This window comes from Leptodactylus fuscus, chromosome 5 (assembly GCF_031893055.1).
Source record: "Leptodactylus fuscus isolate aLepFus1 chromosome 5, aLepFus1.hap2, whole genome shotgun sequence".
NCBI lineage: Eukaryota > Metazoa > Chordata > Amphibia > Anura > Leptodactylidae > Leptodactylus > Leptodactylus fuscus.
Genome location: NC_134269.1, coordinates 67,276,639 through 67,564,996, shown reverse-complemented (window position 1 = coordinate 67,564,996; position 288,358 = coordinate 67,276,639). Strand labels below are relative to the sequence as shown.

The 288,358-nt window shown below is 42.1% G+C and overlaps 1 protein-coding gene and 1 long non-coding RNA gene across 2 annotated transcripts; both read left to right on the top strand.

The window, feature by feature from the left end:
- Nucleotides 1-92,842: 92,842 nt before the first annotated feature.
- FURIN (furin, paired basic amino acid cleaving enzyme) lies at nt 92,843-247,873 on the top strand. The gene is made up of 16 exons (XM_075273383.1): nt 92,843-93,152; nt 112,775-113,192; nt 173,009-173,107; nt 193,032-193,127; nt 198,062-198,190; nt 200,093-200,169; nt 208,536-208,624; nt 210,949-211,121; nt 211,535-211,747; nt 214,100-214,200; nt 215,766-215,869; nt 217,399-217,516; nt 219,839-220,018; nt 221,652-221,776; nt 225,850-225,966; nt 245,329-247,873. The coding sequence occupies exons 2-16, from the start codon at nt 113,022-113,024 to the stop codon at nt 245,892-245,894; spliced, it is 2,358 nt and encodes a 785-aa protein (XP_075129484.1). The 5' UTR covers nt 92,843-93,152; nt 112,775-113,021; the 3' UTR covers nt 245,895-247,873.
- A 65-nt stretch (nt 247,874-247,938) lies between these two features.
- On the top strand, nt 247,939-253,123 carry LOC142203007 (uncharacterized). The gene is made up of 2 exons (XR_012716097.1): nt 247,939-249,219; nt 249,480-253,123. It is a non-coding gene; the product is annotated as an uncharacterized LOC142203007 (long non-coding RNA).
- Nucleotides 253,124-288,358: the final 35,235 nt, after the last annotated feature.

Here is a 288,358-nt window from a genome sequence, read left to right as displayed (position 1 = left end):
CCAGCTGCCCTTTTTAGGGGTTTACGGTTTTCCCCCACTGACTTGTTACTATAAGGCTAAGGCCCCACATTGCGGAAATGCAGCTTTTTTTGTTGCAGATTTTGTTGCAGTTTCTTGAGCCAAAGCCAGGTGTGGATTGAGCAGGTGGCAGAAGTATAAGAACTTCCTATATAGTTCCCTTTCCATTTGTAGCCATTGTTGGATTTGGCTCAAAAAAACGCTGCAAAATCTGCAACAAAAAAAGCTGCGTTTCCGCAACATGGGGCTTTAGCCTTAGTCTCACACCCTTCAATGATGCAGCTGGCTGCCTTGATCTAAATAATGGAGGACAGTTCTCATTGATGGAACGCTAGACCTAGAGGTTAACGTAGCGACCCAATGCTTTTTATGCAGTGTGTGGTTCATACAGGGTGCCATGATGTGCTCTGTCAATAGTGTATAACACTGACTGTTAGTTTACCGCATGTAACATCTGTGCCACATAATGAAATGCTACCTCCTAAGGCCACATTTGGATATTTTATCACAGATTTTCAGTGTGGACTCTTCACTGAAAATGTGAGACAAACAATGACACAACAGATGCAATAGTGATGTAAAATATACTTGTGTGAATTGCTGTCACACATTACAGTTGCTAACACTGCACTGAGCTGTATTCTGGATTCTCCACATCGCCATCTTCATCTCCTGATATAAGTTGCCTTCTCTGGTCCCCAGCTTATATAGAGCCAGAGGAATATACAGAGTAGTGATGTGATAATGGCCTCCTCTCACAAATGTGACACTCATGAAACAGAAACCATACCAATCACATATACATATATATCTGTATACTGTGTACTGAATGTTTGGCAGACACAGCCCTTTATGCGGTCATCTCCCTTGGCTGTTGAGGAGCCTCATTATGACACATGCAATATTCTGTCTGTGCAAAGACCCAATAAGCCTTTCACTGTCAGTAAATTTACATTTAGACTTAGACCAGACCACTTGCCCTTGTCAACAGCTGCCAAGTCTGGATGGCCTCTGGTATATGAGTGTCACGTCTGCTCAAGTTGAGGAAGCCATTATCACATCATTGCTGCATGTCACACTCACCGTGACTATCTAAATTAGGTAACAGGGTAACAACTGAAATCAGGAGAAGAGATAGAGATTGGAGAATCCAGGATACAGGTAAGGGCAGGTAGTCAACTGCAGAGGAGGCCAATATCATATCACTGCTGCATGTCACACTCACCAAACTAGGGGCAAAAGGTAACTACTCCGATTAGGCAACTGAGATGAATTTGTGGAAGGCTGGATGGTTTTAAGAATATATGGCTGCATACTTGATGTATAACTGATTGCGCAATTTAACTATGTCATGGCTGTCCCGCAAGGAGGAGCTTGTATTTGATATGCGCAGCGTTACATCTTTTGCAACACGTAATAGGACACATACAAGTATCATCTTGGTTTGCCAGATTTGAGGATCAACCAACAGAAAGAGAAAAGAAGATCCATGCTTACCAGAAATGTAGCTAGTGGAGGGGCACAGGGGGTGGTGGCCCTGGACCCCTCACCTTGGACAACAATACAGTTGAAATACGTGTTAGAGGAGGAAGCCACTTGCTCCTGTGTAGGGGGCAGTTTATCACCGTCTGGCCATGACACTAAGCTGTAAAGCTAACCCCTTTGACAGTGCAGGGATATCTCAGGCAGATAACAACAAAACTGACAGTGTGCTGAATTCAGGTCAAAGTCAGTTTTGCAGCGGTATACACCACTGCCAGTGTTAGAGGACATGAAAGGTCCTCTTTGAATTTATAAAAAAAGTTTATAACTTGAACATCAGTATTGGAGGAGAAGGCAAATACTGTAGTCAGGAGCAAGCCAGTGGTCAATGTACAAGAGGAGCGTCAGTATTGCAAGAGAAGGCAAATACCGTAGTCAGGAGCAAACCAGTGAGAGTACCGTATTTTTCGGACTATAAGACACACTTTTTTTCCCAAAAAATTTTTGGGGCAAAGAAGGGTGTGTCTTATAGTCCGAATGTGGCCGCCCGGCATCTGCTGTAATAGAGAGGCGGATGCCGGCGAGGGATAGACGCCGGCACAGGTGCCGGGGCCTGAGACATTGCTACGTTCCTGCCCTGCATGAAGCCAGCAGCGGCAGGAGTGATGCTGCTATTCCCGGCGGGGGGACGGAAGAGCGGAATGTCAGCATCGTTCCTGCCGCTGCTGGCTTCATGCAGGGCAGGAACAAACAAGTGATGTCTCAGGCCCCGTCTATCCCTCGCCGGCATCCGCCTCTCTATTACAGCGGATGCCGGGTGTGTATTGGCGGCCCCTTCTCCCCCGGGGCCGGTCCCCACCGGCCCCATACCTGTAAAGTTGCAGGCCGGCTCCTGCGTGGCGATATCGCAGGAGCCAACCTGTTCGGGTGACAGCCGGGAGCCTAATGAAGGCTCCCAGGCCTGTCACGGCTATATTAGTATTGTGGCTGGGTCTATGACCAGCCGTAATAGTAATATACAGAATGTCCCATAGACAGCAATACAGTTGTATTGCCCTCTATGGGACTTGCAATCGAATGACCGCAGGCTCAAGCCACCTGGGGGGGGGGGGGGGAATAGAATATTAAAAAAAAAAAAAAAAAAAAGGCTTTAAAAATATATAATAAAAAAATGAAATAAGTAAAAGTTCTAAATCACCTCCTTTCCCTAGAATATATATAAAAGTAGAAAATCATATGTGTCCCCGTACAGCTGCAGGGTCACCTGTCAATGTGGCCTTGCAGCTGTTGCATAACTATAATTCCCATATATTAAATATTTTACCATTTTTTGCTTCTAAATTTTTTTCCCCTATTTTCCTCCTCTAAAACCTAGGTGCGTCTTATAGTCCGAAAAATACAGTAGCTAGATTGCAGGCAGAGCACAATAATCTCACAAGGCAGGAAGTGCAAGGCTGGGTTTATATAGGAAGTTCAATCAGAGAACAGGATGGAGCAAACCAGAGAGGCGGGAACTGAAATTAGAGGCACAGGGAACTAGGCTCAGGTCAGCACAGGAGCTGTCTTGGAAGCTGAATAGGTCAGTAGGAAGAGCTGCAGCCTGGGACACTGAAGTTCCTGGGTTCAAGTTCTGACACTTAGATAACTTTTTGACACCAAGGATTCCCACAGCGGTAAGTCTCATGCAGCATTCCCGATTAACTAATGCTTTATTGTTATTGTCACTCATCACAGAAAACAAGGTGAGAAGCCATCTATATTGTTTTTCTGTTCTTTTTAAACACACAGTATCAGTCGTCTGATGTAGACCAGGTAACCTATCCTAGTTAACATCAGCCTTTTTCAGCCCACAATGGGGAGACATCAGCTGACAAAATGAAAATATATGAACCCACAATCCTGCTAAATCATGGATTTGCCATGGATATACAATGTGAATTTCAGCCTCTGCAATACAAATGTTGAAATATGTAAATGCTCAAAAAAATCAGCATGTAAAAGCAAAATTTATGAGAGATGTGAGCTTCCCCCACGCATACATACTGAACGATCATACATGTTATTTTTTCTAGCTTGGTCTTACTAAATGCGATTCCCTATGTAAAATAATGAAGAAAATGCAGGGTAATGGAGCAGTAATGCAAATGTGATGGGGGCACAACTGCTAATCCAGATGATAGATGGTATTTACTCGTATTGCCTCTTTCTGCACACTTATGAAAACATTAGGTTAGACTACCAAGCCAATGCTTTTTCCGATCATACATATTGTCTGATACTTTCAGACGCCCTCAATGATTAAACTAGTACGTCTTAGGGTGCGTTCATACGATGTAATGTGCCGCATGATGTGGCACGTATACGGCGTGTGAGAGCTTGCGCACCGTAAAAGCTCCCATTCATTTCAATGGGAGTTAGGATTGTATACGTCACAATACAAATAAAGAGTTCTAAAGTAGTTCTTGTTCCTAAACTTCTAACAGTATCAATAAGCCTTGCCATTGCAGGAGCTTCCTTTATACACAGTCCAGTCACATTAATGTGACCACCTGTCAAAATCCAGAATAACCACCTTTGGCAGAGCGGACCGCTGTGAGATGTGCAGGAAGAGATGGGATGTTGTGATGATGTTCACTGGGATGTTGAGCCATGCCGACTCCAGTGCCATGTCGATCTGCGCTAGGTTACGCGGTTGAGCATCCATGGCGCGAACAACCCAATCGAGGTGGTCCCACAGATTCTCCATTGGGTTCAAGTCTGGGGAATTTGCTGGCCAAGAGAGTATAGTAAACTCATCCTGGTGCTCCATAAAGCACGCATGTACACTGCGAGCTTTATGACACATCACATTGTCCTGCTGGTAGATGCCATCATCCTGAGGAAAAACATTTTGCATGTAGGGGTGAACATGGTCCGCAAGGATAGATGCATACTTGTGTTGATCCATCGTGCCTTCCACAATGATGAGTGCACCCAGATGGCTGATGACACGTGCCTTCTGCGATTGGTTATTTAACGTTGACGTTGAAGTCAGTCTTTGCTGTGACTTGAAAATCCACATCAAAATCTGCAACAAAAGCTTTTCCAGAACATATGGCCTCTGCCTTAAAATGAGTTATAGGAATGAATGGTGAAGCTGGCTTGTCTTTATAGTTCATGTTGTTGGATTCTGAAGACCACACTGGACATAAATAGGAGCAGAAAATACATGAAAATGCCGCTGGTAAGTTTTTTTGTGCTCACTACTGCGTGGTTGATTGACTTTAGTTGCTTGGACCTTGGATGTTGCTCACCCATATATTTCAATGTATAGGATCATGTATGAGATTTTTGGGATATAGTCAGTTTTCAACTGAGTATACTTTTATATCATGTCACATAGTTAGATGGATAGTCCTTCTCCATATCTCCACTTGTTTGCTTGAAGTTGACAATTAGTGCTAAAATTTGTGAAGGATATGTTCATCATCTTCAGTTTCAATGTTTCCTAGGATCATAATAGCATTATGGTGTATAAATAGGGTAGGAATATAACATAGAAGCATCATAACTATGTAACTGTGTCCTCTAATCTGTTCTGAACAGAGTTAGGTCATTTAAATATGGATGCTTTTACTATGTTTTAATAAAATAAATAATACATTATGCAGTAAATCAATTAAAAATACATATAATACAATTTATATCCTATACAATAACTTTAATAACAAATACTGTAGCTGCACATTGTACTAGATACCCTGGAGGATTCGTGCAATAAATTGTCTTGCTCCTATGAGACACAACTTTAACTTATACTTCACACTGCATGTCCAGACCATATATATATATATATATATATATATATATATATATATATATATATACTGATATACTTGTATTTTATAGCCATTAGTTCTTTTTTTAATACTGAACTTCTTTACTTCTGAAAATATGTAAATATAGGCTTCAGAGGTCTACAGGCTAGCAAATATATTCCATTAAAATACAGAGTGTCAGTAACTTGTGAATTGTCAAGAGATAAGAATAGAAACCGTCACTTTATATGTCACAGGACAATATTCACAGAAATCCAAGACTAATAAACTGAGACTGAGAAAGGACAGCTATGTGTGGTAATCTGAATGTCAAGAGATGGACTCAAGTTCATTGGAAATAATGCCAGCAAGGTTATTAAAATATACACTGTGTCTGTGTGGCACATCAAAGGCAAAACCTGAAGACATTGTTCTGCTCTCTTAGATTAAGTTCCGCCACAAGGGAGCTGGAGTGTGAGAAATTAATTTATTCACGAGCCCTTGGGTAGACATGATACATCTGGTCCTCCTCATTTATGCTCTCCTGCAGTGTAGGAACTAAAAAGAGAAGCACTGTGGGGACGCCGCGGTTTGTTAGCCGTGTGATATTATTATTATTTATATGTTGTGGATTTATTTCACAGATTTTCCATGAGGTGAAGGTAAAAAAATATTCTGAAAAGAAGAAATGTATATTTCAGCTTCAGAACCAGTCAGATAAATATTGATATTTCTCTTGACAATCACTTTCAACTTTTTATTTTGCAAATATTTTTTTTCTGGGCTTATTTCGGCTTATAGAAGAAAGAAGCAATAGCAATATTTTTGTTCCAGATAAATGTTTTATAATTATATATTGTAAAGTGTTGCGGAATGTGTTGGCGAAATATAAATAAACTTTATTATTATTATTTTTATTCATGCATATACAGTATATATATATACAGTCCTATGAAAAAGTTTGGGCACCCCTATTAATCTTAATCATTTTTAGTTCTAAATATTTTGGTGTTTGCAACAGCCATTTCAGTTTGATATATCTAATAACTGATGGACACAGTAATATTTCAGGATTGAAATGAGGTTTATTGTACTAACAGAAAATGCGCAATATGCATTAAACCAAAATTTGACTGGTGCAAAAATATGGGCACCTCAACAGAAAAGTGACATTAATATTTAGTACATCCTCCTTTTGCAAAGATAACAGCCTCTAGTCGCTTCCTGTAGCTTTTAATCAGTTCCTGGATCCTGGATGAAGGTATTTTGGATCATTTCTTTCTACAAAACAATTCAAGTTCAGTTAAGTTTGATGGTCGCCGAACATGGACAGCCCGCTCTCAAATGATCTGAAAACAAAGATTGTTCAACATAGTTGTTCAGGGGAAGGATACAAAACGTTGTCTCAGAGATTTAACCTGTCAGTTTCCACTGTGAGGAACATAGTAAGGAAATGGAAGACCACAGGGACAGTTCTTGTTAAGCCCAGAAGTGGCAGGCTAAGAAAAATATCAGAAAGGCAGAGAAGAAGAATGGTGAGAACAGTCAAGGACAATCCACAGACCACCTCCAAAGAGCTGCAGCATCATCTTGCTGCAGATGGTGTCACTGTGCATCGGTCAACTATACAGTGCACTTTGCACAAATAGAAGCTGTATGGGAGAGTGATGAGAAAGAAGCCGTTTCTGCACGTACGCCACAAATAGAGTTGCCTGAGGTATGAAAAAGCACATTTGGACAAGGCAGCTTCATTTTGGAAACAAAAATTGAGTTGTTTGGTTATAAAAAAAAGGCGTTATGCATGGCGTCCAAAAAGAAACAGCATTCCAAGAAAAACACATGCTACCCACTGTAAAATTTGGTGGAGGTTCCATCATGCTTTGGGGCTGTGTGGCTAATGCCGGCATCGGGAATCTTGTTAAAGTTGAGAGTCGCATGGATTCCACTCAGTATCAGCAGATTCTTGAGAATAATGTTCAAGAATCAGTGACGAAGTTGAAGTTACGCCGGGGATGGATATTTCAGCAAGACAATGATCCAAAACACCGCTCCAAATCCTCAGGCATTCATGCAGAGGAACAATTACAATGTTCTGGAATGGCCATCCCAGTCCCCAGACCTGAATATCATTGAACATCTGTGGGATGATTTGAAGCGGGCTGTCCATGCTCGGCGACCATCTAACTTAACTGAACTTGAATTGTTTGTCCAAAATACCTTTATCCAGGATCCAGGAACTGATTAAAAGCTACAGGAAGCGACTAGAGGCTGTTATCTTTGCAAAAGGAGGATCTACTAAATATTAATGTCACTTTTCTGTTGAGGTGCCCATACTTTTGCACCGGTCAAATTTTGGTTTAATGCATATTGCACATTTTCTGTTAGTACAATAAACCTCATTTCAATCCTGAAATATTACTGTGTCCATCAGTTATTAGATATATCAAACTGAAATGGCTGTTGCAAATACCAAAATATTTAGAACTAAAAATGATTAAGATTAATAGGGGTGCCCAAACTTTTTCATAGGACTGTATATATATATATATATATATATATATATATATATATATATATATATATATATATATATAGCCTCTCCTCCATACAAATTGATTTCCCCATAGCAAAATCAATACAAACATCTGTTTTTCCTCCCTTCATCAATCTTGACAGATCTAAGGCGTATATTTAGTGTTGCACAGTCACAATAGCAATGCATGTGCTGGGGCCAATATCCAAACTACCCATTGGTTTTAGCATCAGGACCTTGACAATGGAAGGAACCATAGCAATACCAAGTATGCCTACCCATGTGATATTTGGTAAAGCTGCACTGGCAGCAGTAAAATATGGAAGGTGTCTGATCTACCACCAAAGAGGAGTTCTGTGTATTACATATTTCACTTTGTTGATTTGGTTCTATGGAATCTTAATTACATTTTCAGCTATCCTTAGTTCATCTGTAGTGAATATTAGTCCACCAATGGTTATAGAGCACAGATTGTAAACTGTGTCCATCTGTTAGGGGTTGTCAAAGTTCCTCCGCATTTATTTACATTGGTAATTCATAGACTTAGCTGAAATTCAACTTCTTGCTCCTGTCAGACAACTGTAAAGCCGATACAAAGGGCACTGAGGAAGAAAAATACAAAATAACCTGGCCATACACATGAGATTAATGGATTCAGTTATCATAAGATGTGTCAGGGAGGTGATTCCAACACTCATATAACATCAGAAGCACAGTAGAACAATTCTAGGAAGAAAGAAGAACTGTTGGATGAATCAGCTATGGACAACCATTTTAGGCTAAGGGTCCATTCACACGGAGGAATTTGGCACTGATTCTGGTGCAGAATCTGTGTCAGAATCAGCGCTGAAAAAAAAGACTCCCATGGACCTCAATGGGTTCCGTTTTCCGCGCATAACCCATTGAAATCAATGGGGAAAAAAGTCTCCCGTTCATTTCAATGGGTTCTGTGCAGAAAATGGAACCCATTTAAGCCAATGGGAGTCTTTTTTTTTCAGCGCTGATTCTGACGTGGATTCCGTGCCAGAATCAGCGCCAAATTTCTCCATGTGAATGAACCCTTAGACTCCACGTTGCCAGTGTTCCAGTAGGTAAAGTTAACATGCTGCATTTGCAATGGTTTTAGAAATTGCACGTATTTTTCTGAAATGTGTGGATGGGATTCGCTAGACTATGCCACATGAAGCCCCATCCTTCAGTAAACTCCTACTTTTGACACAAAAACCAGCGGCAAAATCTGAAACAACAAAAAATGGCTGCATTTCTGCAATGTGTGGCCTTAGCCTTAAAACAATTCCGGATCATGGAAATTGCTGTCTAATCTGCAGACAGGTCTGCTTCACAGTCTTGTGCTGAGATGGGAAACCTAAGGAGACTTGATTGTTCACTTAAAAGCTTTACAGTTTTAAGCTGAAGCTCCATGTTGCAGAAACACAGGCTTTTTTTGTTGCAGTTTTTTGAGCCAATGGGAATGGGAATTATAGAGGAAGTTCTTCTACTTCTACCTTTTGCTAAGTTCGCATCAGGATTTGGCTCAAAAAAACACAACAGAATCTGCAACAAAAAAAGTTGAGTTTCTGCAACGTGGGGCCTTAGCCTTAATGAAAAAGATCAGTATAGTAAACTGTTATTAGTCCATTGAAATCTCTGTCTTTCTATTCCGAGAAGTCAAGAAGGTGGCCCTGGCAGTGACAGAGCTATCTTTGTATGTACAGTCATAGAGGGAGGTTGTTTGTCACTGATAGGGCCACCTGATTGACATCTCAACATAGAAAGCGTTCAATGAATAAATGACAGGTTATACTAAATCTAATATAATATAATCCCTCAACATGTATAATTGTATACTGTATATACGGTACATTGCCAATTACCAATTCTGTGTTACAGAAACCTATAGTGTGTGGAAGCTTTCACTGATGACACATTTCTATAGACTTAGGGGGCCATTCCTCACCACCCAGCGATAACATTGAGCTGTAAGGCCAGCCCCTCTGATAGTTTAGTGATATTGGTAGCTGTAACTAATGGAACACATACTGGGAAAGTGAATTCAGTGCACTGTCAGCTTTGCAGCCGTATATAACATGCTCTATCTCAGAAGACATGACAAGTTCTCTTTAATTTTCAATGTGACTATATAACTATACACACTCAGCAGTTGAGTTATTGCACCATTTATCATTTCACTACCCAGAATTCTTTGTGTCTGAAGGAGGACCTGAGTTATATATCCAACAGACTGGGATCTGAAGGTGATGGTCAGTGGGATAACCTAATGACTGGTTAGGTGGTAACATCTATCCCAGTGTAAAGCTGTCAAAGTAGACACCCAGTCTGGCCAGATGTGAGCAGGTCTTCCATGTAATAATAAAAAAGGAAAGCTACCATTAGCGGAGCTATAATTACAAAGCTGTGGGCAAGCTGAGCCTTTTTTAGTTAATTGAATCCTTGTGGCTACAAAAGTGCTTAGGCCAGGCTTTCCACTGTGCCTCTGCGAGCACACGGTATTTTATCATTTTATGGCAGAGTACACCTCATAGACAAGCACCGCGAACAAAGGATGAGGAAACGCGGATGAATCCAATGCTTGCTCTGCTATTTCACTCTGGTGAGAGAAGAAAAAGATTACTTGCATATCAATGTGCTAGGGGACTGTCTGCTGAAATACTTGGTGTTTCTCCCAGGCCTCATTACCTGTTCTACTGCATGTTCGATCAGATCACATAGGTCTCAGGGAAGACTACATGTATTTGTAAAAAGGAATTTACTTGTAATCTTATGATCACAGCAGTAAGCAACCTAAAGCTTGTTAATGCATCGTTTGTTGCAATTATATCATACGCCAGCTTTATTGACTGAAAACATGAGCCTTGCGTATAGCCCTACTTAATATACTGCAACTAGGAGAAATACAGAAACATTATTTTCATCAAATGACTTTCATGGAAACCCCACAGGCATCTGACCGATTAAGTCCCCACTGATCCCAAGAACGTGACTGTCCCGTCCCAATTCTCAGAAAAGAAATAGTCAAACCCAGAAAACAAACTTGGTATTTGCAGATATACTGGGCGACTATAGGGAATTTATATTCCCCAAAGCTTCCCTCTCTGTTATCATATCAGTGCTTCTTGTAGAGGGAGCAATGACTGAACTAGATTTCTAAAACTGCCTTGTATGAATATGTAGACTCAAAATCTTACATCAACACGTACTGTAACAAATATGATTAGATTTTACTATAGACTCTGTTCACATGGTACAAAATACATAAAAACCTGATGAGAATTTTGCTGGTGCTTTGTGCCACAGTTATTGCCACATTAATGGAGCTGATCGGCGTGTGGTGCTTGGCGCTCTTTCCAGTACTGAAACTGCAGCAAGATAAGCAGGACACTTCTTTTTTTTTTTTAAAGAGGACCTGTCATGTCCTCGAGCACATTCGGTTTTATATACCGCTAGAAAGCGGACAGATATCGGTGTTATTACTGATATATCTTCACTGTCATAAGGGCATCCCTGACAGTCTAGCTGGGCTGTGAGGAATGCCCCTCCTGACTGTACTGTCTATAGCTCTGTACTGTCAGAGGGGGCGTTCCTTACCACCCAGCAATGATGCTGAGCTGTGAGGAATGCCCCCCCAGGAGTAATCAATAGAAGAGTACAGCCAGAGGGGGTAAGGAATGACCTCTCTGACAGTACAGGGCCATGTAGCAGTACTGTCAGGAGAGGTGTTCCTCACAGCCCAGCCAAACTGTCAGGAATGTCCTTCTGACAGTGAAGGGATATCGGTAATGGAAGAAGACCGATGGATAGGAAGAACACTGCGCTACTCCACTGAAGTTAACATCACACACACTTTATTTCGTTTCCTTAAAACACACGACGCTATACACAGCGTTTCGGGGATTACCCCTTTTTCAAGTGTATAACGTACAGGAGTCAGGAGCAGGAGCCTCTCAGTAAAGGTAAGTGTTGTAAACCCCACGCTGTTGAACAACACTTACCTTTACTGAGAGGCTCCTGCTCCTGACTCCTGTACGTTATACACTTGAAAAAGGGGTAATCCCCGAAACGCTGTGTATACCGTCGTGTGTTTTAAGGAAACAAAATAAAGTGCGTGTGATGCTAACTTCAGTGGAGTAGCACAGTGTTCTTCCTATCCATCGGTCTTCTTCCAATACTATTGTTCCCCAAGGGGTTCGGATACAATCGCTGCTGCTGTGAATCTCCTATATTTCTCCGATCGCTTTTGAATGAAGCAATTTCACATTTAGATTGCTCGGTATATTATGGTTTTATTGAGATATCGGTAATGGCACCTATATCTCTTGCCCTGGGACATACAACGGGAAAGCTGATAGTGCACTGAATTCAGAGCACTGTTGGTTTTCTAGCTGTATATAAAACCGCATGTGCCCGAGGACATGAAAGGTCCTCTTTAAGTGCACTGAAAAAATAGGCTCCAGTGACTACCTCACCTTGAAAACAATGGGAGTCAGACTTGGTGAGTTTTTCCATACTGACTGTGAAACATTTTCCAAATTCGCATACCAGAACACCCTGTTGGGACTCTGAATTTTCTATATTTATTCCTTCCTCAATCGGAGCAGGTGGAAGCTTCTTCTAAATAGCAGATAAACAAAACACTTAGACGTGAACCTTGATGAAAGCTTTTATATGAGAAGGAGGTGGCGTGTTACATTGATTCATTGGCCAGTGGACTATACATGTGCATATATGAATATCTACATTTTACATTATGCTGTGCTCTGTATAAAATGATACTCCATTATACGCCCAACTAGAATAATCAGCTAATGCATCCTAGAAATTCTATTTAAACTCATTTTTAATACAGTGACTTGGATTAATGTGACATCCTATACAGTGTCCTTGTGAGGTTTATCCTTTCCTTCTAATAATCTTAAAATTTTTGAGAAATTGCCCATAATGATGCCATTCTCAAGATGGCTGGCCCTCCATTACTTATATGCCTAATGTCATTATGACATAATGTTATAGGTTGACTAGAAATATTAGGTAATGCCGTACTTTCACATCCTAGAGGAGCTGCACTAAAATATTTTAATGCCACTTTAATACGATGGCTGGAACAAATATGTCTTTAAAATAGAAAATGCCACCTGTACAGTGATTAAGCACTGGATTAAAGACTTCTTATGCTTTGCTATTTAAGGTCACTGAGTACAAACCCCTGCTGTTTCCTCATCACAGATTGTAATACAGGGAGACAGGTCTTGATTCACTTCTTTCCACAGCCGTGTGGTATTACCCAGAATTCCTGGCGATAACACTTTGCAGTCTGTTCCTCTTTTATCCTTATCAGCCACTGTAGAATCTTAAAATCTTGGAAATGGCATAAATATGTATTTGAGGTTTAGTGGAAAATGACAAATAGTACACAAGTAACTAAATGATAAAAAAAATAAGTAAAGTCGTAAAAGAAACAAAGAAATTAAAGAAACTTATTGAAGTTTACTCTATAACAGTACTGTCCTATATTCTTCTTCATATATATATATATATATATATATATATATATATATATATATATATATAAATTCCATGGTGCTGTACATTATTATATTCATTCCATGGTGATCTACATTATTATGTTAAAGGGGTTGTCCCATCACAAGGATCCTATCTATACTGCTTGTTAATGTGGAAGGACTTTTCCTAAATACACAGCTTCGGCAAAACTGCTTTGTTTGTCCACTATCTTACTTTATTCAATTCTTTGTGGCCACAGCCCTGACTTATCTGCTCAAAAGTCAAGTGATGTATCTGCTGTTCTCAGGGGGGAGGGAGGAGGGGCTAAGTGCAGGGAGCGAGCCTGTGTATCTAGCTATTCCTGTGTCTACACCATGTGACCTAGCTTCCTGTTAGCAGGTATAAGTACATAAAAAAGCAGCTTTCTTGGGTAGCTAAATTTGGTGAAATGGAAAATAAAGTGATTTAGAGGAAAATGACTAATATCCTTTGTGCAAGAATTACCGTCACTATGTCCCTTAGTGATACAACTACTCATACTTAACAAAAGATGGAAACATACCAAGAAATTCTAGTAACCCAGCATTCAATAGTCCATATTTGTTTACAACACAAAATAGTATGGACTCTCTTAGGATCAAACATCAAAGGGAGCATTCACACGGCGTAACGTCCCGCGAGATTTGGCACGTGTACGCCGCGTGACCCTTTGCGTGCCGTACACACTCCCATTCATTTCAATGGGAGCGGGGAGCGTATGCGCCGCGTTAGTTTGCGGCCGTGAATAAATGCACGGCCGCAAACTAGCGCGGCGCATACGCTCCCCGCTCCCATTGAAATGAATGGGAGCATGTACGGCACGCAAAGGGTCACGCGGCGTACACGTGCCAAATCTCGCGGGACGTTACGCCATGTGAATGCTCCCTAATACTGAGCAAAGATAACTAAATATGATGTATTAGATTTCCTTTTGGATTGTTTTAATTTTGGATTGTGCAACAGTATTCCCCTTAAAGTGAAATGTGTCAGAAGAAAATTATCAAGTTCTTCTGTTAAACATTACTTTAAAGCATTTTTGAACATTTTTTAACTTTTCCATGTCACTGTCTATATTTAATCAAGTACTTTTCCATATAATTTTCACTCTAGTCACTAAGCTTAATAGTCTAACACTTGCCAATTCTAGAGAGGTTTTCTTTTTTGGCATTTCATTTACATTGCAGACAGCATTACAATAGAAGATAACAACTCTACAGATAAACACATTGTCCTATCATTGCATTCATGACTGACAATAGATAAAGTCACAACTTATCTACTATCTACCCCCCTCCCTGCACAGAGCTTGCCTAGAAAACTATCCCATAGATCTCACTGAGTTGCCTTTAGTCTATTTCTGCTTGTGGCCATGACTATCATGTAAAGCATATCACTATCTGCCTGGTTCACATCTGCATTCGGTAATCTGTTCGGGGAATCCACATTGACAAACGGTGAACTTATGAAAGCACCGTGGGGTCCGTGTGCTTTCCGCGCGGTGTTTGCACGGAACATGCGGAGAGAAAAGTGCTTCATGATTTTCTTTCCTCTCTACATGACTTGAACAGGGAAAACCAAAATCTGTTGCTGCCGCCATTTTTACTGCAGTGATTTTTTTTTCCTGTAGCCCACTACATGGGGTCTTAGCCTAAGGGTCCGTTCACGCAGAAGAAAATGGTGAGGAATGACTGCTAGCAGAAGAAGGAAGCCATTGAAGTCAATGGGAGCCTTTTTTTTCAGCGCTGAAATTCCACACGAAATTCCTCACCATTTTCCTCCATGTGAATGGACCCTTACTCAGTCAGTGTAACTATGAGAAGGAACTTTAGAAAAGAAAAAAAAAACTCTGGCGCACACTGGCACTGGCTGGAGTCAAGATTTTGTTCTTGAGGAGAAAATGAGTAGAGAAAAAAATGGGATTATGGTGGAGCGCTACTGAGAAATAGCTAATTGATGAAGGAGCCCCCAGTTTCTCCCTACTTTATGAGACTCTTTACAAGACCCTGGATTAATAAGACTATATGTTTCTAATTCCTGCTATGCATAAGGGCCTCTTGTTGTTTTTTGAACTAGCTAACTCGTGGATGTACGCTAGCTCAGTAGCCTTATGTTCAGATAAGATAAACCATTTACGTACTAACAATTGCTAAGTAATCCTTGTTATTAGACACACTGTGAAGAACACAATATTGCATAACTCATTTAAAAGCATTTGAAAAGATATGTTAACCAATTGTATTTGTGGTTACATCTTGTTACACCCTGTCAGAAAGAGTATAAATAAACAAGGCATCCCACCCATCTTTGGGAATGCTGAGATACCCTGCATCTGCTTGTTGGCTTCTGTTATTCCCTCATTCACCTACAACATGTGACCTCATCCCCTGTGTGACAGACCACCTGTCCGGGTCTGCCACTACACTAACGTAGGCAAAATGGTGCAAATTAAAAATATTGGTTCCAAAGACAGAAAAATTCCTACGCGTTTCGACACCGTTCTGGCATCTTCCTCAGTCCACTCAAATGTACACAAGCATGAAGAACAGGGTATATCAAAGTAACTCATTTAAACAAATACCCACTGTAGATAATCAAATAATTGCATTTTCAAAAACCCAGAATGAGGGGTAAACGGAAAAAAGGGGTAGAAAATGCTAAATTTAAAACAGACAATTTTTCACTCAAAGCATAGGAATATTACCCCTAGATCATAGAATATTCCTATGCTTTAAGTGGCCTGAGGAAGACACCAGAACGGTGTCGAAATGCATAGCCATTTTTCTGTCTTTGGAACCAAGAAAATATTTTAATTTGCACTATATTGCCTACTTTGGCTATTTCTCAGTAGCGCTCCACCATTATCCCGTTTTTTTCTCTAGTCATTTACACTTTCACCACCTTTTAGGTGGGTGTCCGGGTAGGAGCCTCAACTGGTTTATCAAGACCTCTCTGAGGTCCTGCATATGGGGCCAGGTAACTTTTTTGCATTTCTGGAGGAGAGTCACATAAAACTAATAATATAAAAATGTATATCAGCCACACATATGTCAAAAGGGAATTTGTTTGGCATACACCTGTTCTATAAAGTCCCAGTATATATTGTGAAATTTTTCTGGAATGCCTGCTGTGTATACACACTGAACATAGTGTGAACAAAGCCTTGGAGCCATAGATTTATTGCCAAAAACAGAAGTCAACCACATCTGTGAGCAAAAGCCTCTCTAAGTATCACAGTATTGAAGTCCAAATGAATAACGTTGCTGTATAAGTTAGCTTAGAAAAACACACAGCTATAGTATATATAATGGTTTCTGCCTTAATGGAGGAATAGAGGTAGTTTTAATACATTGTATAGACAAAGAACAGGTTGGACTAGTATAATTAGCATAAACATGATTTGTGGCAAAGTTGTAAAATAGTTCTGGCACATGGCTATTGGATAAGAAACTGGAGAGAAGTCGCATCCCGTTAGGGCTGAGGGAGAATGTGAGCTCTCTATACAAAGAGGAGTGTGAAATGGATGCAGACATGGCACCACATGGCCCTGGAATCCAAAATTGAAGTTACACAAGCTGACATCCAATTCAGATATTGTTTGAGAAAAGAAAAAAGTCACAGAAATAACAGAGACTTACAATACAGCCGCCATATAATCATATAATGGCAGCTGCCTTTTAATTGATATTTGGTATTGTTCATTGCAATTTTCTCCAAGTTGTTTCATTTAAACTAGAATTACACAGACAATGTTAAAATGACAGCTACATTCATGAAAGTAAAATATAGCCTATTACTTAATATTACAATGAATTTATTTATAGCATGCAAGGCAAGTATTAAAATCATCATAGATATGGTCTATTCATAACCTTTGTGTCCAGCATAGGTAAAAGCTATTAAAAGCTGCCAAATTTCCTCATTTCCTCCCCATTGTAATTATGATTTGACTTTGTGACCACATATTTGCATTTTGCACTTTGTACTAATAAAAAGAGCAGACAACCTTTGTGCGCATTATTTTTACAATTATTTTACAAGGTGCAGTCGAAATTGTAATAATTGTGTCACTATAGATTTACAAATTTGCTGATTCTTTCATATTTTTTAGTAGTTGGGATATATTTCATTTGCCGCACTGTTTGGCTGGGCAGGAGTGAGTCTTATCGGGTTGATAGATGTGCAATACATTTGCATAAAGTTAATTGAATCCTACAAAAAAAATCTATATTATACAATGCATTAGAATATTTTGGTAAATGATGATGGGCATATCACAAAGCAGTCCAGACACATTGCTGGATTGGAAATTATCATATACAAAATGTATTGTAAATAAAGTCATCTCCGGGATGGAGATGATTTGATTGGAATGATATATTTGATGGATCATCTTAGATATATATATGCATGATATACTGAATTAAAATAAGGTCATTGACATTGGTAGATACCGCAGAATACTGATTGTTAGAGTCGCAAAAAAAATCATGGTAGAATGGTTTCAGGGTTATCAAAAGAACTGGCAGACAAAATAGCAGTTGGGCCTCAGATTCTGGAAAAACTATATTTGGAAAATTCCAATATCTAGGGGTCATTCACACTATGGCTGGTGACCATCAAGATTCTATCAACAGACACTAGCAGAACCGTCAAAAATCCGTTAAAAATTCCATTAATTTCAATAGGATATTATCTGGTGTCCGTTAGTGAGTGTTAGTGTCCGTTTACACCAAATCTGTCACATGTCCGTTATTTTTTGCGGACGAAAAATCCTACATGCAGGACTTGTGTCTGTGAAAAATAATGGTTTCATGATGAACGTCAAGAGTCTGTCCGTTTTATTTCTGTGCATGGTTAGAAATCAGAAACAAAAAAGAAGAAAAAAAAACTGGACAGTATAAAAATGGACACTAAGGGCGGGTTCACACGTGCACCTGGTCTCTGCTTTGTGGGTTTCCGTCTTCCAAGAGAAACTGGACAGGAGACAGAAACCCGGCAGTCAGTGTCCGCCTGTGAGCACCCGTGAGTGTCTTCTGGTCTCAAATGAATGGGTTTGAAAAGTGACTGCCGGTTTCCATCTCCTGTCCAGTTTCTCGGGTAGAAGACAGAAACCTGCAAAATGGAGACTGGGCAAAGGTGTGAACCCGCCCTAACTGATGCCAATGTATCCGGGGTTTTTTTGGTATTTTTTTTAACTGATCCATTAACTGGACCAGTTAAAAAAACGGACACATAACATCAGTCAGGGTGGGTTCACACTACCGTTGGATGTCCATTCTGATAATGTCCATTTAAAAAAAAATGGACACCTATCATAACAGACATTAACTAACTGTTGTTAATTCGTTAATGGACTCTTGTGGATCATCCAGCTAAGGAAAATATCCAAGGTCAGAGTATCAGTAATGCAGCAATGCAGGAAAAATCAGCAATATAGTATTAATTCATGATTAAATATGAGGTTAGCAAGACAATAGTTTGTGCAGTTCAACAAGACAATTGTGTCTTACTAATCATGAATTAAGGAGAGTCTGCCACCAGAACAGTCCATACTGAACTATAAGCACAGCCATATTGTTAGGAAATTGATTTGATGACAATTCCCCAGTAGCTGCTGGAAACCCTGGAAAAAGGGGCACAAGAGACAGTGAGCCCTAAGCTGAAGCCCCCCACTGTCTCTTCCTCTTGACGGTCCTATCCTAGGTAATAGGTGGCAACTTGGAGACGATCCCTTCCTATACATGTGAAACACAAAACGCAGACAAGACAAACAACAACAAAGGGAGGTCAGCTAGCCAAAGGTCAGGAAACAGTCGAGCAATGCAGTGCCAAATCAAAGTCCAAAAGAATAGTCAATAGGAAAAGCCAAGGTCAGGATTAAGAATACAAGTAACAAAACAGCAAGAGAAAACGCCAGCAAGCACAAGGCAATAACAGGCACCAGTGTGAATGTGAGCCAAGACTAAATAGGGGAGGATGAACCCGCCCTGGACCTGACAGGAAGGCAGGCTGTCAATTAAAGGGCAAGACCAAATTTAACTAGTTCATGGACAGAGGCAGACAAGGGCAGAAGACAGGTGTGGTGCAAATGCAATTAAAGAACTAGAGCCGTGTTCACACAGTGCAACCAAAACCTCTAAGCAAGAACTAAACTGCACACGCCTCCTGCACCGCCGCATGTGAGCAGGGGGTAGCGCAGTGACCTGAACAGGCAGAGATGTTACACATATAGCCGGGCTTCACAGCCCATACTAAACTATAGGCACAGCCATATAACACTTGTCTGCTTCCCGACTGGTGCTTCAATTTCTGAGATATTAGCTTTTTTCCTGATATGTTAATGAGCTGTTTGGTGCACCAGGACATCACTGAGGCACCAAATGCCTTCCAAAGCCCAGTCTCTCCATCTGCTATGATTGACACCTGCACTGTCTGGGCCTGTCACTCAAAGAAGGGAGGAAACTCTTTGGTGCAATGAGAACAATGGTGATGCTCAAAAGACCATCAGCAACAGAGGCACAGATCGGGAAGCAAGAAAAAAATGTTTTATTCATGTAAACCCTGACAATTTATCTATGCTTATAGTTCAATAGGGCCTGTTTTGGTGACAGACTCCCTTCCCTTTAATAAAGTATTGATGTGGTACTGAATTTCTAATAAAGTCTCCTTAGGAAAAGGCCTCCTAACTTTGGCTCTGACCTCTGATCTAATACTAATCTATGGTTATTTTTATGTTAGTTTTCTTTTTATATTTTTGATTGTTTTATTTTTATTAAAAAAAAATAGGTGAGCATACTGGATATACACAGGAAAAAGAGATTGCTTTGATATACCACTGTCCAAATACATTCTAGCACCATCAATACTTCCTACTACATTTACTGAATTAGGGAGATTGTCTGTAACTAGTGAAGCCTATTGCCGTTGAAGCTACAAATTTGGGTCACCAGACTTGTCCTTCTGTCGCCCATTATCAACTTGTATGAGTTAAGCATGTTAAAATACATAAAAACTGGGTCAAAGAAAGACCTATGGGCCTTCACTGCAAGCATTTGTAAGTAAATGTGCTGTATAAGCCCTAAAAAGTTCCTTTTTACAGGACAGTAGCAAGAGGTTTATTATGTGTAGCACTGCGACAAGCGGCGAGCTTCGCCATACTCACATTCAAGCAGCTGATGAGCTGAGAAGTGACCCTGTGAAAGCTACATTACATTTCTCCAGTCCATTCCCAGGATGGTGCTCTTGTGATATTATTTTATTTCTGCCAGCAGAGCACAGGCTCCATTGGATACAAGTAATGATATCGTTTTCTCAACCATAACCATCCTTCTAGAAACTCCTAGGTGCAATTCCCTGTACTGTGATCTGATTTTAACAGCCCTTGTATAGATTGAGAAATAAAGGAAGACATTGCTATGCTAAATGCAATATGCAAAAACATGTGGACATTAAGCAACTTTTATTTCTAGTACAAAGGGTTTAAGAGACATAACATGAAGCGTCTGTGTCTCAAAGCAAAATCTGGGCTATGTGCCTTTAGTAATGTGAAACTCTATGGGGCCCTTCAGTCTCCAGATACCCTAAAAGACGTATAGACAATACAAGAGTTCACTCAATCTGCGTCATTGAATCGTGACATCATATGGACGTGATGACATGGCAGTTGGGTTTATACAATGAAAAATGGCTCAGTAAGAACAACTTTAGCAAAATGTGAACAAAGCACATACTAAAAGTCAGAGATTTTTGCCCGAAAAAAGGAGAAGGTTTGCACAAAACTTTGCAACTTTTAAAGGAATTCTGTCAGCACAATTGAGATATAAACTAATCACAATACTTTGTAGGGCTGTTAGCACAGTTTACATGTTTATTTTCTTTATTCAGAACCGCTGCTCCATTCTTGTATAAAATCGTCCTTTTATTCCCTATGCAAATGAGCAGAAAATGGGCTTTAGGGTGTTGCTTTCCAACAATGGGCTACACTATCTGCTGCTGCTAACTGTTGCTCACTTCCGCCCACTTACTATACTGTGCTTGTCTGGTGATGACACACTGCAACGAGAAGGGAAGACGGCTTGCTCCAGACGGGGGAAGTGTGTCATCATCAGATATGCACACTGCAGTTAGCGGATGGAGCTGAGCATCAGTTAGCAACAGCAGATAGTGAAGCCCATTGATGGAAAGCAATGCCCCTCCAGCATGTCATGTGTCACATGCAACACCATAGAAATTAATAGCTTCTTTTTCAAGTGATTTTAGTATGATTTTAAGACGACTGATAAATGTTTCTGTGTAGCCCTAGCCTAAAAAGTGGTGGAAATAAATGAGTAAATTCTCCCAATTCTTTATAAATATTATTTTCTAACCATGTAAAGCTTTTTAATTATGATTTTCTATATTTTCGACTTTGATGCTACACTACTGCAAGTTAGAAATTCTGATGAATTCCTATTAGCATGAAGCAGTGCATTGTGGGAGCTCAGAAGGCAATTACACAGACTGAACTAAGCTGTTAGGTCATGTGACTGCGGCTTGCAAATAAACAAGATAGAACTAGCAGAATTTTACTTTGGGTGCAAATGAATAAGAAAATAACATATAACTCAAAAGATGAGCAAAGAGCTGTGAGATGTTTTGCAGACGCTGATTTTAAGCCTTATTTAAAGAAGAATAATTAACCCCTTTAACCCCTTTTACTGCCGGCCATCATTTTTTATATGTTCTGCCTGTTTGTGCTACACCGGACACAGGGCTAAAGAGCCAGAGATAAAATTGCTTTCTCCCGGTAGACAAGACTTCCATGTTGATGCAAGGGCTCAGCATAGTCATCTCACTGATATCTATTAAGCACTTCCCTACAGCTAGGAAAGAGGGGGAGGGTATTTCTGCAGCCCCAGAGGATCTGTCTCTGATTTTTAGATTTTGTCATCCTCTCATCTCTTTACAGGGGCTTAAAGCACAGCTTCATTGCTTTTAATTAACCGCATCAAAACTGCATTGAACAAAACATGTATTTTATTATTTTTTAATTTATATGTGAATTTTCTCCTGTGTGGTGTGTGATGCGTTTAAAACTGCATCATCTGAATGCACCCCAAATATCTAAAACTATGTGGACACTCCTTAATTATTAGGTTTAGGTGTTTTAGCCACACGCATTGCAAACAGGAGTATAAAATCAAGCACACAGCCATGCAATCTCTATAGACAAATATTCAGTTTGTGAAATTTTCACTACTCTGGTCAGCTGTTCCTTAGGACTAATAACTACCATTAGACAGCAGACCACACAAAGTCACAAAGTAAGACTGTCAAGTCCTGGAGCTCAAGGAGTGAAAGACTTTCTCATCTAACAATAGTGCTTGACCTCATTCTCTGATGGCTAAATAGGATCAAATTCCCACTCAATAAAGTAGAAAGTCTTTTTAGGAGAATATAGGTTGTTGTAACTCTTTTCCAACTCCATATATCCTGTTTGGGTGGCCACCCAGGGCACAAAGCTCAAATCACCCATGAACATTGATGGCTGCTCTTCTACAGTTAAGCCGGTTACAAGACCTACCCATTCACATGATCATATGAATGTTTTTTCCTGGATAGGACACTGACCCATTCATTTCTATGGGCCCATACACATCACTGAATTACATGGTCCCGTGTGTGGGCCAACAGTCCAGGCTGCAAAACATGGAACAAGTTCTACTCCTGTCTGATTTTGAGACTACGCTTTCACAGCTCCTATTCACTGAATGAAAGGGGACACAGAAGGATGGCTGATGCATGGACTGTGTATGATTGACATCCTAAGCGCTGCCCATACCGTTCACTCATAGCCACTGGTTCAGTGAGCAGCTCTACACCCCTACATTGAAGTTTACTTCCGATTCCTGCCAAAGCCATATGCAGGAGCCATTGAAGGACATTGACAAGTCTTCAAGCTGTTGTAAAACTCCACCAAAAACAAGACTGCCATATCACAGTACCTGCATTTTATCCCATGTATATGGGCACTGAACAGTACTACATATTATCTATGTATTTATTTAATTTACTTACTTACATAGCGCCAATTTATTCTGCAGCGCTTTACAGATTTTGTCATCATTCACTGTCACATTAGGGCTGACAATCCAAATTTCCTATCATTATAAATTTTAGGAGTATGGGAAACGTAGAGGAAAAACCAATCGCAGTGCAGAATTCATTTAGAATTCTGATCCAGAAAAATAAAAGCTGCATTGTGATTGGTTGTAATGGGCAACTAAGACTGTTCTTCTGTAGACAGTTTAATAAATGCCCCAGTACAGTACATTTGTGGTTGACATGCAGTGCAGGAATACAGAGATGGGTTTATCCAGCAGAATACAGATCATAAAGCGTAAGAATACATAAGTGATAAGAAGAGAAATACTGATATAAAAATGGATATAAAGTGCACATCATTGATATCTGAAGTTACATACAATAAGAACCACATATACAGCAGATTAAACAATAAAGAATGCTTAGTTAAATCTGTCACTTTTGACATATGAAACATAAAACATGGTATCATATTATGGATAGCAATCTAAAGTTCTTGGTGGTCTTGTCTATTACAGTGTATATCAGTATGAGGGAGAGCTGACAGGACTAGACAGAAATCCAAAACACATGCTCGAAACCATTATCATCATCATCCAAATCAAGCAGGCAATGAAAGTCAATGTCTGATCCTAGGAGTACTCTGCAAATAACAGATTATAGGTGGGAAGAACATATACAGTCCTATGAAAAAGTTTGGGCACCCCTATTAATCTTAATCATTTTTAGTTCTAAATATTTTGGTATTTGCAACAGCCATTTCAGTTTGATATATCTAATAACTGATGGACACAGTAATATTTCAGGATTGAAATGAGGTTTATTGTACTGAAAATGCGCAATATGCATTAAACCAAAATTTGACCGGTGCAAAAGTATGGGCACCTCAACAGAAAAGTGACATTAATATTTAGTACATCCTCCTTTTGCAAAGATAACAGCCTCTAGTCGCTTCCTGTAGCTTTTAATCAGTTCCTGGATCCTGGATAAAGGTATTTCGGACAAACAATTCAAGTTCAGTTAAGTTAGATGGTCGCCGAGCATGGACAGCCCGCTTCAAATCATCCCACAGATGTTCAATGATATTCAGGTCTGGGGACTGGGATGGCCATTCCAGAACATTGTAATTGTTCCTCTGCATGAATGCCTGAGGATTTGGAGCGGTGTTTTGGATCATTGTCTTGCTGAAATATCCATCCTCGGCGTAACTTCAACTTCGTCACTGATTCTTGAACATTATTCTCAATAATCTGCTGATACTGAGTGGAATCCATGCGACCCTCAACTTTAACAAGATTCCCGATGCCGGCATTGGCCACACAGCCCCAAAGCATGATGGAACCTCCACCAAATTTTACAGTGGGTAGCATGTGTTTTTCTTGGAATGCTGTTTCTTTTTGGACGCCATGCATAATGCCTTTTTTTTTATAACCAAACAACTCAATTTTTGTTTCCAAAATGAAGCTGCCTTGTCCAAATGTGCTTTTTCATACCTCAGGCAACTCTATTTGTGGCGTACGTGCAGAAACGGCTTCTTTCTCATCACTCTCCCATACAGCTTCTATTTGTGCAAAGTGCGCTGTATAGTTGACCGATGCACAGTGACACCATCTGCAGCAAGATGATGCTGCAGCTCTTTGGAGGTGGTCTGTGGATTGTCCTTGACTGTTCTCACCATTCTTCTTCTCTGCCTTTCTGATATTTTTCTTGGCCTGCCACTTCTGGGCTTAACAAGAACTGTCCCTGTGGTCTTCCATTTCCTTACTATGTTCCTCACAGTGGAAACTGACAGGTTAAATCTCTGAGACAGCTTTTTGTATCCTTCCGCTGAACAACTATGTTGAACAATCTTTGTTTTCAGATCATTTGAGAGTTGTTTTGAGTAGCCCATGATGCCACTCTTCAGAGGAGATTCAAATAGTAGAACAACTTGCAATTGGCCACCTTAAATACCTTTTCTCATGATTGGATACACCTGGCTATGAAGTTCAAAGCTCACTGAGGTTACAAAACCAATTTTGTGCTTCAGTAAGTCAGTAAAAAGTAGTTAGGAGTATTCAAATCAATAAAATGATAAGGGTGCCCATACTTTTGCACCGGTCAAATTTTGGTTTAATGCATATTGCGCATTTTCTGTTAGTACAATAAACCTCATTTCAATCCTGAAATATTACTGTGTCCATCAGTTATTAGATATATCAAACTGAAATGGCTGTTGCAAACACCAAAATATTTAGAACTAAAAATGATTAAGATTAATAGGGGTGCCCAAACTTTTTCATAGGACTGTAGGACTTCATACTGATATAAAAGAAAATGCTATCTAGAAAGTAGATCATTACCATGGAATGGCTTATCTGTGCTTGGTTGGAAGATAACTATAAGATAACTATACATTCTATTAGTTATGCTGTCCATACAAAGACTGGCAAACACATACACACATGTACACAAACATATTATGGCACCGAAGAACTCTTAGACTATAATTGTCTGTGGAGTCCTAATAATGGACCATAAAAAAACTCCCACAAAACCCCTCTAGGCTAAGTTCCCATGTTGAGAAGCACATCAGAAAAACAACACTTTGTTTCACAGTACCAGCAAAGGGAATGAGAGTCTAGCTAATCCCATCCACACACTGAAGAAATGAAAAAAACTGTGGTAAAGCAACGTTTTTCAAAAATACACCATATCAACTTGACCAGTGGAGATGCTGAAGTCATTAAATACACACAAAAAAAAAGGTTAAGACTGCACATCCCAGTGTACACTAGTGTACATCCCAGTGTATATTACCTCGCAGGTGTACACTGCGAGGTAATATACAGTATATAAAAAAAACAAACTGCAGGGTACTCCGCACACAGCACAAGGGCATATGAAAACCCTAAGGGGGAATTCACATGGAGTGATGCAGCACTGATTCTGGCACGATAACTCGCGTAAGAATCAGCGCTGCAAAACAGAATCCCTTTGACTTCAATGGGTTGCATTTAACGCACATAAGGGTCCATTCACACAGAAGAAAATGGTGTGGAATTTCAGCGCTGAATAAAAAGCCTCTCAGTGACTTCAATGGGTTCCTTTTTCTGCTAGCATTGAACCCATTGAAATCAATGGGAGGATTTTTTCAGCGCTGATATTCCACACCAAATTCCTCACCATTTTCCTCCATGAGAATGGACCCTGACACATTGAAATCAATGGGTTAAAAAGCCTCCCATTGATTTCAATGTGTTACGTTAAACGGAACCCATTGAAATCAATGGGATTCTGTTTTGCAGCCCTGATTCTTACGCGATTTATTGTGCCAGAATCAGCGCTGCGTTACTCCATGTGAATGCCCCCTAAAGGGCAATACTAATATAATAAAAACACCTAATATGCTATACAATTTAGAGGTTCTTTGTTATACATATTTGATCAAACAGTATGAAGCCAACGTGCCACAACAAGACGACCTCATTCAGATGGGAACCTACACTAAATAAACATACCTCTCTTGGACCTCTCTTGGATCAAGTCATTAAATAGCCACCCGGTCTCTAATGTATTATACAGACACTGATCGCAGGTTATTCCCTACTAATGCCTTGGTCAAATATGATCGAGGTGCCATTTTGGAATGGATAACCGACACCCTGAAGTGAGGTCCAGGGGTACAGTCCATTACTATGTTCCAGTACTGCTGCTCAGCTGCTATTGAAGTCAATGAGAGCTGAACAGCAGTAACAATGCCTAGCTACTATACATGTTTGGAGCCATCCATGCCAGTGACTGTGCACTTGAGGAAGGACTACTATATGTTCAAAACGCGTTGTGCTGTTCCATTTGCCATTAAAGAAGTTTATTCCATTTTCTGGGTGAGCACTGTTCTTCGGCCGATCACTGTATCAGGCCGGCCCAAGTATTTCTGTTGTACGTTCCTGTTTACCTAACGGTCCTGCAGCTGCTGCCCTTCACCTTTTTCTGCCTACCCTGGATTTGCTTGTTCTCAAGGCTATTGTGTTGTTGTGACCTCATCACAACCCATCCAGGTGAGCGAGCACTTGTCTTACTATCTAAACCACATTTTCCATGTAGTGGTAATACATGAGGATCGGCTCGGTGTTGTTTTGTTTTTGCCTTCTGGCTACTACTGGGCATGGAGCCAAACGCTTCAGGCCTCATGTTGTGTATAGTAGGGGTGCCCAAAGAGGTTTCATATGCAATTATTATGCAAGGACCTGTTATTGGCCCCCCTTTAAGCATGCCTGGGATAAACACCTGTCTATCCTAAGAAAAATAGAAATAATATAAAAAGGGCAGACTAGATGGATCATGTGGTCCTTGTCTGCTGTCAGTGTTTTATGTTTCTATCTTAGTCTTTGGGGACAACGAAACTTGAGCCCAAAATGCATAATATTACGATCACTGGGGCCAATATTTGCCTGTGATTTAATTGTTTGGGTAATGGGTTTCTAATGTGTATGGCAGTTCACTATTCCTATACACTTCTGTCATCTTGTCTGCATGCTTATTTCCAAATTCCTGCTTTTTCTTTACTAAATTGGATATTAAAACTGAGTTGTACTTAATCCTGCAGCTCCAACCCTCCAGATCACCAATTAGAGAATACTTACTGATAGAGTTTTCATGTTCCGTATGATAAATTGTTCCGTTAATGAGCGCTCTCTTTCCGAGTTCTGAGTATAGCCAACTACTTGGCTATGATTACAGAAAAGAAGAGAGTAAATGAATGTGGTGTTTCTTGAAATTGTTTTATAAGGAATAATCAGAGCATTTCAGATACTGTTTTATTAGCTGACTGATCTGCTTCCAATGCTCTTACATGTTTTTCTACAGACTTTACTTTGTGTCTCATAGAAAACGGTGTTATCACCATGTAAATTATAATTCTACATTAATTGTGTATATTAAAAGGTAATAAAATTCTCTTTTCAGCCTTCCTTGTGTAGCCTACCACAGTATGATGTTCTTTCTGCGGTTTAATTAAATGTGTAAATGTTTTCGGGAGGTTGCTGTCTTTCCTCTCACCATTATAAACGCTGCCCTAGAGAGCCTCAACAGCTCTTGGCAAAGTTATACTACGTAAACCAGCAAGGGCTGGCCTTGGGCCACTACTTGTCATCTAGTTGTATTGCCTTCGACATGGTTAGTTTACAGTCAGCTATTCTTATACTTGAATACCATTTATTGGCATGCAGCTGCCTACCAATTTATCCACTCCGAGGAGCCTATTCAAGGTTTAGAAATAATATATTATACACTATAAACTAAGGTTATTATGGCCATGTCGTGTTTGCTAATAATAGACGTAAATATGTAACAACCAATAACTATTTACCAGGTTATGGCCGAAGCACAAAATTACCAAGCAATGGGTCCACTTAATCCTATAATCCTAACCTTATATCATGTTGCCTGCCCATATAATTGACCTTTTTGGGGAAGATTTATGGAGTCTGGGGTTATTAATGCGAGTCTTCATATCTCCTGCACCATCAGAGGGTATGCCTCATTTATGATGGGCACATGCCTCCTCATTTTTTGGGCAGACTCTTTGGGGGGTAGCTCATAGCTCTCATGGTGAAACATGGTGTACAAGGCATTATAACTCTCCCCAATGTGTATGATCATCAAAGGGATACCTGTCCATTAATCTGAAATATTGTATCTCATATTTAAGTTTAGCTTGAATTTAAATAAGAGATTGCAAATTGCTATAGGGTCATGTGTTCAACACCAAATCAAGTAGCCATTCTGACTAGGAAATTCAATTTGACATAGTCAGCTGCACCAGTGCATGTATTGCTTCATAGGAAACCAGTACTTCTATCTCAACTGGAAGGTAAATGTCTCTAAAGTCATCTTACACCCAGGTGGGTTATAAGAATATTACAGATTTGAAAGCCCGCTTCCCTTTCGTTTTGGAATTTGTATCAGATACAAAAAAACAACAATATTTGGTTATGTCATTAGATTTATACTATATGTAATGTTGTCAAATTTGTGGCTCTTCAAGTATGCCAGGCAATATGGCACTCAAACCAAAAAAGCTTATAATAAGAGCAACCAAATCAAAATGTGATTGTGTTTACCATTTTTTCCTACCTTTAGTATATGGGTGTTTTATTAAACAGCCTTAGGCTAAGGCCCCACTAAAGTGCTGCGGAAAGAACCGCTGCGTGAATGCATTGCGGTTCTTTCCGCAGCACTTTTAAGAGAACGTTCACAGTTTTCCTCTGCGGACTTTCTCTTAACATTATATCTACGGGAAAGCCGCCGACGTTTCCGTAGATATAATTGACATGCTGCGATTTGCAAAGCCACAATGGCTTTGCAAATCGCAGTGTGTCTGCGCTGCTATCTTTTCCTCAAAGTGGGGATGGGATTCGCATGAATCCCATCCACTTTGCCTTCACTGTACAACTTGTGCTACTTGTTTTACTGGTCTCCGCTGCGGGCAAATCGCAGCATTTACGTCCTGTGGGGCCCCAGCCTTAAGCTAAGGCCCCATGTTGCAAAAACGCAACATTTTTTGTTGCAGATTTTGTTGTGGTTTTTTGAGCCAAAGCCAAGAATGGCTACAAAAGGAATGGGAAATCTCTAGGAAACTCTTAGGGTACATTCACATGGAGGAAAATGGCGCTGAATTTGGTGTGGAATTTTCATCAGTTTCAGTGCTGAAAAAAAGCCTCCCATTGACTTCAACAGGTTCCTTTTTCTGATGGGAGGCTTTTTTTTCCAGCGCTGAATCTGATGCGGATTTTCACAAATTCAACGCCATTTTCCTCCATGTGAATGCACCCTTATACCTCTCCCTCCTGCTCCATTCACTCCTGGCTGATTTAAAAATGCAACAAAGAAGCTGATTTTCTGCAACGTGAGGCCTCACCCTTAATATCTTTTCAACACTTCTATATATATATGTTCTATATATTAAAAAAATCTGAAAAAGGAGATGCTGTCAATTTTATGGTACGGCATTTAATATCTATAAATATAGTATTTCATGTTCTTTCTGTTTTTTGTAGTTTTGCTATAATTGCCAAACAATAAAAATAACAAAGGAGTTTACACTAAAAATATTTATATAGTAGAAAATAACATTTTTCCTTCTTTTCTTTGAAGTTAATTAAAATTTTGGATGTGAGAAATCAGGAAATTAGTTAAAAAGAAAACAGGAGACTGTTCCACACAGAAGGAGCAGAATCAATCAGGAAAGGACCTAAATTCATTTGTATATACCTACAGGAGACACATGTCTAAGGCAAATGCTTTGAAGTTAGGGCTGCAAGGCAAGTTAAATGCTGAATTTGTTTGCTCAACTTCCATGTAACTTGATATTAACTGTCAAAGTATTGACATTTTGGGCAAGCTAGAATAACACATAAGAAGCGCGAGCCTTTAATGGCACCATAGTTCTAATTAGCTGTGACGGCAATAAATTATCTTTGCTTGGCTATAAAGCAAACCGAATTATTGTGTTACAAAGCAGTGTGGCGACCATCAGATCGGCTTCTATTGGTGCCCGGTGGAATTTCAAGGAAAGCTGTTAGAGAGCTGAATATTCATTGCGCTCAGCAGGTTCTCTTGCTAGGCTGTTTATCAAATAAGAGGTGTTCTTGCATTGGGATTAATTGGCGCTGTGATTGAAAACAAATGCTGTTTTTTAAAAAATACTATAAAAATGTCGAGTATCAACAGGGAACATTACCGGTATGCAGAAGGATTCACAACGACACTAACATGTTGCCATCTGGGATTTTATAATTTGCAAACTGATAATCAAATGTTAATTTTCCTAGCGTCTGTCATCATATTATCATAAAACAATTCTCCTTTATTGAAAAGAGTTGGAGTCAGGGTGCAAATATGCTGTTGCGAGTCACAAATTATCTTGTGGGGTTGTGTTTATACACATCTGCAGAATTATGAGCTCTATTGTGAGGCAACTGCGGAAAATTAAAGAAGTTAACCTGAGCCAATATAGAACTAATTGCAATTGGATGCAGATGGCACTTGCACAAAATGGAAGCTACCATTTTGAAGACTGAACCGATGCTGCTGGGAGCCATGAATTAATTCAGACATAAAGAAACACTAATGTCAGTGAAATGTTGCGATATTGTTAACTAATGAATATATAGGAGAGTGAGAAGGCGTTCACACTTGGGCCTGGTGTCTGTTCGTCATGAATCCACCTTAAAGAGGACCTTTCATCAGTTGGGACACATGCGGTATTATATACCGCTAGAAAGCCGACAGTGCGCTGAATTCAGCGAACTGTCGGCTTTCACGATCGGTGCCGGTACCATAACTTTTCATCGTCAGAAGGGCGTTTCTGACAGTCAGTCAGGAACGCCCTTCCTCACAGCAGCGCCTATAGCGCTGTACTGTGAGAGTGGGGAGGAACGCCTTCCTCCCCTCCTGATAGTACTCGTCCATAGACCAATACGGGGGGGGGGCATTCCTCACCACTCACAGTACAGTGCAATAGACGCTGCTGTGAGGAAAAAGGCGATCCTGACTGACTGTCAGGAACGCCCTTCTGACGGTGAAGAGCTACAGTACCAGCACCGATAGCTCTTCACCTGGGCCACAGATCATGATAGCCGACAGTGTGCTGAATTCAACGCACTATCGGCTTTCTAGCGGTATATAAAACCGCATGTGCCCCAACTGATGACAGGTCTTCTTTAATATTAGAAAAACAGATTGGAAACAGTTTGCAAATGGTCCGTTTAACAACCCATTCACTTCAATGGATTTTTAAAACAATCTGCAGGTGTCCATTTGCAGCCTCTCTACCGTGAATCCGCTATTTTTCGATGGACACAAAGTCCTTCGTGTCCGACTTTGTGTCCGTCCAAAAAAGGCAGATTCATGGCGGAGAGGCTGCAAATGGACACCTGCGGATTGCCTTAAAACCCCATTGAAGTGAATCGGACCATTTGCAAACCATTCCCAATATGTTTTTCTGATATTAAGACAGATTCACAACGGACGGACACCAGGTCCAAGTGTGACCACCCCCTGACCAGTCAATGGCTGCCTTAAGGAAATGCATCATATATTGGTTTTTAGTTTCACTGGATGTATGTCTGTAAAAGAGAAAAATGTATTTGTTCTTCTTTTACTTGTTCTAGCTTTATATTTTTTACTTGTCAAAAGTCCCCTGGGGGAACTATATTGGAGACACAAACTTCCTTTCTGTATGATCTGCATAGACAGTATAACAGTGTGGGCTTTATGGCTGCTGAAATCAATAAGACTGTGAAAATTGTAATATAAACCACCAAAATGAAAAAAATAAAACATACTGTAAATTGCAGGTCATATTCTTCTGATTATACATTCCCTTTAACCAGGTAAAGGTTTAGATATTGAGGGAAGGATTTTCAGAGGCACGGATATTCCACTTAGAGTGATTGTAGTTTTGTATGATGCATATAATGGACATATATATGATTACCCTTGCCTAAATGCATCATAGCTTCTGATAATAAGTGTAAACTAAAGGGCTTGTGAACTATATTCAGATATAAAAACTACCAAAATGTGCAGTCAAGGCCATTGCCTACAACACCATTAAAACATGTCCTCTATTATTATTATACTGCCACAAATTGTATTACATGCCAGCCATTAAAAATGCCACTTCATAGGTGGCACGGTGGCTCAATGGTTAGCACTGCACCCTTACAGTACTGGGGTTCTTGGATTCAAATCCTGCCAAGGACAACATCTGCAAGGAGTTTGTATATTCTCCCCGTGTTTGCGTCAATGGGAGTCTTATTTTTACACGTGTATTCTTTACACGTGTATTTTGCCAAAGTGAGCACGCGTTTACTCTGTGTAAATGGACCCTAAGAGTTACTCATTCCTTTTGTATCCCATCCCATTTTCTCAACATGCAGATTCAGCCTAAGGGTATGTTCACACAGCGGAAAATGGTTTCTGCCGTGCAAACTCCTGTCGTGGCTAGCTATGACGGGATGCCAATGCAGTGCATCAGCATTCCGTTGTGGCATCCCGCACCTGTTTAGGCCCAAAGGAACAGGCCTAAACAGGAGCATGTATAGAGCTGCGGACGTCGTGCCTGAATCAGCTGCAGAATCTGCGGCAAGATAGGGCATGTCGCTTCTTTTTTCCGCTACTAGCTAGCGGAAAAAAAAGCGAGTGGCTCCTTTGAAGTCAAACAGAACCATTTTTGCTGACAGATTTTGAGGCGGATTTCGCGTCAAAATCCGCTGGAAAAAAAAACTCTGTGTAAACACACTCTTAGGCCGGGGCCCAACGGGACGTAAACGCCACCATTTGCCTGCAGCGAAGACGCTGCGGGAAAAATTGCGGCGTTTTACAGTGCAAGCAAAGGGGATGGGATTCATGCGAATCTCTTGCCCACTTTGCAGAAAAAACGCAGTGCGGACATGCTGTGATTTGCAAAGCTGTTGTGGCTTTGCAAATCACAGCATGTCAATTATATCTCGGAAACGCCGCGGCCAGCACACGGACCCCATTATATAGTCTATGGGGTCCTGTGTTTTTCCTGTACACCATTTGCAGTTGCATTTGGTATTCCGTTCGGGGGGGTCCCCATGCGGACTTCCCGAATGGAATACCGAACGCAGATGTGAATGAGGAGTAGTCAACATTTACTGCTTGTGTGATGTGAAATGACCAAATTCTACTGCTCCATACCAGGTCTCAGAGCAATGTGCAGAATATCTGCATTGTCTGCACTTTTTTGATATGATGTATGACATACACCATGCACTGTAGCTGTCAAAAACAAACTGATATATGGCCAGCTTACATACCGTAGTATACAGTATTGTTCATAGAGTAATGCTTTCTTCGGTACATGTGCGTGTATAAGAACACAAACCAAAGATTCTCCATATTATAAGAAAATGTATCACTCATTATCCTAATCTGCCAATTGTGTTTTATTCTATGCTAAAACACTTGCAAAAGTAGAAAAACACGAAACCAAGACAACTAATGGTTTGCAATCTGATTGCAATTGTTCATGAAATAATTGAATGTGATGTATTTGTCCCCATTAAGTGCTCATTCAGAAATGCAATTTCTCATTATAAAAACTGTGCTGCATGGTTCACATCCAACTCTGAAAAGAGAGAAGTTGGGGGGAAAAAAGTATTTTCTTTTAAAAAACAAAACTCCTTATCCTTACCTCCAGAGTCTAGAGCCACATGCAGAGTCTTATCTTGTTGCCTATTCACAAATGGATTCACAAAATAAACAAATGTTTTACAAGTCTCTGCCTCTAAGGTTGAATCCGCTGGCAGCTGTTATTTCCATTTATGCATATGTGAATGTGAATTACATTGTACGGCTGTTTTTTGTTTTCTTTTTGCACAAAATAATGAATAATGAATACTATAAAAACACACGCAAATGACGCTGACTATTTCTGTTCATTTCATCCAATGTCCAATAACGCTTTCGCTCATATATACATAATCATTGAGTTTGATCCAAATTTTGTGTGATCAGTTTAATGCAGAACGAAATGGACAGAAAGTAAAAACTCAGGAAATAGAAAACATTATAGTATTGTATTGTCAGAGCATCAAAAATGTCCTTTATAAGCACAGGGTTCAGTCTAAAGCTGGCCATAAACATTACACTGTATTAGCCAAACCCAACGATTTTACTAGAGGCGCTGAACTAGCTAATGTGTATGAGGTCCTAACTTTGCTGATGCAGGTTTTCGGGGAAGATAAGGATTGCAGACTGCCCAAACCTTTTGATCTCAGGGAGACAAGTCGAGAAGACTTGCAGCAGCATTCCCCTCTTTGTAAATTTAAATTTAATTCCTCACCATTTTCCTCTATGTGAATGGGCCCTAAGCATTGTTATTCTTTACATCCCTTCATGGTATTGGTATTCCCTAATGACAGTGGTTTCTTTTAGTAGGATAATGCCCCTGGCATACTACAAAAATTGCTCAGGACTGGTTTGAGGAACATGATAAGGAGTTCAAGGTGCTGGCTCGGTCTCCAAGTTGCCTAGATCTCATTCCGATCAAGTATCTGCGAAAAGTGCTGGAAAAACAAGCCTGATCCATGGAGGCCTCACCTCTCAACTTAGAGGAGAACTTTAGATAGTCTTTGTGCCAGATACCATAGGACAACTTTAGAGATCATGAGGAGTCCGGGACTTGATGTTTTGGAATGGGGATCTACATAATATTAGGCAGGTGGTCTTACTGGTGGTCTTACTGTTATAGGTGATTGGTATATGGTGGGATTGGCAGCTAGCATACATGGGGTATGCTCCCTCCCCATCCAAAATGGTACACAATTTCATAGTTAATGTATATTGTATTGCTTTATTTACCATGTTTGTATGAAATGTATGTGTGCTTGCTATTTGGATTTTACGTATTGTACCTTGCCCAGTAGATTGTGGTATCTATTACTATTTTATATTCTACCTCAGTTTCTATAATCCTCGCCCGTCTCCTGTCTAGAGATAAAGTTTGTTCTTATCAAAATTAGAAGTATAGTATATGTGATAAAGTGGTGATCATTGGTCCAGACATTTTTTTCGGGATTTCTATCTCTAATTCTCATTGAAATACACTAGTACTGCCATAACTGACTGCCTAGGCAATATTCACAGCACGTTTGGACATTTCAGTAGGTACATTGAACTGCACTATTGAGAAGATAGACTTTAGTATCTTAGAATATATACACCACAAATTTATATACTATATATTTCTGATTTTACTGAGAGCATTCAGTAAATACTGAATGAAGTTCAATACTGCAATAGAGTGGAGAAATATAGCAAAAGTTAAACACTCTATGGAGACATTGAAATTACAGCTCTAATGATGTATATAACAAGCTTTTATGTCCTCTATATTAACCAAAGATGTGATTTACTGACTGGGAGATAATATAAAATGTGGAAGCTGACCTCTGACTTGCAGGACATTTCCAATCTTGCTGGACAGCATGTTGGTTCAGTGGTCAGACCTGTTGGCCGACATTGACGTGGCTCCGGGTTCACATCCTCCCAAGATAGAATGGCGTTGGCACAAAAGATTTATTTAGCTTTCAATGAACTTCCCAATAGTAAGTGTGTGGGTGTATGATAGAGGGAAATCACTATATAGACCACAGTGAGCAGAGGATGGGTATGAATACATCTTGTCTGCAGAGAATATATTGGCACTGAATAAACAACATACAAGAAAAATCTGTAACATGGAAACTATATATAAAGCAAGAAACACTGGATCAGCCATTTGCCAGCTTATGACGCTTTGCTGTAAATGAGCAGATAGTAAGAATACAGACCAAGAACTGCATGGAAATAGAGATGAGCGAACAGTGTTCTATCGAACACATGTTCGATCGGATATCAGGGTGTTCGCCATGTTCGAATCGAATCGAACACCACGTGGTAAAGTGCGCCAAAATTCGATTCCCCTCCCACCTTCCCTGGCGCCTTTTTTGCACCAATAACAGCGCAGGGGAGGTGGGACAGGAACTACGACACTGGGGGCATTGAAAAAAATTGGAAAAAGTCATTGGCTGCCGAAATCAGGTGACCTCCATTTTAGACGAATAGTGGATTTCAAATCCGGGTCATATGAGAATGTGAACTTTGTGACTATGAGACAGGGATAGCTGTACAGGCAGGGATAGCTAGGGATAACCTTTATTTAGGGGGGAATGTTATTAAAAATAACTTTTTGGGGCTCTATCGGGTGTGTAATTGTGATTTTTGTGAGATAAACTTTTTCCCATAGGGATGCATTGGCCAGCGCTGATTGGCCGAATTCCGTACTCTGGCCAATCAGTGCTGGCCAATGCATTCTATTAGCTTGATGAAGCAGAGTGTGCACAAGGGTTCAAGCGCACCCTCGGCTCTGATGTAGCAGAGCCGAGGCTGCACAAGGGTTCAAGCGCACCCTCGGCTCTGATGTAGGAGAGCCGAGGGTGCACTTGAACCCTTGTGCACCCTCAGCTCTGCTACATCAGAGCCGAGGGTGCGCTTGAACCCTTGTGCACACTCTGCTTCATCAAGCTAATAGAATGCATTGGCCAGCGCTGATTGGCCAATGTATTCTATTAGCCTGATGAAGTAGAGCTGAATGTGTGTGCTAAGCACACACATTCAGCTCTACTTCATCGGGCTAATAGAATGCATTGGCCAGCGCTGATTGGCCAGAGTACGGAACTCGACCAATCAGCGCTGGCTCTGCTGGAGGAGGCGGAGTCTAAGATCGCTCCACACCAGTCTCCATTCAGGTCCGACCTTAGACTCCGCCTCCTCCGGCAGAGCCAGCGCTGATTGGCCGAAGGCTGGCCAATGCATTCCTATGCGAATGCAGAGACTTAGCAGTGCTGAGTCAGTTTTGCTCAACTACACATCTGATGCACACTCGGCACTGCTACATCAGATGTAGCAATCTGATGTAGCAGAGCCGAGGGTGCACTAGAACCCCTGTGCAAACTCAGTTCACGCTAATAGAATGCATTGGCCAGCGCTGATTGGCCAATGCATTCTATTAGCCCGATGAAGTAGAGCTGAATGTGTGTGCTAAGCACACACATTCAGCACTGCTTCATCACGCCAATACAATGCATTAGCCAGTGCTGATTGGCCAGAGTACGGAATTCGGCCAATCAGCGCTGGCTCTGCTGGAGGAGGCGGAGTCTAAGATCGCTCCACACCAGTCTCCATTCAGGTCCGACCTTAGACTCCGCCTCCTCCAGCAGAGCCAGCGCTGATTGGCCGAATTCCGTACTCTGGCCAATCAGCACTGGCTAATGCATTGTATTGGCTTGATGAAGCAGTGCTGAATGTGTGTGCTTAGCACACACATTCAGCTCTACTTCATCGGGCTAATAGAATGCATTGGCCAGCGCTGATTGGCCGAATTCCGTACTCTGGCCAATCAGCACTGGCTAATGCATTGTATTGGCTTGATGAAGCAGTGCTGAATGTGTGTGCTTAGCACACACATTCAGCTCTACTTCATCGGGCTAATAGAATGCATTGGCCAATCAGCGCTGGCCAATGCATTCTATTAGCGTGAACTGAGTTTGCACAGGGGTTCTAGTGCACCCTCGGCTCTGCTACATCAGATTGCTACATCTGATGTAGCAGTGCCGAGTGTGCATCAGATGTGTAGTTGAGCAAAACTGACTCAGCACTGCTAAGTCTGCATTCGCATAGGAATGCATTGGCCAGCCTTCGGCCAATCAGCGCTGGCTCTGCCGGAGGAGGCGGAGTCTAAGGTCGGACCTGAATGGAGACTGGTGTGGAGCTATCTTAGACTCCGCCTCCTCCAGCAGAGCCAGCGCTGATTGGTCGAGTTCCGTACTCTGGCCAATCAGCACTGGCCAATGCATTTCTATGGGGAAAAGTTAGCTTGCGAAAATCGCAAACTGACAGGGATTTCCATGAAATAAAGTGACTTTTATGCCCCCAGACATGCTTCCCCTGCTGTCCCAGTGTCATTCCAGGGTGTTGGTATCATTTCCTGGGGTGTCATAGTGGACTTGGTGACCCTCCAGACACGAATTTGGGTTTCCCCCTTAACGAGTTTATGTTCCCCATAGACTATAATGGGGTTCGAAACCCATTCGAACACTCGAACAGTGAGCGGCTGTTCGAATCGAATTTCGAACCTCGAACATTTTAGTGTTCGCTCATCTCTACATGGAAACCTTTTCGTAAGTGACTTCTGACCACCAGCCAAATATTGATTTGAATGGTCCAAAGGGCAAAAGACTGTGGTGTGCAACATGAAGCCATAGGATTATGTGCTAAATTGCATCAGTCCTACCTTTAAGTTGTTTGCCAACAATCTGGACAAGGAAGTTAGATACAGACAGATAGAGATGAGCGAACACCAAAATGTTCGAAGTTCGAAATCCGATTCGAACAGTCGCTCACTGTTCGACTGTTCGAACGGGTTTCGAACCCCATTATAGTCTATGGGGAACATATACTCGTTAAGGGGGAAACCCAAATCCGTCTCTGGAGGGTCACCAAGTCCACTATGACACCACAGGAAATGATGCCAACACCTCTGGAATGACACTGGGACAGCACGGGAAGCATGTCTGGGGGCATATAAGTCACTTTATTACATGGAAATCCCTGTCAGCTTGCGAGTTTCGCTAGCTAACTTTTTCCAATAGGAATGCATTGGCCAGTGCTGATTGGCCAGTTTACAGAATTCGGCCAATCAGCGATGGCTCTGCCGGAGGAGGCGGAGTCTAAGATCGCTCCACACCAGTCTCCATTCAGGTCCGACCTTAGACCGCCTCCTCCGACAGAGCCAGCGTTGATTGGCCGAATTCTGTAAACTGGCCAATCAGCGCTGGCCAATGCATTCTATTGGCGTGATGAAGCAGAGCTGAATGTGTGTGCTGAGCTCAATTACGCCGGTGGTGTAGCCGGGAGTTCAGTGCACGGCCAGCTCTGCTATGCCGGAGATTGAACTCTCAACTACACCGGTGGTGTAGCCAAGAGTTCAGTGCACGGCCAGCTCTGCTATGCCAGAGATTGAGCAGAGTTGGCCGTGCGCTCCGGTGGTGTAGCAGAGCCGAGGGTGCAGAAGGGTTCAAGTGCACCCTCGGCTCTGATGTAGCAGAGCTGAGTGTGCACAAGGGTTAGAGCGCACACTCCGTCCGGAGATGTAGCCGTGCTGATGCTGTCAACACTGCTACATCTGATATCGGAATACAATGGAGACTGCTGTGGACTCCACAGCAGTCTCCATTGTGGTCCGATCTGAGATGTAGCAGTGTTGACAGTATCAGCACGGCTACATCTCCGGATGGAGTGTGCGCTTGAACCCTTGTGCACACTCGGCTCTGCTATATCAGAGCAGAGTGTGCGCTTGAACCCTTCTGCACCCTCGGCTCTGCTACATCAGAGCCGAGGGTGCACTTGAACCCTTCTGCACCCTCGGCGCTGCTACATCAGAGCCGAGGGTGCACTTGAATCCTTCTGCACCCTCGGCTCTGCTACATCAGAGCCGAGGGTGCGCTTGAATCCTTCTGCACCCTCGGCTCTGCTACATCAGAGCCGAGGGTGCGCTTGAATCCTTCTGCACCCTCGGCGCTGCTACATCAGAGCCGAGGGTGCGCTTGAATCCTTCTGCACCCTCGGCTCTGCTACCTCAGAGCCGAGGGTGCGCTTGAATCCTTCTGCACCCTCGGCGCTGCTACATCAGAGCCGAGGGTGCGCTTGAATCCTTCTGCACCCTCGGCTCTGCTACATCAGAGCCGAGTGTGCGCTTGAATCCTTCTGCACACTCGGCTCTGCTACATAAGAGCCGAGGGTGCGCTTGAATCCTTCTGCACCCTCGGCTCTGCTACATCAGAGCCGAGGGTGCGCTTGAATCCTTCTGCACCCTTGGCTCTGCTACATCAGAGCTGAGGGTGCACTTGAATCCTTCAGCACCCTCGGCGCTGCAACATCAGAGCTGAGGGTGCACTTGAATCCTTCTGCACCCTCGGCTCTGCTACATCAGAGCCGAGTGTGCGCTTGAATCCTTCTGCACCCTCGGCTCTGCAACATCAGAGCCGAGGGTGCACTTGAACTCTTCTGCACCCTCGGCTCTGCTACACCACCGGAGCGCACGGCCAACTCTGCTCAATCTCCGGCATAGCAGAGTTGGCCGTGCTCTGAACTCTTGGCTACACCACCGGCGTAGTTGAGAGTTCAGTCTCCGGCATAACAGAGCTGGCTGTGCATAGTTGAGCTCAACACACACATTCAGCTCTGCTTCATCACGCCAATAGAATGCATTGGCCAGCGCTGATTGGCCAGAGTGCATAATTCGGCCAATCAGCGCTGGCTCTGCTGGAGGAGGCGGAGTCTAAGGTCGGACCAGAATGGAGACTAGTGTGGAGCGATCATAGACTCCGCCTCCTCCAGCAGAGCCAGCGCTGATTGGCTGAATTATGAACTCTGGCCAATCAGCGCTGGCCAATGCATTCCTATGGGAAAAAGTTTATCTCACAAAAAACACAATTAATACACCCGATAGAGCCCCAAAAAGTTATTTTTAATAACATTCCCACATAAATAAAGGTTATCCCTAGCTATCCCTGTCTCATAGTCACAAAGTTCACATTCTCATATGACCCGGATCTGAAATCCACTATTCGTCTAAAATGGGGGTCACCTGATTTCGGCAGCCAATGACTTTTTTCCGATTTTTTTCAATGCCTCCGGTGTCGTAGTTCCTGTCCCACCTCCCCTGCGCTGTTATTGGTGCAAAAAAAGCGCCAGGGAAGGTGGGAGGGGAATCAAATTTTTTTGGAGTTTGCCACGTGATGTTTGATTCGAATCGAACAGCCTGATATCCGATCGAACATGTGTTCGATAGAACACTGTTCGCTCATCTCTACAGACAGATAATGTTTGTCTAAAGGATCTGGATTTTTTTTTTCTGGATGAAAGATGCAGTTTGATACAAATACACATCCTGTGACATTTGCGGATTGAATATGAGATATTCCTAACAATTGAGTCAGCCAGAGACTTTGGATCTCTGTCATTTGTATCATTATTTTATTGTGAGGTATCAGGCCCAGTTTAGCAGAATATGCCAGTAGGGGAGGATTAGATCAATGGCTACCAAAACCCCCCAAAAAGCAAAATAGGGTAAAGGCCCTATTAGATGGGAGGATTTTCCAGGCAATTACCGAGAATAATAATACCAATTATCACCTGATGAATAAGCATTTGCTCATTCAGCCAGCTATCACTTGCTTTTAGCAGCACAAAAAATCTTTGCCTGCCAGCAACACATTTCCCTGTGTTATAAGAGCTGCGTTGCTGGCAAACAACGAAAGTACATGCCAGGGGAACAATTATGACAATGACAAATATTTGCAATGCACTTTTTTTATGGAGACTCAGAACACAGGGAACGTTGTGGAGTTAGTGGCTACTATACAGGAGCATCCCCAACAAGGGTCAGTTGTTTTAATACCTAGTATATTTTTAGCATGTGGGAGGAAATCTCTGCAAACCGGGGAGGACATACAAACACCATGCAAATTTTGCCTTTGGTTAGATTTAAGCTTAGGACCCGGCAGTGCAAACCACTGAGCCATCATGCTATGTCATTATTAAATGTTCCTCCTGCACATGCTCCACAGTGGCCTTGGCAAGTGCAGAATGAGTGTTAAGCCGTGCATTTTGTAAGTGATCAGCCATTGTTGGACAGGACAAATTTAACCAGTCCAAATTATACTTCCTCTTACACTGGATAATGGGTTAAGTACTGTCATGTTGCAAAACTGGAGTTTAATCTGACAAATGAACCTGCACAGAATATTCAATTTTTCTTCCACACTTCCTAAATTCATGTCATTTGGCTTCCCATATAATTGCTTTTCATTTTCATGTCCAAGATGTAAAATTAGTTAGTGAGCCCCATTGTGGATAGATGTAAGAGAACACATTTTATGGCGTATCATTGTAGTTACAACAGATTTATGGCATGATTGTAGTGGATCAAGGGTGCTAATACCCAAGGTTTATTTATAAACCCATGCAGTAGTGAAATTATAGAAGCCACTGCGATCTAAGGCCCATTGGGCCAATGCCAACTCATACCCTTCAGGTTAGATTCCCATGATGCTAGATGGTGAAAAGAGAGTTAAATATTATTGTCTAACTTAGGGGGTCTATTCACATCATATGCCTGGCCAGAAAACATAGTGCTGCAAGAAGTTTGTATTTTCTCGCCGTGTTTGCGTGGATTTCCTTCCATACTCCAAAGAAATACTAATAGGGAAAAATGTAGATTGTGATCCCTATAGGGAGCTCACAATCTACATTAAAAAAATAAAAATGATGTTGGGAACCTTCCACAATGGTACTGTATGATGCTTTGCTATGGTATCCTGTTACAGAGAGTAACTGCATAATCAGTTGATGATTTGACATTTGTCGGTCAAAACGTATAAGGATCAATAGTGGGGTGTAGCTTCTTATTGCAGATATTGAATGTGAATATGATCAGGTTGTGACTGGCAACTGACTGCAACCATGACACAATGGTTGCAAAAAATCCACCAGATTTGGATTTGTTGCCACCATCCTGTTGCAGCAACTTGTGACCATATTCACTACTTGTGATGAGAGCAGAACCACACTGTGATCTTTGCCACATGACATGTGTTATACTCATGTAACTCTAGCATAGATCCACTTTAAGAAAAAGAACACCTTTTCAATAGTTGCAATTGACCCCCTTTAAAAATCAGAAATGTCTAACTGGAAAAAAAACTTGTAAGGCAAGAAACATTTACAGACGAAGGCATTTTAAAAATGTTGACAGTGAGATTTTAAATACAGCACTTTACAGATTGAAGCATATTCTGGTATTGATTTTCAGACTATTATGTCAGCGGTTCTCCTGTCTCCCATCAAAAGCTTAATATCAAAAAAGAAAAAAAATGACTGCACAAATTCAGTGTCTGAGAATCTCCGGAACTTTAATACTAATAAATTACTTTCTGAAACTATAAGTCAGACAAAAAATAAGTCATTGCTTCTTGAAAATACAATTTGGGATTTTCTCAAAGACACTTGTTTCTTTATCAGCATCAGGTCGTAGCTGAAGTGAATGAAAATACACACCGTTCTATTAGGAGTATGTAATAGAAAATTAGTAACTAGCTATAGCTCATAAAACACCAGTGGGAATTCTAAAAGATATAACATTTCCATAAATCAGCAATAGATACCGAGCCGCCATCTGGTTCAAGAAATGACAAAGACAGCTGTGGAGGAAGTGAGACTTTTGTCAGTCGCCAAGTGATGGGGCTTATAGCATTAGACTAAAGGGCAAAAGGGAAAGTGTGCAGACATTTTAAGTTTTTAAAATCAACACAATTCGCAGGTGTACCACTTAGTCTAGGTTCACATCTGTGTCATCTCCTACAGAGACTCCCCACAGATTCCACCAAAAATCGACGAAGAGAAAAGGACTTTTCTCTCCGCCGCTTTTAGTATAAAAACAGTGGAAATCCAACAGACCCCAATATATACTATGGGATCTGTGAGGTTTCCATGGGTAACCACTGTAGGGAACAGGCAAGTGTGAACTTAGCCTTAAAGTATGGTCAGATTTTGCTTATTCCTTATCTAGGAACCATATATCAGCATTTAAGACAATGGGAGGAAGATAAAATGTCCTTGATACAAGGATGACCAAACAATGGACATTTTGGTGGACCAAAAAGATCACTTTCTGGTACTCATATGCACCTGTTACATAAAAGAGATTAATAGGCGATTTGTTGCTTAATAGAGATGAGCAAACAGTAAAATGTTCGAGGTTCGATATTCGTTTTCGAGTAGCCCCTCAATATTCGACTACTCGAATCGAATATCGAACCCTATTATAGTCTATGGGGGGAAAATGTTTGTTTCAAGGGTAGGCAACATTCGATCAAATTACACTTACCAAGTCCACGAGTGAGGGTCGGGCTGGATCCTCCGAGAAGTCTTCTCCTTGCAGCGTCCCCGTGGCATCTTCCGGCTCTGAATTCACTCTGCCTGGCATCGGGCCTGGGCAGAGCCGACTGCGCATGCCCGCACTACAAACAGACATGCGCAGTCGGCTCTGCCCAGGCCCGATGCCTGGCAGAGTGAATTCAGAGCCGGAAGACGCCGCGGGGAAGCTGCATGGAGAAGACTTCTAAAGGTAGGAGAACAACCAGCGTTGATTGGCCGACTGTATAGCATTCGGCCAATCAATGCTGGTTCTGCATCGAACTTTTACATTTGAATAGCGAGTGGTACTCGATCGACTACGAGTATTTCGAATACCGTAGTATTCGACTGAATACCTACTCGATCGAGTACTACTCGCTCATCTATATTGCTTAACTTATAGCATAGCTGTCCCAACTTCACAAGCAACAACCTTCACAAACCGACCATGAAGGATAGGTTATTTAGAGAACAACCATCTAAGGCCAGGGCTCCATGTGGTGTAGATACTGCAATTTGTCCATGGTGGAAATGCCGCAACAAAAGCCATGGCGTTTTACAGTCACTGCAAAAAATATGCACAGCGGACACAACGAGATTTTGAAAAACGTTTTTCCTGCAGTGCTTTTTTTTTTCAGCCGCCCGCCATGTGGGGTCTTAGCCTAAGGCTAAAGTCCCACAATGCAGAAATGCAGCTTTTTTTGTTGCAGATTTTGCTGCATTTTTTTTTTTAGCCAAAGCCAGGAGTGGATTGAGAAGAAGTGAGAAGTATAAGAACTTTCTATATATCTATCATTACTTGCGTGGGGCCTCAGCCTAAAAGAGTTATCACTGAAATGGCAATGCATGTTTTGCACATATTGAAAAATCTAACATATCCACAGTGATAGATGATATCACCAGTTGCCAGAAAGCGTTAGACTCTTTTGCAATGAAGACTCGGAGCACCGATTTAAAATATTCTTTAGACATTTGTTGAACAAAGGAATTAAACTAAACCCTAACGCTTCCAGCTTAATATTGACAGCAGGGATCCACCAACAGTAGCCATCATGGGAACTATTAGCTGTCATTATTGATTTAACCTTTGGAAATGTCAGTATACAGTGTGGAAGAGTAAATGATTTATGTATGATTTATATGGATACTGTATAATGGTCTAAACTTACTCATTTATAGAAATAAGACAGACATTTAGATTTATATGCTAAAAAATGTTTTTTAACTTAGAGATCCTGCTTAGCATATGCCGAGTAGAAGTAGCGCTGGGTTCACACCTGCATCCTGGTCTCCGTTCTCAGACAGAAGATGGAAACCTGACAGACCGTGTCCGGCCGTGAGCGCCAGTCAGCGTTTTGTGCTCTCTGCGGCGAAACCGGCATGTCCGACTTTGTGTCCAGTTAAAAAAAAAAACTGTTTTGCTGTGGAGAGCATAAAACGCTCAACGACGCTCACGGCCGGACACTTTCTAGCCCATTCATTTGAATGGGTTTGAAAAATGCCTGCAGGTTTTCGTTTCCTGCCCAGTTTCCTGCAGGAAACGGAAACCTCCATAACGGAGACCCTGGGCGCAGATGTGAACATGCCCTAAAAAGTACACATTTTTCAATGTTCATTAATCTGTCTGTTCACTGTATAGTAAAATTTTCCTGTTTTTTAATTTACAATCAGAGAGTATCTTTTTGACTGTGATATTCTTTTGTCTTCATGTTGAACCTTGGACGCCTCTCGTTCTCTCTCTCTCTATATATATATATATGCGCAAAGGAAATAAGTGTGTAGAGGTAATATATATATATATATATATATATATATATATATATATATATATATATATACTGTATATATTTAGTCATTTTTACGCATTTATTTCCTTTGCAGATATCATTTGTAAAATTGCTTTTGATTTACTGTCAGACTTAAGATCCCCATAGGCTTAGACTGGGCCCCACATTTTGAAAACATGTTGTCTTAGCCACATAGGTAATGCTGCAGTAAAAAAATAAATATCACAGTAACTTTATGGGATTCTGGCTAATCCTATACACGTATTGCAGAAAAAAATCTGCAGTGGAAATGCTGCGATTTAAAAAATGCTTGCTTTTTGTAAATTACAGAATGTCAATTATACTGTAGGAAACATGTTTTCCATATAGTTATAATAGAAGCAGAAAGTTTGTAGAGGAAAATTTAGTGTACTTTCCATGACGTTTTTCGGCAGCAGCTCGCTATGTGGGAGACTTAGCCTTAAAGGAGTTTTCTGCGCTACAAATATTGATATATTGATCTTTTCTAAAGATAGGTCATCATACCAGATCAATGAGGGTCCAACTCCTGGCACCCCCACTGATATGATATTCTCAGCAGCCATTATTCCAAGAATGGAGCATGAAGGAGAAAGCTCTGTAGTTTGTGCAGTGGTCAATCCAAGGTACCGCAATGACTTGGTTTGGTCACTACAATGAGAACAGAACTATATCATTCCTACTCCATTCTCTATGTATGAGCTATTGAGAACAGGTAGTTGGTGGGGGAAGCCTGGTGTTGGATCCCCACCAGTCTGACATAGTTGACCTAGATGTCCTTAGTATAGGTCATCAATATTATTAGCCTGGAAAACCTCATTTAAGATAGCTATTTCTACATACATCCCCATAAACTGGGACATATGCCTCAGCCAAGCATTCATATATTCGTTCCCTGGACATCTGTCATGGGGGGGCATCTAGTGACCATCATACATGACTGATCCCTCCAAATCAGGTCCTGAGATCTACATAATATGTATGGTACCTTTATTCTCTGATGAACATGGCAGCTCTCTTTTTAGCTACAGGAAATTCTGTAACCAGGCATTGTTAAATAAGCCAGTACAAAATTTATGTACAAGCTCTAAAAAAATCCTATTCTTTATTATTTCCGACAATATGAATATGATGAAGACGATAAGAATAAATAATGAGGCAGGGGTAGCTTTAGCTTTGCATAGCTAAATCTATATTAAATATCAGCAACATGGTTCCGTTACCCTCTTGGTGTATTCCATATTCAGATTGTTTAGTATAATAATATCCTATACTTGCCTCATGTCAGATAAAAATACTAAATTTCATTATTAATCGAAAATGTACATATAATCAGAAGTGACATAAGCCACCACAAAGAATAACCTAAAAAGAATTTTTAATACAAACTAAAGACTCCCATAGACAGAAGAAATTTTCTTTCACAGGCTTGACTTTAGCAGAAGGCTATGTTTGTAACATTATCCATAGAAAACATTTGCTGTTTGGCTCAGAATGAGCAGATTTATTCCAAACATGGCAGCAACCTTGTCACCCTTCCAAAATACATATTTAGATAAATGAAAATAGGGAGTAAAATCTCAGTTTCTGCACATAAAACACTACAACATGTGTTACTGGCTAACTGAAAGGGATTCTGCTGAGAAGGGTATGTGTGATATTTATACCAAAAGACTCCATACACTATAAAGTATCCATACATTTCTGATTTGTGGGGGTCCCAATGTTGGGATACCCACCAACCATGTTATTCTGCAATGCTGCCATTCTCTCTGGAACTTCATCGATCAAACAATTTCGCATTTTCCTCTGTGTTTTTCTTTCCATATTAAAACTATAGGGAAAATGCTCATGATTCCATAGCTAAAATTAAAGGGAATGAGAAGGTGACAGGCTGAGTGCTGGAGACCACATATATGAGCCCCAGGTTTCTGACATATGTGTGGTCCATGGCGAATCTGGAGTAGGCCTCAGTACAGATGTAGATCCTGGGCTCATTACTGGGCCAGAAAAAGGCTGCAGATCCTGCATTCCTGAGCAGTTCCATGGAGTGAAAGGAGGTTTATGGTTCTGTCCTGTAACCCTGAGTCAGGTGAGACAATATTGCGCTTGTTTTGTTTGGGTGGCTAGAAGTAAGTCACATGTATAGTTAGGTTATCAGTTCTGTTTAGTTAGTTGCTCAGACGAGCAGGTTTTTATTTTGTTTTTGCCTGAATTTAAGGTTGTATGTTGTTTTGCTCATTTTGTGCCTGAAGTCAAGGTTTATTTATTTTTCATTTTTATTTTTTCTAAATAAACCAGTTTGCTACATATTTTGTGTCCCTATCTTTCCTGTTTAGGTCGCACCACTGCTTCTATCGAGCTAACTTCCCCACAAGGGGTATTCCCATTTCAAAGATTATATACTGGCTTGTAGCTTAAGCTGATGTGTTTTTCCCAATACATTTTGCCAGATAAAGGTAAATTTCTCTCCTCGGTGTTTACCGCTGGTTGCAGACCTGCCAACAGTTTGGAATGATGACCCAGTCTCTGCTCTTGGCCCTCCATATCCTCTTCTCTCTTTTTCTGCATATAGATTTCAGTTTTTGAGCCCTGGGAAGTTCTAGTAAAGTTTCTTGGGCAATGATTCTGTTATGTGTGTATGGAAATCCATAGATATCTGCGCCATTTACAACAGGCAGGAGCTCCGTGCAAGAATGAGCTGAAATCCAAGAGACGGGATGGCAGCTAAAATTCTGAGAGGAGATCCCTTTAACATGCTGTGTTTTTGAAAAACACGGGTGTCTTTACAAACTACACTTTTCTGCAACTTTTTCCCTCACAATGTGTGGATGAGATTATCCAAAATGTCATTCACTTTGCTGGTACTGTAAAAGGCAATATTTTTTTTTTACCACTCTGATTCTGCAACAGACAAAATACTATGTTTCTGCAACGTGAAGCCTTAGACTTGAATTGAAATAAACTGTTTAACATCTTCACACTTTCTTTTACTTTATCCTTTTTTAAGACGAATATGGAACCTCAGCGTGATAAGTAGCATCATGTATAGAATTCACAATAGAGAACCAGCCTTACAAAGAAGCCTCTGAAAGGGCTATATTGTGCTTGCGGATAATAGCAAGGATTGAGAAGTAAGAAACCACTTTATATGGAGAAAGATAAAGGTGAAACCTGGACAGATTAGAATCTGTGCATGAAATTATTCAAAGGAAATTAACACCATATCTCATCATACCACTGAGAAAATAGAGTTAATACCGTGTTACAGGAAATAATGGCCAGTAACAAATCCTTAAATGGTTCCTTTCTAGTGAATGGCTACTTGTACTGTGATTACCAGTGGGTAGGGTATAAAGGGGTTGTCCAGGATAAATGTATATTTTACCTATGACCTTCTCCCTCTCCTCCTTGATCTCAACCCAATTGAACAGCATTTCACTTGTTGAGATAAGATAAGATAATCCTTTAATAGTTCCACAACGGGGAGATTTCAGTAATACAGTGTCATGGATGATACAGTAGTATATGGCAAGAGAGAACACATACAAGCTCATGGCCGATGGAGAGATACTAGGAATCATACCACCTAAAAAGAAAGAAACAAAGACACACTGCAGGATCATTTAGTTCTCTGTACAAAATGATATTGATAATACAGCCAACTGTGGTTGGAGAACACGAGGAGGGGAGTCACAGCATGTAGATATAACTGGCAGAAACAGTTTTTTTGCAGAGGTGGGGGACATATGCATCTATCACGTTAACATGTGGTAGTTCCTTTGGTAGGTGGTGAGATCTCCTGCTCACAGCTGATAGTTCGATATCTTGCATCAGCACTATCGTTCCTTAACCACAAAAAATGTCCCAAAAGAGTATCCCATCCCTCATCACAAGCCCTCCTCCTCCTTTCTTACCATTGTCTGAAAACTAAACTTCAGACAGAAAAGCCCACAAACACACAGAAACTGAAAACCGCTGCAGTAAAGTCCTGGCGGAGCATTAAAAAGGAGGAAACACAGCACTAACAAACATATTTTGAAAATTAATTTTGTGCCCTGAAGACCCCTTTAAGAACCACCATTATTTTATAGGAGTTATTGAAGTTGCCTAGTAGTATGCACATTTATAGACACTTATAGAATACTTCATGTGACTACCCCTAAGGCTAAACGCAACTTTTTATATTGCAGGTTTTGCTGCGTTTTTTGAGCCAAAGTCAGGAGTGGCTTGAAAAGGAATGGAACATATAAAAGAAGCTCATATACCTTTCTCTTCTGTTAAATCCACTCATGACTTTGGCTCAAAAAAGTATCAAAATCTTCAACTAAAAATGTTATGTTTCCGTAACATGTGGCCTTAACCTAAAGAAGACAAGTCGCAATCATTGGCTTCCTCCCCCATATGTAATTAATTGTGATAACCTTGACTTGGTATTGGAATGTTAATGGACCAGAGATGCTCAGTGTAAGTATATACAGACATTTGGAAAGGATGAATTCTGACTACTTACTATCCAGGACAAATGTAATAGCAATCTATTTAGTTCAGCCCATAGATTCTTGAGAAGGGGTTGAAGTAAAGTTCAGAATTACTGGAGAATGTCACAGGCATTTAGTAAGAGAAAAGTCTAGATTAAGCAAAAACAGAAAATAGCACCTTTACAGAATAGCAGAAACGATGTGGTTCATGTAATGTGAAAGGTTTTAATATTAGAAAAGTCATGAGATAAGTGGAAATTATTTTGCATGTGCTGGTATTTCAGGAAGGCAGATGCTATAGGGAACAGAAAGGAACATATCCTGCAGCAGCCAGAATCCTAGAATGTAACTTGGTACCTGAAATAGTATTCTATTTTTCCTCCAAGAAGTGGCAGGAAGTGGAAATGTTCAGGCAACAAGAACACAAAGGATATGGAGGTGTAAAAACACTAGTCAACATAAAAACCTGCTTGTCTGAGCAACTAACTAAACAGAACTGATAACCTAACTATACATGTGGCTTACTTCCAGCCACACGAACATGTATTGTTACAGACAGTGGAATAACTTAAATACAAAATCTGTAATGGGGTCCTTACCTACCTTGTACCATTAAAAATAGTGATATATTTTATGTGGCAGAGAGACTTTGGGGCTCCCTTAGGGTCTAGTGGCAACTGCTTATCCTGCACCCCCTACAGCCCTGGTTACAGATTCAGGAGTACAAAACAACATATAACGGAGCTTGAGGACATTCAAAGGGCTAACAAAAACTAACCAGAATTTAGGAAAACTATTGAATGAAATTAAAGACACCCTAATAGGGCATATAGATGTAATATTGGAGTTTACAACAAAGTTGCTGCAAGAAGTAATCCTCCCTCTGAATAATGCGTTGCACTGTTAGATTTTAGTGAGCACTGTGCAATGCTTTTAGACTAAAGTCGAGATTTTACTATACATAACCAATGTTTAGTTTACATACCTGGGTCCCCACTTTATGAAAGCTGTGGCAGCTGCCATTCCTTTATTCTAGAGACTTGTTTGCCTGTCATGGTCACTAAAGCCTCAACCCTATGCACAGACTACCAATGTCCACTCACGAGAAATATACAAGCAAAAGTGAATGCATCATCTCAATTTTCTGTTAGGTACATGTAACTGAGAAGCTAATAAATAATGATATTTGTTCAGTTCCACGTAAACCAGAAGTCTGACATTTAAAAGGAATGCACTGCCAAAAAGTTTATCTATTAAAACCAGATAGTGAAATATATCAGATTTTTCTTCTTTCATTATGGATTTTTTAAATTCTATTTTTGGTATATTATGGAGACTGCCATCTTGCTTCATCTACTCCTCTGCCTTGGTAACAGCATTTACTGAGATGCTCTACAGCATAGTCATGGCCATATGCAGCAGTAGTCTGGGGCCGAGTCACTGAGGGCTATGGGAGAGTTTTCTAGGCATGCCCTGTCCAATGAGGATAGTAGATCAGATGTAACATTACCGATCATTAGTGGCTATAAGGATAGTTCAGTGGTTTTAACTTCTATTGTAATTCTGTCTGTTTTGCCTGTGACGTAAATGGGGTGCAAAGACAACCCCTAAAAAATTGTCAAATACCAGTTTATTATACCTTGTTTCCCCGCTAGTAGGACACCCCCTGAAAGTACGGCATGGGCAGGAGGTTGTTGAATTGCCTAATATAAGGCACCCCCCGAAAATAAGGCATGATCAAAAACCATTGCAGCTGAACACTGTGCGATGTTCTCCGTGTGCACAGGATAGCCGGCTGCTGACGCTGCTGTTGTATCCACTGTTCTAGCTGCTGTAGGATGAGCTGGGAGATGACTGCTGTGCATATGCTGCGGGGAGTCGGCTCTCCCAGCTCATCCCAGAGGCAGAGGCAGCAGCCGGCATACAGCAGAGGCAGCAATGCCAGTGAAGTGAGGCTCTCCAGCGCAACCGCCAGAAGCCTCGCTTAGCCCTGCCCACCTCTTCCGCTGCCGCTGCCAGGACGTACAGCAGCACCAGCGCTGCTACGAAGATGGGAAAGGTAAGTAGGATACCTTCCCCACCCCCTACACTACCTACAACCGGCCGTCATGCTGGCGCTGCACTAAGGAAGTGCTGGCATGACTGCCGGTTGCCATAAGACGTCCCCCCGAAAATAAGACAGGTCCTATATTTAGGACGAAAATTTAATATAAGACACTGTCTTATTTTCGGGGAAACACGGTAAGGCTTAATGGCTAAAGCAAAAATTGCACAATTTATAACAAACTCTTTAAAAAGATAAGTTTATCATATAGAATTTTCTGGTCACACGTTTCCTTTAAGACATCTGAGACATGTTCGCCCCTGACCTTGATGATGTCAATGCTGTGTCTTCCCCTACAAGTCTCCTTTCATTGGTTCCATTGGTAGACTGAACGAATGCTTAACTTTCTAGTAGGTTAAATGAGGACTTGTTCTTCCCCAATTGTACCCCCTAATGTCAGCACATCGCCAGGAAACTTGTTACTTGAGAAGAGGATGTCCAAATCACACCATCATTTTAATACACATATTATTATACATTGTTTGTATTAAATTGCTTGAGATAAGTAAATGATCCAAGTATTTAGTTTTATAAATTTGAGAACACATTTTCGTCTTCCAATCTGCAGCAATAATACTTTAGGTTGAACTAGATGTCTTTTTCAATCTATGTTTTCGAGAAAGGTTATACTTAATATAATAGTTTAAAAAAAATATGCTGAGTAGATGCCAAGAACATGAATTATTTATGGTAATTTATTTATTTTGTACCATCGTAGTCTGCAGTGCTTTAGAAACATTAGCAATAGTATCCAATATGGGACGCACACTCTAAATTCCCTATCAGTATGTCTTTGGAGTGTGGGAAGAAAGCAAAGTATCCATGAAAAATGTACAAACTCCTTGCAGATCTTGTCCTTGGCTAGATATGAACCCAGTGGTGGAAGGCAACAGTGCTAACCACTGAGCCACCACTGGGGTTTTCCACTAATTAAATTTATCCCAGATTCACAGGTTAGGTCATCAATATTCAAGTCCCAAAAAATCCCCTTTGCGGCCATGATTGAAGAGCACAGACAGCACACAGATGTCATCCATGTGCCGCCCATTCCTGCTGTGCTTCCACAAAACTGTCCTGAGGTTTGCAGTATGGACTTTTGGTCTGCACACGAATTTGTGGAAATCATGTTCGTGTGCATGTGCTGATACAAATGTATGGTTCAGTGTGCTATCCAGAAAAAACTCAGATACCCCACTGTATTAGAACACAGTCGTGTACATGGGCCCTTACAAACAGGGATATTTTTTTCATGAGCAAAATCATAATATTTAGTTGCCTATGAAAAGTTGACTTGGTTTGTACTGTATGTGCTGGTTTACATAATGAGAATTTTTTGGCTTGTACAACAGTTATGAAGAACAGTTTTTGCTGACAAACAATAATACAGTCTTTCAGGGAATGCAAATTGTACAAAATATGAACTCTTAGGGCCCCTTCACATGGCTGATACACTGGCTGCTTTAGAACGTGTAAACGTTCCGTAGCAGTGGCGTCTAAAGCAGTTCCCATTGTTTTCTATGGGAGCCGGCATACGTGCGCTCCCCATAGAAATGAATGGAAAAAGCAGCCCATTCATTTCTATGGCGAGCGCGCGTCTGCCGGCTCCCATAGAAAACAATGCGATCTGCTTTAGACGCCGCTGCTACGGAACGTTTACACGTTCTAAAGCAGCCAGCGTATCAGCCATGTGAAGGGGCCCTTAGACCTGCAGAAGTTTGTTATTCAAACACTGTTTCTTACTCACTGGTAGTTTCTGCCTCATATTTCCATCATCTCAATAACTAATAAACAACCACTGAGATCTTGATTTACTAATATTTAGTATTATGTTGTACACAGATTTATCACAGTGTCTGATACTGGATGATAAATCTGGCATATCTTTAGACTGTTTAGTCTATTAGTTGACTCCGTTTCTGACAGAAAATGCACCAATACTTTGCTCTAATTATTATTGTTATGCAAGTCTATGGACAGGTACTGTCAGGAGGGGCGCACTTCACAGCCCTGCTAGACTGTCAGGAATGCCCTTCTGATAATGGGGAGAGATCGGTGCTGAAATTAATGGCACAGATATCTCCAGCCCGGGGGCACATAACAGGAAAGCCAAAAGTGTGAATTCAGTGCACTGTTGACTTTCTAGAGGTTTTCTAAAACCGCATGTACCCGAGGACATGAAAGGTCCTCCTTAAGCTTCATCCATGTTTTGGACAGATTCGATCCCTTTTCCCAAAGACCCACTTCTTCTTGGAGAAGGTACAGAAAGAATCTACAGCAATTAAAAAATTTGGTGTAAGACACATATGCCATTTGTGTGGTGGCAATTTCTGAAATTCTGCTCCATTTTCCCCTGGGGAAAAAAACTAACAAAGATCACAACAGGCACGCAGAAGTTAATCTATGGTAAATAATCGCACAGGTGGCAAAAAGGTGCATTTTTAGAAGAGGTTGGGAAAAGTGATAGCAGAGATGGGTGAACCTCACGAGATTCATTTTGATGAATATTCATGAGCACAAGCCAGAAGTGCTATTATTGTACTATGGGCACTGAGGAGACCCCAGGGTATAATAGTATTTCATGGGTAATGTACCTGTAAGGGAATTGCTAGTTAGGTAATTCCCTAGAGCTTCTACTAAAACAATGGAAGGGGGAGGACAGACAGTGAGCTCTAAACTTGACCCAGCCCCTGTCCCTACCTAATTGCCACAACTGTCCTAATGACAGGAGCAACTGGGAGGCAAAACCCTTCCTAGAAATAAGTGGCACACAGAACTCACAAATCTTAGTGCAAAAGAGTATGGAGACTTACAAAAGCCTTTTGTAAGTCTCCATACACGCCTGTGAAGGTGATCTCTCCTTAAGGAGTGATAATATCCCCAGAACCTGGTCTAGAAGTCTCTCATCTCTGCCAAATCAGTTTTCCCTACACTGTGCTGAGGATATCCAACAGATCGAAACAGAGCTGTCCACAGCCGGGATATTGATTTGGCTAAATCCCGCATCATAGCAGTAAAGGCTTGTTGAAAAAGTCGGATATGATGTTCAAGGGAGCTACCCCTAGAGTTTTTTTTTTCCCTGCAAAAGAGTAGTCACAGGGGAGGACAAAGGTCAGAAGTCAGTAATACAATAGAAAGAGCAAGTAGGAAGCTAGTGAGGACGAGGTCACAGGACAGAGTGAAAATAGCCAGAAAATCTGTATAGGCTGATGACCTGTATATAGGAAGTCCAAGACTTGACTGGTAGACAGGCTGCCCAAGACTTGACTGGTAGACAGGCTGTCAATCACACAGGCAAGGCTAAGATTAACTATTTTCAGCGCGAAACAAGGTGCAGGAGATGGGTGTGGTGAAAGTTCAATTACAGAGGCACGGTAGTGGAGCAGTGTTCATACAGAGCAAAAAAAACTCCAAGCAAGGAATCAAACTAAACCCGCCTCTGGCGCCGCAGAGTGTGAGCGAATGGTGGCGCAGAGACTCAAACACGTAGAGACGTTACTGTACCACAAAAGTTTCATATTTGGGTCAAGTTTAAACTGTTGGAATATTCGGGTCATATCCAGTTCAATCAGAATCAGTTCGCTTATCCCTAAGGGAGAATACATCCAGTCAGGAAATTACTTAATTGTGTTGCGGAAGAAAATGCCTATAATTGACCTTTTTTTGCAATAATTGCTGAAGGTGTTCTGTTGTTTACACCATTACAAAGTGGCAGTCAAAATCCATTGCATAAATTGACATATTGACATACTGTGGCTAAAAAACACGCCGAGCAGGTCAATATGCACTGCAGGATTCTGTACAACGCTTGGATTAAATCTCATCAGCGATGCTTTAACAGTACCTCACAGCGGATTATCTGCTGGCTGGTCCGAGGTGGCTAAGACTCTGAGAGTACATCCCATGTGGACATACCCTCAATGTCACATATGAGAATATAATAGGAGTAATACTTTCTTCTTTCTTTCTTCTGTTATTGAGCACTTACATTTATCCCACCACTTACAAAAGGGAAACAGAAAGCAAAACAGTTTTTTTTTGTTTTTATCTGTATATAGTTCCATTCAATGGGAATCAACACAATAAAAGTCTATTTTTAGAGGAGACTTCCTATGTGGAGGTTCCCTTTAAGAAAGCATACATAATGATACTTTATTCCATTAGTATTTTAGAAGACTCCAGAGGAGAATTCTACATCTGCAAATACAATCACTAGAGAAAAAAGAATGACCGTGTATTCTAGACATTATGGAGGAAAAAGGCAGGTAATAAGAGAGAGGTCAAGAAGTGGAGTCTTCAGAGAGGCAACCTGCAACCAAGAAAAGAGATTTCCTAAGCAACACAGTTTCTCCACTCTTCAGGTACATAAGATTCTTACCTTCACGCCCAGTAATATGGTTCAGTTTAGAACTATTTCACTTTAGAAATAATAGCTAAAAAAAATTCTACATTCCAAAAGTCTCCTGACCTTTATATAATTGGAGTCAGTCTATGGCTGCAATAGGGCACCTTGCATCTCTGATTCTGTCATTTCCTTTCGCTCAGATAGCTTTGCCATGGAACATATATATCTATATGTATGTATCTATCTATCTAATTAAACTTGAGGCTTGTGATTGTCGTGAAATGAATCTATGAGATGGGCCAAAAGCTCTATGAAATGACAAATTAATCATGTATTAATGGCAGCTGAAGAGGAACATAGTCACTGTGGTACATGGCTGAAAAGCAATACAGTGTATCTCAGGTGACAGGCAATGTAAACTGTATTTCCAATTAGGGATGTTATTTTTTTTCCAGAGACAAGATTAGGGTGTATCATGATGACAGCTCGAAGACATCATTATACTTCGGGATGTGGCAGAATAAGACTTTCATTAGAAACTATGCAGAGCAACCAGGATGCTTTAACAGAAATATCAGGAATATGTGATAATGATTTGTCTGCTCTTCTCGAATTCATTACTTATCTTACAGTGTGTGATAATTCGTTATGTTGTAAACAGATTTTCCCATAAGCAACAATATATTATGCTAATTCCTAAGCCGCTTTTGCGCATTTGTGAGTCAATTTTTTGCATCAATTAAAGTCGTTGATGTCGGTTAAAAGCTTCTCATTAAAATATATGTTAAAGAGAACCTGTTAAACAATTCCATGCTTCCTGTGGCTACCTCACTATGAACAACTACTATTTATCTTCTCGTCACCTCCGATTTTTGTTTTTGTCTCCCTGCCTCCCAAAACCGTTCACTCTTTAATTTTTCCATTAACAAAGCCGTGTGAGTGCTTAATTTTTGCAGGATAAATTGTACTTCATAATAGTACTTAATAGTATTTAATATTCTGTTCAATGTACTGTGAAGCTAGAAAACAATTCAGAATAGGGTGGAATTGGAGAAAAACGGCATTTGTGCAACTTTCTTACGGGCTTTGTTTTTACAGAGTTCACAGTGCAGCCAAAATGAAGCTGTATTCTATGAGTCAATACGATTCCAGGGATACCAAATTTATATAGTTTTATTTTAATATTTTAACCCCTTAAAGATAAAAAAAATTGTAGTCACCATATTCTGACAACCATGACTTTTTATATTTCCGTGTACGGGGTCTTTTTTGCAAGGCCAGATGGAACTTTCATTTATACCTTTTTGGGGAATGTCTAATGTTTTGATTGTTTTTTGTTCAAATTTTTATGATGTGAAACAGAGATAAACCGTCCTTTTCAGCTCTTTTGAGTATTTTTTCGCTACAGTGTTCACCGTATGGGAAAAATATTTTTTTAAATTTGTTGATTGGGTGTTTTCGGAAATAGGGATACCTAATGTCTATGTGATGAACTTTCTTTAAGTACTTTTATGTGTGTTCTAGGGAAAGGGGGTGATTTGTATATTTTGTTGTTTTTTAAACTTTTTCTTGAACCCCAATACACTGTAATGCTAAAAAGATCCAGACACGCAGAGATGTGTCCACTGGGAAGCCCCTATTCAGTTATATCTGCCAATGCATAATGATCACTGCCAAGATGAAGACTCCTAACCTCCGGATTACAAAATCCCAGTACCTTCCCTTGCACCGCACCATTACTTAATTATATAAGCCAAATGTCTACTGGACATCTATATGGAGGAGAAACAGAGTAGACGCTTAGAATGAGGATGAACTTTCATCATTATACAATAAAAAGAAAAGGACAGATCTACCTGTGCCAAAACATTTTGTAGCTCTGATCACATGAAGGACATAAAAATATTGGTTGCAAAATGAAACAACTTTTGATAGAGACAGGGGGATCTGGGAGTACAAACCCATGACAACTCATGAACAGAGATGAATGTGTCTCATGGATTTATTTCATTCTACATACATTAAGGAATGTGCCCTCAGACCTTGTGGGAGCAACACAACAATGGAGCAGATCTCAATCAGAGGAAAATAAGGCTTCTTTAGCTGTTTACATCTCTCCTTATAGAGATAGTTCTGCTTTACATCACTTGTCTCATTTACCACTATATCCCTATGTCCTTTTGTGTATAAATAGTTGACTCTTCAGATATGGTATTAAAACCGTAGGATAACTAGGAATAGCGGGGCCACAAGGCGAACATTTGACATTCCCCACCCCAACATGCTTTCCCTCTTCTTTTGTTTATATTTTCTCGGATATAAAAAAAATTAAAACACATGCAAAAATAAAAACAAATCTAAAAATAAAGCTCTATGTGTCACCGAAAAAGATGCAGAAATTAGTTGAATAAGTCAAATGATAAAAATGTTATAGTGCTTTGGTGGCGGAAGATTCCCCTACCTCCTCTAAGTTTGAGACCCTCTGGAGGCCATGGGTGGTGTTTCGAGAGTCAGCTGAGTTCTCTAACCTATTCTTATGACTCTCCCTGGTCCCCCTCCCCTCTGTCCTGGCGACCTCTGCCCTTTCCTCTCGTTTCCCCATTCGATATCTGTGTGTTCCCCGGCGTCTTCTCATCTCCCCCTTCCTTCTCTCTCTTAACCTTGTTTTTCTCCTCCCTTGTCTGTTTTGGACTTGTATGTCCATCAGCACACACGTTGTCATGATGTTCGCATTATTGATTCTATTCTGTTCTGTGCATTTACCCTGTTGTCTTATGAAAATTTTAATAAAAACTGATTACACCTAAAAATGTTATAGTCCTCAAAACGGAACATACTGTACAAAAAAACATGAAAATGTTTGACTGTATGGAGGGATCCTGAACCACAATTGGCACATAAATAGGGCTCTAAATCTTCTGAGGTCATTCAGATCAAAAAATCAGGAAGTTCTGTATATGTTGACAATGTCTAAGGGCTAGTTCACACGTGGGCAAAGGGGAGGTTTTTGACAGCGGAATTCGCTTCAAAAACCTCTCCTTTAACATGGTGGTCTATGTAGACCACTAGCTTTTTTTTTCCTCCTAGCGTTTTCCGCCTGAAGAAGCGACATGACCTTTCTTCAGGCGGAAAACGCCTGAAGAATTGCATAGAAGTGAATGGGAGGCAAAAACCGTTTTGCACACAAAACCGAGCGGTTTTCGCCTGCAGTTTCTATAGCACATATAGGGAAAAAAACCTAGCGAAAACCGCTAGCGAAAACCGCGTCAAAAACCTCGTCAAAAACCGCGTGGAATGCAAAAAACAGTGTCAAAAAAACTCCCCGAGGTTTTTTACCTCGCACAAATAAGCTAGGCGGTTTTCACGTGTGAACTGACCCTAAGATTGTAAAGCAAGTTCTAATTCATTTTCCATGACCATTCCGTTATTAGATAGGTTAGAAAGCTGTAGTTGGAGAGAGACTGGTGCATGATCAGGCAGACTGAAGTATCAATTTGTCCAGTGTTCACTTTCTATTAGAAATAAGGAAATGCTCTAAATGTTAGTGATGGACATGTCAGTGGAAAGAGAAATCTGAGAGTATTCCCAGATCCCAAATCAACAAACCTAGATGCAGCATTTAAAGGCCATGTACACCTTTGATCACATTTATTATTGCAGTGCATCAGTTATCACAGAGAAAAAAAATCCAATTAGTTTTCTAATGTACATACACTGCACAGCCACCTGTAGACTATCACTGACTAACAAGTCCATACCGACTGCCTGACTGCTCAGTTTCCAGTTCCTTTCTCTTCTCCTGATTGACCTTCTAAAATGACTTCTGATCAAATCAATAATTAGAGCAAATCAAAGCTCTGCTTGTGTATACAGCGGCTTAAGTGTCTCAGGAGACTCTCTTGGTTGCGTTTTTAGATTTGAAGTGATAATAAGGTAAAACAAAACAACAAAAACAGTCTAAGTAAAAGGATTAAAAATCAAACTCGCAATATGTAAGTATTACAAATAGCGCAGTAGTTTCACTGCTGTGTACAAACATGCTACTATATGTTCAGCATATAGTGCCCAAATATCAGAGCAATATGTTTTTCATAAAAAGTGTATAGTTATTGTATAACATAAATTTAGCCTAAAAAATATATATATACTGTCCAAATAAAAGTGCCAAGATAACAATTCCCATTTGCAAGATATTAAAGCTAAGCATCATGCCTAGGGCCATGGTGATTGTTGGGTAAAGCCCTATTTACATGATCCTATAATGGGGCCAAATATAGAGAAACAAGTGTTCATAGGAACTCAGTTCCCTATATTGATCCTTTAATGCTGTGTTTCCATGTTCAGATATTTACAAGCAGATTTTAAGCCAAAAAGGTTTGGACCATAGATAGAAGATGAAAGATTATGAAGGGCAAGTGCAATCTTTTTAACCCATTCCTGGTTTTGACTACAAAAACTGCATGCAAAAACTTGAATATGGAAACATAGCCTTGAAAGAGTATTCCAGTAATACCAAGGTACCCTCGAGAACTAGAGTGTTTTATACCCTAATTTGAATGGATTTGCAGGTCGTAGTGTGACCCAAGGCTACATTCAGTTCAATGGGAATCTCTAGAGACAGCGGAGCGATGTATTTCAGCTCCAGTGGTTTCCATCAAAACGATTAGTACTGTAGTGTGCATTTCCAACCCGACGCTCCAATGTTCACGATCACGGGGATCTCAGTGTTCGGACCCCATATCATAAGGTTTCCCCTATACTGAGGATAGGGGTTAACTTTAGAGATGAGCGAACACTAAAATGTTCGAGGTTCGAAATTCGATTCGAACAGCCGCTCAATGTTCGTGTGTTCGAACGGGTTTCGAACCCCATTATAGTCTATGGGGAACAGATACTCGTTAAGGGGGAAACCCAAATCCGTGTCTGGAGGGTCACCAAGTCCACTATGACACCCCAGGAAATGATGCCAACACCTCTGGAATGACACTGGGACAGCAGGGGAAGCATGTCTGGGGGCATCTAACACACCAAAGACCCTCTATTACCCCAACATCACAGCCTAACAACTACACACTTTACACACTCAATACCACCTCTCTGACAGTAGGAAAACACCTTGAAACATGTGTATTTGGCACTTGCAGTGAGGAGAGCTTGTCACCAGCAGTGAATTTGGCCCTTGTAGTAAGTTGAGGTTGGCACCAACATTTGTTTTGAAAATCAGGGTGGATTGAGCCTCTAACCAGCAGAGTTTGGGCAAATTCATGGTGGAGGGAGCCTCTAAAAACCCCAGTTTGGACCAATTCATGGTGGAGGGAGCCTCTAACCAGCCCAGTTTGGGCAAATTCATGGTGGAGGGAGCCTCTAAAAAACCCAGTTTGGACCAATTCATGGTGGAGGGAGCCTCTAACCAGCCCAGTTTGGGCAAATTCATGGTGGAGGGAGCCTCTAACCAGCCCAGTTTGGACCAATTAATGGTGGAGGGAGCCTCTAACCAGCCCAGTTTGGACCAATTAATGGTGGAGGGAGCCTCTAACCACCCCAGTTTGGACCAATTCATGGTGGAGGGAGCCTCTAAACAGCCCAGTTTGGGCAAATTCATGGTGGAGGGAGCCTCTAAAAAACCCAGTTTGGACCAATTCATGGTGGAGGGAGCCTCTAACCAGCCCAGTTTGGACCAATTAATGGTGGAGGGAGCCTCTAAACAGCCAAGTTTGGACCAATTCATGGTTGAGGGAGCCTCTAAAAACCCCAGTTTGGACCAATTCATGGTGGAGGGAGCCTCTAACCAGCCCAGTTTGGGCAAATTCATGGTGGAGGGAGCCTCTAAACAGCCCAGTTTGGGCAAATTCATGGTGGAGGGAGCCTCTAACCAGCCCAGTTTGGACCAATTAATGGTGGAGGGAGCCTCTAACCAGCCCAGTTTGGACCAATTAATGGTGGAGGGAGCCTCTAACCAGCCCAGTTTGGACCAATTAATGGTGGAGGGAGCCTCTAACCACCCCAGTTTGGACCAATTCATGGTGGAGGGAGCCTCTAACCAGCCCAGTTTGGACCAATTCATGGTGGAGGGAGCCTCTAAAAAACCCAGTTTGGACCAATTCATGGTGGAGGGAGCCTCTAAACAGCCCAGTTTGGGCAAATTCATGGTGGAGGGAGCCTCTAAAAAACCCAGTTTGGACCAATTCATGGTGGAGGGAGCCTCTAACCAGCCCAGTTTGGACCAATTAATGGTGGAGGGAGCCTCTAAACAGCCAAGTTTGGACCAATTCATGGTGGAGGGAGCCTCTAAAAACCCCAGTTTGGACCAATTCATGGTGGAGGGAGCCTCTAACCAGCCCAGTTTGGACCAATTAATGGTGGAGGGAGCCTCTAACCAGCCCAGTTTGGACCAATTAATGGTGGAGGGAGCCTCTAACCACCCCAGTTTGGACCAATTCATGGTGGAGGGAGCCTCTAAACAGCCAAGTTTGGACCAATTCATGGTGAAGGGAGCCTCTAAAAACCCGTTTGGACCAATTCATGGTGGAGGGAGCCTCTAACCAGCCCAGTTTGGGCAAATTCATGGTGGAGGGAGCCTCTAAACAGCCCAGTTTGGGCAAATTCATGGTGGAGGGAGCCTCTAACCAGCCCAGTTTGGACCAATTCATGGTGGAGGGAGCCTCTAAACAGCCCAGTTTGGGCAAATTCATGGTGGAGGGAGCCTCTAAAAAACCCAGTTTGGACCAATTCATGGTGGAGGGAGCCTCTAACCAGCCCAGTTTGGACCAATTAATGGTGGAAGGAGCCTCTAACCAGCCCAGTTTGGACCAATTAATGGTGGAGGGAGCCTCTAACCACCCCAGTTTGGACCAATTCATGGTGGAGGGAGCCTCTAAACAGCCAAGTTTGGACCAATTCATGGTGGAGGGAGCCTCTAAAAACCCCAGTTTGGACCAATTCATGGTGGAGGGAGCCTCTAACCAGCCCAGTTTGGGCAAATTCATGGTGGAGGGAGCCTCTAAACAGCCCAGTTTGGGCAAATTCATGGTGGAGGGAGCCTCTAAAAAACCCAGTTTGGACCAATTCATGGTGGAGGGAGCCTCTAAACAGCCAAGTTTGGACCAATTCATGGTGAAGGGAGCCTCTAAAAACCCGTTTGGACCAATTCATGGTGGAGGGAGCCTCTAACCAGCCCAGTTTGGGCAAATTCATGGTGGAGGGAGCCTCTAAACAGCCCAGTTTGGGCAAATTCATGGTGGAGGGAGCCTCTAACCAGCCCAGTTTGGACCAATTAATGGTGGAGGGAGCCTCTAACCAGCCCAGTTTGGACCAATTAATGGTGGAGGGAGCCTCTAACCACCCCAGTTTGGACCAATTCATGGTGGAGGGAGCCTCTAAACAGCCAAGTTTGGACCAATTCATGGTGGAGGGAGCCTCTAAAAACCCCAGTTTGGACCAATTCATGGTGGAGGGAGCCTCTAACCAGCCCAGTTTGGACCAATTAATGGTGGAGGGAGCCTCTAAACAGCCAAGTTTTGGGAAATTCATGGTGGAGGGAGCCTCTAACCAGCCCAGTTTGGACCAATTCATGGTGGAGGGAGCCTCTAAACAGCCCAGTTTGGGCAAATTCATGGTGGAGGGAGCCTCTAAAAAACCCAGTTTGGACCAATTCATGGTGGAGGGAGCCTCTAACCACCCCAGTTTGGACCAATTCATGGTGGAGGGAGCCTCTAACCAGCCCAGTTTGGACCAATTCATGGTGGAGGGAGCCTCTAAAAAACCCAGTTTGGACCAATTCATGGTGGAGGGAGCCTCTAAACAGCCCAGTTTGGGCAAATTCATGGTGGAGGGAGCCTCTAACCAGCCCAGTTTGGACCAATTAATGGTGGAGGGAGCCTCTAACCAGCCCAGTTTGGACCAATTAATGGTGGAGGGAGCCTCTAACCACCCCAGTTTGGACCAATTCATGGTGGAGGGAGCCTCTAACCAGCCCAGTTTGGACCAATTCATGGTGGAGGGAGCCTCTAAAAAACCCAGTTTGGACCAATTCATGGTGGAGGGAGCCTCTAAACAGCCCAGTTTGGGCAAATTCATGGTGGAGGGAGCCTCTAAACAGCCCAGTTTGGGCAAATTCATGGTGGAGGGAGCCTCTAACCAGCCCAGTTTGGACCAATTAATGGTGGAGGGAGCCTCTAACCAGCCCAGTTTGGACCAATTCATGGTGGAGGGAGCCTCTAAACAGCCCAGTTTGGGCAAATTCATGGTGGAAGGAGCCTCTAACCAGCAGAGTTGTGGGAAAGCAGGGTGGAGGGAGCCTCTAACCAGCAGAGTTGGTGGAAATCAGGGTGGAGGGAGCCTCTAACCAGCAGAGTTGGGGGAAATCATGTTGGAGGGAGCCTAGTATTAGCAGAATTGTGCAACGCTTATGGTGGATGAGTATGAGGATGCGGAGGAATTGGAGAGGTTGAGTACAGACATGGAGTTTCATGTTGGGGTGCTTTACACAGGTGGGCACAAAAATGAAGGCTCTATCCAGTGGTGGTTCATTTTTATCAAAGTGAGCCGGTCGGCACTCTCAGCTGACAGACGGGTGCGCTTGTCAGTGATGATGCCACCGGCTGCACTGAACACCCTCTCAGATAGGACGCTGGCGGCAGGACAGGACAGCACCTCCAAGGCATATAGGGCAAGTTCAAGCCACAGGTCCAACTTCGACACCCAATACGTGTAGGGCGCAGAGGGGTCGGAGAGGACAGGGCTGTGGTCGGAAAGGTATTCCCGCAACATGCGCCTATACTTCTCACGCCTGGTGACACTAGGACCCTCCGTGGCGGCACTTTGGCGAGGGGGTGCCATCAAGGTGTCCCAGACCTTAGACAGTGTGCCCCTCGTTTGTGTGGACCGGTGAGAACTTGGTTGCCTACTGGAGGAACTGCCCTCCCTGCCGCCAACGTCACATGCTGGAAACATCTCCATCATATTCTGCACCAATTGCCTGTGGCAAGCATTGATGCGATTGGCCCTCCCCTCTACCGGAATAAAAGACGAGATGTTGTTTTTATACCGGGGGTCAAGGATAGCAAAGATCCAGTACTGGTTGTCCTCCATGATTTTGACAATACGCTTGTCGGTTGTAAAGCACCCCAACATGAACTCAGCCATGTCTGCCACAGTGTTAGTTGGCATGACTCCTCTGGCCCCACCGGAAAGTTCAATCTCCATTTCCTCCTCATCCTCCATGTCTACCCATCCGCGCTGCAACAATGGGACGATTCGAAGTTGCCCGGAAGCCTCCTGTATCACCATCACATCATCGGACAACTCTTCTTCCTCCTCCTCCTCCTCCTCCTCCTCCATTAAACGCAGTGAAGCGGACAGATGTGTGGACCTACTCTCCAGCTGTGACGGATCGGATGCTATCCCTAACTCCTCTGTGTGATCTGAGTTATCCCTGATGTCAATCAGGGATTCTCTCAGAACACACAAGAGCGGGATTGTAAGGCTCACCATCGCATCCTCAGAGCTCACCCTCCTTGTGGACTCCTCAAAGACCCGTAGGATGTCACAAAGGTCTCTCATCCATGGCCACTCATGGATGTGAAACTGAGGCAGCTGACTTTGTGGCACCCTAGGGTTTTGTAGCTGGTATTCCATCAAAGGTCTCTGCTGCTCAACCACTCTATTCAACATCTGAAACGTTGAGTTCCAGCGTGTGGGGACGTCGCACAAAAGCCGGTGTTGTGGCACATGCAGGCGTTGCTGGAGAGATTTTAAGCTAGCAGCGGCTACTGTCGACTTGCGAAAGTGGGCGCACATGCGCCGCACTTTCACCAGTAGCTCTGGAACATTGGGGTAGCTCTTTAGGAAACGTTGCACCACTAGGTTGAAGACGTGGGCCAGGCATGGAACATGTTGGAGTCCGGCAAGCTCCAGAGCTGCTACCAGGTTCCGGCCGTTATCACAAACGACCATGCCTGGGCCCAGGTGCAGCGGCTCAAACCATATTGCCGTCTCATCGAGGAGGGCATCCCTCACCTCGGAGGCAGTGTGCTGTCTGTCCCCCAAGCTGATCAGCTTCAGCACAGCCTGCTGACGTCTACCAACGCCAGTGCTGCAACGTTTCCAACTCGTAGCTGGGGTCAATCTAACAGCGGAGGAGGAGGCGGTGGCGGAGGAGGAGGCGGTGGCGGAGGAGGAGGCGGTAGAGGAGGAGGAGGAGGGGGGTGTTCTTCTCGTGTCCCTGCCAGGAATGTTAGGCGGGGAGACGAGGTACACCGGGCCAGTTTGGGAAGCAGTCCCAGCCTCAACTACATTCACCCAGTGTGCCGTCAGTGAAATGTAGCGTCCCTGTCCGCATGCACTTGTCCACGCGTCGGTGGTCAAGTGGACCTTTGTGCAAAGCGCGGAACTAAGGGCCCGCCTGATGTTGAGTGACACGTGCTGGTGCAAGGCGGGGACGGCACACCGGGAGAAGTAGTGACGGCTAGGGACGGCATAGCGAGGTGCCGCAGTTGCCATCAGGTCCAGGAAGGCGGGAGTTTCAACAAGCCGGAACGCCAACATCTCCTGGGCCAGCAGTTTAGCGATGTTGGCGTTCAAGGCTTGCGCGTGTGGGTGGTTAGCAGTGTATTTCTGCCGCCGCTCCAATGTCTGAGAGATGGTGGGTTGTTGTAAAGAAACGCCTGATGGTGCCTTTGATGGTGCAGGAGAAGGAGATAAGACAGGACCAGGGGAGGATGAGGTAGAAGTCAACAAAGTGGCGGAGGCAGATGAAGTGGTGTCCTGGCTCGTCCTCTGGAGTGCATCGCCAGCACAGTCAGCAGTGGCAGTGGCAGAGGCAGAGGCAGTGGCAGAGGCAGTGGCAGTGGCGTGAACGGCAGGCGGCCTTTGTCCTGCCGTTGCTGCCTGCCACTGATTCCAGTGCTTGGATTCCAAATGACGGCGCATTGAAGTGGTGGACAGGTTGCTCTTCTCAGAGCCCCTAATCAATTTCGAGAGGCAAATTGTGCAGACAACACTATATCTGTCCTCGGCGCATTCCTTGAAAAAACTCCACACCTTCGAGAAACGTGCCCTCGAGGTGGGAGTTTTTCGGGGCTGGGTACGAACTGGAACATCTTGGGAGATTCCGGGTGTGGCCTGGCTTCGCCTAAGCTGCTGACCTCTGCCTCTGCCTCTAGCTACCCTTTTTGGTGCTGCACCTGCCTCAACATCCACACTACTTTCCCCGCTTGACATCCCCCCTGTCCAGGTCGGGTCAGTGTCCTCATCATCCACCACTTCCTCTTCCAACTCCTGTCTCATCTCCTCCTCCCGCACAATGCGCCGGTCAACTGGATGCCCTGACGGCAACTGCGTCACATCATCGTCGATGAGGGTGGGTTGCTGGTCATCCACCACCAAATCGAACGGAGATGGAGGAGACTCTAGTGTTTGAGCATCTGGACACAGATGCTCCTCTGTTAGGTTCGTGGAATCGTGACGTGGAGAGGCAGGTTGAGGGACAATGAAAGGAGCGGAGAACAGCTCTGGGGAGCAGGGACAGTTTGGGTTATTGTTCTGTAAAGCTTCGGAATTTTGGGAGGAAGGAAGACAAGACTGTTGGGTAATAGGAGGAGAGGAGGCAGAGTCTGACTGGCTGCTGGACAATGTGCTGTAAGCGTTCTCTGACAGCCATTGCAAGACCTGTTCCTGGTTCTCGGGCCTACTAAGGTTTGTACCCTGCAGTTTAGTTAATGTGGCAAGCAACCCTGGCACTGTGGAGTGGCGCAATGCTTGCTGCCCCACAGGAGTAGGCACGGGACGCCCTGTGGCTTCACTGCTACCTTGCTCCCCAGAACCATTCCCCCGACCTCGCCCACGGCCTCGTCCACGTCCCTTTCCGGGAGCCTTGCGCATTTTGAATTCCTAGTTAGAAATTGGCACTGTATACCAGTAGTAAAAATTGTGGGTGCACGTAACCCCAATATATTCTTTGAATTCCCAGTCAGACACTGGCACTATATGGCAGTAGCAAGAAATGAGGGTATTTGTATTCCCAATATACTCTTTGAATTCCCAGTCAGACAATGGCACTGTATACCAGTAGTAAAAATTGTGGGTGCACGTAACCCCAATATATTCTTTGAATTACCAGTCAGAAACTGGCACTATATGGCAGTAGCAAGAAATGAGGGTATTTATAACCCCAATATATTCTTTGAATTCCCAGTCAGACAATGGCACTGTATACCAGTAGTAAAAATTGTGGGTGCACGTAACCCCAATATATTCTTTGAATTCCCAGTCAGAAACTGGCACTATATGGCAGTAGCAAGAAATGAGGGTATTTGTATTCCCAATATACTCTTTGAATTCCCAGTCAGACAATGGCACTGTATACCAGTAGTAAAAATTGTGGGTGCACGTAACCCCAATATATTCTTTGAATTACCAGTCAGAAACTGGCACTATATGGCAGTAGCAAGAAATGAGGGTATTTATAACCCCAATATATTCTTTGAATTCCCAGTCAGACAATGGCACTGTATACCAGTAGTAAAAATTGTGGGTGCACGTAACCCCAATATATTCTTTGAATTACCAGTCAGAAACTGGCACTATATGGCAGTAGCAAGAAATGAGGGTATTTATAACCCCAATATATTCTTTGAATTCCCAGTCAGACAATGGCACTGTATACCAGTAGTAAAAATTGTGGGTGCACGTAACCCCAATATATTCTTTGAATTACCAGTCAGAAACTGGCACTATATGGCAGTAGCAAGAAATGAGGGTATTTATAACCCCAATATATTCTTTGAATTCCCAGTCAGACAATGGCACTGTATACCAGTAGTAAAAATTGTGGGTGCACGTAACCCCAATATATTCTTTGAATTCCCAGTCAGAAACTGGCACTATATGGCAGTAGCAAGAAATGAGGGTATTTGTATTCCCAATATACTCTTTGAATTCCCAGTCAGACAATGGCACTGTATACCAGTAGTAAAAATTGTGGGTGCACGTAACCCCAATATATTCTTTGAATTACCAGTCAGAAACTGGCACTATATGGCAGTAGCAAGAAATGAGGGTATTTATAACCCCAATATATTCTTTGAATTCCCAGTCAGACAATGGCACTGTATACCAGTAGTAAAAATTGTGGGTGCACGTAACCCCAATATATTCTTTGAATTACCAGTCAGAAACTGGCACTATATGGCAGTAGCAAGAAATGAGGGTATTTATAACCACAATATATTCTTTGAATTCCCAGTCAGACAATGGCACTGTATACCAGTAGTAAAAATTGTGGGTGCACGTAACCCCAATATATTCTTTGAATTACCAGTCAGAAACTGGCACTATATGGCAGTAGCAAGAAATGAGGGTATTTATAACCCCAATATATTCTTTGAATTCCCAGTCAGACAATGGCACTGTATACCAGTAGTAAAAATTGTGGGTGCACGTAACCCCAATATATTCTTTGAATTACCAGTCAGAAACTGGCACTATATGGCAGTAGCAAGAAATGAGGGTATTTATAACCCCAATATATTCTTTGAATTCCCAGTCAGACAATGGCACTGTATACCAGTAGTAAAAATTGTGGGTGCACGTAACCCCAATATATTCTTTGAATTCCCAGTCAGAAACTGGCACTATATGGCAGTAGCAAGAAATGAGGGTATTTGTATTCCCAATATACTCTTTGAATTCCCAGTCAGACAATGGCACTGTATACCAGTAGTAAAAATTGTGGGTGCACGTAACCCCAATATATTCTTTGAATTACCAGTCAGAAACTGGCACTATATGGCAGTAGCAAGAAATGAGGGTATTTATAACCCCAATATATTCTTTGAATTCCCAGTCAGACAATGGCACTGTATACCAGTAGTAAAAATTGTGGGTGCACGTAACCCCAATATATTCTTTGAATTCCCAGTCAGAAACTGGCACTATATGGCAGTAGCAAGAAATGAGGGTATTTGTATTCCCAATATACTCTTTGAATTCCCAGTCAAACAATGGCACTGTATACCAGTAGTAAAAATTGTGGGTGCACGTAACCCCAATATATTCTTTGAATTACCAGTCAGAAACTGGCACTATATGGCAGTAGCAAGAAATGAGGGTATTTATAACCCCAATATATTCTTTGAATTCCCAGTCAGACAATGGCACTGTATACCAGTAGTAAAAATTGTGGGTGCACGTAACCCCAATATATTCTTTGAATTACCAGTCAGAAACTGGCACTATATGGCAGTAGCAAGAAATGAGGGTATTTGTATTCCCAATATACTCTTTGAATTCCCAGTCAGACAATGGCACTGTATACCAGTAGTAAAAATTGTGGGTGCACGTAACCCCAATATATTCTTTGAATTACCAGTCAGAAACTGGCACTATATGGCAGTAGCAAGAAATGAGGGTATTTATAACCCCAATATATTCTTTGAATTCCCAGTCAGACAATGGCACTGTATACCAGTAGTAAAAATTGTGGGTGCACGTAACCCCAATATATTCTTTGAATTACCAGTCAGAAACTGGCACTATATGGCAGTAGCAAGAAATGAGGGTATTTGTATTCCCAATATACTCTTTGAATTCCCAGTCAGACAATGGCACTGTATACCAGTAGTAAAAATTGTGGGTGCACGTAACCCCAATATATTCTTTGAATTACCAGTCAGAAACTGGCACTATATGGCAGTAGCAAGAAATGAGGGTATTTATAACCCTAATATATTCTTTGAATTCCCAGTCAGACAATGGCACTGTATACCAGTAGTAAAAATTGTGGGTGCACGTAACCCCAATATATTCTTTGAATTCCCAGTCAGAAACTGGCACTATATGGCAGTAGCAAGAAATGAGGGTATTTGTATTCCCAATATACTCTTTGAATTCCCAGTCAAACAATGGCACTGTATACCAGTAGTAAAAATTGTGGGTGCACGTAACCCCAATATATTCTTTGAATTACCAGTCAGAAACTGGCACTATATGGCAGTAGCAAGAAATGAGGGTATTTATAACCCCAATATATTCTTTGAATTCCCAGTCAGACAATGGCACTGTATACCAGTAGTAAAAATTGTGGGTGCACGTAACCCCAATATATTCTTTGAATTACCAGTCAGAAACTGGCACTATATGGCAGTAGCAAGAAATGAGGGTATTTGTATTCCCAATATACTCTTTGAATTCCCAGTCAGACAATGGCACTGTATACCAGTAGTAAAAATTGTGGGTGCACGTAACCCCAATATATTCTTTGAATTACCAGTCAGAAACTGGCACTATATGGCAGTAGCAAGAAATGAGGGTATTTATAACCCCAATATATTCTTTGAATTCCCAGTCAGACAATGGCACTGTATACCAGTAGTAAAAATTGTGGGTGCACGTAACCCCAATATATTCTTTGAATTACCAGTCAGAAACTGGCACTATATGGCAGTAGCAAGAAATGAGGGTATTTATAACCCCAATATATTCTTTGAATTCCCAGTCAGACAATGGCACTGTATACCAGTAGTAAAAATTGTGGGTGCACGTAACCCCAATATATTCTTTGAATTACCAGTCAGAAACTGGCACTATATGGCAGTAGCAAGAAATGAGGGTATTTATAACCCCAATATATTCTTTGAATTCCCAGTCAGACAATGGCACTGTATACCAGTAGTAAAAATTGTGGGTGCACGTAACCCCAATATATTCTTTGAATTCCCAGTCAGACACTGGCACTATATGGCAGTAGCAAGAAATGAGGGTATTTGTATTCCCAATATATTCTTTGAATTCCCAGTCAGACAATGGCACTGTATACCAGTAGTAAAAATTGTGGGTGCACGTAACCCCAATATATTCTTTGAATTACCAGTCAGACACTGGCACTATATGGCAGTAGCAAGAAATGAGGGTATTTGTATTCCCAATATATTCTTTGAATTCCCAGTCAGACAATGGCACTGTATACCAGTAGTAAAAATTGTGGGTGCACGTAACCCCAATATATTCTTTGAATTCCCAGTCAGACACTGGCACTATATGGCAGTAGCAAGAAATGAGGGTATTTGTATTCCCAATATATTCTTTGAATTCCCAGTCAGACAATGGCACTGTATACCAGTAGTAAAAATTGTGGGTGCACGTAACCCCAATATATTCTTTGAATTCCCAGTCAGACACTGGCACTATATGGCAGTAGCAAGAAATGAGGGTATTTGTATTCCCAATATATTCTTTGAATTCCCAGTCAGACAATGGCACTGTATACCAGTAGTAAAAATTGTGGGTGCACGTAACCCCAATATATTCTTTGAATTACCAGTCAGAAACTGGCACTATATGGCAGTAGCAAGAAATGAGGGTATTTGTATTCCCAATATATTCTTTGAATTCCCAGTCAGACAATGGCACTGTATACCAGTAGTAAAAATTGTGGGTGTATATAGCCCCAATTCTATTGCTAGGGGACTTGCAGGGTATTTCTGGGGTGAAGGTGGGGGGGCACACCGTTGGAACGGGTATCGGGGTATATATCGGGTATACGGGAATACACTGACAGTGTATTCCATTCAGGATCCTGGGAAAGCTGGGTTGCGGCGATTGAGCCCGTCAGTGCCACGTTACACTGACAAGCTTCTCCCTGGAATTTAGCTCTTACAAGAGCTGTTGGTTGTCTTCTCCTTCCTATCCTAGCCTGTCCCTGCCTACCCAGAATCTAAGCCCTAGCTAGCTGGACGGAAACCTCCGTCCTCGGTGAATTGCAAGCTCAGAATGACGCGAAGCTGGGCGGCGCTGTTCTTTTAAATTAGAGGTCACATGTTTTCGGCAGCCAATGGGTTTTGCCTACTTTTTTCAACGTCACCGGTGTCGTAGTTCCTGTCCCACCTACCCTGCGCTGTTATTGGAGCAAAAAAGGCGCCAGGGAAGGTGGGAGGGGAATCGAGTAATGGCGCACTTTACCACGCGGTGTTCGATTCGATTCGAACATGCCGAACAGCCTAATATCCGATCGAACATGAGTTCGATAGAACACTGTTCGCTCATCTCTAGTTAACTTGTTAGCAGAATTTACCTTTAATCTCCGGCTAATCAGCCAACAATTGAGCAACTGGACATGTGTCAGCTGCTACAACATAAAAGATATAGGATTATTGGCAGCATCATTCTGGGTAAACAGGGAAGTCTGCTGATAGTCCAAATAACTGAACGGGAAAGAGATGATCACTATATGTTCTTTATACTGTCCTACTTAAGTGGCCAATGTAAACAAACACTAATGTAACAAAAAATCTCAGCTCTTCAGTCTGAGTTGGGCCATGTAAAAGGATATTTCTGAAACTAAATTGGGGTAACACTTGCAGGGTTTCCTAAGATTTACAAACTGCTGTTTATTTTTGCTTAACTTTATCTACACAAGGAGTAGGGGACACCATTGAGATCTGAGAAAACCACTGATCTAAATGACCACAGACCCCAAGTAACGAAAAACCCAAATGTGTGCAGAATTGTACTAAACCAGTTTATAGCAAATGTAATATGCCAAGTGTAACTGCAGTCTGCCCATTCAGTTCTTTTTATGACTCTGCAGTAGACTGCCAAGAGAGGTAGGAGGTGCGTTTCTAACTAAAACTACAGCAATGCACTAACTGTTTTATTCATACAGTCAGTCATGTCACAGCGGCACAGATAAATACTTACATTGTCATAGCACTACCTGGGTTGAATACAGTCCTCTGTATTCCTGGTTTTATGAGGTTAGCTACAGGTTCATCAAATTCCAAGCTTGTCTCTTACTTTGCCAAGTATATAAAATGATTATGTGGATGCCATTTTTTTTTTTACCTGTCACAGATCCCATTAGAAGACCATTGTTCAGTGCACATGAATGGGGGATATTCACATGACTGATATTTCAATGGTCCTCTTTTAGTCTGATTTACCGGATCCCTCCATACACTCAAACATATAAGGGATCCATGTAAACGGGTGTCCCCATAAGCAAGCCAGTTTTAGTCATATGAATGTAGCCTTGGATGCTTAGGTTATGTTCACACCATAATCTACATTCTATGAAGGATTTGAAAAACAGAAAGAGAAGTTTCTCTTACAACAGATATAAATAGAAGATTATACATCTGCATCAGTGTTTATTGACTGTATTAAAAAAAGAAACAGTGAACAGACATGGTCCTCTTGTCACTTTTCTTTTTTTAATTTGCATTCAGTTTGTATTTTTTCCTAAATATAGCACCCCGGATACCTGAAGTACAGGAGAACTTATGTTTAAAATGCCCACTGAAACCAGTGACTTTTTAGGAACAAAATCTGCAGTGCCAAATTTTAGTACTGTAAGCCACGACTCCATTGGGTAAAAAGCAGAGAGATAGAAAATCTCAAAACCATAAGGTAGGGGTTGGAGACAGAATATAACACATTTTGAGAATAAATTGGCTATTAGGCAGAATCCTATTTTCCATACCCTTAAAACATAGCTTTTATTGGTGAGAGGTTAAGAACACATCCATGGCTGGGGTTTGACAAATAATTTTAAAGCATGTTTCTCAATATCAATGCTACAATGAAGTTTCTGGATTCCTAGCAAGGAACTCCCCTTTCTTCAACCTAATGAGATACCAACCCTATGTGAATTATTTGATAGAGCAATTAAAGTAATTCAAAAGACTGACTAGTATTCATTTCCTCAGGGACCAACGGAAAGCTATGTGAATTCTAAGAAAGATATTCCAATAGAAGCCACAGAGATGAGATAGCAAATACCCTGTGTCTTAAGGTGTTAGGCAGTAGGGTTACATTAAATCTCTATCTCTAAAAAGCATTGCTACTAATTGGTATCTTATATGAATATAAGTGCATTAAGAAATGTTACCTAACATCTTCCTAGAAGTATTACTAACTCAGGGATAGAGCACTGAACTAAAAACTGCATAAAATAGCTACATGTCTTGTCCTCAGGGGTGCATGGTACTATAATGACACCACACTACACTGCTTAAAGCTAAATAGCCTCTGATATCATCCCACAAAATGTGATGTCCGGTTGCTGGCAAAACATGCCGGGCAAGGGAGGGTAGGGAATCTGTTTTTAGTTCAGTGCAGTGTCCCTGAGTTAGAAATACTTGTAAGAGGATAATACTGTAGGTACACAGGGTATTTGCTATCTCATCTCTTTAGGTTCTATTGGAATATCTCTTTTAGAATTCACATAGCGTTCCGTTGGTTTCGGCAGAAATTAATATGAGTCAGTCTCTTGAATTACTTTAATTGCGCTATGTAATAATTCACATAGGACTGATATCTCATTGGGTCAAGGACAGAGGAGTTCCTTGCTAGGAACCCAGCAACATCACTGTTAATTTTAAATGTTTTCCAAACATCAGCAATAGAGGTGTTCTTAACTTCTCACCAATAAAAGGTATATTTTAGGGGTATTGTAAATAAGATTCTGCCTAATATGCAATTTATTCTCAAACAGCAGAAAGCACACAGCAAAGGAAGACTGGAGAGTTGTCACACAAAAGCCCACAGTTCAAACACGATATTCAAAGGGGTTTATCAGCACATCTTCAGGCAAAATAAGTCTGGGGGCACTACGTAGCACTCCGACAAATGGAAAAATTATAATCACAAGTCTTTATTGGGTCAGCAAACAATTCTAAGTCTCTGATGTTTTTTCTTCAATGAAACCAGAACCTGGCCTCAGTCTCATGTCCTGTCACTTCTGTGACATGGTCACACACACAACAAGAACAACTCTAGATTCCTAGGTCAAGTCCTTATATTCCTAAATAGGGGGACAATTTGGATACTTTCTAATGCACCCATGAGAAGAAAAGAATACAAGCCCCATAGAGGGGTCTCCAACAAATGGACATCAGAAGAGTTAAAGACATGAAGACAAGAGGTGTTTAATCTACATCCTTGTTATGTTTGTGTCTATGCCCAGATCCAGAATCTGGACTGCAGACTGCACCGCTAAGGAAACAGGGGAAGGAGACTTTCCCTGATGCTACGGCGGCTAGCTAGGCCCTGCCTGCGGGTGGTGGTCATCTGTTCCCAAGCTAGCCTTGGCCCCAACAACTCCTGGCTCTCTAACACGAAGGCCTAGCCAACAGATAGGGTGAGAGCTACAAGAGAGCTAGGGGCTGGGGATACTAAGGTGGTCACCCCTACAGAAACCAAGGTGCAGCTGCAGACAAAACAGGATGGGATGTGCTGGACAACAGACACAAAGCACAACACAATACGCAACAAGAGAATGAGGAGAGGAACAGTGGAGAGGTGAGGAAAGGGTTAACAAAGGACTGGGGCAAAACAAACTGGAACCCAAACCTCACAAATAACCAGATAGTGCCAGGCAAACAGAACTGAAAGACAGGGTAGAGTAGAAGTGTGGAGGGACAAATCAGACTCACACCACTTCCTAGTCAGTTGTAATTCCACAAAACAATATTCCTCCCAGAGCCACAAATTCCAGTTGGTAACAACGAAAACCGGCAACTAGCGAAGCCAGCTAATAAAGGCCCCAGAATCGTTCCATAGGATAATGGTAACAACCAACACCTGAGGTTCGATCCAAAGAACCTCAAGTAAATTCTGAAGGCCGATACTCAATACACTAACAGACGGCCCAATGGCAAGGAAACCACCAGAAGACCACAGAACACCGGATCAATCCCCCTCCAAACCCCAGCAGAAAAAAACACAAATTATTAACAAATATTCAGGTCGTGACAATCCTCCAATCTTCCCCCTTATCATGGACCTCATAGTATAATGCCCCCTTAATATGGCTCCACAGTATAATTTCCCCCATAATATGGGCCCCATGGTATATTATTCCCTCCTGGTGCCCCCACACTATAATGCACCAAAAAACAAACAAACAAAAGAAACAGTAATACTCACCTCCCCTAGTCGTCTGGAGTCCTCTCCGGTCTCTGATTCCGGCACTTCGCATCAGCAGGTATGATGTATTGACGTCACTACATCTCCTCTCATTCAAAACTGCTGGGAGAAGAGGCAAGGGCCCTATTGTGAAATAGGGAGAGGACGGCTGCCGGACTTCACCATTGTACTCATCTGCATCCTCCAGACAACAGGTGGCGCTATTGTTTAATGTTGTAGAAAGTAACTGAATAAAATATGCAACAGTGGACAACTGTGTAACTGCTTTTTCAGGTTCCTGTTCACACAACAGGTGCCACATGTCAGGGCAGTTTTAATTAACACAGGCCATCATCTTTTGCAGTATGCCATGTGGCTACGCCATGTGACCACCCAGCCTTTTCCTGTACGGCCCTCATTTGCAGCCTTATTTACTTTTTACTCAAACTCTGATCTCCAGGGCCCCATTTGTGTCACTCCTGTTTAAGGACAATCCCATTCAGATGACCTCACAACTGAACCCACTAGGCCGCACTTCAGAAAACCAGTCAATATCTGAATCATAGCAACCTGTCTGATTTAAATCTATAAAATCTGTACATTTTCATCCTTATAAATGTCTTTCTTGCATGCATGTGTTTTTTTACCCGTATTTACTGGTTTTACCATTTTTTTTCCAGCATTTTTTTCCAGCAATGGATTCAATGATGCAACATGTAAGGGCCCCTTCACATGGAGGATACGCTGGCTGATTTTGAACGTGTAAACGTTCCGAATCAGCAGTGTTTAAAACAGGTCCCATTGCTTTCTATGGGAGCCGGCATACGGGCGCTTCCTATAGAAATAAATGGGAAAAAGCAGCCCATTTATTTCTCTGCAGTAAACTCTCCAGGCCTTGATGTCTCCCAGTTTTCACCCCATCAAAAACCCCTCTGTGTGCTATCCACTCTGGCCACGTAGCTATTGTGGCTCCTGATATCAAAGCCTAAAGCTTCCAGCACACCACAAACAGCCAGGGTGAAAGAGACCAATAGCAGCTTCTGTTGGTACTCGTTGCAGGCATTGACTGGCTGAGTGGACATTTCCAGCTGCTTTGTTTGTCGAGATTTGCAGGTATTCTGCCCCTGCACATTCTGCCCTTTTACAAAACATTTTATCCCACTGGATAACGCTGGTTTCACACCAGTAATTGTATTTTGTTCGGGGATTCCGTTCCCCTCTCTGCATGAAAAATGCGGAGAGAAAAGCGCTTAAAGCAATGCTTTTCTCTCTGCATTTTTTTTTTACCCTTTTCAAGCTGAAACCGAGTGGAAACCATGCAGAGCCCAGTATAGTCTATAGTTTCCTAAGGTCACCACTTTTTTATGTGGATTAGGTTTCCACTCAGGGGGTCCCCAAGAGGAACCCCTGAATGGAAACCTGAACGCAGATGTGAACCTAGCCTAAGTCCTTTAATTTAGAGCAGAAAATAAGGCAACACTGATGTTTTATATAAACAGCTATTGCAGTTTATTGAAATCAACTTTACGGGTCTTTAATGTGAATATTTTTCAACGACATATAAGACATGGTGAAAAACATTTTACACAAGCCACATTACAGCAATTGTTGTTCACCAGTTCCAATACAAACGTCTAAAGACAAGTCTGTGAGTAGCCCCAAGCAGGGTCCATTCCTGGTATTGATTAAGAGCAAATTGTGTAGTAAACTAATTAAAACCGCATTGTGAGAATCCAGCACAATAATCCTACTGGCAAGCATCCACAAATCCGTAGCATAGCTATTTACTAACACATGGTTTATAAAAGTAATTGTACAGCAACAAGTCACCGGACTTAAAAATGTGAACTTACAATGCATTTAGTTTGACAAAAAAGTCACCTTGGAATTGTGTTCCTTGATGTCAACCATGTTCTTCAGATTCTATTCTGAAGTCAAGGAGAAAATAAATTAGAATGAAATAATGTGTTTTTGATGTGGAAAAAGACAGAACAATAGCAGCAAGATAAGGTTATACAGCAGCTTCTCGAGCCTTGAATATGGTTTATAATGCACATTATACTTTGCTAACTGTTCTCCTGTACACTATATCTAAATATCTAGTATTCATAGTCAATTTATTAATATGACAAATGCACACTCACAGGCATAATAGGCTGTATCAAGCCTCTTGGGGACAAATGAGCAATGAAATGCAAAATTTAAGCATTGCTGGAGCACATTCAGCCCCGGGAGACCATTAATATTGTTTATTTGTAAAGCACCATGCTGTGGCACAACTATGGAAACTCTATGGTCAACACTCATACACATACATACAGAGGAAAAAAAATAAAACTGAAAACAGGAGACTGTTAAGTAGAGGAAGGGTGTGGAGACAAAAGAAAAACACATTTTACATCACATGTTTTGTATTCAGCTTGGATAACCATGCAACCAGAGGATCATGCGTCGTTCATTAAACCACTTAACAGTCACATTTTTGGGAAAAATCTGGATAAACATCATCATACACTTTATAACTATACCAACTAAGAGAAAAGGGCTTAAAGTTAAAATGTAATGTGTCCTACTTGTAACAAAGAACCACTACAGGACGACACTTTATGCACAATGTATGTTGGAGATAAGGTGAATTTCTGGTCTCTATTACCCATTTTCATCATTTGGTCATTCAGATCTGTTCATTGTATAATGTATTCGGTTGAAGGTTATGCTTTTATTGAAGTCGATATATAGCTTGTAATTGTATGTACTAGAGAATGACTCTTTGCATACATTACAGCCTTAGGGGACCCTGAAATTTGTTGCCACAAGGAAGCATGTGCCATACTTGCCAACTCTCCTGGAACGACCAAAAGGCTTCCAAAAAGACAGGTGACCTCCTAGACTTCTGCAGGTTTGGAGAAATCGCCCGGCCAAGCAGAATACTCCCACATAGGTAGGCAGGCTACTTATGATACATGAGACCTGGGAACTTTATATACCAGTCATGTCCTGAAAAGGGCATACGGCCAGTAAATTGCCTGATCACATCACAAAATGGGGCGTGAAGTAAAATTTGGTTTTAATATCACCAATATTTCTAATTTATTTTTTTTTTTTTGCAGAGACTACCTGTTGAGATGGCCTACAACTCTGCTGGCATAAAGGGGTTTCCCATCTCAGTATTTCCGCTGCTCCCTGGTTTTACGGATAACTTATTGGGTGGGCTTAGCTTGTATAATGGACAGCTCAGTTCAGCAGACCAACTACTTGGGATTTACGTAGAGAGATAATAGAGGATCTGACCAAGCACTGTTCTAGTCTTTATCAGGGCTCAACTTTGTAGAAATGACAGAACAATTCATTAGCTCTCAATCACAGTGAAAAAGAGAACAGAGGTAGCTGGGAACAGGGACTGTCGTCACCAGCCCAGCCATGCTGCTAGATAGCAAAGACCTGGACAATGCTGTAAACACATATTCAACTGTATCTGACAAATAGAAAATGTAATGTACTGGGTAAAAGATTTCAGTTAACTTAAGCTACAAATTTTCATATGATCCTGAAGATGGGAATACGCCTTTAAATACACTGCTCAAAAAAATAAAGGGAACACTCAAATAACACATCCTAGATCTGAATGAATGAAATATTGTCATTGAATACTTTGTTCTGTACAAAGTTGAATGTGATGACAACAAAATCACACAAAAATCATCAATGGAAATCAAATTTATTAACCAATGGAGGCCTGGATTTGGAGTTACTCCCAAAATTTAAGTGGAAAAACACTCTACAGGCTGATCCAACTTTGATGCAATGTCAAACACGTCAAAATGAGGCTCAGTAGTGCGTGTGGCCTCTACGTGCCTGTATGACCTCCCTACAATGCCTGGCCATGCTCCTGATGAGGTTGGGGATGGTCTCCTGAGGGATCTCCTCCCAGACTTGGACTAAACTTCCATCTGCCAACTCCTCGACAGTCTGTGGTGCAACGTGACGGTGGATGGAGCGAGACATGATGTCCCAGATGTGCTCAAACGGAGTCAGGTCTGGGGAACAGACGGGACAGTCCATTGCTTCAATGCCTTCATCTTGCAGGAACTGCTGGCACACTCCAGCCACATGAGGTCTGGCATTGTCCTGCATTAGGAGGAACCCAGGGCCAACTGCCCCAGCATATGATCTCACAAGGGGTTTGAGGATCTCTGGGTTGTTGCCCTCCTACGGCCCCCTCCACATCTCCTGGTGTACTGGCCTGTCTCCTGGTGTACTGGCCTGTCTCCTGGTAGCGCCTTCAGCCTCTGGACACTATGCTGACAGACACAGCAAACCTTCTTGCCACAGCTCGCATTGATGTGCCATCCTGGAACAGCTGCACTACCTGTGACAATTGTGTGGGTTGTAGAGTCCATCTCATGCTACCACGAGTGTGAAAGCACAACCAAAATTCAAAAGTGACCAAACCATCAGCCAGAAAGCATTGGTACTGAGGTGCGGTCTGAGGTCCCCACCTGCAGAACCATTCCTTTATTGAGTGTGTTTCGATAATTGCCAATAATTTCCACTTGTTGTCTATTCCATTTGCACAACACATGTGAAATTGATTGTCAATCAGTGTTGCTTGGAATTACATTGTGTTGCTTAAGTGTTCCCTTTATTTTTTTGAGCAGTATAGTTTATTTATTTTGCTTACTTATATAGCATCAACATATTCTTCAGCACACTTTACAGATATTGCCTCCATTATCCCAAGTAGGGCTCACAATCTAAATTCCCTTTCGGTATGTCTTTGGTCTGCCAGAGGAAATACATGCAAACACGGGGAGAACATACAAACTCCATGCAGATGTTCTCCTTGACCGGATTCGCACCTAGATCTCCAGCACTGTAGTGCTAACCACTGAGCCACTGTACAAGAAAGGTCATTGTTAAGGTATCCTCTGTGGGGAAGGTAAACCTGACATTTTATTCCCAGAAGAGGATCTTGAGTTTGAAACCAATTCATCTTGTTCTGGTTGGACAGAAATAGAGTAATCTTCACTAGAATCATTTGAGAGCCCTGTCCTCCCAGAGGCAGTACTGGAGGAATAAGAAGCCTGGCATGCAAGTCCAAATTAAAAAGCAGTGTGCTGTACCTTCTTTTACTTCTTCAAAGCTCTAGGAAACATTAAGTTATTTTTAAAAGTTTCTACTTCCTCTATAATCACACGTATAATAATATAGCATAGATCAGAGGTCAGCAAACTTCGGCACTCCAGCTGTTGTGAAACTACAACTCCCACTATGCTCTATTCACTTCCATGGGAGATCTGAGAACAGCACAGCAAGTATGCATGCTGGGAATTGTAGTTTTACAACAGCTGGAGCGTCAAAGGTTGCCTAACCCTGACATAGATGCTGAATCTCCCACCACAATTTTACCAGACGAGCACAAAGACTGTCATCTGTGCGGGTTTGTTCATTGTTCTGGTCCATTAGAGTACCAGAATAATGGACAGACGGAACACAAAAATACTGGTTATATACAGACCCCCACGGACCCCATTCACCAAAACAGGATCCATCAAGTGTACATAATTTTGAAACTGAAAGCAGCAGTCGAAAAAGTTGTACTGCAGAACTTTTTTTGTCTGCTGATTTCAAGTTGACACTGTTAGGGTCAGTTCACACGTGAACTGCCCGCGCGGGTTTTGACACCGAGAGAGCCGCGGCGAGCCGCGTCTCTCTCTTGTCAAAACCCGCCTGCCGTGACCATTGCGGTCGCGGCTTTCCCCTCCGCTGTTGGCTCAAATGAATGAGTCGACATAGGAGTGAGCTGCCGGGGGCGGAAGCCGCGCGGCTGAGCCTGCGCGGCTTCCGCCTGAAGATAGGGCAGGTCGCTTCTTTTCTCCGCTAGCGGCAGCCCGCCGCTAGCAGAAAAAAAAAGCCCGGTGGTCTGCATAGACCACCATTGTAAAGGGGCGGATTGTGAAGTGAAATCCGCTGTCAAAATCCGCCCCTTTGCCCACGTGTGAACTAGCCCTTATGGAGTCATCGACGTAATCCTAGAATTGGACTTCATGAGGTTTTATGACAAGTATCACATTCTTTACTTTGTTTTGCTTTTTTGAGACACATTTGTAGGATACTAAAAATAGAACAAACAAGATAAAAAAGAGCTCTGGTCCTACAATTAATGTAGTGAAAATAATAACCTGGAGCAACTGGAAGTGCTGGATGTATAAAAGATTAGCAGGTAATGTAACCATTACCTGCTACAGACATATAGGAGGAGGCACTGGTCTTTATATCAACTGCTTGTGTGATCCGCTCTGGGATGATTTATTATCCATTTTGAAGAAAAAAATCTTCTATTGCAGCAACCTCCCCTATTCTGAGTCAGCGCAGACACATCAGGGAGACTAGGAGTAAACCATGCTCCGCAGCATCTTCCCAATCCCCTGTTCTAGGTCGCCACGTGATCTTCATACGCAGCACAACAAATATATGAAAGAGTGTCCACACAGACTCATCCTGTGGCTCCTAACATGAAAAGGCACAGCTTTTCCTTCAAGAAACATTTCGGACAGAATTGTAGGAACGTAATGCAAGCTGTGTGAAACTTTTATTTGGTAGAATTCACTGCTACAGAAAATTGCATGGCAAACAATTTTACCAAAAAGGAAAACATTTTCTAAATGGAATTGCTCCTAAAAGCTAGTGCTGTGTATTTCATGTTACTAGTCCTCTGCGGACTTTCTGTCCCTATTATATCTATACAGAAGATGACAGTGTTTCTGTAGTTATAACTGACATGCTGCAATTCACAAAAACAAAAATTAGCTAGAATCCCATCCACTTTACAGGTAATATAAATCAATTGGCTCTGTACATTGTGTAGTGGCTGTGTGACGTTACTACAGCTCTGTTTCCACTGAAGTCAATGGGAGCCAAGTTGTAATAGTGTGACTAGGGCAGGGGTAGGGAATAGTGTTGAGCGAGTAGTATTTGATTGAATACCTCGCCGGCATAGGAATGCGTGTAATTGGCAGAACACCAAGGGGTTAAATACATTGAATATTCGAAGTGTTTAACTCCTTGGTGTTTGGCCGATGACACGCATTCCTATGCCGGCGAGGTATTCGATCGAATACTACTACGTCAACACTAGTAGGCAACCTTTTTTGTTCGGTGTGCCGATTTAAATGAAAAAATCACAGATGAGGTCCTTGGAGTGCCGGGCAATAATTGTAAGTCTGACACCCCTATACTACAGTCATATACCACAGATCATAACATAGAAGTGCTACCACCAAATGCTTAAGGACACGTGTTTACTGCTATTTCTTGGGACACAGCTCTACTTTTTCATTAAAAGCAATGAAAGTCCATGTACAGCCCCCAATTAGTGGTAAATGTAGGTGTCCAGGAGCACCGTATAGCAGCATTCTTATAGTGGAAATACACTATGTATCTGGATCCATAAACACACCTTTAAACAGAACAATGTTTCATAGCAGCCACTGCACACGGTATTATGTCCCACAGCAGTCCTGGACATAGTATTATGTCCCATAGTTTGCCCTGTACACAGTATTATACCCTCTTGGGGCCTCTCCGCATAGTATACTAATCAAACTTTAATAATATTCCAATTTTTGACATCCACTAGCTATTATTATACTCTGGGGTCTCTTCAGACCCCAAAGTATAATAAGTGGAGCCCCGGGAGAAGTGATGAAACATAAAAAAATAATATTACTCATCTTCCCTGCGCTCCGTTCTCTTCAGCACTTCTGCCTGAAGTAAGCAGCAGTTCCCAAGCACAGGGAAAAAGAGTAACATTATTTTTTATGTTTCATCACCTCCCCCAAGGCTCCGCTTATTATACTCTGGGGTCTGAAGAGACCCCACAGTATAGTTATAGCTGCTTCGTTTCGGTGGGGACTTGGGCTGCCCGTACCAAGGAAATAAGCCTTGGGTGCCACTCTTGGCACGCGTATCAGAGGTGCTGACCCCTGGCATAGGGTCATGTTCTTCTGGCTCTGTACACTATATAATACAGGGTGCAACAGCAGTTCCAAACAGCTGATCAGTACAACAACTACATATATGATGGCTTGTCCTATCATAAGGACAAAAGGATAAGGATAAAAAAAATAATAAAAAATCCAGAAACCCCCTTTAGGAGGCATGTGCAACAAAACTGCATGTGTGAATCCAGTCTTACTGGAATGTGGTTACAAGCCTAAACTACAGGAATTATTTTTCATCACTTTTAGGGTGCGTTCACACGATGTCACGTGTAGCGTGATCTGGCATGTATACGGCATGTCAGCGTTTGAGTGCTGACATGAGTGAATGGGAAGCGCTCGCGTGTACGGCTCACTCCGAGCCATACACACGAGCGCTTCCCATTCACTTCAATGGGAGCGCTCGTAGAGAAAAAAGCAGCCCATTCATTTCAATGGGGAGCGCTCGTATGCCGGCTCCCATTGAAATGAATTGGATCGGCTTTATACGCGCTGATTCTGAACGTGTTTTAACGTTCAGAATCAGTCACCGTATCCGTAGTGTGAATGCACCCTTTAGGCTGAGTTCACATGGGGTATTTTGGTCAGGATTTTGAGGGCGAATCCGCCTCAAAATCCTGACCAAACAAACGGCTCCCATTGAAATCAATGGGAGTCGGTCAGATCTTTTTCCCGGGAGCCGTTTGTTCCAGCTCCTGGAAAAAAGAAGCAACATGTTCATTCTTCACCTGAAGACACTCCCTCCTACCAACTAGGCCCATTCATTTGGGCCTAATCCGGAGCGGAGTGCGCATCTGGATGCCAGTGCAGTCCATTGGCATCCAGTTGCAGCTTCCTGTATTTTGGACCGGAACCTGAGGCGGCCTCCACGTCAAATTCTGGTCCAAAATGCCCTATGTGAACTCAGCCAAAGAGTTGTGTTTCTTTTAAGCTAAGACCTGACATTGTGGAGACAGCTTTTTTGTTGCATTTTTTTTTTTTTTTGAGTCAAAGCCAAGAATGGGAAATATAGATAGTACAGTACTTCTGCCTTCTGCTCAATCCACTACGGGCTTTGGCTCAAAAAACTGCAGCAAAATATGCAAAAAAAAGCTGTTTCCGCATCATGGGGCCTTAGCCTTAAACACAGGCTGTGCTGTAGTTGTGCTTTCATTTGTGTAATTTTAGTTTCATCACATTTGCAAGGGACAACAATTCCTGTTTCGAGGTCTGTGTAGAAGTATGCGCTTTTTTCAAGCTAAATGCAGAAGGGTGGTTTCGCACACAGCAGTTAAACGAAGGACTGACATATCCTTCCTGCTGCTTCCACTTCTGGCCTTGATTTTAAAAACTGCATCAAAAACTACAGTGGTAGTCAGTGAAGTCGCCATCATAAAGAAATGATTTATGTTTTTGTGAAGAAAAACAAATCCAAGCGGCATGGTCCTGCTCGGGTCAGGAGTTCCTAGTTTTAATTTGTACAAACTTGTTTTGAGAGTAACTGATGCATTATGTGTATAGATTGATTTTAAAATATTACTATATATGCTTGAGGTGTAATATATATATATATATATATATATATATATATATACTGTATATATATATATGACCAAATTTACAGGCAATGGCCATATGTTCATACCAGCAGTTTCAGCTTTTGTTGCTCTTGTACTTGTGCACACACCTTTATCTATTATTTCTACAGTATATTCTATATGTAAGTGTCTTATTGGATACAATTTTAATTGTTTACAGTTTGTCACAAAGGTGCATGAAGGTGATATGGTCTGTGAACAGCAACTTATATCAGAGTTACATTTACTGTATTGTTACTTCTATCAGGGTCACATGACAGCAATAGGTAAAGGAGGCATTTACAGCTAATCCATCTGTATCAGGGTCACATGCAGTGGTGTAACTAAAGTCTCGTTGGTCCCTGCCGCAATCTTTTGTCCGGGGCCCCCTACCTCATAACAACAGCAAATTCTTGATAGTAATGGTTACGGGTGCTAAGGAGTTTAGTCAGCCTTAGGGTGCATGCACACTACGTAACGCCGGGCGTGTATGAGAGCCGTACACGCCGGCGTTACAGCAGGGCTGCCGAACACTTCCCATTCACTTCAATGGGAGCGCTCGTAACAGCGGCGTTTACGAGCGCTCCCATTGAAGTGAATGGGAAGTGTTCGGCAGTCTGCCGTAATGCCGGCGTGTACGGCTCTCATACACGCCCGGCGTTACGTAGTGTGAATGCACCCTTAGTGTGGTTAGGGTAATCTGTGGGTCTTCTTGTCTTATCAGCCAGATGGAAGCTACAATCCCTATGCTGATGCCAGTGCTTATGGGCCCACTAAGACTCCTGGGCCTCGGTGTGACTGCACTCTCTTAAGATACGCCCCTGGTCACATGGCAGCAATAGGAAGTAATTATAGTTGAACTAGCGCTATCAGATTTAATTGGTTACAATGGTGGGGCACAGCGGGGACCAATTCCTTGGTCATTACCAGCCATGTAGCATGTCTTATTATTATACTGCGGCATTGTGCCCTTGTAATGAGTATCTCCACATCGTGTCTGGGTATGATGGTGGTGGCTCAAGTATGGTCCGGAAATAACTTCAGAAGAGATGGTAAACTAGTCAACACTGGGTGGACACTACTCCAGGTTTTCACTTTCTTACTCATAGCATCATCTAAGAACCAATCCTTGAAAACCAGACCATGCACAGATGCCATCTGATAATGTGTCCTTCTAGACGTGTGCGTGTCTTGGACACAAAACAGATCAAAGTATTATATCCTGCATGGACTGAAACAGATGTGTGATAGCCCCACTGGCTATAATAGCTCCACTATAGACATAGTCAGCACATGTACATAAAAAACAGCAGACAGAATACGCCCCAAGACCTCCGCCCTTTTAAAAGCAACAATTTGTGTCCAGTCACATTGAGAAAAGGAAAGGTGGAGCAGCGGCTGCAGATATGTTCAGTTTTCATTGTTATACTTCATTCAGCTAAACCTGTGGACTCCGTGTTCACATACACCCAGCCAGTTTGCATTGGCATACTTGTATTTTTATCTTTTTCCATACAAATACACTCAGAATAGGCTGTTTTTCTTTTTTTATGGTGAGGTCCTATGGGCAATATATTTTACTACCTCAAATGTCATATGAACAGAGACTTAGTGGAGATTTATCAAAACTTGAATAAAGGAAAAGCAGAGCAGTTGGTTATAACTTATTCTGCAGATTTTATTTAACCCCTTCCCGCCGATGGCATTTTTTGATTTTCGTTTTTGACTCCCCTCCTTCTAAACCCCATAACTTTTTTATTTCTCCGCTCCCAGAGTCATATGAGGTCTTAATTTTTGCGGGACAATTTTTTCTTCATGATGCCAACATTAATTATTCTATATAATGTACTGGGAAGCAGGAAAAAAATTCAGAATGGGGTGGATTTGAAGAAAAAATGCATTTCTGCGACTTTCTTACGGGCTTTGGTTTTACGGCGTTCACTGTGCAGCCAAAATGACATGTCCCCTATATTCTGTGTTTCGGTACGGTTCCAGGGATACCAAATTTATATGGTTTTATTTACATTTTGACCCCTAAAAAAAATTCCAAAACGGTGTTAAAAATTTTTTTTTCTAAAAGTCGCCATATTCCGACGGCCGTAACTTTTTTATACATAGGTGTACGGGGATGCATAGGGCGTCTTTTTTTGCGGGGCCGGGTGTACTTTTTAGTTCTACCATTTTCGGGAAATGTTATTGCTTTGATCACTTTTTATTCAAATTTTTATCAGAATTAAAACAGTGAAAAAACGGCGGTTTGGCACTTTTGACTATTTTTCCTGCTACGGCGTTTACCGAACAGGAAAAATATTTTTATAGATTTGTAGAGCGGGCGATTTCGGACGCGGGGATACCTAACATGTATATGTTTCACAGTTTTTAACTACTTTTATATTTGTTCTAGGGAAAGGGGGGTGATTTGAAGTTTTAATACTTTTTATATTTTTTAATATTTTTTTTAACTTTTTTTTTTATTTTTTTTTTGCATTTATTAGACCCCCTAGGGGTGTTGAACCCCAGGGGGTCTGATCACTAATGCAATGCATTACAATGCTAATGCATTGCAAAAAAGCATCATCTCTTTTGCAGGCTGTATACACCAGCCTGCAAAAGAGAGAATTTGCAGACCGGCTGGGAGCCTTTAACAAGGCTCCCGGCTGTCACTGCAACATGACGTCGGCCCTGGAGCATGCTCCAGGAGCCGGCGATCCTTGCCAAAATGGCGGCGCCCATGCGCCGCCGGGAAAATGGCGCCTCCGGCGCCTTTGACAGCAGCGCCGGAGGGGTTAATGCCTCCGATCGGTCCGGGGACCGATCGGAGGCATGAGAGCCGGTTATCTACTGCTTAAAGCAGTAGACACCCGGCGGCCATAGTTACAGACCCGACACGCGCCGTACTATTACGGCGCATGTCGGGAAGGGGTTAAAGGGGTCTTACCTCTGGGATTGTGAGACTGAAGTGGCAATATCCCTTTTATTGTTTTTCTCTACAAGAACAGCAAGTGGCTAGGATCACTGCTGTGCAGGGAAAAACGGATGGGGACGCCATGGCCCCTTCACTCATTCTTGTGATCAGTGGGTGTTACAGAGGTCAGAGTGATATAGCGATATGTCATCACGTTATGAGAAAAGAATAACCCTTTTGTGAGAGAATCCAGGGACTAAGTGCTATCAGTGTGGTCAGGAACTTTCCAGGCTGGTCTGACTCAGAGTCATATATTATCAGAACCAGGGCCTGGCACCAGGGTCAATTCACCTACTTTACTATTAGGGCTGGCACGAACTAGTCTGCCAACTGCTAATAGCACAGATAATACTATAATATGAACACACAAGAGGAAACGGATTGACTCAGGTGCTGGTTTCAGTCTCGTGACCCTGAATCGGCCTAGAAATGTGACCTACACAGCATGGAAACAACTCTGCAAGAAATGGATAAAATCTAGTCCCTGGATAACGCCTTGGAAGTACACGTTCAACATCCGCACGGGAAGCCACACCAATTGATATAGATTTTGGTTTGGATCGTATACGCCGCGTTATTTTGCAGCCGCAAAATAACGGGGCGTATATGATCCAGGCTCCCATTGAAATCAATGGGAGCGTATACGGTGCGCAAAGTCTCACACGCCATATACGTGCCACATCACGCGGCACGTTACTCTGTGTGAACTCCCCCTAAAAGTACTGTGGAGCACAATGCTACCTCCAATGCCACCCCTGCTACCTCTTGTGTCACCTCATAGATTGTAAGCTCCCGTGACCCTCACTCCCATTGTGTGAAGTATTTCTTTGTAATGTATCTCTTTGTCAGTACTTGAACCCTACAAATTGTACAGCGCTGCGGAATATGTTGGCGCTATATAAATAAAATGTATTATTATTTCTGTCCACATACATGCAGATTTTCTGCCTGTAAATCCTGCCCATGTGCACATACCCTTACCCTGATTAGTTTCTAGGGGCAGCTACCCAGCTTTTCCTTGGCACAAGTTCTGCTAAATATCCAGCAGTGTCAGCACATGTGCCAGGGTGCGGAGTGGATTCCCCATAGTAAGCAGGTAAGCCATGTGCAGTATAATAAGCGGCACAGTCAGCTCTGCTACATCTGGACATAACAATAACACTACGTGCTCTCTCAGAAGGACGAAGGTCCATGGTCAGCTCCATGAGTCTCTCCAGCAGCAGGTCCTTGCAGCCAATCCCGCCGCCGCCGCCGCCGGGGAGCCCCCAGCCCGTCACCCGCCCCGCTGCCCTGGCTGAGGTAACAAGAAGCTGACACAGCCCGGGCCGCGCATGCACGACGTGAGAGCAGCCCTGCGCGCCGCCTGGAAGAGGAGGAGGATTAAGAGGAAGACGAGCGCCGGTGCCCCCTCTTCCATGCTGCTAGCGCCGCCGTTGTTGTGTCAGTGACGCGGATTCCGGCTTGTCAGCTTCTCCTTTTCTTGTCTCGGTGGTCGGAGCGCACCCCCATAGAGCTGCCTGTGCCCGGCGAGTGGGTGATGGGGGGGAGGGAGGGTTTGGGGAGACTGCCGGGGACCTGCGTGCAGCATGTAGTGCCGCGTCACTTCTCTGCGCTCTAGCCTCTGCCTCACAGGTGAACGTTCACACTACAACAAGAGACCGCAGAGTGAAGTACCGGAACCGCACAAAGAAGCAGGTCGCGGCTGCTCCCCGAGTAATTACCAGTCTGGCACTTGTCCCCGCCCCCGGACGGGCTCTGGAAGGGGCGGGGGTTTGGAGACTGGACTTGTTTGACGGGGATGACGCTGCCCCCTGCGTCCCACATAAAGAAGAACGCAGGGAGGGAGGAAGAGGGGGAGCTGGACAGTCTGCAACTGGCAGGGGAAGGCAAAACTTCTGCACTCACACTTTGGGATCCCATACAATAATAAACAGAAGACCGGGACATCATGGCCTCACTGAGAAGTGCCAGCTGAAGGCAACCCTATCTGCCCGGGTAAGGCACTGCTGGGGGGTGCACTGACCATGGCCAGACGTATATGGTGTATCTGCCAGGGTAAGGCACTGCTGGGGGTACACTGACCATGGCCAGACTTATATATGGTATATGTGCCAGGGTAAGGCACTGCTGGGGGGGTACACTGACCATGGCCAGACTTATATATGGTATATGTGCCAGGGTAAGACACTGCTGGGGGGGTACACTGACCATGGCCAGACTTATATATGGTATATCTGCCAGGGTAAGGCACTGCTGGGGGGGTACACTGACCATGGCCAGACGTATATGGTGTATCTGCCAGGGTAAGGCACTGCTGGGGGGGTACACTGACCATGGCTAGACTTATATATGGTATATGTGCCAGGGTAAGGCACTGCTGGGGGGGTACACTGACCATGGCTAGACTTATATATGGTATATGTGCCAGGGTAAGACACTGCTGGGGGGGTACACTGACCATGGCCAGACTTATATATGGTATATCTGCCAGGGTAAGGCGCTGCTGGGGGCAATGCTGGGGGTACACCGACCATGGCTAGACTTATATATGGTGTATGTGCCAGGGTAAGGTGCTGCTGGGGGGTACACTGACCATGGCTAGACTTATATATGGTGTATGTGCCAGGGTAAGGTGCTGCTGGGGGGTACACTGACCATGGCTAGACTTATATATGGTATATGTGCCAGGGTAAGGCACTGCTGGGGGGTATACTGACCATGGCCAGACTTATATGGTGTATGTGCCAGGGTAAGGCGCTGCTGGGGGTACACTGACCATGGCCAGACTTATATATGGTATATGTGCCAGGGTAAGGCACTGCTGGGGGGTACACTGACCATGGCCAGACTTATATATGGTGTATGTGCCAGGGTAAGGTGCTGCTGGGGGGTACACTGACCATGGCTAGACTTATATATGGTGTATGTGCCAGGGTAAGGCGCTGCTGGGGGGTACACTGACCATGGCTAGACTTATATATGGTATATGTGCCAGGGTAAGGCACTGCTGGGGGGTATACTGACCATGGCCAGACTTATATGGTGTATGTGCCAGGGTAAGGCGCTGCTGGGGGGTACACTGACCATGGCCAGACTTATATATGGTATATGTGCCAGGGTAAGGCACTGCTGGGGGGGTACACTGACCATGGCCAGACTTATATATGGTGTATGTGCCAGGGTAAGGCACTGCTGGGGGGTACACTGACCATGGCCAGACTTATATATGGTGTATGTGCCAGGTGGCTCCGCTGATGGTCTATCACATAGAGCTGTGTAATGGGACTGAGGTGACTAATGGGTGTCATTGGGAGGCTAGCACATGTATTGTGGCTATCAGGCTTATTGCTGAGCTGGGGATAGTTCTCAGAGGTTACTTATTATTGTTGTAATGGAGATGTCACTTACAATGAACTCCCCAATAATATAACACACACACACGTATATGTATTTATACAGATTACCTCACCACCCATCCTCAATAACTGGGTCACATGGTGCCTTATTAGAAGGGCACTCTCTGGGGTTGTGACTGGCATTGTGCTGCCCTAGAGAGGATCCTATTACACCATATAGAGTTATTATTTGTGATGAGTTATGCTATAGCTTCTCGCTGAGTGGATATATGTATTAGGGCCATGCGACCACTAAGTAGTTCTTATCACAGGGGTCTGTAAATACTCTCCAGTGACATACTTTGCTCACGTACCCCACTGACGGTGAACCCCAAAGTAATATATCCCTTTTACTAACTGTATACGCTCCATCGTGACAGTAATACCAGCACTGCCCTCCAACTGAATGATGACCCCATATCATAATAAATGACTGCCATGTATGGAGGATATCATTAACCCATTACTCTAACAGTGGGATATTACTGGGTAGTGACTGTATATGCTAGGTTTGTAAGTGATGGCCAGCGCTGTGGCGTTACTGTCACTTATTGGGTGTCCTGTTGTATGATTTCCCCTCTGTTAGTCCATGATATATATGGGTTATTGTCCTTGGGCAAGTTCAGATAACCTCAAGTTGCTGATACTTTCTTACTTGCTGCTATGTAGCTGAAAAGGAAATGGGCATGAACTATGTAATGTTCTCCATGTACATGCCATACCACTGCTGAAGACTGTCTGGCAGGATGGCTGATGTGCCAAGTCCTCCTTACTGTTTAGGGGAACTTGTCCTGTCTAGTAGTATTTCTGTTTTGCTGGGGCGTTCTTCCTGAGAATCTGGCCCACTTACCTCCCTGTAAAGTTCCTAGCTTCCTATTACTGTCTTCTATGAATAGTCTCGCCTGTCTGCCTAGTCTTTATTGTGGAGATAAGGCTCCAGATCTAGTTGTGTAGTATTGCCTTGTGAGGATGGAATTGACTTCCTCTTGTCCTGTTTTCCCTGCCACATGTACAGCTTCTTTTCTCACGGTCTGTATTTTGGTAATCATCTGGAAAAATGAGCCGGTTAGTGATTGTATTACTTAGCCTTTAGTGGCCGTCCAAAGCCGCCTTCGCCTTATCTGCCCTGACAATCCTTCCTCGTATAGGCTTCTCTATTGCATGTGTTTATCCTGAGCCCTGTATGGGCAGTGCTTCTATGTAACTAAACAGGATCTGCCAGTAATCCACTTGTTTTATGTATTGTATCTGTTATTATGTATACTTAGCTACTCTGTATCTGTGTGCAGATGACGTTGTTATCTATTATGGGATGCCATACCAGTGAGGGGTACAGCTTGAGTGTGCTTTGCATCTAGTTACTTTACGTCAGGTGACATAGATGTGTGCTTTATATCCTACATCTCAACGTGCTGCAAGGTTGCAGAAATGTGCAGAACTTTTTCAGTTGTTTTAAATTGTCTGGCTCCTAAAAAAAGTAAAACAATTTTCTTGTTGAGAAAATGTTAATTTACATGTTCAGATATTTTCATATAAAAAAAACAGGTGTTGGCTTTTTGTGTGGAATTTTTTTAACCCCACATTCAGTGGTGTAGTCGCAAGTACCATTCAGGATAGCCTGTGGACTTCAACAACCTTTACTGGTATCTTAAATTGCTTTAGTTAGTAGGGGAAATGTAGTAAGTTCTACATATTGCTATCCAAATAAATGTCCGCCCATATACAGTAAAAACTGGAGCCTGCCAATTTGCACAGAAAAATGCTCTTTTATGGTGGTTCTCTCAATGAAAAATACAGAATGCTGACAATAAAAAGATCCCAAAATCATGTATTTTATGCTTGGCATCACATCAGTGTATCATTCATAACCAGGCCCAGGCTAGATTCTTGGTCCCCAGCATAGTACCCACTGTAATTCATGAATGGGATCTGCCCATCCGAATCTGAACAGCTGATAATCCCCTGACCCACATTTGGAATGGGGTTGTCTTGGTGAGATTACCCCTGTTTAATATTAACTTCACCATCTAAGGCTTGTTCTGCACTCACCGTAGTTGTTGGTCTTCCAGATGTTTTATTAAAATGCATGTTCATCTCTACTAACAACGCATAGGCTGAATTCAGGGGAGATTTTTCCTGACAAGCTCTGCTGGCACTGGATATAATGGGACATCAGGCTTGCAGTACAAGGATGTGTGCGACTCCTTTAGTACAAAGACTATAGACAAAGATCTTGTATCCAAAAAGTAATTATGTGGAATCTGACAGAGAGCCCTGACATATGGAGGTACAATAAGGGACTCCTGCATTTTTATGGAAGTCCTATTCCAAATGCATACATATCAGAGCACTAATGCAGCAATGTACATGAGCCCTGTGTCACTGTCTGCTTGTATCTTAGCAGAAAATCTCTGTATATGTCCAGCTTGAGTTTTGAGCTGCTAAGGGTCATCCAAGCAGACTGAATAAATAAGTATTCTTGACGATAAAAGCATGGTTGAACACTTGTTTGGCCGGCAGCCATGTCTAAATCGCCTTATACACGTGCACACTTGGTTCACTTGTTTTCTGAATGCTGCTCTTAGTCATCTACTGGTCACCAGTTATCCACTGGTCCCTTAAAGAGGACTTGACAACTGTAATGTCATTGTAAGTAATTTTATTTGTATTTTCCATGAAACATCAATTTTAATCTAATAGGTTAGTGTAATTCCACAGCTTTTCTTGCTGTGCTGTTCATCTGGTATTGCCCTTGTAAATGTGTATATTGGGGGTTACAATTCGACATGCCAGTAGTGGGTCCTGACAGTCCAACACTCTCTAGTCACTGCAGGGAGGTCTCCTGTTGACAAGGGGAATGTTAACTCCCAGATTTCTAGTTGAACATTTCTAGGAATGGTACATCACAATTCTTTCTATGGGAAAGGCAAGTATTTGCTAATATAGACATATTTGAAGACCTAATTGTACTTCTAACCACAATTGCCACAGGGATAGTGTCACGGGATGGTTAGAGTCTATACTATAGGCAATGTGTAATATATATTTCATGTGGAATGTATTCTCTAACCTGTTATATACATCAATGTGTAGTTGGCTGATTAGGGTCTAGTATGCAAATACCTCTAACTAGTGAGGACCAGTGAGGACAATGGGTGGAGATAATCTGATCAGTGTCTCCAAGAAGATGTTGGATGGTGCATTGTCCATAGTAGACAGGGAGTCTGCTCTCCTTGGTATAGGTGAGGGGGGAAGGATCTGTGACTCAGCCCTTCCCACCCACAGATATAGGTGTAACAGTCTTAGTAGATAGTTGTAGCTGGAGTTAGTATGTGTTAGCCGGCCTGTGCACAGCTCTGCAGAGAGCCAGGATTTAGTTACAGGACCAAGGAACCAAAGTTATCATTGGATTGTGACTTCTGTGGACTTATTGTTATTACGGTTGATGTGACCGCCGCCGGCTACTAACTTTGTGGATTACAATAAATTGCTGTTGTCTCCCGACCTCTTGCGTCCGTGTTGATTCAAAAGACCATCCGGAGGAAGACGTATACCTTTGCTCCGTGACAGATAGTCTTAGCAGGAACTGTCAGTCAGTCCCTCAGGTGGTGGCAGTGGTCTGCTGAGATCTTCTCCACACATTATTATGCACAGGAAAATCCAGTCCATAGGCTGTTATTATTTCCTGCCCGGGTTGATGTTGGGAGTTACTACCTGTTTGCGGCTTGACTGTCCCGTACTGTATACAGGACAGTAGTACAGTGGAAGATCAATATAATGCCAGGAATACAGGAAAACTGACCAATATGCAGGCTGGATTTTCTAGCCCAGATTCCCAGTATGCATTGGGCCCCAGAGACTAGAGTATTGGTGCACTGCAAAGACACAACGTAGCACTTTCTCCTATCTATCTACTAGATAGGTGATAAGTGTTAGATCATTGAAGGTGTTAACGATTAGGTAGTGCTAACATTTCACCATCTTTCCATATAAACCACAACTTGTTACGGTCATGCAGCTGGGAAGTACAGCAGAGTTCCACTTTCTTGAGATCTGTTGGTGTCCCGGTGACCCCACCTAATATAGTTTAGGTTGGAATTTTAGAAAAATCTAGTTTAATAGAATATTTGGGTTTCTGCTATAACTTGAATGGGCGGCACTTAAACAGTATATCATTGTCCCATAAAGCAGACAATGGCTTGTGACAATACAACTTATTTAGTAAAAGAATGAGAATAAATGGCAGCATGCTCAATGTGTCTTGGTGAGATAGTGCCACGAGCTCCAAATATGCTGAGCTGTTACACAATAGCTGACAAAGTGACGATAAAAATGCAAAGGCTTAGGATTGATTGTTACCTGTCTGGCCTGTGTTTCCGTGTGCGAGTATTGATACTGTTTTTATGAGTGACATTTATGGAAAACGGAACGCACCTTTTGTTCAGCTGTGCAGAATGACTCTGAGCTATTGAATTTGGTCCCTCCTTTGGCTTCATGAATAAACAATTCATTAACTATGTGGTCAGGAGCCAATTATTACACTTACAGTAGTTTTTGGTTGTGTAAATTGGACAACAGAAAAAGTTAGTGCTTTACAGTACCAGCGCATGTGAATGAGCCTTTGTTTAAAATCCTCCAGACATTGCAGACAAATGCTGCAGCTTCAGACAATGTGTTCGCTTTTGGAAAACGCAGCATGTTCAGTTTTACCTGCGGAAATTCAGTGTCTTCCTCACTGACTTATGTGGTGCGGAGTGCAAAAAGAAAAAAACTGAAGCGGTTTTGCAGCATTATTTTATTTCCTCTGCATTTCCAGTGCTATTTTTTTTTTTTTTTTCAGCAGTGTGTTGTGTTTTTTAAAGTTGTTTTGTTACGTCTGGCCTTAGCCTTACACTGGGTTATGTGCCGTCCCTCAGAGATATAAATCAGAAGCCTGGAGCCTTTCTGTTTCACATAGATAGCAATAAGGAATGACAAGTTGTGCTTTGGACAGGATAGCTGGAGCACTAGTGTTGTATTCAGCTGCAGTGTACTTGGCTGTGCACCACCTGTTTATTCTTCACATCCTTCTATGACCCCCCTCTTTCGTCTGCACAGGATCCCCATACTCTATAGGTTTTCCTTGGTCACAAGAGTCTCAGTATACTGTTAATACTGTGGCACAAGAAAACCCCAGGAGTATGGCCGCTTTTTTAATACTGGTTCTTTCCAGTCTAGCACTGATGGCTATTCCTTGTTCCAAGTCCATCAGATTGCTGAATGCAACCCCCATTCTGGATTTATACTGAAACTCATCCGTGAAAAAATTGATTTTATGCTACATTCATCACATGTCTTATTTCCATACAGGGAAGTTTCGATCTTGAAAGGATGTCTTTAATAGTGACAATTCAGTGTATACAAGCAGAAATGAGACCAAAAGGAGATTCTTTTGGTCTCTGCTGGATGGATGTTTGATGTGTGCTTTGGGAACGTTGTAGCCTGAGGCCAGGTGCACCTGGGGTGTTGCGGTCCAGAACATAGGTCTGTAGTATATAGGTCGTATTTCCCAGACTGCACTTTGTCTGAAGGCCTAGGCTCACATTATCAGTGATCTATTATGCTGTGGGTTACAGACTCACCACAGAACTGCTGTCCTGTTATAAATACAATATGAGACCGTAGTCCTGCAGTGACTCTCTGCGTTATAGATGACTGATACTGTGAGTCCAGGTATCCAGACAATATATATGGACCGTGTTTTCTGGATCTTAACTGCAGTTGACCTTCGGGAAACCTCAGATGGGTTTGTGTTTCGTCTAGATAACACGTGGCATGCCATGGCTGCATTGTCTATATAGACCAGAGTCACTACTTTAGTGAGACATGTGGCCATCACACAATCCGTATTACCCAGGCTACACACAAATGACTCAATTTGCCCCAACACATAAAGAGGTTCTCTCATCACAAACAACCATTGTTTTATATGGCAAGCGCTGGGGTATTTAGCTGTATATCTTGCTTGCAGTGGCTATTTTCAGGAAATGTACTATTATTGTATATGTATTATTCCGTGTAATGCTCAAGACCTTGAGAGCAAGAGCTGATTCTTTGTTTACATGGAAATACAGTATCACTTCACCAATACAGACGATGCTCAGCATAGTATCCCCTACAATGCGCTGTGCTGGAGTGACATCACGTTTCCTGGTGACCGCTTCCTTAAGGGCCTATTATTTCACAAGGTTATTAGGCCAGTTAATGTGGACAAGCAAGCATTCCTAGGAAGACTGCTTCCCAATAATCTGGCCTGTTCTGAATGCACCATGATGGTGGGGTTTTCACTTATTAGTTAATGCTTCACTTACTTATACTGAGTGATTTTCACTATGGACCACACTGTCAGAACAAAACCAGACGGCCAATAATGATAAATGACCTGCAATTGGTGTTTTACTTATAAGTGAAATCATTGGTGACCCCTTACTGAGTGCTGCTATGGCTGAATTGAGAACCTAGTATGGCAGCACATTTTATGTGAGCACATACTATGTGACACCACATTCTGTGTGATCTCCCTTAGGCTGCAAAAGGAGACACAATAAGGTTTTTGTTGAAGCCAAAACCGGGTGTGAAACATAAAGGGTAAGAATGATCTAAATGAAGCACAGATGGTTCATCTTCTCAGCTTTTTAATATTAATTTTTTTCATCCACTCCTGGTTTTGGCTTTAAAACCTGAGCATGTGTTCTTGCCCTTATTACGCTGCCATGAGCTGACAAATCTTTGAACTGTTGTTGGGATTGCATCGTGATTTTGGCCTTGACTCCTTTTGCGTGACCAAAGATCGCTAGGTCGCCCTGCGACTCCCACACTGCCCAACTGTGGCTCTAGTTGCAAAAAATTGGTCGCTGCTTAATCTTTTTGCAACTCTGTTTCATATTCGGCAGCGTTGGCCATTAGTGCATGTGTGACAATGGGACTTGGTGATGCCTGGTTGTATGACAGGAGTTTCAGCCATGATTGCTGTGTTGTACTAATCTTGGTGTCTCAACCCTTTGTACTCCACATACTGGTTTTGACTTTAAAATAAAAATGAAATTGGCAAAAGCCGACTGTACGTCCTTGATCTAAAAGACTCAAAATGATGGCAGCAGATCACTGGGAGTAAACCAGCCGCAGATAATCCAAGTAACTGAATGGGGAGGCACACTGTAGCAGCAGTCATTCTTCCCTCGGGTACTGTGCATAGACCAGAGTAATAAGCCAATGTAAATGAGGGCCAATTGATGCATTTATCGGCTCAAATACGGTTCATGCAAATAGCAGCTTATTCCCACTATTGAACACATGAAAACTTGGCAGTGGTCGCTGAGATGAGATTCGCGCATGTGTCTTCCTAAACGTTAATGTTGGACATTGGAGTGTACAGCTCACTGTAAGCCAAGTACTCAGGTTGCCATAGACAATCCAAACATTGGCTCTTGGGATTTGGCCAACTCTGTACTTTCATTAGATCTTGAGCTTTCTTTGTCACCTTCAGTATGTTTAGTTTGCTATGCCACCTGGGGTCATTCACAGGGGAAAATTTATTAAGACTAATATTACAGTCATAATTTATTCCCTGAGGTTTTCAAGACATGATAGATCACTTATAGTTCTTGTGCATGTGGGTGCGCCCGATCTCATAACTATACCAGTCTGGTAGACCAATGGTGAGCGGCATGTAGAAGCTGAAATGTGCAGTCCTGTCGCCCAAGTTGAATTGAACATTGATTTTAAAACTTCTGAACCAGTGTTGCGTGGGAGGAGGTGAAGCTCCCTAAATCTGGTTTACTGGTGTGTGTGTGGTGTTTTTTTTTTTTTTTTTTAAAGATCCATCTTACAACGTTATCCGCGCCACGTCTGGTGCTGAAACTATGACAAGTGACCACACACTGATCCGCCTCATTGAATGAGTGTAATAGGCATGAAGATCTGTGGTTGTGACTGTGGCAGAAGCCTGAGGCTTCACTAATACTGTCTACATGTTAGACTGTGCAAAAGTACGGTAACTAGACAATTTTTTTTTTTTTTTCAGTTTCTTATGCTGAATGATAAATCTAGTACATTGTTGGACTGCCTAGTTTAATGTCCTATTAGGCCAGTTTCACATCTGTGTTCGGGTTATTCTGTTCCCCTCATCGCATGAAAAATGCAAGCAGTACTTTTCTCTCTCTATTTTTCATGTGGAAACCACACAGATCCCAGTATAGTCTATGGGGTCTGCAAGTTTCCTAAGGTAAACGCTTTTTTTTTTTTTTTTTTTTTTTTTTAATGCGGATTAGGTTTCCATTCGGGGGGTCCCCAAGAGGACTCCCTGAAAGGAAACCCATGTGCATATGTGAACCGGGTCTTAATAAGTCTGTTCTAGTGTATATTAGGTGTATGTATATTGTGTTTGTATGTATATCACTTGCTTACATATGTAATGAGGGTTAGTCTACTTCCTTTGCCTGACCTGTATTACTAAGTATTTTTGGAGGGATAGGTAGTGACTACGTATATCTGGGCTAGAGATTTTCCTAATGTATAGGTTAAACAGTAACCAAGATGGTAATGTAAACCTAGCTAGATATTACTAAATGTATCTGTACAACAGGACAAGTTAAGCTTCTTATTACTATACCTTTCTATTCACTTTGGCCATATTGGAACTATTTAGGGACTATTTCCCTTGTGTATTTGTCCTAACTTGTTTTCTTGGAAGAATGTCCTGTTGTTTAAGGTCTTGAAAGTGGCAGAATGTCCGGTGCTTCTCTACTACGTCTCTGCAGTAATTGGAGAAGAAAACGCGCAGACCTTACTGTGTCTCAGGTTCTTTGTTGACCTTTTGTGTCTTGCAGCATATTTTCTGGGTTTCTTTCAGGTAATCTCCATGACAGCCCTGAAATAGTCCAATCGCAGACTTACTCTGTTCTGCACGGCCCTCTTTTTGTTGCAAAACAAATTTGACAGAAGTTCGGATTGTTCCAGCTTGTGTACTCTACTTATCTGTTATACCACTTCAGCAGGACAAAAGTTTCTCTGCTATCGCCATCTGCACACGTTCTTGCCCATTTTTATACATTTTCCATGCTGCCTATTGTTGGTAAATAAGACTTGCGTTTCATAAGTTAAGAAGGGGGGGAAAAACACCACGTCATCCCCAGGCACTAGATGATGAACTATAGATGGAAGTTGGTGTTTGGGCAAAAACATGCATATATATATATATATATATATATATATATATATATATATATATATATCTCTATTCCACTATATACTGCCTACAGAAGGACCAGGAAGAAGTGACCACTTAATCACTGTCTGAGGCGGTCACAAGTATGCCTTTAACTGGGGCATCATTTGTAAACAATAAGGTCAGGGTTAAAGGTTAACTGGTTACTTCCTCTTTTGTATACTTATCATGGATTGTGAGCCAAGGCTTTACCGTACAACATAAAAATATTAGATATAACTGCTGAGATTATTAGGCCCGATTCACATTTGCGTTCAGGTTTCCGTTCAGGGAGTTCATTTGGGGATCCCTTGAACAGAAACCTATCTGCATAAAAAGCGGTTACCTAAGGAAACCTGCGGACCCCATAGACTATAATGGGGTCCATGTGGTTTCCACTCTGTTTCCGCATAAAAAATGTATAGAGAACAGTGCTGCTTCCATCTCATGCGGATAAGCGAACAGAATGACCCGAATGCAGATGTAAAGCAGGCCTTAGTCTCAGCAAATGATCTACTTTCAGTATAGGAATGTGTCAGATCTGGTCTAAATAGAATCTATCTATCTATGAGTTTCTCATGATTATAAAGGTATTTTTGAGGATAAGTTTGTGAAATTCCTTAAAGGGATCCTATCAGTAGGACACCATTTTTTTTTCTAGGTACCATGTCGGAATAGCCTTAAGAAAGGAGAAGAATAGCCTATGTTTTGTCGTCTTCTCCACGCCGCCGTTTGCCTACAATCCCAGTTCTTGACGGTATGCAAATTAGCTCTCTCGCAGTACTGGGGGCGGGCCCCAGCATTCAAACAGCACTGGGGGCGTCCCCAATGCTGTGAGAGAGCTCTCTCCAGCGCCGCCTCCATCTTCGTCAGCAGCGTCATCTTCTGCCTCTTCTTCCGGTGGTGGCTTGTAACTTCTAGGCCTCGGGCCTTGGGCAGAGCAGATTGCGCATGCCCACAGGCCACGAGAAAATGGACGCTTGCACAGTATTGTAAGCGGCAGTCTGCTCTGCCCGAGGGCTAGAAGTTACAAAACACCACTGGAAGAAGAGGCGGAAGATGACAAAGATGGAGGCAGCCCTGGAGAGAGCTCTCTTGCAGCATTGGGGACGCCCCCAGTGCTGTTTGAGTGCTGGGGCCTGCCCCCAGTGCTGCGTGAGAGCTAATTTGCATACCGACAAGAACTGGGATTGTAGGCGAACGACAGCGCGGAGAAAACAACGAAAGGTAGGAGATGAGTAGCCTTTCTTAAGGCTATTCCGACGTGGTGCCTAGAAAAAATTGTCTGACTGATAGGATCCCTTTAAGTTTACACACTCATGTAATAGTTAAACTGTAATATTGTTAAGTTATGAGGTCCTCTCTGAAAAGGACACCTGGACATTTGGAAAATACCATGTATATTTCCCCTTCGTCTCTTGACTGTATTTTATTCATTTTATAGATTTTATTTTTTTAAATATAATTTTGTTCTATGGAAGCTTAGTAGTTGCGAGGCAATAAATTATACAATCCTGCTGGAAGACTGTCCCATTGTAATTAGAGGTACGCTTACACGCATCGATTATTTTCCTCTATAATTTAGAAAAAAAGATCAATCATGGCAATAATGTCTGAGATTCTGGATCGACAAAATGCTTTTCTCACAGAAAAGAAAATGTATCTGACCTACTTCTACCCAGAATCGCTGTTCCACTGCAGTTCAGGAGAGAACTTGGTTATTGGGAAAGGTCTTCAACATCTTAGTTACTGTACTTATAACTCATTACGTCTGTATAAGATGGCGCTATACAAGTAAGGAAAATAAATAATACATACTAAGTTCATTACTTTCTGTTCTCTTTCCATTTCTAGATTGTCATGCTCCAAATTGACTGCATTATTGTAACAAAAATTGGGACTTTAATTCCCAGTTTTTGTGGCCAAATAAAGGGGATTTCTCATAAACAAAAATATGCATCTCCAATCCACAGAATAAGGGGATAAACATTTGATAGCGGAGACCCCATCAGTGAATGAGTCCCTATGTCCCCTGTGTCATTGAAGCCATAATGCACATGAATGACCACTGCTGCATTCACTTTAATACTAATGGTGCTGAAATGTGAGTGAAGTACGCTTTGGCTCCATTCACATGGGGCTGTTTGGTTACTGATGAGGGACCCCTACTTATCAACTACCCTGTGAATGGGTGATAAATGTTAAGGCCTAATTGGCAGGGACTCCCAAGCCATGGCAAGATCGAGCAGGATGATGTGTTTTTTTTTGTTTTTTTTTTTTGTTTTTTTTAATTTATTTTTTTAAAACCATGGAAGGCAGATTCTGGCCGGAGTCCATGGCAGATTCCTCCATATGAACCTAGCCTAAAGCTGCAGGAGATTTATCAGCACAAGCTATTGTGAGAACTCTGGCACATTTGTCTAAGTTTACACTGCCTTACTATTAGTAAATGTGGGCCATTGTTTTCTGAATTCTGGGTTATTGCAAATATTTTCTTCATATCTACTTTTGCTGAAGGACAAGTATGCAAGTTATTCTAAAAGCGCTTATAAAATTGTTAATCCTGGCATGTCTGTGCATGGTAAATGTGCGAGCACGGACTGACTAATTGGGTAGTTAATAATGCTATTAGACTTCATGAGGTGAGGGGCCAGGGTCTCGCCTACACTGGAGGGATCAAAGCTGCAGTGCACCTCATTTCATTCTGAAATGTCCCATCCTTTAGTCATTTCCCTCCTGTCTAATGGCTGGTTAAGTATGACTAGTTGTGACAGTGCTAATCATGTTGTGATATGACGGGTTTATTTTTAGATATGGTGTATGGTTTCTGATTACATGTAGTCTATTAAGTCTCATCTCACATTTGGTGTGATCATTAGGTTTATATTAGAGAATAGCAAATGCATTTCCTGTATACACAATTCTCAGGACAGGCCCTCTCCCCTATGGCTATTGACAAATGTTACCTATATTCTCTCTTGGGGTACTGGCGAGAGAATTTGACTTCTCTATAACCAGAAGTTCATCCCCCATACCTTTATTGACTGGCTGTACAACTTTTGCAGAAATTACAACCAAATAATCTGTATAATTGTAATTCTGAAGTAGGCCCTATTCACACAAGGCTTTGTTACAGGAAAAAATACCCATAAAGGGAAGATTTCCACAGCCCAGTGAGACTCTAAGGGTAAGATCATACAGGGTTTTTTGGTCCGGAACCTGAGGCGGGTGACCGCGACCAAAAGCCAGTGCACTGCACCGGTATTCAGTCGCACACTCTGCTCCGGTTTAGGCCAAATGAATGGGCCTAGTCTGGAGAAGGGAGTGTCTTCAGGCCGAATCGCGAGGTGAAACAGCCTGAAAAATGAGCATCTCACGGCTCCCATTGATTTCAATGGGAACCGTCTTTTTGGTCAGGATTTTGAGATGGATACGGCCTCAAAATCCTGACCAAAAATCCCTGTGTGAACTTACCCTAATAACAGCAATTATTTTTGTTTAGTTAAAGCAGCCATACATGTTTAGACTTGGATTGGTTGTGACGCACCCCCCCAATCCCAGATAATAAGAGGCCATTGTATCATTGCCTCTGCGTGTACTATAGTGGCCCTTTGAAATAAAGATATTGTTAAAACTGTCTTTAATGTTTTCATCTTTTTTTTTTTTTTTTTTCTTATAATCCTCTTCCACTGGTGAGGGTGCTCTAAGAAGAACATCACTTCTAGTAAGGATGGACACATTTTGGATTGGCGTTCTCGTAACAGATAGAAAAGAGAACTGTTAGCCTAAGCCTTTGTTTCATCAACAGACATTGCTGACTACACACTTTATTCAGAGCTAAATAGAATGTAATGTTCTCATTTCTTAGTTTTCAGAATACATTGCTTCATTTAAAGTTAATGTGTTGTTTAAACTTGTATTTTTTATTTTTTGCTTGTGATTTTTCTTTTCTTTTTTGGCTTTAATAAAAGAGATGAGAAATACAGAATAAATTAGAACTGGGTGAGTATGGAGCTGTGCCACATGTGGATGGCAGTCTTTCTTCGCACACCATTTTTTTGTGGCCTGAAAGTAATTAGGGAAATTTATTATCCCAGTGACACAATTTTCTGGCATAGATGGGTAATAATGTGGTGCCAGATGTGTCTCATCCTCTATTCTGTGCCTCACTTGCCACTCTTTTGAAAGTGGCAGGGTACAAATTGGTCCAACATGGTGGTACCTGACTGCAGTGGGTTTCTCTTGTGGTGTATGTGTGCCTATTTATTTATCCATAGTGGTGGACCCCAAAAATTCACCAAGAAGTGAGGAAGGGGGGAAAAAATGGCAGAAAAACACACCTGGACAAATAAACTAACACTATATTTTAAACCGTGAAAAGCTAGGTTAGGCAGTCTTGAGCTGCACTACATTTTCCAAAGTGTCTAATGCTGTTTGAAAATCTGGTGTGATTTTGGCTGTCTAGTCTGACTATACACTGCTTCGTTTTTGACAAAACCTTGGTGTATTTTGTGGGGCATGGTTTTGCATATTAAACCTCGCCTCCCCAATAGGGGACTTTCCAATGCTGATTGGGCCCGGATGAATGGGCCTAATTGTCAGATTTCTGAGCTGTGGAATCCGTGGCGTGTGTGTGTGTGTGTGTGTGTGTGCGTGCGTGCGTGCGTGCGTGCGTGCGTGCCCGCGTGCCCGCGTCCAATCTCTGCCATGTAGGAGGTAGATTCGGAGTAAAATTTGCAAAGAAATCTGCCCCCAAATCCGCAGATTCCTATGTAAATGTACCCTTAGAAAGTGTCTGAACACATAGAAAAAGAGATGTAAAGCATGTACATATTAGTTACCTGTCCCAATGTTGGTGCATTTCATAATTCCTTATTGGCTTACATGGAACATCTGTGCTATGTTCCTCAAACATTAATTTTTTTTTTTTTTCATGTTTGTTGTGTCTCATGTTTTGTTGTAGTTTTTAAATTTTTCTTATGGCTTTTTAATTCTTCTACAGACTGTTTAATTAGTTCTTTGGGCTATATAAAGAATATTTCCCACATTCCAAGTTGGTAAACAGTATGTTATTTTACTTTTATGGGGGGTGGCATTATAGCCTTTTGCATTTTGCATAAAGTAGGTAACTTACATATTGAATGACTTTAATTGTTTTCCGAAATTAAAACTACTGAATAAGTTAAAAAAAATTATGTAATTATTCTATGAGATGTATTTTTATTTTTTTTGTTTTGCTCATTGTGTGTGTATTAAATATATATAATCTTTTTTTCTTATTGGGTTAGTTAAACCAGATCCTAAACCATATTGGTAAGCTTAATTTGCACGAAAATAACTGGAATACATTCTTTGCAGAACACTGCATATTTGCACCTCCCTGGGCAAAGGGATGAATTAGTGGGAGTGGTTTATTGTGAAGGGTTGTGGCCAACATGCATTACAATAGCAGCAGAATTTTGACACAAAGTATGTTAACCAGTAAGTCATTTACAGTTATTGTCTGAAGATGCACAACATTTATCGGCCAGCAAGAGTCAAGATATATAGATGACTTGGAGCATTAGTAGATTGCCTGGTGTAAATTGAGAATAGTTAATCTGCTCCTTCTAGCTACTGCACAAAGGTGAGTCATAGCGGCCATATGGAAATCGGTGTGAACTCTCCAGATACTAGTTTCCTATGGGGGAGTGCTGAGGGCATGCTCTGTTACTTGAGCAGAGATCATACAAGTAGGGCAGGGGGTGAACTACAACCATCTGCACCCAGCTTCCATTGTAATTGTTGAGAACTGTCTTATGTGCCATCATAAAAAAATATATCTTGTTTAGCTGGTGGCATTAAAAATGGATAAAGAATTCTCCAGAATTTGTGTGTTAAAAAACTTTATTTTAAACACTAGGCAACTTTTTAATAATACCTGGAAACAAAGAACAAAAACCCTGGGCTGTATTCTTTGTTTCCTCCTATGTCTGACCTCAGCTATCGTGGTCTGCCTACTCATTGTTTGCTTATATAGTGAGTAAAATTGGAAGGCTGAATCATGTTTGAGGTATGCTGAGCTATTTGTATGCTAATATATATTGTATGCTGGCCACAATTGAAGAGTCCTGTAGATGACCACTTAATTGTGGCTAATAGGTAGGATGCCTGGTGCTTGTCTCCATCTAGGCTTGTTTCTATGCAACAGCATTACTGTCTAGGCTTTGTTTTCCAGGCTTGGGAATGACTAGCACAGAAGAGGTTAACCTCTTCCAGACCTCGGCATGTCAATACCTGCATGAAGTAGAGACAGGCTGGCTGCGGTCAGTGCACTGTAGGAAGCTACTTCCCGCACATGCAGTGACCTAATGCCACGTGTCTGCTAGAAAAGCCAAGCAAATTATAGTGGGGATCTGAAAGCCCATCCCTGTGGTCAGCGGGGCACAGTTTTTTATATTCAAAGTTTGTTGAGGAGTTTACCAGGTCATCCATTTATGGAAGACTTGCAGATTGACTTAATGCTAAATGATTTTGCTATGGGCAGCGTTAGTCAGACCTCTATACCTATGACTTACCGTGATGGAACTCATCCCAGGGAGAGGAGCAGCTCTGACTTAAGACACATCAGCATAAAACAGTCTGCTGTGGTTTTAACACGGCGCAAAGAAAGTGCTGGTACTTGTATAAGGGCATGTTCACACAGGAGATTGGTTTCAGAAATGTCTGCGACTGAAAATCAATTTTACATCTTGGATTGCATTCACATTGCCATAATACTGTCGCATTTTATGATCAGAATTAGCAGCTGCCAATCCGATCACAAACACAGGTCTAATGACCCAACCTAGTGGCATCATCGCCATCTATGATTCTGTAAGTTCAGGTCATTAGACCTGAGGTTGGAACTAGATTTACAAGTGTAAAATGGTCTGGTTGCAGCCTTGGGGTATGTTCAGACGGCAGAAAATGAAGAGGCATTTCAGGCAGACATCCGCCTCAGATTCCTTTTTTATTTTCTAGCTTTCCACCACAACCTTTTAGGTTCCGATGAATGAGCCTAACCAGCAGGGTGTCTCGCGCCACACTATCTGCGAGAGGAGAGCGCTTATTTTTTTTCAGTGTCTTGCTTTGATCTGTCTACCATTGAAAACAATGGGAGGCAGAATGTGTGAGGAATAAGCCTCAAAATCAGTGCCACATTCTGCCCTGTGATGTTTCGGCAGCAGTTGAATGGGTTTCTGCAAACAGGATTCCGACGTATGAGTCAAGTCGCAGAAATTTCTTCATCTAATCTGCCACATGTGAACATGTCATACCCCAAGGTGTACGCAGTAATAAACTGTTTATCGGATAATTAACTTGCTGCCTTAGGCTCTGTTCACATCTGTGTTGGATGCTCTGTTAGAAACCTTCTTTTCAGAATCCATCAACTTTTTAAAAAAATGAATAACAGCATTACGTGCACACTACTTATCCTCAATCTGTATATGAGTCAATCGCTGCATTATAAAATATAGATCTCAATCAAAAAATATATATTCTATATATCATTACTTTTTTCAACTTTATTTTTTGTACATAATTGCGAGGGCTTCCATCTTGCCCGAGCTTCTTCTCTGCTCTTTTAACAGCATTTAGTAATATGCTTTACATTATGGTCATGGCCATATATAGTAATAGACTGGAGCCAACTCATCGAGGTCTATACGAAAGTTTTTCTAGACCTGCTCTGGGCTGAGCAGATAAGCCGTGACATAACGTATTGCCCCTAGTTGATGTACCAATGGGTGTTATCTTCTATTGTAATGGTTATATTGGTATTATCCTCTATTGTTATCCTGCATGTAATGTAAATGAGGTGAATGCTGCAAAGTAAAGGTATCTGGCTTCTAATGGGGTAAAAATCGCAGGATGTGATCTGAGAGAAACCAGCTATATCTTTCTAATCCTGGACGGCCCCTTTCATTAGTTTTTAGCAGGTCATGAGAGAGTTAAAAGAAAGACATAATGTGCAGTAAATGTCTGCTCTTGGTGATATCATAATGCGTCAGTTTATTGTTCTTTGTGTGAACTTCTATCCAATAATTGCTGGCCTTGAAGTGTTGGCGAGAAACCTTAGTCATCCGTAGTTGGAGAGAGAGAGACTATTGTTGATGTGGCTTTGGACGTGTCCCTAATTTCAGCAATTTTTTTTTGTGTATGTCTCCTTGGCAGTGAAGGGGAGGTTATGTTGTAGGTGTTACACGGTGACGCGGTCACATGCACATCCCTGTTTATTAATGGGATATTTCTACGAGTGCTGAACATGCCGATCCTCCTGTATAACCAATTAGACATGTGAGGCTGGATACAGACAGGCCCATTACACTGGCTAATTTACTATACGCTACCACAATAGCAAGTGGACAAGCTCTGGAGCCCGTTTTAATTGGAAGAAAGCTCACCACTGTGAAGAGCAGATTTTAGTTTTTTTTTTTTATTGTCCTTTTTAATGTTCCGGCCTGATAAGTTACATTTTATCTGCGCAAAGCTCTACTGACAGAGAAATACCGCAGAGAGTCTATTACAGGCTTACGATAAGCAACTGCACATGTGGAGTTCAATTTATTTCCATAGGAAAAGTGTGGTTAAGTCCTGTGAGTTTTCATAAATTCTACAGAATTTTTTTTTTTTTTGTTCTCATAATAAAATAGGGCCGCAAAGTGTCCAGCGATTCCAAAACACGAAGGCTGCCAGACAAATTATTGGCAGTATAATCAGCCCGCGATGCCTGCTACATGTTAATGTTCTCATCTGTTTATTTTTTTATGTTGTGAGGATCTAGAACTGCGTGAGTCTTGCTTTACCCAAAATTGCAGCATAACAATTTGCTTTAGATTTATATGTGTATTTTTTATATATATAATTTATTTCTGTAGAGGATTCTTCTTCCATTATTTATCACAGCAGTACTTTGCAAAAATATTCACTCTTTGTTTTTTCTTCCCTGCTTATAGAACCCACTTTGGACATTATTTCCAGTCTGGAGAGTCTTCCGCAACCTAAGGAGGATATATATATTTTTTTTTTTATTTTTTGTTACAATTCTGCTTAGCACTTTGAAAGTTTGTTTTTGGACCCCATGATCCCCAGGACTGAACGAAGTTCCTGCGCAGGGGAAGCGGATTGTGTGGCGTTGGGGATCTGATATCTGACTTCATTCGTGGACTGCTTTGCATTTATTCAGGAGCACAAAACTTTGTCATGGATCTGAGGCCTACTGTTTTCTTTCTATTCTGGACTTCCCTGTCATTACAATTGAAAGACTTGACTGGACATAAAGTATATACAAACACATGGGCAGTCCATATACCAGGTGGTCCTGCAGTGGCTGACCAAATATCCAAGAAATATGGCTTCATTAACCACGGCCAGGTGAGTGACTGGATGAAATTACATTTTTCCTTAATGTTCACAGAAAATGTCCTGTTCGTCTCAGACTTGAATTACGTTGCTGTGCGTTAGAGGTATACCGTATTTTCCGGACTATAAGGCGCACATAAAAACCTACGATTTCCTCAGAAATCGTAAGTGCGGCTTATAGTCCGGTGCGGCTTATATATGGATGGAAGCGGCGGCAAAGACTGCGTGCCGCTTCCATACATACATAAAAGGCACCGTAAGGGTGCATTCACACTACCGAACGCTGGCGTGTATCACAGCCGTACACGCCGGCGTTACAGCAGGGCTGCCGGACACTTCCTATTCATTTCTATGGGAGCAGGCATGCGAGCGCTCCTCATAGAAATGAATGGACAGACACTTCCCATTCATTTCTATGGGAGCCGGCATGCGAGCGCTCCCTATAGAAATGAATGGAAAAAAGCAGTCCATTCATTTCTATGGGGAGCGCTCGCATGTCGGCTCCCATAGAAATGAATGGGAAGTGTCCGGCAGCCCTGCTGTCACGCCGGCCTGAAACAGAACGTGAAACTTACCCAGCGGTGCAGGGCGGGCGGGCATTCAGGCCTCCTCTGCCTCCGATGTTCCGTCCTTCTCCTCCGGCGCTCGCTGATAATGGCCGGGGCGCATGCGCAATATCATAATGCTTCTACTGCGCATGTGCCCTGGCCATTATCAGCTTGCGAGCGCCGGAGGAGGACGGAACATCGGAGGAAGAGGAGGCCTGAATGCCCGCCCACCCTACACCGCTCGGTAAGTTTCACATTCTGTTTCAGGCTTTTATTTTAAAATGGGGGGGGGGGGGGGGTAGTTTAACCTAACGTTTACGGTTGGGCTCTATCAGCATGATTCTGCTGATAGAGCCCAATAGAAGCGGCTGGCACGCGGGGGGTTAAGCGGCCGCTGGCAAAGTCTGCCTGCCGCCGCTTTCAATAAGATATAATGCGCACCGGACTGCGGCTTATAGTCCGGTGCGCCTTATATATGAACCGAGACGGACTATAAGGCGCTCATGGGCAATGCGGCTTATAGTCCAGTGCGCCTTATAGTCCGTAAAATACGGTACAATGTCTAGCAAGGCTGAAGATAATCTCTGTATACTCCCTTCTTTGTTTGGCGGAGGATCTAGTGGGGAGTCTTCACTTGGGTACTTGAACATGCAGGCCAAAAGTTAGAAACCTTGAGGATTCAAATGGTGACTCTCCATTGGATCCCTGTCCGAACAGAGAGGTGTCTTAAAAGTGTTTATAATAAATATATATAATTGTTGTTGTTGGTTTTTACATCCCTTTTAAATGCATTGTTTTCTCTTAGGGCTAGTTCACACGGGGAAAAAGGGTTAGGATTTTGACATGGAATCCGCATCAAAATCCTGACGCCTCCCATTAAAAACAATGGAAGTTGGTCATTTCCTTTTTCCGTGAGCGGTTTGTTCCTGCTTGCGGAAAAAAGAAGCGAGCTGCCCTTTCTTCAGGCGGATTCCTCAACTGATTCAGTGGCGGCGGCTGCCTCGCGACTTCAACCTCCGGACTAGACCCATTCATTTGGGCCTAATCCAGAATGGAAAGCCGCAACGGAATGTGTTCACGTGGAACCCCGTGTGAACTAGCCTTTATGCCGCCAGTCTCTATTGACTTGTCTGTTTTAGTAAACACTTGTATTTCCCATGAAATAACAATTCTGAAGCCTCTTTTCTAGAATTCTGTTTCTCCCTAATGCCTCGTGGAAACATGACTAATTTGCCAACTGGGTGTGACTATTTGCCTTGACAAAAGAGTGTATATCTCTACATTCGGCATGGTTAATGTCAGTCCGTGTAGGACATAGCCACAACTTGTAACACCCAGGTGTCCATTTATTCATGGCTTTCCAGGACTGGATTTATATTATAGGGTATGATGGGAGTTATGATGGGCTCTCTGTAAGAACCTTGTTCAGTGGTACATTGTATTTAATGGAAAATTCTTAGTTGTCGTGTCATGGGAATACACATACTGCATGCGTGTTGTGTGACTCTGAAATGCTGCATGCCGTGTTTGTATGGAGCAGACACGCTCATGTAAGAGGAATTCAGCATTTTCTATTGTAGGGTATATTGTGTGACGGTAAACAAGTCCTCTGAAGGCCGCATCTCTGCAGAAACATGAGAATGTGCAGGTCTCCTATAGAGGATATATAGAGGCACGGCATTCGTATCACTGCAAGTTGTAACCAGAAATGTTCTCTTTTAACTGTGGCTTTCCTAAAATAATATGGTAGTGCTGCTGGGTGTTTTATAAATCTTCCCATGCTTGACCAGCAGGACCTGTCAGCAGTCTGGACTTTAAGTGGCATGTTGTTAAAAGGATGTGGTAACACACCCTGTACTTGCTGTTACTGTAGTCCTGCAATGTAAGCGGGTGGAGTTCGCTTGTTTCTGGAATGTTCCCATAGGGAACGTATCTTATACTGTTCTGGACTAATGCTCTAAAATACCTTTAAAATGATATGTCCAGCTTCAGGACAGTTTGGTAACGTTATGAATGCACGACATTACTTCTCTTGTGTAGGTTAGCGCTGTAGTCACAACTTTGCTGACTTCAGACCTGCAGTCTCCAAGAATTCTTTGCCGATTTGTGTCTGTTCAGCGCTTGGCCTGGCGATTTTGTTTTCTGAAATGTTCCATTTCTGCACCATATGGTCTATAATATAGCATTTTCTATGTCCATTCGATATAGACTCTGTATATTGTAAGAGCTAGCTTCGCATTAAGTGAGATTCTAGGACTGACCTCAAGCCTGGTGTCTGTTTCCAATGACCACCAGCAGAAGTTAATACCGCTTCAGGATATAATGCAGGCGGTAACTAGGGAGCAATACTGATTTAATAATACAATGTATTTATAAAGTTATTCCTTTTTTTTTTTTTAATGCAGATTTTTTAATAACTATATATACTTTTATATTTTAAGATGTTCTGTTTTGTTCATCTGTTGCTATAATCTATAACGCAGTGGAGGCGGTCAGTCACTGGATGGATGGATGTGTTTTCCTTTTTTTTTTTTTTTGGGGGGGGGGGGGGGTTGGGGTGTTTTTGTTTTTTCCCTTTTATGGCTCTATTGATGAATTTTACGTTTTTCTGAGTGCTTTTCTATAGTCTTTACTAAAGTCATTTCTTTGGAATCTGAGAAGAATGCAGTAGATTGTAATTTTTAGTGTCTTCTGCTGCAATAGATCCAGCTAGATATATATACGCTAGCCTCTGCCCGCGACTTCGTCTGCGGGTTCTTGGCGTCGATGATCCGCCTATATACAGCAAATTGCTGACATCGATGGCTTGCTTGCTCTGGCATTTCAGCAGCTCTCAAGCTGTCCTGCTGCTGACCTTGTTCCTCACACCGTGCCTGTGATTGTTCCGGCAGCTCGCTGGGACGCCACATAATGAGCGTGCTGTTGGTGTTAATGATCCGTCTGCTTCAGTGTTTCGACAGATGTCAAGCTGCCCTGCTGCTGAACTCGTGCCTCGCGCTGTGCCCATGATTGTTGCGGTATCTCAGCAGCTCCCTGGGACGCCATATAATGAACGTGTTGTTGGTGTTGATGATCCACATGCTCCGGCGTTTTGGCAGCTTTCAAGCTGGCCAGCCGCTGAACTCCTTCCTTGAGCTGTGCTTGTGATTGTTTCGGTATCTCAGCAGCTTGCTGGGACACCATATAATGAGCATTTTGTTGGCGCTGATGATCCCCGTAGGCTCCGCTTGAGGAGAACTCTGTGACTTCTGGCTCCTTCATAGCTCTCGTTGTTTGCGAGAAATTACATTTTCTTTTTCCTGGAATGTTGAAAATTGGCAAACTGCCAATTTGGATTGAAGGTGTTTGCCCATGTCAGTTTTTTAGCAGTGCCTGAAGCAGATCAGATAATATGCAAATGTGTGAACACTGAGATAAAAGCAGTGTAATATAGTATGTGAACAAAAATTCATAAGCGTCGTAAAGCCGTCATTTATAAAAAGTAGCCTATATTTTAATCGAGGTTACAATCTATCTATGTGCCGAATTTCATCCAAATCCGTTCAGCTGTTTTTGCGTGATTGAGGAACAAACATCCAAACACACAAACTTTCACATTATATTGGTAGGATTAGTAGGATATATTTGCCCCCTACTTTTACCTTGTAACCTTGTGTCCATGGTTCTGTCTCATTCTGTATTTTTGCAGAGGTGAACTTGTGCTGTTGTCCTCATGGTGCCAGCCTGCTCTATGGATCACTGCTTTGCTCAGTACATTGGTTTGTGTCCTTAAAGTCTCTCCTACAGAACCGCATTAATGTGCAGCCACTTAATGCTCCTGTTTTCCTGGCCAATATTCATTTACTGAGGATATAAGTATTGACTTGGTTATTGTACTTAAAGGTTTGTTAAACCTTTTATATTTATCTCTGTAAGTGGTGAAATTGTTTCTGTATAATAACCTATAGAAGTGGAAACGGTCTTGTGAGTACTGAGTCTTATGTATGATCCATGCTGCAATTCATGATCTATTCTTATTTACTGCTGACACTTCTTGCAACATGTTTTATGTAGTTTTCAAACTGACCGATGACCTACAAATATATCATGAGCAGCTTACTGTGCCACGCGTCCCACCATTAGTCACAGGACACTTTATTTTTATCAATCCATTTTTTTTTTTTTTTTTTTTTTTTTTTTTTCTGATGTTCTCTATTAAATGCTTTGTTTAAAGATGTGCTTCACCTACATCTTATTTTTGCAAATATATATATTTTGTAACCATTTTTTTTTATTCATCACGAATGGTGTACTTTTTAATACTTTTAGTCCCATCAAGTCTTCTTGTCTATCCTTTGGCCCTCAGTTTAAATGTGTTCTGGAGACCACCCCTTAATGAATGGTGTTCCACCTCTTGAGACTCAACTTCTTGAGCCAAAACTGAGAGCTGCTATGCAATACTACATTTCCTTCAGCCTGGCTATATTTTGATTGGAGATGTCACTTATGACTACAGGTTTGAGACGTGTTTCTGATGTTCAACTGAAGAAAGTGTCTGACAACCCCATGAGAAATAAAGTGGTGGCTAGGTCTTCTATCTGTAACAACCAGACTCTTATTCTTTTTGTTGGCTCACAATTAGATTGATGCACCGCGATGAAAAGGAAAAGCTGCTTTAAAGGGGCTCTATCAGCAAAATTATGCTGTATGAGCCCCACATATAACACCCCCCCTCCCCCCCCATTTTAAAATAAAACCTTAAAATCTTCAAATCCGGCACGTGCGCAGTATTGCTACTGCGCACGCTCTGGCGCCATTTTTCTCAGTGGCAGTACGCTTGTGGCCAGCGATACTGCGCATGCGCCGGATTTGAACCAATCCTGCTGGAAGAAGAGGGCAATCAAGCCGGGGAAGAGCCAGGACCGGAGGGCGTCGCTGAAAGAAGATGAAGGCATGCCAGAAGATGACTTTACCTGAGACAGCTCAAGGTCTTCTATTCACAGGGAATCCATTTTTATAAAGTGGAGATGCTCTTGGTATCTGTAAAGCACATCACTTGAAGTTACAGCATTTGTATATCTATGAAGGCAAAAAGCGTTTCATAGGGAAAGACTTCTTAATGGTCTAAGAATGAGTTCACATTTGTAGGAGGTGTACTCGCCTTTTTGGTCTTGAACTTGCTTCAGTACAATGAATGTGGAGAAAATTTTATAGGTATTTGAGTAATGTCTCCAATCCGTGTGCATGATTACCGTATGTCTCTGTCAGTGTATGTATGCGTGTGTGTGTGTACACATAATATATATATATGTATATTTCATTTAATGTGATCTCTAGGCTTCTAATATCTCATTTATATGAGAGAAACATGAGATCATTTATTTCCTTCATGGTTGATACCAGGGATTACCAGCCTTGGGCACGCCAGCTGTTGACACTACACTTCCCAGCATGCTCACTTGTTGGCTGTTCTCTGCTCCCACGGAAGTAACTGGAGCATAGTGGGAGTTGAAGTTTCGCAACAGCTGGAGTGCTGAAGGTTGCTGATCCTTGGTTTATTCTTCATCTCAAATACAGGTTAGGTAACTGAAAAGTTAGCCATTCCAAATAATTTGCTGAGACATCACCTGTTTTGTGATCCGTTGCTTTCACTTGTACATATCACTGGGTAGCTCATAGTGTTTCCAATGGCCATATACCTGAGGGTAACTATGAAGATGTTATGCTTTTTCCAGTATTGGGAATGACCATAAAATTGTTGCTGGTAAATGTCACCTCCATGTCTCACTGGAGAGTGTAGGCTCCGTGATACTACAGGCTCATAGATTGGGTCATTGTTGTGTGTCATTTGCAGGAACTTTTCCTTTCCCCTCTGTCACCACAGGGAGCAACTGAGGATTTATTATGCTGTGTCTTCTGAGATGAAAAATTGCTAGCATAGCGCCTGTATAACACTACCCTGCAGCAAAGCGCTGTGAAGTCTTCCTTGTGATCTTCTATGCTCTGCATTTGTAGTGCTGGGGAATAATTTTAAGAATTTAGAGCGTACCTCTGGTGTGGAGGTTGGACTGTAACAGATACTAAATAGTCATGGTCGACCACTGTATCTATCTATTTAGTGAGATACAATACAATGTAAAACACCTTGTTATATCTTTTTACTACCTTTAAAATAATAATATACAAATCAAATTGGTGAATGGTATTATGTCTTATATATCTGTGCACCAGGGCTGTGGGGTCTGAATTGGGACCAATTTTGTGTATAGTTACTGATTCTGCTTTACAATATTGATATAAATATAATATAACATATATATATATATATATATATATATATATATATTATTTATTAGCAATACCCGAGACTTCGGATGGTGGCCCCCTTACCCACCCCCCCACGCAAGACACCTGCAGTGCGGGTTGGGCTCCCCCCCCCCCCCCCCTTGCTCTGCGGCTGCCGCGTGCCCAGTCCCCCCTTGTGCCCCATAGGCGACCTGGAACCCGCTCCCCCCGCAGCCCTTCGCACCTTACTCGCCACCCCGACTTCCCTTATACCCCCCCCCCCCAAAAAAAATGGGGCTCTGCAACCCCAGCCTTCCCCCTCTGCCAGCCGTGGTCCCGGACCCCCCCCCCCCCTTCCCCCCCACGGGGTTAGGGTCCTGGCGGTTATAGGGTCTGGAGACTGTGCTGTGCAGCAGCTAAGGAGACGCATGTCGCTGGACGGATAGACGGTGGTTTGGGGAACTGTGCTCCACTCCCCCCTCGCAGCCGCGATCCCAGCCTTTCCCCCCCGGGTCTGCCTTGAGCCTAGTGAAGTTTTCTCCAGTGACCCCTTTCTCTTCCCACCCCTGGGGCCCCGGTGGACTCACCTCCAACGATGCCGGCATGTCTAGCACTCCGCCATTTTCCTCATCCCGCTCGGTGGCCGGTCTGCGAAGCGATAGACCCGCCCCCTGTCTCCTGCCGCTCCAAACAGAGGCCAGCGTGAAGGCTCTGTTGCCGGCTTCAGTCCGTACACCTCCGCCCCCCTTCCATCGCTTGCTCCAATCAGAGATCAGCACAATGACGTAATCTCAGGTCCTTCAGCCTCCGCCGACCGTGATTTCGGTGCACGCAGTTGGGCAAACTGGCAACCTACGGGGATGGTGAGGCGCCTATGTTTCCTTCTGGGCGCCATTCTAGGTATGTGCTAAATCTGACTGTAATCCGTTCGTCCGTTTCAGCTTGATTGAGGAACAAACATCCAAACACACAAACGTTCACTTTATAGTATTAAGTAAGGATAGCTTGTATTTTACCGTATATACTAGAGTATAAACTGACCTGAATATAAGCCGAGGCCCCTAATTTTACCACAAAAAACCTGGGAAAATGTATTGACTCGAGTATAAGCCGAGGGGGGGGGGGGGGGAGAGGAATGCAGCAGCTCCTGGAAAATTTCAAAAATTAAAATGGCTGGAGTTTTTGGGTGCAGTAGTTGCTGAGTGATGGGAAAGGGGAGGGGGTGTATTGGTTGTCTGTCTTCCCCCTCCCTGAGCTTGAGGACTGTTCCCCCCCCCCCCCCCCCTTGGAATTCAGCACTGCAGATACCCTATATTCAGTAGACCGGGCACTTTCAGACACAGGGATACCTAATGTGTTTGTGTTTCACAGTATTTTTCTACTTTTGTGTTTATGCTAGGGAAAGGAGTGATTTACAACTAATTATTTTTTTTCAAAAAGCTTCTCCCCCCCCCCCCCCCCCCCCCCCACTATTTTATGGGAGATTCTATACATTGATATTGCGGCTGGTCATAGTCGTCCGTCCCCCAACTCCCCCCCCCCCCCCCCCTTTAATTTTTTTTTTTTTTTTTTTTTTTTTGCTTGACGCGAGTATAAGCCAAGGGGGGCTTTTTCAGCACAAAAATTGTGCAGAAAAATTTGGTTTATACTCCTTTCAGAGGAATTCGGTCACTGGCTCTTTAATGAATTTACTGCTCCTGACTGGCTTCATAAATGGCTGACATCTGTGGTCAGAGTTGGGCTGTGTAGGAGTCTGGGTTGGCAGTTTAACCTACAGACTCCACAGCCATGATATACATAGAAGAAGATCCCTCTAGGAAAAAGTGTCTCTGTACAGGGCCTGAAGGAAATGTGAGTGATTTCTATCTCTTCTGTTCCGTTTAGTTGCAGCCCTTGTGTTCTCTCAGATGACTGTGATCTATTCTGTTAGTTTCTACCCAGAGAAGCCCCTCTACAGGTCTTACAGCCATAAACATGGCAGTGACTCTTACATCTATGTGATGTTGAAATGTAGATCTGGCAATGACGACATACTTGTTGTTATAGTCTGTGTTACAGGCTGCCAAGAACTCCTGCGGTGGGTTAAACCCACTCCTTGCATCAGTTTGGCCTGAGGAACTGAAGAGCTGCGCACGCCCAGTGATCCCTCATGTTGCTCCTACTCCCAGGCACAGCAGGCGGCTATGCAGATCAGCTGAACTCTCCGATATTCTGCTCTGAAAAAGACAGACGAGAGTCATTAGTATAATTCTGTGTTTGGGGTCCTCTCTCTACACATTACATCTGTACTGGCGCTCTTCAGAAACCTTAGAGCCAGTACTGGAAGTTTCTGAATTGTAAAGAGATCTAGTTTTGTTAGAAATCAGTGGTTGGCATCCTGCGGCTCTTCAGCTGCTGTAAAACTACAACCACCATCATTCCCGGGCTGCTCGCTATCAGAGCCACAGGTTAATCTGAACTGCACGAAAATCAGGAAGCGATGACTTGAGGCTTCTTTATTCCTTCTTTTATATAAATAAAATAAGACGGCCTGGTTTGGATTTTTATGTGAAGAACGCATTTATTACCACCCACGTGCTGTGGGGATGAGTGGATTTTGGCCGCAGTTCTCTAACCACAGGTTCTGGTTTCAACTGTGCAGATCATTTAAGGGTATAAAATCCAATTGGCAGCCGTAGTCACTTGTGTGGGGGGAATACAGGCCTGTGTTTGATTCATGAAAACAATACTCAGTGTAGATCAGTAGAAGCCATCTTAATTTTGCAGGAAGTTTGTTTGTGCGGGTCTCCAAAACTTCAGAGGCCCCATGTACACAGAAGAATGTGGACTGGAAAATCCAGTCTGTGTATCTGCCAGATCGGCCCAAACTGGGCTCATTGTATCATGGAGATCAATAATGCTAGAGTACCTGCTTTTAAACTTGGCTCCACTGTCCCACACTGTATATAGGACAGAACAGTAAAGGAGTCCTAGTGTCATAGATCACTATCATGCACAAATGGTGAACAGGTCACTATAGGTATTGGTTGGTTAGTGGCTATGCAGTAAGCTACAATGTGCTGCGTGGTCTGATACCTTTCTATCATAGACAGTAAGAACTTCAGCTATTTTTGTTACAGTAGTACTCCTGTGGGATTGGACTACCACAAAACATTATTGAGCCTTGGGTCCCCATGACTATTTGGTTCCTTGTGCCACTTTCATTTGGTATTCATTTCTATATACTTGGAGTTAACCACAAAGGTTGCAGTTTTGGAGTTGCTCTGACCCAGACATTTAGCCATTTGTCCCCGGGCAGTGCCACTCAGGAAAAATGTAGGGCAAGCGTAAGGATCTGTTTCAAACACATCAGCTTCAAGAACTGACTGTTCAGCTGATATCTTCCACCTCTTGACAAGAGCCATTGTCACCACATAATGAATGTCACTCAATTGGTCAGGTTGTACAGTATGTTCTAGGAAGCCAGTACCAAGAGTGGATTGATAGGAGGGCCCACTTATAATCCAATTCTAGTTGACTTTAAATGCTGCATCAAATACCTGAACGCGCAAGCACAACCTTAATATTACTGGTGCTCTATGCACATAGACATGTAGGCGCTGAGCTCAGAAATTGGCTTTCAGAAAATTGTACAGACTTAAGATGTCTAGCACCCGAGAGACCATGTAAACGATTACTAACATCTTGTTTTCTCTTCCTCCTGTGCCAATGTTAAAGGGTTTTATTCAGAATATACAATTTTCCACAAAAGGATAGGGTGCTGTCCCCGGTGCTCTGATGTCCCTAGCTACTGTCCAGTCCAGCAGCGCCCCAATGCTCTTCTGACGGAAGTCGTCACCTCACATCACCCTGAGGCCAATCAGTGACCTAAGGAACCAGGATGTCCCTTACATAAGTCACCTGTGAAGTCCCGTGTCCTTTCCTTAGGGCTAGTTCACACGTGAGTATAAGGGGAGGTTTTTGACAGCGGATTTCGCGTCCAAAACCTCCCCTTATAATGGTGGTCTATGGAGACCGCCGGGCTTCTTTTCTCCGCTAGCGGCGGGCTGCCGCTAGCGGAGAAAAGAAAGGACATGTCCTTTCTTCAGGCGGAAGCCGCGCAGGCTCAGCTGCGCGGCTTCCGCCCCCGGCAGCTCCCTCCTATGTCGGCTCATTCATTTGAGCCGACAGCAGAGGGTTAAGTCGCGACAGCGATGGTCGCGGCGGGCGGGTTTTGACAAGAGAGAGACGCGGCTCGCCGCGGCTCTCTCTGTGTCAAAACCCGCGCGGGCAGTTCACGTGTGAACTAGCCCTTAGGCTGCTGATTGGCCTCAGCTGAGGCGAGGATTTCTGCCAGAACATGACCCCTAGAGCAGCAGGACAGGACTGCAGTGGTTTACCCCAGACCACCGGGAACAGATGAGGTTGTATTTTATATATACCGTAATATTATTATTATTATTTATTATTATTATTATTACTTTTTAATCTTTCCTGGCCTACTTGTGAAAATCTAATATATATATATATATATATATATATATATATATATATATATATATATATATATCCTGGACAAACCTTTTAAGTATCCAAAACCATTGCTCCCCTCTACTGCCTGACAAAAGGGGAGATAAACCCCTCACTATAACCTCCTCCTATGGGAATAAAGTCTACAAGGGCATATACACAAAGACTTAAAAAGCATATTTGGGGACTTGTTCTATATTATGTATGTTTTTTTTTTTTTATTTTTTTTTTCTATGTAGGTTGTGAGCCCCATATAGGGATCACAATGTAATGTTTTATTTTTATTTTTTTCCTATCAGTATGTCTTTTGTAGTATGTGAGGAATTCCATGCAAACACGGGGAGAACATACAAACTCCTTGCAGATGTTGTTCCTGGCGGGATTCGAACCCAGAACTTCAGCGATGCAGTGCTAACCACTGAGCCATTTATTTTGCAAACTTATTTAACGTCCTCATATTCCGCAGCACTTTACAGATAGTGTGAACCTCCTCATGTAGTTCTCACAATGTAAATACCCTATCACCATGTCTTTAGAGAAACCAGAGGACGCATGGGGTGAACATACAAACTCCACACAGATGTTGTCCTTGTCTGGATTCCAACCTAGGACTACAGAGTTGCAAGACAACCCTGGATAACCATCATGTGTGACCCATGAATGGGATCAAGGGAAATACTTCAAACCCAATGTGTCTGCCTGGATGCACTCTCTTCCATAAGAATATATATAACCTTTCTAGCTGCATGTTACTTTGGTCATGATGTGGTTAATACATCAATGCATCTAATATGCACACAATGTTATAAGAGCTGTCATGGTTATATACTGTAGGCATAGGCTTCACTAGAGCGGCATTGTGTGGCTCATGGTGAACGTGATCTTGGTTTTGTGATATGGAGGCTGAAATCATTGTTACTTTAGTGTAGCACTGGATATTCTTGTAGTTTGTTTTTTTTCTTAGATGGCTATTGATTTTATGTCTGGACATACAGGTGTTTCTAACCAGAGCTCAATACGTGAGGACTGTGTCTTTGGCGGCACATTAAAAGCCTAATTTTCCTCTACAGATTCTAGAATCCGAGTATCTCTGTCTGACTTATGGATGCAGTTTCACAAGTATTTTGAGCAGTCTTATTATTGAGAAGTCAACTGCGTAAAGGATTGTGATAAGCAGATAATGTGTGTGCATTATAAACCTATCGCCATACCTCAGGACAGTGCAAGTGTTGGGATTTCACAGCTCTACTGGGTGCATGTACTGGTAATGAAAAGACTAAGAGGCCCATAAAGTTAATGGGGTGCATCCATTTTACTGCCATAAAGCTTCCACTAGCCGCTTGGCTGCAGAATTGCCTTTCTTTAGCAATTCTGGGTCATATTGGAGAACCCTGGAGCATGTCATGTGTGCCCATAATACTCTGTGCTGCACTTACAGAACAACTTTCCTGTTATTAAAAATATCTAGATGTTAAAAATGGCTAAATAGTAAATACTGTTGTACAGTAATGGGAAAAGCTCGGTGATAACAGGAGAGCCGAAGAATAGAGAGATGACTCCGCTGTGAACCTGTAGTGGAAATGAGTAAAATTGAGGAGACTTGCTAAGCCAAATGAGTCAATATTCTGACTCCGATGCCAGTGTGTTGCTGCAAACGATTGCTTGCGTCACTCTGTGTTTTGGAAAGTTTCGTTTTTTTAACTGCTAACAAACTGTAGCACAGATCCAGAAACCAAATTTTCCATACACGTCTTATTGTCTGTTATTCCAGAGACTATGAAGGATTTTCGTACTGTATCTGTGAGTGTAGACATCCCACTACTACTTGAAATGTGTGAAATGTGAGGAACATTTACTGACCTGTCGAGGTTCTCCATTGCCTTGTCAGAGTTTGACACTTTGCAAGTGTTTTGTTAAAGTGTTTGCAGCTCTGAGCCATTGTTGGAACTGGTCCAAGTCTTGGAGTTGTCAAGGACGTGACATAGAACATATAGTGACATTATCTGAAGCCATAGAAAGTTCTAAGCCTGTTCTCTGGATAATAAGGTAGAATGGTTTCCAGATAATGTATTTTCTTCGTCCATTCTATCCTAGGGTACCCCAGAGGAACTTCAGCTTTTACCTAGGATGTATGCACATTCATTGTTTATTTATTTTAATATTTATTATTGAGAATAATGATAATATTTAATATTTTAAATGCTCCGCTTTCTGGCAGTATCTTGTAGGCAGTGCGAGTCCTGACCAGGAACATGGGGCCTTAACCCAGTGCTTTTCTAAGGATATATACAATGCCCATAAGTTTTGACTATTGTGCACCTGTATGATGACCAGAAATGTCCACCTATAACAGTGTCAGATACTTGCCCATACCATTTGTCAGGTACTTGACCACCAAGTTCATTGTTACTTCGTTGTGTATTCACATAGTCATCTGGAATCAGCCCTGATGCACATTTTCCATTTTGTGTCCACCTGCTGTGTCTGTGTGTTCTTAAGGCTGAGGCTCCACGGTACGTCCCGCAGCAATAAAGCACTGCGGGAAAAACCGCGGTTTCAATGCATCGCGGTTCTTCCCGCAGTGCTTTAAACAGAAATCTCACTGAGTTTTCCTCCTCAGACTTTCTGTTATAATTATATCTATGGGGAAACGGACGCCATTTCCGTAGATATAATTGACATGCTGCGATTTCCATGCCACATGTCCTTGCTGCAGAAAGTGGGCATGGGATTCACTTGAATCCCATCCACTTTGCCTGTACTGTAAAACGCTTCGATTCTTCTCGCGTTGTTTCCGCCGTGGGCAAATTGTGACGTTTCTGGTCCATGGGGCCCCAGCCTAAAGGGGTTTTCTGGGCAAAAAAAAAGTTTTGTTTTTTTTTATATGTCCTATCATTCAGACATTTTTTTTTTCTAAGTACCACACTGGAATAGCCTTGAGAAAGGCTATTCTTCTCCTACCTTTCGTTGTCTTCTCCGCGCCACCGTTCGCCTACAATCCCGGTTCTTTTCAGTATGTAAATTAGCTCTCTTGCATCACTGGGGGTGTCCCCAATGCTGCAAGAGAACTCTCTCCAAGCTGCCTCCTCTTCTTCAGCAGCGTCATCTTCCGGCGGTGGCTTGTAACTTCTAAGGTCTCCGGCCTTGGGCAGAGCAGACCGCATGCCCATAGGCCATGAGAAAATGGCCGCTTGCATAGTATTGTAAGCGGCCATTTTTCTTGGGGCCTGTGGGCATGCGCAGTCTGCTCTGCCTGAGGCCTAGAAGTAAGAAGACTCCACCGGAAGAAGAGAATAAAGAGGCTGTTCCTGACGAAGATGGAGGCAGCGCTTGAGAGAGTTCTCTCGCAGCATTGGGGCCGCCTCCAGTGCTGTCTGAGCGATGGGGCCTGCCCCCAGTGCTGCGAGAGAGCTAATTTGCATACCGAGAGAAATCGGGATTGTAGGCGAACGGCGGCGTGGAGAAGACGACGAAAGGTAGAAGACTAATAGCCTTTCTTAAGGCTATTCTGACGTGGTACTTAGAAAAAAAGACGTCTGAATGTTAGGATCCCTTTAATGGGTTGATTAAATGCACCCATATATCTTTTTTTTTTTTTTTTAAGTATGTTTTGAGTGATTCCAGGGTGTCTCTGGGAGCTGTTGGTATCTCTGCTTTTGTTTTTTATGCTTCTGCTTCCTGCTATGTAATTTCCTCACTAACCCACTCTTTATTCCGCCCTTTCTGATCTATCTAACTATCCTGCCCTTCCATTCCTACTACAACCCTGGACCCATATTATATACTTGCCTTCCACGCTTCTTCTGGTGAGACAGATCCTCCCGTACTCCTCCTTCTCAGCAGCTATGATCCAGCTGTACTGCGCACGTGTAGAAGCGCAGTAGAGGTGAATTATCCGCGGCGCGCACAGTGTAGAAAAGCGTGTACAGCTATACTGTATTTCAATGATGTATAGTTGGGTTAATTGTCTAAACTTTAGACAATTAACCCAACTATACACCATTGGGGGTGTAGACTCTAAAGGCTTCCTTATAGGGAACCTCAAATGGGGATGACTGATGTAACGGATCTGGAGCCACTCTGCTTAGTAGCCCCTGCTCTAGCAAACCATGTCCAGCCATTTATTACATAGTCATAGCATTCATGTTACACTAAATTTCCCCTTCAGAGGCCCAGAACTCAGCTGATCAACATCTGTCTTTATAAAAGGTTTTCATACAACCAATTTTTCAGATCTGGGTCACCTTTTATATAGGTCACCTGTCTAATGTAGGTGATATTTAATTTACGGAACAACATAGGTAATGGAGAGCTGCTACACTTTCTTTTGTTATCTGTTGTGTTGTCTTAGCACGTTATGATGATCCGTGAATATTTTTAGAAAGGCAAAAAACTGACCTGACTGCTCTGAATTCTTGTCTAGTGCTTGATACAAATGCCAGAAAACAACATGCCGAACCTGTGTTTATAGCCCCCGCTTCTACCCTTAGTCCCCTATGTTGACATCTTACATAGAAACATCTGGCTTTGCTTAGTAAAATAGATTTTATTTCATTATTTCAATTTTTTTTTTGTTTGTATTTCTGTAAAGCCTCTTACAAAGTCCCATTATTCTCTGAACGCTCCAAAAGTCTTAAAAATGTGCAGATCCCTTGCCAATTCCCTGCAACATGTTAAAGCTAAGGAATCTTTGTGAAATCTAGTTTAATCCCCAGCTGTTCGTCGAAGGAACAGCTGTACCTGGTGTATACAGACCCACCAGTCATCCCGTCTTCAGCACCTCCACCCCCTCTAATATTTCAGAAACACAATTTACATTGCCCTCAAAAGTAGTGAAGGGGTGAGGAGATGGTGACCTGTGGTTTTCCAGTTGGAAAGGCTCACTTCTTAGATGTACACAGAACAATGAGTTGTTGGCAAATAATTTTCCGGTCAGTACAACAATCTATCATTATTAATATGTACCTATGATCTATAGCAAGTGCACCTAGCCATTGAATTGCTTGGCAGAGAAATAAAGTAAAGAATGAAGGGCAGCACCAGACCTGCCAAAATGTGGCATCCTTTATTTACCCGGCTGGCAAGAGTTTTAGTGGTATGTACTCTGCTTTTATCAAGAGAATGGTAACGCTGAAACCTAGCTGTCTGTCCTGGTACTAAAACGAAACATGAAAGTTCTAAGCAGAATTTTAGAAGTCGAGTGGCTCAGTGGTCTAAAAGGACTTGGGTCCAAGCTGAAAGAGGTAGAAAGGAAATCCAGTGTATGAATGAAGATCTGTCTTAGCCTGGGTTCAGACCAGTGTTGGCTGTCCGTACGGGGATTCTGTTCCCCTCACCACATTTGTCTCCCTTTTCGCATGGAACCTACGTGGACCTCATTATAGTCTATATTAGTGGGTAACTATTTTTAATGGTGAAAGCAAAAAAAAAAAAAAAAAAAGCAGAGTCCAATTTGGAGGTATCCTGTTATAAAGCAGGAAGAGCTCAGCAGGTTGATGTATAGTTAGTAAATCTTGGAACATACGCATTGCTATTGCAGCTCTTCCTATACTTGGGATTCCAGTGGATTCTCTTCTCTCAATTATTGAAAGTCTTCCCTGTGTGATTCTTCATATGATTGTCAATCATTGATTAGGACTAACCACTGGACTCCAAAGGAAAGAAAGAGACGAGATTTAAAGGGGGTCTATTAACTCCCCCCCCCCCCCCCCCCCCAAAGCATATTCACCTGCTTCCACTATGCTCCAAAGCACATTAGTGATAAACGTCACACATTTGTTATGTATGTGACCTTTTTGGAGATTTTTGAGAAAAATAAATAAGGTGGTTGGTGCAGCGGGTGTGGACCTTCAGCTCCATGGAGCACTCACTCTACCATCTCCTGTCTGCACTACCTTGTGCTGTCAGAGTTGATCCTTTCATGTCTATGACTTCACACATCCCACTGTGGCGGCAAGAGCAGTGCTCCCAGGGCTAAAGGTGCACCAAAGGCCTCATTTGCGTAACACCTCAAAGTTGTTTATCTACAAAAGTGACTTGCTTAACAAAGGTATGATGTTTTATAAATGTAATGTGTTCAGAAACTTGGTGGTAGCAGTTGAATATGCTTGGGGAAGGCGGTAGACTCCCTTTTGAGAGCATAAAATACACTTGTATTGGAATGCTTCCCTATAAATCTATATCTCATTCTATGTGGCCTCTTCTGTTACACCGCATGCTGCCCACAGGTAAGACTTGGGCTAGGGACTTTAAGATGCCACCCTGCCTAGTGAGGAAATATTGCTTGCATATGCAGGGGTGGGGATTGTATATTATGGCCTATTGATTGAAATCGGGTGTTACAAAGAATACCTTTCCCTTAGTGCACCGCTTTACTGTAGCTGCAAACATACCAGGTTGTGGTTGGTGCCAAAAGGGGATCCAGTGAAAAGCAGAGTGGATGCTGGGAATGTGGAGCTCTTCTTTCACAGCTCTCTAGGGGTTGTCATGTAATTTTTTTATAGCTATTTTCCAGCTGTTGACACTTGTGTTCCTTTTTGTATGATATAAAAGAGCCTGTGAGAAACCTGATCATCTGTGTCGCACAGAATTGTGTCCCCAATAATTGCAGGTGTAGTTTCAGGCTTGGCCATGTTGTCTCCCTTGGCAGAAATAAAGACTCTTCATGCTAGGGATCCTGCATTGATGAAAAGCCTCTATTTTCATCCTAAAAAACAGGTTTTTCTTTTCTTTCCGTGATGACTACAGTGACATGTTGCTGTCATCAGTTGCGCTCTCATATATATGAATACAATGCGAGCAGGAGGCAGGTGGGGGCCATGGTAATATGCAACCAGGGCTGTGTATAACAGGAAAAAAGGAAAGCCTTGAAATATAATAAGATTTCAACAGGATGCAGGGCTGGGCAGGCCATAAAATGTGTATCTCTGGAGAGTTGTATAACCAATGCGGATTACAATTCTTCCGTAAGGCATATTGTTTGTTTTGTGCCGGAACAATTGCACTTTCAGAACCTGTATTCTGATTTTTAAGTGGTAGCCTGTCTCTTTATAGGAACTCATTCAGACAGCGCTATTTTCAGTGTTCAGACATTTGATCATTGAATGATTCTTAGATGTAGTCTTTGTCTGTACGATCCTTTAATACTTTTTATTTTTCTTTTTTCAGGCTACTTTTATTTTGGGACATGATCATAAATGATAGCTTTCACTTTTTTTGGTGTTTGAGAGGGGGGCAATATAGTATGTAATTGTGGCTTAAAAAGTCCTGTTTGCACTTGGTAGAAATAAAACAAAGAAAAAATGTTTTCGGGTATAATGGGATTTCCAAACCTGCATTATTCTATAGATGTTGCAACCTGCACAGTGAAAGAAGCGGCACAGCTTCAATCCAAAACCACTTTCTATCCCCATAGGGTGCAACAGCAATGCTTCTCCTCAGTGCAGCCATTTTCAGGCTGGGCTTGACGTTGTAGTGTTGCTTCCTTCTCTGTGCTTGTTGGATTTCTTACAGGATTAAGTAAGTGTATTCCTGACTAAATCTTTGCAGTTGTCAGGGAAATGTTGGTCTTATTGCGTACCTTGCTGTTCATATAACTCTGGTACAGATTTGCTATAGTGCAATAGGTAACGTCTGTAGCAACATCCATATGTTAATTGTCTATGGTAAATTAAGACTTGCAAGAGGGTCCGCTGCAGAAATCAGAGGCTAACCCTTGAATTTCTACCATGGATGTGCCACAGATTCCCATGTGGATGAACTGGAATTATCTGTTTTGGTTTTTCAGAATTCACAGGGATATGTAGCCTGCTACTTAAAGGGGATTTTTGGGACTATGATACTTATTGCTTTGGGCTCTTCACTGTTTACTAAGCACAGTCCTGTACTTTGTATTGTGCTTTCTGCCCTATTCATTTGACTGGGAATGAGCTGCGGCACAGACATGTGACCAATGAATGTGATATCACTAGGCTGGGAAGAGTAAGTGGAATTCACGCAAGTGCTGCAAACTCTTCAAGCTGCTGACTTACATTGGTTCTAAGTATCACACATTACCTATCTAATGATAGGTCATCAATCTCCTGGTCCCAGAAAGTCCCTTTCGGGCTCGTTCACACGTAAACAAAGGGGCGGATTTTGACAGCGGATTTCGCTTCAAAATTCGCCCCTTTACAATGGTGGTCTATGCAGACCGCCGAGCTTCTTTTTTCCGCTAGCGGCGGGCTGCTGCTAGTGGAGAAAAGAAGCGACATGTCCTATCTTCAGGTAGAAACCGCAGCGCGGTGGACCGCGGCTTCCGCCTAGCGGCAGCACCCTCCTATGTCGGCTTATTCATTTGAGCCGACATAGAAGGGGAAAGCCGCGACCGCGATGGTCGCGGCAGGCGGGTTTTGACCAGAGAGAGATGCGGCTCGCCGCGTCTATCTCTGTGTCAGAACCCGCGCGGGAGATGCACATGTGAGCTGACCCTAAGACCCCACGTTGTGGAAATGCAGCAAGCAGAGATCTATAAATCCATGTGGAATTGATACAGAAGCAGGGGCATAAGTTGAGCGGGTGCAGAGGGTGCAGTCGCACTGGGGCCCAGGAGCCTTAGGGGGCCCATAAGCCAAGGATACCCACAGATTACACTAACCACATTAAGGGTGATCAAACCCCTTAGCACCTGTAACCATCACTATCAAGAATTGGCTGAAGGGCTGAGGTAGGGGGACCTCAGACAAAAGATTGGACCCGGGCTCACAAGAGACTTTAGTTACACCACTGTACAGAAAGTATTTTGGAATATTGTATAACTTTTCATTTGCTGACAACCCCATTTATCCCTTTTTCTATGGCACAATTGTCCATATTGATCATTTTTTATGTATGTTAGTGAATGGAGGGGAATTGGCATCAGATTTGAAGTCCTCAAAGGAAATTTCAATCCATATGTGAATTCTGACCTTGATATACAGTACTTTTAGTATATTTAGCGATGCTTCAGATTTGACTTCCTGCAAATCTACTACATCTGGCATGTATTTACAAGTTGTCATCTGTAGGAATATTTATTTCGGCTTTGTGATGTATCCGAACACTCCTCCGCTACAAAAGGCATAAGAGGATTGTACAAGAACCATGCTGCATGACAGTGAATGTGACACACTTTCAGCATCTGAATCTACATTAAGGCTGAGGTCCCACATTGTGGAAATGCAGATTTTTTTTTTTGTTGCGGTTTTTTGAGCCAAGGCCAAGAGTGGCTTCAAATGGAATTGGAAATGTATAGAAAGCTGTAACTTCTTTTCAATCCACTCCTGGCTTTGGCTCAAAAAAACACAACAAAATCTGCAACCAAAAAAGCTGTGTTTCCGCAATGTGGGGCCTCAGCCTAAAAAAAAAATCTCCCACACTTAAGTCCTGTTGATTCCATTGGAAGCCTACTGAAAAAAAAAGTGCTCTGCATCATCTTGCCACAGTTTCAGTGCAAGAAATTGCTCCAAACCCATAGCAAGTGGCGGCGCACAGATTAGTACCACATAATAGGGTTTCACAGCAACAAGTCATTATATATATATATATATATATATATATATATATATATATATATATATATATATATATATTAGAATTTTTTTTTTTTTTTGAGAAAACCATAAACAAAGTGATGTTTGCAAATAACACCTCCAATGTTTTACACATAGTTTTTGCACCTTTTTTAAGTTGCATGTGCTATTTTTTTGAGGTGCATAATCTACGATACAGATGAGAATGTGTTGGCATTGCTGTCAGATATTTCAGGGGTTTTTTTTGCACTGGTGTCACATGCTGTTTTTTCCTGTGTGAATAAGGCCTAAGAACGGCACAAGAGACTTGAGACATTTCCCCCCTACATTTAATGTCACATGAACACAAATTGACACCTACAACTACCCTAAAAGCTTGTCTCGGCCACATTAAGAGGACAACTGTGGTGCTGCCACTTGTATTTAAGCACATTGATTGGTTGTGCAGAAACCCAGCAGGTTTACACTTCTGTTGTGAGGCGACCTAAGGCTGTATTCAGACCTCTAATCTGTAATGTGTCGATATTTTACAATCTGCATTACGCCTGCAATACTTGACTGCTGGTCTAATGACCCAAACCATTGGCATCCTAGGGATCTGTGGTTCTGTACATATGGGTCATTAGATCTGGACAGGAGTACAGCCATAATGGACACTAAAATGCAGGTGTCTAGATGCGGACTACTCTGTAACTCAGTGTCTATCTTCTAAAGACCAGACATTTTACACCCCTGACTGCCTTCCATGGTACATTACAGCCAGACAACTAGACTAGACAGGCTTTTCTACAGTACTGCCCTGTTGGTGCGGCTGATGTAGACCGAATGATACAGTGGTGATTGAGCGATGGCTTCACATGGGTAAACTTTTACCTATAAAGATAAGTACTGTAATCTGACAACAGTGAAGGGCTCGATACAAGGGCTGGAAGAATGTATGTGGTGTATATAATTAGACATGGGAGACACATTGACCTAACGGGTCAGCCCGTCCTTTAGCACTTACTTAGGAAGACTTCCTTTAGTGTTCATTCTCCTAGAAGCATTTGTGTAGCCATCACGCTTTTACCACCACTTATCCGGATTCCAAAAGTGGGGCTGTTATAAAGAAGTCTATGGACCACATAATAAAATCCCAAGATACAAGTGAAAAGAGCCCTGGAAAGACAAGTCCAGAAATATCAGGCATGTGATTTTTATACAAAGGATGTTAAAATATATAGTGAACAACAGCTAAAACTACAGATTTTATCAGTACCCAACAGTCGTAAAAGTCCAAATCTGCTGGATTGTGGTTGCAAAGCTGCCATATAGCTATATCATTAGTGACTCTGGTCAGTGTCCATGCACAACATGGCTGCCTACATAGAAGTTAGTTCAAGTGGACAGTTTGAGTCTTCTTGCACAAAGGTTTATCAGGTGTGTGTGTGTGTGTGTGTGTGTGTGTGTGTGTGAGATGTCATACATGTATTAATTAAAATAAAATCCCCACATTTTTTGGTAAATGCCACAAACTTATCTGTAGCTCCATTCATCTGAGGGAGACCAAACATGTATCCTACACTAAATTCCACACAAAGATATACAATTAATAAATACTATATTTATGCTGTACACATTCATTAAATTGGGGGCCTATTGACAACGTGTTTCGGGATGCTGTTGGGGACACCTCCCAGCCTTCCATCGGAGTCTTACATTGATAGGTTTTCAGGACATTCGCCATGGGCAGAAGACTCTTCGCATGATGTGGGTCATAAACCAACCTATTGCTCTCCTAGAAGGTAAATCTGCCAGGCGGACACTTACGGACTAGACTACAGGCCGTCATCTGCGCACAAGTCGTACTTTACAGATGAGCTGTAGTTATGATGTTGGGCTAGTAGAAATACCTTCGGAGATAACCAATCCTCTTTTATTACTAGTAGTAAAATCTGGTTATGACAATGCTGTAAAGGTCAATTATATAAAGCTATTCTGCCATCCTTCTGATATATAACCATTTCTGCGCGCCTCTCCGGTTCTGGTCTATGCTCTGAGCGCTGACAAGCTGCAAACCTTAATTAAATCTAGAAGGGTATTGCGGGCGGCGGGGAGGTGATGGGTGAAGTGCGTTGTAACCTTACCTTTGTGTCTTACTTGTGGAGTTGTCTCATTTGTTAAGTCTTATGAAAGTTTTGTTGAAGTTGTTAGTTGTGATACGTTTCTCCTTCCCTTGACCTTACTGTTGTCTTGTCAGTGCTGAGGATTATATGTAAGGTATAATCGTCACGTGTGGCCTGGATGTGAAGAAGTATCATTCTTGGGTTTTATTCACATCACATTATGCCTGATTGCCATACAATATCTGTGGACAGTACGGCCCCATAATAAAATACAAATACTTTTGACTTATAACTTGTCGTTACGGCAGTCTCCTTCGAAGTTACTTCCTGGGCTATTTTGTGCTCCGCAGATGTATACCAGCCGGTTGAAGGCCAAAGAGACTCTTCTGGCAATATCCAGCTATGGTATCCCTATGGGCACATTCAGCATGAGTGTCAGGAGCTTTCTCAACATACTCGAAATGTACGTTGCAAATGCAATGTGAACATAGTCTTATTTTGGCTGAAGAATGTGCGTCTGAACGAATTTGTGAAGAATACTGGTGGGAAGGTAAAGGGTGTCTACCACCACCATCACTGTGTCTTTACCTTTGTAGGAGCAGATACTGACACATAGTGAACATGCTGTTTTTTTTTTTGTTTTGTTTTTTTTTTATGTCAAGGTGCAAACTTGCTGTCAAGTAAAGCAACTCTTAATTTGTATGCAAATAAGTGGTTTGGAGCTACAGGCACCAGGTCACATCTGCCGCAGCACCCGCTGTCACCTCTCTAAGCTGTCTAACGAAATCCTAAAGATTTCTACCATTTGTAAGGAAGGATAGCCACAAATTCCTTCATTGTCTGTCTGAAGCGAGGAGGTCACTGAAATACATAGGGCTGGTCAGTGCTTGCCCTGTGCCTAAGCTTTATAATACCATATATTCTCATTTTTAGAGGTTCTGCTGTCTTTTTAATGGTCTTTGGCATTGTGTGCCTCATCAATTGCTGATGTTGAAACCCTTGTGTCTTGCTGTGAGCGTTATTAAATAAATCTGTTCTTATGGACTTGGTGCCAGATTTTGTATTAAAACAGACCTTTCTAACTACAGTGATGCAAATGGATGCAAACCAGCAGCTATGACTACCTGGACCCCGTGGTCAAGCTTCTGGATCCCTCTCCTTCAGACTGTTCATTTTTGCTGATGTTGTACTCCAGGTCATTAGATTTCATTACAACCTACATCCCCTAGTACCGTCCCTGAAGCATTCATTTGCATTGTGTCTGGCACTTACTAAGTGAAATATGACTTCCTGCGCATTTAACTATTCAAATTAGTTGGCAAATAAAATATGGATGCCGGGAAGAATCGCCGCCTTTTTAACTCTTCCAATATTCTCAAGTCCTACCTAACTAGGACTTGAGAATATTGTAATAACTGGATGGCGGTTTCCTTTTCATACCTTTTTTTTTAAAGGAATTCCCCAGTACTGAATTATTGATGACCCATCTGATCGGTGGGGATCTAACATTCAGGACCCCTACAGATCAGATGTTTGAGGAAACCACAGCATTCAAGTGAGTGTTTCAGCTGCAGCTCTACCTTGTCATAAACGTGACGTCGTTGGCCTCTTCTAACACAGTTTTGTCCGTGTTTTACTTGCTTTTTCATGCAATTTATTGCTTGATTTTCTGGTTGTGATGTTTTTGTGTTTTATTGAAGAAAAATTTATACACTTGAGAAAGGGCTTCTTAGCCAGAAACGCGTTGTGTATCAATAAAGGAGTATTTATCATCATTGAGTGAGCGCTGTTCCTCATTTGGCCGAATCCTGCGGGCAGGCTGGTCCGTACTTTTTCTCTTTTGTCCAGAAGTCAATGTTTTTGTCAATATGCAAATAAGCTCTTCGGCACAACAAGGGTGTTGCCTCTTCGCTCATTGGAGTAGCAGCAATCCCTCTAGTACCATTCTGACCATGGCAGGTACTAGGAGCCCAGAGAGAGGGTCACGTCTGTAAGATGCTGAATATGTCATAAATGTCTAGTTTAGATTTCTCCATGAGTGATGTATACAGAATACATACTCAATTAGGTAAATTCTCAGAAATGTTTGGAATTTGACTTTTTAGTATGGTGTCTGCACCGGGTAAGAGCGGTATGTATGTGTCTGTTTAGAGGTGAACTCCCACCAGCTTATGTCCTGACGCCTTGTCTAGACTTAGTCTTGGTAAAACCAGTTCGTAGCTGGAAGAGTTATTGCCATTCTATACAGTTTATTTGCCGGATTCCTCTGTGTACTTGAAGGGTAAGGACAATGACATGGGCTGGTTCTACCACTTGACTACAATCCAGCAGATCCTTGTATTACCTCCTACATGTAGTCTAATTATCTTATTGGACTCTCATCTTATGAATGGAGAACTATTCTCTATTGTTTGTAAAGGAAGTTAATAATGTCTGAATTAAATTTATTCACTGAGATCAAGACCCTGGGGAATATACATGGAAACCGAAATCCGTCCCTCTTTACTGGGTTGATTTCCATAATTAGACATTTTACATGTTTACTAAGCGTATAAGGAGGATAATGTGTGATGCCGGCTGCCTCTCCAAGACGCTCATTAGTAGCCAACCTACAGAACGTACATGGTCATATTGGCCTTGGTGTGCTGCTAAGGCAACTCAGATTTGTCACGAGGCCAAGAGTATGGACCTCTAAGATAAAACCACAACTTTATGCGATAAGAGTGCTTAACTTTTTCTATTACTGTAAGCCATTGTTATTCATGGTAGACTGGGTTTCCAGGTATACAGGCATTGTACGATTGCTAGATAATAAAGACTTAATAAATTCTGTTGTAAACCTGTAACCTTTCTGTTCTAGGACTTGTATTGTGTTAAAGTTAATGGAATCTTGTGACCACATTTTAAGCACCAATCCATGGGTGATATGTTTTATACTGTAATTCTCAGAGTAGCATCTGTAGAAACCTAGAAGATGACATTATAAAATGGGGTATTTCATTTGTACCAGGTAAGAACCATATTGGTGATCCTGCTTCCTCAAGGAGTTATGCAGTCTTATGGCGTTTCTCTCTTTATGGATGTGCCACAGGCTGGATGTGTCATGGCCCCTGAGGAGTCATGCAGTCTTAAAAGGGTTATCCGGGATAATTTAAATCCCTACACTATTCTAAACACCCTCCCCACTCCTACTTTCTAAATAACATTATTAATTTAAAAAAATAAATAAAAATGTATATCTTCCCATATTCCTGGGACGGTCATGTGGCCGCTCCAGGGACACTTTCTGAATATCCGGTGACGATCTGTTTCCCCATTTCTGGAAATGGATCGTCACTATTACTCCCGCCTTCCCCCTTTCCCCATCCACTCCACTATACTTACCCTACAGGCTTCTTCCAGTAAGATGGCTCATTCTCTCCCTTGTCCATTATAAACTGGGCTGCTGCTGCTCTGCCCTGAGGACCTCTTCTTGGGGGCTGTATACCAACCATAATAGTTGACTAGAATTCTATTCTATCTATGTAATAAATGTATTTATTTAAAACAATTTGCCAATTTAGACTATAATATTATATAATACTCGTATATACTCGAGTATAAGCTGAATTTTTCAGCCCAGTTTTTGTGCTGAAAAAACCCCCCTCGGCTTATACTCGAGTCAGCAAAAAAAAAAAAAAAAAAAAAAAAAAAAAAAAATATATATATATATATATATATATATATTATTTATTTATATATATATATATATATTTTTTTTTTTTTAGGAGGGAGGGGGGTCTATGACCAACCACAATATCAATGTATAGAATCTCCTGTAAAATAGTGCAAAAAAAAAAGGAAGAAGATTTAAAAAAAAAAAAAAAAAAAAAAAAAAAAAAATTAAAAATAAAAGTTCTGAAACACTCCTAGAATACATACAAAAGTATAAAAATGACTGTGACACACATACACATTAGGTATCCCTGTGTCTGAAAGTACCCGGTCTACTGAATATAGGGGATCTGCAGTGCTCCTGTTCCGTCGGGAAGGGGTTAATAGGAGCACTGCAGATACCCTATATGCAGCCAGGCTGAATTCCAAGTGGGGAAGGGGGGAGTCCTCAAGCTTAGGGAAGGGGCAGACAGACGACCAAAACACCCCCTCCCCTTCCCCAGAGTCTACTGCACCCAAAAATTCTGGCCATTTTAATTTTTGAAATTTTCCAGTAGCTGCTGCTTTTCCCCCTAGGCATATACTCGAGTCAATAAGTTTTCCTAGTTTTTTGTGGTAAAATTAGGGGGTCGGCTTATACTCGAGTATATACGGTATGTTTTGGTGGTATTGTATTTTGTAGCAAATATACTTTACCGCCTGCTGGCTGTAACAATGATCACTATGATAACCAGTACAAATTGCTCATTGTATTCACTGCTTTCCTGACAATTTTTATTTTTCTTATTGCTGCTATGTGCATATGATTTTCTAGAAAGAGATAGATAGATAGATATTTTTTTTTTTTTGGTTCCTCTTTTTCTCTCTAGAAGTTCAGCAGAAATTCACAAGAAAGTCTCCTGCATTGTGCCAGGTAAATTCACAGGCTAATGGGTTTAGATTTGCAAACTATCTGACTGTATTGCTTCTCAAGAGAGATCGAAAAGTTACACAGAAATCTGTATGCAGCGGAGGTGTCCAGGTTTGATGGATCTTAGTTGGCAGCACAATGCGGCTCATCAAATAAACTTGTCTTAAGTGTCACTTCTGCATAATGGAAAGAGATGATTTAAAGGCAGGCCTCAAAAAAGTCGCCTACAGTTTTGACAAGCCAGAGCATAGAACTGCAATCTCCTTTGCTTATGTATAACTTCATCTGTCTTATGGCAACTGTGAGGATGTGCTCTGTTCTGCTTATGTTCTATAGAACGTCGCTGTGAATTGGCTTTATGCAGGTAACAGAGACTCGGGAAAGCAAAATGTGTCTTGCTGTGAGGAAATATGTACTATACATGGCTAGATCCACCAAAACCGTTCAGCTTGGATTTCATGGTGGGTCTGCCATTGTGAAATTACCTGGCTAAAAAGTCTATCCAATTCCTTGAAGGAAGTCTCTTATATATTTTGCTGCTGATGATATATATTTATTTTTTTCCTTGTTAGAAAAAAAAAAAAAAAAATCACCAGTTTGTAGTTTTGTTCTTTGTCTAAGTGCAGAGACATTTTGTCCCATAAGCAAAATATTCTGGCTCCATATTGTAAAAGGTCCATCCCGTTATAAGGTGGGAATAAACCTTCGTCCTTTAACACGTAATAATTACAATATAAAGGATAAGTAACCTGTAAGAAACTAAATGGGTTATCTACTTTTTACAAGTTTATGGCCTAGGATAGGTCTTCAGTTTTAGATTGGCAGCTACCTGTTGGGACCCTTACAGACCAGCAGCTGGTTGTCTTATTGCAAGGCTGTACCATAGATGTGAATAGGACACCGCTACATTATCCATAACAGCCCCTACTAATAGTAAGTTGAGCGAGCAGCACAGCACTAAGCATGTAATCAATTCCAGACATGGCTGATCTGTACGGGGCCTGACAGTAAGTGGACTATGCTTTTTAAAATGCGGTTAAACCCCCTTTTTAAGTGTTGTGTGGTTTGTTTTTGTTTTTTTAAATGCTGATTTTTGTATAAATGCCACTGATGTAATGAAAACTGTATTGTTACATGGAGCAATTGTAAAGAGAATTTTTTTTTCCCTTCTATGTGATTCCAGTGTTATCTCCCAGCTTTCCAAGCATCTTAATCAGCAAATGTGCCCAGTTATGCAGGGAGGGAATATTTCTGACTGTAAGCCTAGGCATATTAGTTAACATTTTCTCCTGCTTACATAGTGCCAACATATTCTGCAACACTTTCCAGTTGTTTTCAGCACTGACATTTCCCTGTAGAGCTCACGCTGTAAATTCCTTAAATTCAGTATATATATTTTGTTGTTATTATTATTATTACTCAGTATCCCAAAGATGCAAGGAAATGATGGCGAGTACGGAGTTACCTTGCTGCACTAGGAAACCTAAATGACAAACCCAATGTGGACTGTTATGGCTTTGACGTTAGTTGTCACCTAGAATTCACAGAAATGAATCCTACAATTTCATTGCTATAAAGTATTTTTAGCATCTTAAAGAGGACCTTTCATCACCTGGGGCACATGCGGTTTTATATACCGCTAGAAAGCCGACAGTGCATTGCATACCTATAGCGCTGTACTGTGAGAGCGGTGAGGAACCCACTTTCACAGTCCACTGCTATAGGCGCTGTTGTGAAGCAGGACGTACCTTACTGACTGTCAGGAGCACCCTTCTGACAGTGAAGAGCTATGGTACCGGGACCGATAACTCAGCACCTGGGGCACAGATCGTGAAAGCCAACAGTGCACTGAATTCAGCGCACTGTCAGCTTTCTAGCGGAATATAAAACTGCATGTGCCCCAGGTGGTGAAAGGTCCTCTTTAAGTGCAGGATATGAAAATTTTTATTTTTATTTTTTCCTCCTTGCAAAAACTTTGTCTAGCTTTGCAGTTCAGCGTCATTTACTTACACGGGGATAGGTTTCAATAATGCATAAAGCCCACGGACAAAAATAACGCTGATTCAGGAAAATGGACACTTTGTAGCAGGCGAGGACAAGTTAATGAGTGGATATTTTTGATGTATGGAGTAATACTAGTGTTACCATTTTTGGAGTGTTTTATGTAAGGAAACCTCTTCATGTATGTGGAGGTTTCTGGGTGTAGTTTATAAAGAATAAAAACTGTGTAGGCAATCCGATTATGTGTGAGTCCTTTGAGTCCAGAACCTAAGCTGAATTTTGGGAGTATAAGAGCAGGTAATTGTTCGTACCGCTGCATTGGAGGTAAGCTTACCTGCTTCATGTCCCTAATGAGGCAGCAAATGACATGAGTTATGAGATTATTTGGAAGGTGTAAATCTCATCAGAAGTTCTCCGGCATATTTCATGCAATCAGGCAATCCAGTTCCCTAATCCCTGCACGGTGCTGCCAGAACACTGCTCACGGAGGGGATTAGCATACCTGGAGCTGTAAATAAGCAAATGCATCAGCATGCAAATACGCTTCTCCTAATACAGTAGAACAAATGCGCTTAACACTTTACTTTCCACTTCTAACTTTTTATATTCACGGAGGATAGAATATTCTTAGGGTCAGTTCACACGTGAAAACCGCCTAGCTTATTTGTGCGAGGTAAAAAACCTCGGGGAGTTTTTTTGACGCTGTTTTTTGCATTCCACGCGGTTTTTGACGAGGTTTTTGACGAGGTTTTTGACGCGGTTTTCGCTAGCGGTTTTCGCTAGGGTTTTTTTTTCCTATATGTGCTATAGAAACTGCAGGCGAAAACCGCGCGGTTTTTTGCAAAAAACCGCGCGGTTTTCTGTGCAAAAAACCGCGCGGTTTTTTACCGCGCGGTTTTCGCCTCCCATTCACTTCTATGCAATTCTTCAGGCGTTTTCCGCCTGAAGAAAGGTCATGTCGCTTCTTCAGGCGGAAAACGCTAGGAGGAAAAAAAAAGCTAGTGGTTTACATAGACCACCATGTTAAAGGAGAGGTTTTTGAAGCGAATTCCGCTGTCAAAAACCTCCCCTTTGCCCACGTGTGAACTAGCCCTTAGGGTGGCAAACTTTCTTTCCATTGAATATTCATACATTTATGGTGTATATATCAAACAGATCTTTCTACTCTATGGTCCTCTTTTGTATGTTAAGAGTAACCCACAAATATTTGCTTTGTATAATTTGGACCTAGAAAAGCGTTGCTCTTGGCATTAGTAATATCTGTATAATGACAGTGTGGTCATGTGACAAGATTGAACTTCTTGAGCTGTGTGACTTGTGTTTTTTTAAGTTCTGTGTTGCAAGACCAGGAACAATAGTAGAACTTGACTTCTGGATTAATCAGGTTGATTCCTGTAGTCTAAAGGGTGTGCTCTGTCCTTGGTCTTTTACAATATAGTAGATCACTAGTCAAGGCCCTGACTTATCAAAACTGTGCTCACCTCTCCTTGATCCCCACAGTTATGACACTATCCAGCCCCTCTTGCATGGCACTGTGCGGCATACTCTGAAATGTGAAAAATACTGAGGATGTAACTGGCCGAGCAGGCATCGCCAAACATTTACTGTGTGCTGCTCTGGTGTCCAGCACAGGAATTGGAGCAGCTGGGGATCAGGAGAGGTGAGTATGGTTTTGTTATGATAGGGCTCCTATGTTTAGAGGTATTTTCTTTTCCTCTGAAAATCACGTTATTAAAGTGCACTATATTTCACTTCTATTGTCTTTGTGTTGAATTCTAGTCTATGGACGAAATGATAAAAAAATGAAATCCCTTTTCTTGTAGTTTTTAGCTATTAGGAGATGCTACCCTTTTGCACTCTTAATTCAGTGTCTTCTATCTACGGGAATATGGATTTTATTACTATATTTGTACTTTGGGGTCACATAGTACAGTAGTCTTTTTTTTCACACTTCATTAGTAGGTTCCTTTCATCTTTTGGATGACCCTTATGTTCTGTCTGTCTTTTGTATTTGCTTTATAAAGGTGAGGCATCTCATAAAAACTTTTCCAGATGCTCCTCGCTGCATTAAATAAACCATTGCTGACCTGCAGAGCGTCTGCTCTCCCTAGTTCTATGTGCCGGGTAGTGCTGGTCACCTAGAGTATAGTGCCAGGGGCGTCTCCACCTCAACCCAAAAGTTGAAAATGACTTTCTGACCGAGTTGTTACACTCCACAATAACCTAGTGTTATCCTCAGTAATACATCCTCATTGCACTAAATAGGAAAATTGCCGAAGATATGTTTTTTTTTTATTCTGTACATTATAGAAAAATGTAATAGAAGTTCTGAATATGTTGATCATTGCAGTTCAGACCCCTAGTTATTTGTGTCAGTGGTTGCAGCTGCAGAGAACATCTGAGTTTGTGATGGACAAGAAAGTATACAACAATACAACACCCTCCTTCAATTTCAACAGCCTGTGAGGTTCATTGTACTCCTATAAACTGTAAGGGTGTCTTTATATCACAATTTTCAGTGTGGAGTTGGCACATGGACTGAGACCTGCTGATATTCCTCTGACTGTCCTATACAGTAGCATCCAGTAAATAAATGTGTATAACGTAGTAAACATTGTATCATGATCACTATGGGCTACATATAGCACCGTATACCTACCTACCTACCTACAGTAGCGTAACTAAAATTCTTGTAGGCTTTGGTGCAATCTTTTGTCCGGGGCCCCCTACCTCATCCCTACAGTGAATTCTTGACAGTCATGGTTACGGGTGCTGAGGAGTTGAATCCACCTTAGTGTGGTTAGTGTAATCTGTGGGTCTCCTTGGCTTATGTGCCAGATGGAAGCTGCAGTCTCGATACTGATGCCAATGCTTATAGGCAGTCTGCACCCCCTCAAGTTACGCCCCTGCATACTTACACATATAAATATAATATTATAAAAACTAACACACAGTGGCTTATGTCGGTAAATCCCTCACCCCAAGACATCCATATTTCTTGAATTGCAACTCATTCTTATTCCCATGAATGCTGCAATACCAGACACAGCCCTCGGATATATGTGGTGCTGTTCCATACAAATGATCTCAAACAACCCCTTTGAAGTAATCTTTTTCTCAGAATGCTGTTTGTGAAGGGTTTACTTAGCGGCCATGTTTAAGTATTTACACATTATCCTGTAAAGTAATTTACATGCTAAAATGAGACTCAGAACTTCAATTTTAATAGGGATCAACAGAAACTAATGGCTTACCCCAGCAGGCATTGCTGTATTTTAGTAATCTGTTTGGAAAATTTCCAGATCACTTTTTTTTTTGTTCTTTGAATTTGATGCAAAACAGTTGCTTATCGAGGCTGCCCTGCTGTTTATTCAGCGCGCTCGACTTCCATTTCCTTCTGCACATCTGTGCCGGGGCCAGTTTCCAGAGACCTAGAATTGTATTTCACTTAATGCCTGCGCTCGGCTGAAGCTAACCCCGTGGACTGGCGGGCTGAGGAATGTGGCCTTGCCCTGGAATGTTAACCCTACAAATGAATTCTGCATGGGGGGATACCTGGGGATGAGAGTGTCCTTTTAAAAGATGGCGATTGTGTTGGCTGACACCGCCATGATCTTACATATATTTACATAACACCTTTTACTATAAGCAGATACTTTAATCTACTCCTTTTATGAAGGAATTTCCGTCTGGGGCAAATGTGAAGAACATTTCTACGTACGCCACAATCCATCACGTCCACACTGAATGTTTTGATGACTGGCCAAAAACTGGACCTGGTTAGCCGAGAACCCTGGAGCAGTGATGAAATGTTTTGGGTGTGGCTAGTATAAGTAATGTAAATGGCTCAATTCTCTTTGGCAGATGGCCAGACTCCTTTCAGCACACCCAAACATTGACAGTCACACATCTGTGAAGATATTTCAAATGTTACTTTTTATTTCTAAGTAACCCTTAGGGACAGTATTAAATCCTTTAACCTCTTCACTTCTGGCCTTTAGTCATGCATCAGTTCTTGGGAAGCAATGGGAGTGTGTATATATATATATATATATATATATATATATATATATATATATATATATATATATATATATATATATATATATTTTTCCGTTAATGTAGATTGTGAGCCCCACATAGAGCTCCCAATGTACATTTTTCCCTATCCATAAGTCTTTTTTTGGAATATGGGATGGAAATCCTTGCAAACACTGGGAGAACATACAAACTCCTTGCAGATGGTTTTATGCCCTTAGTGGGATTTGAACACCAGGACTCCAGCGCTGCAAGGCTGCAGTGCTAACCACTGAGCCACCGCGTGGCCCCCAAGGAATGGGAGTATTTGCCTCCTGACTGGATGTGGCTCAGGATGTCTGACTACATGAAGGCATGGGTCCATGCGCTATCGGAATTCTTTCTTCTGGAGATTAGCAGAAACAGTTGTTTGTGGTCAGTAACAAGGTAGGGTTAAATGTGATATAAATCTACAGCCCAAAATGATGACCTGAAAACCTCAGTATTTCCTAGGACCTCTAAATTGACAATTGCAATCACATTGTAAAAATTGTCTTAGAGATTTTTTTTTTTTTTCCCGGCTGCCCAACAGCATAGGTAGATGGGTGAAATAGTCCTTAAACCCATGTGTGGTAGGTTTAGGTCTGGCATGTAAACGTGAAACTACTGATCTAAGGATAAGCCATCAATATTTGAACAGCAGCAAATCCCTAAAAAACCAGAAGCATAGGGGTTCACTTGACTAAAACCCTTTTTTTTTCTGTTTCCTACTTGGAGAGATATTAGCTTTTTTCCTGAGCACCAGAGAGCTACATGTCAAACATAGGAGGGGTGAACGGATGGAGATACTGGGTCCTGGAAAGCAGAGCTTTGGGGCAATGGTGATTCCCTCAATGGAGCAGACTTATTATGCCTTTTAAACCAATTATCTAGGGTACAAGGCATAAAGAAATCACACACAATATGGAGAATATGGTGTAGGCATTGTGCTACATGTATTGTCATTTTCTATATGTTGTGGATAGCTGTGGAATAAATGATCACCTGTAGGGACTACAATTTAGCTAAATAAACCCCTCACTAAAGCTACTTTTGGGATTGCACCCCCACATGACATGCCTGGCTGACCTGATAGACCACTCGCTGCCCACCATGGCACGTGCACACTTCAGTACAGTGTATTATGTGACTTGGAGCTTACATTGTGGAGCAATAGTTTGCTGATCGTTATTTGCTTACTGTTGTAAAGGTTTGCACAGTGAAATGACCCCCCCTCCTACTCCTTCTTTCTCAGTTTTGATGAACTGTTATGTAATTTTGCAGAAAGTTTCCGCAGAATTTCTGTGCAGTCCTGTAGTGTTTTATCTTGTTTGTGTTGTTGACTTTCTTGTAAATAGTGATAGCTGGGTTAATGGTTAAGCTTCATGTCCTCTGACCTGATCTAGTTACCAGCTCACCCACTGGGTGTTGTGTTTGGATCCTTTTCACATCAGCTTAGACTTCCATTATGAAATGTACATATCGCGATTGCCTGATGTAGACCTTTTCTGGAAGACTGCAGTGTATACAGTGCTCATAGATGCCCATGGAAAGAGTGGTGAATGGAGCCCTAGGAATACGTTTGGTTAAACATAGGGCTTAATTTCATGTGAACAGGGCCAAGACACTTATTTTGGTGAAGGTGAAATCCTATTTAGGGCTGATGTGTAAGGAGGCACACAGATTTTGCACTCTTGCAGAAGAACTTCTGTATTCCTCCTTATGCCATCTTTACTTTATTTTAACATAATTTTGTGAATATTTGCGGTGTCTGAGCTTAATTGTTTGATGTTTAAGGCCGTGGTTTCTTGATGGATGGGGCGTCTCTGCGGGAGTTATTTCCACATCAAACTCCATTATTTTGTGTTTCTTCAACGTCTGCAAGCTTCATGCCTTTTGTTAGGGAATTTGAGGACGATGGTATAATGTTGATGTCCACTGCAGTGGAAAACAGATGATAGCTTGAGTCTGTACATAGCCTCTCCAAAGAAGAGAAATATGTCTGTCTATCCATACAACTGACTTTTATGGCACTATAAATCCACCGCTCCCATTAGTCTGTTTGTTCTTTGTCGTATCCCTGCTACTCTATGAAATTGCTGTTCCCCCTAAATGGTGCCCGAATGAGTTCTGTGGAGGTGTATAAGAGTTCAAGTTTGGCATCTCTGTGGATGGTACTAAAAAAAGAATGGCATAAATCAATAGGAAAAAAAAAATTAGCTGTTCCCTAGGACAGTGTTTCTTACCTGTAGTCAAGTGCCCCCCCTAGTATTAATCCTACTTTATAGAACCTCCATAGTATACACAGATGATAAATGTATTCCCAGTGCAACAGGAGTTGCTGCAGTTGTTCTCCCTGTGGCATATCTGTTACATCATGAGCCACCAGCTGAATGCTGTGTCATATAGATATAGATGTCATTATTCTGACGTAAGGCACCTTCTGTTTTTAGTTTAACATTGAGGCCAGATACAATCTGAAAACCTTGCATTTTCTGTCCATTGTTTTGTTTTGATCCTCTGACTGATCAGAACAACCAACCCACTACTGGCAGTGTGATCCTTACGTTACAATCACTTCTGTACTTCGATATCTGTTCTCCTCGCCTGTAGGAGGACCAGAAGAATGGAGAATAATGGATCCCAAAAATAACAGGATCAGAGCCCAAGGGACGCTATTAACTGTAATGGTGTCCTCTAAAACTCTTCCCAGCTTATTGGGGCGTTTCCATGATATGTTCTGTCTGGATCTTTGGGAATTCTCTCTTTTTTTCCTTTGGGTATTAAATGAATAGTGTTCTTACTCCTGGAGTGGCTTCAGGAGTTTCTACTCATCAGACGGATGGAGGCTCTCGTTGTGGAGCTATCCCCATATTCCTCCAATTTTGAGTTTCTCTGGCGGCCGTGGGTAGTGTTCCAGGAGTCATTTGAATTTTCAACCTTGTTTCCGCGACTCTGTTTCCCCTTTCCCTTCCCTTCTCCTCCGCTCCCCCTGTTGTGTATGAGTGTCCCTCTGTCTGCTCCCGTCTCATCCTCTTCTGTTCTCTTCTTTCTCCTACCTTTGTCGTGGCTCTGTCTCCTCGGACTTATTTTGGCATTGTTCATTTATTCGCACACATGCAGCTGCGTTTTTTTACTATGTCTTTATTTTGTTTTATGTTGAAAACTTAATAAAAATTGATTACACCTAATAGTGTTCTTACATGGAAGGTTGGGATCATGATCGGTGCTGCAAGGATATAGAGAAGTATAACTCTATTAGGACAACTTGTTTCAAGCCTAGAAAATGACTCTTCTCAAGGCCATACCATGTGGGTTTGATAGTCAAAGACGTTGCCCGAATAAAGTTCTTAACTATATCCAGCGTTAAATCTGGTTCCTGCAGTGCCAATCGACATCCCAATCTTCCTATTGAAAACTCTATTCTAAGGTTTCCCACAGAACGCTCAGAGCGTTCCTTGTCTTGAATAATATAAAGAACTATATTCTAAAGTTTTATCTTTCAGCCTAGTGTCCTATAGCTTATAGTTTCAGTAACTCTTGCCAAGTTTCCAACATACTGACTTTATAATCCATGGTTTGTTTTATTTTTAACTTTAATTCCTGTACCTTTCTATCTGCATAAGTAAAGGTAATCCTATATCTTGCGCTTCCGCAGTTTCCGGTTATACAGAAGATGTTAGGTGGCTGATACAAACGGCCTTATTTAACTAAAATCCATCAATGCGATCACATGCTGTGGCTAAGCTGTAAAGAAAATAAGCACTTCATTATGTCCCTTGCCCTCGTCTGCTTCAGATTAAGCCCGTCTACTTCTATTTCATTAGTTTGCTTCACTATGTATTTGGTTCTTTTTCTCTATAATTAATTTGAAATGTTTTTTAAAGAGTATAGTGATAGAGATACCGGGATCTCAATCCAGAGAAATACTGGAGAAATGCTTTATGTGAATGGGGTTTATAAACTGTTTATTCCCTATAAAAGCCTCTTCTGGCCTCTGCTCTTCTGTATCAGTAAAACAGCTCCACGTAAATACGCAGATGTCCAAATGCAAACTTCCTCCTTCCTCCATACGCATACATGCTTGGCTAAGACATTACCATACTCCTGGTGGCTGGTTCCATTCATGGATCTGCATCTGTTGTCAGAGGAAATTCCCATACATGTTGGATGCTTGGCAACTCCAACCAAAATCAGTGGATTTGGCCAACAGAAATCTAATTTGTATGGTCAGCGTTGGGCTGGATTCACATGGGAGATTCTAGTCTTCATCTTATCCAACTGAACGACTAGGCACATGAGTGTTCTACAATGGACATGTCCAAGGCAATGTGTTGGAAATCAAAATCAACATTTCCAATACACACATCTATCTGGGGTTCTGGTCTTACATATGAGGAATGACCTCTACATAGCATGGAGCCTGTACGATTTCCCTCTATTTGCTTGAATTTCTTTAAGGTGCTGTGGTTTTTTTTTTTTTTTTTTTTTTTTCCACACACCAAAGATGTAGTGATGAAAGCAAACTCCACGATTTTGCTGAGGTGGAAACGTTGCTGCAAAAACTGCTGCGTTTTACAGTACCTGTAAAATGGATGGGATTCTGGCTAATCCAATCCACACATTGCAGAAAAATATCTAAAGCGGAAATGCTGCGATTTCAAAAACTCTCCAGTTTTTGTAAATCACAGCATGTCCATTGTATTTACGGAAATGTCGGTGGTTTCCATATAGGTATAATTTAAGCATAAAGTATCCAGAGGCAAACTGTGGACTTTTTGTGAAAAGCACAGTGATGCGTTTCTGCCGCGGTTTTTCCGGCAGCACTTCTTGGCTGCGGTTTGCTACATTGGGCCTTAGTCTTACACTAGAAATATTTGGTCTTGTTAATAAACTAGTGACATTTTTAACTGCACTACAGAATCTAAATAAAAATGTAGAGGAAGCGTCAATCAGTACACACTGGATCCGGGGTTACCAATTATCTACAAAAATTACAAAAAGGGGTACCCCCACTAGAAAGGATAAAACATAACCTTTATTTGTTATGTTTAAAATTTAAAGGCCCCAAACAAAATTTCAGCCCCTATGATATTGACACAGGGCTTATGTGCAAGTGTGTATGTCCACCTTGCCAATTGTATGTTGTAAATTTATATTCATTCCATACAAGCAGAGTGTGTTTTGTTTTAGGATTCACACATCATTGTTTTCAGGAATGTAAATATAAATAGTACCCCTACCACAATAGACCATTCAGTCATGGGACGGGCAATTATAGTGCTTGAACACTGTTGAATAAGCCCCAATTTGCATTTACAAGTTGTTCTTTGAATAATATCAACTTCAGTGTTACAACTACAGCTAAATAGATAGCCTGAACACCCTTATTGTTTATGGGTATTTGTTACAGGTGCTGCATTACGTTTACACACAAGCTAGCTAAATAGCCCAAACGTTCCTATAAAATATAAAAATATCTAAAGCGGAAATGCTGCGATTTCAAAAACTCTCCAGTTTTTTGTAAATCACAGCATGTCCATTGTATTTACGGAAATGTCGGTGGTTTCCTTAACGGTATAATTAAAGCAAAAAGTCTCCAGAGGAAAACTGTGGACTTTCTGTGAAAAGCACAGTGATGCGTTTCTGCCGCGGTTTTTCCGGCAGCACTTCTTGGCTGCGGTTTGCTACATGGGGCCTTAGTCTTACACTAGAAATATTTGGTCTTAATAAACTAGTGACATTTTTAACTGCAGCTACAGAATCTAAATAAGCATGTAGAGGAAGCGTCAATCAGTCTATAAAGTGATGACGAACTGTCATTGAGGCGTCACAACTTTCAGCAGTCTGTGTCACTATCTATATACCGTATTTTTCGGACTATAAGACGCACTTTTTTCCCAAAAAATTTTGGGGGAAAAGAAGGGTGCGTCTTATAGTCTGAAGGTGGCGCCTGGTATCCGCTGTAATAGAGAGGCGGAAGCCGGCAAGTGATAGACGCCATTACAGGTGCCGGGGCCTGAGACATCGCTGCGCTCCTCTGCCCTACATGAAGCCAGCAGCGGCAGGGGCTCCTCCGTGCCCCCGCCGCTGGCTTCATGCAGGGCAGAGGATCGTAGCGATGTCTCAGGCCCCGGCGTCTATCCCTCCCCGGCATCCGCCTCTCTAGTACAGCGGATGCCGGGTCAGTATCCGTGGCCCCTTCTCCCCCAGGGCCGGTCCCCACCGACCCCGTACCTGTAAAGTTGCAGGCCGGCTCCTGCGCGGCGATGTCGCAGGAGCCGACCTGTTCGGGTGACAGCCGGGAGCCTAATGAGGCTCCCCGGCCTGTCACGGCTATATTAGTATTGCGGCTGGTCTCTATGACCAGCCGTAATACTAATAGACAGAATGTCCCATAGACGGCAATACACTTGTATTGCCGTCTATGGGACTTGCGATCAAGTGACCGCAGGTTCAAGCCCCCGGGGGGGAATAAAATGGTAAAAAAAAAAAAAAAAAAAAAAGCTTTAAAAATATGAAATAAATAAAAGTTCTAAATCACCTCCTGTTTTTTTTTTCAATACAAGGTGATCTAAGCAATAGATATCCCCCAAAATGGTATAACTAAAAAATACAGCTGGCCCCGCAAAAAAAACGCTCTATGCATCCCCGTACAGCTGCAGGGTCACCTGTCAATGTGGCCTTGCTGCTGTTGCAAAACTACAACTCCCATATATTAAATATTTTACCAGTTTTTGCTTCAAAATTTTTTTCCCCTATTTTCCTCCTCTAAAACCGTCTTATAGTCCAGTGCGTCTTATAGTCCGAAAAATACGGTATGTTTTTAGTTTTTTTTTTGTAGTGTTTTTTTTTTTTTGTGATCTTTTTCATACAGCCAAACAGTTGGTGAGCTCTGAGTTTGACAAACATTGCTAGCTTTATTGAAGAGACAAGCTTGGGCTCGTCTGTCATTTGTTACTTTATTATTTCCATTTCTGTTTATTCTCCGAATCCAGGCCTATTTATTATGCCGCTTCACTATGCGGCTGCTATACAATACCACACATCCTCTGGACACATTGTTTAAATGACTGTTTGCCGTTCTCCAAGCAAACAATTATTCAGAATTACAAACCTTCTGTATTCAAGGCAGCGCAATACATCATCTGCTTGAGGATTGAAATCGCAGATGGAAGAAAATCGTTGAAAGATCCAGTTTACATTGCCCGGCTTAAAATTGGTGTGGGCTTGGGAGATTTATGCTGGAGTTTTCTTATAATGATTGATCTAAAGAAAGTAATAACACGGATATCATTATCTGCTACAAGAAGCAAAGGTTTGATACATTATCAGCGGGACATGTATTCCATGCTAATTTTAGGTGGAATGGCTGTATATAGGGAAGCATGGATAGAAAATGTTACAGGTGGTTTGGCATTGTAAAACGGATTTGCTTTCTTCCAAAATGGCACCACACCTGTCCATAGCTTGTGCATGTTATTACAGCTCAACCCCATTCTCTCTTCACCCAATTTAGAGAGGTAGTACTAGTCCCAATCCAGCCATTTTTAGAACAAGGCAGCATTGTTTTTCTTAGGTGTTAAATCCCCCTTAAAGAGACTCTCTAAACTTTTTGTTCTTCTTTTAAAAGGGCTTTCAGCAAGGGAGTTTGCCACTTGAAGCCAGCAAATTAGCTATTTGGGGCAATGAGGGTGTTGTCACTTACCTCTGTGGGGCAATGAGGGTGTTTCTCCATAGAACTACTTTGCGTATAGACCAAAACCAAGAGATTTCTTTAACAAAGGCACCAATTCAGATGAAAAAACATACTGTTAGGTTAGGGTCACCTGAATCCATCTGTGGGGCTGGACTGACAAACACCCATTAAAGGGGTGGACAAAGACTGGATATTGATCGCCTATCCCTAGGATTAAAGGGTGTTCAACACTCTGCACCCCCCCCCCCTTCCCCTTCCCACTGTTAACTGTTGCAGAGTGTGCAGAGCTGGAAGTAGACGGCTCCGTACATTGTGTAGTGGTAGTGCCTAGTTATTCTAGCTTTGCTACTGGTATGGATCGCTATCATATGAGAGAATTCAGTTGTTCATCCACATACATTTGCCCACAGCACATTTGTTTGCATGGGCTGATGTCTGGCTGTCAATCTGTATCGCTTATGGAACATAAAAGATGCTAGGTCCCTACAATAAATTGTTTGGTTCCAGGTGATCCTTTGCCCAGTGAAATGGGGCAGTTATTGTGAGATAGTATTCCTTAGAGCACTTGTTCCCAATAATTGATTCGACAGTAGAGCCATGTTAAGGGGCCTGAAAGCTTGCCATACACACTTTTGTTGGCCCACTATCGGCAATGAAAACACAGTGAAAGTTCTTTCTGCCAAAAGATCAGCTGTGTTGGATATTTTTAGGCTGGCGCTTGGCTCATGAGTCTGCTCCAGTTGGCTTATGATTGGCTGTTTTTGGCTGGGAAGGTTGTTGGTGAGTGTATGGCCAACTTAATCTGATTGTACCCAGTTTTTACATAGCGCTTACATTTATTTTGGCTGTATATAATTGGTAATGTTTCCTATGTGGTGTGTTTTATTTATCCCTGTAAAATGCAATGACTCATTTCTGAGTATTAATCTTGAATGCAAATACATAGCAGGGTGTGTCATCTTATACTGCAAGGTCCATGATCTTGACAGGAAAACGTATGCTAACTGTTTTGTATATTACACTCTGATGAAAGATTTGTTATGTATTACACAGGTATCCAAGCTTCTCTCCTACAAATTTCTGCATGTTTTTGCATTAGGCCGGAGTCCCACGTGGTGCTAACACTGCAAGTAAAAATACACTGTTTTACAGTCACTGCAAAATCCCATCCACACGTTGTGGAAAAGTTTGCATAGCAATCAATCTGCAATATGCAAAACAGTCATGGTTGTGGAAAACGAAACATGTCAATTATACCTATTTAAGTGTCGGCGATATCCCTATAGGAATTATTGAAGCAGAAAGTCTGCAGAAGAAATGTCTGCAGACTTTCTGTGAAAAGTGCTGCGGGAAAAACCGGGATGTATTGTCGCCTTGGTTTTCCCCATAGCGCTTTTTTGCTGCGGCCCGCTACGTGGGGCCTTAGCCTTAGAGTCGCTATCTGGTAAGTAAAGTTCTTATTCGTCAAATTGATCCAGGGAGTGGTCATATACATTTCCCTTCACTTCTTTTTATGGATACCGACTGCTGTGAAGACTCATTCCTACACAAACCTCATCTTATTTCTGTCTGCTGTTTTTGACACTGACTTTTTATGCCAATCTTCCCCCTACAAAAATCCCTCCGTGAATCTATACTGCTGACAGACTAGTTTTTTTTTTTTTTTTCCCCTAAAAAGCCTTCCCACTGTCAGAAAGGAGTTTAAAAAAACAAAACAAGAAAACTATTTCTTAAATCGTCTTAATCTGTGCTCCTAAAATGATGATGCCTGCCCTCTGGTGAGCTAGAGGGTTATCAAATGAAGTTTGAAGGAAAGAGAACAAAGGTTTAACCAGCCCTAGTGTGTTGTGGATGGGCCCTGGGTTCTGGGCCTTGCCCCAGTTGCACAACTGTGAACTAAAGAGTTAGCCCAGTGGCTTTCTGGAGAAGTTCACTTTCTATGCCAGCCGCCTTCAAGTACATCACTGACAGAAGTGGCAGGAATCTATCTGCCTTGTCTGACCAGATACAGAAGTGGAGTCTCATGGGCCTAGAGGCCGGCATTGAAATCTGGATGTTGTGGTGGCTTTTATACATTTACTGTGTTTTGTTAATTTCAATTTTCAAGACCTCTAAACCATTTGATCTCAAATCTCTGTTCTACTTATCCTATTAAAACAATAACGCCGTATGAGAGTGGTCAGTATTGGTCTAGGTATTGGAAGAGGCAAGCAAGCTTATAAAATGAAAGGCCCGACCGTCTCCTGTGTGCGAAGTAGAGAGAGAGGTCTTGAAGTGGCAGCCCCTTATTAACAGAACCCTACAAGCTACAAAAGTGACGGAACTTGGCGTGAAGGAAAACAGTTCTACAAGGGGAGTTTGGACTCCCAAGGCAATTTGTAAATTGGCTTTCTGCTTAGCACATGTTAGAAGGGAGGGCAGGAACGCGAGCAGGGAATTGCTATTCCGGAGAGCGCTACAACACATCGCTCTGCCATGCAGGAAGGATTAAACTTCATTTTAACACCCAGACAGTTGCTAGGTTTCCAGCTGAAACTCTTCATTACAGTGTTTTTAGTGGGAGATTTCCCTCTTTTCACACAGGTTCTTGCCTAAATTACCCATCAGCTGCCGTGACTGTCAAGCGAGCAGGCCCACACCTCGAGACGATGATAAAATGTAATATCATTTATTTCTACTGCTCCTCAAAATCACTTTTTGTTACCATTATATGCCCACATGTGTGATTGGTTAGCGATATATTTTTGAGGATGACGACTATCTGTGCACTTTATAGCAGCAGATGTCCCCAGGCTTAGCATGAAATTGCATTAATAAGAAAATTGCATTTGGGACACAAGTCATTGTTGCTGGCTGGGTTGAGGTAATAACGGTGGAATGGTGAGGTAAGCTGGAGGTCAGGCAGATGCTTTGTCCGGTCTGAGGGAGATGGAGTGCGTTCTTGTCATCCATATTAAACTGCACTGCAGATTGTCGCCATCCAGCTTCACGCCACCCTATAAACGTAATATAAAATTTGGACGGTCTTCTCGATTTTCCTTGTAAGGTTCGTATGGAGGCATTGTATATAGAGTTTGATACGCCTATACAGATTTGACAACTGGCTTAAATCTGTTCACTCCAGTGACCTCCCATTCGATTTCTTATCAGCTTTTGCATGATTTCTGTCCCTAATCCGTCTCTCCATACTGAAAGGTGTGCCAACAGAGAGGGCACTTTGCCTCCAGACTCTGCTCATCAATCACGGCTTTAGAATTGCATTGTGTTTCAGGCTGCAGAGAGGTGAATAGGATTTTCTCGACTGCGAGATATATAATTTATTTTTTTTATGCCTTCCTTTTACGCATGTCCTTGAATTGTTCTTGCGTTCTTGCTGTCAGCGCTGGAGATTTTAATTGGTAAATAATTGTCGCTTTTAAATAGCAAGCACTGGTAATCATTTGTGCACCTTTGCCCTCCGCTGCTTCCCCCATTGCGCTCTGAAATGAGTTGGATAAATCCCGTGAAGGATGAAGAATTTGTACCATGCTATTAACTCTGCTTAATGCTAGATTTCATAGTGTAACATCTCAACCCGCATGTCACTGCACCGGGCTCGATAATCGAAGAGAAAGAGACGCCCTGGCTCAATTTGAACATCCAATCTTATCCTCATTTCAGACAGAATTACTCTCTGTTCTGCCTCACTGCTTTTTGCATCCTGAGGTAAATAAATAAAGATCTATATTTTTTTTTTTTCCTTATGCCCGCAAGAAAATATAAAGTCAGGATGCCCGAGCTGCTATAGCGAAGACCAGATTTAATTAAAATCTTTCGAAAACACAAAGCGTCTCCCTCGCTGTCCGTCAGACCGTGTTACTCCAGAGATGTCCAGCTGTTTACAATGTGAAATCTGTGCTTTGTTTTTAATTTACAATAGTGCTACTTCCACCGCCCCCCTCCGCAAAGTCCCTACCCTCTTTCTATAACCCACACACATACCTCACCACAGACTGAGTAATGTCATGAACCATTGAAATGAACATCTGCAGCTGTTTGAAGGCTGTAACCTTGTTTTCAGTGTTTACTAAAGACCCTTCAGTACTTAGCGAGCCACCAGGATTAGCAGGGCCATGTCCTCGTCTTCTCTTGCTTTATTTTTGTTGTTTGCCTTACGTGTAACCAAACCCTGACTGCCATTTTGAAGTCTGCACCTGGCTCTATTATCAGTGTGCTCAATGGGGTTGCGGCTTTATGCCCTCGGTCCACATTGAGTTTTCATAGGAATCCACATAAAGGGATCTCATTTAGAATATCCTTTTAAGGGATTTATGGCCTTCAACATTTTATGAGGCATACAAATTCATAATGGGCTTGTAAGATTCTTCAGCCTGGTGCATTTTTTTTTTTTTTTCCTTCTTTTTTTTTTTTTTTGTAAGTTGTGCAGTGTTTTAGTAGCCTCAGAGAACTGTCAAACTTTCCTGGCACGACATCAGGAGGGCGCTTAATTTACGCGGCATGACTAATGAGATGTTTTACATCTGAGAGCAGAAGATGATTTACTGCATATAAAATGATGTCCCATCTCCGTTCATAGTGCACATAGTAGTGCCTGACTAGAGTAGTTAATGTTCAAGGATTTTTACAAGGCGCTATTACACAGACTGAGTCTCATGCCAGTTATCAGGAATTGTGCTCTTGATCAATTGACTGAATGCCTCTGTTATGCAGAATAAAGTGTGCTCTGCAGGACATCACTTACATAAACGGAGATGTGCCACCAATTGATATGAGGACATAGAAGATGCTACTAATTATTGGGGCACATACAGTTCAGATAGCTGTCATGAGTTCAGGTTTTTGCATGCAGAGTGGTTCATAGAGAACGTGCAAGTGACAGACAGAACTTCTCCACTAGCTTGTCCTTATGTATTACTAGCTGGTACCCGCGACTTCGTCTGCGGTGATTGTAGAAGTGGGTAAATACAGGCGCGGGTAAGGTTTTCGTACTGTGTATAAGGTATGGGATATGAAATGTAACTGTGTATCTTGTTTTTGCTGTAATTATGAGAGCACATGAGACTTTTGTGTTGAATGTAATTTGTATTTCAGCTGCTATACGGTGTTGGTATAAACTGTACATAGTGTCTTTGGGACAGAGGTATTTCAGGTTAATATACTTCAATATACGACATTGTATGATATGTTATTTTCCGCCAGTACATGTACGTTTTGGGCACAGGATACTCTCGAGCAGCCACATAAAGTCTGGCCCTGTGCATGACAGTTTAGTAACTCCATGCGCCTCTTAGTAATAGCAATTAACCCCATCATGTCCCTCACATTAACCCTTATGTAAGAGTTACTGATATGTGAAAGACTTGGAGGTAATAATTAAGTATCTTCATTATTGAGGTTTTTTATTAGTACCTCCATATGTCTCACATATTAGTAACCCTTATATGGGGCCTACAGGGGTTAATATGAGGGACATGATGGGGTTTATTCCTATTAATATGAGGCACACGGGTTAATATGAGGGACATGATGGGGTTTATTCCTATCAATGTGAGGCACACAGGGGTTAATATGAGGGACATGATGGGGTTTATTCCTATTAATATGAGGCACACAGGGGTTAATATGAGGGACATGATGGGGTTTATTCCTATTAATGCGAGGCACATGGAGTTACTAAGACTAAACTAATAACCCCAAATGCCTGACATTAATGAGAACAGTAATCCTATGTACCTGTGTGTTTTTCAGTTTCACTTTGCTAGCAGCTTTCTCTCCTCCTTGGGGAATGATGGCAGGATGAAGACCACTATAGCAGGCACAGACCTGAGCGATTAAGCTCCACCCCCTGGGTTTCCTGCACCCCTCTCAAAGGGGAGTGTCCTTATGCTTGAGCTCTAGCAGAGCACTTAAGGGACTTCATTTAACTCTTGCAGGTCCTGTGCTGCTGGTGTGCCAGTGAAATATGGCAGGAGTGCTACTCTTGGCATGTGTGCCAGGGGTTGCTGACCTATGCTGTAGAGGGTAATATGAATTTTGTCGTTTGCTATGGTCCAAAGTGTGTGAGATTGCAGAAATAGTGATGTGAGTTTGGGTTTTGTGGGGGTCCTGGGAAAACGTATGTGCGCTATTGTGACGAAAAGTAGCCTATTGCACAATCGAGTGTAGTGACTATGTTTGTGGAAAATTTCAGCCAAATCGGTGGAGTGGGTTTTGCGTGATTGAGGAACAAACATCCAAACACACAAACCCACAAACATCCAAACTCACAAACTTTCACCTTTATAATATTAATAGGATTGGTTTAGTGTCCCAAACCTGCCTATGCAAAGTCTATCTATCCACCTATATAGCTTACACTGGATTCCTGTTTTGTGTTCAAGGGGCAAGTACCATTGTGTAGCTGCACATGCGCTGAATGTCGAGTGCATGCGTAGTGCATCTGAAATGTAGTGACCTCTGCTAGATCAGAGAACTATTCTTGTATCCCAGTAAATGTTAAGAGCAGGTTAGGACTTGCTGGTGGATTAGTGTCCCAATACTTCAGACTTTTTCCCCTTTTAGGAGTTGTCACCTTTTAAAATGTTGTTTTAGTCTAACTGCAGTGTGGTATAAAGCAGGAGTAGCTAAGTAGTTTTTCTGTATTTCTTGTAACCTATTTGATTGAAATCCTTTCTCAGTCTGGGGGTCGGTGGGGTACTCTGTGATTGACAGCCTTTCACTAGGTTCACACTAACGTTTGAGTCTACATGGGAACCTGAAAGTTGGCGAGCCTGTCCTCTAAATAAGCTGATACCTGTGGACCCTAATGGGGTCCGCTGGGTTTCAACCAAGTTTAGGCAGATTCTGCAGCAGATTCTCAGACTCAAACGCAGATATGTACCTAGCCTTTCCTGTATACCCATGTATACAAAAATGGCTGACAGTCACGGAGTTTAGCAACCTGCAGGACTCTTATGGCTAGAATGAACAGATATAAATGGATAACTGATATCCTATATTGTATTTTTTCCCACAAACCTACACTTCAGTCTGCTCAGCTCATCCTTTACTATAACATGCTGACTACAGATGGGACTGCAAGTACAATTTTACAGGTTCCCTTTAAAGCACTTCAGGATCATCTTATTAACTCTTTCAGCATGGACATTATAGCGCCATTCAGAAACCTTGACTAACTGAATAATGCCAGAGAGGAGAATAAACCCAATGGAAACGAAAATCAATTTTTGTGCAGGATCTAAATTGACTACGAAACAGCTGTATGTGGGCCAGTTAACCCCTACTGTAAGACCTTGTGGAGTCACACATAAAGTGCATGGCTGCTAACTAACACATTTAGATATAAATAAGTGCTGTGCTGTGTTCCCATGGAGCCGCTCAAGAAATGTGGATGCGTTTGGCATTAAGCTAAATTGTACTAACACAACCACAAATCTTCTTAAGCTGCAGAGCTGGAGATCTCTTGATTTGTTCCTCATTTCCGTCTTGCCTAATCACGAGCGGTGTAATTTCCAGGTTTGTCTTCTTTTTACGTGTGAGGTATGGCGACATGATTGTTGCTAATGGCCATTTGCTGTTGTGTAAGGCTCTCCCTGTGGTGCACTGTGTATGCCAAGTATAGATTTATCAGCATAAGCATAGTTTGGGTAAGCTGCTTTTCACTTTGGCAACCGCACTAATTTTCTGCAATGTAAAGCCTTAACTAATGTTACCTTCCTCCTTTATACTGCGAGTTGTTAATCTTTACTGGATATGCCTATGTGCGGGAACCCAGTCTTAGCTGACATGGTGCCGCCCTGTAATCTCTTCTGAAAATTGGTAGTTGCCCAAGCTCAAAGAGGTTCCTTAGGTTTAATAGGCCAGGTTATCGCATGTTGAACCAAGCTACAAATCTGCACCAAAATCCATGTTTAATACAGATTTCATTGTGCATATAGCCTATACAATTTCATACACTGCATTGAATGAAATCCATATTTTGTTCTATAGTAGATATCTGAAAGTAAGGACCATGCCTAAAATCCACTGCCATTGTACTTTACTTTGTAGCACACTTTTTTTTTTTTTTTTTTTTCACTCTGTGAAACCAGGCTATAGTGAATGACTAGCTGATATAATAACGACGGTGCAAGAAGATTTACTAGATGTGTTTTCCTGGGTCGCTTGTGTGTTCACTTCTTAGGAAATGAAACATTGGCTAATTTCAGCTTTATTATTATTGGCCACATGGCAACGGCAAAACTGCGGCCAGTAACGATTCAATAATCAGTATTTCACTTATTAAGAAGTGAAAGCAATGGTGGCCCAGGGGATCACTTCTAGTACATTTTGTGCCACCACCCTAAGGCTAAGGCCCCACAGTGCGGAAACGCAGCTTTTTTTGTTGCAGATTTTGTTGTGGTTTTTTGAGCCAAAGCCAAGAATGGCTACAAAAGGAGTGGGAAATATATAGGAAGTTCTTATGTCTCCCTTTTGCTTTATTCACTCCTGACTTTGGCTCAAAAACCCGTAGCAAAATCTCCAACAAAAAAATCTGCATTTCTGCACTCTGGGGCTGTAGCCTAATGTTGCGGAAGACCTGCAGTTTTTTTTTGTTGCAGATTTTGCTGTTTTTTGGGGGGGTTTTTAGCCAGACCTAGGAGTGGCTACAAAAGGAATAGGAAATATTTGTTTAGTGGCCACTGCAAGGTTTGGCTGCACCAATAAAAAAAAAAAAAGAAAAAAAACCCCGCACTGTGGGGCCTCAGGGTGTCTCAGCCGTATCCATCATTTCCAAATTATTACCAGGATGCTCATGTGCTGCAATGACTGTGTCTCTCCAGCCTACAAACTGAGCAATCTTGCATCAGATACCGCTTTTTACAATGCAGACAGTAAATCCATAGCACAACTGCGAGCTGTGAATTTTGATGTAAAATAAGCAGAGGTCATTTTTATTATTTTTAAACCCCTTTGACTAAGATTGGACTGTACTTTGCTGTGGCCTTTGTGGGGAATCTGCCCCCAACGTCAGTAACCAGTTCTCATCTGAACGTGACCTCCTACTTCCAATACACTATGTATGTATTCCTGCTTTTTGCTTTCTGTAGCAATCCTGTGTTCGTAGGTGACTTGTACCGTAGCTTTCAAATCAACACAATGTGTGATGATCATGACCATTTCTGTCAATGAGAAAAGGGCTATGGCTTGTACAAATGTGTGAAATGCTTTTCCATGGAGGGTGAAAAAGTAAAGTGTTCAGGTTTCTTGTTGTATTTTATAGACATCACTTACAGTCGTTGATGCAGAAGCTGAATTGATCTATTAAATGTACGCTAATGATTAATTATAAGCCATATAATATACACATAACATTCATATAGGCAGATCTCGTGACTGCAGACTGTGCTGTCATAAAGGCCAAGGTCAACTCTCCTCGTCCATTCATTCCATCATTGGTGTAATAATAAATTTTTTCATGTGGGCACCATGGAATGTAATTGCGTGACCACATAATTGGACCGTTCTGGCTTCTGCTACTATAGGATTTCCTTAATTATCCACATTATCCTCAGTGAATACATCCCTTTTATCCTTCAGAAGATGTGTCGAAAACCTAGATACTGTACAATCTGTACAAGATGCAATATAATTGTGTTTCTTTGACCCCTTTGAGAGCGACGTGAAATCTTGTTCTAGACCTCAGCCCTACTACTAAAGAACAAACACTACTGGTAACATAAAAGAAGATATAGAAACTGAATTGCTTCTTAAATTGCTCTGAAAGAGTGAACTAAAATACAAGAATCCAGCGATGTTAAACATTTGGGTCTCATAGGGTTGTATTTTTTTGTTTTGTTAAACCATTAAAGCATTTTTGCATTGAACATTAGAGCCAGTCAGATTTGAGTATTTCAGTTTTCTAAAGAAAGTTGGCAAAATAAAGGATGAGCCTGACTTTGTGGACAACAACATGACTTTGTCCTCATAGGTTTTTATGCAGGAGGTCTAATATGTTGGATATGGATAGAACAATAAGGACTTTAATCTTTCAGCAACAAGACCACCGTTCACTTATTCCCTATTGATTTGGTTAGAAGGAACCAACACAGATAAGCTGGATCTCCAATGGAAGGCTCATATATCAGTACGTATACATTAACCGAAGAGTTATGTTGGAGACTATATAAATCCTGTACCTAGTCCTTAAATAGATGATGTGAATCTAAGGCTGCGGTCACATCACAATTTTTGCATCCAACACAGAATGAAGTTTTTTGTTATTTGCTGTATGCAGATGTCTGCACTTTTCCATCGGGCAAAAAAAATGGGGGCTGGGGGGGGGGGGATAAACATGTGAACTGATAAACTGATTTGTGTTGTTTTTTTTGCTGGATGCAAGAAAAATTTAATTCTGTCTGATACAAAAATTGAGGTGACCCCTATCTTGCCCACCTCCCCATATACACTTGCATACTCTGGTGCTTATGTTTTCAACTAGGAGATGAGAAGAAACCACCATCAGGCTAAGGCCCCACGGGGCGTAAATGCCATGCAGCGGAAACGGCACGTGAAAAATTGCGGCATTTTACAGTCAGGGCAAAGTGGATAGGATTCTAGTGAATCCTATACCCCCTTTGCAATAAAAAATCACAGTCCTACGGAAACACCGGCGGTTTCCCCATAGGTATAATTGAAACATTCTGCAGAGGAAAACACTGCGAACTTTCTGCCTAAAGCGTTGCGGGAAGACTCGCGATGCGTTGTCACCATGGTTTTTCCCACAGCACTTTTTTTTTCTAGCAGGACGCCCCATAGGGCCTTAGACTGTTCTTGGCTCCAAGGGCAAAAAAGTAATCCAATTGCTTACCCCCAGTCACGGCTACCTGTATTTTGGTACGGAAACTAAGGCGGCCTCCACCTCAGTTTACAGACCAAACAACCCTGTGAGCACTCAGCCTAACACCTCCATCTTGGTGTTGATTGACTCAATGCTGGAGCTGTCAGTCAGCACTAAGGGGTAGACACTGTGGAGAGCGCTAGAGTACTTCCCTGCCCTCCCTTTGATGTGTACTTGCCAACTACTCTGTATTCAGAAGAAAATTTTTCGACTGAAAGCCTTAACTATATCAAAAGCCACAAGCCTTTACTTACACACATGCGAGGCACCTGGACTCAGGCCGATGCTCTATACCAGTAATGTCTCCAGTGTATGCATCCTGCCCAGGTATGCCTGTGCAATCTTCAGCAATACATCCCTTCTCTGCAGCACTTTTCCTCTTGCACTTTTCCCCCGGACTTACACAAGTTCCTCAGTAGGGTGCATCTGACGGAGACCACTTTTTTTTTTTTTTTGTTAACTTGACCTGTGAATGTGGAAGCAGATAAAAGCACAGAACTACTTAAAAGTCATACTCCAGGCAAGATCTGAAAATCTCTGTTCTATATTTCAGCATGCAAGTTTTTTCATGATCTCATGGAAACTTTCTGAGTAAGGGGGCCGTCATAGCCTGATAGGTATAACAGAGCACAATATATACAAGGCTTTCACATATTGGATGATTTAATGGATATGTTTACAGTGTGTGTATATATAAATGAATGGTATGTATATAATATATCACCATGTACATTTTGAGCTTCCTTCTTAGATCTGTGCACATCTGTTTATGTGGAAGTCAAGTTTCTATTTTTCTTCCTCTTTTCCTTTTCGATGTAATAACTTTTTTGGCAATAAAGTGTAAGGCTGTAATCTCTCTGCTCCTCTGAGTGCTGGGTGATTGAAAGTCAGCAGGCACAGCTGTGGGATATGCTGGGAAATAGGAAGTGGCTGATATTTCATAAGGGTTGACATTGTAATACACTTAGGGGTCATCCTATACGCAGCCGTGATTTGATACTGTCTGATACAAACTTTTTATTGAGGCTGCTGTACTTGGAGAGAGGTGATGGAGTTTCCAGGAGGTGCCTGGAAAGGGAGTTAACTCCTTGCCTGCCGTGCACTTTGCGGTTTCAAACTCCTTGGAGGTTGTTAGGTTGGAGGTCCAAACTTTGTTTCCTACAGGAATTCTATTGACTCCACAAATAGGGCTGTGGATTTGGGAGGGGGGAGAGGGAGCTGCAGCTTTAAGGTAAAATTATTAAATGTTATAAAATTTATTAATTTTGTATAATTTTGCCGCAGCACTTATTGCCTATTTTACTTTCTTAAGAATTCAGGAACTTTTAGAAATGTTATCGGAGAAATATATCCTGTTCTAGCAGTCTAGGCGGCTGTATAAGATTAGACAGCCAATTCCTTTTTTTTCCTTCCCATTTCTTGACTAGTTGTTGCAGAGTCATAAGGCGCTTCAATGTCTTCCTGCTCTGATTTTGTCTGGGTCATGACTGTTCCGTCTGAAGGGACATTGAAGCCTTTTTTTGTGGTCTGTTTCTCTTCTGATATCACATTCGTTGGCTTTCACTTCTGACCATGACTGTCAGCCAATTATGGAGAAGCAATGTGGCAGACGACCGTGCGCCAAAGATATGCCGCATTTTTGCCCATCTACACCAAAAAAACTTGTATAATTGGTTAGAAAATCTCTCCTATATACAATTGCAAAATATGAAGCTTTCTGTATTGAGGTTTTTCCACTTTAGCTGCTGTTTTTTCTTCCTAGTTTCTTGTATCACATGCTTTATCACATTTTTCTTTGATCGGTTCTGCCTATTCTTCAGCTGCCTGATTCTTCTCTGACCTTTAAAAGCGCATAAACCTTCCAATCTTTCTTTGACCAAGTAAAGGCAGTTTCTTCTTCCCTAGTGCCGGAGACATCAATAATCTGCTTATATACAGATGTAACATAGGCACACCTTTAATGGCGTTTCAACAAACCTTATTGCTTATTCCTTATCATACATTTGGTTAATCTAAAAAGTCCACTGCAATTATCTATATGGTATATCTGTATGGGAGATGTATCAACTGAACATGGCTGAAAGGCTTTTACGTGTGTGTTTTTTTTTTTTTTTTTTTTTTTTTCTTCTGCTGGGGGTTAAATGGGCGCAGGGCTACAGTACCCCATCATGGCCACTGCACGCTGTACAGTTGCTAAACCCCACATAGCTAACCTATTATCAATATCAATTCCTTTCTTGTGTGAACCCCTTTAGTGGCACATTGTAAATTAACTGAAATTCTACAGAATACCGTTCTATTAGTATAGGACTCTTTAGTGTAATGTGGCATTAAGATTGGAATCTGAGAAGGATACAAATGTAGAAACAGAACAGCAACTGATCAAAACTGAGCTTTACTTGTATACAAACGTGTTAACCACAACTCTTTATGCCCAAACCCGGCCATCTCCATTATGTCTATTAACCTGTATAGTAACTGTCCATGTAAAAAGTTGAGACGCTTCAGAAATCTCTGCATACATGTTGACTGGACCAGTAGGTGTCTGGTTTTGACTGTATGTTGTTGTCATTAGCTGTTTTTTCGCAACCCACCCACTGGTATTTTACTATGTCTTGAAAGAATGCAACGTGATATATTCAGAATGGATTAAATTTTATTGCCCTACACTGCGTGGGTTATAACCACTGTACAGGGACTTGTATACAGACTATGGCGCATTAATCTGTCCAATGAACGAAGGAAAAAGATTGTGTTCATGTTCCATCGAATGCCAATAAACATCTAGGCACCAGGATAATCCACAATTTTGGAGCAGCATTTCTTTGTTGTCGAAGGTGCTTATTTATTCATGAACTAAATAATATTACATATATAAAACTATTACTTGTATAAACTATGAAATATATAAAAATGTAAAACTATTACTTAAAGTATAAGAATTCATTGACAAGCTCATGCCACTTTCCAGTAGGCTATATGAAACGACTACCTATATCCTATTCAACTCTTGGGAACCACATTATAACCACGGAAGTGTTCAGATATTATACCCTTCCATATTTAGAACGTAAGCCTGCTCTGCATATCCTAGTGTATATGCTTATTGGGGTATAATGAGAAATAACTTGTCCTTGTGTATATGCCATGCTTAAGGGTGGATTCCCACATGACATATGTGCTGGAGGTTTTACCCTCAGGTTTACATATTTACCGGGATCCTATCAGACACAATTTTTTGTAGGTACCACGTCGAAATGGCCTTAACAAAGGCTATTCTTCTCCTACCTTTCGTCGTCTTTTCCATGACGCCGTTCGCCTACAATCCCGGTTTTTCTCTGCCTGCAAATTAGCTCTCTCGCAGCACTGGGGGCGATCCCCAGTGCTCTGACAGCACTGGAGGCGTCCCCAATGCTGCAAGAAAACTCTCTCCAGCGCCGCCTCCTCTTCTTCAGCAGCGTCATCTTCAGCTTCTTCTTCCGGCGGTGTCTTGTAACTTCTAAGGCCTTGCGCATAGCAGATTGCGCATGCCCACAGGCCACGAGAAAATGGCCGCTTGCACAGTATTGTAAGCGGCCATTTTCTCGTGGTCTGTGGGCATGCGCAGTCTGCTCTGCCCGAGGCCTTAGAAGTTACAAGCCACCGCTGGAAGAAGAGGCTGAAGATGATGCTGCTGCTGAAGAAGAGGAGCTGGCACTGGAGAGAGTTCTCTCGCAGCATTGGGGATGCTCCCAGTGCTGCAAGAGAGCTAATTTACATACCGAGAAAAACCGGGATTGTAGGCGAACGGCGGTACGGAGAAGACGACGAAAGTTAGGAGACAAATAGCCTTTCTTAAGGCTATTCCGACGTCGTACCTACAAATAATTGTCTGACTGATATCCATAATGGTGAACAGTACAAAACAAGTAGTGAGATTGTTCAGCTCTCATCTATATACTACTGACCTTTTGTGAAAAACAAATATACTGTGGACCACATTTCATTCTTTTGTGGAAATGAGACTTGCATTGTGGTTTTATCCACTTTCAGTGTAGCAGTCCTGAAATCTATGGTGTATCTGCAGCACAATTCACATTGAACATGTGCAGAATTTGCGGCAATTTGTGAGATATGTGGACTTGTTATAAGGGCGAGTTCACGCGGAGTTAAGGGGCGCACATTCTGGCACGTATACACGTGTCAGAATGTGAGCGCTCAAAACAGATCCCATTAATTTCAATGCATCGTTATGGGCGTATAACGTATAATAGTGCATTGCAAAACGTCATGAAAAGGGATCACTTGTCTAGTCTGCACATTTTCTAAGTCCCAAGTGGCCACAATGTGAGATCAACATGTTAAGTGTATATGAATCAAACCAAGAGGAAAATGACAATAAGAAAATGGATGAAAATCCTGCTTTGGACTCCAAGATGGTAATGCAGGAGCCGGTACTAAGGCTACAGAAATGATTTTCATGTCATAAGCCATCACACTTCCAATCCCGCTGGGAGGGTCATTGCTTTCATTCCAGAGCCAGTAGACTATACCTTTTAGAGTCTGTGCCTGAAAGGGGTTATGGCCTGAAAGTGTAAAAGCCGCTCTGATTAAAACTAAAAGGATAGTGGACATGCTAAAAATAAATATCAAGCTTTTCCTATTGTCTGGTATTCACAGCGAATTCTATTCAGTAGAAGCTGCTGGAGAGCGGAGTTTGGCATTCGCTGCCCTTTCAGAGGGCTTGTTTATCTGTAGGTACAGCCGTGTGTATGGAAAGCTTTGATCGGTAAACAGTTCTATACGTCCTAGACGCATTAACGTACAGTAGAACATCCACAGAATAGATAAGTACATTAGCCTTCACTATTCAAAGCCTGTATATCTCACAAAAGGACGGAATCATTTCTGCAGGCGTAATTGCTCTTGTCCTTGTTTTCAGCCTCCTCCTCCTCTTTCCTTTTATTATAAAACAAATATAATTCGGTGATCAGTAAGTAAATGTACCAGGCAGTCTTCCGAAACTTGCAAGTATTCTCTGCTGGTGTCAGCCAGGCCTGTGTCATCACCGTATTGTTGAGAGATGTACCCTTGTGGTGTTCTGATGTCGGTATAAAAAGAGTTCTGCATGTGGTCATAAATTTTCGCCACTGCTTTTCCCCTCTTTTAGTTAATATTTATTACCCCTGTCACTTTCGAGAAGCGCGCCACTGTAGGAGTAGAGACAGGCATGGCATGTGTCTGATCCCATGCAACGCAGAGCAGTCATTGCCACGGCCGCCTATTGTGTTTTACTGAAGTGTATTTTTTTTTTTTGACTGTTTTACAAAGTATGGTCGCCAGCTCAGTCATTGAGGGGATGGCAGAGTGAATTATACCATAAATTCACAGAACTTCTCCAAGTCTTCATATATCTGAAGCATAACCTAGGCGAGAGAGAGCAGAATTTTTCATGCTTGGTTTTCTTTGCTTATTTTTCGATTTTTCTGGGAGCGGTATAGATAACCACGATAACTATAAGCCTGCTGCTTGTATCTGGGGCATGAAGCACAGGTTATATATCTCTTCTATCTGTAGATATATCAGAGTGAAGCATTGCATCTGCATCTAGCACTGCTCTGCTAGTGGGCTGACACTTGTTCAAAGGTACATCATTCTAGTTTAACATGTGTTTGCTTCACACTATATATAGGTGCCAGTGGTGAAATGATGCCTTGGGCTTCATTCACATCTGCATTGTTAGGTGGTTGTTACAGAAGCCGAGCAACAAAAATAACAAGAACAGGATCTGTTGTAAGACGAACATGATCAAGTGCCCAGTGGACCTCAATGACTATAAAGCGCTCCATGGGGTTTCCATGATGACAGTGGCCCAGCATTTTATTAGATATGCTACATGTTGTTGTATTTTGTCTAGCATTTTTATAGCAGAGGGCTCTGACACAGATGTGAATGAAGCCTTACTTTTCCTGAAGTATAAAAGTATAAGATGCTTAGAAGTGTGTGCCTTCAGAATCCCTCCTGAATACTAGATCTGGCAGGTTTGCAGCTTGTAATACAGCGACCGCGCCGCTCCATCAGAACATGAGCCACTCGCACAGAGAAGTTCTCATGTCTCATGGAGAGGGATCTCCTCTATGATGTCCAGATCTCCTAGTCATCTTTGGGAGACAGTCACTTTAGGAGTTTTTTGTTCTGCTAATATTACTCCATATTGGTCACAGTTGGCTATATTGGACTCTGTGACACAGGTTTTGAATGAATACTGTCTTTTCTAAGAAATTGCAATCCAACACTTGTACTTTTCCATATCCTCGAGAGTTTTCTTGCATTTGAGATGAGCATTGTGGCTACTCTTGAATATCGCTTGTTTCCACCTTAGTACGCACCCATAAATCTTATTTGTGCCCAGTCTCTCTCATTGTAGAGTAATGAGCACTGGCCTACACTTGGTTTTGGATTTTATTCTGGGATGTTTGGGATTTCTTGGATAATGTGTTATTCAGCCTTGGAGTATTTCTTGGAAACCCAGCCATTTCTAATAAAGATTCATTACTTTTCCAAGTCTTCTCCATTTGGAGATAATGGCTCTGAATGTGAATGAATAGAGTCCCAGAACCTTCAGGTTTTGTAACCCTGTCCACTCTACTCATCTACGTATACACTTCTTGTTGAAGCTTATGGTGACTGCTCTCCCTAAAGGGGTTATCTAAGATGTTACCTAACTTTATGAAGCTGGATCAGGGATTGCCGGTCTGGTTTGGACCCTGGGTCAGCCAACCCCATAATACAGGTAACTATCTGTGAACCTGGGGGGGTGGTGTACCCACCTGGGGGAGGTTAGGAATGGTCTTGATCACGTGTTCTGAGGTCCAAACCAGCCTGGGACCCCCAACTCCAGCTTCATATATTTGCTGAAATAATTAAGGTAAATTTTAATTTAATAAACTTACTCGGCAACCATTTTAATAAAATTTATAGTTACATTTAGATTTATAGTTACATTTAGATTTACAACTTTACCATAAAACTATGTGTTATGTAGTAGACGTGCCTTTGTTTTCTTGGCATTTGGTCTTCTCTAAATGAGCTGCAAGTGGCCAGTGGGCAGTTTTCCGCCTGCTAAGTGCTCACACTCAATGTTGTAGACCCTGCCCTGCACCCCCGCCCCATATTGGGCACTTGCAGCCTTACTTGCACATTTAAGGCCATGGAGAGAGATCTAATTGCCATAAACAAATACTTTTTTCATCTGCTTCTCCTCACTAGTAGGCGCTGTAATGAGTTTAATGGTCAGAACCTGACACTCACTTTAATTGAACCTGACACTCACTTTAATTCCATAACTGTGTGTACTGAGCTCATTCATCTAATGTAACTGTATAAAGTATTTCACAACTCTATTTCTGGTTGGGTTTTTGGGCACATTATGCATCCTGGTTGGAGTATCAGCATACCATTAGAGTCTATTAAGCATGTGCAGTATGATATGTGCACTTTGTATTCTCACAAATGAGCTGGTTTATGCACAGTCATTGCATTGACTACTTATGTACCATCCATTTAGGTGTAATAGAATAGGATATTTGTGTGTCTGACACATGGGGATGTAGGTGGGCACTGTGCTCCATAGATCTGTACATGTGTGGTAACCATTTTCCTATCATCTCTCCTAGATTTTTGGGGATTATTATCATTTTCACCATCGGGCTGTGGTGAAGAGATCCTTAACACCTCAAAGAACAAGACATTTACTGCTAAGCAGAGATCCTCAGGTAAGACTTTGGAAGGAAGCCTTGTGTTTTCTCAAAGTATTTTTTGTTGCAGGATTTGGAGGAGATGATAGAATATAATTCTGGAAAGCTGAAGAATAATTATGTTAAATATGCCAAATGCTGTGTGACTGGAACCTACTTAAGCGGGAGAGAGATAGATATAGATTTTTTAAAGCTGGCACACATATATAGCGTACACGCCTGTGTATACCAAGATCCTCAGTATGATTGCTCAGAGTACTACAGTACTTGTTCTCTTCATTTCTTTACGCCAGTCTCATTCGCTGGATCCAGGGCTGTGAGCTGCTAGTTAATCTGACAATTTGTTTTCAGACTCTGAGATTAAATCCGTGTGAGAGGACCCGGGGAGAACATGCTGAGGTTACTCTGGTTGGATTCAGATTGATTAACCTCAGATCTCAGCATGCTGGATAAATTGTGGTGAACGTCATATAATCATTGGCAATTGCCGATGTCTATAAATACAGGCGTCCAGTCTCTACTCCTGCACATTTATCTTCTGACCTTATTAGCCTAGACTTGGGCTCTGTTTACATTAGTCATGACTTTTATTAACAGAGCGATGATGGCTTTTCAAATGGACCCTAGCAAAATCAGACAGTTCCCATAGAGTTGTAATGGATTCATCAGATTTCTGGGGACATTTGAAGCAAGAATAACTTTTTGCTGTCAGAGTCCTCATAACCTGACAGCATAGAGGCCAGCTAGTGCGAGTTATTTATGGAAAGTCTGTCTGCAGGATCACACTGAGTAAACTAAACGCACTACATTTTAGGGTACATTGAAATTTGTATCTTTTTTGTGCGTCTCCTGCTCCCTTGCAGAAAAATCCATACTTTTTAGAAATATGTTAATCCTCTCACAAGCGCTACCTTGCTCATAATTTTTCTTGCAGTTGCCCAAGCTTCACTGTTAGGTTTTCATCCATTTGATTTTGACTGGCCGCATCACAGTCTCCAAGACATTGGGACTCTATTGCCTGCACAGTGCATTTCAATCCTGGAGCAGGTGCAGTAGAGATCTAATATTCTGCAGCAGCACAGGCGAATTTACTGCTCATGAGCCAGAACTCCATTGCATGACGCAAGCACAAGATCTGGCATCAGCCTGGATGTTGGTCAGAATCAAATTGCTGCAAATTAGCATAGGGGGAGAGCCATGACATTGCAGGTGCATATGTATATTTATAAAAGGAGCAGTAGGTGCACATCGAAAAGGTACCATTTTAATAGGTGTACTTGATAGAGGAAAAACAGGGAGACTTGCGCTCCAACTGCTAGACTTCTCACTCGCACGAATAAGCCCCGGAATCGCCTCCAAAAATACGGGGAGAATTCACTTGTCCCAAATGGGATGCCGTATTCAGAATATATGGAGCCCCTTTAGGCAGGGGCTGCATACGTCCGGGACGTCCGGTCATCACGTAGACCGACCGTGTGAAGCAAGAACCAATTTGGAGCGTATAGCTCCTATGTCTCGGGTGGTGCGCTCCTCTTTAGAAACTTGATGTGACACGCCTTGAAGTAGTTTCAACAGGCTTCTATCCATATACAGCACGCGTTTAATGCGTATAATGGTTATTTTCTTTTTGTTTTTAATATTGTTTTATGTAGATCTGATGAAGGGGTGCATGTTGCATGCCTGCAATCATACCCTGAAACGCGTTATCTGTATATGAATGAAAGCCTGTTGAAACTACTTCAAGGCGTGTCACATCAAGTTTCTAAAGAGGAGCGCACCACCCGGCACATAGGAGCTATACGCTCCAAATTGGTTCTGTTTTAATAGGTGTGATGCGCCTTACAATGCTGTGTGGTTAGTTTACTCTTTTAAAACCATTTGTGAATATTTTAGTAATATACTTAACCTATCTAGCTTCCTTTTAATACAAAACAGGCTGTAAAACAATGTGCTAAACATTGCCAGGGAGAGTCTATACCGTACACCAGTACTAGTGCAGTATGTAGAGCTGTAGCATTTACTACTTTAAATGGATGTATCTCCTGTTTTATACAACTTACTTTTTGCTCAGGAATGGTGGGGCTAGAGAAGTTATTCCAACTGTGTCAAAATTAAGGGTGCAGAGCTTATGGAAGGATAAAAATGAAATACTTGTTAAAGGTGGTGAAAGGTCCCCTTTAAATAAGAACCCCACGCAGTGGCATAACTAGGAATGGTGGGGCCCCGTGGCGAACCTTTGATATGCCCCCCACCGACGCCGAAGACCCCGACCCCCCCCCCCCCCTGCATTCCTGTGCGCACTATTATGCCCCATAGTTGCTCCTGCACACAGCATTATACCCATAGTGGCCCCTTCACTCAGTATTATGCCCCATAGTGACCCCATCGCCCAGTATTATGCTCCATAGTTTCTCCTGCACACAGCATTATACCCATAGTGGCCCCTTCACTCAGTATTATGCCCCATAGTGGCCCCATCGCCCAGTATTATGCTCCATTGTGGACACTCATTAACAAGTGGCGTCACTTACCGATCCCGGCCCCTGCCAGGATTGGTAAGTAAGTAGCGCCCATTACCGGCTGGAGAAACTCCAGCTGGTAACGGCCTATTTTTTAAAAAAAAAAAAAAAAAAAAAAGCAGCAGTAGCAGCTGTGGTCGGGCCCCCTAATTTCCCGGGCCCTGTGGCAGCTGCCTCCGCTTTTCCCCGGTAGTTACGACACTGACCCTACGTCTCTTGTACTTTGTATGTTGGCTTGGGGAAATGACTAGTTGAGGCTTAAGGCTGCAGAGAATTTTGCAATACATTGCAGCTATAAGTCTGAAGTTGGATACGTTGCAAATCAGCATGTTGGGAACAGAATCTACTCCTCTGTGCTTGATGTAAAGGTGGTCATAACCTTGGATAGATTTTAGCTAAATACTTGTTCTGGCAATGGCTATTTCTTCCAGCCACTATATACATAGGTGCTCATTAAAGTGTGTGTGTTCCCAATGGAAGAGTGGATTAAGCCAGTGCTAGGCAACGCTGCTGACACTTTATCACTGATGAGAATTGCACTTGTTAGATTTCAACATCCTTCTTTTCTCTAATATCTGGCATGGAGGGAGGTTGGCAGGTTCAGCGACCATTCATCTAATGCATGTGGGCACCATAAGAGAACATGGAATTGCAATTCCAGCATACTATATAAAGGGCACACACGGGCTATAACTTTCCAGCATTTATAAGGCACATAAACCTCCAGTCGTTCCAAAAATAAGCGCTGTTACAATTGTGTTCCTCGTGTTAATAGATGCACGAATGCTCTTGTAAAACCAGAATGCTCTTGTGGGAACGTGGTACATCGGTGGAAGCCTGCCACACAGATGGCGTGAGCCTGCCTGACATGTGTAATGATCTGTTTTAAGGATATTGGGAGTGCTCTTATTTACACTCACCCACGCTTCTTTGTCATCATAATCCATGGAGAAGTCTCAGACTACATCACATTAACTCAGCTGTCACTTTCACACTCCATGCGAGGGGTCAGGAACATTGATTCAGTTTATTTTCTGTAACTCCGTTCTGTTTTTGTGCTCTGTAATCCGCCCCCCTCTTCCTCCACTCACAGCGCTTTGTGCCCCCATAGTCCTGGCCAGCGGTTGTGAGCAAACACACAGACACATCAGACAGACCTCAGCAAGCATCTGTATTTATTTATTTGTAGATACACGTGTACTGTAAGAATCTTTTCCATTAGGCTGCCAATTTGTGCTGACTGACCTCTTCCACGAGGTCTCCATTCATCTATTTATAATATCCTTTTTTTTTTTTTTTTTTTTTTTTTTTTTTGCTCTCGCCAAGGCCGTGTGACTGTAATAAGTAATTTTGCTGATTAAAACAGACAATTCCTATCAGTTCTTGTTACACGGGGAGATTTTGCTTTGAAAAGCGGTTAAGATTTTTCCTTTTCCTCTCCAGCGTTCTCATTGAGCTTTTATAAGGAATCGGCCCATATAAAGTAATGGGAGAAGGTTTTTAATCTTTGTAACACTGTATCCTACAGGGAGTAGATAAACCGCAGGTAATCGCTTTCCCGTTTTTAACCCTTCCTTCTGTCTTTTCTAATGGCCAAAGTAACATTTTGGATCAATTTTTTTTTATCAGCCTATCGATGTAATTGACTCTTAGAAAAATGCAATCATCTTAAAGTAAAGGTCTTATTGATTTAACCGTTGTAGTATGTTTAACCGAGAGCGTATGTGTTTAATCTGGGACAAGCAGTCCCACAGATACTCATGTTTTTATGTATGATATCATAATTGCCGAAAGAATCTGTGCTGGGAACTAGAACATACTTTTATCTCATTAGAAGATGATTTCGGGATTCTTCAGCGTATAGATGGTTGACCGGGAAACGTCTGCATAGATGGAGCTGACAGTGCATTGCATCAAGGGTAGTAGAGCACTAGCTTGCTGCGGTTCATTTTCCCCAGAGAAGATCCATTTTAGATCCTAAAAGTTAGGTGTTGTCTTGGATCAGAAAACAAGTCTGTCTAGACCACCCCCCGCCCCACTGCAAAAAGTGGCACAAATCTATGGGGGGAAAAAATGAGCAAGAATAGTGGTGGTAGTGTGTGGGAATAGGTCATAGGCCCTTTTTCTAATTTCTGATGGACCATTTAAAGCTTTAAGAAAAATAAATAAGAGCTTAGTTGCCCATATAACTGTTCCCATTTCAGTACATAGCTGAAAGAGCTGTTAAGATTAAGGTACCCAAACACATTTGATCAATATTATCTGAATCTGAAGATATTGCTACAGCCAGTTTATATTTTGATGTGTGGTGCGTTGTTCCAGTGATCAAACACTTTGCACCTATCCTGTGGAACTGTAGGAATGCATTAAAATGGGACAAATGCTGCCGAAAATGTGCTTTACCTGTTCAGCTTCTTCTCTACAATTCTCCTGGTCAGTACAGGCAGAAAAATAACAAGGGAGGAATGGTAAGGGCCAGGATTCAAGTATAAAATATTCAAGGTAAAACAAGGACTGTGCTTCCCTTAAATATATTTGCAGTCCTCTGAAATGTTAAAAGATTGTCCCGCTCGCCCGAGAGAAGCCCAATAGATTGATATAATGTCCTCTGAGTAAGAAACTTCCCAGCTCTGCGCCTGGCACAGTAAAGAATTTCCCACTTTGTAATAGAATGTGTTCCATAGCAGAAATACATAAATCCCTTGTTTGCAGCATTTGCTGTATTTCACATGGCGATCAGACTCTTGATAGTGAGGAAGTCCCGGCCAGTAATATATACAAAGAGCATGAACTGAAAACTCAGCTACAGTAGGAAGACCTCACCACTGTCTTGTATACTTGCTATGAAAAGCTGGACCTTATGTTTGGAGAATATTCTGTGCACCTAGACATACAGCCACTCGATAACAGGAAAAGCTTAGAATGGAGCATGAAGCGAAACTTGCCAAGAGTCTTGAAGAAAAAAAAAAAAAATATATATATATATATATATATATATATATATATTATTATATTATCCTGTAAGCCACTCACTCCAGTAAAAAGATATAATTTGTTCTATGGTGGTTCTTGTTTTTTATATGCAACATTAATCATACCTGAAATTTGGATATAAGATGTTAGAAGTTACCTGGGATTGGAAAAGGGTCTAAATTCCCTCTTCCCTTCAAAATTGTGTCACTTTTGTCCATGCGCTGTGTGATATTGCACGGTGTTTGGACCAAAACGGATGTGTTTTCATAATCCTATACCACCCCCCTGAACTTTTTTTTTCCCTCTAATGGAATTTTAATACCTTTTGTAAAGCCATAGGGCATTGTTATTTCCAGCTCCTCTGCAATCTGTTTCAGCAATTTGGAAATGTGGCCCAATACATTAGGGGAAAGTAATGTGCAAAACCTCAGATGTACAGAGTCATTTAACGTCTTCTGCAGCGCCATAATGTCATTTTTCTTCGTGCCTTAGTTACCATGCGCTACTGCTTCTTTTTATGTTACGCCAGAACATAAATTATGGAAAAATTATTTCCTGCTTGAAAGAGAAACGCCAAACACCCCTGTAGTGCTTCTGGTTCTCTGCCTTACCTGCCATGGGACTATGGCCAGAAATATTAGACTACATGACACAAGAAATGACATGGCGCCTTCCTATCTCCAGGCTTGTAGTTCTTTCATACCAGTAATTCTGTGTCATGTGGGTATAATAGTAGACCAGTTCCCTTTACAAAACAGACATTCAGCAGAGTACGCAAGATGGTAGATCAAAGGGCATCCCACAAAAGTCCTTTGTGCCTCTACTCATTAGATGTCCATGGATGAGACAAAATGTGACAGAAGTGCTGGTGGCTGCATCTCCGCCGCAGGCATTAGCGACATGTTGTAAAACTGCAGGTTTTAATGGGCTTCAGCATGTACTTCTAAAGCTGTGTGCCTCTCTTCAGACAGAAAAATCTTCTACTAAAGTGATGGTACTACAGGGGCTTGTATACTTTTAGAGCGCTTTATTAAGTGGCTTGTTATAACCATCTTCACCGATATAAATATGCACAATTGGCCAACCTTGTAAAATTACATATGCTGGAAGGTGACCCCTACTAAGGAGTTAGAACAATTGTTATATGGATGTGTGTCAGCATGAGACTACCTGTCATCTTCACGTACCATTAGTTACTGATCCACCTGTAATCCACGCACAAAGTATAATGCCCCCATTAGGGACAGCACTGGGGGCGTCCCTAATGCTGCGAGAGAACTCTCTCCAGCGCCGCCTCCATCTTCTTCAGCAGCGTTCTCTTCAGCCTCTTCTTCCGGCAATAACTTCTAGGCCTCGGGCAGAGCAGACTGCGCATGCCCACAGGCCATGAGAAAATGGCCGCTTGCACAGTATTGCTTCCTTGTGGTCCCTACACATTATATCCCTCTCAGTGTCTCCACATGGTAAAATGCACAAAAATACTTGCCTCACCTGGTTCCTATGGAGCTGTTTATGGGTCCACTCCTGTGATTGCGGTCAACTGTATTGAGGCGCAATGTCATCATTACTTCACACCTGCCTGAGTCCAAGATGCCGACTTTGTCAACATGTTCATGTCTTCAGGACACAGAAATAGTTTGAGTTGAAGCCGCGATACACAGACCACCTCCTGTGACCTCATTGGAAATCCAGGACCTGAAGCAGAGAGTATTTGGTAGTATCTGCCAATCTAAAGCCATACGTTGGCCATTGGCCCCAATATAGGCTAGAACAGTACTCTATATGGCACATACCACCCAAGTGTGTGTGCTTGTGGCCTCTGTTGGTGGCCTCTGTTGGATGATCCTGGACCTATAACAATGTCCAGTAAACTCTACGTATGTAAATATGTGTCCCTCTTCTCTACCTGGAATTGCTGATAAAAGGAAGACCATACAATGTAGCTGAGTTACGTAATGTGGATACAAAATAGTTTTGTCGCTTAATTGAACTTAAAATCTTTACATTGACTAAATGGACACTAAAACATAAAAAATATAGCCAAACAAAATAGTACACAAATCCTACCATTACTAATGTTGTAATAAGATCGCAGTAGTAAAGCAGTGCTGTCCTTTTATATGAAATAATAAAAACCTAGTTAAATGCCATTATACTGCTACTTAGTGAGTCTGGATTTTTTTTATTTTTCATCCAATTGCTCTTTAGCCCAGCATATTGGTTGAGTTGCTGTTAATAGTAGCCTCCATGCAGTGCAGCTTCTCTTCTACAAGTAAGTCTCCATCCCTTCCCGGCGCATCCAGCTAGCTGCAATCATTTCATACATCGTTGCCGCTCCCATGACTGTATCCAACAATAAGCAGAACTGTTCTGCCTGACTTGCTGGCACTAGGAAATAAAAGATGTGCACGGCACAGTAATGTGGATGTAATGGCACAACACTGAATCCTCAGCTCAGTTCCCAATGGGAAAAGTAGCTTACAGTCTCTTCTGGAACATGCATCTACTTCACAGCATTAATATTAGACTGTGGCGCTGAAAGGTGAGGATTTCATCGACTCGTGTATAAAGGGTCTAATGGAAAATTCTCCTTTAAAAGAAGTGTATATAATAAAATATAGATGTACATTGCATTCCTTGTACCCAGTTAAGATGCTTGTTTATATGGTTTTTATAAAAAAAAATTAAAAAAAAAATTTGCATGTGAAGTTTCTCATCCCCAAAAACGGTGAGTCCCTACCCATTCACTTTGGAGGTATTGTAAAAAAGCAGCATTTGGTTTTTTTTTCCACATTTGTTTCTACATCAGTATAAAAATGCTGAGTTTTCAGAACGTGGGGCTTCAGTTTAAAGGGGTTTTCTGGGGGGAAAAAAAGTTTTTTTTTTTTTGTTTTTTTTTTGTTTTTTTTAAACGGCCTGTTAGATCTATTAATGAGTTAATAAATGCACCCATATACCTCTTTCAGTGTTTTGAGTGACTTCTGGGTGTCTCTGGGAGCTCCTGTTATCTTCTGCGTTTGTTTATAGGGTTCAGCCTCCTGCTATGTAACTTCCACACTACCTCCCTCTCGCATCACCCCCCCCCCTTCTCCCTCCCATATATACCCTCACTGTCTTTCTAGCTATCCCGCCCACTACTAGCCCTTCCCACCTATGCAGCCTAACCCCTGACCCCAATATATATCTCCTTCCTTCCTTCCTTCCTTCCTTCCCTCCCATCTTCCTCCTGCAGGACGGCCCCTCCTTCTTATCTGACTGCTGGTGCGCACTCTTGTCCCAGTGCTGCAGCGACAATCCACCTCTACTGCTCATGCGTGGGAGCTGCGCAATAGAGGTGAATTATCGGCAGCAGAGTGCAGTGCGGTGCTGGGAGAAGCAGCGGCAAACAGAAAAGAAGGAGGAGCCGTCCTTCCCGCAGAAAGAAGTCTGGACGATAGGTATGATGGAGTGGATGGAGGAAAGGTGTGTGTGTGTGTGTGGGGGGGGGGGGGGGGTGGAGTTGTGACATACCGTTTTCGGAAACTGAGAAACTTATCATCACTGGCTAACCAGCAAATGTCCCTGAGGTAGTCACATGACTGCAGCAAGCATATGGGTAAATATGCATTTTTGATTTGTTATTTAGAAAGTAGGATGGGGGAGGAGGGTTAGATTAGTGTAGGGCTTTCCACTTATCCAGGACAATCCCATTACGGTTAGGGCCACATGTGTAAACACAGCAAGCAATCTACCGTTTCAGTGTAGTGGATGGGATTTAAATGAATCCCATTCACACACAGATTTAAAAAAAATAGTGTTGTGGTGCAGGTTTTGTCACTATTTTCAGCCTCTGCAGTGCAAAGCGTGAAAACCCACAGTGAATCTAATTGATTCCAGCTGCTTTTTGCTCCACTGTGAGAAGAGATTTGCAGCAATCCCACCGTGTGTCTATAACACGTAATAAATGTGGAGGTGCAGAGCATGTTGGTCAGTTCTGCCTCCTACATTTGGCTTTGGAAATTTGCCAACGTTTTTGCGGCTGCTTATATAGTGCCAAAACGTTCAGTAGCACTGTAGAGAGATTACCACTCACATCATCCTTTCACCATACCCCCTCCCCCATATGAGGCACATTTTCTAATTCCTTATTTCAAGCACCCCAGAACACAGATACCTAGCTAGATATTATATAATGCACCACTGAATTTTGGTTTGTTTCATCATTCGTCAATCCTGTTTGGACAGCGTACAGTTACAATAGCAGAATGAGACAGGATGGCATTAAGACAAAATCTACGATATGTGATAAAGTTCACTTCCACTGAGCTGGCTTTCAATGTCTGTTACTTTACAATGTATTGCCCATCTCCACCACAGTAAATGCCTACAACCTCCATTCAGATGTTACCTTTGGTCAGAAATGAACCTACAAACCCACTGCTACAAGGTGCCCAGGGTGTTGCCCCTTTTGGTGATCTTCGTTTGGCATGGTTGAGAATGATGGAGGATGGACCTTACAAGTGTTTATTGGGGGGATACTGGCTTTGGCTTTAGTTAATTGCAATGTTAATTTAGTTAATGGAAATGTTCAATGGAGAAAAATGAAAATGGAGCCTGAGCAAAGAAACAGAAGGTTAAAGATGATGAAACACAAAATCCTGATGAAGACTTGAATTGCACAATTTGACACGGACTCTGACCCAAAACTAGACACCAGTCCTGGGAAAAGGACTTCTGAATATTCTATGGACGTGCATTCCAGTTAACTTTTACACTACATCCAGAAGTGTTTGTGTGCGGAGGTTGTGATGTCAAAAGTTGATGACCCACAACCTAAAATTACCCTTGTTAGTGGAAATGTTGCCTGTGACGTAAGTGATCATAAGAGGCTCTTAGCATGTCTTCTAAGACCCATTGTTGACGAACTATTCTTAGCTCTATCACAATGGTAAACTGTTATTCCCAAGATGTTCCACTTGGTGTAGGGCCATTTGTAGAGACTTCTGCTAGCCCCTGGCAAAAGGTCGTGTGTAAAAGGCAAGTATCAGTCCTGTCAGGATGAATGTGGACTTGTTGTCCCACATACTTGTTCCTAGTTTCTGAGCCTTTGGCCAACATTCTTCAGACTCTTCCCTAACCACATAAAAGATCCCAGCGGTCCCCATCCTACTGCTAGCACGCAGTGGTCTTGCTTTAGGTTACATAGCTAATCGGATGTAAAAGTTCTCGTACTCCATTTTGTTTGGTGATCCTTTCACTGCAGTGCATTTGGTAAAATTCCTCTAAGTGACCAGTATATATTCAGTTTCTGATAATTCACTTTGTATACCGCAGACTTTATTTATCGCTAGGGTGACAGAACTTTAGTAATGTAGCAATGCTTTTGCAGGCTTGCAGAAAACACTCTCTAGTAATAGATTGCATTCATATGCAAAGAATGTGTACATTCACTGAAGTATGGGGGAACGATTTTCCTCTCTCGCTAATGTAGCGCCACAATGTCATTTATTTTACGTTGTTCGCATTTCTTGTATTTCCCTTGTTAAACAAGTTGTTTAAGTGGTCACAACATGTAAAACGCCAGCTTTTTATACAATGTATGGCTCAATGGCTCTTTGCTAGAACTTGCATGTAATACATCTGGCAATAAAGGAACATTAAAAATATTGATGGGAATATTATTAAACCATATTCAAAGTGGTTGTCTTTTCTAACGTCAGCGATGAAATTTCTGTTGGTTTAACCTAATCCTCCTAGACTGATTTTGTGTGTGTGTGTGTGTGTGTGTGTGTGTGTGTGTGTGTGTGTGTGGCAAAGACTAAATAGAAGTCAATATATAAAGAACTCTAGATGTATCCCATGAAATTAGCGGTTTTCCCCTTCCTACTCCCAATCCGGGACAGGTGTGCCCTGAGGTCTGTGAGGCAGCTGGCTGCAGCATAAGCCCTACCCCACTGTTCTGTCAGCCAAAAACAGGACTGTGAGTTTGGTTTCTTATTGCAAGGCCCTGTGCTTTCAGTCATTTGTCAGTCAAAATGAAAAGTGCAGTGACCAAATGTACAAGTCTTGCAGATGGGTGTACAGCTGCCCAGCACTTTGGGTTTTTTCCTACTCTCTTATTTAATTGCTGGAATTTATCAGTAAAGTCCTGTCAATGGCAACAAACCTTTAGATTTGATTTCCAATTTTCACTTTTTGAGCATGAACATGTGCTTTGTGAGTGTGCTAGCTGTGTTTTATATAGCTGTCAGACCCGTGAGGTTGCCCAGGCTCATTGCATTAGGTCCATGGAAGCTTGGTCGGCAGTCGCCATTTTCCTACGGACTCATTGCTTCACGTATTTATGCACATTTAGCCTTGTTCTGTGAATGCAGATCATAACTATAGCTTATTTTGCGGCCTTCGCCTCCTCAGCTTTCCTACTTTTTAGTAACTTTAAAAGTTACTGTAATAGATTGTATGTATATTTTTGCTTTCCGTTAAAGTTATATGGTTCATGGCAATAAATGGCCAGATTATCCCGCCAAGGGCAAAAAACCATCTGCAAGGAGTTTGTATGTTCTCCCCGTGTTTGTGTGGATTTCCATCCCATATTCCAAAAAAGACATACTGATAGGGGGGAAAAATGTACATTGTGAGCTCTATGTGGGGCTCCCAATCTACATTAAAATAAATAAATAAATAAATGGCCAGATTAGATGGGTTATGTAGAATTTGGGTCTTTATTGTCCACTAAAAGTACCACCAGTGATTTCAGAAGAGCCATCAGTATCTGCAGCAGATGTATTGATGTCATTAGGGTATGAATGGGATTTCCCACTAACTCTGATCTCTTATGTAAGTATTTCACCACTCAGAAGGTCCTTGAGAGTCCTTGAGCCCTGTGTGGATGGATTAGGATTCATGCACAACCACTTCTATTGATCTACTGACCAATTTCTTTGACCCCTCATAAAATCACATTTTCTTATTCTAGTTATATTAACCCTATTCATCTTTTGTTTAATAGCCTAATGGTCTTTTGCCCTCCACCAACACAGCCATCTTACCAGAGAAACCTTTGGATGCCTTTAGCAGTCCCAGATCTACTTAAACACGCTCACACATATAGAGTTGATATAGTGCGAGGACACATTAATATGTTAAAGTAGATCTTTTCCTAGGGGACGAACATACTGTGATTAAAATTACCAGAATAATGCATTTTAATATTCAGCTATAATTTATAGTCCTGGCAATACATTACCATAATATCCAAGCAGACTAGTTTTGCTCTTGTCTGTTTAAACCTTTGGGGTTTTATGTGTGTTAAGACATAAACTGCTCTGTGTTTCAAGTGCCGGGCCAGTCATCTGGGGGTTTGAGCGCTTCCTTTTTATTAGTATGTGAAGGAGATTGGAGTGTCATCTGTCACTTTAGTGTCTATAAAGCAAATGACTCTTCCTTCCAACAAACGTACTTTGTCTGATACCCTCACGCACTCTTGAGTCATTGCGCGTCTGATGAAAACTTAATGGCCTTTCAAATGTGGCTTTAATTTTGGAAGTTTATCATGGTCTGTTTTGCTGAGCTCGGCAATGAAAAGCTCATCTGATCATCACAAGTCTGAGTTAGCCTGCGGGAGGTTGTCTGAGTGGGCAGCTTCTGTCTCAAGGAACGCCAGGCTCACTGAAGGGCCCTATCCATAAAGTTCTGGTGTAAAATGAAGCTTTGTTAGCAGGGTCTCCTCACTCTTGTACTTCACTTGTTTGGAGGTTAATTGTTAGTAAAAAGGAAGAGTCTGGTGAAATAGACAAGAATTTGTAAGATTGTGTACCAACAGTAATATGTGCAGTATTAGAAGTGTGGATCAGTATTTCCACAATCTAAAACCTAAGGCCTCATGCACATGATCAGATGTCTATGGGAACCTTAGGAATGTTTGGAATATAACATCTAGTCCTAGATCCAGAGCTGTAGAGTAGAGGTTGGAGTCAGAGGTGGTGGAGAGTAGACGTTGATCATTTTATTCTGAAGCCAGATTCACTAACTTCTTCTGTTTGTGGGGTCTGCTTGTTCAGCGTACATGTTAATTCCAAATGTGAATGTGTTGTCAGTACAGAAAGGGGAATAAGCTGTTGTCAAACTCCTTTAAAGGCTGAGGTACGGCCAATCTGACATGCAGATGGACATGGGTAGATGGCAAAACCAGATCAGCCTTATTGGATATTTTAATTGTTAATCTTGATGGTGGGATTGTTCACACGATCAATCCCATAAGCAATCAGATGGCAACATGATTTCTATCCAAAATCTAATGTGTATGGTTGGCTTCAGTATAATATGCATGGCCTCCTTTTTACTACGATGTGCAAGTATGTTTAACATCTTCAGCTTGTCTTGATGCAGAATTTCTGTTTTGGTGTTTTGGATGCTAAGGGTTAAGGCTAGTTTCCTAGAATACTCAGCCACATGATCACCTCTAAAGTCTGGTTTTGTTTTACCAATAATTTCCCGAGAGATTTGCTGCTTGGAGATCATCATCATCCTCCGGGAAGCTCCTGGATGAAGGGACTGCAGCGTGCTGGAATTTATTAACAATCTGTTATTTTGCCCTTCTTTACTGTGGGCGTTGTGTGTTTTTGTCCCCCCCCCCCCCCCCTACCAATTTGCTTTGGAATAAAGGGATACAATCTGTGAGTTTGTGTGCTATATATATATATATATATATATATATATATATATATATATATATATATATATATATATATACATATATATATAATATATTTAATATAATATTCTATCTATTTATATTCATGGCTAATTGAAGTGTGTTTGTCACGTGTATATATAATCTATAGCACATATGTACATACACGATTTGTGTGTTTGTGTTGGCAAACAAATGGTGGAATGCAATGTTAGCTATGGGCTGGAAATGTGAAGGTCTTCTTTTGAAATGAAGAGGTTTCATGCATTTTACTCATTGTTTCCATGGTAATGAAAATGTTCCATTTTGATCTATAAATCACTATTCATCTTAAGACCTGAATATTCTTTATTTTGTGTGTGTGTTTCCTTTTAACTATGTTATATCAGAATGGATGTTGATATTGCCTTAGCTGAGCATCAAAGTATGAAGTTAGAGATGCTACGCTTGGGAATACATCATTTACTCTCATTAGATTTGGTGTTTTCAGATCAAAATTGGCTTAAAATGTATCTTTTGTATTCTAAAACTTCATACATGATTGTAACATGTCTGACATTTTGATCAGTGACGGTCCAGGTGGTTGGTCCACCCTAATCTATCACTGAAATGAAAGGGCAGTAGCAGACGTTGTGGCCTTTTTGGATGTGATTGGCTTTAGACTACATGCACATGATAGAGTGCGGGGGGAGTTGGGGTGATTTTATAGTGGAATGCGCTCAGGTGACATCACATTGTTACCGGAGTGCTCGCTGTTCCTCATTAATTTCTATGGGCTGAGGGGGTTCCATGCCGATGCCAAAGAGCAGGATGAGACCTCCTCTGGGGCACAGTGCTCACTTGAGTGTTTCTGCTCTTGTGCTTGATGTTGGCTCCACATCTGCCCTCTCCGGACTAAAAATTCTGACCAAACATATTTTCATTTGTTTCGTGACCACCTATTTTATGTTTAAAAATTATTTTTTAGTAGCCCTTACGTGGTGCCGTGCCAAGTAACAATCTGGTGGTGCGGATAAGTGCAAATTGTATAGGGACTTATAATTTTAACAATTGTTTGTCCCCATAAAGCCCAATGGTTGCTAGATATAACAAGTGTTATCAGGTTCATGTCAGTATATGATTTATTGCAAGAGATATTTGTGTATCTGCAGCCGATTTGTTGACCTCAATGGGCTTTTAAAGAGTTTTCCCACTAAAAAGAAGCATTTATTGACTTACAGAGAATCAGCCCATAAGTAGGAGACTTGTCTATTAAATGTTCCCATTCCTTATAGAGAAAGCGTGAGTCTTGCTCTCCCTACCGCCATAGATGGATCAGCAGTACGTGTATATTAACTTACCTGTATGGGTTGCACGCTGGATTTACAGGCTTTTTCTAGAAGACTTGGCATTATTTGTACCTGAAAGCATTGCCTTCTTCTTAAACTACGGTATATACCTTTTATCCTGTGCTGCTCATATAGGGTTGTATGGGAGACCTAACCAAGCAGGTTTAACAGTACGCACTTTTGGGTATTCTATTAAATGGCCATTGAGAACATAAATAGTTGTGCTGTTTTATATTCCCGCTCCCTGTTTAGCCCTCCGTTGTGATTTGGTTTGGCTCACGCCTGCAGTCGAGCTTCTTACCACATAACACAGGATACACTTGATAAATTCTCATCAAAGTTCTCCGACTCCAGCGTGCAGAGAAATTTACTGACCAGGCTGTCAGACACAGATGAGCTGGTATAGTTAGTGCCTTCATTTCTCTTCTTCATTGCCGTTTCTTTCATTCAAATGACTCTATAAATGGAAGTAGTTTATCTGCAGCCCTCACAAAGAACAGCTCTTTTTATCTCCATGCAAGTGGATGGTATGCTTTCCTCCACCTTGCACCATTGGGGAGACAAATAAGTGAAGTATTGTCCTGGAACCGTGCAACATGAATTAAAGATTTGCCTTGCTGCTATGACCTCACATGACCATCATTTGTGTAGAAGGACACATTCATTGTCCTCCATCCTTCTCCAAACCTTGGTATAGTCCTGCTCTTCTATAGCTTTTCATTGGAATAACCGACAAGTCCATCAATTCATAAGATCCAGATTTCTCTTACTGAAGTAACAGACATTATAATGGGGATGATTACCTCTACTTCAGATGTCAATGCCAAAGCTGCATAAACACTTACTACTATTATATAAGGCCGCTACTATACAAATTCCTTCCCCACAAGTACACTGTCTACTTATGAAACAAGAGCTGTAGCTTTTATCTCGGATACGAGCATTACTGTCAGAAGATTCTTTTTTTTCCAAGCTAGTAGAATACAGAGTTTGTAAAGGATGAAAAAACACAAGGTCTCGTGTGGAACAACTTGACCGACCTGCAGAGCCCTGACGTCATCTCCATGAAATATTTTTGAAATGAAAAATCTTGACACAAATGGTAAGCTAGGACAGCTTGCCCTGCAGAAGTATGCAACCTCACAAATGCTGTTGTGGGTGGATAGGCATGAATCCCTGTGGCACTTTCATAAATCCTATTGAAATCCTTCCCAACAAGAAGGTAAAGCTTCTCCGTATCATCATTGTTAGAGCGCCAAACTTCAGGGAAACCTTCAAATGCACTCAGAAGGGGAAAAATAATCTTTTCTGGATAAAAGTAGAGGTGAGTTGTGCCTCTAGTTGATAAGTCAAATCTATAGCAATCATTCAAACAAACCTATCGAGCTCCTTATAGTGATAAATAACATTAACCTACAAATATGACATACAGAACACTAGTCTTATGAAAATGGAACAGTTGGTGCACTGGAATGAGCCTCACCCGGGAGCCATATGCATGCTGCTCAAGTAGACTGGTACATATCCTAAAAGGGGAGTATCAACTATTTGTGCATGGAGTGGCCCAGGCGGACGATGGTAGGGGTCTTAGAGGCAAGAGGCCCCTCCTGTAGTGCACAAACTGCCCTGTAAACCTAACATTTCTACGTTTTATTTTGATTTTTAAAATCTCCAAAAGTGAACTACATAACAAAGCTAACTATTAAAAGGAATCCATTGAAGAACGTTTGTTTATTGCACGTATGCTGTATTTGGGATAGTACTCTGTTCTAGCATATCTCATGCAAAGCAAATGTAGCAATGGCATCCAGTTCAAGCAAATGTTTATTGATGAACTGTCTCTAATCTAACAAGTTATCACCTTTGCAGTAGCTGAAACTTTCACAAGTTTGGCCCCTTGATTGAGAGAGTCCCAACTATTCAACAGGGTGAAAACTTTGGTTTGAATGATCACTTACATTTCAAAAAAATTACTAATTTAATAGAACATGTGGTTCTTGACCAATCCGTTTAATAAAAATGTTGCTGTTTTCGGTCTGAAAACCTCTCAAGTTCCTGCCACTAAGTTTCTCCCATTTTCCTAATTTGTTGTTCAGTTCCTGTTACTAGGGAAGAACAGTATGCGGAGGCGCAGATCTCTCTTCAATCCCTGCATGCTTACGCAGCGATCTGCTGCTCCGTGCTCCTTGTCTGTACGCTGCTCAAAGAGGAGAAGAGAGACTTTCTACTTCTGACTAGCTGCTTGTGTTATTGCTGATGGTTTATTGATTACATACAGTAAACCACTTTCATAGCCTAGATTTGTAGTCTAGCATCCCTGCATCTTCTATATACGGTACTTTGGGCTTTTCCCATGTTTCATTGCCATTTTACATTTACTAAGAATTTAATGTAAAGAATCCATTATTGATAATGGGTAGGTTGCAGACCGCTCTATAATGTACACACAACCTGTCTGAAAGACAAATGGAGAATGTGGTGCAGGCATGATGAGGATATTTGCAGCAAACTGATAGGACTTCTTGTGTGAAGTCTTATACAGCAAGGAAAGAGAATGTCCAGCAAACCCTAAAAATATTTCAACTTTTGATAAAAACTCGTGTTTTTTTATTTCACCATGACAATGTTTTTTTTGAGGCAACATTTCTCAGAATGCTGCTTCAAAAGTTGAAAGCCCATATCTCTGTAAAACATCACTGTTAGTCAAAACTATGGTCATGTGCATGGGGCCAGTGTGCCCCGAGTTATTACAGATCTGTAATAATGGGTAGCATATGGACCCATTCATTTCTATGTCCTTGTGCATACGGCCATGTGGGGGCTGGAGGACTAAGCTGCGAAACATGGAACTGGTCCTATTGTCTGGTTTTGTGGCTTAGTCGGTCTGTTCCATTGATGGAGTGCATGGATCCTCACATGATTATGGTCATGTGCATGGGAGCTATGCGTGATTATGAATTTATATCCACTAGAACAAAGGGCTCGTCCATGAAATATATATCTTCAGACCAACCATCCAATCCTATTCCAGCCGATGGTGATCAAATATGATCCCTTGTTCCTGGCCCTAATGGCAGTGTACTTGTAAGCACCTCTGGCTGATACTTAAAGGTATAGTGGTCACAAGTTGTTTAAGACTCTTAGTGGAGACTTCAGGGATTGTGTTTTCATAGCCTATCAGCTAAACCAAATTATAATCCTTTTGGTTATGACTTGGCTCCCTCGGTTAGAATATAGACAAGTCTTTCTTACTTGTGGTATTGTTAAGAGAAGCTCAGTGCCAGGGCATACACTTGATAAGCCGACCTGTGGTGGAATCCTTGCAGTTTGCTGTTTTATACAGTACTGAATGTACTTTCTTTACAATTGTAAGAGTTCCAAAAACTTTCAGGACCGCAGGGACTTCAAATTCCCCTTCCTCGCCCTAGTTTTATGTCAGCAAACTACAGACTGCTTATTGACTAGCCGGTGTTTGCTGAGGGGGTCTTTGTAGAGGATATAAATTCTCTGGAGCTTCCCCGCTATTTTAACGGAACCTTTTTTTTTTTTTTTTTTTTGCTACTGAAGAGTAATTCTGGAAATCTGTATAAATCAATAAATTGCTATATTTGTGTAGGTTGAACAAAGCCCTTAAACTATAAAGGAATTTAGTTTTAGTTTGTGCTGAGCCGAGTTATTGAATTTTTGCAGGGCACTTCTTTCTGATGACTATATTGCACTTTTGAGATGCATCTCTTTAGTTTTTATTGAGAGCGCTGCTTTTTCTTTCTGGTATTCTTCTGTTTTACCAAGGCATTGTGTGTTGAGGATTATTTTATGTCTAGTGCTTAATATCTTTTATAGACAACAAAAAAATCAGGCACTAAAAAGGGTTGGCCCAAGCTTTAATGTTATTCCCTATTCACAGGATAGCATTGCTTTGACCCCCCCCATCACAGAGATCATGAGAACAGAATAGGCACAGCTATTCCAACTGGCTCCCCCAGATGGGGAAATGGGACCCTGTTCTCATGATTGGCTGGGGCCCTCAGCATGTTATAGCCTATCCTGTGGATGACGAAGTAACATAAGCCTTTGGGCCCTTTAAGATAAGCTTGCCTAAAGGTGCAAATAGCAATTTTGGAGCATATACTTTGTGCCATTCCCCTGTCAATTCTTTATAGACTGCCACAGGGGTGTATCCCCAGTTTCCTATTGCCAGCACTGATTAGACAGTGTTAGGTACACCCCTAACTGGTAACGCCTCCCCCTCCCCCTCCCCCCCCTCCCAAACTTTAGTAGTAATAAAGGGGGAACAGAAAAACCTAAAGTTATATGAAACGTGCTTTATGGGGAATAACGTATTCACTAAAGTACTATAGACACTATATCTATATTAGACTCTGCCTTCAATGATTACAAATGAAACCCCAAAATCCACCCTCAATAAATGTGATTTATTTTCTCTTTAGGTACACTGGGCAGAACAGCAGGTGGCAAAGAAAAGAAGGAAGCGAGATATTTTTACAGAACCCACAGACCCCAAGTTTCCCCTGCAGTGGTATTTGGTAAGTGTTTTACTATCCGATCATATTTTATGGCTTGAAAGGCTAATTTCACAGTGTGAATATTATTTAACCTGAGCATACATTACTTTCTGCAGCGAGGAATGGCGTGCTATGCTTTCTAGTAATGATGGCATGATAATTGCTTTCTCCTGAATTGTCTCTTGTCTTGTTCAGCACGTACACATGCATGCACACATGTGAGATATACTTATTTCTTGTGCCCTCACTGTAGAGTGGTTTTAGCTGTTTCTGTATCCGACAGGGGAAAATAAGTTGTCACCTGTCATATATTCTTTTCCCTGACTAGCAAAGTAGTGGGTGGTGAGTGCAGCGTAAAATATGGTTCCTGGTACTGTCAAAGGGAAAAATCTCATTGATGGCAAAGACAAAATTAAGTCCCCAGTACTTGATACCCTTTTAAGGGCTATAAAGCGGAGTTTGCACACACAGATTTTGGACCATCCAGAGGGATTAGATAGAGTTGCTTATTTTCTCATCTTCTGTCATGACTGTCCTAAAGGGAAAGCTTTGTGTTCCCTATAACAGAGTTATCTTTCAGTTATCTTATTCCGATGAAAGAGTTTGTAAGAACGCTTGTCCCTGACCCTGCGCCAGTATAAAAGGCCCTGAGATCAGCTGACAGGCAAACGTTCATTTTCCATCTGATCACATGTTGAAATGTACTGTTTTGGAGATCTATAATGGGCATTATATCACACAGTTAGTTACTATTATTTTGTGAGGGCCAAACCACCATCTACTACTCTTCCATTTTTCAACTGTGTGACTCGACACTCTTTCACAAATGGCCGACAGCCATGGTCAGTCAGGAGCAGTAAAGCTCCTGTTAGGCCTGGTTCACATCTGCGTATGGGTTTCCATTCAGGGAGTCCGCTTGGGGACCCCCCCCAATGGAAACCTATATGCATAAAAAAGCCGTAACCTAGGAAACCCTTGGACTCCATAGACTAAAATGGGGTCTGTGTGGTTTCCGCATGTTTCATGCAGAAACCATATGGACTCTATTATAGTCTATGGGGTTCTTCTTCGAACACAGCCCAAAATTGGTCCACACTCTCTCCTCGACTGAAAGCACAAATGGACTTGGTGGGTCTAAATCCCATGAGTACAATTTGGATTTTGTGGGTAGCAGTTTTGAGTAACACATAGGGCAGTATAGGCAGCCTTGCATTTTACAGAATAGTACAGCATAGCATCCAGTGCTATTTTCTGCAGATTTATGTATTTGTAAGAAGGGGTTGTGGCCTGAAAAATAAAATAATTTTGTGTGGTACTGGCACTTTGTACATTAAAAAAATGTTTCCAAAAGTTAGATGTGCCCGTAAAAAAAAAAAAAAAAAAGTGCCCATCGACTTATTATATCAGCACTTGTTCTCGTCATAAATCCCATATAACAGAAATTGGTCAGATGTTTGTGTGAATCCATCCTTATTACTGAAGAGATAGTGACTAGGTCTATGATGGCGCTTGTACTGTTGTGAGATATGGGTATTGCTATTTGCACATTCAGTGGAATAGATGGATTTAATATTTGTCTGGTATAATCACTATCTTATTGTGGCACGATATTACATTTTAGTGGGTCTGTTATGTAGAATATATAAGTTAATAAGACGCACCAGTCTGTTGTGTAACATTTGTCGCCTCTGCCAGACGAGGTTGAGTTATACGCCCTGACCTACAATTTCTAACAAAGTAGTAGGCATTTACCTCACAAAGGTTGAACTTCTCCAAACCACTGACTTTGCACTTGTGCTGCCAAAATTATTGCTTATGAGAAATATGCTTATCCCCCTCGGAGACGACAAAGCCATTGAATATATGGATTTTTTTCTTAAAGTTTTTTCCCATTAAAATGAAATTGCGCTTTGTGCCTTATCCTTGGTGATTACTATGCCAACATTGTAAGCTGTCCTAGGAGAACTGAAAACATCTGGCTTGCAGAGACGTCAGGTTAAATTAGGTTAAAGAAATGCAAGTTTTATGTAAAGCAGTGGGGAGAAAAAAAATCTGCTACTAGACGTACAAGTGTATATTCCCACTTCTAGGCTGTGTTTTTGGTAGGTTTTCGTGCAGTTTTTGAGCCAAACCAGAAGTGGATTGAAAAGTATTGGGAAATATAAAGGAAGGATTTATACTTCTGTCAATTTCTGTCTTTGGCTACAGTAACTGCCTAAAAAATTTTCTAGGGAAAAAAAGTGTTGTGTGTAAAACTACCCTTAGACTAAAGCCTCTTGTACTGTGCCACAGTAAAAAGTGCTGCAGAAAAGAACGTGGCGGGAAACGCATTGTGTTTTTTAGGGGGGGGGGGGGGTTTCCACTAGTTATTGACATGCTCAAATTTACAAAAATATAACCATTTTTTACATCCTTGTATTTCCACTTTCGATTTTTTTTTTTCTTCTGCAATGTTTTTACTATACCAACCCAGCATCTTAGGCCTGGTTCACACCTGTATTCAGTAATCCATTTGGGGAGTCAACATGGGGACCGCCCAAACGGACTACCGAACGCATTGGCAAGCGGTGTGAAGTGAAAGCACGTGGACCCCATAGACTATAAGGGTCAGTGCACACAGAGTTATTTGAAGGCTGATTTTGAGGCAGATTCAGCATCAAAATCAGTGCCTAAAACTCCATGTACACTGACCCTAATGGGGTCCGTGTGCTCTCCACATGCTGTCCACATGTCTTGTGCAGAGACCGCGAGGAAAGCACATGGACCCCATTATAGTCATCACTGCACACCGTTTGTCAGTGCGTTCGGTAGTCCGTTTGGGCAGTCCCCATGCAGACTTCTCGAACGGATTACCAAACGCAGATGTGAGCGAGGCCTTAGATAGGGTAGGGTCATCTAAATTAAACAACAATTTCACCCTTCTGTACGGGTGCCTCCATTGCCCTCAATATGTAGATTAGCTATTTGGAGAAATTAGAAATGCGGGCAATGTTATCACTTGATAGAAATAATCCTCCCTACACTGCCACCATCTGCACTGCCCTCCTTCCTTATCATGGTACATATTTGTTGCCAGCCTGATGTTTTCTATGAAAAGTTACTGGTATTCCTGACGAACAAATCTCTTACAAAACTTTTTTTGTTTTACTTTTTAAAGTATGCATGCTTCTAAAACGTCATAAATCCACAATATGTGAGGTCCCTGGCTCAAGGGGACATGGTGTCGGGCTCTAAAGTGCATTGTTCGAGTTCACGCTTCATAAATTGGGGTATGAATTTTTAGGTTGCTTGCTCAGCAGCTTTCTCCTATCAATACCTATACATTCATATTAAAAATACTATTAACTTAATGTTCACAATGACTCCCTCCAGCAGTAATGGGATTATGAGATGATCTGTCCCTGTGATGAGTATGGCATGTTTTAATCGATCAGATGGTGAAATTTCCCCTGAAATCCTTCTCTAACCTTGGAAATCAGAAGAAAATATTTCACTGCAGCATTGCTATATTTATGGTGTCTAATCACAAACCTTTTAGCGAATATTTCACCTTGGTTCCACTTCTAAAGACAATTTGTTTTTCGTATTTAATCTTTAAATTAAACCTGCAGCCAAAGTATAGAGCACTTATGTGTGCAGAGAAGTGCCGTCACGTTTCTGAGATCCTGCTTTGAAGGGACTCTGTCAGCCGGATTGACCATTTTAGGTGACCATTTCATATGCAGTAGCCCAGGCTCTTCGCACGAAATTCTGCACAGCCCCTCCCCTCTGCTTTGACTAGCAACTCTAACCACTGGTGATCTTCTGATTGGGTGCTCGAAGGAGGGAGGAGCTAAGGAGCATTTGTAGCAGAGGCCCCTGGGTACTACACATAAAAGGGTCCCTGTATAGGCATTTGGGATTTCTCTGTCATGTAATCTATATTACTGCTTCTCTCCTTATCCAGTATTTAGTGTTGTCAACAGTTTTAGGCTACTTGCAAATGAATGTGTGTATGTTAGACCTGGTACACATCTGCGTTCGGATTTCCATTCGGGGAGTCCACTTGGGGGTCCCCCCAAACGGAAACCTATATGCATAAAAGAACGGTTATCTAGGGAAACCCGCAGACCCCATAGACTATAATGGGGCCCGTGTGGTTTCCGTTAAGTTTCTGCACGAAACATGCAAAGAGAAAAGTACTGCTTGCTGTGACTCCCGACTTGAGTTGTATTGTGATTGCGACTTAGTCGGACATCGCTTGATTATTTTTGCAACAACGTTAAGTCTGGATCGTGGCATTCGCAGTCGAAATGCAACTCTATGTACTAGCCTTTGTAAAGAATTGATCTTTGGTCATGCCGCAGACGTCACAGGCAAAATGATATGTCACTACCTGTACGCTGTCCAGTCAGGGTTGCTGATATGTGAATAACGCAAAATAAACTCTGTGGCATGTAAAAGAAGAGTGCCCTAAAATAATCATTCATTATGCAAAGTAAAGTGTTCAATTCATTGTTACCTTTATTTAGGTCATAATCGTCCAACCTTAATGTATGGGTCAATGAGAAAACCTGGATGTGATCTGTGTGTCCGCCAGGGCTCATTTGTTTCAATGAATGAGTTCAAACTGCAAAATATACAGGAACCGGATGGCGATCGTATACATGTCGTGTGTATGGGATCTTAAGAAAAGAATGGATCAGGGAAAACAGATGTCACACTGACAAAGCACATGGTTGTGTCCTTGTAGCCGTCACACTCCCTTTAAATGTCTAATACTCCAACACGTTCACGACCATTAGAATTGGCAGACACTTCTACGTTTTTAAAGCTTTTATAGGCCTAAATCTAATGTTAAGGCTTTCATAAAGTACTGGGTCATAATGTTATTTTACTATCCTAAGCCCTTCCATTTCATTCATCCATTTTCCAAGCTTATACAGGAGTTTAATAATATAATTTTTCTGTTTCAGTATGATGCCGGCCGTCATGATTTACATGTGAAAGAAGCTTGGGCTCAAGGTTATACTGGTAAAGGCATTGTGGTCTCCATCCTGGATGATGGCATTGAAAAGAACCACCCAGATTTGCAAGGGAATTATGTAAGTGTATATCTAATTGATGATGATTTCCTAAGAAGGCGTAATAATCACATTATTATATAATGCCATTACACGCAGCATTTCAGGTATCCAAGGCAACAGAATATAGACTAGATAGTTTCCTGCACCATGCTCCCAGACCACATAGACTTGTCTACAGTGATCAGTACTGCAGGACTTGATATGTTTTAATTGTTTATATTCCTATGAAGTATGCAGAATGTGCCGGATGGAGCATTTATTTCCAAACTTAGAAAGAGAAAAGCTCTGCAACAAGTTGTACCGTGCATAGCAGAACCTTTTGTTTTCCATGTCTTCTGTGACTAATTGATACGTCTACGATGACATTGCAGCAGCGCAGACATATTAGTGAAGAGGTTGAAATAATCTCATGGTCCAGGTTTAGATTCTGGCAGAAGAGAATTGTTCCCCTCATTAGACACATTATGAAAATCATCAGTCAGAATGATAAACTGCAATCGTTTAGTAATAATGGGTAAATGCTGCAGAGACCGTCATTTATCATTTGGTGATTTATAAGGAACAGCCTATGGTTCTGATCAATTTGGTGTCCAGTATGTGCCGCACTGCACCTTGAAACAGGTAGGGTTATCTCTTCATGACTCTTTATATATGGTCGGTGGTGATTGTGAATATCCGTAAATTGGTCTACTGTCATGGAAAAGGAGAATGGGAAGGAAAACTTAAAAAAATATATATTTATCTACATCCGTGTTAACATAATTGAAGTAGAAGAATCCTAGAATCCTGCCCCCACCCCAATGAAGAAGGTAGCGTGTTACCCCACCAGTCACACAACAGAGTCTCAACCCTGTTATCTAGAATTACCAGTCTACACCTTATGGGAGAAGGACTCCTAACCTTATAGTTGCTATGCTGCTATCCCTGTCTTCCAGCACCATACTGTCCCATACCAATGACAGTACATCTAGCTTTAGACCTTTATTTTAGGCGGCATAGCTTAATGGAGTTGTCCTGTCCAGTATACCTCGTTGAACCTGAGCACCATCTTTGGGTGGACAACCATTTTTAAAATGATAAATTGGTTTCATATGAAGAAGCGGTAGTCCTAAGTTTAGCACTTCCTTATTTTTACTTCTCAATATACCAGTATTGGTGGCCATATTGTGGTGCTTTTGAACAGATTCTACAAATACTGAGCAGACATTCTTTATTTCAGCATAATTTTTACGATTTTGGCTGACTAATCTGAAAGTGACCGACAAAGGAATGCTGCATGGTGCACACGGTCTATGTATCTATAAATAATTCTACTAAATTGCCACAGAATCTATCACTTGATAATGTAACTTCACCCGGGAAACTATTGTAGAGACTGTGTAATTGTAATCCATCTTTGAGTGGAAGAGTTGGTAAGAACTTAGCATAGCAGTATGAAAATGCCGATGTTTAGCAAGTGCAAGGGTTTTTTTTCCTGCACAGACCAGACTGTGAAATTGGTTTTATTGTTCCTTTGACCTATGGTAGTAAATAGACATTTACAAGACATTTTATTGTAATTTATTTTCTCGGCATGTGTGTTTAATGAAGAGTTGAATAATGCATGGTTAAACATTCATCTGCTTGGTAAGGAAAGGGAACCGGAAAAAAAAGAAAGGATTGATTATTGATCTTGGTGAACTATTCTATGGAGGCATTTGCCGCAGTGCACTTGAAATTTATTAGGAAGGAGCCATTAGGTTGATGAAAAACTGAATGCACTTGGATATCTTGATTCTCTTAGAGCAGTCGGCTGAAAGAAGAAACAAATGATGTGGTGGAGAGCTGATAAGAGGAAGTGATGTATTTGCCTGTTACTTTAATTGACAATGCTTCTATTGTATGTGTTTGTTTTATCTTTTACAATTGTCTTTATTCCAGGATCCAGCTGCTAGCTATGATGTCAATGACCAAGATCCGGATCCACAGCCTCGATATACACAGCTGAATGATAACAGGTAGGCCTGTTTGTGGCAGTAAAAATTAGTCCTCCGAAAGAAAACCTGCATGCAAAGGCACTCCAGCTTTTTTTTTTTTTTTCTTTTCAAGATTGACTTTGCAGCAAAAAGTTCAATTTGTTAAATAGGACTTTTCTCTCTGCCTATTTTAAGCAGAATTTGGGACAAAATGAACCTAGTACTAGTATTGGTGCCCGATGTGCTATTTATGCCGTGTACTGTCAGAAGGGTAGTGTCAGGCGGGGGTGAGAATCAAAGGCAGCCAGTATCAGAGCCCAGAGTCACACTCCTTGTCTACACCTGCCTGACACCGCGCTCCTGATAGCACAGGGACTAAATAGCATATCAGGCACCAAAACTAACAGCATTGATTGCTCGGTGGAATGTTAAGGCTAGAGAATAAAAATTCCAACTGTTCCAGTATCCGAGCAGCAGCACCTATTAAATAATGTAAAGAGCTGAACTTGCTGGCGGTGGCGAAGAGTCCTCTGAGTTTTGGATACAAATTGCTTAAAAATATCCCATCTGTGTGTTTTGTTTTTTTTTGTTTTTGCTCACATATGTATTACTGTTTCAAAAATAACAGGTTGGCAGAATTTGTTAATTGTGTTCAGGTCTAAGCCTTGTAGGCCTAGGTCCAGAGTCCTTCAAACCAGACAAAAAGAAGCCAGCGCAGCACTCCAGTTAATACACACATTCATTCATCTAGCCTTTCTCAGCTGAACTGCAATGTTGCATGGGTGAAAACATCACGTGCTGCTTAAAGTGAAAGGTTTTCTAAGTTACAAATGATCAAAAGATTAAGAAGTTCCCTTCTTACACACTGGCCAAATGCCATACAATCTACGGCCAAGCACATGCTCATACCCAAAGGGTTATACAGTTGGCTCCGGGAGACTCGTGAGCTACAAAAACTTCATAAAGCCAGTGGAAGGCCACAAATAATGGTACTTGCTTAAGCTTTGGCCAGCAGGTAGGGGAGGGGGCTATGTCAGTGAATGAGGGGACTATGACCAAGAGGTCAGTCATGTTCAGGAGAAGTAATTACCAAGCTGATGGAATGACTAGACTGTAGTGACTCTCGGCCCCCTTACTAGTTAGGTTAATTTACATATGATATACTTACATATTAAAGTTTTATAAGTGTTTAAAAACATAACCTTTGCTGCAACAGAAAGATCATGGCGGTGTACCATTGTAAAGGTTATGACTTGATTCTACACTTGATTGGCCAATTTAGGGTATACAAACCCCTGACAAGTTCTCATTGCAATGCTTTCCAAATTGTATTTGCCTGCATTATGTTTTCTGTCAAAAAAGGGAAACCATATTGCAGTAGCCGATCTGTTGGTCAATTGAACCCAGTGATAATAATTAGAGATGAGCGAGTAGTATACAATCGAATACCTCGCTCCCATAGGAATGCGTGTCAGTGGCGGAACACCAAGGGGTTAAGCGCATCAAAAATTCACTGCACTTAACCCCTTGGTGTTCGGCAACTTACACACATTCCTATGGGAGCGAGGTATTCGATCGAATACTACTTGCTCATCTGTAATAATAATCTGTCTGTTTTTGCCATGGTGTTCATCATCTTAACTAGAGTAATAGCATTACATATCAAACTATTCTGCCCATCAAATATGTCCGAATCTGCAACAGAGGACCCTATGTAGATGTGAGCGGAGACTAAAAGCATGTTTACTTATTCCATGACTTTTCACGCATATCTCTCCCAGCTCTTCTTGTTCTGAGATTGTTGCTATGCATCTAGGTTACAATTCAGCTAGAACAAATCTGCATAATAACTAAATACTGTACATTAATTAAAATAAAATCTGCCAATATGTTTATCTGGAATAGTCTCCGATACAAATCTGATCTGCTTTATTTTATTTAGAAGATTAACCTGCACAACCATTTTACATTTTGCCAATGCATACAGGAGATGACTAGATTTCTCCTATTACTCTGCCAGCCTTTTATATGTAAATGGGCACATCTACCTTTTCTATAGAAATAGAAGAGAATCTACTGATCCCTTTATACTATCTCATAATGGTAATATCCTCTTGTATTGTTCTGGCATGTAACTATTTCACGTAATTAAAAAGAAGTTGATGAGATCTGAGAATGGTTTGCTGTGGGTGGAATTTTTAGTCCACCCACTCCTCAAATATTCTCCTTCCCACGGACCTCTCCTCCTGACGGGGCACAGTGCCTATTTATGGTTTCTTTCTAGCTAGAGTCGGATACTTTTACATTATCAAGCCACTATGAAGAAGCCCCAAATCACAGCAGTGTGATCCTTATGGATTTCAGATCAAGATGGGTTCAAGAACGTCAAAGCTATACAAGAATAGTAAAGATGGTTTTCATTACTTTACCCACATAATTTTTCAAATTTTGTAAGAATCTTCAAAAGAGGGCCTGATTTTTTTTTATTTATTTCCCATATTTTGCTACTTAATGTTGTATTTTAGCTAGACCCATGGCTTTACTGAAAATAATTACTTCCCTGGTATGGTGCAGCGCATAAAAAAGATAATTTTGATATTTTTTTTCTGTTCTATATTGCCTAACATCTTCCACTGAAGAGAGCGTTTGATAATCTGTGTAGAAATACAGGTTTCATCAAGTCTCATCACATCATTTGTTTTAAGGCAGATCTAAGACTGCCCTGGAACAAATATCTCAACAACTTTGTGAATGTGCTTTTATGTTGTGCATGGAATGATAAAGCCGACGTTGCTCTAACCCTTTATATTCAATGTGCATACCCTACCTGCTCTCAGAACTCTCTCCAGGCAATTGCTGGTGTCTTAAATCAAAAGGAAACAAAAATTAATTCTGCTGAACTTCGGGCAGACATCTCAGATAATTTATCGCTTAGAGTAAATAAAGATTGTGCACGTCAATTCTGCTGTACCTGACCAGACCACAATGTTGACAGTGTGACACTTTCTCCTAAGTGCCTTGTAATGTGCGAGCACACATTAAACTGAAATTACCATTCCGGTAAGCTTTTATTCACAATCCGTAAATGGAACTTTTTTTTTTTTTTTTTTTTCACATGCCATTACCAAGGAAGTAAAATGGGTTTAACATGGCTATGCACACAGCTATTATTCCTAACTTCCCCAACACCTGAACACTCGGCTAAGGGTACACGTATTTGCAATGAGGACGGGAAAGTAAGGGCCTTGTGAACCAACGATCATTCATAATCATTATTTAGTGTAATCCTGGACTGCGACCTAACAAGAAGTGATCATTTGCTTGTTGGCCATTGAACATGTTTTATGGAAACCTAAAAATCATTGCGTAAAATCCTCTTGTGTAAGTAGGCCATTATTGTGTAGTATAAATGGAAGTAAAATATTGCCAATCTGTGCTAATCATATCCACATTGTTTGCCCATTTACAAGGATCTCGAGTAGCTGCTGAATTCCTCTGGTGGCATGCTTCTATTTTCTGAGAGATCAAAATCTTGGTGAGTCTAAGGCCCCACGAGATGTCCCACAGCAATAAAGTGCTGCGGAAAAACTGCAGCAGGAACACATCACAGTTCTTCCCACCGCGTTTTAAACTGAAAGTTTGCAGAGTTTTCCTCCGCAGACTTTGTTACAATTATACCTATGGGGAAACCACTGGCATTTCCGTAGGTATAATTGACATGTTGCAATTTCCAAAACCACGGCGTTTCCACACAGCATTTTTTTTCCCCGTGCGGCCCCAGCCTAAAAATAGGATTCACTGTGCCTGAGCCTTCCCTCCCCTGACATATTCTTTTGGGGATAGTCAGAAGGCTAAATTTACGCAACATAGTCCCACCAAAATCATGAGGTTTGGCTGACTTTTCTCTTTTGTGTAGGAGAGCCTGTGAACAGGCAGATAACACAGGATTCATCTCTGACATGTCATTCTCCCATAGAAGTCAATGAGTCCTCTCCAGACATAAGTTTCCCATAACCTTAAACAAATGTTTTCAGAGCAGGACAAGATGGCAGATCACACTATCCTGTACAAAAAAATCCACAAGATCCTGGGAAAAAAAATCATATTTGAAGAAAAGAGTACACGGCTTTAATAGTTGATATATTCCCTTTAAAGAAAACTTTACACAATGAAGAGTGATCTATTAAAGATATGCCTGAGAGCTAATGTCCTTGCAAGACTGTCAAGACCACTTAAAGCCCTGCAAATTGTATGGTTGGTGTGATGCTTATAGAACTGAGAAATTAACTGGCCTCTTCTGGTGAAGAATTTAGCATTTTTGTAACTTTATACCAAGTATAGTTGAATAAAGTTTTATTCTAATAGGAATGTATTGCAAGAAGCTGGATGAAAGAAATCCAGAACATTCCTTTACTGTCTTGAGACAGGAGAGCTGGTGAGCGAACAGATAAAAGTAGGTTTACATGAACATTTTGGTTTCTATAAATTCAGCACGCTTTTGCCGTCCTGGTCAGATTCCAGACTCCACATCATTAATAGATTATTAAAGGAAAGAACAAAAAGATTAAAAGCAATTCAAGGTCTGGCCTGCTATTTTTTAATTGGATAAGAATGGACAGTACATTTATATGTAGAATGCGTGCCTTCGTTTTTCTTTCCTTCCATGCCAGAATCTGCCTATACTTCTGGCAGAATAAAAAAATATATATATACATTTTTTTTTTGTTTCAAATATCATTTTGCTGCCATCTGAAATATGTAATAAGCTTCCAGACTAGACATAAATATGAAATTGGATGGGGAATTCATATTAGTCTGGGGAAGCAATGTTCCCTTGCACGCTTCACTTCCTGTAAAGGCCCCTGGTCAGAAAGCACTTAAGAAGTTGAAGTAGGAATTGACAGAAAATTACTTTCCATAACTTTATAGTGACATTTGCAGATATTGTGGGGTTTCTCTGCATAACTATAGTGTTCCCCTGGAAGACGTTCACATTTCTTCAAAGGCAGTCTTAAGTGTACAGCATCCAATGAGTATTGTACATGGGTTCAGTTAATTAGAATACGAGCCATGCAGTGTACTCGCCAGACTTGGGCTTAGGAATTATGCTGTGGATTTGAGGCAGGTTTCGCCCTCAAGTCCGGGGCACATCCCACTCTGAATCAGCCTGCCATTGTTTTCAATGGGAGGCAGAGATCGCAGCAGGACACGGAAAAAAGAAGTGTCCTACCTGATCTTGCTATGGACACAGCGGTCTGCGGTTCTAGACTCCCTGCAGATTAGGCCCATTCATCCGAGCCTGATCAGCAGTGGGGTGCACTGACGGAATGCTGCATAAACATCAGATTGCAGCTAGACCGCACCGAAATGCCGGTGGTGGAAAAGGAAGAGGAATTCCTCTCCATCTACCGCCGTGTGAATGTACCATTAAGGTTGTACAGCTGCTATTGAATGTTCAACATGGATGTGGACAGAGCTATGTAAAAAATAAAGGCTGTAACACATCTGAGGTGTCTTAAAAATTTTTTTTAAAAAACAACTGTTCAGCAAGGGTACCAAGATTCTGGTTTTTGCTGTGTGTTTTTTTTATCTTGTTTTTTCCCCTATTAAGACTATAGGGAAAATGCGAACGTTTCCACAGGTGAAATTGACATTCTGCGTTTTTTTGAAAAAGCAGGTTTTCCGCAGTGTTTTTTCCCGCATTGTGTGGGATGGGATTATCCAGAATCTTTCACCTTTCTGGTACAGTTATCACATAGCCTGTGAGCTGCTTAGTAGCCAGTCAAGTGAATGGCGCTGGAAGAAGAGCCCATTACCCAAATGATGTGATCTCTTCAAACAGCTGATTGGTGGAGGTTTCGGGTGTTGGACCTCCTCTACCTGAAGCTGATGATCTATTCTAAGGATAGGTTTTTAATATTGTAATCCTGGAAAGCCTTTTAAGAGAGAATATCCCCTTGACAAGGAGAATTGCTCTATATGGGATAAAGCACTCAAACATTACCCCTCTTTAGCTAATGTTTCCAAAATAACCTCCCATCCCTTTGAGGAAATGAGTTGTCTGTCCTGCTATTTGAATAAGACATTCTTTCACTGTACCTAGTTTTGTTTCTTTAAGATTAGTCCTACTCCTACTGTAGATCTACATCAGTCTGAAAGACCAAACCTTGTCTTCATTTTATCCAATATTACTGTGGCCTATTCATCACTGCAGAACTTTGTGTGATTCTGCGTTCTGTGATATTCGACAAGGCCTTGCAAAAATATCTCCCACACCCCAAACCGCCCTTACACTCTTCCTCCCCTTCTTCCCTTCTTACAAACCTTTTACATGTCATAAGTAAGCTATCAAGCCATTACAATTGTGACTCATTCCTCGCTATATTACATTGTACCATGTATTAATTTGTAGAACCCTAAATAATAAAAAGATTTGACTCAAAAGGCCGTGGAAATAGAGAAGCTTCCTAGCGTGTGCTAACCAGGAAGGAGTTGCTTTTTTCTATAAATCTCTTGGGAAGCCGCGTGCTGAAGCGGGGTTCCCATGGGCCAGGCTCCCTGCTGATTTACCATCAGCCCAATTCTTGTTCCTTCATTTTTGGTCCAAGAGACAACTGCATAAGTTTGTTGATAGCTGAACCATGGCTGTCTCTACAGTAGAAGGTTACAGGTCCAGTAGGCTATCCTTTTATTAAAAAGAAAATAAAAATAACTAGTACTGTATATTGAAGAGGCAATCCTAAAGAGCAGTACATCTGACAGCTAAGTTATATCCACCTTATTAGCAGGCAAAATTTGTGGCATCTGACATTTACCTGAGGGTATGGAAGACCTTTAACAGCTTTGCAGGGTTAGAGCCGTATCCCTTAGGTAAGCCCAACATTGCTGTGATTCTGGATTTCCTCCAGGCAGGGTTTGACAAGAATCTTGAAGGTGCAGATATCAGCACTAAGAGCTTTTTTCTAATACGTTGGTATATCATCAGAATTGTTGATATTCATTGTTGGGGTTAATAGGGTATTCTGATTTTAGCAAGTATGTTTATTAATTGCATAATGTATACAGTTTTATCATTTCTGATATGTTTTATGTATCAATTCTTCCATTTTTGTTTTGACCTCCTTTTTCATTTGCTTTTGCTGTAGGTCTGCTCCCTTGCTAGCTAACTAGTGTGGGATCTAACATAGCCTTCAGTGCGCATGTTTTTTTTCATGGTCCAGTAAACCTGCTGCTTTAAGGGTTGATTTATAAGCTTTTCCCGAACACTGTCTACTTGTAAAATTTGTAGGACTATAACCATCCAGGAATTTTGCAGCTACAAATGATACTCTGGAGAACTGCAAGCGAGAAGAAACCTGCGCTGTGCAGTTTTATGTGGGGTAGGCAGCATTCTTGTTATGTTTGTGGCCCCTTAGGATATGCCGTTCACAGTACTTGACTTTTTATGCTATGGCTTAAAAGTGCTGACTACTTGTGTCATATTTAAGTGATGGCAGTTTTGTATATTTTATAGCTTACGGTTTTGTGACTTTGTTTTACTTTACTTTGATCAGGGGTTAAAAGCAAATGCCCTTCTTTAATGCATTTTTATTATTAATGTACGTTCTTTTAGTTTGTTTTTTGACCTAATATTCTGAAATATCCATTATTCAGTGTGGCGGCAGCCTTATGGAGAATATTGTTAGAGCAGTTATATCTTCTAATATGAAACTTTAGTGTGTGTATATAATATATATGCATGAGAACACTATATATAATAACCCGCAAGTGACTCTCTTGCAGGTTATCACCTTCATAGGAGCATGATCTGTGAAGGGTTAAACAGGCGGATGGTCCTTGGGCACACCAAAGATGCTTCTGCCAAACTCATGTACTTCTTAGTGTTTGCCTTTCAGAACTGTGGATCCTGCCTGTGGTAGGAGATGTAGAAGACAAATAAGATTAATGTCCTGTCTACACAATGCTCCACTTCATTCACCTCTGAAGAATCTGTTCTAGTCTCAGTTTGGTGTGAAAGACGAGCCCTAATATAGTGGCAAGAACTTACGTCCTGTCTCTGTGGAGCTGGATGGGAACTGACGCAGACTGTGAGAGAGTCTCTATAAACTCCTTGCATTTGTAAATAGGCGACTATAAAGGGGAACACATCCTACAACATATAGGCTTTTTCAATGACTGCAATACTAGAACATAAGCCTTTCAGAAAAAAAATAACGCCATATATACTAACATCCTGTGTCTACACCATGCTCAGGAGGCATTGGCATCTATAATGATATATCTCGCCTTGTCTTATTTACGGGATTAGGCTCAAATGTAAAAGTAAAGAAATACTGCTCAAGGAATTAACCATTTCACTTTGGCAATATAAATGAACTATTCAATGAAATGATGTGTTTTATTCCTAGGCATGGAACACGCTGTGCAGGAGAAGTGGCTGCGGTGGCAAATAATGGGATCTGTGGCGTTGGAATAGCTTATAATGCCAAGATTGGAGGTAAAGAAATACATGACTATTTTGATTGATTGTAAATTACTGGTTGCAGGTAATTTTCATACATACAGGTACATATAAATGTTTCTTAGTGGAATAGTTTTCATCGCTATAATTTTTTTTCCTATTATAGCACCAACATGTTCTGCTGCATTGTATATGGATTGTAATTGCTCATATTAGGCTCTGTGCCCTGTGGCTGCATTTGTCTGTGTATGTTTATAGGCTCATATGTTACCGAGCCACGTGGTCAGACAGTGGCCCAATAAGTCTCTCTTCACATCTCATTTAAGGCCTTCTTTTAACTTCTACACTAGAATATTAAACAGATGCCTGTGATGTCTACCATCCAGTGGGCCCTAATGTATATCGCAATTACGGTATTTTACTTTACTGGGTACTGTTGTATTGAGTAGCGGCAAGACTGAGGCGGAGTAAAGACCTTCCAATGGCCGCCTTCTGGCTGAGGACATGCTATGTACATCACAAAGTTGTGTGCATAGCCTAAGCTCTTGCTCAAAGCAGTCAGGATTCCTTCTATCTATAACTTGACTACTTATATACACAAGGATCAACAAGTGGCTTTTTGTCGGCATGTTTTGGGTTTTTTTGCCACCAAAAGCAAAGCTATTATATTCATGATCTAAAATCCATTGCAGTCTTTAGTAAGGTTCAATGCTTTTGTGCTCCTTTGCAAAAAAGATAAGATGATCAATATAACACCATTATGACAGAATTGCCTCCTGTTTTAGTAATGTAATGACATTTCTTTCACGTCTCTCTCTCATTATCTGCCTTCTAAACAATGCGATCGCTATCCCCGGGAATGTGTAATGTAGCAAATGCACAAAAGCTTCCAGCAGTTATTTCTTTAATGTCCTGTTCTGTCTCCTGTAGCAGTCTAAACTGGAATATACAATTATATATGTAAGCCCTCCTGTTGAGGGGCAGGGTTCAACTTAAAGGGGTTTTCCAGGTTGAAAATACTGATGACCTTCATCTGAATGGGAGCTATGCTATGAATGCTATGCTATGAATGGGAGTTTGGCCACTACACAGAGAACAGCGCTGTCTACCTCCTGCTCCATTCTCTTTGTATCAGTTGCTCGGTCTCTGACACCTACCGATCTAATATTCATATGTCAGCAATATAAGTAACCCAGAAAATCTCCCTTAAGTCTGTCTCTGGCTTTAAAAGGGTTTTCAGTGCATAAAAATGATATGCATGGGGCCACAAGAAATGCAGCAGCCTTGGCAGCAGAGGATGGCGGAAAGGGAAGTCAATTTTTACTATGTTAGGCTGAGGCCCCATGTTGTGGAAACGCAACTTTTTTTTGTTGCGGTTTTTTGAGCCAAAGATAAGAATGGCTGCAAAAGGAATGGAGAACATATAGGAAGTTCTTATACTTCTACCTTCTGCTCAATCCACTCCTAGCTTTGCCTAAAAAAAAAAAACTACCTTACTGTAATGTGGAGCTTTAGCATTAATGCGCCTATATGTAGTTTTAATTCCCCCAAAATGTAATTTTTAAGCACTGGAATTTCTTTAGGCTGCCTGATAAAGCAGAATCCTTCCCACATTACTCTAAATAGTAGACTAGGATTAACCCCGTGATAGTTTGTAGATTTAGCGTCTGTTTTATGCAAGATTTCTGGAAACCTGTTTAAGGAACATGCAGGAAATCTTACAAACAATGTTTCACTGCTGGCAGTGTGCCAGAATCTAATCATAAAATGGTGTCATTTGGGGCCAGAAATGCACCTTTTTGTATGGTGTGCTTATCTCCCGATTTTGGTAAAAAGTGGGAGAAACGCGAGAAGGGCCATAAACTACAGTTGAAATCCAAGTACATAACTCAGGCACAAGATACTCCACAATTGAGAAACAGCTTATAACCGTACCGTCTGATAACCATACAGCGGCGTACACCACGTCCGTCTTATAAACATGAGGCCTTGAGGTCTAGAGCTGAAACCAAAGCCCAGGCAAACTAAGGCATGCTTCTTGTGTACTTTTCTCTTTTTTGCATATGAGTAAATCAAGGATTTTCATGAAAATGGAGCTCCAAAGTGAAAAACAGCCATATTTGGTCATTGTAGTATAGCCTCTATAAACCAGTTTACTGCTGACAGACTCCCTTTTACTAAATCTACCCCAAATGTGTAAAATTGTTATGGCGAGGTTTGTTCCTTGACTTTGCTGGGGACTGATTTCATATATGCTACACAAGCTGATGTGATAATGTGTAGACTCTTACGTGTGAAGGTTCATAAGTGTGGATAATAGTTTTACACAATGACACTATTTTTTTTTTTTTGTACTGTAGGTGTTCGGATGTTGGATGGTGAAGTTACTGATGCAGTTGAAGCCAGATCTCTAGGGCTAAACCCCAACCACGTTCACATCTACAGTGCCAGTTGGGGACCAGAAGATGATGGCAAAACTGTGGATGGTCCGGCTCATCTTGCCGAAGAAGCCTTCTTTCGAGGTGTGAACCAGGTATGTATTATCTTAATGTTTAAACTTTTCATGTTCCTTTTTATACACCGAAATACTGAACAAGTCAATAACTTATCAATAGTGGATCTCCTCCATATTTATAACAGAAGTGTTGTATTTTCTTGTTCAGATTTGTTCTTGTTCTTGTAACTGTCAGATATTCAGAGCTTGACGTGTTGCCTTTTATTGTTATCTTGCCTTTGACAATAATGATCTTCATTAAAATGACTCAGGAAAAACATGGTTTAGGATCTGTTAAAGAAAAATTGTGAAACTTGTGTTCCAGTTATACCTGATGACTAATGATTCTACCTGCATTTGTATCATCAGAATTGGCAATGATTTTAGTTCTTCAGCAGTAAGTTAGCAACGTCTTTTACTAGCATTATAAATTTCTTCTTATTTTCTTGCAGGGGCGTAATGGTTTGGGCTCTATATATGTATGGGCATCTGGGAATGGTGGGAAAGAACAAGACAGCTGCAATTGTGATGGATACACAAACAGCATCTATACGTTGTCTATTAGCAGCACCACCCAGCTTGGCAATGTACCGTGGTACAGTGAGGCTTGCTCCTCTACGCTGGCAACCACATACAGCAGTGGCAACCAGAATGAAAAGCAGATTGTGAGTATTGTATTGTGTCATTTCTCAATTTACAGTGCAATGACAGTAACTCTTTCCTTCTTCTCTTCTGGCTTATCTTAGATTTATGCTGCTTGTAATGTCATTAGCTGGGGTCACTGTTATTAATTGATCTTCAAAGCTGACCTCGATTCTATTAAGTCAAATGTGAATCCGGTTATATGATAACTGTTTATAAAAATCATAATGATCCTAGGTCTTGTGAAATGAAAGTCATAAAGCCAGTGTTAACCGAGCCATATCCTCATGTAAAAAATGAGACTAACCTCTCAAAGTATTGGTGACTCTTAAAAATTCCATATGTCCTTTTAGGAATAGCATATAAGGTTTGGATTAATGGGGTTTTCCAGGCTAAACTGTATGACCTATCCTAAGAATAGGTAATAAACATCAGATTGGGGGTTAAGGGGCTGACACCCTCACCGATCAGCTACAGCAAACATCTACCAAGCAAGCGCCTAGTTCAGGTTCCTGCGTATCAGCTCTCAGTCAGTGGGAAGTGATCTGCCATAACCTGGTTTGGCCTCGCCACCGAGAACAGTGGTCTGCTTCCTACTACATTCTCTGTGTATCCGCTGCTGAGATCAAGCTGATCGGTGGGTGTTCTGGATGTCAGGCCGATCTGATATTGAGTACCTGTTCTTCACGTAGGCCCTTTAATATATGAAGGTACCTCTGACCAGAGGACTTGCAGTGCCGCAGAGAATTTGAACATTTGCATAACAGCTGAATGCCAAGGATTCATTAAAGAAATTACATAATATCAGGCTGCTTAGTTTAGGATTGTTACTTATAATAATTGTTATCCTTATAATAAAAAGACGCTTGCATGTACTTGCACAACATAGATGATGTGGGCTGGATAGTCCTGGACCATATCCATTCCCTGGCTGTTACAAAGTGTGTTCCTTTCTGTTTGCCTTTTGGCTTACATTGCTTTTTTAACGTTACAACATATAGCTTGAACAAAGAGTGTTTGTTTTCTCTCTGGCCCCATGCCATGACATTTCGGGAAAAGCTAAGGGTGGTCAGTGTAATATTTTTTTAACACGTGTTTGAAGTTGATAACTGGTTTTGAGGACATTAGGCACGAGGAAGTTGTGTACATGTTGGTTTGCTTGATCCAATCTTATTTTCTGACCATTTTTATACAGGGTTTAAAGGGGTTTTGTAATGTTTTTAGAGCTCATCACTTATCCAAAGAATAGGTGATAAGTGTCTGACTGGAGAGCTGACCTGTGGGGTCCCCCACTTTTCGGAACTGGGTCCCTTATACCCCCATGTGATACCCCCATGTGATACCCTCATGGATAGTGTCAAAATCGGGACCAAAATATGCCTATCGCGACTGTCAGTCGTGGCTTCCCGCTCCAGAGTAGGCCCAAAATGAATGAGCCTAGTCCGGAGGGTGGGCCACAGCCAAACCACAGCGTTTACGCCACATGAGACTTTAGCCTTAAGCAACTTTGTTTTCCGCAACCATGAAGATACATTCTCTCAAACAATCCCTGCATAAAGCGGTCAAGCACTCCCCCCAACCCCTTCTCAAAAAGACTTTTTTAATAAAGATATTTTTGCTGTGATGATTTTTAATTTTAGATACATTTGGGAAATAAAACAATGGAGTCACTGAATATCAATGAATTGCTCTTCTTGGTGTTTGGAGAGATTCAATGGTGATGACTGCATGTAAAAACCGCTATATTGTAATTCAAGGCAGTCTGCAAATTTCCAGTAGGTTTCTGACTTCACACTTTTGTGAATTGGGACATGGAGAGGTACAGCATGGTTTATAGATTCCACATGTGGTCACGTGATGACTTTAGCTGCCATTGCTCCTATGACACCCAAAGCAATTGTAATTATATATGTAACTCTCCAAGCTCAGCATCACATTAAACTAGATTCATTTAATTTTTTGTAGCCATTTGTACTTATTTTTTTATTAATATATCAGAGCATTTCTGTCTTGTTTGTTGGTTCTGCTGTTTCCATTTTGCACTACTCAGAAGCAACTTATCCAGACAAGTGATAGTCTATCCGGTGGTGTTATATACATATAATAATGTCACAGACCACATAATACAAATAATACATCACAATATATAGCTGCTATTGACATGCCAGTGATTAATGATTGACATTAGTTGTAGTATTGTAGATATCAGGATGGAGAAAAACAAATTCATCAATCCTGGAGGGAAACCCATAGCCTTGCATTTAGCTAGATCACTTGATGCCTGGAGATGGCACTTTTAGTCTGTAGGCCAGCAGCTGTTGATCGTGCTGTGATCTTGAACAATGTTTTCTCATTCAGATTTCTTATTCCTTCAGGTAACAACTGATTTAAGACAGAAATGTACAGACACTCACACTGGGACATCTGCTTCAGCACCCCTGGCTGCAGGAATCATTGCTCTTGCGCTGGAGGCAAAGTACGTATTAGTTTGGGACCATTTTGTATAGGCGGCCATAGCATGTTGCAACCTTACCATTTGTTTCACAGTTGGGTTTTCAGGATATAACAAAGCACGTAGTCATACACCGACAGTAAAGTTCTAAATTCAGAGCAACCTCTCTAACACTTACCTTTTTGAGAAAACCACCCATTTAACAACACCATTAGTCTCCCTATGCTTTATAGATATCAGCCACTTCTTCGACAAGACCATTTCTCTGGAAGACCAATTTTCAATGCGGTTTTTGGCTGAGGCCTCGTGCAGATTTTGCTGTATTTTTTGTTGCAGGTTTTACTTTTAGTTTTCTGAGCCAAAGTCACATGTGAAATAATTTGTGAGTGTAAGTCCTTCCTTTATATTTCCCCTTCCTCTCTGAGGCCAATATTGGCTTTGGCTCAAAAAACTACAGAAAACCTGTAATAAAAAAAATACAGCTGTTCTGCAACATGTGGGCTCTGCCCTGGGCGGTAATCTCCGAGGTTTCACTGTATAAGCCGAACAAAGGTGACAACAAATGGAGGTGGTGAGGATGAGCAAAAACAAAATGGTACCTTTCCAAAATGTTGTAATAACCAAGCATAGTGTCTGGTACTCCTGCTGGGTTTGATTTCATACAAAAAAAACTGTTATTGCTTTTTGCATCAGTTTAGCTTCCTTATACTATATTCACCTCTCCAATTTTGTTTCTCTATTCTGATACAGTGCCCAAAAAGAAAGCAAGTGCAGCGTCAGGTTGTCAGGTGCTGTACACCAACAGCAATGAACCACATTGAGTCTAATGCTGTTTGTTGGGTTTCTATTACCGTGTGCTTCCCTCATTACCCAACAAAATAGCATTCTCTACTCTTTTTATTATTATTTTTTTCCCTGCAGTTTTTTTTTTTGACTGAATATGCGATGTAGCCCCTAACAAACTGATGCAGGTGTAAACCTAAACCTTGCATCCAACTGAACAGCTATCCTGTGGCGTATACTAGCTTTATTCTTTAAAAAAAAAAAAAAAAGTTTTCCACTTATATTTTTTCCTAAATTTATCCACCTGCCAGCAACAATTGTTTGTTTGTACTTCCGGGCTCCGATGATCCTTCTCGTTGTTCTATATTTTTGCACTCTGTAACGACATTGACGTATTTGGGAGAACTTGATGGGTGTTAATTTATGGTTGCTGATACCAGCTTTCCGTGTACGGCGATGATCACATCAGGTTTTTCACTCTTAGATTTAGTAATATAGTTAGAAAATGTATTTTGGAGTCCTTTGGGAATAAGAGGTTAAATATTTTAAGTGTCTGTCAGGCGTCCTGACTATTATAAATCTGACAGATAAAGAGCGGCTTATTATACAGAGAGCACCACTGTTTCCATGGCAACACAATGATTACTGTCACTTACAAAATATGGAGTTGCAAACAAGTTTCACACATACAAGTGGCTGTCCAGGGGAGCGGCTTTAGTCGTGTGTGGCTATCTAAAGGCCAATGATCCAGCAGCATTGTTCTGTTCTGGTTGTCTATGTAATGATCTTTTTCCATCTATTCGCAGTAACAATCTCACGTGGAGAGATATGCAACATCTAGTGGTTCGGACATCAAACCCAGCACATCTTAATGCCAACGACTGGATCACAAATGGAGTTGGAAGGAAAGGTAACCCAAGAAGCCTCAACTGTCGTATTGTACTATTCCTGTCAGGCCTGATTCAGCAGTCTCTATTTCAGATGTAACAACCTAATGTAGGGGTCCTCAAACTTTTAAAACAGGGGGGTCAGTTCACTGTCCCTCAGATCATTAGAGGGCCGAAATATAGTTTAAAAAATTAGGATTAGACGTTCCACAGTAGCTCCGCCACACACACATACACACAGTATTATATGCTCCTCAGTATGCTCCCCCACAGTATTATCTGCTCAGTACGCCCCACACACAGTATCATATGCTCCTCAGTACAACCCCCACTGTATTATATGCTCCTCAGTACACACCCCACCCCCACACACACACACAGTATTATATGCTCCTCAGTACACCCCACACACAGTATTATCTGCTCCTCAGTACGCACCTCCCTCCCTCTTCTGACTGCAGGAGCTGATTACTTACGTGGCCTACACTGACTGCTTTTGGCTCTGTGCATTTGCACATAGAGCTGAAAGCAGAAATCACTCACTAACTGGGAAACCTGTACTGGATTCCCCATTAGTGAGCAATAGGTGCGCCCCTGCCAGCGGGCCGCAAAAATTTCCTTGGCCCGCGGGCCGTAGTTTGAGCACCCCTGGCCTAATGCTTAGTTGTTCAGTTTAATAGAACTGCAGTGGGACTTGCATCTGGAACAAGGATTGTAAAGCCAAAGTACAATACAGTAATGTGAATGAGGCTTAAGATAATAATGATAAACATTTATCACCTATTCACTGGAAAGGTGTAAGTTACTGGCACTGTTCTACCTCTCCTGAGAAGTAGGGTTGCGTGTCTGATGTCCTCTTGAATGCATCTCCTGCAGTGAGGAGTGACAGTCTACCATGAGTCCTGTGACACCATTGTCCGTCCCATAGACTTTTAAATGGAATGTGCATGTTAAACTGTGCTCCATACAATCTATTCCTATGGCCTGCTTCACATCTGTGTTCGGTATTCGTTCAAGGAGTCTGCTGAGGCCTCACAAAAGTTGTACATCCAGGAGTCACTGTGGCTCTAGAGCCGTAGGTCCCTCACCTATTGAGTAAAGCTTCAAGTTCCTGTAATGCACCAATATATTGAGGTGTAATATTGCAGAGTTGTCCTTTATTAGGAGAAGTAGAAATTTTTAGCAGAAAGAAGCCCTCCAAATTTCTAAGGCCATTGTTTTACCTTATTGAACTAGCAGCTGATGCATAAAATGTCCGGAGTGATTGACAAGCTATTTTTTACAGTGTCCTTTTTTGTTAACAAATGTGTTTGAATATGTTCTCATAGGGTGTAATGTGTTTATCTGCTCTTTTCTGTATTCATGCAGCATGAAATTATTACCTGAGCCCTGTGCGCTGGTGCAGTCACCTCAGGATAATGTACATGCTAGAACTAGTTTTGTAAGACTTACTATTACACAGTGCTGGGCATTTTCACAGACGCTGCTTGTTTTCTTGTCTCACTTTTCAGCATATTTGCTTTTTAACATTTGATGTGTTTCTGTGTTACAGTCAGCCATTCTTTCGGCTACGGACTGCTAGATGCCGGTGCTATGGTTGCTTTGGCTAAAAACTGGACCACCGTTGGACCCCAGAGAAAATGTGTCATTAACATTCTGACAGAACCCAAGTGAGTAATGCAGATTTCAATCCTGTTTCTTTCGTGCCATCTGGACATACAGAAGGAATGGTTAGCTGTAATGGCATTGTTACAGAATTGAAATGTGTATACTGAATAATGCTCGTACTGCTTGTTCGCATGCTGTGGATGACTCAGGAGGAGATTTGCAATTATATAAAATAATTCTATCAGTAATTTCCTACACTTCAGATGACTGGGGAAGCCCTGATGGAAAATTCTTATCTTGGAGGATCCCTACAACTGCTGCAGTTGCTTTCTTCAAGGCACTACTTAAGCATGTTCCAAGTAATTCCTAAGTGCCTTGGAACTTTAATGGGAAGTAATATAAGTCCTCTTCCCTGGGTCTGCTCGCCATCCATTTTATTAATGCAGTTTGGACACTGCACGCCTCCTCCCCAAAAACAGCTCTTGTCACTTTAAAATTTTAGTAATGTGCCGCAGCATAAAAATTGGCATTAAAACAATGCAGCGCTTTTAAGCATAGCTGTATTAATTTATGGTGTGTTTCAAAAGATAAATTATCCAGTGAATAAAATGAGTTTATTGTGAGCCATGGAACCGTGCCTGCAACCACAACGATTTATGACCTAAATTTGTTGTCTTCTGCATCTCGGGACTCCAGCACATTTTGTGTCGGCCTGTACAACTGCGTTCCAAATTGCACAGGAGTCTTGTTCATGCACACTGGCCCCTGTTTTATGAGGTCAGCATAATCTCCTTGCGATGGCGTGTGAGTCATTTTCCGCATGCGGCGCTGCAGACTATACCTTAATTACTGCAGCCACGACTAGAGCCAGTGTATGGGGCGCAGGGTGGAAGTGTCACCACTGGTCGTCTGATTGTGCGTATTGTGTTCCGCTCTCAGATCGTCGTGCCAATTAGAAGTAAACTGCGAGACATCAATTAAAATAAATGGTCTGCAAGCTGTACTATTGCTCTCAAGTACTTGGCTGGAGTGTAGCTGGGAATTAAAGGAAGGCTATTACCATTAATGTTACTAAATCATATTCTTTAGAGAACTATTGAACTGATCAGAATAGCATCTTCAGTCTTTATCTAGTTTACGAGATGATAAAAAGGTATCCTGTGGTTACATCATCAGGTGCCGGAATCTGACTTTTTTTTTTCTTTAGAGATCAAAAGCAATGAATAAAATAAAATGTGCCACTACCATCTCCCACAAGCCCTGCTTAGATGGCAATACTGGGAAGATCTGACCTTTTAGATGATGAAGTTCTGATGTACCTACTCTTTACTGCAATGAGTTCATCAAGTGAACAAGACTCTCATTCTTTGGCATTTCCCAGAAAGGAGAATATATCATTTTGTAGTTTCTGTGAAGAACACATGTAAATGGATACAGCTCCTGCTGTTATTGCTAACACTACTCTTCACTAAGATATAAATGCTCAGTCAGTCCTGGGAACAGACTGCGTATTACCTGGATTTGGCTCTTTGGGGGATTTAGACACACAAACTATTCACACCTCACTGGGTCAAAGCCAGGGGCTCAATGAGGCTTCTGTGCAACTGAGCATGAATGAAGCCTTGCAGGGGGAAACAGCTGCCGCACTATCTCCTGCACTGCTTGTGCTTAGGGTTAAGTTGACTGATTCCAATAACCTTTTTAGTTTTTCTCCCATCTGTTCCTGGACATATCCGCAACAGATATATGTTTCCTCCAGGGCCACAGGAATGTTCCCTTTGTTCCCTGAAACCTGGTACCTTTGCATATTTACTTCTGAACTGCTTTGTAATACAGGAGAATATATTGCTTTCTATCTTTGCCCATAGCCATGTATTTTTTTATTGTAAAAGATAGATGTTGCGCTATTATCTGAAACAATGAACAGTGGGATGTGGTTGGAACACCTGGTTCATTGGCAGGTATTCTGTTCTGCTGTCTGTGCCCCAACCACATTCTGGCAAAGTAGGGAAGGCATTGGCACCAGCGGCGCCTACATTGGCAAATCAGTAGTGTGCTGTATCATTCTGTCCGCTATTGTATGTTGTGTGTATTGATTGGTCTCTTTGTCTGGAGATGAATTGGTACCCAGAAGGGAGGATAGACCTCTGACATGTAATTGTAATTATACATTTTTCTCATGTGTGCTTGCTCATTCAGCCGAGTATTTTTTTTAACATCTTACTATGTTCCAAAGCCATATTGCAATTGTTTTAAGATCCATTGTTTAAGGCTCCCAGTTAATGAGCGACTGTGATGGCAAGTGACCTAAATAATTCACATTCTTATTCGTTTGCCAAACATGATCGCTAATTGGCATAACTAAACGTTGTTCTGATTCCTAGGGACATAGGGAAGCGATTGGAAGTCAGGCGAAAAGTGGAGCCCTGCAACGGGATGTCCAATTACATCAGCACTTTAGAGCATGTTCAAGCCAGGCTAACCATGTCCTACAATCGAAGAGGAGACCTCGCCATGTATCTGACAAGTCCTATGGGCACCCGCTCCTGTCTGCTGGCGCCTAGGTAACCACATTGTGGAAGCAAGATATTGTTATCTGACAGGCTGCATTTCTCAACATATTGAAAAACTGAATTCTTCTTTTATATTTATCTTCTATTGACACTGACCTGTCTTATGTGATTCACACTAACTGATTTTTCTGCCAGATTACAAGTTTGTAACTATTGAAATTTATATAAAGCTTTGTGTTTGTCAGTTTTGTTCAGACACTTGTAGAAGGGATCGGTCACTTCGATATTACATATTAACTAGGAAAGCCCAGTGTTAAAATGCATAAAACCGTGGAAGGTGTAATCATATTTTTTTGTTAAATGGGTTGACCAACAATCAGATTTGCAAAATCAAAGCCAAAAACAAGTAAATTCCCTGAAATACTTAGTTGCCTATGCAAGTAATTTTTTACTTGCCAAGGCATGTTTTTTTATTTTATATATCATTGAATAAGGTCCAGACCCACTATACCTTTTTCAAGGTTTGAGACAGGTCTACAACCTACCAACCCTAGCAGGCTCCTATATAGGACTGTTGTCTGTATCAATAAAAAAGACTTGAGTTCATGCTGCTGAACCTATTATTCTGGAGTACTGATCCGTAAGAAGGTAAATAGCCAATGGCCATCAGGCAAAAGCCAATTTTTCTCATCTTAGTGGAATTCAATTTCTTCCAAATTCCAAATAGGTCATTGAGCCATATGTTTATTGAGTGGCATATCTCCAGTAATCCTATATTATTGTTATACTCAAGAAATACTTCCAAGCTCTTCCACCATCACATTATAGTCCATAGTGAGAGCAGAGACAATGTGACTGTGAAGGGCTGGAACTCACACTCTTTTCTGTACCCACTCCAGTTTACATGAGACTTTGTTGATCACAAAACGGCAAAAATAATACTTGGTCTTTAGAAAATAAAAAGCATATTACTAAGTAATAAAAAAAAAAAAAAAAAAAAAAAAAAAATCAGTGCTTATTAGTTTTTTTTTTTTTTCCCCCAAAGTAGTTAATCCATCTATTGTATACACGTGATTATTCGAGTTATACACTGTGAATTTTGCATAAGAGGTAAAACAAAGGTTGTGGGTTTCTGGCAAGCAGGGGAAGTGTAGGTTCTATAGATATTTCCTTAGATTAGTAGATGTCATTGTGAAGCTGAGAAACATGACAGTTCATAAAAATACCTAACTAGTTTAATGTCCTGTTCTAGGTAAATTTCCCTCTTCTCAATTTGGTTTGGTAATATCTGCTGGGATAACAGTGTGGTTGGCGGGTCTTGTAGTCCTGAACCATTTTAGGTGGCGTTGGAAAAAAGTTTCCGACTCCAGCTTCAAAATAATACTAGGAGCTTTACTGTTTCTGACTGACCATAGCTGTCAGCCATTTATCAAGAAGTTGGAGCAGGAATTGGAGTTGGGCTGTGGTAAAATAGGAGTTGGTGTTTTGACCGACCAGAGCCCTGGTGGTTAGTATGTCCTATCGCTCCCTTGGGAACATAGTCCATAGCTCATGGGCAAATTCTTAGAACTGGGGCTTTCAGTGATATCATGGTTTCTATATTGCCTTGTGAGAATTATATAATTATAATTTTGTGTCCGGGGTAAAGACATTGATTTGTTGATCTTTGGTATTCCTACATCAGGCCTCCCGATTTCTCTGGTGATGGTTTCAATGACTGGGCTTTCATGACCACACATTCTTGGGATGAGGACCCTGCAGGAGAGTGGGTACTGGAGATTGAAAATGCAAGTGGCAACAATAACTATGGTAAGTGTTTCCACTAAAAAAAAAAACCTGTGTTTTTCCCCTCAACCACTTGCTTTGACCTTAATGAGTAAGGACAGTATTGAGCCATCTTTGTGCCAGTTTTGTGAATATCTATAACATACAGTCCAGTAAAGAAGGTTTTTAGGCACAAACCTTCAGCATGTAGCAGTGGGGACTGTAGCAGAAAATGGAAAGAGACCACTAAAACTTTTTGTATACCCTCCTACTTTTGGCCTCTCACACCTTGTGTCCCACGTCATGTTATGCTTAATAAAAATATATAAATAAAATTAAAAAACTCTTTGAACCTGTGCTCTTTTCCAGAGGGTTAATATGTTTCACACCCTTTGCACTATCAGCATGCATGGAACAAATTTCCTAAAGGTTTTATTCTGAACTTGAAATATCCTTAATATTAATGTTTCAGCTTCTTGATGATTCTAGGGCAGTGCCCCCTGCTCAAAAACATAAAGCAAATGTTTCCAAAAAAATGACATCCCTTTGGTAAGTACATGGCAGGTTGTCAGCGCTTCTCAGTGCGATTACATGCACGCACCAGAGATAAACTGTCAGCTTTAGCCATTTGCATAGAATGAAATTTTGTAGGCTGCAGATCTTAAACTGTTGATGCACAGATGATAGATTTTCTAGGAATATGAAAAAATTGAGGCTGATGGTTCAAATATGAATCTTTCCAGATGTCACTTACAGATGTTTTACATAACCTTTATTCAAAGAGGATTTCCAGCTAAAATGTATTTATACAGGTTCAATCTACATCCTGATATAAATACAGCATTAGTGGTGAAAGCTAGAAACATCAGATCAAGGGGATAGAGGCTTAAAGAGAGTCAATGGCAGGCTTGCATTTGATGTGACTGTCTAGTAGGCTTACATTATATTAGAAAGTGAAAATTTAAATTATATCAGACTTCTCTTGTGGTTACCATTGTCTTCTGGAACGCCATCCTTCATTCCATTTGCCACGTTCCAGACCTATAAATGCTAACTGGAATCTTGCAGTACTTCTCTCAACAAATACAGAAACTGGTCTAGAGAGTCCTTCGCTAGGTACTCAAACACCAACTCCACCTGATACGCCCAGCCCACCTTCATCTTCCATCTACTGCCTATTTTTATTCATTGTAAGCATGTATGAATAGAGTTTATACCTAAAAGATCTTATTACTGTTTCACTTGTCATAACAAATACTAAATACAGTGTCGTACAACACCCAATGTTATGCTATGTGAAGCACTACCGAAGTTGATGCCACTATTTAAGTAAATATTAAATGGTTGCTCGGTATATTATTCAACTTCTAATGGCTCAGAATGGGAATCATAACATAGAAAAGGCACTGACTTGTCTTAGCCAGTGATTGAGGTAGTCTAAGACACGCCTCCTGGTTCCTGATTGGTCCAGGTTGCTGCTTCCTGTCTCCCTCTGCCTCTTCCTATTGGATGTTGTACATAACAGGTGTCTTTGACAAGCTCACTGGGATGTTACAAAATGGAGTGCATAGTTAATAAACTATTGAGAATATTATCCAAGCTATTGCTGCACATACAGTATACTACTGAGGAAAAGGAGTCTTAGAAAGGGGGATCCTGGGCAGTCTCTTTAATTGATATTCTTTTCTTCAGTCCTTGGTTGACTTGAAGTATTCTCTCTAGATACCCTACATTAAATGCAGTCCTATTAGTTGGATCTCTTAATAAAAAATTTACTTCATTGTAAAGATGCGCTCTGTCGTCATATGACGGTATGTTAATTTTGAATACACTGTAGGGTATATTTTATATGCATCTGTGTTTTTGCCTGCCTACTATCTCCAGTCTAATTGATCCTGGCATTTGGCAATGCAGTTAATTTACCTTATCAACGCTCAGCGCTGAATTTCAGTGACGTAGGCCTGTCTCTCTCCCTCTGTGTGCTGTGTTTGTGTATTCACGGTGCGTTGGCAAGATAAGAAAAAATAGGTTATTTATTTACTACATTTTGTCAGTCGTATGATGGATTGAAACCACTCGATTTGACTTGTTACATTAGGCAACCCAGCACGTGGAACCAAGTGTGGAGAGGGGGAACGTGAGCGTGGGGATCGGCAAGTTGTTATCACACAGACACAGATGGGTTACCTAGTACACAGCTCCAGTTAGCTGCTTAATATTCACATGCAGAGTCCTGTCTGCTCACCAGACTCTTCCCTACACCTGAATAAGAGGATTGTTAGTGACAGGAGCTGTGGTTCTGCCTCTATACCCAGCAGAATACAGACATGCCAGTGTGCTGTGAGCTGTCATCCCACTCTCCATAAAATATCATCTAGTTTACTGCTTACTCTGTGACTCATCACTGCCCTGCCGGAGACTGGAGCTGCCAATCAGCGGCCCACAAGAAATATCAGCGATCACTGTACTTTCCCGTCTAGGAACAGGCAGTATTGTATTTGTGCCAATTGTCTTTTACCCGCTCTACAGATTTTGTCATTCCTGTCATTTTAATACAGTATGTAAGTTTGGACCGAAACATTTGGAAGGAAAGGGGGAAAATCTCAAAATACTGTCATAGCTCTGTAACTTTATTTTACTTTTAGTTGTTAAATATTGTTGTTCTACCATTTCTAATTTATACCTTGGCAAATGGGTGCACCTTTGCAACCCCTCATAGGGGCTGTAACCCTAGCCAGCTCTCCCAGACTACTGAAATCTGGTTAACCATACTTGTACAGCATATGCTATCCAAGGGATAAAATCAGTGGCATACCCACAGAGATTAAAGCGTACCTCCAGTCATACACATGTTTCTATAAATGATTAATACAAGTAAAATTAGAAACTTTGTAATATATCCTATTAAAGAAATCTGTTTTCTTCTTCACTTTCATATTAGTCTATGAAGAGAGGATGGAGATAGAAAAGACACTCAAATAATTGCTGTTATTCCTTGTTTTATTTAACACTTCTAAGTTGTAGATAACAGGCTATGAGAGCACTAAGTAAACAATAAATTAATGAACCAGAGGGTAGGAGAATCTCCACCCACCCACCAGAGATTTGGATGTGTGAGGATGAATACAGTAGACAGATATAATGGAAACAAGCAGTCAGACTGAAGATAAGGAGCAGGAGAACAGCTTAGTAAGTAATGTAAGGAAAAGAACTCTTTAAAAGATATTACAATATCTTTTCTCCTGTATTATTCATCCATGAAAAGTTGTTTATAGCTGGAAGTACAATTTAACCTTTCAATTCTGTTAATAAAAAAAAAAAAACTGCATTTAGGGCGTCTCTTGCTATGACAGTATTGTAAAATCAACAGCAGACCCGTCGCTGATGGCACATGTAACTAATGGACCTGTGCTCCACAATTGTATTCAGCTTGATCTGTGCCCTAAGGACAGAGTTAAAATCAGGACCTGCCACGTGCAACAGTCGCACAGAACCTGAAATCCAGGATTCAGAAATCCAGGCTGCTTGATTCAGATTGGCTGAGGGGGCCCCCGCTACTGTAAGGCCCAGTAGAGGTGTGCAGTTTCTTATGGTTAATATGATACTGAACATATGTCTTTTTGCAGGCCCTATTCAAAGAAATGAAGTGGTTGCAGAAATAGTGAATTATCTCTTGTTTCTGGTAGCCAGATAATATGGAATTCTATTACTGTGAGTTTAGTATGGACTTACATGTGTGAAGTCCCTCAGTATTATACGGTCTACAATAGGGTGGAAAGTATCCTGAAGCCTTTGTTACACTAATAATGAACTTGCGTCAGCAAAAATATCATTGATGTCTTATTATGACAAGTCACGGTAGGAATCCTCGATTTACATAGATAATCCGATACTGCAATAAAGGTGTACTGTATTCACAACCGTCACTTACTGAATGTCAGGTATATCCTGGATTTCACGGGTCGCTGCTCTAATGTCAAGCACTATGAAATAATTAAAGGCTTGTTCCATAATGGATGTGGATTGAGCAGCTTTTGTTTCATATTATGAGATAAATGTGTGATTGTCTGAGGTTATAATTATTATAAGATTTAATCCTGGCTTTTCATTTTTCTTAGGAACACTGACGCAGTTTGTCCTGGTATTGTATGGTACAGCCTCCAATCCTCCAAGTATTTCCAACCAGGTTGATGGTGGTGGGTGTAGAACCGTTGCATCAGGCCAGTCCTGTGTTGGTAGGTATTTGATCGGGATTTGTGCAGGGCAGAGAGAACTAGATACAGTAAACTATGCTGTATGTTCACAATAAAGTTAAAGTACTTGACAGCTTCTGTCTAAAATGTGGGACTTAGAAAGACAACTTTTGGATTTTCTGCTATTTGTGACATTAATGCATTTTTGTAATATACTTCATTAACAGACTTCCTATGGAATCCTGCACTGAAATTTACTACTTTCCCTTCTGTATTTCCCTTTCCTCTCTCTTCTGATCTGAAATCTGTAGAGTGTTTGCAGATGGCATGCTCTTATATAATGCAGGAAGCTGAGGCTGGAGGGGGCACTTCAAACTGTTATATTTCTGGAAATGGTCATCTTGGTGTCATATGACAGAACTTTTATGATGTTTGAGATATAACGGTCTTAAGTTGCCCATTTACCAAAGTTGTGTTTAATGTTTTTCTTTTTCCTCTGTATTCTACAATCGTGGGCATTTCAGTGGAATACAGATGGAATATTTTCTCATGCTGAAAATTCCTGACCAATCCCTTTAACTATTTAATTCAACAGGATGGCTCCACTCTCCATGACAAGGACTTAGTATGGTTCTAAGTTTTTTCTTTTCATTATCTCTAATTTACTTCCCTGGTAGGAGGAACATAGTCTAATTCCTAATCTCTAAGTCTTCTATTTTACAATAACATTATTATTCTCTAAATTATAATGGTAAGTCCAATGGAAAGTCCACTTATAGCATAGAGAACGGATAGCATTAAGGAGAAATTGTCGTCTTACATACAGTTGTAAATATGTTGATTAAATTCATATTCTTGGGAATGCCACTTTAGTGTGTGTGTGGGGGGAGGGGGGGAGGTGTTGTTATGTTTCCAAGTAGAGTTGTACGTTGTACAAGGTATTGGGCATAGCTGGACTATGGCATTATTATTTCTTATTTTATTCTCACCACTGACTTAGCCATACTGTCTGCCATGTTCACTGCACCGATCGGTTTATTTCTCATCTGTAAAAGCAACAATTTGCCAGGTGAAATTATCCGGTTATTGCTCTGCATAATGATAGATATTAAGATCACACAGATGCAGTCTGTTTCATCAGTGTACTGGATGAGCAGAGGGTTAACCCCTCTGAAGGTGGGACTTCACGTCTCTGACATTTAGTGTTTAAGGTCTCTAGCAGGTCTGTGTATACTTAACCAGTAGAGATGAGCGAACACTAAAATGTTCGAGGTTCGAAATTCGATTCGAACAGCCGCTCAATGTTCGTGTGTTCGAACGGGTTTCGAACCCCATTATAGTCTATGGGGAACAGATACTCGTTAAGGGGGAAACCCAAATCCGTGTCTGGAGGGTCACCAAGTCCACTATGACACCCCAGGAAATGATGCCAACACCTCTGGAATGACACTGGGACAGCAGGGGAAGCATGTCTGGGGGCATCTAACACACCAAAGACCCTCTATTACCCCAACATCACAGCCTAACAACTACACACTTTACACACTCAATACCACCTCTCTGACAGTAGGAAAACACCTTGAAACATGTGTATTTGGCACTTGCAGTGAGGAGAGCTTGTCACCAGCAGTGAATTTGGCCCTTGTAGTAAGTTGAGGTTGGCACCAACATTTGTTTTGAAAATCAGGGTGGATTGAGCCTCTAACCAGCAGAGTTTGGGCAAATTCATGGTGGAGGGAGCCTCTAAAAACCCCAGTTTGGACCAATTCATGGTGGAGGGAGACTCTAAAAACCCCAGTTTGGACCAATTCATGGTGGAGGGAGACTCTAAAAACCCCAGTTTGGACCAATTCATGGTGGAGGGAGCCTCTAAAAACCCCAGTTTGGACCAATTCATGGTGGAGGGAGCCTCTAACCAGCCCAGTTTGGACCAATTAATGGTGGAGGGAGCCTCTAAACAGCCAAGTTTTGGGAAATTCATGGTGGAGGGAGCCTCTAACCAGCCCAGTTTGGACCAATTCATGGTGGAGGGAGCCTCTAAACAGCCCAGTTTGGGCAAATTCATGGTGGAGGGAGCCTCTAACCAGCCCAGTTTGGACCAATTAATGGTGGAGGGAGCCTCTAACCAGCCCAGTTTGGACCAATTAATGGTGGAGGGAGCCTCTAACCACCCCAGTTTGGGCAAATTCATGGTGGAGGGAGCCTCTAACCAGCCCAGTTTGGACCAATTAATGGTGGAGGGAGCCTCTAAACAGCCCAGTTTGGGCAAATTCATGGTGGAGGGAGCCTCTAAACAGCCAAGTTTGGACCAATTAATGGTGGAGGGAGCCTCTAAACAGCCCAGTTTGGGCAAATTCATGGTGGAGGGAGCCTCTAACCAGCCCAGTTTGGACCAATTAATGGTGGAGGGAGCCTCTAAACAGCCAAGTTTTGGGAAATTCATGGTGGAGGGAGCCTCTAACCAGCCCAGTTTGGACCAATTAATGGTGGAGGGAGCCTCTAAAAAACCCAGTTTGGACCAATTCATGGTGGAGGGAGCCTCTAATTAGCCCAGTTTGGACCAATTAATTGTGGAGGGAGCCTCTAACCAGCCCAGTTTGGACCAATTAATGGTGGAGGGAGCCTCTAACCACCCCAGTTTGGACCAATTCATGGTGGAGGGAGCCTCTAACCACCCCAGTTTGGACCAATTCATGGTGGAGGGAGCCTCTAAACAGCCCAGTTTGGGCAAATTCATGGTGGAGGGAGCCTCTAACCAGCCCAGTTTGGACCAATTAATGGTGGAGGGAGCCTCTAAACAGCCCAGTTTGGGCAAATTCATGGTGGAGGGAGCCTCTAACCAGCCCAGTTTGGACCAATTAATGGTGGAGGGAGCCTCTAAACAGCCAAGTTTTGGGAAATTCATGGTGGAGGGAGCCTCTAACCAGCCCAGTTTGGACCAATTAATGGTGGAGGGAGCCTCTAACCACCCCAGTTTGGGCAAATTCATGGTGGAGGGAGCCTCTAACCAGCCCAGTTTGGACCAATTAATGGTGGAGGGAGCCTCTAAACAGCCCAGTTTGGGCAAATTCATGGTGGAGGGAGCCTCTAAACAGCCAAGTTTTGGGAAATTCATGGTGGAGGGAGCCTCTAACCAGCCCAGTTTGGACCAATTCATGGTGGAGGGAGCCTCTAAACAGCCCAGTTTGGGCAAATTCATGGTGGAGGGAGCCTCTAAAAAACCCAGTTTGGACCAATTCATGGTGGAGGGAGCCTCTAATTAGCCCAGTTTGGACCAATTAATTGTGGAGGGAGCCTCTAACCAGCCCAGTTTGGACCAATTAATGGTGGAGGGAGCCTCTAACCACCCCAGTTTGGGCAAATTCATGGTGGAGGGAGCCTCTAACCAGCCCAGTTTGGACCAATTAATGGTGGAGGGAGCCTCTAACCAGCCCAGTTTGGACCAATTAATGGTGGAGGGAGCCTCTAACCACCCCAGTTTGGACCAATTCATGGTGGAGGGAGCCTCTAACCAGCCCAGTTTGGACCAATTCATGGTGGAGGGAGCCTCTAAACAGCCCAGTTTGGGCAAATTCATGGTGGAGGGAGCCTCTAAAAAACCCAGTTTGGACCAATTCATGGTGGAGGGAGCCTCTAATTAGCCCAGTTTGGACCAATTAATTGTGGAGGGAGCCTCTAACCAGCCCAGTTTGGACCAATTAATGGTGGAGGGAGCCTCTAAAAAACCCAGTTTGGACCAATTCATGGTGGAGGGAGCCTCTAAACAGCCCAGTTTGGGCAAATTCATGGTGGAGGGAGCCTCTAACCAGCCCAGTTTGGACCAATTAATGGTGGAGGGAGCCTCTAACCAGCCCAGTTTGGACCAATTAATGGTGGAGGGAGCCTCTAACCACCCCAGTTTGGACCAATTCATGGTGGAGGGAGCCTCTAACCAGCCCAGTTTGGACCAATTCATGGTGGAGGGAGCCTCTAAACAGCCCAGTTTGGGCAAATTCATGGTGGAGGGAGCCTCTAAAAAACCCAGTTTGGACCAATTCATGGTGGAGGGAGCCTCTAATTAGCCCAGTTTGGACCAATTAATTGTGGAGGGAGCCTCTAACCAGCCCAGTTTGGACCAATTAATGGTGGAGGGAGCCTCTAAAAAACCCAGTTTGGACCAATTCATGGTGGAGGGAGCCTCTAAACAGCCCAGTTTGGGCAAATTCATGGTGGAGGGAGCCTCTAACCAGCCCAGTTTGGACCAATTAATGGTGGAGGGAGCCTCTAAACAGCCAAGTTTTGGGAAATTCATGGTGGAGGGAGCCTCTAACCAGCCCAGTTTGGACCAATTAATGGTGGAGGGAGCCTCTAACCAGCCCAGTTTGGACCAATTAATGGTGGAGGGAGCCTCTAACCAGCCCAGTTTGGACCAATTAATGGTGGAGGGAGCCTCTAAACAGCCAAGTTTTGGGAAATTCATGGTGGAGGGAGCCTCTAACCAGCCCAGTTTGGACCAATTCATGGTGGAGGGAGCCTCTAAACAGCCCAGTTTGGGCAAATTCATGGTGGAGGGAGCCTCTAAAAAACCCAGTTTGGACCAATTCATGGTGGAGGGAGCCTCTAATTAGCCCAGTTTGGACCAATTAATTGTGGAGGGAGCCTCTAACCAGCCCAGTTTGGACCAATTAATGGTGGAGGGAGCCTCTAAAAAACCCAGTTTGGACCAATTCATGGTGGAGGGAGCCTCTAAACAGCCCAGTTTGGGCAAATTCATGGTGGAGGGAGCCTCTAACCAGCCCAGTTTGGACCAATTCATGGTGGAGGGAGCCTCTAACCAGCCCAGTTTGGACCAATTAATGGTGGAGGGAGCCTCTAACCACCCCAGTTTGGACCAATTCATGGTGGAGGGAGCCTCTAACCACCCCAGTTTGGACCAATTCATGGTGGAGGGAGCCTCTAAACAGCCCAGTTTGGGCAAATTCATGGTGGAGGGAGCCTCTAACCAGCCCAGTTTGGACCAATTAATGGTGGAGGGAGCCTCTAAACAGCCCAGTTTGGGCAAATTCATGGTGGAGGGAGCCTCTAACCAGCCCAGTTTGGACCAATTAATGGTGGAGGGAGCCTCTAAACAGCCAAGTTTTGGGAAATTCATGGTGGAGGGAGCCTCTAACCAGCCCAGTTTGGACCAATTAATGGTGGAGGGAGCCTCTAACCACCCCAGTTTGGGCAAATTCATGGTGGAGGGAGCCTCTAACCAGCCCAGTTTGGGCAAATTCATGGTGGAGGGAGCCTCTAACCAGCAGAGTTGGGGGAAATCAGGGTGGAGGGAGCCTAGTATTAGCAGAATTGTGCAACGCTTATGGTGGATGAGTATGAGGATGCGGAGGAATTGGAGAGGTTGAGTACAGACATGGAGTTTCATGTTGGGGTGCTTTACACAGGTGGGCACAAAAATGACGGCTCTACCCAGTGGTGGTTCATTTTTATCAAAGTGAGCCGGTCGGCACTCTCAGCTGACAGACGGGTGCGCTTGTCAGTGATGATGCCACCGGCTGCACTGAACACCCTCTCAGATAGGACGCTGGCGGCAGGACAGGACAGCACCTCCAAGGCATATAGGGCAAGTTCAAGCCACAGGTCCAACTTCGACACCCAATACGTGTAGGGCGCAGAGGGGTCGGAGAGGACAGGGCTGTGGTCGGAAAGGTATTCCCGCAACATGCGCCTATACTTCTCACGCCTGGTGACACTAGGACCCTCCGTGGCGGCACTTTGGCGAGGGGGTGCCATCAAGGTGTCCCAGACCTTAGACAGTGTGCCCCTCGTTTGTGTGGACCGGTGAGAACTTGGTTGCCTACTGGAGGAACTGCCCTCCCTGCCGCCAACGTCACATGCTGGAAACATCTCCATCATATTCTGCACCAATTGCCTGTGGCAAGCATTGATGCGATTGGCCCTCCCCTCTACCGGAATAAAAGACGAGATGTTGTTTTTATACCGGGGGTCAAGGATAGCAAAGATCCAGTACTGGTTGTCCTCCATGATTTTGACAATACGCTTGTCGGTTGTAAAGCACCCCAACATGAACTCAGCCATGTCTGCCACAGTGTTAGTTGGCATGACTCCTCTGGCCCCACCGGAAAGTTCAATCTCCATTTCCTCCTCATCCTCCATGTCTACCCATCCGCGCTGCAACAATGGGACGATTCGAAGTTGCCCGGAAGCCTCCTGTATCACCATCACATCATCGGACAACTCTTCTTCCTCCTCCTCCTCCTCCTCCTCCTCCATTAAACGCAGTGAAGCGGACAGATGTGTGGACCTACTCTCCAGCTGTGACGGATCGGATGCTATCCCTAACTCCTCTGTGTGATCTGAGTTATCCCTGATGTCAATCAGGGATTCTCTCAGAACACACAAGAGCGGGATTGTAAGGCTCACCATCGCATCCTCAGAGCTCACCCTCCTTGTGGACTCCTCAAAGACCCGTAGGATGTCACAAAGGTCTCTCATCCATGGCCACTCATGGATGTGAAACTGAGGCAGCTGACTTTGTGGCACCCTAGGGTTTTGTAGCTGGTATTCCATCAAAGGTCTCTGCTGCTCAACCACTCTATTCAACATCTGAAACGTTGAGTTCCAGCGTGTGGGGACGTCGCACAAAAGCCGGTGTTGTGGCACATGCAGGCGTTGCTGGAGAGATTTTAAGCTAGCAGCGGCTACTGTCGACTTGCGAAAGTGGGCGCACATGCGCCGCACTTTCACCAGTAGCTCTGGAACATTGGGGTAGCTCTTTAGGAAACGTTGCACCACTAGGTTGAAGACGTGGGCCAGGCATGGAACATGTTGGAGTCCGGCAAGCTCCAGAGCTGCTACCAGGTTCCGGCCGTTATCACAAACGACCATGCCTGGGCCCAGGTGCAGCGGCTCAAACCATATTGCCGTCTCATCGAGGAGGGCATCCCTCACCTCGGAGGCAGTGTGCTGTCTGTCCCCCAAGCTGATCAGCTTCAGCACAGCCTGCTGACGTCTACCAACGCCAGTGCTGCAACGTTTCCAACTCGTAGCTGGGGTCAATCTAACAGCGGAGGAGGAGGCGGTGGCGGAGGAGGAGGCGGTAGAGGAGGAGGAGGAGGAGGGGGGTGTTCTTCTCGTGTCCCTGCCAGGAATGTTAGGCGGGGAGACGAGGTACACCGGGCCAGTTTGGGAAGCAGTCCCAGCCTCAACTACATTCACCCAGTGTGCCGTCAGTGAAATGTAGCGTCCCTGTCCGCATGCACTTGTCCACGCGTCGGTGGTCAAGTGGACCTTTGTGCAAAGCGCGGAACTAAGGGCCCGCCTGATGTTGAGTGACACGTGCTGGTGCAAGGCGGGGACGGCACACCGGGAGAAGTAGTGACGGCTAGGGACGGCATAGCGAGGTGCCGCAGTTGCCATCAGGTCCAGGAAGGCGGGAGTTTCAACAAGCCGGAACGCCAACATCTCCTGGGCCAGCAGTTTAGCGATGTTGGCGTTCAAGGCTTGCGCGTGTGGGTGGTTAGCAGTGTATTTCTGCCGCCGCTCCAATGTCTGAGAGATGGTGGGTTGTTGTAAAGAAACGCCTGATGGTGCCTTTGATGGTGCAGGAGAAGGAGATAAGACAGGACCAGGGGAGGATGAGGTAGAAGTCAACAAAGTGGCGGAGGCAGATGAAGTGGTGTCCTGGCTCGTCCTCTGGAGTGCATCGCCAGCACAGTCAGCAGTGGCAGTGGCAGAGGCAGAGGCAGAGGCAGTGGCAGTGGCGTGAACGGCAGTCGGCCTTTGTCCTGCCGTTGCTGCCTGCCACTGATTCCAGTGCTTGGATTCCAAATGACGGCGCATTGAAGTGGTGGACAGGTTGCTCTTCTCAGAGCCCCTAATCAATTTCGAGAGGCAAATTGTGCAGACAACACTATATCTGTCCTCGGCGCATTCCTTGAAAAAACTCCACACCTTCGAGAAACGTGCCCTCGAGGTGGGAGTTTTTCGGGGCTGGGTACGAACTGGAACATCTTGGGAGATTCCGGGTGTGGCCTGGCTTCGCCTAAGCTGCTGACCTCTGCCTCTGCCTCTAGCTACCCTTTTTGGTGCTGCACCTGCCTCAACATCCACACTACTTTCCCCGCTTGACATCCCCCCTGTCCAGGTCGGGTCAGTGTCCTCATCATCCACCACTTCCTCTTCCAACTCCTGTCTCATCTCCTCCTCCCGCACAATGCGCCGGTCAACTGGATGCCCTGACGGCAACTGCGTCACATCATCGTCGATGAGGGTGGGTTGCTGGTCATCCACCACCAAATCGAACGGAGATGGAGGAGACTCTAGTGTTTGAGCATCTGGATACAGATGCTCCTCTGTTAGGTTCGTGGAATCGTGACGTGGAGAGGCAGGTTGAGGGACAATGAAAGGAGCGGAGAACAGCTCTGGGGAGCAGGGACAGTTTGGGTTATTGTTCTGTAAAGCTTCGGAATTTTGGGAGGAAGGAAGACAAGACTGTTGGGTAATAGGAGGAGAGGAGGCAGAGTCTGACTGGCTGCTGGACAATGTGCTGTAAGCGTTCTCTGACAGCCATTGCAAGACCTGTTCCTGGTTCTCGGGCCTACTAAGGTTTGTACCCTGCAGTTTAGTTAATGTGGCAAGCAACCCTGGCACTGTGGAGTGGCGCAATGCTTGCTGCCCCACAGGAGTAGGCACGGGACGCCCTGTGGCTTCACTGCTACCTTGCTCCCCAGAACCATTCCCCCGACCTCGCCCACGGCCTCGTCCACGTCCCTTTCCGGGAGCCTTGCGCATTTTGAATTCCTAGTTAGAAATTGGCACTGTATACCAGTAGTAAAAATTGTGGGTGCACGTAACCCCAATATATTCTTTGAATTCCCAGTCAGACACTGGCACTATATGGCAGTAGCAAGAAATGAGGGTATTTGTATTCCCAATATACTCTTTGAATTCCCAGTCAGACAATGGCACTGTATACCAGTAGTAAAAATTGTGGGTGCACGTAACCCCAATATATTCTTTGAATTCCCAGTCAGAAACTGGCACTATATGGCAGTAGCAAGAAATGAGGGTATTTGTATTCCCAATATACTCTTTGAATTCCCAGTCAGACAATGGCACTGTATACCAGTAGTAAAAATTGTGGGTGCACGTAACCCCAATATATTCTTTGAATTCCCAGTCAGACACTGGCACTATATGGCAGTAGCAAGAAATGAGGGTATTTGTATTCCCAATATACTCTTTGAATTCCCAGTCAGACAATGGCACTGTATACCAGTAGTAAAAATTGTGGGTGCACGTAACCCCAATATATTCTTTGAATTACCAGTCAGAAACTGGCACTATATGGCAGTAGCAAGAAATGAGGGTATTTATAACCCCAATATATTCTTTGAATTCCCAGTCAGACAATGGCACTGTATACCAGTAGTAAAAATTGTGGGTGCACGTAACCCCAATATATTCTTTGAATTCCCAGTCAGAAACTGGCACTATATGGCAGTAGCAAGAAATGAGGGTATTTGTATTCCCAATATACTCTTTGAATTCCCAGTCAGACAATGGCACTGTATACCAGTAGTAAAAATTGTGGGTGCACGTAACCCCAATATATTCTTTGAATTCCCAGTCAGAAACTGGCACTATATGGCAGTAGCAAGAAATGAGGGTATTTGTATTCCCAATATACTCTTTGAATTCCCAGTCAGACAATGGCACTGTATACCAGTAGTAAAAATTGTGGGTGCACGTAACCCCAATATATTCTTTGAATTCCCAGTCAGAAACTGGCACTATATGGCAGTAGCAAGAAATGAGGGTATTTATAACCCCAATATATTCTTTGAATTCCCAGTCAGACAATGGCACTGTATACCAGTAGTAAAAATTGTGGGTGCACGTAACCCCAATATATTCTTTGAATTCCCAGTCAGAAACTGGCACTATATGGCAGTAGCAAGAAATGAGGGTATTTGTATTCCCAATATACTCTTTGAATTCCCAGTCAGACAATGGCACTGTATACCAGTAGTAAAAATTGTGGGTGCACGTAACCCCAATATATTCTTTGAATTCCCAGTCAGACACTGGCACTATATGGCAGTAGCAAGAAATGAGGGTATTTGTATTCCCAATATACTCTTTGAATTCCCAGTCAGACAATGGCACTGTATACCAGTAGTAAAAATTGTGGGTGCACGTAACCCCAATATATTCTTTGAATTACCAGTCAGAAACTGGCACTATATGGCAGTAGCAAGAAATGAGGGTATTTATAACCCCAATATATTCTTTGAATTCCCAGTCAGACAATGGCACTGTATACCAGTAGTAAAAATTGTGGGTGCACGTAACCCCAATATATTCTTTGAATTCCCAGTCAGAAACTGGCACTATATGGCAGTAGCAAGAAATGAGGGTATTTATAACCCCAATATATTCTTTGAATTCCCAGTCAGACAATGGCACTGTATACCAGTAGTAAAAATTGTGGGTGCACGTAACCCCAATATATTCTTTGAATTCCCAGTCAGAAACTGGCACTATATGGCAGTAGCAAGAAATGAGGGTATTTGTATTCCCAATATACTCTTTGAATTCCCAGTCAGACAATGGCACTGTATACCAGTAGTAAAAATTGTGGGTGCACGTAACCCCAATATATTCTTTGAATTCCCAGTCAGAAACTGGCACTATATGGCAGTAGCAAGAAATGAGGGTATTTGTATTCCCAATATACTCTTTGAATTCCCAGTCAGACAATGGCACTGTATACCAGTAGTAAAAATTGTGGGTGCACGTAACCCCAATATATTCTTTGAATTACCAGTCAGAAACTGGCACTATATGGCAGTAGCAAGAAATGAGGGTATTTATAACCCCAATATATTCTTTGAATTCCCAGTCAGACAATGGCACTGTATACCAGTAGTAAAAATTGTGGGTGCACGTAACCCCAATATATTCTTTGAATTCCCAGTCAGAAACTGGCACTATATGGCAGTAGCAAGAAATGAGGGTATTTATAACCCCAATATATTCTTTGAATTCCCAGTCAGACAATGGCACTGTATACCAGTAGTAAAAATTGTGGGTGCACGTAACCCCAATATATTCTTTGAATTCCCAGTCAGAAACTGGCACTATATGGCAGTAGCAAGAAATGAGGGTATTTGTATTCCCAATATACTCTTTGAATTCCCAGTCAGACAATGGCACTGTATACCAGTAGTAAAAATTGTGGGTGCACGTAACCCCAATATATTCTTTGAATTCCCAGTCAGAAACTGGCACTATATGGCAGTAGCAAGAAATGAGGGTATTTGTATTCCCAATATACTCTTTGAATTCCCAGTCAGACAATGGCACTGTATACCAGTAGTAAAAATTGTGGGTGCACGTAACCCCAATATATTCTTTGAATTCCCAGTCAGACACTGGCACTATATGGCAGTAGCAAGAAATGAGGGTATTTGTATTCCCAATATACTCTTTGAATTCCCAGTCAGACAATGGCACTGTATACCAGTAGTAAAAATTGTGGGTGCACGTAACCCCAATATATTCTTTGAATTACCAGTCAGAAACTGGCACTATATGGCAGTAGCAAGAAATGAGGGTATTTATAACCCCAATATATTCTTTGAATTCCCAGTCAGACAATGGCACTGTATACCAGTAGTAAAAATTGTGGGTGCACGTAACCCCAATATATTCTTTGAATTCCCAGTCAGAAACTGGCACTATATGGCAGTAGCAAGAAATGAGGGTATTTATAACCCCAATATATTCTTTGAATTCCCAGTCAGACAATGGCACTGTATACCAGTAGTAAAAATTGTGGGTGCACGTAACCCCAATATATTCTTTGAATTACCAGTCAGAAACTGGCACTATATGGCAGTAGCAAGAAATGAGGGTATTTATAACCCCAATATATTCTTTGAATTCCCAGTCAGACAATGGCACTGTATACCAGTAGTAAAAATTGTGGGTGCACGTAACCCCAATATATTCTTTGAATTCCCAGTCAGAAACTGGCACTATATGGCAGTAGCAAGAAATGAGGGTATTTATAACCCCAATATATTCTTTGAATTCCCAGTCAGACAATGGCACTGTATACCAGTAGTAAAAATTGTGGGTGCACGTAACCCCAATATATTCTTTGAATTCCCAGTCAGAAACTGGCACTATATGGCAGTAGCAAGAAATGAGGGTATTTGTATTCCCAATATACTCTTTGAATTCCCAGTCAGACAATGGCACTGTATACCAGTAGTAAAAATTGTGGGTGCACGTAACCCCAATATATTCTTTGAATTCCCAGTCAGAAACTGGCACTATATGGCAGTAGCAAGAAATGAGGGTATTTGTATTCCCAATATACTCTTTGAATTCCCAGTCAGACAATGGCACTGTATACCAGTAGTAAAAATTGTGGGTGCACGTAACCCCAATATATTCTTTGAATTCCCAGTCAGAAACTGGCACTATATGGCAGTAGCAAGAAATGAGGGTATTTATAACCCCAATATATTCTTTGAATTCCCAGTCAGACAATGGCACTGTATACCAGTAGTAAAAATTGTGGGTGCACGTAACCCCAATATATTCTTTGAATTCCCAGTCAGAAACTGGCACTATATGGCAGTAGCAAGAAATGAGGGTATTTGTATTCCCAATATACTCTTTGAATTCCCAGTCAGACAATGGCACTGTATACCAGTAGTAAAAATTGTGGGTGCACGTAACCCCAATATATTCTTTGAATTCCCAGTCAGACACTGGCACTATATGGCAGTAGCAAGAAATGAGGGTATTTGTATTCCCAATATATTCTTTGAATTCCCAGTCAGACAATGGCACTGTATACCAGTAGTAAAAATTGTGGGTGCACGTAACCCCAATATATTCTTTGAATTACCAGTCAGAAACTGGCACTATATGGCAGTAGCAAGAAATGAGGGTATTTGTATTCCCAATATATTCTTTGAATTCCCAGTCAGACAATGGCACTGTATACCAGTAGTAAAAATTGTGGGTGTATATAGCCCCAATTCTATTGCTAGGGGACTTGCAGGGTATTTCTGGGGTGAAGGTGGGGGGGCACACCGTTGGAACGGGTATCGGGGTATATATCGGGTATACGGGAATACACTGACAGTGTATTCCATTCAGGATCCTGGGAAAGCTGGGTTGCGGCGATTGAGCCCGTCAGTGCCACGTTACACTGACAAGCTTCTCCCTGGAATTTAGCTCTTACAAGAGCTGTTGGTTGTCTTCTCCTTCCTATCCTAGCCTGTCCCTGCCTACCCAGAATCTAAGCCCTAGCTAGCTGGACGGAAACCTCCGTCCTCGGTGAATTGCAAGCTCAGAATGACGCGAAGCTGGGCGTCGCTGTTCTTTTAAATTAGAGGTCACATGTTTTCGGCAGCCAATGGGTTTTGCCTACTTTTTTCAACGTCACCGGTGTCGTAGTTCCTGTCCCACCTACCCAGCGCTGTTATTGGAGCAAAAAAGGCGCCAGGGAAGGTGGGAGGGGAATCGAGTAATGGCGCACTTTACCACGCGGTGTTCGATTCGATTCGAACATGCCGAACAGCCTAATATCCGATCGAACATGAGTTCGATAGAACACTGTTCGCTCATCTCTATTAACCAGGAGTGTGTAATCTGCTGCAAATGTCATCGGGTTGTCCAAAACCAAACCTCTTGTGTGTGTTCTAGAACATTTTGTAGAAATTATTCCTTTAACCTATCCTCTTGCAAAGGCTATTACCCATCCGCATGAAAGCATATTATAGCCATTTCTCCAGAGAAAATCCATAATAGATTCCTTCCAAGTGAAGAGCTTTCACATCACCGGTGAGGACCCATCTCCTCCGTGCTAATGAGATGCTCCAGTCTAATTACAGAGTAAATGAGGGCTCCATTTCCACTAATTAAACAGTTTTTTTGTAGAATGGGTCAGGTAAAGTGACTATACACCACATGTTGGTATACAGATTAATGTAGTGTTTGGCAGGTATTTCCTTGTTTATGTCTATCTAAGAGACTTCATGAGCCCTGATCCTACTCACTGGCTCTAAGAAACTATTGTAACTTTCCTCATTGCATCCTGTCCAGTGCCTGCTGGTAAGAATCGGTCTTACGTTCTCAAGTGGACTGCACTAAATCCTTTGCTAAGTGCCACTGTGGAAATATCCAAAAGGCTTTTAAGCATTGATAGCAGATGGCCTGCATATCAAATAGTTGCAAGTCCTGTTAACTTTAGATCATTCAGCTCAACTTCATTGTTAAATTTTGTATAAAGCATGGTGTTTAGAGATGAGCGAACAGTGTTCTATCGAACACATGTTCGATCGGATATCAGGGTGTTCGCCATGTTCGAATCGAATCGAACACCACGTGGTAAAGTGCGCCAAAATTCGATTCCCCTCCCACCTTCCCTGGCGCCTTTTTTGCACCAATAACAGCGCAGGGGAGGTGGGACAGGAACTACGACACTGGGGGCATTGAAAAAAATTGGAAAAAGTCATTGGCTGCCGAAATCAGGTGACCTCCATTTTAGACGAATAGTGGATTTCAAATCCGGGTCATATGAGAATGTGAACTTTGTGACTATGAGACAGGGATAGCTGTACAGGCAGGGATAGCTAGGGATAACCTTTATTTAGGGGGGAATGTTATTAAAAATAACTTTTTGGGGCTCTATCGGGTGTGTAATTGTGATTTTTGTGAGATAAACTTTTTCCCATAGGGATGCATTGGCCAGCGCTGATTGGCCGAATTCCGTACTCTGGCCAATCAGTGCTGGCCAATGCATTCTATTAGCTTGATGAAGCAGAGTGTGCACAAGGGTTCAAGCGCACCCTCGGCTCTGATGTAGCAGAGCCGAGGCTGCACAAGGGTTCAAGCGCACCCTCGGCTCTGATGTAGGAGAGCCGAGGGTGCACTTGAACCCTTGTGCACCCTCAGCTCTGCTACATCAGAGCCGAGGGTGCGCTTGAACCCTTGTGCACACTCTGCTTCATCAAGCTAATAGAATGCATTGGCCAGCGCTGATTGGCCAATGTATTCTATTAGCCTGATGAAGTAGAGCTGAATGTGTGTGCTAAGCACACACATTCAGCTCTACTTCATCGGGCTAATAGAATGCATTGGCCAGCGCTGATTGGCCAGAGTACGGAACTCGACCAATCAGCGCTGGCTCTGCTGGAGGAGGCGGAGTCTAAGATCGCTCCACACCAGTCTCCATTCAGGTCCGACCTTAGACTCCGCCTCCTCCGGCAGAGCCAGCGCTGATTGGCCGAATTCCGTACTCTGGCCAATCAGCACTGGCTAATGCATTGTATTGGCTTGATGAAGCAGTGCTGAATGTGTGTGCTTAGCACACACATTCAGCTCTACTTCATCGGGCTAATAGAATGCATTGGCCAGCGCTGATTGGCCGAATTCCGTACTCTGGCCAATCAGCACTGGCTAATGCATTGTATTGGCTTGATGAAGCAGTGCTGAATGTGTGTGCTTAGCACACACATTCAGCTCTACTTCATCGGGCTAATAGAATGCATTGGCCAGCGCTGATTGGCCAGAGTACGGAACTCGACCAATCAGCGCTGGCTCTGCTGGAGGAGGCGGAGTCTAAGATCGCTCCACACCAGTCTCCATTCAGGTCCGACCTTAGACTCCGCCTCCTCCAGCAGAGCCAGCGCTGATTGGCCGAATTCCGTACTCTGGCCAATCAGCACTAGCTAATGCATTGTATTGGCGTGATGAAGCAGTGCTGAATGTGTGTGCTTAGCACACACATTCAGCTCTACTTCATCGGGCTAATAGAATGCATTGGCCAATCAGCGCTGGCCAATGCATTCTATTAGCGTGAACTGAGTTTGCACAGGGGTTCTAGTGCACCCTCGGCTCTGCTACATCAGATTGCTACATCTGATGTAGCAGTGCCGAGTGTGCATCAGATGTGTAGTTGAGCAAAACTGACTCAGCACTGCTAAGTCTGCATTCGCATAGGAATGCATTGGCCAGCCTTCGGCCAATCAGCGCTGGCTCTGCCGGAGGAGGCGGAGTCTAAGGTCGGACCTGAATGGAGACTGGTGTGGAGCGATCTTAGACTCCGCCTCCTCCAGCAGAGCCAGCGCTGATTGGCCGAATTCCGTACTCTGGCCAATCAGCACTGGCTAATGCATTGTATTGGCTTGATGAAGCAGTGCTGAATGTGTGTGCTTAGCACACACATTCAGCTCTACTTCATCGGGCTAATAGAATGCATTGGCCAATCAGCGCTGGCCAATGCATTCTATTAGCGTGAACTGAGTTTGCACAGGGGTTCTAGTGCACCCTCGGCTCTGCTACATCAGATTGCTACATCTGATGTAGCAGTGCCGAGTGTGCATCAGATGTGTAGTTGAGCAAAACTGACTCAGCACTGCTAAGTCTGCATTCGCATAGGAATGCATTGGCCAGCCTTCGGCCAATCAGCGCTGGCTCTGCCGGAGGAGGCGGAGTCTAAGGTCGGACCTGAATGGAGACTGGTGTGGAGCTATCTTAGACTCCGCCTCCTCCAGCAGAGCCAGCGCTGATTGGTCGAGTTCCGTACTCTGGCCAATCAGCACTGGCCAATGCATTTCTATGGGGAAAAGTTAGCTTGCGAAAATCGCAAACTGACAGGGATTTCCATGAAATAAAGTGACTTTTATGCCCCCAGACATGCTTCCGCTGCTGTCCCAGTGTCATTCCAGGGTGTTGGTATCATTTCCTGGGGTGTCATAGTGGACTTGGTGACCCTCCAGACACGAATTTGGGTTTCCCCCTTAACGAGTTTATGTTCCCCATAGACTATAATGGGGTTCGAAACCCATTCGAACACTCGAACAGTGAGCGGCTGTTCGAATCGAATTTCGAACCTCGAACATTTTAGTGTTCGCTCATCTCTAATGGTGTTTATACGGTTGTCTTTTTTTTTCTTTCCTTTACAAATTACATAGATATTTGGTTATACAGACTTTCTAGGTCCTGTTTTATGCACTTTTCTTCTAATCTTATATATGTAGCTATTTCATATTTTTGCATATCACAATGTGGTTATATGTATTCCGGGCTAATGACTTATGTAGTAAGTGTCAAATCGTTGGGGGTTCTACTGTTGGTACTCCCAGTGAAAAGAATGAAGGACAGCGAGTCACCCTGCATGCTCTCTGTGAAAGCACCAGGGTACTTGTATGAGCAGTACTCCATTTACTCCACTGGAGCTTTCAAAGACTGTAGTGATTGCTGGTGATTTAGCTCACTGGTGCTTCATTCACATGAGGAGTTAGGTGGGGTGGACCCCCAGTGATATGACACTTTAAGTGTTTGGGGAAACCCCTTCAACTATATATGTAGAGGTGTCCAAACACCTTTAGTAGTTATCACTCGATTGCTGATGGTGGCTCGATTCCACTGAGAATAAATGGGAACAGCATGTTTAATTTACTTAATATTTCTGTCTCCCAACATCTGCCATCTTGGAGAATCTGGAGGCTGTTGTACAAATTGGATGAATGACTGGTCACACCAGTAAATGGTGTATAGCCAAATTAACCTGCTGTGTTTACTTTGAGAACAAAAGGATGGAGCATTGAAATTTTAAAGTGCTCAATCTCTTATTCCCCTGTACCATCTATCAGAGTAGTCGGTGAGGCCCTCATACACATGTGTTGTCCAAAATCAGTGGATTTGGTTGACTTTTCTCTTTTGGGTCTGGTATAGAAGTCTTAAAGTCCCATCATTAAAACTTATTTTTTCTCCCTAACATGTTGGAATAGCCTTAACAAAGGCTATTCTTCTCCTACCTTTCGATGCCGCCGTTCACTTGAAATCCCGTTTTTTGTCGGTATGCAAATTAGTTCTCTCGCAGCACTGGGGGCAGGCCCCAGCACTCAAACAGCACTGGGGGTGTCCCCAATACTGCAAGAGAACTCTCTCCAGCGCCACCTCCATCTTCTTCAGCAACAGCCTCTTCATGCGTCTTCTTCCAGCGTGCGGGGAGTCAGAATTCAACAAATGCGCAAGTCAGCTCTGTCAGCGGGCCTTGGGCAGAGCCGACTAAACATGCGGGCGGCCAATGTTCTGGTTTGACTTTAATTCCAGACAGTGTCTCTAGGTTTCATAGAAACCCAAGCATTGATTTTCCTAAAGATGGCACTAGAGTGGGTTTTCCTTTTTTCATCAAGGAGAGCATGTATGATCTGTTAGACTCTACACACTGGAAGGTGGCCTGTAAGAGGTACTTCTTCCGACTGACCTCAACGACCTCTCCAGCCAAACTAGTACCCTGCTTTGCACTGAAGAGGGGCAATAACCTTGTAACAGTTGTCTGTGGATGGATCTCTTTTCCCTTTTGGAATAGATGTCCTGGGTTTGCCTTTTATCCCAGAGCAGGTGTTTTATAGAACACCCGTCATTGATCTGTAGAGATCTACCTACCAAAAGCAGCCACCAGAGTGAGTTTTCTTGTTTCCATCAAGGAAAACGTATATAAGTATTCCATTCCTTGTAGCACAATGTAATACACTGCAGTTGGTGAGAAAGAGACTTATCTGTGTATTAATACCTTTTTTCCTTCTAGAACTGACCTTTTTGGTCATTATTCAGAATAATGGAAGGTAAAATTACCAAGAAAAGACTATGAAATTTAAGTTGGTTATTATTTGATCGGCACCTGACTACTCTGATAGCAGCCAGATAGGATTTACAGCCGTACGCTTTCCTTTGTCCCAGAGTAATATACAGGTTTCATATTATGGATAATTTTATGCTTTTGTCCCTTACGTGGCTCATAGAATATTTTTCTTCCAGACTTAATGTCCTGGTCACTGTGCTGTATCCAAGTCTCCTATTCTATTTATTTGTCTTCTGGTCTTTTGCTCTGACCATTCTTGGCATCATTTGGAGGAGGGCAGTCATTTGGAGCAGCCACATATGACAGATTTGCATAAGGGCAAAATCGTGATTTCATCTGCCAGTAGCTTCTGTGTCAGATTTTGCTGAGCATCTCATAAAAGACTGGACATGTGGCGTTCATACATAAAATAGTCTTGGATAGCTGCTAGATCTTATTACTGGCTGTAGAATTTAGGAAAATGGAATGGTGTGTGTGTGACCCAACTGTGTACGAGGAGCGGTGCTCTGCTCCACACGACATCCATAAGATTTTAGAAAACATGTCATCTGCCTTTTTTTCTCTAGCTGTGTGTCTACAAAAATACTTGTACTATAAAAATATACTAACCTATTGTAACTCCATATATCTGTAAGTAAGTGGAAAATGTTGTTTTTGCTGTGAACGGATCATTAGCAAATATGTACTTTTATTAGCTCTTGTTTTGATACCTTTCTGTTTTTGTGCAGTTTGTGAAGAAGGCTTCTTCCTACATCAGAAGAACTGTGTGAAGTCTTGCCCACCTGGTTTCACAGCAAGCGTCCAAAGTATCCAATACACACTGGAGAACAGCATAGAGCCATTACTGGCCAATGTTTGCGTAGCATGCCATCCATCATGTTCTACCTGCAAGGGTACAAGTGCAAATGACTGTCTTAGTTGCCCTGCACACTCACACTACAATGAGTTGGACTTCTCGTGTTCACACCAGGTTCAGATTAGCAGAGAATCGCCACCATTGAAAGAGTTGGTTGAAGAAACAGCTGCTGTGACCTCCAACTTACCAATAATCGTGGCCAGCCTCAGTTGTGCCACGATTGTTGTTGTCTTTGTCTCAGTCTTTTTGTTCCTTCAAGTGCGCTCTGGGGTTATGTTGGGCAAGAAGAAATTATACATGTTGGACAGTGGGATCATCTCTTATAAAGGGATCCCGTCAGACATGTGGCATGAAGAAGGATTCTCAGAGTCTGAAACAGAGGAGTTTGATCCTCGCAATGAGAGAACTGCTTTTATAAAGCAACAGAGTGCCCTTTGATGACCGTTCTGACATCAGCCCAAAACGTCATACCATGATACAGACTCCATTTAGGTTTCCTTTCAACACTGGACAAGTCTGTGTAGATACTGAGGTAAACATCAGAATTTTGATGACTATTCCATCCAGTGCTCTGGCTAAAGCCCAGGAAACACCTAAAAGGTTTTTTGTTTTTTTTTGTTTTTTTCATGTATGGTCTTTTTTGTTTTTTTTTCTTCCTCATTTTTTTCCTCCATTTCATCCATCATCTCTTTTCTGACTTATTTCTGTGTGGGTTTGTATTATTCTAAAGCATTGCTTTCTTCCCAGGTTTATTTTTCACACGTACAGTGCCTATGAAATATCCATACTGATATAGATACGAAATGTAAAATTTAGTTCTTCCTTGCCTGCTTGGCTTTAGAGCAGGTGCCATGAACCCTTTCAGTGTCAGAATGAAGGGTATATTCTTAAAGAACGTGCTGATGGTTATGAATTTTGCCAGCAAGTACAATGTGAGAGGTATTTTAGAAGCCTAGAAAATAAATAACCTCGCAGACAGGAAACTCCTTGTAGGTTGTAAAGCATTCTACAATAATTCAGCGGAAGACAGTACATCAACGTCTCAGCCCTGGATTGGTAATCTATGTAGAGGTCACATCTCATACACTAATAACATCGTCTGCCTCGGCTTGGCAGGGGGATATCCCAGTCAATACCGTGCTTCAGCAGGTTGTACGACACATACACGGGTAGTCACACTTTAGGGGAGCACACAGTTATAGGTAAATCTTCACCATTAAAAATATCTGGTCCCCCTCCCCATTGGGCTTTGGGCAAAGCCGGCTGCACAGTTCAGTACTGTCTACCATGGGAGATATATCAGATGCTGTGTTTTTCTCAGTTCTTCACCTTCACAGGGGTTTTGGGTAGACTTTCTACAATTTAGTGAGGATTTGCTTTTACTGCCCACCCCTCTATGCACTACTGAATTTAATCACAGACTGAGGGGGGACCACACATCACAGTTATGTAGATACATAATAGGATCTGGTCTATATGGTATTTTCCAAAAACTTCTTATAAATGGCAAAAGGAAGACTATTGCTGCTGTTTATGATCACCAAATGACTTCTCAGTTGCGAGAAATGCTGCTATATCTTTCAAGGAGGTGGAGAATAGCGGGGTTAATTCTTTAACTGCGTCTTGGTTAGAAAATCCGACCTCCATAATGTCCTGACTCCCATGTATAGAGGATACTATATATAATCTTTTTTATTGCTGTAGGATGATTAAAATGTAACAAATTTGATTGTCAATAATTTTCTCAAATTAATGTAAATGGAGGTGAATAATGTCAAGGCTCTTCAGTCTTCAGTTTTGGGAATTAGATGCTTTTTTGACCTCTAATGTCTGGTTAATATCACAACTACACATTCCAACAAGTTATGTCTTGTGAATATACCATGGTTAACAAGGGCTCGAGTAATCCATTAGCCTCATCATAAACCACTTACAATAACGGATTTTTATCTTTGTTTTTAGGATTGTAGTTTTTAGTTTAGGCTTATGCAGACGTCATTGTAGAGTTAGACCATTGGAACGTTTACTCACCCAAAGGTGAAGCACGTTCTTTGTAGATTAAAGAATTAGGACTAAGTTTTTCTATACCTGAAATGCAGGTGCTGTATAGTAGCGGCATTAACACAGTTATGCTATTTCACACTTAGTATTTGATGGGGATTTAGATTCCACACCTAAATCCTTCGGATCCATTGACATTGTGCACGTGAGTAGGATGTTTCATAACCTATTTATACATTCTGGAAATAATCCCCATAGGTTTATGTCCACGTAGCAGAAAGTTATCCACGAAAAGGTGCTAGTATTTGCATATAGTTTGCTGAATACAACAGAGTAATAAGCTCCATCTTTGGAGCCACTTCTTTATTTTTCAGAGGGGCCACAGCCCCATAGCCCATCAGGTTAATGATGGCAGACCCCCCCTCCCCCCCCCCTGCGGGTAAAGGGATACATAAATAGAATTCTAGAAAATTAAGATCTATGTAATTACTTATTGTAATGTTTAAGGAAGAATTTGTAAAATGCAGTCAAATTACATAGCCGAGATACATTATAAAAAACCACCTTGCTACTATGCCATATCATGAATATTTGACAACACAGGCTAGATGCTTGGAACTCCCTTGCCTGGGGGTCCCAATGATAATACATAAGAACATTGTACTGATGCAAAATCATATCTACATCAGTGTGCACATCAACATCGCCACTGATGTGGGCAGTGATTTTGGGGCCACACAATATCCCCAGCGTGTGTCTTGGCCTGGTTTGTCATAGAAAGTACAAGTGTTAGGATTATAACTTCAAGCATAGATAATACAGTAAAAAAAAATGAATTATTAAAATGCCAGAAGTCTTTATTAGCTGTGGGTGTAATACTCACTGGCAGGCAGGTGTTCCTCCTGATGTTCCCACACACGTGCACACTAGTTTTTGTGTTTCTAGTGAGGGGAGAAAGTAAGCTTCTACCAGATACCCCTAAATGCAGCTTATAGATCCTAAAGACAAAATTTTGTGTTTTTTTTTTTTTTTTGTTCTTTTGCCTATTGCTGGCTTACCTTTTTCCTGAAGTCTTGTCCTTATACTTTGCATGCAAATGTTAATATCTCTTTCTCTCTCCCTCGCTCTCCTTTTAGTGAGCTAATTTTTCCAATGTACCTTATGTATCAATTCTGTAGAACTTCCAAGCCCTCTGCTTGCAGCGCTTTTTAATGGAACCTCCGTTGGCTCCATCTAGTAGATCTATGGTAGTTGTGTGATGCTCACACAGATGCTTGACCTTATCACAAGCTCATGTGAACAGGACCAGTTTCTATATTTGCAGGGGTAACCAGTGATGGATCCTATTAAATCGTAGCTCCTGAAAACTGTGGAATTTATGTAAGAAATATTTGTGGGTAATTGGAGGACTTTTCATTTATACAAGGAATAATGTTCATCTGCTGAAACCAGAATTCTCGCTTTTTCGAGATGTCTGATGTTTTTGTGTCAAGATGATCAGTCTACGTGAAGGGAGAACAAAGTGACAAAATGTACAAATGTCAATGACTTTGAACTTTGCTCCAAACTGAATACAAGCAGACTTTGATCATCCAAGTTAATAATTTCCGTGTGCTAGAACACACTGTACTAGGCTTATAAAGCACTGTACAGAGGCCTGTCTCATGTCACTTCTAGATGCCTGCACGTATCTAGCGTCCAGTCTCTATTACTGCAGCAAATAGATGTACTAGAGCTAAATTTATTGTACTTCTTAGGATATGTTCACATGGAGGAAAAGATCGCGGAAACCTTTTCCGCCATGTGACCAATGATCGCCGATGCAGTATCTGCATTCTGTCACTGCATCCCGCTCCTGTGTAGACCAGAATGAATGGGCCTACACTGGCATGTGTCTCGAGCCGTGCAATCCGAGGCAGGATAGGGTGTGTTTCTTTTTTTCTGCTACTAGCTAGCGGAAAAAAGAAGCGAGCGGCTCGCATTGAAGCCAAAAAACTCAGAGTGAACATACCCGTAGAGGAGCTGTCACCTCTTCTGATAGGTCTGTGTTAGGAAATACCTGCATTCCTCTTAATATAACCATTCTGGAGTATCTCTTCTTCTTATTCTGTATGTATGCTGTTCCTCTGTTATTCCTACTAGTAATATATGAATAATTCGGCATCTGGGCGTAACCAGTTGGGGGCGCCCCCCTGCATTCTCACACTATCCTATCAGAGCTGACGGTGTTAGACAGTGCATGGTGACAAAGGGAACGGTAACACCTAGTCATAACTTTATTTACATGTCTAGGCGGAGTTACAGTTCCGGTACAATTCGGGCTGTGGTGTGGGAAGAAAAACTTCAGCTACAAAATACAATGATTTTTAATATTATGCAATTGATATATTACAATTAGTTACATAGAGTAATATTACTTTGTCACATATTTACTTTGATAGGAATTCAATCTCTAGCGTATCTCGCTGACTTAGATGATCTGACCATGGCTGTCAGACATTTCTAAAGTCGGAGTCTGGCTGCGGAAAACAAGTCTTTGCCCAGGGCTTTGGTCTCAGCCCTGGGCACAATACAGAGTTTTAGATAGAATCTCCATAAAAAGTTGTTTTATGGGAAATGCCCGGCATTTACTGAAACAGACAAAACACTGTATGCTCTGAACTTTACAAATGTGAAAGAAACTTCTTACTGCCAAGAACATGTGTATTTATGTACTTTATTGCCTCTGTTCACATTACTATGACATCTGCTCATATTATATAGCCATGACCAGATCAGTGAATCCTGACAGACACATCTGACTTAGTTTCCATCTGTATCCTAGTGTTTTATTACATCCATGAATAGTGCTGACCACACTGCAGACTTACTGAACCCCAGTGGACGTGAACCCAAAGTGTGAACAGAGCATTACCTGCCTTAGGCTACATTTGCATGGGCAAATCATCTAGCCTTCTAGTTTCCTGAAGATTAGGAACTTGTCCTCATAATTTCCCTCATGTTCATAAGAAAATAACATCAATTTCAGGAGCTTTTGCTTTTCTTCCATTGTTGGTGGCAGAAATATAGCTGTACTTTCACTGTCCGCATTCTCCCCAGTCCACTCTTGCTAGACAGGAAACACCTGGTGTGTATTATACTCCAGAATAGGAACCGAAATATCCTGTTAGAGGGGCAGAAAACAATTTCAGATTCTCAACATTTATGAGCTTTTCCTGTAACCCTAGTAGCGTATAACATAGCCGGTAACCATTGTAGTCGCAGCAGAATCTTATTCTGTTCACAAGGACTTCTCATAGGTTTGCGAACACAAATAAAAAAATAAAATTAAAAAAAGTACAAAAGGCAATCCCCCAAAAATAGCTGTTTTCTACAGTGGATTTTGGCTTTTTACCATAATTTGGGGATGAGATTAATTAAAATCTTGTTCACTTTGTTGCAGCTGTAAACACCGCAGTCATTTTCACAGTCTTCACAGCAGCCAAAAACTCTGTGTAACAAGTGGTCTTACCCCTCAGGATTGTTCAGCCATAGTATTTAATGATGTCATATAGGATGTTTTACATTCAGGGCTGTGGCGTCGGAGTTGCAACCAATTTTGGGTGGAGTCAGGTGGAAAAAAGTTACTCTGCCTTTGAAATAAAGTAATATTGTATAGTGTTACACCTTTACTTTCATAGGAACTCGGTCACTTGGAGGAGCTTTACTGCTTCTGACTGACCATGACGGTTAGCCATTTATGTAGGAGTCTGAGTGGGGCCACGGCCCTGTTTTACCTTTTCAGGTCTATATCTCACCTATCATAAGACAGTTGTCTCGAGGGCATGAAGTGCAAAGTTTTTCTAGTTTTTAGTTTTATTGGCTTATATTCCTCCCCCCCAGCATCAGATGTGTCTAGCAGCGGTTTCCACTTCTTTCCCATTCAGTAGACGTGCGTTGCTTAGCCAAGTTTGCATGTGTATGGAGAGGGAGACTTGACAAAATAGCTGTTGCCAAAACCATAAGTAGCAAAGTCAATAAAGATCCTTTGGAGCACTGTGGGTGTTCTATTAAAGCTCTGTGTGAGACAATGCCGTTTCTACAGGATCACGCCATTTCTGTCTTTAGTATCTTTAGATCCTTCAAGACACCGGATCTCAGTGGACTATCTGACTTGCATTCTTTTGCATTTGGTCCCACCATGAACGGCCAGTCGGTGCAGTCTGGTGATACATACCTATGTGTTCATGGAGGAAATCTTTAGGCAAAAGCTCTTTTGGCTGTTTAAACTCCAGTCGCCATTGAACATCTGGTTATTTTCATATATTCAACACAAGTCTAGCAGCAGGCTCCGAGCCATATATTAGTGGATGATTATTAACTCCGAGTGGGCTCATTATTTGTGAAGTGTCTGCTCATTATGTTAGTTGTCACTACAGTGGTGACATTACAGGAATGGTGCAGTGCAGCATAGGAAGAGAAATCCAACCCGGCAGTCTGTCACTGAAGGGGTTACTCTGAAACCAAATGTAAAATTGGAACTGAATTAGGAGCAGGCGCTGAAGACACAAACTGGCCCAGATTTACTAATAGACAGTGCAGTCTTAAGCAGTCTGAAAATGCACCAGTTTTATCACAGTGCTGGATGATAAATCTGGAGTATCTTTACACTGTTCATACCACCTTTTTGTTGGTTCCTTTGTCATAATTACGACTTGGTTTTTGGCCACATTGCTCCAAAGATAAACCACATTTACGCCAGTGTCTGTCGTATCCACTTAGTAAATCTGGGCCATTGTGTTTATTAACTTATATTGTAGGCACTATTTGCAAATGGCAAGTAGTGATCCTGTCTAAAACATCTCATTTGTCCTCACTGTTTTGGTGTGATTTTGTTTATGGCATGCTGTTTGACATGTAGTTTAGAGGTTTGTGTGTTTTTTGTTTTTTGGGTTTTTTTTTTCGTTTTTTTTTTTTTTTTAAATCTTCATCCTGTCAGAAAAGCACCGATTTTAAGGAATCGTAAATTACTTGCGTGCCTTCTCCCCATTTCTGTTTAAGATTTATTAAAAAAAAAAAAATCTCGCTGCTTGTCTGAAAATTTCAGCACAAATCTGTCAATGGTCTGAGGACAACATCATCACAAAATGCCGCTAAATGAGCAATAAAATGGTGTTCTCTGCTGTGACAGCTGGGTGCTGAGGGCATGCCTTGTCTAAGGATACCCTAAGAATGTCATTTTACATGTGTTGTATAGGGACTTATTGACCAAGGTCTGGAGACATCCTTCAAAAGTATTTTTCTAGAGTAATTTGACCCAATTTCCAGGGCAATCTGCTTGTTCTGAAATGAAGTCAGTTACGCTGAAGTTCAGCAGAAATGCTGCCACATAAGACTATATTTATACAACCCTCTCCTGCAAAATAGAAGACTTTCCGGTTTCTATATGGATTGTAAACCTTTGCTTAGAAATTGGAATCGCTTGTGTGTGCAAATGGACAATTTATGGCGTGAGGAGAGAAAATCAAATGGAAAACTATTTTTGTATATTTTTTGTGCACAGTAAATTTTCTTGTAATTTAAACAATACAAATTGCTTCTGACAATTTTTTTATTTAATGGATGTTGATATAATGTTGACTAGAAAGATTTAAAGTTATTAAATATTCAGAAACTATGCAACTTGATAGACGTGTCTGTGTATTATTTACCAGAAGTCTCCTACATCTATATAGGCATTCCTAATCATTCAACAAACTTTGTATAAATCGGTGAATAACACGACTTCTGACCATTATATGACTTGGACTTTGCATTAGTTAGCAATGTTCCCTTCTGCAGGCTATATCTGCAGTTTGCATTCCTCTCTGAGCTGGGAGGTGGACACTTGCTGCCATACATTGCAGACAGCAAGGAATCTGCTACATGGCCGCCTCTTTCACACGCTCAGCCCCAGGACCATGCAGAAGATTTACTGAGAAGTAATTGTACTGATATGAGTAAAGTGCTATGTATGTGATAGAAAGCTCCTAGTTAGCACCAGCATCAAACTAAGCCAGTCATCTTTTATCTCTTGCATTCACCGCTCTCTCCCCTCGCCATAGTCTTCTGTACAATCTGAGTTCTATCTCAAGACTGATGTAGCAGAGATTTTGAGAAATATTTTAGCAGACAGGCAGGAAACAAGAGAAGAAAAGGTCATTTTCTTCTGATAAGCTATATTAAGTTTCTTATCTCCTGTACTAGTGATTCATGCAAAGTTTATAGCCACTTAAATCCAGTATATCCGCAGCACAAGTCTTTCCATTCATGATGGTTTGTTGCAATGTTTCACTGTAGGTTACAGATGAGCTAACAGCTCAGCTTTTCTAGCTCTTGGAGAATGGCCTAGATTGGATTTATTTACTTATTTTTGTTAGTTGTATCCTACCAACATATTCCACCCTGCTTTACCTATCTAGCTAACACACACCCGTGAGAATATTTAGGTTTTATAGTCTTTCGGCTTCTGGATGTAAACAATTCACTAAGCCTTCCTGCACACAGCTATCTGTGAAAAAACAAATATGGATGCCATCTATGTTTTCATGGTCCCATTCTCTGTCATGGGGGAGTCTGGTCCGCTTTCCTGGATCAAAATAAAATTCTTCTAAAATTCTTTTTGCCCTACAAAATACATTAGTTTGACACCAATTTTTCTTCTCACAGACTCCCTTTAAGCATAAAAAACATTGTATGCATGAGTCTTAATAGAAAGTAGAGATGTTGAACATGGTAGAGGATTAAAAGTACAATTTTATTAAGCCCCATTCACATGACTGAGTGTGCTGTCTAATCAGGGCTCCAATGCTCTCTTCTAATCCAATAGTTATAGATCAGGCCGTATTCTGCTACATGATATCAGATTGGGACAGCAATCCTCCATAGAAAGCAACCAAATGTCATTGGGGTGTGATCCAAGTACCTTCCGTAAAAATTAAAAAAATGGCACCCACTTGGCCATGTCGTGTGCATGAACCTTAGAAACTCATACAGCACATCCTATTAAGCAATGATGACAAACTTTTATTTACATAAAACAATTAGAAAACCCTCTGACTAAAATGTGAGCTTGAAGAGTTAAAGTATCCATAGGGAGATACTCCTTACTTCACAAGAAGTGACCCCAATAGTACAGCATTTTGCAGCAGAATGACGCAACCGTCACTTAGCAGCATCGTTCAGTACTATGGAGACATAAACAGGCTGATGGTTGGGGGAGGTAGAGATCTGGATCATGGGCCACATGTTATGGACCTCTGCTATAATAAAGCATTGCTATCTGTATTCTCAAGATAAACTGAGTTTTAATTCACTGGTTGTGGTTTTTGCAAAAAAAAAAAAAAAAAAAGTGTGACTATACTTTGTTTCCCACACTATGATAAATGCATCACTGTAATAATAATAATAATAATAATAATACATTTTATTTCTATAGCGCCAACATATTCCGCAGCACTGTACAGTTTATAGGGTTCAGATACAGACAGACATACATAACAAAGAACGTCATTTCACACAATGGGACTGAGGGCCCTGCTCAAAAGAGCTTACAATCTATGAGGTAGAGGGGGTGACACAAGAGGTAGCAGGGGCGGCATTGCTTATACAGTGTTCAGACAATTTTGTGCATTAGGAATTGTGATAGGCTAGTCTGAAAAGATGTGTCTTTAGTTTGCGTTTGAAACTGTAGAAGTTGGGAGTTAATCTGATTGTCCGGGGTAGAGCATTCCAGAGAAGTGGTGCAGCTCGGGAGAAGTCTTGTATACGAGCGTGGGAGGTTCTGATAATAGAGGATGTAAGTGTTAGATCATTGAGTGAGCGGAGAACACGGGTTGGGCGGTAGACAGAGATGAGGGAAGAAATGTAGGGAGGTGCGGCTTTATGGAGAGCCTTGTGGATGAGAGTAATAACTTTATATTTTATTCTATAATGAATAGGCAGCCAGTGTAGTGACTGGCACAGACCAGAGGCATCGCTGTAGCGTCTAGCCTGATAGATGAGCCTGGCCGCTGCATTCAGAATAGATTGTAGAGGGGAGGGTTTAGTGAGGGGAAGACCGATTAGTAAGGAGTTACAGTAGTCAAGGCGAGAATGAATCAGAGAGACAGTAAGTGTCTTTAGTGTATCTCTGGTAAGGAAAGGGCGTATTCTGGAGATGTTTTTGAGGTGGAGGTGACATGAACGTGCGAGTGATTCAATATGAGGGGTGAAGGAAAGGTCTGCGTCAAATATGACCCCGAGGCAGCGGGCATGCTGCCTAGGAGTTATAGTAAGGCCTGAGACTGCAATGGATATATCAGGGACAGATCTGTTAGATGGTGGAAACAGTAGTAGTTCAGTCTTAGAGAGATTTAGTTTCAGATAGAGCGAGGACATGATATTAGAGACAGCAGAGAGACAGTCACTGGTGTTCTGTATGAGTGCAGGGGTGATGTCACGGGAAGATGTGTATAATTGGGTGTCATCAGCATAAAGATGGTACCTGAAGCCAAATCTGGCGATTGTTTGTCCAATGGGGGCTGTGTAGAGAGAAAAGAGCAGGGGGCCTAGGACTGAGCCCTGAGGAACCCCAACAGCAAGGGAAAGAGGGGAGGAAACAGAGCCCGCGAATGATACACTGAAAATGCGGTCTGAGAGATAAGAGGAGAACCAGGAGAGCGCAGTGTCATTGAGGCCGACTGAGCGGAGCATAGTGAGGAGAAGTTGATGGTCAACAGTGTCAAAAGCTGCAGAGAGGTCCAGAAGAATAAGAAGAGAGAAGTCACCATTGGATTTAGCCTTTAGTAGATCATTAGAGACTTTTGTGAGAGCTGTTTCAGTAGAGTGCAGAGTGCGAAAACCAGATTGTAAGGGGTCAAGCAGAGAGTTAGCAGAGAGATAACGGATTAACCGAGAATAAACCAGGCGTTCCAAAAGTTTAGAGATGAAGGGGAGGTTAGAGACGGGTCGATAGTTAGCAGCACAGGATGGGTCCAGGGAGGGTTTTTTCAGTAGCGGGGTTATAACAGCATGCTTGAAGGAGGATGGGAAGATTCCAGAAGAGAGAGAAAGGTTAAATATTTTAGTAAGGTAAGTAGTGACAGCAGGGGACAGAGATTGGAGAAGGTGTGAGGGGAAAGGGTCACTACTGCAGGTTGTGGGGCGAGATGAAGAAAGTAGCTGGGAGACTTCCTCTTCTGTAACAGGTTCAAAAGATGAGAATGGACAGTCTGAAGTGCGGCTGTTGAGGGGATCAGTACTATCGTAGGTGTGGGAGTCAATGCCACCTGGGGCTTGGGCAGTAATTTCCTGACGGATCTTATCAATTTTATCATGGAAATACATGGCCAGGTCATCAGCACTAAGGTCTGTGAATGGCGTCTGTTCCTTTGGTGTGAGTAAGGAGTGAAAGGTTTCAAAAAGCCTTTTAGGGTTGCTGGAGAGAGAACAGATGAGGGCGGTGAAATAGTCTTGTTTGGCGAGGTAAAGGGCAGAGCTATATGTTTTAAGCATAAACTTGAAGTGGAGGAAATCTGCAGGTGAGCGTGATTTTCGCCAGAGACGTTCGGCACACCTAGAGCACCGCTGAAGAAATCGTGTCTGTGGCGTGTGCCAGGGCTGCTGCCTCCTACGTGGGACTTTACGAGTGGAGGGGGGAGCAACCTCATCCAATGCATTTTTGAGGGTTTCATTATAGTGACTAATAATAAGCCTCCTCTATAAGGGTGCATTCACATGTGCAGTTTCTGCAGCTAGTTTGGATTGGATTGTAATGGGAGAGGCTGGAAAAGATGAAAAGTATAAACTTTACTAACAAGATACTACTAAAAAGGTAAGCTTTACTAACAATGCACTGTAGATCTGCGTCTTTGGAACCAGCATTGGTCACCACAGGGACATAAAGTCACTGCAGGTCACTATACTAGTTTTGTTTTCTGAAATGTAATTAAAGGGACACACGACGTGAATGATAGATTGTGAGCTTTGGAGATGGCTGATCTCCTGGGGCACAGAAAATTCTTTATACTTTTCTCACAGTTTTGATTATAACACAAGGCAAATAATCAAGGCTGATTATTTCTCTTCAAACCCCAGAGTATAATACACAGAGGCCCAGGGAATGTGCGTAAACCTAATAAACAGTTATTCACCTCTCCTGGGCTCTGGCGCTTTTCTTCATCTTTTCCAGGCTTCTGACTAAGAACAGGGACTGCTGAGGCTTGTGATTTGGCCTCAGTGGTCACATGGCTTTGTGACACAAGCGTGACTACATCTATCACATTTGCAACTTTGCATGACATGCTACGTACTGCTGGGCCAAATTGCAGGCCTCAGCGGTCTCAAACATCATTCAGCAGGCTTAAAGAGGACCAGGAGCAATGACCGAGCCCAGGGGAGGACCTCTGCCAATTATATTCTGGGGTCTGAGATGGCTGTTTAAACTTTCATACGTGGTGCCCTGTGAGGTTTTTCTGCTGCTAATAATCAAATTATGGCTGATTCAAAGTGTACATTTCTGTCTGAGGCTGTGGACGTATACAATAAGGATGAGTGAGCACCCCTTCCCCTATCCATTGCTGATAATGTTCTGCCATGAGTAACCATACAGTTGCAAATACCCGAGAAAAGCCCAAGTGACCATAACATAGGAGACCCAGGAACACTTAATGGCAACTACTGTATATAAAACATAAGAAAAAGAAAAGCAATCTATGAGCACAGTCAGGAAAGCTGCTGTCTCTGCTTTCTACGAGTAATAACTCTGCACACAGTGTGTATACATATGGCACTCATAAACTAGATAGATATATATACACTGAGTGGCCAAAAGTCATGTTAAGGTACTGTACCCGCCGTTAATAGTCGGTCACCCCTCCGTGAGCCTTGATAACTTCAGCAAGACGACAAGGCATGGCCTCCACGAGGTGTTGGAAGAGTTCTGGAGGGATATTGATCCTGCAGTCTGCGCTGCAGCCCACAATTGGTCCTGTGTTGTTGGCGCTGGGTCCATGGAGCAGACACTGGTATCCACAGCATGCCATAAATGCTCTATAGGGTTGAGGTCGGGCGAGCGGGCAGGCCAATCGAGGGTCGTGAGGTCACTGTTGTGTTGATTAAGCCGTACCCGTGCCACCAACGAGCAATGATATGTTGCATTCTCCTGTTGGTACACAGCATCCCCATCAGGGAACTCCAACACCAGAAAGGGATGCAGAGTGAGAGAGTGGAATAGGCTGCCACGGGAGGTGGTGGGCGCTCCATCAATGGAAATCTTCAAGCGGAATCTGGATAAACATATAGCTGGAATGATTTAGGAAAACCTGCACTCGCAGGGGGTTGGACCCGATGGCCCTTGAGGTCCCTTCCAACTCTACCATAAGAATAAAGAATAAAACCCCATCTTTAATCCAGGGGCGAACCTGCCCCTTTCGCTGCCCGAGGCGAACTACAGAAAGCCTCCCCCCCCTGCCGGGAGGAGGGGGCATGGCAAAGTGCAGGGGGCGGGGCTTAGCACCGTTCGCCGGCAGAGAGCAGGCACAGAGACGACCTGCTCTCTGCCTGAGCGTGAGAGGAGGCTGCTGGAGCAGCGCTGCTCCAGTGGCCTCCCCAAACCACCGCTCGGTGCTAAGCCAGTCCAGGACAGCTTGTCCTGGACTGGCTTAGGTAACCAAATATGCCGCCCTCCCTGAGGCCCTGGCATAGCGCCGCCTGAAGCGGTCGCTTCAGGTCGCCTCATGGGAGGTGCGGCGCTGCTTTAATCACACAAGCAGTGCATAGTACATAGAAGACTTTTCTTACATTGTAAGCTATGAGATTTACTGAATGATCAGTCTTTTGCACACAACAGCAGTTGTCAGACATGTCTGTGCAGGCTGTAAGGACAATCAACTTCTCCATTCACAGTGTGAAGAGGGAAAATGATGGCCCCCTACACTCAATGAGATCAGCAAAGATTGAACAGTAAAGAGCGACTCATAGTGGCAAGAACTATGGAGGGATTTTCATGCAAGCAAACAGATTTTTAATTAGTCTATTACATTTTGGTCCAGAATTACATGCACTCTATGAAGTGAGAATTCATTGTCTGAAAAGTTAGTAACCATTTAATATTGCTAAACTCTCCTTAAAATAGTTTCCAGTATCAGATTGGTGGAGGTCCAAGTCCCAGAACCCTCCAGTACTCTGCTAATGGAAGGACTGTGGCACTCCAGAAGCATGTATAGCTCCCTGCATTGTGTATTGGCTCTGCATGGTTACTGTAGCTCAGTCCCATTCAAATTAAGGCAACTGAGCTGTAGTTTACAGCCAATATACAATGGGGGAATTTATCAAACAGCAATGGAATCACATTTTCCTCTTGAGATAACTTTGCACAAGATTTATTAGATTTGATGTGCCTTATTTTGCATATTAGATACGTAGAACATCTCAAAAAGTCACACAAATCGAAAGGCACAAAGATGTAAATAGTCAATTTCTCCCTTATGTGTGTGCACCTTCTTCGTGAGCAGTATGGTCTCCTGATGGCCTGGGCAGATGAAGTATTTCCTAGTTTATGAATTGCCCTTATATGTTTGACTTCTAGAAACCATAAAAGGAGGCAGCAACAAACCGGGCCCTGTGAATAATGAATGCAAATATGTAAAACCAAACTCTAAATAACCTAAAAATACATAAATTGATATCTACCTTGTGAACCCAGCAAGGCATGTGTAGTTTATGACAACAATGATGGGCGTAAGTGTGCAGACTATATACAGCCCCAAGCGTTAGACCAGATATAGTCAACTTACCTTGGCCTGCAATCGGGGGTCAGCCCAAAGTGAACAGAAATAGTGTAGATGTTGCTATGCTAATGTTTTGCATGACCAGATTTTTCCAAAATGTATTAGTGGAAATTTTAGACCAAACCTGTACTAGTTAAGACTTGGTATATTGGATCCCACTGGTATTTCCTTTCCTGACAGACTTGTTGTCATAGATGTATTAGAGGAGACACTACCCTCCTGAAATGCATCTATAATGGTAGGTTGGCAGGTTCTGGATTGCTATTTCCTGAGTAGGTAAGCCTTCCAGTGTTGGCCAACATAAGAACTTAGAAGGACTAAGAACCTCAATGTCTTTTGGCCTTCTCATGATAAAGTTTATGGACTGTTGCACTTTTAAGAATGACAAGCAATCCAACCTCTCGTATAATGAAGCATGCCCTGACTATTAGGAAGATGATGGAAGAACTCCTACATTGCCATGCGGCTACCATCAGGATTGGCCAAAGCATAGGACATAGCGGGCATAGAAGGGATCTCCTGCTAGTACCTTCTCTTTCATCACATGGAGTCAAATCTTAGGACTGGCATTTGCACTGGTAGCCTTGGCCCCAAGTATTGCAGGGCTTCCTATAGTTTTAAATTGTTGCAATACCAAAACATACCCTGCAGTTATAGCTATCCAGAAGATGTCTAAAAGGTTTGACCACCTAGGGTATATCATACCAAATTTTATGTTTACACGGCGGAAACCAAATTCCACTGTGTGAACTTCCGAGCTGCTAGCCGCGTTGCGACATCCTGCTCTTGATTAGGCCCGAATGAACAGGCCTAAACAGGAGCGTGTCTTGAGCCGGGTGAACCATATAAACCAATCACACAGTTACATAGAACAAGCTCACCTCAATGTCTTTTTTTTCTCAAGAAAATTTGCTCCTGAGTTGCCTAGATATTCATTTATTTCACATTTACTTATTTCTGTTACTTGTATAGCATCAACATATTTCACAGCACTGTACAGACAGTGTCCCGATCAGTAGGTCTTTGGAGTGTGAGAAGACCACTTTTGTTCCTAACTGCTACGCCCCACATTGATCCAATATGCCCGGCTTCCCTCCTCCCTTCTGTGAGTAACAGGACAAGGGCACTATTCTGAAATCCCTGTGTTGTCGCAGTGTATTAGAGCAGTATGGGGCATAGCAGTTTGGAGCCACTGAACTGTCTTTGGTGGTCCAGACTGCTCATTTGCTTATTGTGAAACAAATTAATTTCTCATCAACGGAGTTGAACAAGTTGGGTCTTGTATAGCTCTTTGTTTACAATGAGTCTAAAAGTCTCCTCCTAGCACAGGCTGAGGCCTGGTTCACATCTGCATTCAGTATTCCATTTGGGGAGTCTGCATGGGGACCCCCTGAACAGAATACGGAACACATTGACAAGCGGTGAGCTTATGAAAGCACACGGACCCCATAGACTATAATGGGGTCCGTGTGTATTCCACGCAGTGTCCGCACGAGGCATGCGGAGAGGAAAGTACTTTCATGCGCATACCGTGCGGAATACACACGGACCCCATTATAGTCTATGAGGTCCATATGCTTTCATTGTTCACTGCTTGACAATGCATTTGGTATTCCGTATGGAGTGTCCCCATGCAGACTCCCCAAATGGAATACTGAACGCAGATGTGAACCAGGCCTTAGTATGCTGCTCTGCCTTGTACTTTACATTGCTACAATGCTTATGCCAGTTGGCATCCAAAGGGGCATCTTGAAGCCCAAGGACTTCAATGCAAAATCTGTATCAAATCACTGGACTATGTGTTGATAGAACATGTATTCTTATATAAGGATCTTTTGGGATTTATGTGTGAATGTAAACTCTGCATCTCCTACGTCCTTGGCTGAAGCTCTATTACAAGTACAGCAGGAAGCCCGCGCACTTCAACTGATTTTTATTACGGAATGGAGAGTTTAATTGTAATCTACAATTCATTGATCACACCAGTAAAGAGATTATTATGTTTTATGTAAGACACATGAATCTCAGTATAGGCAGGTCAAGAAGATCCACTGTAACAAGAGAATTATCTTTAAGAATTTCATTCATATGACCTTACTTGTGCACATCAAAGTAATTTTATATAGTAATAATTATATAGGTGAGTTGGCATTTTTACATTATTTTACATTATTACATATATAGGAATAGCAGAATTGATGTACTAATCCTGTGGTGCCCTCTGGTGCTAAGTGATAAGTATGTCATGCAGACATGTAATTAATATTGTTGGAATTCATTGTAATCTTCAAATGCAAAGAAGTTTTTTGTTACTTAGTATTTTCTTAGATTTTTTTAGGACCCTAAAACTTTAAATTCCCTGGTACCCTTAGAAACCTAAATAGCAACAAATGGCTAAACATTGCTGTTCCAGATTTACAGGCTTGGGTCACTTTTATTGTGGTCAATATGTGTTTTTTTCAGTATTTGTAAACCAAAACAAAGATTGGGAGCCAGTAGTGTACTCACCATGTAGACCAGGGGTCCTCAAACTTTTTAAACAGTGGGCTGAAGGCAGAGCAGGTCGCACAGACATCGGGAGCGGTGCCCTCCAATCGGTAAAGTGAAGTGTGCTCCATGGCCTGGCCCGAGCTCCCCAGGAGCTTCATTATAAATGCACGCCTGCCGGCGTTGTCGGCGGGGCTGGACAGAAGTGCTTGGCGGGCCGCATGTGGCCCACGGGCCACAGTTTCAGGACCCCTGATGTAGACAGACCATGTGACCGCTATGAGTGCCCAGTAGAGATGAGCGAACACTGTTCGGATCAGCCGTTCCGAACAGCATGCTCCCATAGAAATGAATGGAAGCAGCTGGAACATACACTTTGCCGGCGGCCGGTTGCTTAACCCCCCGCGTGCCAGCTACGTCTATTCATTTCTATGGGAGCGTGCTGTTCGGAATGGCTGTTCCGAACAGTGTTCGCTCATCTCTAGTGCCCAGTACTGAACGCCTTCTCCGTCTTCTTGGCATACACTTTGGAGAACAGTATTGGACCTAAATTCTTGAAAAGGACTTTTTAACATAGTCCTGCTTAGTCCTGCACTTTAATTATGTATTAGTCTCTGCTCCACTGATGTGGGTAACGTTTGAATAGTTTCTGTAGCCCCCACCATATCCAAGCAATCAGTGCAGTTAGTTTTGGTGCCTCATAGACTGCAGAAGCAGACAAGGGGTGTGATTCTGAGCTCTGACACTGGCTGCTTCTGATTGGAGCTCTGAATCACACCCCTTGTCTGACACTGCCCACCTGACATTACAGAGATTAAATAGCACATCTGGTACCAAAACTAACAGCACTTGTTGCTCGGGAATACTGGGGGCTAGAGAAAAAAATTCCAGTAGTGCTGGAATCAGTGGAGCAGCAACTATTAACAGATGCTAAGAACTGGAATTAGTGGAGGTGAAGAAAGGTCCTCTTTATTTATTACATTCAGGTTTCTGGCTTGCAGGAAAATTCATTGCAGATTTCGCTGAGAACATTTTCAAGTGTGCTCGCCTTGTGTGACCATAGCCTGTCTACATTTTTAGGTAAGTGATTTGTGGGTGAATTTTCAGAGGTGTATTCTATTGAGGTGGAAAGAGATTGGTGTACTCTGCATGGTCCCCAGCTCTTAATCATTTATTTCAGGTGTTTCAATCACTCCCATTGTAAGGCCTGATTCACATCTGCATTCTGGTTTCTATTCGAGGAGTATGCTTGGGAACTTACCCTGATCAAAAAACTAATCTGCATAAAAAAGCTGTTACCTTAGGAAACACGCGGACCCCATGGACTGTAATGAGGTCCGTATAATTTCCGCATGAAAAATGTGGAGAGAAAAGTGCTGCTTGCCGTGAAGAGGAGAGCAGAATCCCCTAATGCAAATGAGAACTGAGCCTTATGGACGTATAAAATCCAACACCTTGTCACGGACTCTGCCTTTACAAACATTTGTGAAAGAATGGGTCATACTAAAGATCTCACTAGATGCCAGCATAGTACTATAACAGGATGTCACCGCTGTAACAAGTCAGTCTGTGAATGTCTTCCCTCCTACATATACCAGGATTAACATGGAGATTGGTATTATTGATCCAGTGCAACTCAGCCATGAAGTGACAGATCATGTAAAGGTATAGAACAGGTCGTCTGAGGTGCATAGTCACCAAAGCTCTGTGGATTCAATCACTGCAGAGCTCCAAATTTCCTCTGCTGCTAAAAGTGAATGTAAACTTTTTAGCAACTTTTGATTTTCTGGCAGTATTTGTCATTAATACATTGTGAAATATACTTATAGATTCTCTGTGAAATCCTGCACTTCTTTATCAATCCTCCTGTGTTTAAGGCTTCTTGCACATGACTGTGGGCTAGGTCACTGTGCTATCTGGGTTTTTCCTGGATAGCACACCGGCCTGTTCTTTTCTATCGGCCCATGCACATAATTCTTTATTTGATGGATTAGTGTGCGGGCTGCAAACCTCAGGACAGATTCTATTCCTGTCTGGTTTTGTGACTATGCTTTTGCAGCTCCTTTTCATTGAATTAATGTGACCGTGGAAGCGCGGCCATTGCATAGGCGGCACACGGCTGGCGGCCTGCACATTGTTGTGCGCAAGTAGCCTATCAGACAACCTAAACATAGACTAGGCAGACATAGGCTTGGTTCACACATCAGTATGCCATCCGTCTGTTTGAATTCAGTTTGAGACTTTAAAACGGACTGATGCACATACTGATTGTACACTGACACCTTTTTACGCTAGGTTCACACCTGCGTTCGGCACTCCGTTATGTGGTTTCTGTCTTCTGCATGCAAGAATACGGAAACCACAGACCGGGTCCGGCCGTGAGCGGCGGTGAGCGTTTTATGCTCTCCGCCGCAAAACCGTTTTTTTTAATCCGGACACAGATTACTGCATGTCTGACTCTGTGTCTGGATTAAAAAACCTGGTTTCACGGCAGAGAACATAAAACGCTCACTGCCGCTCACGGCCGGACAGCTTTCTCACCCATTCAAATGAATAGGTGAGAGACTCCTGCAGGTTTCCGTCTCCTGCCTCTGTTTTGGGCAACGGAGATCGGGCGCAGATGTGAAGGAGCCCTTATGCTGATAGCAAACCCTGTCGTCCCCTAGAGGACAGATAAGGGGATTAAAAGTAGAAAATTGTAAACAAAGTAGAGATAAGGAGGACATAAGGACATTTATTATATCTCCTTATCTCTACTCTGTTTACAATTGCTACTTTTAATCCCCTTATCTGTCCTCTAGGGGAGGACAGCATTTGCTATCAGTGTAAAAAGGTGTCAGTATACAATCAGTATGGGCATCAGTCCGTTTTAAAGTCTCAAACTGAATTCAAACAGAAGGATGGCATACTGATGTGTGAACCAAGCTATAGATGCACCAGATTTATCACAGTGGTACTTGCTTTGTGATTTGGCACATCTTGTATAAAGCTAGACACTTTTCTATTTTTAGACTAAGGCCCCACGGGCTGTAATCGCAGCACTATAGCGCTGCGGAAAGAACCGCTGCTTGATCGCATTGCGGTTCTTTCCACAGCGCTTTCAACAGAAAGTTTGCTGAGTTTTCCTCTGCAGACTTTCTCTCAACATTATATCTATGGGAAAGCCGCTGGCATTTCCGTAGATATAATTGACATGCTGAAATTTGCAACGGCTTTGCAAATTGCAGTGTGTCCGCGCTGCGATTTCTTCCGCAAAGTGGGCATGGGATTTGCATGAATCCCATCCCCTTTGCTTGCACTGTAAAACACCGTGATTTTTCCTGCAGCATCTCCGCTGGCCGGCAAATTGCAGCATTTACGTCCCGTGGGGTCCCGGCCTAAGGCCCAATGTTGCGAAAAAGCAGCTTTTTTTATTTCCTTTCTTTTGAGACAAATCCGTGTGTGGTTACAAAAGTAAAGGGAAATATACCTAAAGTACTTATACTTCTACCTTCTGCTCAATCCACTCCGGACTTTGGTTCAGAAAACTGCAGCAAAACCTGCAACAATAAAAAGCTGCTTTTCTTCACCCTGGAGCCTTAGGGTCCATTCACACGGAGCAAAATGGTGAGGAATTTTGTGTGGAATTTCAGTGCTGAAAAAAAAGCCTCCCATTGACTTCAGTGGGTTCCTTTTTTGCCAATGTGTGCAAAATAGTTTATTCTGGGACACAATATTCTTATATGCAGAAACAGTGAGTAACCAAAGACATTATGGCGATTGTACTGTACCTGAAGAATAAAGTTAACTTGTGAATTAACATGTATATATTATGTGGTGTTTACAATAGCAAGTGCTCTTTCCCTACACATATTTTTTGCTTTTGTAGTTTTTAACAGATATTGCATTATATTCCATGACTGAAAAAAAAAAAAAAGAAAATGTGTGAACTCGCTTTTTGGTCTTCTCTCTCATTGAATAAAAAAAGTCCCAAAAAATCATATATAAATCATAATGGAGCCATTAAGAACTACAGTGTACCCTGCAAAAAGAGCCATTTCATAGCTGTGTAGATGGAAATGTAAAAAACCTAATTGTAATAATGAGCAGAATAAAGGAAACCTGTCATTTTACCGTACACACTGGTGAACGGCATAAAATTTAATTGCAGTTTGCCTTTTTTACAGTAGGTGGCGATAGACTGCTGGGTCTGCTCCTGCTTGAGGCGTTGATGACTGAAGGAATCACTAGGTGATGGATAAGACTTCATTCACTGTCACACATGACTTACAGGACACATAAGCTCGGTCTTATTTTCAATATTTTGTATTTTATTTAAAAAATATTTTGTTGAGCGAAAGACTGATATAGGAAAAAAAACACAGGAAGGCACAACACAATACATACCTATGGGGTCAGGCTTCCAAAAAGACAAGGGCGCAATATACTTAACAATGGATGTAAGAATAACGTTATATAGGCTAGAAGAAGTAAGACAAGGTCACAATGGGACAATGGAAGTCAACCAGAGAGGCATTTACACATCAGGCGGGGGCATGTTCTAGAGAGGATGACCTCTCTACCTAAGAAATAAGAGAATTTGTATGGGAGGGAATCACCCCAATACATTAAGGTGGGCCTGGAGTTTCCTTTCACATTGCAGGAGGTGATCGAATAAATAAAATTGTACATTTATATCCAGAGCCATAGGTTCACCTATGTGATACATAGAGTCCTAAGTGGATCAACCACTGGGGGAATGTTTCTGAATTCTCAGGGGACCTATGAACATCTCCTGTTCAGCCACAGGAAAATGGTAAACGGACATGTGCAGTCGGCACTTTTGGATGAAGACCCAACGGGAACGCGAGAGAAGAAGGTGTTGCTGGAGAGTTGTCAGACAGTACAGGGGACGTCCCCGTTGCTGTCTGGAAACTCATTTACATAAGGAAGAAAGAAGATATTTCTCAGGAACAGCGGCGCGAATCAGAATAATCAAAGCAAGAGAAGAATAGTCTTTCTCAAGGCTATTCGTACGTGTACATAGTTAAAAAAAAAGGTATTCTAATGACTGAATCCCTTCAAGGATAGGTCAACTCCCAGTAAACTCCTTATACACACTGCCAGATCTTCACTTTGGCCTTGTCTCTGTGTTATGTGTATGAATTGTTATTGACACATTATAAATTTGATAAATATAGGACTAAGATGTCTCCATTTATATGTTTGGTAAATATAACCCCAAGAAACAATAAGGAAATAGAAAAGTAACTGTCAGGGCAAACAATATGGCAGAAAATAAATTCTTAATAATAGATGGCTGTGCCCGGCTTCAGTTACTCTAAGTAAAAAACTGGAAAACTGGTAGCGTTCTAGTAAATGCATTGGCCAAGACATGCCCAACCCACCCTGCTCTGCCCACATTTGCACATTGTGATAAGAGGCACAGAGCAGGGTTGTGGCGCATGTTTGGCGCAAGAAAAATCCTTGCATGAAATGTGCAGCACAATATCATCCCTCTATGCCAGAAAACTAAGGTAGAGGGATTGATATATCCCCTATGTGTGCAGATGCTCACCCCCTCTCTGCTTTGTCATGATTATTGAATTCTACTCCCTCTATACTCAAAGGGACCTCTACTTCTGTCTCATATCTACCTTATATCTATCTAAAAATATAATGTCGAACAGCACTGGATAGAAAAATTAACTCTCTGGAAACTGGTGTGAATTCCCTTCAATAGACTTACAAGAACAGGCAGCACTCCAATTTAGAAAACTATATAATTCGACTTTATTTCATTGTGCAATGTTTCGTAATAGCTGAAGGCTCTGCTTTAATTTTGCACTGCAGGAGCCAGAGGGACAGAAAATTAAAAGGAATCTGAGGCAGATGTTTGCTTCAGATTCTTCATCATTTTCCACTGTGTGAACCCAGCCTTAAAGGGGTTTTCCACTGTTCTAATATTAATGGCCTATCCTTAGAATAGGCCACTAATATTACGTCTGCAGGGACCCTGCAGAGTAACTATTCCAAGTAGTGGTGGGTTTAGGTACTGCAGCAGTGCACATCATCCACCAGGTGAACAGCGCAGCTCTGGGCATGTTAAAGGGGTTGTCCCATCTCAAGGATCCTATCTATACTGGTAGCTTATGTAAATTGAAGACTTTTCCTAAATATATTGCTTTAGAAATGCTGTTTTGTTTGCCTACTATGTGGCCTTATTCTTCCCATTGTTTACACAGCGTTACCATAACCATGGACCTGTGAGATAGGACAAAGTGATGTGTCTGACAATCAGTGTTTGGTATAAGGTTTAAAGAGGACCTTTCACCACTTTTGGGCACATGCAGTGTTATATACTGCCAGAAAGCCAACAGTGCGCTGAGTTCAGCGCACTGTTGGCTTTCCCGATCTGTGCCCGGTGTAAAGAGCTTACGGTGCCGGTACCGTAGTGCTCTATGGTCAGAAGGGCGTTTCTGACCATTAGCCAGAGATGTCCTTCTGCCTCGCGGCGCCAATCGCGCTGTACTGTGGAGCCGGGAGGAACACCCCCCTCCCTCTGCTCACACAGCTTGTCCATAGACGAGCATTATCAGGAGCGGGAGTTCCTCCCCGCTCCACAGCACAGCGCGATTGGCGCCGCGAGGCAGAAGGACGTCTCTGGCTAATGGTCAGAAACGCCCTTCTGACCATAGAGCACTACGGTACCGGCACCGTAAGCTCTTTACACCGGGCACAGATCGGGAAAGCCGACAGTGCGCTGAACTCAGCGCACTGTTGGCTTTCTGGCAGTATATAACACTGCATGTGTCCAAAAGTGGTGAAAGGTCCTCTTTAAACAACATTATATTGTTACAAAACTCACATAAAGCTTTTAGGCAATGCCATGTAGGCAGAGTTACAAAGCAGTCATCAGCAAACCAGCTCTGTCAAGGAGAAAGCTGACAGCACCAGCAATACACATATGGAAGGACAGGGGTCACTGCCTCAGATAGTTCATACAGAGCATAAAGGCCAGCAGACGATTTTTGTAAGTGTTCTAGCAGTGTATGGAGTTCCTGCTGCTGTCGCTCTGTATGTGTGCTGGCCCGGTCAAAAAAATCATTCTTCTGTAAGTCTACCCAAAGCTGCAGTATAAGCCTCCATACATTATAAAACGTACACACCATGACTATATCTTCTCTCTCTGTCTATGTAGATATATATGATATACACTGCTCAAAAAATAAAGGGACCACTCAAATAGCACATCCTAGATCTGAATAAATGGAATATTCTCATTGAATACTTCATCACAAAAATCATCAATGGAAATCAAATTTATTAACCAATGGAGGTCTGGATTTGGAGTCACCCCAAAAATTAAAGTGGAAAAACAGACTACAGGCTGATCCAACTTTGATGTAATGTCCTTAAAACATGTCAAAATTAGACGTAATAGTGTGTGTGGCCTCCACGTGCCTGTATGACTTCTCTACAACGCCTGGCCATGCTCCTGATGAGGTTGTGGATGGTCTCCTGAAGGATCTCCTCCCAGACCTGAACTAAAGCATCTGCCAACTTCTGTACAGTCTGTGGTGCAACATGACGTTGGTGGATGGAGCGAGACATGATGTCCCGGATGTTCTCAATCGGATTCAAGTCTTGGGAACAGGCGGACCAGTCCATAGCTTCAATGCCTTCATCTTGCAGGAACTGCTGACACACTCCAGCATCCTGCACGGTGTTAGGATGTGAGCACAACCTCCATCTGTGGACATCGGGCCCTCATACCATCCTCATGGAGTCAGTTTCTAACTGTTTGTGCAGACACATGCACATTTGTGGCCTGCTGGAGGTCATTTTGTAGGGCTCTGGCAGTGCTCCTCCTGTGCCTCCTTGCACAATGGCAGAGGTAGCGGTCCTGCTGCTGGATTGTTGTCCCCCTACGGCCCCCTCCACGTCTCCTGGTGTACTGGCCTGTCTCCTCGTAGCACCTCCAGCCTCTGGACACTATGCTGACAGACACAGCAAACCTTCTTGCCACAGCTTGCATTGATGTGCCATTCTGGATGAGCTGCATTACCTGTGACACTTGTGTAGGTTGTAGAGTCCATCTCATGCTACCATGAGTGTGAAAGCACAACCAACATTCAAAAGCGACCAAACCATCAGCCAGAAAGCATTGGTACTGAGATGTGGTCTGAGGTCCCCACCTGCAGAACCATTCCTTTATTGAGTAGCAATAATTTCCACCTGTTGTCTATTCCATTTGCACAACACGTGAAATTGATTGTCAATCAGTGTTGCTTGGAGTTACGTTGTGTTGCTTAAGTGTTCCCTTTATTTTTTTGAGCAGTGCATATATATATATATATATATATATATATATACTGTATATAAGTTTTCTTCTATTAGTCATTAACTGCAGTCATCTACTACACTATTCTTAGGGTATAGGCACACAAAGTGACGGCTGCCATGGCATCCAAACATCTAAAGCCCTGAAGTGGCCAGCGTGCGCATGGGGTAAAAACACGGTACTATTCCGTTATCGGGCCAGCAGAGCTTATTAGCACCAGCATCGGGACAGCAGCTGTCAGCATCGGGAATGACATCCGAGGACTGACTGCTGGCCCGATGCTGGTGCCCTGTCTCTAGTAGCCAGTACATCGATGCCCCCATCCATCCTCCCAGTGCTGCCCCCCAGCTCTTCTTACTTGTGCCCTATACCCCCTCTCCCCGCCACACGACTAGGCCTCACATCGGCGCTCTCAATCTGGCCATTCTTGTTCAGGAGGAAAGAAAGATGCTCGCACTGGAAGCCATGGCCGGTACAGAGAACGGAGACCGGAAGGAAGAAAACAACACACATCGGGGCTCAATAAAGGGTCCTGAAAGTGGTGGCGGAGATTCAGGGTTGCACCGACCATAGTAACGACATAGTAAGCTATGGCGACCCGGAGGAACAAACTTCCTGCAGCGTCCCGGCAACTAGTACTGTCGGTCAGACCTAGTCATGTGGTGGGGAGAGGGGTACGGGGCAGATGAAAGGAGAGCTGGGCCAGAGAGGGGTATGGGGCAGATGGAAGGAGAGCTGGGCCAGAGAGGGGTATGGGGCAGATGGAAGGAGAGCTGGGCACAAGCATCGGGCCAGCAGTCAGTCCTCGGATGTCATTCCTGATGCTGAAATGCTGACTTCTGCTGTTCCGATGCTGGTGCTGATAAGCTCTGCTGGCCTGATAACGGAATAGTACCAAAAACACTATTTGGGTCCATTCACACGGAGTAACGTGCCACGTGATCTGGCACATATACGGCGTGTGAGACTTTGAGCGCCGTAAAAGCTCCCATTGATTTCAATGGGAGCCTGGATCGTATACGCGGCGTTATTTTGCGGCCTTGATTTTGCGGCCACAAAATCACGGCTGCAAAATAACGCGGCGTATACCTGTGGCCAGCACTTTAGTGCATATCATCTGTTGTTAAGTAAAATAGGACTTTGCACTTAGCTACACAAACTGAAAATGGGGAAACTCCCGAGTTAAGGAAGAATACACTAATTGAAATGCTGAGTTTTCTCTTCCCATGTAGCCAGCTAATACATGTAATATTCTGACATATTTTAGGCTGTAGTAAGTAGTTTGACACAACACTGCATCCTCTATTACTATATATACTGTTTCAGTATTAGTCTTACATGAAATGGTATATTTGGCAAGCTTGCTGAAGTGAGAAAGAATGTGCAGATTTACTGTACCACTTGACCAGTTCCGTGTTCTTGCTAATATCATCAGGGTCCCATTATAAAAGGCCCATGAGACATAGATTCACATGTGGATGGATTAGACAGAGCCACCACATTGCTCTCAGGATAATTAGCAAGTAATATTACTGTCACTAGGTAATTATCTCTGCTATTTATTGGGATGGCTTAGCATTATTCATGTATATAAAAGTAGTCATACACATAAAAGTAGGTGAATAGCTGAACAACCTCTGAATGAGGAAGCACACACATAGGCATACACGTTGTAGTCCATATTGGACACTATTAGCCAATCATACTGGCCATATGTTCAGGAAGAATTATCTTTATGAGACTGATCTAGGAACATTCTCTTGAAGAAACTTTCAAAAGAACAAAAAGATTTTTCATTTGACTGCTGGAAGAAAATTTCATACATGATAAATTTTCTTCTAAATGAATATGGCATGTCACTGACAGCACAACACGCTCATCCATTGAGGAACAAATGTTTGTTGAAATCCGCCATCACCTCCAACATGCCAACGGCTAAGGGGCAGTTCACACTTGCGCCCGGTGTCCGGTTTATGCATTGTGCTGGGTTTCCGTTTTCAGCTCCAGCGAAACTGGACAAGGGGCAGAAACCCGGTGGTCAGCTTAAAACCCATTCACTAGTCTTACCAGCAAAGGGGGCAACTCCATAATTGTAGGTGTAATATAAACTTGGGAAAACAACATGTTTTTTTTTCTTGTTAAAGCCGGTATACAAGATTAGAAGAATGTTTTGTGGAAAAAGTGCCATAAATGTCAATAGATACACACATAAAGAGGCCAATACTGCATAGTGTGGTTACGGGACTAAACTCATATATACAAAGAAAACAACCATATCCACAAATAAATATAAAAGTATATTTTATTACTATCCAATTAAAAAGTTTTTCACATGGACATACAATAATACATTACATAACATAAAGTAAACGGGCTAAACCGTAAGGTTTATAGGTGCGAGCAAGCCAAAGTGATGTGGGTGAGACAAAGACATAGGTATTTGAAGTCAGTATTTAGCCATGGGCAGGGCAACTAACGGGTTAATTGAATAGTATACATGCATACATATATACCATGATAGAAAAAAGGACAACTAGTCCATTAATATGTAAAGTTACACATGGCATAATAATCAAAGATCACAGAACTCAATTATATCCCAAAGTGCCCACATATGAATAAAAGATATGCCTTAGCTCACCTTAACATCATATAAACTGTCCGACGCGCGTTTCACCCCTGCTACAGGGCTTCGTCCAGGTTACGTGTGGTATTGCAGCTCAGCTACATCCATTGTAACAGGACGAACTATCAGGCACATAGACAGGAGTACACATAGACAGGAGTACAACACATGTTGTATCCTTTGAGAAAGGATACAACATCCGAAACGCGTCAGTCTGACGCAAGCTTTTCTTTCCTTGTAGACTGCGTGTTATATTTTGTCACATTTTAATGCGAACATGAAATAAAGAAGAAAATATATTTTTCATATCCTGGTTTCGGTGCTGGATGATTTTTCCATACTTACCTTTGTGACTCAACTCCGTTCCGAGGGAGTTACTCATCCGGGCAGGTTCGCAGACATATGGTGGATATCGGACTGAAAGAAGGCATTACAAGGCTACTGCAGGAGGGCTGAGTATAACTTTTCCATTTCCCTCTATTTCCCTATTCATGATACATAGACAGGAGTAATGTTGTTTCAGAAAGGAAGCAGCCATGTTCTTTTAATCCTGTATAACCTATTGAATCTCATTTATTTCAGTGTTATAGGTATAACAAGGTATGAAATAAGGCAGTAATGTATACCAATACACACTATCAGAATACAATCCCTGCTGCTTTAGGGGAGGTATCACTTGTTTTTATCAGTCTACCCCAGGATTGTTTAGGCATGCAGCATTATACAGACATGATATGTAGTATTGGACCTAAAAATTGTAATAAATTTGCATCCAAAAGAAACAAAAAGAGTACTAATTTTATTGTTACACCATCTTGTACGAAGGAATATGGATTCTGTTACAATACGATGATGTTCCTGTGATCCAATTTGCACATGATACAATGTTTGCACTTGTTAATGTGCTTGTCACATAAACATTCCCAATAGAAAGTGTCATTGTTCCAAGACAGAGGTTCTTTTCTAGAGCATATGACGTGTCTTGATGGCTATTTTTACTCAATACAAACCAGAGGAACAACGATTAGTGGAAACAATACTCAAGATTTAGTAATAAACCTGAGCTTAGCATCATCTAGAAGTAGTGACAGGTGTCTGCTTGTTTATAGTGGATATAATGGAATCAGTAAGTCATATACAACATTAGATGTGTCAGGAGTCTGAATTATGTGGATTTGTCACAAAATCATTTCTATAATCATGACAATGACTATAAGCAGAGCAACCTAAAGTGCCCAGGAGTAGGGGGGCATTTGTATGTAAGAATAGTGTATCGTTGGGGAAAAGTAGTCACCCAGCCGTAGAGGTGAAGACGTATTCCCATTTCAGAATTTATGGTCATCTTCAGAGCATATGGAATAAACACATGCGTAATAGATGCAGGTCCCATGTCTGCGACCCATATGTATCTCAAACACAGGACCCTATCTGTGTCCAAAAGTGAATGGAGAGGAATTGCATACGCAGCACCTACCCATTTACTTGTGCAGGAGTTACTGAAATAGCTGAAGCTGCCTGCTTGGTGATTTTCATAACTTCTGTACAAGTGAATGGAGAAACATAACCCCATCCATTCACTTGCTGGAACAGACAAGGCTACATTCTTGAGAGAGATGAGGGTAGGGGTTAATTAAGGGTACCATGGGTGCTGGACTGTATAAAAAACACAAAGCTTCCCCTCCCCAATTTACACCAAAGATCCCTGTGACAGAACAATGTCCCATAGTTGTCCTCTACACAGTATAATTTGCCATAGTGGTTCCTCCATACAGGATAATGTCCCACTGTCTATTCTGCCTATTATATAATTATTATAATATTATGAGTTTGGGTTTGAATGTTTTCCGTCCAAATGAAACCACCGGGGAACCTTGCGAATATTCACGAGATGAGTCTGGGGAGATTCGCCCAACAAATACTCACTCTTAATAGACTCCCATGCCCTGACTTTCACGCAAGGAGCACTGAAAATCAAAAATTACTTTAAAGGGATTATCCAAAACCCAAATATCCTATTTCAACGTAACAGAAAGGGCACATGAAACAAATGTGTAAGATAAGTTTGCTATCTGTGAAACAGCCGACAGCACACAGGCCCATTGTATTGAATAAGGCTATTCAAGCATCCATTGTTTTTATGGAGGGACAATGAGAAATAAGTCATGACATGCACCATTTTCTTCTCTTTTCTCTACTGGTCTCGGCCATTCAAGTCTATGGGTTCATGAAAAAAAAACAGACAGCACACAAATATCATAAGTCCATGTGCTGCCTATTTTTTACAGATACATTACTAGGGGATTGCTGAAAAATAAAGAAGACAGCATCTTTTTTTTTTTGCACATGAATTGGACATGGATGGCACATGGAAATACACTAGGATGTCCATTGTTTTCTAGCCCATAAAATGGATGGTTAGTGTTAAACAAGCCTTAGCCTAGGGCCCCGCGTGGCACAAACAGGGTACCCTAGTGAATCCAATCCACACACTGCAGAAAAATGTGCATAGCAGAAATGCTGCAATTTCCAAAACTGACGCATTTCTGGAAAACGCAGCATGTCAATTCTACCTCCAGAAATGCCGGTGGTTTCCCTATAGGTGTAATTGAAGAAGAAAGTCCAAAGAGGAAAAACTGTGTTTTTCCCACAGCGCTTTTTTTGCTGCTGCCCGCTACGAGGCGCCTTAGCCTTAGGGTGCATTCACACGGAGTAACGTGCCGCATGATGTGGTACGTATACGGCGTGTGAGACTTTGCGCGCCGTAAACGCTCCCATTGATTTCAATGGGAGTTAGGATCGTATATGCCGCGTTATACGGCCGCAAAATAACGCGGCGTATACGATCCGAACTCCCATTGAAATCAATGGGAGCGTTTACAGCACGCAAAGTCTCACATGCCGTATACGTTCCACATCACGCGCCACGTTACTCCGTGTGAACACACCCTTAAAGAGATAACTTGTCCCCTATAATGTTTATGTGTATTGTTAAAATTCTTCTAGCAATAGGGGACTAGAAGGAGATGTGTAAAGCTAGTAGTGAGTCACAATGTAGTTGTATACATTTCTCCCTAGTGAACGCTGCAGGCAGAAAGAATTTAATAATTTTAGTATGACTGTGCCAAGGGAAGCAGAGGTTGGGAGATCTGCAATAGAAAGACAGAGCTCATAGTATTATAAAACTATATTGTGAAACTAAACAGCACAAAATTCTATCCCTAGCCCTTGACCACCACCGTTATTGCCATCATCATCATAAACCATCAGGAATATAAAACCCACAACCATCCTATATAAAACATGTCATCTTCTACACAGGGAATAACCTAGTGAATTTAATGGACAGACTTTTTCGCCTTTCTTCTATTACCCCTACGTATTAAATGCGTTTCCTTGTTCCTTTTTGTGTGAAACTATACAGTAGTGACATTCTGATGTTTAGCTTTACAATCAGGGTTCTTTATGGTGTGAAATATCAGAAATATAAGACTTCTATCCATTTTTGTTTAGTGCCCTGGTAAACATAGTTATGTAGCTTTGTTACATTATTACAATTCACTCTATTGTTCTTGGTTTTGTTACTGGGCCATAGGAATTGTAGTTATGTTGCTGCTTGTAATCACTTTCTTGGCACACATACTCAATCTTATTAATTCTAAGAGGTATTTCAGTCCTCTACTACCAGACAGATACCATCAGTAAAACACTGTCTGCAACAGCCTCTGTCAGAGACACCAAGACACACTACAGGCAGATGCAGAGACAATTTTGATGCAGCCATCATAATACAGCCCTTATTTTGTTAGCGATCTTCTGATTTAGGCTGATGTGATATGCCTATAGTGTACTGAGTATGTTTTAAAGAGTAACTGAGTTTTCATGAAAAGTTGAGATAGCTCCAAAGTCTTGTTGGTCAATCTGTTCTTTGGTTATAGCCTTTATACATGGTGTCCTATCAGTTTTACTGCAGCTAATAGCCCTTTTACATCTGTAGCAAATGTTACATTTATCGTGCAAGTAACTAAGTACGGGACTTCCCTAGCGGCAAGGAGTGAACAGCAAGCTATAAGGGAGACACATAGTGGTAGGAAATTTAGACAGTTTTTTTTTTTTTTTTTTACAGAAAACAACATTTTAAATAAAGTACATTACATTTTGGTCCAGAATCACATGCTGCATTAAATGAATGTAAGTTGTCGGAAGAAGCTAAGTACCATTTAAAGGAGTTTGGTTGTTATTGATATTGATGACCTATCCTATGACTAGGTTAGTAATATCAAATAAGTGGGGGTCGTACACCCCCATCAGTCAGTTGTTATTCTTATTAAAGAAAAACAATATGTTTTCTTCTCCACTTTTCAGGCAGTTACTGTTTCCATATTAGTCTACGAAGTAGGGAGGGGTTATAGAAAAAACATTCATATAATTGCTGCTGTTACACCCTCATATTCCTTTTTTTAACACTACTAAGTTGTAGATAAGAGGGCACTAGTACTAGTACACACATAAAGGTAATAAATCAATTAACCATCTACTAGGAGAATCCCATCCAACCACTCCCTGCTCCATAGAGTTGTATGTAAGAGGCAGAATAAGTTCTGAAGGAAACAGATCTCCTTAAAAAGATATATTACAAAGTTTCTTATAGTCACATGCACTATTCATTTAAGAAACATTTTTTTATAACTGGAGGTTCGTTTATACTTATGTATTTTATAAAATATCATATGTTATAGTTACTTGATAAATTGTCCATCTTATTCCTACAATACTAACTACTCCTTACAAAAATGACAATGTTTCAGGGCAACATGGTGGCTCAGTGGTTAGCACTGCAGCCCTACAGCACTGGAGTCCTGGATTCGAATCCCACCAGGAACAACATCTGCAAGGAGTTTGTATGTTCTCCCCGTGTTTGCAAGGATTTCCTACCATACTACAAAGACATACTGATAGGGGAAAAAATGTACATTGCGATCCCTGTATGGGGCTCACAATCTACATTTAAAAAAAGACAATATTTCAACAAGATACATTTGCTATTAAAGTGTAAAATCCTCTGCATGATTCCCTAAACAATTATAAGCAGTACAAATAGAGTGATTGTCCCTTTAACCCTAGGGGTGGATGTGGTTAAATTTCTTCTCCACATACCTGAATATTCTTGATTGATGTTGTATCTATACACAAACCTGGGCCGAGGCTGAATAACAAAGGCTCTTTTGTTATTAGGGGAACCTGTATCTTACAACAACAGCTCGCATTGTGTCATTTAGTGAAAACGTAGGTAGTCTATGCTGCATTATCATATAAGTGCAGACAGGTAGAACCTTTTCCACTGAACGTTGGATTTTCAGTTTTGTACCAGTTCAGATTAGAAATTCAGAATCCCTGAAGGTGCAATGAAACATTACGTACAACATGTACAGTATTATAACAAAACCAAAAACTGTCACACAGGCCACAATGAGGATGTTTTACATAATACAAAAGCACAGAAAGATCTCATGTACATAATCAGTCAAGTTATATTTTATGGTATTTTTACAGTTTACTAGAATATTTCACAATGTAGTCAGTACTTGACCCTGTGAAACCCGCAATCTACTTAAATCGTGTGATACACCATGTCTGATTTCATGTATCATCATGTGATACACCAATAACTGGGTGTACACCGAACAGGGTTTTGTTTCACCATCCACACATGAGCAGCGGTTCAAGAGTGTATTGGCTTAACACAGAGGCACTGGATCATGGTGGTTGCAAACAGTCAATACATGAAGAGAACAGTTTTGTACAGATGGTTCAGAGTGGTTTCGAGGTACATTTCTTAGCTGTAAAATATACAGTTTAACTAGATTAAGTTGTTTAGTTCTGATAATGAGTCACTAGAACAGTCTTTTTTATTTCAGTACTAGCCTCTGCCTGCGACTTCGTCTGCAGGTTGTTGGAGTGGATGATCCTACTATATTCAGCAAATTGTTGCCGTCGATGGTTTGCCTGCTCCGGCGTTTCAGCAACTCTAAAGCTGGCCTGCCGCTGAACATGTTCCTCGCGCTGTGCCCGTGATGGTTGCGGCATCTCAGCAGCTCGCTGGGACTCCATATAATGATCATGTTTTTGGCGTTGATGATCCATCTGTTCTAGCGTTTCGGCAGCTCTCAAGTTGGTCTGGCGCTGAAGTTGTTCTTTGCGCCATGCCTGTAATTGTTCCGGCATCTCAGCAGCTCGCTGCGACGCCATATAATGCATGTGTTGTTGGCATCGATGTTCGCCCTCAGCTCCGCTTGAGGAGAACTCTGTTGACTGCATAGCGCTCGTTGTTTGCAACAAATTAGATTTTATTATTCCAGGCATGTTTAACCTCTTCCCGCCGATGGCATTTTTTGATTTTAGTTTTTTGTTTTTGACTCCCCTCCTTCTAAACCCCATAACTTTTTTATTTCTCTGCTCCCAGAGCCATATGAGGTCTTAATCTTTGCGGGACAAATTTTTCTTCATGATGTCACCATCAATTATTCTGTATAATGTACTGGGAAGCTGGAAAAAAATTCAGAATGGGGTGGATTTGAAGAAAAAATGCATTTCTGCGACTTTCTTATGGGCTTCAGTTTTACGGCGTTCACTGTTCAGCCAAAATGACACATCCCCTGTATTCTGTGTTTCAGTACAATTTCGGGGATACCACATTTATATGGTTTATTTACATTTTAACCCCTTTAAAAAATCCAAAACTGTGTTAAAAATAGATATGTAGAGTAGGCGATGTAGAGTGGGCGATTTCGGACACAGGGATACCTAAAATGTATGTGTTTCACAGTATTTAACTACTTTTATATGTGTTCTAAGGAAAGGTGGTGATTTGAATTTTTAATACTTTTAAATTTTTTTATATTTTTTTTACTTTTAAATTTTTTTTTTCATTTATTAGATCCCCTAGGGGTCTTGAACCCCAGGGGGTCTGATCACTAATGCAATGCATTACAATGCTGATGCATTTCAATGCATTGCAAAAAGTCACCATTTCTTTTGCAGGCTGCATAGACCAGCCTGCAAAAGAAAGAGACTGCAGACCGGCCAAGGAGCCTTTACAAGGTTCCTGGCTGTCATGGAAACGTGACATCGGCCCTAGAGCTTTGCTCCAGGTGCCGGCAATCACCGGCAAAATGCCGCCGCCCATGCGCCGCTGGGAAAATGGCACCTCCGGCGCCTTTGACCTAGGCGCCGGAGGGATTAATGCCTTAGCGCTAGGTGTCTGCTGTATAAAATAGTAGACATCCAGCAGCTATATACACCCGACATGCGCCGTACTAGTACGGCGGATGTCGGGAAAGGGTTAAAATTGACAAACTGCCAATTTGGATTAAAGGTGTTTGTCCATGTCAGTTTGACTGCACTGCCTGGAGCAGATCTGATAATATGCAAATGCATGTACACACTGAGGGTTAGCGTGTGTTTACACTGAGAGATAACCGCTCTGGCTTTCTCAGAAGCTGAGATAAGAGCAGTGTAATATAGTATGTGAACATAAATTCATAACAGTCGCAAAGCCATGTCATTTACCGGGATAAAAAGTAGCCTATGTTTTAATCGAGGTTACAATCTATCTATGTGCCAAATTTCATTCAAACCTGTTCAGCTGTTTCTGCGTGATTGAGTAACAAACATACAAACTTTCACATTTATAATATTAGTAGGATTAGTAGGATTTTTACTTGAAAAGTCAAGTAGAAACAATGTACATCAATCTAAGCTTCATAGTTACGCTACGTTCAAACTAACTCTGTCTCTCTGTTGTTCCGGTCCATCAGAGGACAATAACAACAGAGAGGTGGACTGCTAAAATAGTGGTTACATACCGAGCCCGGCAGACCTTATTGACTATTATGGGGTCTGTTGGGTGTCTGTCATTTTAAAACTGAAACCGGTGGAGGAAAACAGTCCTTTGTGCAGGACTTTTTCCAGTGGACACTGTGATGGAGTCTGTGAACGTAGTCTTACAAAGTTGCATTTCATATCCATCAGTTCAGAAAGATGTATTACACACCCAATATGTCCATTGCAAAGAACTATTAAAACATATAGAAAATTAACAACATTCAGGTCTATGGTATATATTCACATTTTCAAGTGCAATCCACTATCTCAGTTAGATCCATGATCTGTCAAGTTATACACCAGGGCATAATTTACAAGCAAAATGAATCATTCTGGCACACCACTGTTTTAGGTTTCCTAGTGGGCCTTTCAGATTTTCAGTATTATACCTGCAGAGTACACTACAAGCACAGTCAAATAGCCGGAAATCATGACAATAAAACCCTTTTGTCTGATTCCCGATTGATGCCTCTGTTGCTGAGATATTAGCTACTGTATTTTCAGACATGAGCTAGTCTCATCGCACCAAAGAGCAATACTTTCCAGTGCCTGCTCCCTCAATCCCTCCTAGCTATGACTGATGTACACGGCCTAGGTTTGTTAGTCATAGCAGGGAGGTAGCTCTTTGGTGCAATGAGAGCAATGGTCATGTCCTTATTGCATCAAATAGATCATTAGCATATCAGGAAAACTTAATATTCAGTAATGGCAACGGTGTTCAGAAAGCAGAATTTAGTCTTTTACTTACCTGAACCCCAGTGGCTATCTGGGAATATAATTTAATAGCGACTGTCCTGGTCACAGACTCCCTTTAAAGAGGATCTGTTGGAGGGTGTGGACCAGACGCACATAGGATGAGCTCCAGAGTTCTTTGCCATTTTTCACCTGCTTCGGGAGTTGCCACCCGGGTCGTCCCACTACTATCACCTCATAGACCCGCTCCTGCTTTGGAGGGCCTATTGCTTGTCTGACATCCCGACCAGCATATTGTGCAGCACCTGGGCCTAGCTATGGAAATATCTACAGCAGATCACTCTTCTGTCCCTGTTCATGGCTTGGCTTCCCTCCTATACTCCCATTGCCATTTTGACCATGCTGCAGTAGCCCAGCTCACTGTCCCTTTCCTCCTAAGGCTCCTCCTGGAACTACCATCACCCAGCAAGTGCCCCTGCGGCATTCTACTGTTTATGCCCAGGACTTATGAATACTGGAACACGCTTTGGCTGCCACCATTGAACTAAGAGGTATTTCACTCTGGTACCCTAGCCTCCCTGCCACTACTGTACTGCAGGCCCCTGCTAGCTTATACATGCTTATTACTAGAGGACTTATATGTGCTTTTACTCTTGCTACAGGAGGCTGTCTTAGACTTATTACATTTTTACTGCTTGCAGCACCTCCCCTGGCTCAGAGCCTGATAGTCTGAACATCTTGCACTTTACTACCATCGTGGCAGACTGATGTTTCCCACAGTGCCTATCATTGCTCTCGGGAACCATGAATATAAATGTAGCGTCTTTGCAGATGTCATGCTACTAACTATCACAAACCCTCACTACCAAATCTAACCAATACCCTCAAACAATTTGCACAATTAATGGGCCTTAAATTTAACACTTCTAAATCCAGAATATTACATTTTAGAGTCCCCACACCACTGCGAAATTGTTAACTTTGAACTTTGGCTTCCGGGCTACCATACATTGGAATACAGCTCTGCAATTCCCAGGATGCCCTTTTCAAATGGAACTATGCCACATTGATCCCAAAGCTTTGGAAGGATCTTGTTGCATGGCATTGCCCCACCCTCTCCTGGATTGGTAGAATTAATTTGAGTAAAATGGTTACCTTACACCACATCCTTTATCCTCTATCCTGCACTGACCTCCTCCTCCCTAGCTAACCTACAGAAAGAGATATTACATTTCATATGGGCAAATAAACGGCCATTTATTTTCAGATGGATTATGTATTTCCATAAGAGACTGGGTGGATTATCGGTACTCCTCCTCTATAAATATTATGTTGCTGCTAGACTCTAACAACTCTGCCCCATCTATAACAAGTCAGACTGGCCACCGCGGGATAAGTGGCTTTAATGGGGCAATCCCTTTAAAATATTCTGGTTATAAATGGACAAGTGTTTGTACCATCGTGTTACAGAACACATTACAGTGATATACTAAATATTTTTGTCATGTATGTCACTTTTGTATATTTGGAGAAAAATAACTTGTATGCAAATGAGGCAGTTGGTGCACTGGGGGCGGGACTTCAGCTTCCTCTACCACTACTCCCTTTAAGTATATTGTAATGAATTATAGAGATATTGAGGTCCTATTAAGACATAACTTTTAATTTTTAAATATTAAAGATCAGGCCCATTAATGACAAAAAATAAATCAAAAGATATCTCAATAAATATCAAACGTATAAAAATTAGAACTGTATCTCAGGTCCTCCCTTAGGGATTCTTCAAGTATAGGGCGTGGGGATGGAAAGCACTTGGGATTGTCCTTGTTAGGGAGAGAGTTATATACAGGGGGCATGGGGATCGAGAGAGAATATTCTTCCACACCCAGCACAAACTGCCTTAAAGGGGTTGTCTGGGATAAAATAAATATGAGCTCCTAAGCTAAATCCCCTCCCTCCCGCCTAACTTCTAATTTACCTTGTTTCTTTAAAAAAAAATAGGATAATTACCTTGATTGCCCAGGCACACTTTCTGAATTCGGTTCCTGGAAACGGAATGTTACCAATACTAACTCCCTTCCCCTCTACCCCATCATACTTATGTTTCTTTCTCTCTGGGAATGGCTCCTTCACTTCTCTGACTCTGCTGGCGCATGTTGCAGGCTGGTGGTACCTCTGAAACATGTGCAGTAGCGATGGCACTCCATCTCTACTGCGCAGGCATCAGAGGCACTTCCAACCTCTGTACGTGCTGTCAGTGGTGACATCTCTACTGCGCAGGCGTCTCCAGCCTGCCCATATCCAAGAGAGTGAAAGAAAAGGAAGAGCCTTTCCAGAAGCAAAGTCTAAAGAGAAAGACACATAAGTATGATGGGGTGGATGGGTGGGCTGAGTTAGTTAGTTGGGAAGGGCTAGTAGTTGGCGAAATAGCTAGGGAAACAGGGAGGGGGTGTAAGGGAGTGAGAGATGAAGGGGGGTTGTGAGAGGGAGACAGTGTGGAAGCTACACAGGAAGCTACATAGCAAGAAGCTATACAAATGCTAAACAAATGCAGATGATGCGGGGAGCTCCCAGAGAAACCAAGAAATCACTCAAAACACTGCTAAAGGTATTTGGGTGCATGTATTAATCCATTAATAGCACTAACAGATCTTTAAAAAAAAAAAAAACCTTGAAAACCCCTTTAAACTTGAAGAATCCCTAAGGGATGCCCTTAACATTCTATATGAATGCCGGTAAGGCGAGTCTAATTTTTATACAAGTTTGATATTTATTGAGATCTTTTAAGTCAAGTTTTGTCATTAATGGGCCTGATTTTTAACATTTAAAATTAAAAGTTATGAACCTTTACAAACCACATATGAACATTTTTCACTGCATACATGAACCATGGACTTACTTGTTCTTGTCATAGATTGCAAAATTGCAAAATAAAAGAAGCAATGAACACACTTCCTTATTTTAAAAAAGTAGAAGTCTACGTGCAGTATTGGTATATGGTGCATCAGGATATATGGTCGTGGGAAGAAAGAACACAAACCTTTCTACAATTCTACTATTCTATTAACATGTGTGTAGTACATATTTTAAAGATTTTAATATTTACTAATTAAAAGCCATATGTATATTTATAGAAATGTATCGAGGACAGATGAACATTTCCAATTATCTGATTTTACTTTGATCCATTCCCAAAGTCACTGTCTAAGAGGCCCTAGAGGTTTTCACCCTTTAACCCTTGTATGGGGATCTGGAATTTGCTGCAGGAGGATTACCAGGTAACCAGCAGTGTCGGCTGCTGATGCAGTGAAGAGGACTATAATTAAAGGGAGGTGGCATTGCAGGTATGATGAGGCTGTGCTCGGAGTACAGGGAGAGCACCCCCTTTGCTCCCAGAGCATCATTAGCATAAATGGAAAAAACTATGTTTATTCGAAAACGGTGGCAAAAAGAAGATAAAGAAAGGTAGGATTAGAGTTATAAAGGCTATTCCAATGTGTGGTCAGCTAAAAATTGATTTTATGATAGACTCCCCTTAAAAGGGTTGTCTAGGATAAATTAATATTTTAACCATAAGGCCTCCATGCCACCACTCCAACTTCCGAAATTAGATTTATTTACAATTTTTCTTTGTTTTTCTGTAACATATGTAGGTCATATGGCCACCATGGAGCATATTAAACTGTGCAGGAGCCACTGTGGAGCATATTATACTGTTCAGGGACCACTATGGAGCATATTATACTGTGTAGGGGCCACAGTGGAGAATTATACTGTGCATGGGACACTTTAGAGCATAATATACTGTTAAGGGGCCACTGTGGAGCATAATATACTGAGCAGAAGCCACTGTGGAGCATTATACTGTGCAAGGGGTGGGGCAACTCAAAATTCCACTGGCAGCCCTGTGTGTTATGTCTGCACACAGGGCTAGGATTGTACTTATTGTTCGTTAATAAAAGGCCGATTGCATAAAAATCCATTGGGGAGCCGAGTATATGTATGTATGTTAAAAAATATATATATATATATATATATATATTACATATATATATCCTATTAATATTAAGTTTGTGAGTTTTTGGGTTTGTGAGTCTGTGTGTTTGGATGTTTGGATGTTCGGATGTTTGTTCTTCAATCACCGAAAAACCACTCCACCGATTTGGCTCAAATTTTCCACAAACATAGCTAATACACAGGATTGCGCAATAGGCTACTTTTCTTCACAATAACGCACATATGTTTTTCCCACGACCCACACAAACATCCAACTCACATCACCATCTCTGCATCTCTACACACTTTGGCCCATAGCAAGCCCCTAAACTTCACATTCCTCTCTACAACCTAGCCCCTAACCACACACATTCACATATACTTCAGGACTTTCACACTCACCTTCACCATCCTGCAGGAGCCGACCTGTTTCACTCTCTGGCTCAGCCATCTTTACCGACCCCCACCACTGGGAGGATCCTCAGCTCCGTCCACCAGACTACTCCACTCTCTTCACACACTGTCACGAACATGGCGGCTGGCCGCATGGTTCCATACGCCGCTCATATGCCGGTCGCCACACATTGCCTCAGGCCAGCATACCATACAGCAGCGGAACCCGGCCGAACACGGCCAGCCGCACGTAACCCCTGTACTCTGCGGCTGGGAACACAGACGCCTCGGGTAACACCACGCATGACTGCTGAAGCTGCAGCCACGACACACACAGCTCCCCGGCATCATCATGGTAAGTGTTGTGGGGACACTGATCAGCAGGTTGCTTAGCGGAGGTGGGGGGTTACAACAGGTGGTGTGTAATGGGGGGGGAGGTCGTAGTGGTTAGGGAGGGGTTCTGCTGGGGGGGAAATGGTACCACAGTGCCGAGGGTGCGTAGAGGGGGGGCCCAGATTGCACATGTGGAAGGGAGGGGGGGTTACGGTCACCGGAGTCACGGGTGGCTGGTGCTGGGGGGAAGGGGGAGATGTAGGAGGTCACTGCAATCTCTATATGGGGGGCCGGGGGAGCGGGTGGTGGGTAAGGGCAGGGCCGGGGACGCAGGTAGTGAGAAAGAGGGGGGGCCGAGGCGCAGCAGCAAGGCCATTGCCTCCCGACCCTCCATTCTGTAGGAGGGGCCCACCGCAGCCGCAAGGAAAGGGACATAGGGGGCCACGGGTCGCGCTACAGGTGGTTCGCGCCAGGGTCAGGGGGGCTGCGGAGGAAGTCGCGGGTAGGAGGGGACAACAAACTGAGGGCAGAGATGGGGGAACAAGAAATATAAGCAGTTCACCGCCACCGCCAACCCGTAGACGAAGTCGCGGGTAACTGCTAGTATGTTATAATAATAATAATAATAATGTTATTGCATATATCACATGGATGTCTATATCAACAATTGCCCTCTAAGTGTTTATACTTGTTTTTATTGTTCAAAAAATACAAAATACTTTAAAATAAATTACAGGCCACATGATCTGCTACTATGTTATTGTACATACAGTATATCCCTATTTGTATATATTGATCTCTTTGATTGTTTTTGTTATTTAGTCACGGGTTGGAAGTACAATTTATACTGTTCTTGGAATTTAGAAACATATTTGGCCACATCCCCACACTGTTACCATGAAAACATTGTTGAAAACACAACAGATTAACAGTGGTCTTAGTCATAAACATTAAGTCATTTGGATATTTCTAAACCTTTTCTTTCAACTTCAGTGACAAAAAATATTTTCAGTGAAGCCAAGATATTGGGGCAGATTTACTAGGCCTTGTATGCCAAAAAATGTATGATTTTTTAAAACTTTACACTGCCTTCACCACTTCCCTGGATAGGGGGCTTGATAAGGGTGGTCAGGGGGCATGGACGTTAGCCACACCAAATTTATCACCGTTTACTACGGGCTGGCATACATTTATCCCGAGGCGCACAGCCCAACGGAGAGTTTGCATCATTTACGGGGCAGAATGCACCTTCCACCAGCTCTGGCGCTATGAAGACTGTGAGTGACTCCAGTCCTCATGAACCTGCCCCAGTTTTTTTCTTTTTGCTTTCTAAAATCAAACTTTGCAATACACCAGGTATCATGATAACAATGATTGATAA

Excerpts from the sequence above, each read along its gene's own strand:
- FURIN (XM_075273383.1), top strand. The coding sequence starts at position 113,022 with ATGGATCTGAGGCCTACTGTTTTCTTTCTATTCTGGACTTCCCTGTCA. Across the intron at positions 173,108-193,031 it reads TGCTAAGCAGAGATCCTCAG|GTACACTGGGCAGAACAGCA; the intron begins GTAAGACTTTGG and ends TTTTCTCTTTAG. Across the intron at positions 193,128-198,061 it reads TTCCCCTGCAGTGGTATTTG|TATGATGCCGGCCGTCATGA; the intron begins GTAAGTGTTTTA and ends TTTCTGTTTCAG.